The sequence below is a fragment of the Vigna umbellata genome, chromosome 7 (assembly GCF_029865625.1).
Source record: "Vigna umbellata cultivar VRB3 chromosome 7, Vumbellata_1.0, whole genome shotgun sequence".
Taxonomy (NCBI): Eukaryota; Viridiplantae; Streptophyta; class Magnoliopsida; order Fabales; family Fabaceae; genus Vigna; species Vigna umbellata.
Genome location: NC_142171.1, coordinates 25,280,779 through 25,569,136, shown reverse-complemented (window position 1 = coordinate 25,569,136; position 288,358 = coordinate 25,280,779). Strand labels below are relative to the sequence as shown.

Here is a 288,358-nt window from a genome sequence, read left to right as displayed (position 1 = left end):
ATACTCATCTTTCAAGATCCTTAGAACTTTGTCGTCGTCCACTGTGATAACGAAATTTGGTATTTTGTGGGATTTTTGGTTGAACCCAGTAGCATGGACTTGATAAGGTAATCTGAGACACTCTTCATGTGTGGTGGAGCCAAATAGGCTGCATTATCTTCAAATAAATTATAATTTTTTTCCACTCTAATTCGTTAAACAAATTTCTGTGATAATGACATTTTAAAAACATGTTTTCCATGGAATTTTCATCATCATCTTTAACATGCAGAGAGAAAAACATTGCTTGGATAAGGCTCTATGTAGACTTGTGATTAAAATAAATTCTCGTGACTCTGCATTATCCATAAAGAACTAGAACCATGCAACATCACAAAAAAAACCCTCATCCACGCTCAAATTATTTTTTTAATTTCTTTTACCTATTTCTGTATTTATTTCATTTTATTTTATTTACAAGTCACTCTAAGCCTGAAGGATTTGTACAAAGCATCATACATATAGAGATCCTTTACTAATAATCATAAACTAAGTATGCATAAATAAAAATTCTAAAATATAAATATTCTTTCCTAGAGGTAATAAAATAAATTATTATCATGTATTTTTTTTTAAATTAACAATAGTTAAAAATAATTAATCAATAACAATCTTAGAATTGTCAGTGATTTAGTTGTTTTCATTAATATACGACTACGGTAATGAGAACAACAATTTTCACAAGTTCAGCTCCACAACCATCTAGGATTAAAAAAAAGTCGAACCTTTTATTAGCAAAAACATTTATATTAAATAGAAATATTTGAATTGTTTAAATTCATATATATATATATATATATATATATATATATATATAAATGTGTACATATAAGAAAATGAGATATTGTTATGTTAGCAATCAATCACAATGCAATTACCAATTTATCAGTCATCCCATAATGTAAAATCATATTTTAATAGTATATAACTATTATAAAAACACCACACATTTAATATTTAAGAATAAATCACTCATTTATATATATATATATATATATATATATATATATATATTAATATATTATTACAATTATAACTATAATAACAAAAATATATATATACAAAGATCCTGTATAGTTAGAGATATGATTACATAAATTAAAAAAATGATAAAGTTTTCTAAAAGGAAATATAAACATTACCAAATATCTTAACTCTACATTTCAGTACCATTTTCTCGTCTCGCACTGTATTCACTAGTACTTTCTTATTTCTTTTATAATATTTAGGTCATCATTTTAAATAAAGAGAATAGATAAACCAACAAATACAAAAGAAGTGATAAGCTACTGTGAAAAAGAGTAATTATACAATAGATATAAAGATATTAACACTTAAGTCATTCATATCAACCAATCAATCATAGCAGATACAAATACTTATATGAGACTCAACCATTCGGACACATGTATTGACATCAGATTTTGATGCACTTGTGATGGTGGAACATTAATGAAATGCTACCATAAAATCTTCCCACGAGATCCGTTGAATTATGCAAACACATGTACCATACCCACCACCCCAATTTCATACATGAATAAACACCATTCACACTTAAACATACATCAAGTACATTGTAAATTCATTTCAAACAGTCATGGAATAACAAAAACTCAAACATATATACTGGCGCTCAAAAGTGACGTCCAACATTAGGCATCATGCCAAAAGGTGATGCTCAACAGCAGTCTAGCTGCTCAACACCAAACATTTCACAAAAAATTAACGAAACTCTTTTGCCGCTTAGCATCTTGGAAATAAAATGCTCAAGACCTACAATTAAACATGGCGCTTATCGGTGTTCTACTATTTCTCAACTCCAAAGCATTCTCATTTACGCCTACTCAACGTAAAAGATTGGCTCTCAACGTTGTATCAGATATCAACACATTTAAAACTATGATTTGTGGAAAAAGGAACATAATCAAATCGAGAAATAGGTATTTCCTACTTAGTACTTTGGTCAAAAACAACTTTTAATGTCAAGGCACATATCAACTTGCTCAATTAATCAAATCCTAAGTTTCTCAATTCTACACAAATTCAATCAATGCAAACAACATACAAACATTCACCACATATCAAATTTCAACAAATCAAACACCATTATACCACCCAATCATGCAAAACATAAAATTCAAGACATTTACAACTTAAAAGTAAAGCAATTAGCTTCCCTTAGCTGAAAGATAACCAAACAGCTTGAGAAACCTATAAACACATCCTGGCTCACAAAAAACAATGTTTGCCCCTAAGAATAAAGCAAACATGATCATGAGACACTTAGAACATATTATCAACAGCGAATCTTATAGAAGATTCAAACACCACATGCGAACTTAAAAAGTTCACATGCATAGAAGAATGTCCAAACTAAGAAAAAGGGTAGAAAGTTAACTTATCCTATTGAAGAAATTGATCGTATAGAAGTGGAGAGCTCGCGTTGAGAATCACCATAATTGTCTCCGATCATCAAACATATGAACTGACAATTAGAAACTCTAGAAAAAAGTGAGAGAGGTCGAGAGAAAAGGAGTTTAGAGATGATGTGATTTAAGATAATGATACTCGTCTATAGAAATTATATTTATACTTTAGAATTTTAACATGAAAATAATAAAATCTCATTAAAACACACTATCAATTATGCACTATTTTATAAGCTCTTACACTTCAATTTAAACATATATCTTATTTCAGTCTTAATAGCATTGTACAAATATGACCCTACAATTTTCTCCCTAAACTATTGAGGTAACATATATTCAAAAAAGGAATTATATTAAAAAGTAGACTTTGAATTTAACCCAATCTTAGAAACTTGACTTATAATGTAAGGTTTTCAATTACTTATATATGGTAAGTTTGTCTTATTTATAGTCGTCGTGAGATCTCCAACACACACCTCTCACATAGAGACATATACATCTTAAATGGATGGTCTAAAAGCAAATGACACGATAAACCCAACAAACAACAAATCTTCCGATAATGAGTAGTATAATAAGTTTAGCAAAAAATAAATTTTACTAAATAAATATCGAATAGTTCTTATATTATGTTAAGAAGTGAACTTTTAAACCTGACTTAATATTATAAAATCGACTTATAAAATAAGATTCGTAACCACTTATATAGTATGAACCATATTATCTTTATTCAATGTGAGATTTTTAACCAATTTACTCATCTTTTCTTCCATCCCTCCTTTGAGTCTTCATTAAACAAATCAACCAAATGTTTATGCCTTTGAATCATGAGTATTTATTGATAAATTTGCAATAAAAAAAAAAAACACATCCATCACAAAAAATAAAAAAGGTTTAATACATCATTTGGTCCCTACTTTTAGGGGTTTGGTTCAAACTGATCCTACCTTTTGAAAAAGTTCAATAAGGCCCCATATTTCGTTTAAAAATGTTCAATACGGTCCTTTTCGCTAACGCCGTTAAACACGTAACGGTGCAGATGTCACCGTGGCCAAACCTGAGTGATCTGTTTTGTTTGATGATTTCATGACAATATGAAGTGAAACGGGACAATGTATAGTTGCTCAAACACTGACCTGCATAAGATATTTTTGCTTCCTAACGAAACATTCATTTTCTTTTGCTGCTTCTGTTATTAGAGGGAGGGCTAAAATGTGCAATTGTAATGCTTATCAATTGTAACGATCAACATTCATTATCCTTAATAAACAAATTAATTACCTTTTCCTCGAAGAATTGTAACTATTAATGATGGGAGTTTCGTTTTGCCTTTGTCAAAACTAGACCGATACAAAAGGAACCATCTTGCACATTGTTTCTTATATTCCCTGTTCTTCTAATTATAGTCATCCACATCACTTGCCAAAACTTATTTCTTTTTTTGTTTAGACATATAAAATTGATTAAAATTTTATAAATTTGGTTATGTTTGTTATTACTCCAAACATTTAAAGCAAAAATTCTAAACAAAGTTAAATACCATACATTCAAAGAAAAGATAACTACATCCCTCTCTTACCTAAATTATTTTTTATCTTTGATGGCTCTACAATTCACACTCACTCGTCAAACAAAATATAAGGTACTAGGAATTGCTTTTAATTTCCAAACTATTATGAAAAAAAAATTATCCATTACAATTATTTTATATGATATTATAAGCTGGCTCCACAATAAAATTTTTTATCACTTCTCCCTTCCATTCCCATGTCTCTTGTCTTGAATTGATGGTCTATACGGTGATATTTCTTTCATAAGTCCATTAAGTTGATTTACATCTTGTTATTCCAATTGCCCGAGACCAAAACCCGCTTATCAATTGAATTGTTATACATTTTAGAATATTTTTGTGCCAACGAAAATTCTCCATTCCACTTATTGTGTCAAAATTTAATTTTTGTCACCTATCTTAATTTTCATGTTATATTATTGTCAAACCAATATAGAAATGCTGCAACTTAAAATGTGTAATACGATAACCAATTTGAAAAGATGTAATAGAATTAAAATGCTGCAACTTAAAATGTTAATTCAAATATAATTAAAATGTATCAGGCTTTCTTATAGTGACATTTCAAGAGACTTTCCTAAGGGATCCATACACTAAATGTGAAAAGAAGGTTGGATGTTGTTACATATATTTTGGCTTTTAATCAAAAGCCATGTTTTCATATTTATGAAGTTTGTCACACAACTGAAATAAATAAATAAATAAACGTTTAAAACACAACTGAAATAAATAAATAAATAAATAAACCCTTATACTTACATAATTGTATACCAAGTCCCATTACAAGATAAGAATAAATAATTAGTATCTTTCTTGAAGGAGAAGGAAAACACCAAAAATATGTCCTTCATTTGAAACAAAATCTCTCATATACCTAAACTAATTCAACTTTATAACCCATACAGAAAAAAATATTAAATATATGAATAATATCATAAAACAGATAAGAAAAATAGGTTTGAGATTATCTAATTGTAATAACTTAGGTGTCTCAAATTAAAAATGGATTATACAAGGTGCCGAATAAAAATTACCTTTCTTGTATAAGCCAAAATAATTATAGATGAATTAATTATAATTAAACATAACTGAAAATTTAAGAAATATAAGTTTCATTGAACTATCACAATTTGATTTTTTTTTTATTAGAAGATAAGTTTAGCAAGACGTCACACAAAAAAATAAACCATATTTTTATAAAGAACAATAAATATTAAGTAAATTAGATCTACCACACCAACATTGAATACAGACATTATTATTATCACTGTAAAACAAGATTAATCTAAATATATAAACTAAACTATGAAAAAAAAAACAACCATATCTGACACAAACTTGTCTTGCTTTTTCTTTTAGAACATCTAATATCTTTCCTATTATCTCTATTTCTTTTCCTATTCTTAATTTTCATATCAGAAACAATTGAAGCAATACTTAAACTGATATCCAAAAGAAACACACCTCTAATATTTAAAGATAAAACAAGAGGAAAATCGCGAAGCAATGCTAATAATAGATGAAGAAAGTTATTACATGATCTAAGAAAAAAAAAACAATAGAGGAGAAAGCAGCAAATACCAAGACCTCTTGATGAGCTTCTCACACCAATATCCTTTGGAATATGCATCCAATTAGCATCATCTTATCATCAAGTTCTTCCAAAATGAAGGAGGTTACTGCTAATATTATAACCTTTCCTGAATATGTATATATATATATATGTATGTATGTATATATATATGTATGTATATATATATATATGTATGTATATATATATATATATGTATGTATATGTATATATGTGTATATATATGTATGTATATATATGTATATATATATATGTATGTATATATGTATGTATATATATATATGTATGTATATATATATATGTATGTATATATGTATGTATGTATATATGTATGTATGTATATATGTATGTATATATGTATGTATGTATATATGTATGTATGTATATATGTATGTATGTATATATATATATATATGTATGTATATATATAATATGTATGTATATATATATATATATATATATATATATGTATGTATATATATGTATATATGTATGTATATGTATGTATATATATATATATATATATATGTATGTATATATATATATATATGTATGTATATATATATATATGTATGTATATATATATATATGTATGTATACATATATGTATGTATGTATATATATGTATGTATATATATATGTATGTATATGTATAAATGTTGTTGTTGAACTAGCAAGGATATCTTTAGAGAGAATAAATAAACCCAGAATATTTTTTAGAGATGAAGACAAGAGAAAGAATGAGATTAATAGAAGAGAGAATGAGAGAGGAATGATTCTGATGATTCTTTTAGAGTGAAGGAGGTGCTCTATTTATAGGGTTCATGGATCAGGCCCATGATCCAAAAATCCAAAATATCTTTTAGAAAAATAATATTTTATTAATAAATTAAAACGTTGGGAGCGTACCTTTAGGGATAATATCTTCAATACAAACGTTGGAGGCAAGAGGCTTGCGGTCCAAGCTCAAAAATTCTTCCGCATTTGATGGAAGCACGAGACTTGAACGACTCTTGCAGAAAAACCCAACACTAGATATTTTGCAATATCAGTGTAACGGCATAATTTTTATAACAATCCCTCACATATTGCAAAATGTATATACAAACGAAAGAGAAAAGAAATTATTCTGGGTTTCACAAGATGTAATGCATAAGAACTGGTATAGCAAGCTATATGAACCAGTCTTAGATCAAGAAACTTAACACACAATGTAGTTGGTATAGCAAGCTATATGAACCAAAGACACTTGAGTGTGTTAGAGGTTTATCAATCACAGTACACCCTCACAATCCTTGTTGTTATCGCTGTGATGCGCTTACTAGGCCATGCGCGTGCCCGGTATTCATGAGTGCTCTAGAGATCATGCCAAGATCTCATGCAAGCGGCCCCACTTGACACTCATATAGGTGATTTCATCAAGTGCATGCTGCAAATCATACACCACCCGTAAGGGATATGAAGATCATTAAAACTTTGATTAATTACAAAGTTTAACCTCTCAATAATGCAGTCTCTAGCACTTTCACACACACCATAGGAATGGACATATTTGATTTAAAATCAAATTAGTGCTATCAGAACTAACAAGTGACTTGTTTTTACCCATATGAACCTTATTCATGGGATCTCCAATCACAAAGGTTGGGTTACCATCACTTGTTTGTTTGTCAGTGGCTTAAGTCTCATTCCCTCGATGTTTCTAATATCATATTTCTTTCCAAGGATTTTGTCAGAGGATCTGCTAGATTTCGTTCTGACTTCACATAGTCAATGGAAATAGTTCCACTCTTTAGCAGCTGCTTCACCAAATTGTGTCTCAATTGGATATGTCTATTATTTCCATTGTAATTCTTGTTTTTAGCTATAGCTATTACAGATTGGCAATCACAATGTATTGACACCGATGGGTTTGGTTTCATTCTTAGTGAAATTTTTGCTAAGAAGTTGTTTAACCACTCAGCCTCACTACCAGCCATCTCAAGAGCGACAAACTCAGATTCCATTGTTGATCTTACAATAATAGTTTATTAATAAATTAAAACGTTGAGAGCGTGCCTTTAGGAATAATATCTTCAATGCAAACGTCGGAAGCAAGAGGCTTGAGGTCCAATTAAGCTCAAAAATTCTTCCTCATTTGATGGAAACACGAGACTTGAACGAGTCTTGAAAAAAACCCAACAAGATATTTTGCAATATCAGTGTAATGGGATAGTTTTTAATTATAATAAATGTATGGGGTTTATTCTATATAAACTTTTTTTAAAAATATGCAAAAACTAATCAAATGCATAAGGAATAAACTTCATAGGAATGAAATAACGGCTAATGAACTCCAAAGATACGACTGCAACAGGAAGATGAATATAACAACATATATTGAGCACTTTCACATATTGTTTATATTCTGAATTAAATATTGTGGAAATGATATAAGAATAATTGATTGTATTTTTTGGAATACTTTAGATGTTCTAACTAAATGTTGAGGGTAGATTTTTCTGCAGGAATAAACTAAGAAATATCATTAATATTCTACTTTCTGTAAGATTATTATTTATGATATAGATTATATACAGGTTGAAACATCCAAGTATATATATATATATCCTCCAGGAACCACTAATAATAAATAACTCTGAGTATTTGAATAAACATACTTCCACAGTATAAAATTAAGTACAAATTCGTGTTCACACGACTCCCAAATGAAATCTATAGTAATATTGATTATGATCTTATATCTTCATTTATTACTTTTATGATTTCAATGATACATTTTCCAAATTTCTAGAAGGTAAATGTTATGACTTTTTATCAGAAAATAAATATTATATGTAATATGATTACTTTTCAAGATGTTGTTTAAGACTTTAGGTCTAAATTATGTATTATATCACCAGCATGTTTGAATAGGAGATCTTATAAATATAGCCTCAAAACATATGATCCCATGATTTCTCTCATAAGATTCTCTTATAAAGTCTTTTTATTATAAGACATTCCCATGGTTGAGCATCCTTATGTGTTTTTATTAAATTAAATAATATTTTTTAAGAATATATATAAAGTTATAATAATTATTTAATAAAAAATATTATATTGATTACTTTTACAAACGAAGAAAGTACGCTGTTTGTTTGGTAGAGAGGTTATCCACTTCTTCTTTTATTTTAAAATAGAATACTATATTTTGTATGTGACCCCAAAAAAATTATAATATTGTATCACCATAAATATTAATATAATATATAATTTAAAATTGTGTTCGTGGTTGATGCCACCAATACTGTGATATAAATATATAATATTTCCTTCATCGAGTAAAACAAATCAAAGTCTTTTATTTTAAATAATACTATAAGACATAAAAAGAAAAACAAAATTATTTAACTCAAAACATTTGTTTTAACTATATACAATTAAAAAATTATTAAAATGTAATCTTCGAAAATTTATTATATTATGAGTTATTAGAAATAATGGTCCCAATTCAATTCATGATTAATACAGAAATAGGAAGAGTTATACCAAATCATATATATAACTTAAAAAAGTCTCTTTGTTATTATATATTGTAGAGAAAACAGGGATGATCATAAATTACAAAATCAATATCATCTCTAAGAAAATTCCTAGCCCCTCATAAGTAAGATAAGGTTGTAAAATTCTAAAAGATTTAATTTATAGATATTTTTTCACATAAATGTAGACGGGTATGAACACCTTAAATACTTTGTTAAATTTTTATATATATTCTTTTATAGAAAAGAAAATCTACAAGTGTGGATGTGGTTCTTCTGCCATCTTATGCAGTTAATGAGTTTGTGTCGCTTCATACAGGTGTGAGCTGGTTGCTTCAATTCTCATTAAATTCTTTTGGCTCTTTTAAAACATATATAATTTCTTTTGTGTAAGAGATATTTATAAAATAATTTAATTAGAATTAGAAAAGTTAATAATTATGTGACTTATTATACAATTATATTTAAAAGTAATTTTTGAAAGAAAAAAACTATATGTAAATATTTTCTATTATATATTATTATAGATATGACATCAGCACAAAAATAAAAAGTAATGACAACATTAGAGCTGTCAAAATGGGTCACAACCCGCGAGCCAATCCGGACCACCACGGGTTTGAGCCAGGTTGGGATAGAAAAAATTGTATTTTTTTTATGCTGGTCAGATTTCAACCCGGCTCGTTTAAATCCGGTTCATGCGGATTGAACCCATGGTGTGTCTGGTTGGTCCACTAACCCACTTACCTAATTTTATTTTATTAAAATTTAATTTTAATTTTATAAAAAAATATTTATTATTTTGTTTTTGCTTGAAAAAATTATTTAAGTTCCTTATTTTCAAAATTAATTAAACACCCATGTTGGGAGTGAAATTTGTTTAGATTTGTATTATATAGAAAGTTTTTAATTTTTTTTATTTAAAAAAAATTGTAATTAAGTGAGCCAGTGAGCCAACCCGTTTACCCACCAACCCGAGGTGGGTTGAGCCGGGTTCAAATTTTTCTGGCTCGGTAATAAATGAGCCGGGTTGGGTTGGCTCACTAAGTGACCAACCCGTGGTGGGCCGGGTCAGGTCGGGCCGGGTGGCTGGTTTTGACAGCTCTAGACAACATGTTATGAGAACATAATTTATATAAAATTTAGTTAATTTTTAATTTTTTTTTATAAATGTAAATATTTTTAATTAATTTTTTTATTAAAATTTTCAAGTATTTAAAAGGTTTTATATTTTTCAATTGAATTTTTACCATTTAATTTTTAATAGCTACAATTTATTATGGTAAGTTTCTAAAATATAAATTTTAAAATATAGCTTTTAATATTTTTAATTAAGTTTTTATTAAATATTTTGAATTTATTTAATATATAATTTTTTCTATTTTTTACTTGAAATGTTTTGGTTTAGTTTATTGTGAGGTATAACGATTATTATAAAACATATTACAATTTATGTAAAATAACAATTAACTTTTTTATTGTTTTCCATAGAATTGTTGGATTATGAAGACCATGATGACATTTAGGTTAAATCAGTAATACTTATAATATTATCTCTCAACAACAAAGTCAAATGTTACGTTTATACATATCGATCAATTTAGATATTTTCGTAAACATAAGAAGAGTTTATTTGCTATTTCTAATGAAAATGTGGTTATAGGATGAAATATTTAATATTAAGAAGAAAAATGAGTTTGGATTTGATTGGTTATTTTGTTTTAAGTTTTTGAGTTCGTGAATAAAATTCATCAATGTTTTAATAAATAATTTAATTGGACAAAGTAAAAAATTATTTAATTGGATGAAGTAAATAAATGTGCGTACCTCTGCATTTTTTTTTCCAAATTAAATAATATTGTTTATCTTAAAATTAATACTAATTTCAGGTATAGAATAGAGACTTCAGAGTTGGAAAGAGAAAAATATTTGATGACTAAAACTAGAATTTAACAAAAGAAACATAATTTAAAATTTTAGAAGAATAAACAAATATGTACTTTTTATCCTAATATATTAAAGTAAAATTTCCACAGGCTTAATTTATTTGTTCTTTTCTTTCAATTTTTTTATCATTTTTTACTTCACTTTGACTATGGAGTTAGATTTTTAATACAAAAGTCTGACTCAATATTCTATAAGAGTTTTTTTTTTTTAATCCAATCTATGCTGCACTGTCCTAATATATCAATATATATTATTCATTTTTTTAGATGTTTTTTTCTGTTAGTGAAGGAATTGTGATGATTTTATTGATACATAATAACAGAGGAGACAATGATTCTACAAGATGGAGAATAAAGTATGGTCAATTTATTCAATCAAGAAATTAACAATAACTGCAATTGTTTGATTGGAAATTTTTTGCAGAAATTAACAATAACTGCAAGGATGAGGATATTAGAGATCTTTTTGTAAGACCCATAAAAAAAAAAATATATATATATATATATATATATATATTTATAGTAGTAAATTTTAGTATTTTATTAGTAATAATAATTTTAATGGATAGAAAATTGTAAATTTTGGATATAAAATTATAGTAATTTTAGAAGGAGAGATTCAAATTTTTGGTAACTTATTTAGTAAAATTTTTTAAATGGAATAGTAAAAAGTAAATAGTAAATAGTAAAAAGTAAATAGTAAAAATAAATTTTCAGCATTAAGATTCCTTAGCATGGAAGAAAGTAGTAGGTAGAAATTAGGATCAGATTTGGTGAGAAAATGATTGAAATATTATTTTTAAATAATATTAAAATAATAAATAATATTAAAATATTAATGAATAGTAAATTTTTTTTACTATAAATAGCCATGGGAGGGAAGGGTATTTTGCACCAAGAAAAGAGGAATCAAGTGAGAGCTTGAGAAATAGAGAAGAAAGAGTTAGGGAGAAATTTTTAGTTGCAAGAAGAGTAGAGGTTCTGAAGGGTTTCAGGGAAACAAATTCGGAGCAGGAGATTAAGTCTGGAATAGAGGTAGGGGAGCTAATCCTTCTTGTTTATGATTTTTTTATCCATGTTATGATAATGAATATGAGTTATGAGTATGTTAAAATTTTGGTAATGGTAGTTATCTATTCACTTATATAAATTTAGTTTTCATTATTATAATTTCTTATTTTCGAGTTACTGTTGTGAAAATTTTCTATTAATTGTTTTCACCGTTGGATTTAGCTAAAATTTTAGTATGTGAATCCTAAGACCTATTACTAAACTTTGACCGTTCGGATTTGAAAATAGAAGTCTGTACTTGGAGAAATAAATACTGCAAGTTTGAGTAAATTAGTCACCCTATAGTTCTGTTACTAAGTTGTCTCGGTAAAAATATAGATTTTGACCTATTTAACCGTTAGATCAACCTCAAAATTTGATATATGATTCTTAGGACATATTAATACAATTTGACCGATCGGATTTGTAATTGAAGGTCTATGTTTAGAGAAAGAAATTTCGAAAGTGTGAAACAATCGGATGAACACTGTATTGTTGTTCTTAAGCTATCATGGTACAAATTTCATATATATTTCATCTACCGTTAGATTGAGCCCAAAATTTAGTATGTAATTCATAAGACATATTAAGTCATTTTGACCGTTCAGATTTGTAATTAAATGTCTGTGATTAGGGAAATTAGTTTCGCATTTTGAGTATAACCGAAAACCACTTAAAATTCTGCACTTGAGTTACCTCGGTAAAACCTCAATATCTATCTAGTTAACCGTTGGATCAACCTGAAATTTTAATATGTAGTTTATAACAAATAGTGAATTATTGTGACCAATCAGATTTGAAATCGGAGTTACAGATTTAGAGATATTAATTTCGTATCTTCTCAGGGATCTTAATATTGCTTAATTTCTATTTTTTGATATCTATATTAAATTTCGGTGTTAATATTATATGCTGTTGTTTTAAATCTGTAAATAAGAAATTTGTTAAAAACTAGTTGAGGAACGCTTTGGCTAAGGAAAGATTTGGTACTTAAGTTGTCCATTGTGACGCACCTCTCTTTCCTGGAAGTCTACTCGACAAGTTTTTAACTTAAATCCTATTGAACAGATTTTGTACTGTTAAATTATTATGCAATATATGTTGTTGGAATGAAAATGTTTGATTAATTCATGTTATTGTGGTAGATATGAAATTATGAATTATAATTGTGATTTATGCGATAGTTGTATTTTATTATACTGCATTTGAATTTATGCATCTGAACATGTTATGAGTAGTATGGGGAGATTTTGTAGGGGTATAATGTGAGTTGAGGAATATTAGTATGGTATGAGTCTTGTGGAGAGATTAAGTAAATGTTATGGTATTTGTGTATATGTTGATGTTGAGGGTCCCGTAGTTGGAGGTTATCCTGATACTCTAATAATCATCTATTCTCAAGTAGAGAGGGATGAATTATGTGGTGAGAGGAGCAGGAGGTCCTGGTCTATGTGCCGGTTTTGGACATAGTGAGGGGATTAACCTTGTGAATGGTATGAAGTATTTTGAAAGTGTATTTGTATATAAAAAAAAAAGAGAGAAAGAAAAAAAAAGAAGAAGTAGAAGTCATTACAAGTGCATAACCTCCCGTGACCGCTCATCAACTTATCATCCGGATGAGTGTCTATTGGGTATTGTGGTGTCTATTGGGTATTGTGAGACGAGTGTCTAATAGGAATTGTGGTATGAGAGTGTCGAACATAATTATTATATGATGTTTATATCAAGGTAATTATATATGTTTTATAAATGATTTGTTGCATGTTAGCTCACCCTACTTGTTTGTGTTTGGGTATGGGCGATGATCGTATAATTCGTTATACGGGAGCAGATGAAGGAATGTCGTCTGAAACAATACCAAGGAAGAAAGAGATCGAAGAATAAGTTAGAAGAATTCAAGTTATATTTAGGAGTTTATAGTTGAAATCTGAGTTTAAAATATATCAACGGTGAATTTTTAAGTGTGAGATTACGGGATGTTACCGTAAATGTAATGTTACAATATATAAATTATGAATTATCCAATGTGAGAAATTTGGGATGTTACATTAATGGTATCAGAGCAGTTCGTCCTTAGGATGACCTCTGTGTTGTGGGTCTTCCGTGTCTTCTCTGTGAAGAATTGAGTCTAAATGGTATAATTTACCATTTCCTCCAAATCTAGATAGTAGAGTATTATGTCTAACTACTCATGACTTTTACCATAGATGATTTTCTTTCTTAATTCTGAGGGTTTAAGGAAAGATATTAGAATTAGTTAAAGCCTTGATAGGAGATATAATATTAGAGTTTAAGTTTCAAAGGATGAGTGAAGATGTTGGTGTTTAGAAGTAAATTTTTTAGAAGTTTCTAGAACAAATTAATAGATGAGATATCTTAAGTTTCACAAAAAGGAGTTGAGTTCAAAGGCTAGATTAAGAGAAGCTTTGGATAAGCATGAATGTAGCAAGGTTTGAGAAATCAGTTTGGTTTAGTATATCAGTAACGTTAGAAGTCAGAAGAGAAGGAAGTATTGATGAGAAACAGAGTGGCATTGTGTGAGATTGGTAACATGGATTGATGTATCAGCGATGATTGGAATCTGAAGAAAGAAAATGGTGGAAGATTTGAAGATAAAGTTTAAAATAAAAAGGGATAGGAATACTGAAGTAGATTAAGAATAAATCAAATATTAGACGAAGAAGAGTAAATAAGAAGTTGTATAAGGCATAAAGAGGATTGAGAGAAAGTTTAATAGGAGGAGAAATTTATAAGTTAAGAGAACACGAGGTCTTTAGAGAAGAATGAAGTATTGGAAGGATTCTAAGCTAAATGGATGATTAAAAGGAGATGGTTAGATTTTTTTCCAGTAAATGCATTAGAGATAAGATTTGAGAATATGTGAATTTGGTATGAGGAGTAGTGGAGAAAATCCAGGTACGAAAATTTTGGCTTTCAGCTTATGCAAATATTTGGTATTTTTATGATAGGATTAAAATGTCATGATTTATGGTTGTAAATTTTATTGATTTTGGAATATTAAAGTTAGTTGAGGTAGTGTAGGTTGAATTGATATTATTATGAACATGACAAGATAAGGAAGAAGAAGAGTTTGGAAATAGATAAAAAGGAGGGTTGCAATGTGATTAGGGAATTTGGAATAATTAAGAAGTTGTAGGTTGTGATTGGAGAAATTTCATCAGGTATAGTTATGTGGTAGTATTCAAACCTCAATGGTGATGTAAAGGATGAGGATGAGTATTTTAGGGATGTCTGACCAATGCAAGTGAAGGATAGATATTGCAGTCTAGGGTATGATCGAAAGGATAGTTTGGTCATGTTACAATATGTTTTTAGAAGTTTATGGTCTTCAAGAATTGTGAGTTGATTGTTGAACATTAAGTGTAGTTAAGGGTGAATGCAATATTATCGAGAATCAGATAAGTTCATCAAGGACGAGTGAAGGAAATGATGCATAATCTTAAGTGTGGAATAGTTTCTATGGATGTTATAAAGCATACTCAATATAAGTATTATTTTTGGACAAGTCCTTGTTAAATGGGTATAGAAAAGAAAACATAAGGATGAATTGTTTAGTAATAGTGTTTTGGACTCCGTGTAATCATCAGAGTAATTAGAAATTTTACGGAAAATAGAAGTATAGGGTAAGGTGGAGCAATCTAGTATAAAATTTTGGTAAACATAAGTGGCTTTTGGAGGCGTACGATTTCTAGGAGTAGAAACTGTATTAAATAATGGAAAGTTGTTACGGAAAAAAAAAAAAAAATGATTCTTAGAGTTTAATGGGGTCATGGAAGTCTTAAATAGGGATCTATAAGGAGAATTACTTTCTTGTTATAATAGGAATGAAAAGTTTTATGAAATCTTGTGATTAATAGTTTATGAGTGATGAGTTCTTTTAAAACATTAATGAATTATTTTGAGACTAGTGAGGTATGTTTAATGGTGGCTTTCATGGGGCTAAAAGTGTCAAGTAAAAGTGTTTTGAAGGTTTATGATTTTAATTTTTTCGTGAATACATTTCAAATTTGACATGCTAGAAATTTGATGCACAAAATAAGTAGAGTAAATGAATTTACAAGGAAACTAGGAGATAAGGTGAAATAATCATAACTTTATTTCGAATTTTTGAATTTTCGAGGACGAAAATTTTTTTGTGTTGGGGAGAATGTAAGACCCATAAAAAAAAATATATATATATATATATATATATATATATTTATAGTAGTAAATTTTAGTATTTTATTAGTAATAATAATTTTAATGGATAGAAAATTGTAAATTTTGGATATAAAATTATAGTAATTTTAGAAGGAGAGATTCAAATTTTTGGTAACTTATTTAGTAAAATTTTTTAAATGGAATAGTAAAAAGTAAATAGTAAATAGTAAAAAGTAAATAGTAAAAATAAATTTTCAGCATTAAGATTCCTTAGCATGGAAGAAAGTAGTAGGTAGAAATTAGGATCAGATTTGGTGAGAAAATGATTGAAATATTATTTTTAAATAATATTAAAATAATAAATAATATTAAAATATTAATGAATAGTAAATTTTTTTTACTATAAATAGCCATGGGAGGGAAGGGTATTTTGCACCAAGAAAAGAGGAATCAAGTGAGAGCTTGAGAAATAGAGAAGAAAGAGTTAGGGAGAAATTTTTAGTTGCAAGAAGAGTAGAGGTTCTGAAGGGTTTCAGGGAAACAAATTCGGAGCAGGAGATTAAGTCTGGAATAGAGGTAGGGGAGCTAATCCTTCTTGTTTATGATTTTTTTATCCATGTTATGATAATGAATATGAGTTATGAGTATGTTAAAATTTTGGTAATGGTAGTTATCTATTCACTTATATAAATTTAGTTTTCATTATTATAATTTCTTATTTTCGAGTTACTGTTGTGAAAATTTTCTATTAATTGTTTTCACCGTTGGATTTAGCTAAAATTTTAGTATGTGAATCCTAAGACCTATTACTAAACTTTGACCGTTCGGATTTGAAAATAGAAGTCTGTACTTGGAGAAATAAATACTGCAAGTTTGAGTAAATTAGTCACCCTATAGTTCTGTTACTAAGTTGTCTCGGTAAAAATATAGATTTTGACCTATTTAACCGTTAGATCAACCTCAAAATTTGATATATGATTCTTAGGACATATTAATACAATTTGACCGATCGGATTTGTAATTGAAGGTCTATGTTTAGAGAAAGAAATTTCGAAAGTGTGAAACAATCGGATGAACACTGTATTGTTGTTCTTAAGCTATCATGGTACAAATTTCATATATATTTCATCTACCGTTAGATTGAGCCCAAAATTTAGTATGTAATTCATAAGACATATTAAGTCATTTTGACCGTTCAGATTTGTAATTAAATGTCTGTGATTAGGGAAATTAGTTTCGCATTTTGAGTATAACCGAAAACCACTTAAAATTCTGCACTTGAGTTACCTCGGTAAAACCTCAATATCTATCTAGTTAACCGTTGGATCAACCTGAAATTTTAATATGTAGTTTATAACAAATAGTGAATTATTGTGACCAATCAGATTTGAAATCGGAGTTACAGATTTAGAGATATTAATTTCGTATCTTCTCAGGGATCTTAATATTGCTTAATTTCTATTTTTTGATATCTATATTAAATTTCGGTGTTAATATTATATGCTGTTGTTTTAAATCTGTAAATAAGAAATTTGTTAAAAACTAGTTGAGGAACGCTTTGGCTAAGGAAAGATTTGGTACTTAAGTTGTCCATTGTGACGCACCTCTCTTTCCTGGAAGTCTACTCGACAAGTTTTTAACTTAAATCCTATTGAACAGATTTTGTACTGTTAAATTATTATGCAATATATGTTGTTGGAATGAAAATGTTTGATTAATTCATGTTATTGTGGTAGATATGAAATTATGAATTATAATTGTGATTTATGCGATAGTTGTATTTTATTATACTGCATTTGAATTTATGCATCTGAACATGTTATGAGTAGTATGGGGAGATTTTGTAGGGGTATAATGTGAGTTGAGGAATATTAGTATGGTATGAGTCTTGTGGAGAGATTAAGTAAATGTTATGGTATTTGTGTATATGTTGATGTTGAGGGTCCCGTAGTTGGAGGTTATCCTGATACTCTAATAATCATCTATTCTCAAGTAGAGAGGGATGAATTATGTGGTGAGAGGAGCAGGAGGTCCTGGTCTATGTGCCGGTTTTGGACATAGTGAGGGGATTAACCTTGTGAATGGTATGAAGTATTTTGAAAGTGTATTTGTATATAAAAAAAAAAGAGAGAAAGAAAAAAAAAAGAAGAAGTAGAAGTCATTACAAGTGCATAACCTCCCGTGACCGCTCATCAACTTATCATCCGGATGAGTGTCTATTGGGTATTGTGGTGTCTATTGGGTATTGTGAGACGAGTGTCTAATAGGAATTGTGGTATGAGAGTGTCGAACATAATTATTATATGATGTTTATATCAAGGTAATTATATATGTTTTATAAATGATTTGTTGCATGTTAGCTCACCCTACTTGTTTGTGTTTGGGTATGGGCGATGATCGTATAATTCGTTATACGGGAGCAGATGAAGGAATGTCGTCTGAAACAATACCAAGGAAGAAAGAGATCGAAGAATAAGTTAGAAGAATTCAAGTTATATTTAGGAGTTTATAGTTGAAATCTGAGTTTAAAATATATCAACGGTGAATTTTTAAGTGTGAGATTACGGGATGTTACCGTAAATGTAATGTTACAATATATAAATTATGAATTATCCAATGTGAGAAATTTGGGATGTTACACTTTTTACTTAGTTCCTGTTTTCTGTCTTTTTTTTCTTTGCTTTTGTATAGTTTATAGGATAGGATTGGAAATCTATGAATTTAAATCTCACATTAAATAAAGATTAAAAAAATTAAATAAAGAATAGGAAAATTCATTCTTTTAAAGTTTTGGATTAAAATTATCATCTTATTTTTTATACGTAGTTATTCAGTACTTATTGATGTCATGGACTGAAATATCTTACAAAATCATGTACTAATATATTTTATTTGTTAACAAAAAAAATGAAAAAGAAAACAATGAATATGTTACTATTAACTAATATTTGAATAGTCAAAGTTAAATAGAAAGAGAGAGTGTTTGTGTTTTTTAATTAATTATGTGGTAACTCATTTGGACTGTTTTGAGTCATCATAATTTATATATAACTCTTATTTCTTCAAATAATAAAGAACTTCACATTTAAATGGTTAATATAAATATAAATTTGTAAAGTTCTACATCATGGAATGATTGTCCAAAATTTATGATTTTCATTCTTAAATGTAAATAAAAGTAAAAAAAAAAAAAAGAATTTGAGACAATTTATTTATTTTTTAAAAATTTTTCTACTTGCATGGTGGCCAAAGAAGAAGTCTATAAATAGCCTCCACAATAGAGAGGAATCCTCAAGTTCATCATTCTCCATTTCACACCCTTCTTCTATTCTCTCTTAGAATGTCTCCTTTTCTCTTGTTTGCTTTGATGCTTTTCAGCCAATTCATGGCTGGATTCAACACACCATTACCACCTCCAAGCTATGGTGATCATGTGTCCATTCTCAGCATAGATGGTGGTGGCATCAAAGGAATTATTCCTGCCACTGTTCTTGTTTACTTGGACAAAGCTCTTAAGGTCTAATTTCTATTATATTATCACTGTGTGTGGCTTCCAACTTTTTAAGCTTTAAAAAATTTTATGTGTATTCTTCCCACATGAAATATTTGTTTAACTATACTAGTCTTATCCTTTTAAAGGAATGTATGAGGCTGATGAATTTAGTTCATTTTCCACAAAGAAACAACATATGAAGAGGAAATGGAATTATGTATATATATAATTTTCATAAACAGTTAACATGCTCTATATAATTTGCTTAATAAATGGGGGAGAAGAAAAAAGTTAAGTATGATAATTGTATCACTTACTTGTATGAATTTAATAACTTGTCTATAATTTTAATTGATGTTATTCACTATTGAATTGATGTTCTCATTTTAGTTTCGTTGAATATAGCTTTTTTTTTAATCAATAAAATAATGATATATTTATAAATAGAGTTTTTTTTTATCCACAAAAAAATTATACCTAAATAATACTTGAGGTATACATTATATTATCAATAACAATTGTGATAGTTCATCTCTTTAATTACAATTTTTTTTAACCAATCTTTGTTGGGAAAGTTATATCATGAACCTTCACAATTGTTCTGAAGCTTTTTTGTATAATGATTTATACACTCCTAGTCATTTCCATGTAAATCTACATCAAGCATAGTATATTTCAAACAACCTCGTCACAGAAGATTAATTAATTCACTTTTGAGCTATTTAAGCAAAAAGAATATACCTAACCAACAGATAAAAATTAAGATATATTAGAAAATGTAAAAAAATCTGTATACTGTGTTGCATTATATTTTCACAGGACTGCTCAAGATTTCACGAGACAACCTTATAAAAATATTGAATACATTAATTGTAACATTTGAGGTTGTGTTTGAGTTGCAGGCTAAGGATCCAACAACATCGTTGGCGGATTATTTCGATGTGATATCAGGAACAAGCACCGGTGGACTCATGACTCTTATGTTAACAGCTCCAAGCTCACCTGGTTCCAATCAACCTCTTTTTACTCCATCAGAAGTCGTACAGTTCTACAAGGAAAATGGTCCTCATATATTTAAACTCAGGTAAGAATGAAGCTCGTAAAACCTGTGTTAACATACTCATAACAAATATTTGAGACATGTTATATATATCATCATAGTTAAATTATAAACTTAGCAGAAGTATATGTAATTGGGTAAACTTTAATAAAAATGGTTTAGTTATTACGTTTGCCTTAATCAGTTTGCTGAAAGGTTTTGGTTCTTGTGATGCAAAACCATGCAGACCTCTCTGGGATCCTATCAGATGTCCGAAGTATGATGGAGTGTTCTTACGAAACAAAGCTAGACAGTTATTGAAAGAGACACGACTGAATCAGACGTTGACGAACGTGGTAATAACATCTTTCGATGAGCAGAAAATCTACCCAGTTATATTCTCAAGCTTCAAGGTTAGAATGGTAGAAATTGTGTATATTATATAGTGTGATATGAATAACCCTTTTGTGATGGCTAAGTGTTTGTGGTGGTTTTGATGATGATGCAGCTGAAGACACAAACTTACTTGAATGCGTTGCTCTCAGATATAGGTCTTGCCACTTCGGCTGCACCAACTTTTTTTCCATCCCACGAATTTCAGAACGATGGTGTTAAATTTGATTTGATCGATGGTGCTATGGCTTCTAACAATCCAGTAAATATATATTCATCACTATCTCAGATTTAAATCTATATTTTGTGAATAAAAAGCAATTTAATATCTTCTTTATCTTTTTACATATATTGAGAAATGGTAGTAGTAAGATTTTAACCTAGTTAAGACCTAGAGATTGTTTTGCAAGAAATATGTAGAAATAACTGAAGAGTTTGATTGAATACTTTAGGCCCTGGTTGCTGCGAGTGAAGTGATACAACACAGTGGGGATAAGGAAATTTTGATGCTGTCATTAGGAACTGGAATACCCAAACCTAAGGAGAAGTTAGGTGGCATCTTTGATATTGGGTGCCAAGCTGCATGGCTACCTTTTCACATTGATGTTATCAGTGAAGTTGCATTCAGCACAGACATGACTCATTACTATCTTGCAACAATCTTCCCTGGCCTCTTACCTGACGAAAACTATCTTCGAATTGAGGNGTTAGCCACGTCAAGAAAAAAATAACGTCGTTGATCATAGAGGACTAAAAATTACAGTTGATCATGGAGAACTAAAAATTAACGTCGTGACATTTTCTTAATATATTAAAACTTTATATACTGGTTATACTAGAATCGACATAGACAATTGGAGTGGTGACAATTTTGTAATGAATTAGAAGACTTTCTGTATCAATTCTACCTAGAACTAACTTATAAAAAGTTGTAGTGATGGTAATGATGAAGCCTACAAAAGCTTTTATGTCGTTTATGTTAATAACCTGCATAGCAAGTGAAAACTTTTTATAGCGTTTTCATGTATGTCGGTTTCAGAATCGGCATAAAAAACATTTTCTAATCGATATAAAAAGTCTTTATTGCACTAGTGATCCGTCATCAACCCTCACAATTATTGCAAATCAGACTCGTTATTAGCAACTTTCACATAATTTTCATTAACAACTCAAGAATACTCAAGGTGAAAGTCATCACTAAAACGAGTTCGGCCAAGTCATATCCTACCACACATGTATCAACGATGTCATTGTACAAAAATAATGATCAAGACTAACCTCTCTCTAATTATGCAATACGCAATGTTGATTCTAATCAGCATGCATATTTTAGGAAAAAAGCTACATACCTTTACAAAAGCATTTCTTGACAAAACTATAAATCCTTTATAAAAAATTTCTAAAAAAATTGCAAACTTTCTAATGATACATAATTATCAAGTCTTCAGTATACTGAAAATATTTATTGATTTATTTGTAGACAAATTGAAAATCGTTCTCATGAAAAGTTTTGTACACAAAACTTGAAATCTTTCTAAGACAATTTTTTTGAACAAAACTATTGCTTTCACAAAAGTGTTAGGCTAGGAGAGTAACCATGTAATTTCTAGTTAGGGGCTGCAATATTGGGTGATTTGATTGAGTTTAATATTGATAATTTTTGTGTTTGTTATTCTTTTTTAAGATTAGAGTTTTAAATGGATAAATCTACACTATTTTGTTCTATTAAAACATCTTCTTTTACAGTGTCTCTTTGCTGGGCGAGCAGAGTCTCGTTGCTGGGCGAGCCAATCGCTAGGTGAGCTGGTCAACTCGCTGTGCGAGAAAGTCAACATGTGAATAGTGCCGGTCAACTATGAACCGTGCCAATCAACACGTGAATAGTGTCAGATGAATAGTGAATAGTGAATAGTAGAAATTTCAGAAATTTTTTATCTTCTCAAATCCTTATTCATATGCAAAATAAACACATAAAAACATTCATATCGATATAAAATCAATTATATATACAATTTATACAACTTTTCACGAGATTTAACTTCATAAACACATCAAAGGAGATTAAAATAAGTGCTCAATATATGTAATTTTTGACACTTATCAGAATTCCAACCTATTTTGACATCCCTACTTTCGAAAATATAATATTTTTATGTATTTGTTTAAACTTTTTAAAATAATAAGTGGAATTGTTTAAACAAATTTATGTTTTAAGTTGTCTAGAGTATTGAAGCTTATTAGAGCATTTATAAATGTGTTTCATGAAAACTTGATTTGAATAGGGATATATAAATAAATATATATATATATATATATATTATATATATATATATATATTTACAAGAATGACATAATTCAGTTTGTCATCTAATACAAAGAAAATAAAAATAAAAATGCATGAATGATACATACTATTACTATCATTGTCTTTCCTTATTTATGAGTATAGACACTATCTACTCTGCTTTACTACTCCATTAGGGTTTATAAGTACACAACCTAGTTTATAATACCTCACATGTGTTATTGATGTTATTATCTCATAATCATGAAATGTGTGCCATCTTTTGTATAAAAGAATTAGGTTATTTACAATTAAACTAATTGCATGTATTTATTTAACTCATGGTCGGCTTGTAATCCAATAGATTAAAAGAGATATTATTAGAATATGTTGTGTTGATAGGTTTTGCACTTAACCGTAATGGAGTAGCTAAGTATTGGTAGGTAGAGTGGTATTCTAGAAAGAGTGTCTGGTAGTGTCGTAAGTTGTCAATTTTTAGACTCACAAAGGAAGGATAATGATAGAATATTATGTGTCATTCATGCACAAAATACTTTTCTTTTTATACTTTTTTCTTATACATCACAAATGTAGGTTTTTACATGGTTTTTCTCTCTTGTTATTATTTTCACGAGACCTAAATTTAGTTTTTACCTTTCCGTCCAAATTTAAGTTTCAATGCTTATAAATATGTATGCTAAAAAAATGAATAATATTTAAGCTTAAGCAAAAACCACACTCTCATTAAAACCAACTTTGACATTATCTCTAACGCTCCTCTTTTAAGTCAAAACTGTGTTTACACATACAACCCCAATTAACTCTACTAAATTACTAAACCTTTCCACCCTAAATGATTTTCTAAGTATACGAGCAACTTGTACTTCAATCTACATTGTTCTAATATATGTTTAACTTTTAATTTGATAAACGGACTCAGATAACAATATATGAGTATTCTGGAAAATGAGTTTAAATCATGTTAAAGTTCTAAAAGAAGATTATATTTATATAAATGATATGACGTGGAGTGTTAAATGATGAAACTCACATGTTTTAAATTAGTACTATAAAATTTATTTAAATCTTTATAAAATTGTGATAGAATTTTTCTTTTATCTTTTACATCTTTGTGGTGTTTTGATATATATATATATGACTTTGTATATAGAAGATATTGTAAATGATGGTGAGATACAACAAAGAGACTATCAAATATTGGAAATGGTAGATTAAGATTATGTATAAATATTTCTGTATATCGGTATGTTTCAGATATAATGTAATGTTTATCGGTAATTCCTGCATCAACGAGCTCTGATTTTTCTCCCAAATACTTTCTCCTCGTCAGTTTTTGCATTCATAAATAATATTGGACAAGGAAATCATATAAAACACAAAAGAAAAGCACCAAACAAGGGATCACTTTTAATAATACATAGTCCTAGCAATGAAGTTACAGACAACTCAAAAGCATTCAACCTTATTACATGATCCATGGTTCCTGCAAATGGGAGTTACATACAACCCCAAAGCATTCAACCTTATCCCACACATCACACATATATTACAACAAACGTACACAACATAATATAATATCACACACATAACATTTATTCATAATACTCAAGTTGCTCTTCTTCAATCAGAAAGAACTTGAACAGTTTCAACCAAAGGTCTTCCTCCTTCTTCCATATACTTCCTTTTCAGACGCAACTGCCTTTCTGCAAATACTTTCTCAGCCAACCTTGAACACAAACATCCTCTCAAAATTAGCATTCAATATATAATCAACTAATTATATATATACACACACATATTAGTTACTGTGGAAAAAAAAACTACAGAAAGTGAGTGTAGGCACCTGTCAAGAGCTTGAGCATTTGTGTGGTCTAGTTCAAATGGCTCAAATGTATTCACATTCATCCTCTTGACTTTTTGGGTCAACAGACCCTTTCCCACCTTTTCAAGGTTATCCATGTTCTTTTTAGAAGCATCATCCATTTCATTCATGGATGGAGGGAGGTTATACTCCTGCAATTACATATATATAATCAATAATTTTAACTTTTACATGTTAAATTAATTATTTTGTTTTGTTTTCTTCTATAATAAGTATAGGAAAACATTATGCAGAAAAAGCTAAGCATATACCTGAATTCGAAGATAGTTTTCGTCAGGTAAGAGGCCAGGGAAGATTGTTGCAAGATAGTAATGAGTCATGTCTGTGCTGAATGCAACTTCACTGATAACATCAATGTGAAAAGGTAGCCATGAAGCTTGGCAGCCAAGATCAAAGATGCCACCTAACTTCTCCTTAGGTTTGGGTATTCCAGTTCCTAATGACAGCATCAAAATTTCCTTATCTCCACTGTGTTGTATCACTTCACTCGCAGCAACCAGGGCCTAAAGTATTCAATCAAACTCTTCAGTTATTTCTACATATTTCTTGCAAAACAATCTCTAGGTCTTAACTAGGTTAAAATCTTACTACTACCATTTGTCAATATATGTAAAAAAATAAAGATATTAAATTGCTTTTTATTCACAAAATATAGATTTAAATCTGAGATAGTGATGAATATATATTTATTGGATTGTTAGCAGCCATAGCACCATCGATCAAATCAAATTTAACACCATCGTTCTGAAATTCGTGGGATGGAAAAAAAGTTGGTGCAGCCGAAGTGGCAAGACCTATGTCTGAGAGCAACGCATTCAAGTAAGTTTGTGTCTTCAGCTGCATCATCATCAAAACCACCACAAACACTTAGCCATCACAAAAGGGTTATTCATATCACACTATATAATATACACAATTTCTACCATTCGAACCTTGAAGCTTGAGAATATAACTGGGTAGATTTTCCGCTCATCGAAAGATGTTATTACCACGTTCGTCAACGTCTGATTCAGTCGTGTCTCTTTCAATAACTCTCTAGCTTTGTTTCGTAAGAACATTCCATCATACTTGGGACATCTGATAGGATCCCAGAGAGGCCTGCATGGTTTTGCATCACAAGAACCAAAACCTTTCAGCAAACTGATTAAGGTAAGAAAAATGATTTTTTTGAGACACCTAAATTTTTTATAGTCATTTGACACACCTAAATTTTTTATATTCATTTGACATAATTTTTACTTATTTTTTCCTCCTTTTTTGAAAAAGGGTAATGATATCATGATACACTTTTACATTCCTTTGACACACACTACAAGGATAAAATGGTTAAAAAAGTGTAAACTTCTGTATTGTTTTAAGAAAGAAGAGAATAAAAAGTAAATAAAGGTAGTGTTAAATGAATGTAAAATATTTAGATGTGTCAAAGAATTTTTACTCTTTGAAAAAATATAAAATTTTACACTTTTATAACTATTTTACCCTTATATCCTGTGTCAAATGAATGTAAGAGTGTGTTATAGTATCATTTCTTTTTAATGCAAAGGTAATAATTAAACCATTTTTATTAAAGTTTACCCAACTACATATACTTCTGCTAAGTTTATAATTTAACTATGATGATATAACATGTCTCAAATATTTGTTATGAGTATGTTAACACAAGTTTTACGAGCTTCATTCTTACCTGAGTTTAAATATATGAGGACCATTTTCCTTGTAGAACTGTACGACTTCTGATGGAGTAAAAAGAGGTTGATTGGAACCAGGTGAGCTTGGAGCTGTTAACATAAGAGTCATGAGTCCACCGGTGCTTGTTCCTGATATCACATCGAAATAATCCGCCAACGATGTTGTTGGATCCTTAGCCTGCAACTCAAACACAACCTCAAATGTTACAATTAATGTATTCAATATTTTTATAAGGTTGTCTCGTGAAATCTTGAGCAGTCCTGTGAAAATATAATGCAACACAGTATACAGATTTTTTTACATTTTCTAATATATCTTAATTTTTATCTGTTGGTTAGGTATATTCTTTTTGCTTAAATAGCTCAAAAGTGAATTAATTAATCTTCTGTGACGAGGTTGTTTGAAATATACTATGCTTGATGTAGATTTACATGGAAATGACTAGGAGTGTATAAATCATTATACAAAAAAGCTTCAGAACAATTGTGAAGGTTCATGATATAACTTTCCCAACAAAGATTGGTTAAAAAGAATTGTAATTAAAGAGATGAACTATCACAATTCTTATTGATAATATAATGTATACCTCAAGTATTATTTAGGTATAATTTTTTTGTGGATAAAAAAAAAACTCTATTTATAAATATATCATTATTTTATTGATTAAAAAAAAAGCTATATTCAACCAAACTAAAATGAGAACATCAATTCAATAGTGAATAACATCAATTAAAATTATAGACAAGTTATTAAATTCATACAAGTAAGTGATACAATTATCATACTTAACTTTTTTCTTCTCCCCCATTTATTAAGCAAATTATATAGAGCATGTTAACTGTTTATGAAAATTATATATATACCTAATTCCATTTCCTCTTCATATGTTGTTTCTTTGTGGAAAATGAACTAAATTCATCAGCCTCATACATTCCTTTAAAAAATTAAATAAATTGTCTCAAATTCTTTTTTTTTTTACTTTTATTTACATTTAAGAATGAAAATCATAAATTTTGGACAATCATTCCATGATATAGAACTTTACAAATTTATATTTATATTAACCATTTAAATGTGAAGTTCTTTATTATTTGAAGAAATAAGAATTATATATAAATTATGATGACTCAAAACAGTCCAAATGAGTTACCACATAATTAATTAAAAAACACAAACACTCTCTCTTTCTATTTAACTTTGACTATTCAAATATTAGTTAATAGTAACATATTCATTGTTTTCTTTTTCATTTTTTTTGTTAACAAATAAAATATATTAGTACATGATTTTTGTAAGATATTTCAGTCCATACATAGTTGACATCAATAAGTACTGAATAACTACGTATAAAAAATAAGATGATAATTTTAATCCAAAACTTTAAAAGAATGAATTTTCCTATTCTTTATTTAATTTTTTTAATCTTTATTTAATGTGAGATTTAAATTCATAGATTTCCAATCCTATCCTATAAACTATACAAAAACAAAGAAAAAAAACAGAAAAACAGGAACTAAGTAAAAAGATCTCTAATATCCTCATCCTTGCAGTTATTGTTAATTTCTGCAAAAAATTTCCAATCAAACAATTGCAGTTATTGTTAATTTCTTGATTGAATAAATTGACCATACTTTATTCTCCATCTTGTAGAATCATTGTCTCCTCTGTTATTATGTATCAATAAAATCGTCACAATTCCTTCACTAACAGAAAAAAACATCTAAAAAAATGAATAATATATATTGATATATTAGGACAGTGCAGCATAGATTGGATTAAAAAAAAAAACTCTTATAGAATATTGAGTCAGACTTTTGTATTAAAAATCTAACTCCATAGTCAAAGTGAAGGAAAAAATGATAAAAAAATTTAAAGAAAAGAACAAATAAATTAAGCCTGTGGAAATTTTACTTTAATATATTAGGATAAAAAGTACATATTTGTTTATTCTTCTAAAATTTTAAATTATGTTTCTATTGTTAAATTCCAGTTTTAGTCATCAAATATTTTTCTCTTTCCAACTCTGAAGTCTCTATTCTATACCTGAAATTAGTATTAATTTTAAGATAAACCATATTATTTAATTTGGAAATAAAAAAATGCAGAGGTACGCACATTTATTACTTCATCCAATTAAATTATTCGTAACAAAGATTTTAAAACATTGATGAATTTTATTCACGAACTCAAAAACTTAAAACAAAATAACCAATCAAATCCAAACTCATTTTTCTTCTTAATATTAAATATTTCATCCTATATATATATATATATATATATATATATAATATATATATATATATATATATTCTATCTTACCTTTCTAATTACTAATATAATTGATTTTTTCTCAAAGTCTTATTTATAATTTCTAAATCACATTTAATAAGATGTAACGAATTATCCACTACTTATTTTCGCCATCATTAATTTTTTTTTTACTTTCATTTTATTAATATAAACTGTATTTTTTTAAGGATATTTTTTGTAATTACTTTTCCATAAACCTAATTTTCTTAATGTAATCATTGTTTTATATAATATACAAAGACAATTTTTTATACACAATTTTCTTAAAACTCTATCAATATATATAGTAATCCATAACTGTGTTCAAATTGTAGTAATTGCTTTTAATATTACTGCAAAAGTTGTGTAGTGACATATGCAGACTGCCTATGTTGCCCTAAATAAATAATCTCAATCTCACACAAAAGAAAAGCAATAATAATCAACTATGAAATATCATTGATTGATAGGAGTTACAAAGAACTCCAAAACATCCATATTCTTTTATCCATTGTCCATGCAATCAGGAGTTGCTTAGAACCCTAAAAGCATGAAACATTATTACAGCAAACATGACAGTAACACACAGCATAATAGAAGGTCATCATAGTGACATTTATTCATACAAGTCACTAATTAACAGAGCTTAAGCTGCTGAGATTCGATTGGAATTTGCTTCAACAGTTCCAATAAATGGTCTTCTTCCCTTTTCCATAGATTTCCTTTTCAGACGCAACAGCCTCTCAGCATACAGTTTATCAGCCAACCTTAGTCAAATTGAAAAACAAAAACAGAAATTGTCTCTCACAGTCAGCATTCAATGATGGGTAATCAATTGGGTCATTTTGTAACACCGACAACCTTACAAACATAGAATTTCTACTTCTTTCTAGCTATGGCAAGAGAAAAGACTTAAACTTTTGCACAACACACTGTGTACGAACCTGTCAAGAGCTTGAGCATTTGTTTGGTCCAGTGGAACTGGTACAAAAGTATTAATATTCATCCTGCGAACACTCTGGGACAACAGGTTCTTTCCAACCTTTTCAAGCTTATCCATGTTTTTGGGTGAAGCATCGTCCATTTCTTCCATAGATGGATCAAGGTTATACTCCTGTAATTACATCGTCATCATGTAGATTCAATCTCTACTTGTTCTAAGAAAACTCTCACTACAAAAAATTATTCATATTGTGTAGTTTAAAATCAGTTTTTGTAACTGATATTTACCTCAATTCGAAGGTAGTTATCCTGAGGTACGAGGCCAGAGAACATTGTGGCAAGGTAGTAATGGGTCATGTCTGTACTATACAAAGCCTCACTAAAAACATCAAAGCTGTTCATTAGCCATCCAAGTTGACACACGCCATCAAAAATGCCACCTAACTTGTTATTTGCTGTTATTCCAGTTCCTAATGACAGCAACATGATTTCTTTGTTCCCAGTGTGTTGTATCACTTCACTCACAGCCACCAAAGCCTGTTATCAAATTTCATTTCATCTTCCCAAACTTCTCATTCATCATATATGTTCATATGCATTCCAATTAATTCTGAATGCAACCTTTCAGTTAAGAGTTACTTTTATTATGTAAAAGAAACATGTTAGCATACTATAACAGGTTGTGGGTGTTACATTCACATTTTAGTTTATATCTATGGTTTTTAACCTTTGCTTTTAGGTATGTAAAAGGCTACAGCACTCAAATACCCCTTTAATTTATGTTTTTTTTTATTATGTATATATATACTATTAATATTGATTCTAAATACTTTTAATTAATTAATTTTTTTTACTTGAAAATGTCTCTTTCTTATTATGGTAGAGAAAACAGGGATAATCATAAACTACATAATCAATATCCTCTTTAAACATTTGCTAAATAGGTGAGAAGAAATTAACTGAAATAAATTATTAGAATTAATATTTTGAAGAGTGTGAATCAGTTGACATTATACACTAAACAAAGATAAAGGCAGGATTATAAATGAATACTTTTGAAGAACTTCAATAAACATGTTTTTAGTCCTCAAAATTAATGCTTTGGTTCAGCTTATATACTGTAGTAAAAGCTTACAAACATCCATCCGATATTTTTTCTTTTGATTCTTGATATTTTATTTTTGTTTCTGTAAAATATTTATTTCTTTGTTTATTTTGATCTACATAATACTTTTATTTCAGATTACTCCCTTTGAAAAAAATTCACAGTGACTAAAAACAAATAATCTATATATTACAAGGGTTGAAAAATTAGAAAAAAAGAGTGAACAAAAATATGTAAAAATAAACTCAAGTTATTCATATATCCATCCACGTGTAATAATATATATATATATATATATATATATATATATATATATATAAAATTTAAGTTATTGATGAATATTTACTGGATTGTTAGCAGCCATAGCACCATCGATCAAATCAAATTTAACACCATCGTTCTGAAATTCGTGGGATGGAAGATAAGTTGGTGCAGCCGAAGTGCCAAGACCTATATCTGACAGTTTCGCATTCAAGTAACTTTCTGTCTTCAGCTGCATCATCCAAGAACACCAAAAATATTCAATTTTTTAACACATTTTCATGAAAACATGTACACAATTTTATTATAAAATGCTAACCTTGTAGTTTGAGAATATAACTGGTTGGATTTTCTTCTCGTCAAAGGTTGGTATTACCACGTTCGTCAATGTCTCGTTCAGTCGTGTTTCTCTCAATAACTCAACAGTTTTTTGTTTTAAGAACTCTCCATCGTATTTGGGACAAGTTAACGAATGTTGTCTGCATATTGTTGCATCGCAAGAGTCAAAACGTTTAACAAAAAAGTAAAAGAGATTCATCTTTTAAATGAATTTTTCTCCTACAATACTTTAATTTGAAGAGTGTATTAACTCTAATTAACACCGTATAACATAAGAATCCCATAAGATATCAACGAAAAATATACATTTTTCTTTGACAGATTCCTCATCAAACACATTCCTCAAAACTTAGGGATCAGCGTATGAACATAGTTATACATTATTGTTATACCAAACCCACAAAGTGACATAAGATAATTAATTTGGTCTTAGAAAGTTGTTTCAACTTTGTAAGATAAACATAGTTATATCAACTGGTGTTCCATTATTGTTCAAGGTTTATACTCATACCTACGAAATATTTCGGGACCATTTTTCTTGTAGAACTGTACGACTTCCGATGGAGTAAAGAGAGGTTGATGGGAGTGAGATGAGTTTGGAGCTGCCAGCATAAGAGTCATGAGTCCACCAGTGCTTGTTCCTGATATTACATCGAAATAATCTGCCAACGATGTTCTTGGATCCTTAGCCTGCATCAAAAACACAATCTCATATGTTGCAATTAATGGTTAAAAAGTGAGTTTAAATCTAATTCAATCCCACAAAACCGGTTTATAAGGTGAAATTTGCACCTCACTTATATATTATAATTTAGTCTTATTTCTAGTCTAGTCGATGTGAAACTTCCAATAAACTCTAAAATATATTCAACAAAATCAAATTGTAGATTCACTAGAGAATAACATCGTTCGAATTATACACAAGTTATTATTAAATTCATACAAGTAGGGGTCTTCTGAGTGATAGTATTATCATATCTCACTTTTTTTTCTACCCTATTTTATCTTTTTTATTTTCTTAAGCAAACTATATAAAGCATGCATGTTAACACTCCAAAGAGAGCACTAACCATTCCAAAAAGTTATTACAAGAGTTTGCAATGAGACATCTGTTTAAGGAAATTATATATATATATATATATTATATATATATATATATATATATATATATATATATAATGTGTGTAAACACTTCCATTTCCTCTTCATATGTTTCTTCTCGGGGAGAGTGAACTAAGTATTAGTTCTATGTAGCTTTTAAAGAAAAGTTTTTCATAGGCGAAAACTATAAGGATTATTAATAACTTTGCCTAAAAAGCTAACATTCTTTCATGAAAGGATATAGTATCAACCAAATCTTTATGGGAAGAATACATACACAAATTTTAAAGCTTAAAAGGTAGGAATCCACACACAGTGATAATATATATAATAGAAAAGGGACCTTAAGAGCCTTGTCCAAGTAATCAAGAACAGTTGCTGGAATAATTCCTCTTATGCCACCACCATCTATGCTTAGAATGGATACATGATCTCCATAGCTTGGAGGTGGCAATGGTGTATTGAATCCACCATTGAAGTGGCTCAGAAACACCAAACCAAACAAAAGCAGTAGAGACATTGTCTAAGTGTTATAAGAGATAGAATGGAAGAAGGGTGTGGAGAATGAAAAACTTGAGAATTCATCTCTAATGTGGAGGCTATTTATAGACTTGTTTTGCCACCATGCAATTAAAAAATTAGAAAAATAGTCTCAAATTTTATTATTATAATGCTGGTTAAGGCTTGCACAATGTGAAGGTCATGCCTAATTAATTGGGACCACTTAAGTATAATTATATTATTTAAAAGTTAATACAAAAATTGTGAACCAGTAAGAAATGAAGAGAGTTTTGGATTAATATTAACATAAATATTGTTCATAAAAATCTTCTTAGATACTTAGAGTTTTTTCTTATCAAGAGAAAAAATAATTCACATTAGACGAGTTTATTCACATATTGATTAGATGAGCATACTAAAAAACATTACACATGTCTAACAATATTTATTAGACAAGTTTTTTATATACTAATTAAATGAATATAGCAAAAAATATTATGAGTAATTTCATACATTGATTAGATGAGTCTAAGAATACACATTAGACAAGTATGTCCATACATTGGTCAAACGAAACACACATTAAATGATTTTGTCTATACATTGATTAGAGTCTAACAATATATATTGGATGAGTCTCTCTATACATATATTAAATGAATATATTAATACACATTTGACGACTTTGTCCAATTTATGATTAGACAAGTCTTTCAATATACATTACTTAAGTTTTTCTATACACTAATTACATGAGTTTAACAATATACATTAAACGAATGTGTCCTTATACTAATTAAATGAATCTAACAACACATATTAAATGACTTTGATCATGTATTGATTAACCTAACAATTTACATTATATCAGTTTGTTCAAACACTAACTTATATTTTTAAGAAGTCAGTTCTACATATTTATGCATATTATTCTTTATTATACTTTTAGAGTTTACTCTATTTTTGCATATTTTTTATCTTTTATATTTATTCAAAGTCGTATCTATATATTTATAGACATATTGACTTTCTAAACCGATAAATTATTTTTAAGGTTAATTTTATTCAAAACTCAATTATAAACTTTAAAATATTAATTATTATTTTTTTAAAACTTTAATTCTCTTTTAATAATATACAAATTGTAAGAATCTAGATATATGTGTTTTAAAAAATGAGACAAATTATTTTATTTTAAAATAAGTAGATAATATAATTAGAATTTCATATACTCGTCTCATTACTTAAAATATAGTTCATCTCTCTAGAACTCATTCTATAAACTCTCTCTACCTTCTCTCTAAGTTTTCTTACTCCTTGATCATTTTATTTGATGATCAAGAAGTTTCTAGGATCACTATTGAGTTGTCTTCAATATCTATCGATCAATGTCTACAATCACTAGTAAAAAAAAGGTTTTTTAACGCGCTATATACGCCTCGGTTTTACTGAAACCGAAGCGTATAAAAGCGTGGTGGCATTATCGTAGTTTTAACGAAAGTATATGCCTCGGTTGTTCGGGCACCGATGCCTAAAGGGGGATACTTCCTCGGTTCTTAAAACAACCGAGTCAAAAAACTCTGATTCCACTTGCAAAAAGGACTTTTCACCTGACAACTTTTCTGATATAAAGGTTCTACCTCGGTTATCTGAGCAACCGAGGCAGTAGAGGAGGTGAGAGAGGGTAAATCTAATATTACCTTTTCACCTCCACATTTTCTCTCGACCCAACCACCTCCCTCCTCTCCGACTCACTCTCATCAACCACTGGCCAACCCCTCGTCCCTCCTCCACTCCTCCTCCATCGCCCCCCTCCTTTTCTTCACCATTGCCTCTGTCTCCTCCTCCATCGCCCCCTCATTTTCTTCACCGCGCCCCTCCTCCTCCCTTCCCAACCCCAACGCCGCCGCCGTCACCACCACCAACAACCCCAACACCACCAGGCGACGCCCAATGGTGCTCCCTCTACGGCCTCTTCTACGGCCTCTTCTACCCCGTCTTCAAAAATGTCGTCGACAAGCTCAAGCCACACATCACCCTCTCCAATCTCTCCCTACCCTTCGACTGCATCATCACCATGGTCCTCTCCCGCCTCGCCCACGACCTCTCCGCCAAAACCCTCATTGTCTGCTACTCCCTCAATCCGTACCTCGTCTCCAAAATCACCAACATGGTCACCGGCCTCCTCGCTACTCCCTCGATCCGCTACCTATTGGTCACCGCCGCCTCCTCGAGAGCACCCAGGCCTTCGAAGAACTCACATCCCTCCCCAACATGTGCGGCGCCATCAACACCACCCCCGTCCACCTCCAACAACAACCCTAACCTCAACCCCTACCGCTGCCGCTACGACTACTCTCTCTTTTCCTCCAGGCCGTCTCCGATCACAAGATCTTCTAGGACATCTGCGTTAAGGCCCCCGGCGGCACCAACAACGCCACCTACTTTTGTGACAGCCGTTGTCGTTTCCCTTGACTACACTAGTGAACAGAGCAAGTTTCTATCTTTTTTCTCTTTCTTTTCTCGGTCTTTGATCATACATGTAAATTTGTTTTGCATGTACAAAAAAAATTTGTTCCTCCTTTGATTCCTTGTAAATTTGAGGTTCTAAGGTTCGTTTCCAATCATCAACTGGTGATTTGTAGGCTTTTCTAAAACTCTTTGTCGTGGAAACTTTGGGCGACTGTATTAGAGATGTCATAGTTTTCCCTAAGTTAAGGGAAGCTAATTCGTTTTCATACATATATTTATTAGGAAGATTTGAAATTTTTTATTTAGTGTGCATGTAATTACGTGATAGCTTTTATGTGTTAAATTAATAAAAATAGCATATTGTGTGTGCTTAATTGGTGTGTTCTTGAGATTGACTAATATTTAATTATATTAGTGTATGTATGGTGAAATGAGAATGATTTAATGGTAAAATTGTGTTGATATTATTGTTGGTAAAAATGGGAGGTTGATATCCCACTTGTTGGTTAAATTGAGGATTGGTATACAATTCTTGGGAATATTGAATTTAATGTAGAACATACAATTTGGTAAGTGTTAGGGGGTGGTTTATGATTGGTTGACATCCTAAAATTCTTATATTATGAAGTTAGATTGAGAGAGAGCAACTGAGTTCATTTTCTACTTGTTTTAGAGTGAAATTAGGGGGTTTTGGTAAGTGAGTTTTGAAGAAATGGTGGTTGAAGAAAAATAGAAGTATGGGGATTGTTTTGAAGTCATTTAGGACTTGTTAGAGACCTTAAACTAGTAAAAATATGGTGTATTATGGAGTAGAGGAATTATTAGGGTGTATTTGCATGGTTTTTGGTCCAAAAAAGGGGTTTAGGGTAGTGAATTTCTAAGTGAGTAGGCCTGGGTTGAATTGGAGAGTTTATGGTCTATTGTTGAGTCCTTTAAGACTTGTTTATGCAGTTTGTGAAATGAAATAAATGTTAAAAGAGGTAGAGATGAAGTGACAAATTTGAGTAGAGGGCTTAATTTGGTTTGAAGTGACAAATTTAAGTTATAATGGTGTTTCCAGGGATTTCTTAGTGTTTCTAGGGTCCTAGAGAGTATTAGAAGTTAGGGGTGAAGTGTTTAGGGTCAACGAAATAGAGGTATTGAATCTATCATTGCACTGAGGGCTAGTCTGGGCCCCAACTGTCGGGTAGTAAGGCGTTGAGCGCTAGTCTGGGCGCTAAATCTCGGGTTGCTGAGCGTTGAGCGCCAACCAGCAGGGTTTTTCTCAAGGTTTTTTGGTGTTTTGTAATACTTGTCTCGGCTGTTTTTTATTCTTTTGTTGATGTTTCATGGTTGCATATGTTTGGATGCAATGTGTAATGAGGTTATTAAAGTATTAATGAAATATTGTGAATGGGAATTCCAAGGAGGAATCTCTTATTGGTGGTTATATGTGGGACTAGTATAAGTTATAAGTGTTGGGTCTATCGAGGAGGAGGTTACCCTGTGAGTTACACAAACACCAATAACATCTGAGCCAACTATATAAGGGATCGACACCACTCTTTACCCAAAACCTTAAGGCAATGGGTTAATGGGTCTTTCATTTTTTATATACTGCTCTACTTTATCATTTCTATCCAATGTCGGACTTAGACTCACACTTGGATTCCCAGCATCTCCCCCTTAAGGGTGAGTCCCTTCCACATAGGTACACTCCTCCTCTAGCGGAAGCATTTCCAACTGTTGTATCTTAACGAAACTCGCTTACTTGGATACCCTTTGTCAGGAAGACTTTCGGTATAGAGATCATTATACTCGTTTGAGCCGGTCACCAAGACAAACCATCGACTTTGATACAACTTTTGGGTCTATCGAGGAGGAGGTTACCTTGTGGGTTACACAAACACCAATAACATCTGAGCCAACTATATAAGGGATCGACACTACTCTTTACCCAAAACCTTAAGGCAATGGGTTAATGGGTCTTTCATTTTTTATATACTACTCTACTTTATCATTTCTATATACTGCTCTACTTTATCATTTCTATCCAACGTGGGACTTAGACTCACACTTGGATTCCCAACAATAAGAAGTCGATATAGAGTTTATCCTGATACTCTAATGGTCATCCATGCTTAATTCGAGAGTGAAGAGTCATGTCGTGAGAGGAGCAAGAGGTCCTAGCTTGGGGTCCTTTCTTCTTCATTGTGGAAAAGGTCGTTTTTAAGGACTAACCTTGTGTGACAGCTTTGAATGGGTCAGTTGTTCCACCACATATGTGCAAAACCTTCCATGGCTTAACATTTATACTATATTGTAAGGGGTTTGGCCTATTCTAAGTCAGTAAGTGTGAATGAAAATGATGTTCTACTAATGGTGTGCTTGAAATTGTATGTTGAATTTATCTTAATATGTATAATTGTTTTACAATTAGCTTATCCTTTTTTGTATATTTCTTGGTTGTTTGTTCTATATGTGCTATCCTTTTAGGCGATGATATCTGGTGGGTGTGAGCAGAGTTTGATGATGTGATGGTTAAGTAGGTTTAGGTGGCCCTAATGTTTAGTAGATTTAGTATTTTAATTTTCTTAGTGTTTATCCTTTTTTTTGGTGATTTTTGAGACACCATTCTTATACTTGGTTTTGATACTTGTAGTTGTTATATATAAAGTTAGTTTTATAGTTACATCGAATTATTATAGAAATGATTTTATATTTATTTTCCAATCAGTTAACTAATCTATCTTATTAACTATGCTATATTTCCTTCATGGTTTCAATAATGTATTTGGGATATTACATAACTCAACATCTAGTCTTGTGCGTAATCAATTATATTAGTTATATAATTTAAAAGTTAATACAAATTGTTAACTAATAAGAAATCAGGAGTGTTATTAGATTAATATTGTCATTAATATTCTTCTTAATTGATGAAAATCTTTCTTATAGGATATTGGATGAGAGTTTTGTATTATAAAAAAAAATCATAAATCTAAATATATATATAATCAAAGTGAAAATAGCATCATTCCCTAATTTTATCAAAGAAAAAAAATCGTTAAAATTTGAAAAAGAAAAGGAATAAAGAAATCCCTACAAGAATAATTGATATTACGAACGGTCCTAATTCATCGGTAATGTATCAAATTCGTCGGTAATTGTTATTTACCGACGGCTTACTGACGGTCAAATATCGTCGGTAAAAACGTTGTCAGTAACCTTTACCGACGGATATTTCAGCCGTCGGTAATTACCGAAGGCTTTTGACCTTCGGTAAAGTCGTCGATAATTACCAAAGGCTTATGGCCTTCGGTAAATCCGTCGGTAATTACCGCGATCTGGTTCATCTTCTTCTTCTTCCTTCCTCCCTCTGTGTCATTTTTTTTTCCGTTTTCATGAACTCCGCCACCAAAAAAGCATTACGCCAGTAACAAACTAATTTCCAAAGAATCAAACAACCAATTTATTTTCAATAGTTAAAATCATAGGGAATCATGGAGAGTTTCTCTGCAATTCTCAGATTTGTAAGAGAAATGTTCCTAATCACAAAAATCAACTTTGCAATGGATCGCCGGAAAAGTTGAGCTCGCAGGAAAAGTTGAAGTTGTCGGAAAGGCTGAAAAGTGGACAATGGTGGATTGCAACAAAGCAGCAGTGGTGGAGAGCAGTGGTGGTGGAGAGCAACGGTGGTGGAGAGCAGCGGTGGTGGAGAGCAGCGATGGTGGAGAGCAGCGGTGGTGGAGAGCAGCGGTGGTGGAGAGCAGCGGTGGTGGAAAGCAGCGGTGGTGGAGAGCAGCGGTGGTGGAGAGCAGCGATGGTGGAGAGCAGTGGTGGTGGAGAGCAGCGGTGGTGGAGAGCAGCGGCGGTGGAGAGCAGCGATAGGAAGAAGTATTACATTGAGATGGAGAGAAATGAGAAGGAGAAATGAGTGTTTGCCACATATATTGGCACTGGATGCGAAACTGGGCTGAAAATTTTCCGTTTTTTTACCGACGGTCAGAAGCCTTCAGTAAATCTGTCGATAATGTCGTCAAGCGAAATAATGGGTGGGAAAATTCCCGCTCTTTTTATCGACGGCCAAAAGCCTTCGGTAAATCCGTCGGTAATGTGCATGTCACTTACCGACGGCCTTACCGAAGACTTTTGATCGTCGATAAAAAAGCTGTTGGTACCGTCGAAAATTAAAATATATCGACGGATATTTATCTATCGGTAAAAATCCGTCAGTAATATTAATATTTTTTGTAGTGAATTAAACATGTGAAAAGTTTGTTTAAATATATTTTAAGTATCTTTCGATTCAACTTTTGATTTTGATTTTTATATATTTTTTATTCTTCTAAAATTTTAATTATTTTTTTAAATTTTAGTTTTAGCCATTGAATATTTTGTTTTTCAAACTCTAAAGGCACTATTCTATACATAAAATTAATGTTAAATTTAAGATAAATAAATAATACTTGAATTCGAAAAGAAAAAAATGTAAAGGTACTAGCATGCTATATAGAAAAATATTCAGTCCGGGTAACATCGGTTTCACTCCGCGTATAATTAAAAGTGCAATAGGATAATGGGAAATTCAAAAATAAAAGAAATAAAAATAATGATTTATACTTTTAGAAAAGATTATAAAAAGTTTTAAAAATAAAAATATAATTATATGATTTTTTTATAGTGGTTAAAATTTTTTTTATTTATATTCTGATATAATTTAGATTCCTATTTAAAATTTACGTTGATTTTATTTAAAAATGTAATGCATTTTTTTAAACTCTGTTTAAAATTTTCAAATAAATAAACTTTTGAGGGATGATTATCATTTTCATGTAAACAACTTTTATATTATTTAAAGTTGAAGTAACATAGTCTCAAAGCTCACCAAAATCGAAGAACGTTCCAAGATTCATACACACATATATATAAAATTAATCTGTACTAAGATTTTAAAACATTGATGAATTATATTCACGAAGTAAAACAAAAAACCATTTAAATCCGAACTCATTTTTTCTTCTCAATATTAGCCCTATTAACACATTTTTATTACAAATAATAAATAAACTAGTATTCATAGCTATTTTTTGAGTTAATCCTTACAACGAGGAAAGTGTGCAGATTGATTATAATGTATAAATAAATAACGTTTGACTTTTTAAAATAAATATATAATTTTGGATGATTATAGTACAATTTTTTTTCCTTTCTATATTCATATTGTATTTATTTGATATTTTATTCAAACTTTATGGGATTATTTTTTTTTATTAATTTCTACTATTATAATGGAAAAATATCTTATTTCATCGTCGTATTTCTTTTACATGTGATTAAATAAATAATTAATAAATATTTAGAAAATAAACACATTTTTTATATAATTTTGATAGAAAGATGAAAGATAATTTTATATATAAAACATATGACATAAAAGTAAATATAAAATTTTACTTTCAATACATAGGTACGAGTATTAAAATTGGCATAGGAGGTTTGGTAGATGAAGTTAATATTTTCAACTCATCTACTCTAATTAGGATGACAAATCAGATTTATTTAATAAGTAAAAAGTTATGATAAATAAGATTAACGTGTAATATTAAAATAGATTAAATTTTTGACTTATTTTTTTAATGTGTGTTTCGATTGGTCAATTTTTTTTCAATTTTTTAAAAATATATATTTATATATAAAAAATTAAAAATATATTTTATTATAATTACGTTAAAATATTGTTATATATTTACATTTTTAAATTAATTTAATATGAAAATATTAAACTTTTAAAATATTAATTTTTTTAATTTTTAATTTAAAAAAAAAACGAGCCAATAAGCTTACTAGTTAAAAAATTAGGCAGAGTAAACAAAATAAACTCGACCTATCAAATTTTAATGGACTTAGGGGCCCACCTGGTGAATGGTGGCCTGGATTCCCATCTCCGCCAATAGGTAAGATTTTTTTATTAAGTTAAAATATTCAAATCTATACGCATATATACATATGGAAAATGACACTTGAACAACCATTTTTGACAATTAGACACGCGCACACGTGTCAAAATCTGAGTGGTTCAGTTGGAAAAATTAAATGAAAATGGACCACTCAGATTTTGACACGTGTGCGCGTGTCTAAATGTTGTCAAAAATGGTTGTTCAAGTATCATTTTCTTATACATATATAGAGATTTTCTCTTTCTTGTGTTTACATTTTTTTTAAAATTTTATTCATTAAATAAATATTTTTTGTCGAATTAAAATAATTATTTTATCAATTTACTTTTTAAGTGATTATTTCTTTAAACTTAAAAATTTCTTTTAATTATAAAACTACGTACCAGATAAATAAAAAATATTTACAATTAAATTATAAAAATTATTTTATTAAAATTATTATTATAAAAAATGTGAACATACGCTAATGTATTTTCATTAGTGAGAGATAATTTAAGTAACCAATTTTTATTATATTATTTAAAAAATAAATATATATTATTAAAACCTAAATTAAATATTAGCTATTAATTATAATAAGGTAATTCAATATTGAAAAATAATAATGCTTTTAGTTTACATAATTAAAGCCATTATAATTAATTAATTAATTAAAGGCTTACAAATATTTATACAATTAAATATATTTAATATATATATATACACACACAACATTATAAATAAGAAAAAAACCATAATTATACAAGAAAAGTAGAGAGTTGTCAGTTTATTCTTTTTGAATAAAGTGATCAAAATTTTCAAGAAAAAAATCAAAATTAAGGGACAAGTTCTTACCAAGTGTTTCTCATTTTTCTTCAATTTTTTCGATAACAATAAGCATATATTTAATGATGTTTTCTGTCTTTCATTCTTATTATAAACACAAATGATCATCATTCTTCTCTCGAATTTTCATTTTAAAAATATCCCTCACAATATATTGCAATTAAATTCATCGTAATGTATCCAACCAATCTTGACCTAATTTATCCTGAAAAAAACTACTTTGGTAATAAGATAAATTTTGAGCGTTTCTTCATTTATAAACCAGATTCATAAATGGTCACCACCAAACTTACCCTATTATATAAATTACCTTATCTTATGCATAATTATATATAATAAAAATACTTCAGTTTAATAAATATAATATTTTCTAAAATTATTTTTAAATATAGCTATATACATATAATTATTAACTTTCCTATAATAATTCTAATTAGTACTTTTTTTTTCAAAATCCCTTGCAACAAAAAAAATAATTATACAATTTCTAAAACTGTCAAAAGAAGTTAATGAGAAAAGAAGCAACCAGCTCATTAACTGCATAGGATGTGGCTGAAGAACCATGTATATAGTAAATAACCATGTCTGCTTTATTACATTAATCAGATATTATCTTGAAAATTGATGTAATTACGAGTATAACCATTTTTACATTGTTTCATCATCAATTAGAGATTTAAATTCTGACAAGTGACTGAAATAGATTAGACACATAAAACTTTATAATTATGTTAAGGTTATATTTATGAAATAGGTTATATTAAGTTAACTCAATTTAATTATAAAAAAATATAAAGATTATAAATAAACCTAAAAGTTATTTTTTTTTATATCCTGTAGTCTTATTTAAGATAAAACGCTTAAAAAAAATATTATCAATAAAGATAGTATTATATAGTTATATGGAGATATTAAAAATGCTATAACCTCTATAAAATATTTTAACTTTTATGTATCTTAATATTTATACCATTATATTATAAGGATACCTAGTTTTATACTTATTTTTAATGTTAGTATTTAATTAAACAATTATACCCTTCAAACAAATAAAACATAATCTTTTTATTTAATAAAATATCTAATTGTATAACCATTTTACTCAATAAATTACGTAAATTCTTCACTTAAAATAATACTACATGTAATTTTTAAAATAATTATGCTAAAATGATATGTTTTCTTGAAAAAAACATTTGTTAATGTGATAAAAATACATAAGGTTTAGTGTTATATAAGAAGATTTTATAAAATAATTTCTATGGTATAAATTCAAAACCTAGAATTTTAAATAATAATATTCTGAATTATCAGAATAGAGAAATAAATGTTTTTTTAAATATAACTTTTGGAATGGAAATTTTAGCATGGAACAAAAATAAAATTATAATAAAATTTGAAAGTATTGGGAGAAAACAAAACTTATGAAAAATGAGTTTTGCAATGCAAATACCTAAGACCCTAATCAATATTATTAAATTTTATTTCAGAACCGTGTGAGACACGCATTTGTTAATTTTACGCATAATAGAAGCTAATAACTTTATTAAATTAGTCACACATTTATCAATACTCATTCCTCTTTGAAAGGTCTTTGGTATTGTATAATAAAAATACTCACACATTTGATAAAAAACATATATGATTTATGACTTTAATATTAATTTACACGAATTTTGGTCAATAATTTTGACAAAACCAAAATAATATATTTAAAATTTATATATTTAACTATTGTTACTAACATAATAAAATGAATACTTAATTTAGTATAATTATAACCATACAGAAGTTATACATGTTTAAAGATTTCTCCTTCTTTTGTTTAAATTTTTAATTCTTCAATAATTTAATTAAAATTAATTTTTTAATAAAATGTTTTAATTTAAATAATCATACTATCTATACAAAAAATTATCTTTCATTTTATTTTTCAATCTTGTTTCGACAATCTTAATTTTAGAAAATATTTTTTTATAATTATAGAAACATAAAAATTAAAATCAGACAAATTAAACAATGAATTAGAAAATATATAAGAAATTTGAACAAAAATAATGTGTGATTTTTGGGTTTAATTTTTTTTTCTCTTTGTAAAAAAACATGGGAGAGAGTGAATGATGAACAAAAACAGTAAAAACACTCAATAATTAAGAGGGAAGAAATTAAAAAAAATATCTAAATAAATTATTTTAAGTTTTAGTTTTACATTTCACTATTTATTAACTTTAAATTATTTGTTTTATAAAATAAGTTAAAAATTAAATAAATTTAATTTTCATAAATTATGTGTTTTATTCATACACCAAAAATTTAAAAGTTTGAAAGACCATGACACTCTTCAACTATATATGATTCACACGATACGTGTATTGAATACAACACATATATAATACAATACGTCAATACATTTATACCCTCAACTAAGGTTTTTGAAGGAAGACTAGATGCAAGCTTGTGAAGAGTTGAACGAGTCTAAATCTTTATGCGTTTTGATATTTCTTTCATCTTTCTTTACTTGGTCACTACAAGAAAAACTAGAGCTACCTACCGATAGCAAAAGTGCCTTATAGCGAAAAAGTTTCCTAAGGACTAAATCTGTATGTAATGGGCCCAATCCGTATGTAATTGAAAATGAATCTTTCCTATTGAAATTACATACGGATCTGAAAAAGATTTTATTAAAAAGAAAAATAATGAGGTATTTGTCTTGCGAAACCCTCTTTCCCCCACTTTACTGATTTCGTTTCCTCTTCTTTCTCAGCTCTCTCAATGAAGAACCTTTTTGACGGAAGACGTTCTAAGGAGAAGACCGAGTGGATCGAATCAAATGTAGTTGGACGCCTTGAACCTTCCTCCACGAGTAAACGCAGTGGAATGTAAGAACAATAGTTTAACAGCAAGACAACGACCGAATTTGATGAAGGACCTTAGCAAGAGAACTCGAAAGAGGAGGAACGTACTTGGAAAACCTGAGGTTTGCGATAATACTCTAAGATTGGAAAGGATTATAAGTGGAGTAAAAAATAGGAAGATTTTTTGGTGAGAAATGTTATTTAGGTCACGTGTTCTGTGGAAAGGGAAGATTCAACAGCGAATTGGTGAAACGGTGCCAAAGATGTAATCGGTGGATTCGGTGCCAAAATGAGCACTTTGTTTCATTGAAGCTCGTTTGCAAATGTAGGCGTTGCTCCACAGTGTTGGGAAAAACGTGACCTACACAAATAATAATACTCTTCAATTCACTCATGTTACTTTTCATTGAACCTTGACAACCTTTAAATAGGTGCAAATAGGGTCTTGGACTAAGTACAAATAATAAAAACTAACAATAGAATATCAACTAACTTAAAATAGAATCTACTTAATCTATCTTTATCTTATATCAATAAAATAAAATAATATTCTCATAAATAAGAGCAAAATCAAAACTACCTATATCTATTTTATCTCTATCAAAATCAAACTAAATATTACTGGACCCAAAAACTAACAAAATAAGATTTAAACAAAATTATTAATAAAACCCTAAAATTTAAGTTTATCCCAACAAACTCCCTCATAAACTTAAATTCTTCCTTCCTTCGTTCGACTTTCCATGTGCATCATCCCACTCCGGGTTTGCATCTTCTCTCCAAGATTTTCAGCTCCAGTTCATACAACCAGTTCTTTTTTGCTTTTACTTGGGTTGTTAGACGACCATGCTTATCCTTTAAATACAATACTTGATTTTTCATAAAAACTGAATTACCTTTTTCAATTATCTGACCCATGCTTAAAATATTGCTCTTCAGCTCCGGAACATAGTAAACATCCCTAATCTCTCTAACTCGTCCATTCTTCTGTGTATGTCGGATTGTTCCACGCCCTTTCACGACACCTTGGAGTCATCTCCGAAAGACATAAATCTGGACTCACCTTGGTGAGTTTATAAAAAAAGTTCTCGTTTCCACACATATGATTGCTTGTCCCAATATCTAGATACCATACCGAGTTGGAAGAAATCTCATCAGCCTTCATCTCTTCTTCATCTTCTTCTTCCTTATTTTTATCTGGTTCATGAATGTTATATGCTTTCTCTTCCTTTTCAAGAACTGCTTTCTTCAGTTCCTCAAGATCAACCCTCTGTGCATCTTGAAGTCTCCACATCTGTTGAATCTCTTCATCTTTTTGTTTGAGTTCTTTCTCCAGATTTTCCTTCTCCACAATTGTTGCATCCTTTATCGAGATCACTTCATCCATTGTTGGGATCGGGCTCTCCATGTCCATTACATCCGAGCTCTTTGCCATGAACAGGATTCCACACTCTTCTTCAACATCTTCAGTAAGGAGATCAGTCTCCCCTTTTGTCTCGGTCTTCCAATACTTTGCAATATGGCCTACCTTACCACAATTGTAGCACTTGCTTGATCTACACTCATTTGCATAGTGGCCATACTTGCCACACTTAAAACATTCAACTCCTGACCGATCTCCTCGGCCTTTCCCTTGTCCTCGGTCATGCCAATTATGCTGACTGGTTTGCTCTTTATCATCATTCTCAAAATTACCTCGACCATGTCCACCTCGTCCTCAGCCTCCTCGCCCTGTGTCGCTAGGACGTCGGCTCTAAATAATCTGAGATTCGAGTCAAACTGTACCTGTAGTGCTTGATCGTAGGGTTCCTTCTTTTTCTTTTTCTTCCTCAATTCGTGGGCTTTTAATGACCCAACTAACTCCTCCATAGTTAGAGTTGACAAATCCTTTGTCTCTTCAATAGTGACCACGATACTTTCAAAATCATCTATTTCCCATGCTTCTTTTGCTGACTTTGCATTAGCTATTTTCTCGAATCCAAATTCATCCACTGCATTATACAGAAAGTGCAAAGTCGGGATCCAAGAAGAACATTTATGATACCACTGTTGAGAAAATCAAGGAGGAGGTTACCCTGTGGGTTACACAAACACCAATAACATCTGAGTCAACTATATAAGGGATCGACGCCACTCTTTACCCAAAACCTTAATGCAATTGGTTAATGAGTCTTTCACCTTTATATACTGCTCTACTTTCTCATTTCTATCCAATGTGGGACTTGGACTCACACTTGATTCCCAACAATCTCTCCCCCTCAAGGGTGAGTCCCTTCCACATAGGTACATTGGCCCTCCAGCGGAAGCATTCCCAACCAACGACAACCACGAATAGCCATTTCCAACCGCCATTCATCTTAACGGAACTCGTTTACCTGAATACCCTTTGTCAGGAAGACTTTCGGTATAGGGATGATTATACTCGTCTGAGTCAGTCACCAAGAAAAACCTGGCTCTGATACCACTGTTGAGAAAAACGTGACCCACACAAATAATAATACTCTTCAATTCATTGGGGTTACTTTTCATTGAACTTTGGCAACCTTTAAATAGGTGCAAATAGGACCTTGGGCCAAGTACAAATAATAAAAATCGACAATAAAATATCAACTAACTTAAAAAAAAATCTACTTAATCTATCTCTATCTTATATCAATAAAATAAAATAATACTCTCCTAAATAAAAGGAAAATCAAAACTACCTATATCTATTTCATCTCTGTCAAAATCAAACTAAATATTACTAGACCCAAAAACTAACAAAATAAAATTTAAACAAAATTATTAATAAAACCCTAAAATATAAGTTTATCCCAACACAAGACTTCCGGATGGTTCATTTCATTTCCATTTTCATTTCCATCTCACATTACACGCACTGTTTCATTTTTCGAAATTTATGTTTATTCGCTTCATAATCGCTTGATCTGGGTTTGAGTCTGAGATCTGAGATGAATATGCCCCATGCTATATTCGTTTTACATTGTTTCTTATTTTTCTTTTTATTTAGGCTGTGATTTTCGGTTTTTGTCTGCATTTTCTAAGTGATAGTTTGGCGACATTGAGGTGTTAGTGCATCAAGGCCTTTTGTATGTGGAAGTGTTGTTGGTCATATTGTGTGTATTAATTTAACTTCGATCTGGTGTCGGTGAAAAGGTTTAGTTGCTTCGGTGCATAATCCATAGAGTATCATATTTTCTTTGATTTGTCTTAATAATTCCTTTTTGGTTATGTTGAAAATGATGTTTGACTAGCCAAGTATCAGAATATGAAATTTTATTTTGTCTCTCCTAACGTTAAAATGAAGGTAACTGCTGAAAATTCTGGTTATGCCATGCCAAGTACACGACACAAGTAGTTCTAAAATGTTTTAAATTGAGTTTCTTCCATTCAATTTCTTTTGTTAATGGGATGATGTGATTCTTATATTTCTAATATGAAATTGACAGGATCCGTATACGAGACTTCTATTCATGTTTGGTATCCGATTAATTTATACGTCTTCCATCATTACATCAAATATTGATTTTAATTTAATAGATAAAACACTATTCTAATTCACAATCAATTTTAATTTTATATTTATAATAAAAATTATTTCAGATATTAATAAATTTTAATTCATAAATTAATAAATAGTTTTCATTATTGTGGTGAAAGTTTGCATGGTTTAAGTAACAGAAAAAACAATAAGGTTAGCCAATAGAATTATGAAGACAATATAAACCAATCCAATGACACTCACGAATTGGAATAATGCAAGAGAAGCCCAGACAAAAACAGAAACATATATTAAGAAAAACAATTTTGATTTTCTCATGTCCAAGTTCTCTTTCTTCATGTTTCCATGTGTAGACAGTGATTTGGAATCATATTCTTATAAACATATTCTTATAAACAGTAATACCTCTATATATATATATATTTTTTTTTTTTTTGAAAGTTTTACATACGAATTTTTTCTGTATGTAATCCGTAAGTAATACTACATTACATACATATTTTTGATCTTAATACGGGTTTTGGTCGTAGATAACAACAATTTTTCTTGTAGATTCAAAAACTTTTAATTATTAATTTCAAGATTCAAGATTGTTCAAAAATTTAAAAAGCTTTTAAAATCCAAATCACCCTTCCTCTTTGCTTGAGATATAAGGGTTACTTTTCTAACAAATATAAAGTATTAAAATGATATAACTAGCCTTATATCTCTTGAAGAAATAACAATAATAAACATTACACTTTTGGAAACCTTCCTTGTGCATGATGTTTTCAAACTTCTTGTACCACTATCTTGGAGGTTAACCATACAAGTTTTTCTTTAATCTGGACACCATGTTCTTTTTTTCTTTCTTCTAAGAAGCCTTCAGGTTATGCATGTAAATCTCCTCATCTAAGTCTCTATGAAGAAATGTAGTCTTCACATCTAGTTGTTCAAGGTACAATCTTTCACTAACAACAATACTTAAATAGATCTAATAGTATTAAGCTTCATTGGAGCAAAGATTTCAGTGTTGTCAATTCCTTCTTTTTGTTGAAATCCTTTGACAACTAGTCGGACTTTGTATCTCTTGGACCCATCATGATCCTCCTTCACCCGATACATCCATTTATTGTGAAGTGCCCTTTTCCTAGTAGGTAACTCTACTAGTTTCCATGTCAGATTGGACATTAAAGAGTTTATCTCATCTTTCATGGCAAGCTCTAACTAGCATCTGTCATTTGACATGCTTCCTCAATTTTCAGGCTCCCCTCCATCAGTTAATAATATATAATTAAGATGTTGCTATTAGGTACATGAGGTCAAGAAGGCCTTCCTAAAACATGAGCTAGAATAGAAAGTTGTGGTGTATCAAGTTCTTCATCATCATTATTTTCAGTTGATTCCTCTGACTGAGGAGTATCAATTACAAGAATTTTTGGGACATAATCCACTTCCACATACATTGCCCTACTTTAATATGAATTGTTATTGCATGTGTTGTCCTTATCCTTATACATCAATTTTTCTTAAATATAACATCCTTACTACGAATCATCTTTTGATTTTCATTATCTCATAACTTGTAGCCAAACTCATATACACCATAACCGATGAAAGTTCACTTCTTTGATTTAGGATCAAGCTTATTTCTACCTTGATCACTAATGTGCACATATGCTACAAAACTGACAACTCTAAGATGTGAAAGTTTTATATTTTTACCACTCCATACCTCTTATGATATTTTGTGCTCCAATGGAACTAATGGACCTCAGTTGATGAACTAAGTTGTTGTGTTGACTGCTTCTTCCCAGAACTACTTTGGTAAGCATTGATTGTAAATGCAAGCTTCTGGCTCTTTTTATCAATGTTTGATTCAAAGCTCTATACCACACCATTGTGTTGAGGCGCAATTGGCACGATCCTTTTCATTCTGATTTTGTGCTCATAGCAAAACTTCTTAAATCTAGTGTCTTCATATTCACCACCATTATCTGATCAAAGTTTTTTTTATCTTCAATCTTGTCTGATTTTCTATCTTGGCTCTCCAATTGAAAGCCTCAAATACTTAATACTTATTTTAAAGAAAGTATGTCCATACCTTCCTAAAGTGGTCGTCAATAAAAGTCACAAAGTATGTTCCACCTTTGCACAATTCCAACACTCAACTGTCTTTGAGTTTTGGAAACTACGATGATTCTTAGATTTGGACCTCCTCTCATTGGATTTTCCACGTCCATATCCTCTAATCAAATTTCTTCCTATTGACTCTATATGTAAAGCTTAAGAGGTTGAAAATTGTTCTGTCTCTTTCTATTGAATCTCTTCATTGAGAATCAGATCACGAACATCCATCAAACATTAATTTATTACTACCTAATGAGCTACTCACAATCTTGACTATAACATTCCAACTTTTCGATATAAAGAAGACAAAAGTATCAAGGTTCATACTTCGTCATCAAATTCGATTACAATGAACTCAATTGGAAATATGTTTGTTTTGGTGTGTTTATAAGCCTTACATAGGATTACAGAGGATAAAAACATTATTGGAAAAAAATCTCCACTAAATAATAGTTTTTTTAGTGTATAATAAGAAATATGTTTATTTTGGTGTTTGTAAGCCTTACATAAAATTCCTTATATAGTAAAATGAAGAGCACTGTAACATCCCAAATTCTCACACTTGATAATTCATAATTTATGTATTGTAGCATTACATTTAAGGTAACATCTCATAATATCTCACTTGATAATTCATAGTTGATATATATCTATATGTTTTAAACTCAGATTTCAACTACAAATTCATAAACATAACTCGAATTATTCTATTTTATTCTTCTATCTCTTCCTTCATTGGCACTGAATCAGACGACATTCCTTCATCTGCTCCCGTATAATGAATTATACGATCATCGCACATACCCAAACACAAACAAGTAGGGTGAGCTAACATGCAACCAATAATTTATAAAACATGCATGATTACTTTGATGCACTCAACAAACCTCATATAATAATTATGTCAGACACCCTCATACCATCATACAACAATCGCATCATAGATACTCATCCATTACTTTGATACACTCAACAAACCTCATATAATAATTATGTCAGACACCCTCATACCATCATATAAAAATCGCATCATAGATACTCATCCATTACTTTGATACACTCAACAAATCTTATATAATAATTATGTCAGACACCCTCATACCATCATACAACAATCACATCATAGATACTCATACCATCATACAACAATCGCATCATAGATACTTATACCATCATACAACAATCACATCATAGATACTAATCCCACAATACCACAATTTCTAATAGACACTCATCCCACAATACTTAATAGACACTCGTTCCACAATACTCAATAGACACTCATTCCACAATACCCAATAGACACTTATTCCACAATACCCAATAGACACTTATTATGATGATATGTTGATGAGTGGTCACGGGAGGTTATGCACTTGTGATGACTTATACTTCTTCTTACAAATACACTTCCAAAATACTACATACCATCCACAAGGTTAATCCTCAACACTATGTCCAAAATCGGCACATTGACCAGGACATCCTGCTCCTCTCACCACATAATTCATCCTTCTCTACTTGAGACTGGATGATTATTAGAGTATCAGGATAACCTTCAACTACAGGACCCTCAACATCAACAACATATACACAAAACCATATCATTACTGCATCTCTCCACGAGACTCATACCATGCTCATATTCCTCAACTCACATTATACCATTACAAAATCTCCCCATAATACTCATATCATGTTCGGATGCATAAATTTAAATCCAATACAATAAAATACAATCATCACAAAAATCATACAAAATGAATATATAAATAAATTAACAATACTAAAATATCACTATAAATGGTCACCGGAGAAGAATCAAATGTTTGACGAATCAAACTCACCATAAACGCCAGTACATATGACTAGTCACAACTTACTGGATTTGACCAGGACTGCTCTATGATCAGGGATGTACCAACTCCGGTTTTTAAGATTCCTCTATCCTACCATCACAATTATAATTCATAATTCTATATCTACCACAATAACATGAATTCATCAGACATTTTCATTCCAACGAGATATATTGCACAATAGTTTAACAGTACATAATCTGTTCAACAAGATTTAAGTTAAAAACTTGTCGAGTAGACTTCCAGGAAAGAGAGGCGCGTCACAATGGACAACTTAAGTACCAAGTCTTTCCTTAGCCAAAGTGTTCCTCAACTAGTTTTAACAAATTTCTTATTTATAGATTCAAAACAACAGCATATAATATTAACACAGAAATTCAATATAGATAGATATACAGTAAGTATTAACAGTACTCACACAGAATTTCAAGACATGAATAGTAATAAAACAATACTAAATCATAATATAAAAGCTTAGAAAGGTTAGCTCCCCTACCTCTATTCCAGACTTAATCTCTTGCTCCAAATTTGTTTCCCCGAAAACCCTCCAGAACCTCTACTCTTCTTGTAACTAAAAATTTCTTCCTAACTCTTTCTTCTGTATTTCTCAAGCTCTCACTTGATTCTTTCTCTCTTTGTGTAGAATATCCTCCCCTCTCATGACTATTTATAGTCCAAAAATTTTAATATTTAACAATTTTTTAATATTATTTATTATTTTAATATTATCTTATTATATTAATATTTTAATCACCATTTGGCCTATTTGATCTCTCAATAATGCCTTCAAATCTGAATGCTTTATCCATTATCAATATTTTAAATTTTATTTTATTTTAATTTTATTTTATTTTTTTTTAAAAAAAGGTAGAAAAAAGCTTGAACCCATGTTCTTGAAATCACCACAATTTTCTACCATTTAAGCTACCAAAATTTCTATATTTAATTTAGGTTTAATAGGTTCGGAGGTCCTTATATTTGTGGGTTCGTTTCAATTGGGTCCTCCAATTTTGAAAGTGATCAATTTGGTCCCTAATTTAACAAAATTGAGTCAATAATACCCTTTCCGTTAAATGTAATGGACGGCGTTAACTTTTTAAACATGTAGCATGTTGAGGCATCCTTTTATTTGCAGGTTGCACAGTTTTATTTGAAGGATGCTTCAACATACCACATGTTTAAAACGTTAATGCCGTCCACTGCATTTAACGGAAAGGGTATTATTGACTCAATTTTGTTAAATTAGGGACCAAATTGATCACTTTCAAAATTGGAGGACCAAATTGAAACGAACCCACAAATATAGGGACCTCCGAACCTATTAAACCTTTAATTTATTAATTATATTTTCCTTTTACAAAGAAATCTACTAATAATAAAATTGTTACAATTAAGATAAATATTTTTCAGGGTCTTACAAGCACCATCTCATCATCTAAGCCACATGAGACTAAATCAAACAAAAAATTTAAAATAATTGAACAAGATTATTTATAAACCTTGTTGATAACAAGATTATTTATATTAAATGCTTTCAATATTAAAATAATTGAGTGCCATTATTTTTATATATTATTCTCACTTTTAAAATATTATTTTATATATCTTTACCAGAAATGGATGTTTATAAATTTTGTTGTTGATTATTTTCCCTGTATGTAACGTGCAAGGATGAGCTATATGTTGAGTCGTTATTAATGTGCGTTATTGTGTTTTTGTGAAAAGAGTGATTGTGAAAGTGCGTAGAGGGTTCTTGTGCCTAAGCGAATGGTTTTATCTGGAGAAAGAGACAACATTAGAATCTTAAATGTACAGCCAAAGTTACGAAGGCAATTTACTATTTTTTATTAGGGATGAATAGGTTCATCCGACATGCACGAAAACCTAACTTTCTATTTTTTTTCATAAAATAAAGGAACACGACAATGCCCTCGATCTATGCATGGCAAAAGAAAATTGGACCACAAATTGATTACTCAAAATACCATTCCAAGATACACCAGAGAGACCAGTTTCAAAAAATATAAATTTAACTTATTGTACAGAGTTTTGTGTGGAAAAGGCAACACGTTTTTTAAATTTACTTAATTTATTATTTTAAGCAAATTACAAATTAATTATATTCTAATTTAAATGTTATATAAATATATATAATATATATATATATATATATATAGAAAAAATAATTAGTTAATTATTACAATAATTAGTTTATACTTACAATATTATAAAAATATGATAGAAATCCTAATTCGTAATATATACATGCATACAAACATATATATATATATATATATATATATATATATATATATATATATATATATATATATATATATATATATATATTCTTACTATAAATGGAATTCTAGTCAATTTAACCTTGATTTTAAAATTAAAATAATCATCTTACCCATTTTATATCATTTTTATGATTTTATTTAATTTAATTATTATTTTTATTTTAATCCCCTTTTTTTAAAAATTTAACCCCTTTTATAAAGTAAAATAATTAAAAATTACCTACAATATAATTATAAAAAATATTCATATTTATGTTTATAAATAATTTTTGTTAAATTTCCTTTTTTGAGTATTTAATTCAAACTTTTTATTAATATAAAAATAATAATTTTATTATTTTATAACAAATACATATATTTTTACCAGTGTATATATATATATATATATATATATATATATATATATATATATATATATATATATATATATATATATATATATAGTGGAGTTTAATAGGGTTTGGATTCGTATGCTTTAAAGCTACAAACAAAAAGATGTATATGAAGACATGAGCAAAAGAAATAGATGTACAACAGTGGAAATGCTTTTCTTTATGTCAGGAAATTCAACTTATGGATCCTTGTTTATTGTTCATAACTCACTAATAACAGAAAACCAACTTTTAATTATCATACTAATATAAGAAAAAATTAATAAAGTTCTTTTTTTATTGCAAATATAAAAGAAAAAAAAGCATGTATAAAAGTAAGTTAAAAATGATACTAAGAGGTTTGTAAGAATGATTCTCTCTCTCTCTCTCTCTCTCTCTATATATATATATATATATATATGTATGTATTATTATAAAAGTTGAAAATTTATATTTTTTATTCTTTTTGCCGTTAAAACATAGCTAAATACCTTATGATATGTAAATGTGGAAAATAGAAGAAAAATGAGTGTGTGAATGATAGAGTTAAAAAATACGTTTGAATGAATATATAGTAAGGATTTGAATAAGTTGAATAAAATGTTATATGTAGTAATTATTTTTTACAGCAATAATTTGTAACTTTTTATCTCTTTGTATATGTAATAGTAAAGATTGCGTACAAAATTTATCGTTCATTTGGATAAACTGTCTTCTGACTTTATGCTATGTTGATTGTTGATTTTAAGAAATAAGGATAGTGATGAGTTGGTTTTATTTTAACTCGGAATCATGAAAACAAAAACGATTGATAAAAAAAAAATATTCATTTTGACTTATTTTAATCGAAATTCTAAAACTAAATTAGAACTTTTGAAATAAAAAAAAAATATGTTTTTTTTTTACTACTTGGGTCAACATAATAAACTTAAATAAATGAGTTCCATTTTGATTATAGTAAAACAAATAATATTTCTCCCATTAAAATATAAATTTACTACTTAATTTCATAATGTCTATAACACATTATTTAATGTAAGATTCATTAATAACACTGTTGTTTTCACTACTCTACTAAGTTATGTATTTTTTTTTTCAACGATAAGAATAATATTAATCGTAGAAAAAAGAAAAAAATACAAGAAAAATTATATCTAGATTCTAAAATAAAAATGATTTACCTTTATTAATTTTTATCACATTATATATATGTGTGTGTGTGTCTAAAAACAGATATTTTAGAAAAATAAAAAATGAAAGAAAATTCATTTAAAGAAGTCAATAAAAAATCACTTTTTTATTTGGACAAAAAATAATTTTAAAATTTATAAAATGAAAAATTTATTCTTTTACAAAATTTAACACAGAAACTCGCTCTTTTAAAAAAAATATATTTATATCAAAATAATAATTATAATTACGGACTTTTTACTGGTTTGATTTATTATTGTTTTTGTTTTTATTTTATTTTTTTAAGAAATAATTTTTCGTTTCTCTTACTTGTCTTGTCGACAGAAAATTATGTGTTCACACACGATATTTATATATTAATATATTATTGCAATGTATAATTCTTATTTCACGTAAAAATAGAAAGTCTAACTTAATAAATCACCAATAAGTAGTTTGCATTATAAGAGAGAGCTTTTGGTTCATAAGAAACAAAAATCAATAAATATGTACTATCAGTTTATATTCAAACTTTTGACAAAGAAGATAAATATACATTAGTTTATCATTTTTTTTTTAGTTATGTGATCCTTGAATTGTATAATATTTTGAAGGGTTTTCTTTATAAGAATTGAGACATTTTTAGTGTCTTTATATATATATATATATATATATATATATATATATATATATATATATAAATCTTTGCTGATAAAAAAAATTCTATGATGATATGATAATGATTTGGAATTTCAATTTTTCACAATAATATAGAAGATTTTTTATACTTGATACAACTTTCTTTTCATATATAAGGATATGGTGTGCGAAATCTATCAACTTTAGAAATTGAGTACAATAAATATATCTCTTTAATAACTTTTAAATGGTCAATATTAGAATATAAACTAAATATAAATTTTTTAAAGTGGTTAGTGAAATAATTTTTAGTCTTGATGATCCATTAAAAGAAATCATTTTCCAAAACAACCAAGTGTTCTCTCTTTATACACATCCCACTAATTTATTATAAAAATAAGAACACTAAATATACAAGATTAAAGTAAATTTTTTTATTTAAGATTACACGTTATGTGGATTGAATTTAGTCGAAGGTCACGAAAAATATAGTGAAATAGCATTCAAAATCTCATCGGAAGAACTCCGTGTACTATTGTTCGATCAAATCTCAATCATATCTAAAAAGATGATGACCTATGGGAAACAAAAACAAAAATTAATCACGTAATAATTAAATAACTTTTAGTTTTGACACTTGATGTAGGATCCAAATCGATTCTTATCTTTCATAAAAACTAAGATTTATGATCAATATTGATAGCTGTTGTAATAATTGATGGTATAAAAATCTCTATATAATAATATGAACTCTTAAGTTATATACATATGAACATTGTTTTCTAAAATGGTCTTAATTTACCGATCAATTTGATTTTGTCGATAATTTTACGAATTTTTGTCGATTAGGAATTTTTTGTACTATTTTTAATCTGTTCATGACATAAAAATTTCTATATATTATATTAACTGTTAAGTTATATACCTATAAACATTATTTGCGAGAGTGGTCCTAATTCTACTTCACATTGTTAATAAAAAATTGTGACTACTTTCTAATCTTTTTTACTTGCATTGTGAAAAAAAAAAATCTATAAATACCCTCTACATTTGTGAAGAATCCTCAAGCTGCTCATTCTCTCTTCAACTATTCTCTTATCATGAGACACACTATGTCTCCATTTCTCTTGTTCTGTTTGGTGTTTGTTAGCCAATTGATGGCTGGTTTCAGTTCATCAACACCACCTCCATCCTATGGAGATCATGTATCAATTCTCAGCATAGATGGTGGTGGCATCAGAGGAATTATTCCAGCCACTGTTCTTACTTACTTGGACAAGGCTCTTAAGGTTCTAGATCTATTTCTTTGTGTTTGTTACTGTTGCAAAAACTTTTATTATACCTTAAATTATATATATATACTTTGAACTTATATTTTTACATTTATAAACAGTTCATTCCAAATTCAACTGTACAAAGTACTGGATAACATCAATATGTTGTGTTATGTATATTTTTTTGCGTTCATGGATTTTTCCCAGCAGGATAAAAACATTTTTATATAATTTCTCGGAGATGAAAGAAAAGTGAGAAAATTGATATGACGGAGAAATCTAAGAAAGTTAAAAGAAAAAATATTAAATAAGTTGTTATATAATGTTATTGTATGAATTTGAATGTTTCCGACAGTGATTTCTTTTGTATGAACAATATGTTGATAGATTTAGTGAAAAACCTCAGCCGAAACTATACTGTAACATTTGAGTTTTGTGTTTTTTGTTGCAGGCAAAGGATCCGACAACATCATTGGCACATTACTTTGATGTGATATCAGGAACAAGCACTGGTGGACTCATGACTGCAATGTTAGCAGCACCAAATTCATCTAATTCCAATCATCCTCTCTTCACTCCATCAGAAGTAGTGCAGTTCTACAAGAAATATGGCCCTGATATATTTAGAGCTAGGTATGAGCATGAAACTCATAAAAACTATTCCAAACATGTTATAACATCATAGTTAAATCCTAAACTATGTAGTTGAGTAAAGTTTAATAAAATTGGTTTAGGTATTAGGTTTGCCTTAATTAGTTTGCTGTTCTTGTGATGCAAAACCATGCAGAGATTGGTGGGATCTTGAAAAATGTCCCAAGTACGATGGAGAGTTCTTACGGGACATAACACGTAAGATTTTGAAAGATACACGACTGAATCAAACGTTGACGAACGTGGTAATACCATCTTTCGATGAGAGGAAAATCTACCCAGTTATATTCTCAAACTTCAAGGTTAGAATGCTAGAAATTGTGTATATTATGTATTGTGATATGAATAACCCTTTTCTTATGGCTAAGTGCTGAATATTGTTTTTGATGATGCAGCTGAAGACAGAAACTTACTTGAATGCGAAACTCTCAGATATATGCCTATCCACTTCAGCTGCACCTACTTATCTGCCACCCCACCAATTTGAGAATGCTGGTGTTCAATTTGATATGGTTGATGGAGCTATGGCTGCTAATAATCCAGTAATTAATTTTTACTGACTTAAACTTACTGAAATAGTTACTTTTTTTTTTTGTTATCAGCAATAACTAATATATAAATACAACAATGAAACATTAGAAATGGCTCACCTATTTATAACATCAATAAAAACAATGGAGATAAAAAATTAAAACCTATGAATATTATATTTCCTTTTCAATATACAAAACTCAAACAATATTCAAACCACTCAAGATACAAAACACTAATGAAAATATCTTATGATCTCTACAAACTCAAAATATTACAAAAGAAATATATTTATATAATTGTATTGTTGGATCATTTTCCACTAAAATAGATCTAACATTCTGTATCTAATTAATATACAATATATTTACAAACAAATGAGATCCAATAAACTTTCATAAATTATCTTTTCTATTAGAGTTAACAAGTTAACAAGAGATAATTTCTTTTTCAGAATATCTTGTTTATGATAATTCTAAGTTACTCCTTTACAATAATTATCTTTTAAATCGTTCTCTAAACAAAACCATGATTTTACTACAGTATATAAGCTGAACCAAAGCATTAATTTTGAGGACTAAAAACATGTTTATTGAAGTTCATTCAAAAGTATTCATTTATAATCCTGCCTTTATCTTTGTTTAGTGTATAATGTCAACTGATTCACACTCTTCAAAATATTAATTCTAATAATTTTTTTCAGTTAATTTCTTCTCACCTATTTAGCAAATGTTTAAAGAGGATATTGATTATGTAGTTTATGATTATCCCTGTTTTCTCTACCATAATAAGAAAGAGACATTTTTAAGTAAAAAAAATTAATTAATTAAAAGTATTTAGAAATCAATATTAATAGTATATATATACATATATGTGTGTGTTTATAAATCTTAGTTTTTTTTTATCAGCAATAAAAAAAACATAAATTAAAGGGGTATTTGAGTGCTCTAGCCTTTTACATACCTAAAAGCAAAGGTTAAAAACCATAGATATAAACTAAAATGTGAATGTAACACCCACAACCTGTTATAGTATGCTAACAGGTTTCTTTTACATAATAAAAGTAACTCTTAACTGAAAGGTTGCATTCAGAATTAATTGGCATGCATATGAACATATATGATCAATGAGAAGTTTGGGAAGATGAAATGAAATCTGATAACAGGCTTTGGTGGCTGTGAGTGAAGTGATACAACACACTGGGAACAAAGAAATCATGTTGCTGTCATTAGGAACTGGAATAACAGCAAATAACAAGTTAGGTGGCATTTTTGATGGCGTGTGTCAACTTGGATGGCTAATGAACAGCTTTGATGTTTTTAGTGAGGCTTTGTATAGTACAGACATGACCCATTACTACCTTGCCACAGTGTTCTCTGGCCTCGTACCTCAGGATAACTACCTTCGAATTGAGGTAAATATCAGTTACAAAAACTGATTTTAAACTACACAATATAAATACTTTTTTGTAGTGAGAGTTTTCTTAGAACGAGTAGAGATTGAATCTACATGATGACGATGTAATTACAGGAGTATAACCTTGATCCATCTATGGAAGAAATGGACGATGCTTCACCCAAAAACATGGATAAGCTTGAAAAGGTTGGAAAGAACCTGTTGTCCCAGAGTGTTCGCAGGATGAATATTAATACTTTTGTACCAGTTCCACTGGACCAAACAAATGCTCAAGCTCTTGACAGGTTCGTACACAGTGTGTTGTGCAAAAGTTTAAGTCTTTTCTCTTGCCATAGCTAGAAAGAAGTAGAAATTCTATGTTTGTAAGGTTGTGGGTGTTACAAAATGACCCAATTGATTACCCATCATTGAATGCTGACTGTGAGAGACAATTTCTGTTTTTGTTTTTCAATTTGACGAAGGTTGGCTGATAAACTGTATGCTGAGAGGCTGTTGCGTCTGAAAAGGAAATCTATGGAAAAGGGAAGAAGACCATTTATTGGAACTGTTGAAGCAAATTCCAATCGAATCTCAGCAGCTTAAGCTCTGTTAATTAGTGACTTGTATGAATAAATGTCACTGTGATGACCTTCTATTATGCTGTGTGTTACTGTCATGTTTGCTGTAATAATTTTCAATGCTTTTAGGGTTCTAAGCAACTCCTGATTGCATGGACAATGGATAAAAGAATATGGATGTTTTGGAGTTCTTTGTAACTCCTATCAATCAATGATATTTCATAGTTGATTATTATTGCTTTTCTTGAGATTGAGATTATTTATTTAGGGCAACATAGGCAGTCTGCATATGTCACTACACAATTTTTGCAGTAATATTAAAAGTAATTACTACAATTTGAACACAGTTATGGATTACTACAAATATTGATAGAGTTTTAAGAAAATTGTGTATAAAAAATTGTCTTTATATATTATATAAAACAATGATTACATTAAGAAAACTAGGTTTATGGAAAAGTAATTACAAAAAATATCCTTAAAAAAATACAGTTTATATTAATAAAATGAAAGTAAAAAAAAAAAATTAATGATGGCGAAAATAAGTAGTGGATAATTCGTTACATCTTATTAAATGTGATTTAGAAATTATAAATAAGACTTTGAGAAAAAAATAAATTATATTATTAATTAGAAAGGTAAGATAGAATATATATATATATATATATATATATATATATATATATATTATTTTTCCTTTGTTTATAAATAAGAAAAACAGTTATCATAGAATAAAATAAACAGATTTCAAAACCTTGACAAGAGTCTTTTTTATCAGTAAAAATTAATCTAATTGAATGAAATAATTTGGTTATCCCAATCTATATAAAAAAATTGTGAAAAACAAAATAAAAACTCTATCAATACAGAATATGTGAAATCAAGCAATACAGAAAATTTAGAATTGGTCAAAACCACATTTTCCAGAAAAAAAATTAATATAGTACATCAAAAGATATTAAAATTGATGTGTCTTTATATATATATATATATATATATATATATATATATATATATATATATATATATATATATATATATATATATATATATATATATAGGGTCACGAGTTGCCAAACATAAAATTATTTGTACTATGGATATTCCTCAATGCAACTATTCATAGAACGTGAAGTATATAAAGGACTAAGCATCTACTTCTGGAAAAACATTGAAGACTTTCCTGAAAATTATCCACCAGTCACTTATTGTTTCTCTTTTCTAATAAGTGATCCAAATTTCACCTAGATTTATATATCCGCTACTTAAAATTCAGATCGAAAAACAAAAAAGAAAAAAAAAATATTTCTAAATAAAATCTTTTTAGTTCGGAAGTAAACATTCTATTTTAATAATATATAATTATTAAAAATGACATCATATATAAACGATTGAAAAAATAGATAACTATTACAAGTATCTATTTAATAACTATAATATTAAATATACACGATATTAGGATCTTATACTTAAAAGAGTTTTATTACAATGAAAGTGCAGTACTAATTTCCAAGTTTGATAAAACAAAAAGTGAAAGTTGTCTATTTCTAAGCTTCAACACTGCTTCCTTATTAAGGTGATCATCATAAACAAAAAGAAATATACAGATAAATAGGAAAGAAAATGGTAAGCTAATGTATCAAACATAATCCTATAACATTTTATAAAAGCATACACGTAACACACAGATAAATCAATCAATCTTAAGACATATAATCATTTATTTTAGATCTCACCATCTAGATACATGTATTGATGTCAAACTCGTGGGGAATCTACACTTGCGTGATGGAACAACTTGCCCACCCAAGCTACCACATCAAGGTTAGTCCGTCAACCACCTCGAGCCAAGAAATAACTCATAGATTAGGATCTCTTGTTATTCCTTACGACATAACTCACTCTTTTCTACTTGAAGTTGGATGGTTATTGGAATTTCATGATCATTCCCCATTTCGGGGCCCCTACATCAATATATGACACTACTGAACATCACCATAGAATCTCTCTACTAGCTTCATAGAATTACGTCAACCACATATGACAAGCCCATCACCAACAACATACCCATCCTAACCACCATATCATGTATTAAATATATGCCAAACCTACTCATGTTCAAAATTCAATTCATGAAGCATCACCATTATAATAGTACACATGCATAGGATCCAAAATAACTTAATTCAAGCATAACCAAAATCACATCAACACATAAAACATGAAAAAACAATTGAACCAGGTCACCCTTAATGTCCTTTCCTATCGTTCAGTGCCAGTGTTCATATAAGCAACCTCGCTTAGCAAGAATAATCCTCTCGCCCAGTGAATTGTAGATTAAACTTGCATAGAAGAAATGACGCTTAGCGCCCAAAAACGCCACTTAACGCCTAGAAAATACAAGCTCACTAACTTCGTAGTGCTTAGCACTCTAGAGCCCAATGGCTCTTTGACTCTGTAGTGTTCAACACCACACAAGGTCGCTTAGAACTACACCAGAAACTAACAACTTAGATTCTTGATGTGATTACACTAAATATCTATCCAAATGACCAAATTAGTATTCTTTGTATTATGATTGATAAGAAAACATGTTTAAATCTCATATTGAATACCATTTTTCCCAATAGCAATTCAGTCCATCATATCAAACTAAAAACAACCAAAAACCCAAACAACAACTCAAAATACCAAATGACCAAATATCAACAATTTAAAATGTTAATCAAGTCCTAAATGACACAAACACCGACTCATAACATCAAGCTTCTTTAATAAACACTCCCCATTGAATTTCACCTGTCAAACCACTAATTGTAGAAGAATTCCACCCACTACTCTAACCTATTATAAAACCACAATTCAACAACAATTTCAACTAATGCTAACATAAGTTTCATGATTCCAAATAGTCAAAATAAGTATCATTTAACAAATAATCACATTATGACCTACTCATACTAGACAACAAGATTTCAAACCAAAATCAAGCAATCATACAACTACACAATAAAATTTTAGCAAGCTTATTTACCTAAATTTAATAACTCGGTCATCTAATCCAACTTAAAAATCCAAATTTAGATTATCAAAGTACTAAAATTGTAGAAACAAGGTATTTAGCTTCCCTTACCAGTCAAACGACCAAACAAATCTATAAAATTTCAAACAGCTTCCATAGATCAAAGAACTCCATTTGCAACTACAAATCACAAAATTATGATCAAGGTACGCCGTTAGAACTACTAATCAACATATAATCTAATGGAAGACTCATATGACATATGCAATGGAAAATTGTTCACATGCATTAAAAAACAAGAAAAGTAAAGAAAAGAATAGAAATTTACTCTTTTAAAAGAACTTATCAAACATACTTGAAAATCTCGTCACGAGAATCACTCAGGCGATCTTCAAACAAATAAACAAAGTTTTAGAAAACTTAGAGAGATAAAGAGGTTTCAGAGAACATGTTTTAGAAAGATAATATATTTTTAAATAATGAAGCTTGTTAAGTAAAATTTTATTTATACTTTAAACTTTTAATATTAAAATAAATGAGTTTTATTATTTAAAATACACTATTATTTTATAATACATTATTTTTTAAGTCTTTACACGTGCATTGAAAATTTATTGCATGATTCAGTATTATTACAAGTTCAGTTAACATTTATATGATAATTAAATTTAGTCAAATTTTTTCTTAAATTAAAACTCTTGTTTACACCAGTGGCAGATTATTGTTTAAAACTTTTTAATAATTTGTTCTCGACATTAAAAATTAAACCTACTATTATACACATCTACCAAATCTTCAATAACAAACACTCACAAATTTTAATTTTAGCATGTAGGACCTGCACTGTAGTAGAGTAGGTTTTTGGCATGCTTATCATTGTGTTTTCTGTATGTAGGACAATTGTATGAATTGCTGTCATGGTCTACACAATTTGTCTTATCTAATCCCTCAGAATTTCTAAATTTTGGCTTTTATTGCATTATAAAATGCCTATGTGTGTTTCTTTTCCTTCATCCACCCATACCTTATAAAAATATTTCATCTCACAAAAAAAAGTTTATTTTTAGTAGCTTATAAACTTAAAAAATAATATATATATATATATATATATATATATATATATATATATATATATATATATATATATAATATTGTTGAAGGTAGAGACAAGTAATAACTTATTCCTTTATTTACATATTAGTTACTATCTACACATGTAATGAAAGAATCTCGCAACTTGCAGCTACTAATTTTAAACATACACAGTAAAGAAAATCTTGAGACGGTGACTGTACACCCTTGTTAAGAGCTTGAACATTTGTCTGCTCTAGTTCAAATGGTTTAAATGTATTTACATTGAGAACTACCATGTTAGTGTTGTATAAAAACTGAAAATTACCAACAATATTTTTTAAAGTGTGTAGTTTTACTGTTTTTAAAGACCTATCCGCGATGCATTGTGCAAGTCTCCTAAAATATTATAGGAACTTCTAAAAATATTTAAAGATCTCAGTACTTTAAGAAACTCCAAAAGAGTTTTATACTCAGGATATAAGAGTTAAAATAACAAAAGAAAGGAAGAGAACCAAGAAGAATTTAAGTTTAAGATGAAAAAGGAGACTTAATTTTTTGTGTGTATTTTGGAATGAAGTAGGAGCTCTATTATAGAGCTAGGGAAGAAAAAAAAAGTTGCAAACAAAACTGCCCGTTTGCATCATAACGTCTGCCAAAATCAACGTTGTAAAGCTAATGTTGAAAAAGATGAACGTTGCACAACGTTCCTTAACAATAATTATTTAACATTCTTTTGCAATAACTCTTATAGTGTACAACAATCCCCACGTGTTACAAAAGAAAGTTAAAAGAATTTTTTTTCCCTAATAGTTAAATAAGTATTAAATGAGAGATAAGGAATTTTTATTTTGGATCTTATAAAATGTAATGCATGAGAACTGGTATAACAAGCTATGTGAACCAGTCTTAAATTGAGAATAACTCTCCAGTTCTTGAACCGATTGATTCTCTAATCCGCCTGAATCGTAAAATTATTCTCGTACCTGTTCTGGTTGACCGATTGAAAGACATACGATGTAAATGATGATTTCTTTGTGGCATCAATGTCATCATTATAGCTTTTTGGTATGCTTTTCCTCGCCATCATAATCAAATGGATTAGTCCAAGACTCAACAAAACTAGGTTTAGCATCCTTGAAATGAGTTTCTTTGCACCAGACATTATCTCTCTTCTTGCAAAATTGATTCAAAGGCAGATTTAGAAGTAAATTTCTCAAAATCTGGTTCGACCAATAAAGATAACCTAATTTTTCTCTACAAAGACAAGCAAGTTATATTCAATCCCGAAACATGTAAATAGAAGTTTGAGATAAGAAGATAGGTTATGCGCATTTACTGTTGCATTAATAATTGTTAATTCCACACGTTGAGCTGACTTTAGTATCATAATGTCTTGTACATGTACCTTTTGACTTTATGGACAACATTTGGACTCATGACGATATCACATCACTTAGACAATTGACTTTTACCCCATACTCGAAACACATAACAAAATATTACCGAAGAATACGTTGAAAATTTCATATCAACTAGAGATATATAAGGTCAATTTAGAATATATATGTTGGTGCAAACTTCATCTTACAAATCAATTTTATGAAATTGAGTTACACTTGAAGTTTACTTCTTAACATGATATTAGAATTATGAGTTAGAGTCTATCCTAACGAGATTTGTATTGGTTAGACATATCATTTAACTCGTTATCGGACTGCTATCGAACACCCATTACTGTCTAGAATCATGCACGAAATGTATATACCTTAGTATGAAGGGTGTTTTAAAAGTCTTTCATCGATTAGAGATAAAAACAAATTTAAAGTATATATTTTAATGCAAATAAGCTGATACTATAAGATTGAGTTAAATTTAAAGTCTATTTTTTAACAAAAACATATTTAAATAATACAAATGGAAAACTGATTTTTTTTTATTCAAACTCCAAATTTTAAGGTAAATCTATGAAAGAACCATTTATATAAAAAAATTTCCGTCGTATACTCATCTTTCAAGATCCTTAGAACTTTGTCGTCGTCCACTGTGATAACGAAATTTGGTATTTTGTGGGATTTTTGGTTGAACCCAGTAGCATGGACTTGATAAGGTAATCTGAGACACTCTTCATGTGTGGTGGAGCCAAATAGGCTGCATTATCTTCAAATAAATTATAATTTTTTTCCACTCTAATTCGTTAAACAAATTTCTGTGATAATGACATTTTAAAAACATGTTTTCCATGGAATTTTCATCATCATCTTTAACATGCAGAGAGAAAAACATTGCTTGGATAAGGCTCTATGTAGACTTGTGATTAAAATAAATTCTCGTGACTCTGCATTATCCATAAAGAACTAGAACCATGCAACATCACAAAAAAAACCCTCATCCACGCTCAAATTATTTTTTTAATTTCTTTTACCTATTTCTGTATTTATTTCATTTTATTTTATTTACAAGTCACTCTAAGCCTGAAGGATTTGTACAAAGCATCATACATATAGAGATCCTTTACTAATAATCATAAACTAAGTATGCATAAATAAAAATTCTAAAATATAAATATTCTTTCCTAGAGGTAATAAAATAAATTATTATCATGTATTTTTTTTTAAATTAACAATAGTTAAAAATAATTAATCAATAACAATCTTAGAATTGTCAGTGATTTAGTTGTTTTCATTAATATACGACTACGGTAATGAGAACAACAATTTTCACAAGTTCAGCTCCACAACCATCTAGGATTAAAAAAAAGTCGAACCTTTTATTAGCAAAAACATTTATATTAAATAGAAATATTTGAATTGTTTAAATTCATATATATATATATATATATATATATATATATATATATATATAAATGTGTACATATAAGAAAATGAGATATTGTTATGTTAGCAATCAATCACAATGCAATTACCAATTTATCAGTCATCCCATAATGTAAAATCATATTTTAATAGTATATAACTATTATAAAAACACCACACATTTAATATTTAAGAATAAATCACTCATTTATATATATATATATATATATATATATATATATATATATATATAATATGTTATTACAATTATAACTATAATAACAAAAATATATATATATACAAAGATCCTGTATAGTTAGAGATATGATTACATAAATTAAAAAAATGATAAAGTTTTCTAAAAGGAAATATAAACATTACCAAATATCTTAACTCTACATTTCAGTACCATTTTCTCGTCTCGCACTGTATTCACTAGTACTTTCTTATTTCTTTTATAATATTTAGGTCATCATTTTAAATAAAGAGAATAGATAAACCAACAAATACAAAAGAAGTGATAAGCTACTGTGAAAAAGAGTAATTATACAATAGATATAAAGATATTAACACTTAAGTCATTCATATCAACCAATCAATCATAGCAGATACAAATACTTATATGAGACTCAACCATTCGGACACATGTATTGACATCAGATTTTGATGCACTTGTGATGGTGGAACATTAATGAAATGCTACCATAAAATCTTCCCACGAGATCCGTTGAATTATGCAAACACATGTACCATACCCACCACCCCAATTTCATACATGAATAAACACCATTCACACTTAAACATACATCAAGTACATTGTAAATTCATTTCAAACAGTCATGGAATAACAAAAACTCAAACATATATACTGGCGCTCAAAAGTGACGTCCAACATTAGGCATCATGCCAAAAGGTGATGCTCAACAGCAGTCTAGCTGCTCAACACCAAACATTTCACAAAAAATTAACGAAACTCTTTTGCCGCTTAGCATCTTGGAAATAAAATGCTCAAGACCTACAATTAAACATGGCGCTTATCGGTGTTCTACTATTTCTCAACTCCAAAGCATTCTCATTTACGCCTACTCAACGTAAAAGATTGGCTCTCAACGTTGTATCAGATATCAACACATTTAAAACTATGATTTGTGGAAAAAGGAACATAATCAAATCGAGAAATAGGTATTTCCTACTTAGTACTTTGGTCAAAAACAACTTTTAATGTCAAGGCACATATCAACTTGCTCAATTAATCAAATCCTAAGTTTCTCAATTCTACACAAATTCAATCAATGCAAACAACATACAAACATTCACCACATATCAAATTTCAACAAATCAAACACCATTATACCACCCAATCATGCAAAACATAAAATTCAAGACATTTACAACTTAAAAGTAAAGCAATTAGCTTCCCTTAGCTGAAAGATAACCAAACAGCTTGAGAAACCTATAAACACATCCTGGCTCACAAAAAACAATGTTTGCCCCTAAGAATAAAGCAAACATGATCATGAGACACTTAGAACATATTATCAACAGCGAATCTTATAGAAGATTCAAACACCACATGCGAACTTAAAAAGTTCACATGCATAGAAGAATGTCCAAACTAAGAAAAAGGGTAGAAAGTTAACTTATCCTATTGAAGAAATTGATCGTATAGAAGTGGAGAGCTCGCGTTGAGAATCACCATAATTGTCTCCGATCATCAAACATATGAACTGACAATTAGAAACTCTAGAAAAAAGTGAGAGAGGTCGAGAGAAAAGGAGTTTAGAGATGATGTGATTTAAGATAATGATACTCGTCTATAGAAATTATATTTATACTTTAGAATTTTAACATGAAAATAATAAAATCTCATTAAAACACACTATCAATTATGCACTATTTTATAAGCTCTTACACTTCAATTTAAACATATATCTTATTTCAGTCTTAATAGCATTGTACAAATATGACCCTACAATTTTCTCCCTAAACTATTGAGGTAACATATATTCAAAAAAGGAATTATATTAAAAAGTAGACTTTGAATTTAACCCAATCTTAGAAACTTGACTTATAATGTAAGGTTTTCAATTACTTATATATGGTAAGTTTGTCTTATTTATAGTCGTCGTGAGATCTCCAACACACACCTCTCACATAGAGACATATACATCTTAAATGGATGGTCTAAAAGCAAATGACACGATAAACCCAACAAACAACAAATCTTCCGATAATGAGTAGTATAATAAGTTTAGCAAAAAATAAATTTTACTAAATAAATATCGAATAGTTCTTATATTATGTTAAGAAGTGAACTTTTAAACCTGACTTAATATTATAAAATCGACTTATAAAATAAGATTCGTAACCACTTATATAGTATGAACCATATTATCTTTATTCAATGTGAGATTTTTAACCAATTTACTCATCTTTTCTTCCATCCCTCCTTTGAGTCTTCATTAAACAAATCAACCAAATGTTTATGCCTTTGAATCATGAGTATTTATTGATAAATTTGCAATAAAAAACAAAAACACATCCATCACAAAAAATAAAAAAGGTTTAATACATCATTTGGTCCCTACTTTTAGGGGTTTGGTTCAAACTGATCCTACCTTTTGAAAAAGTTCAATAAGGCCCCATATTTCGTTTAAAAATGTTCAATACGGTCCTTTTCGCTAACGCCGTTAAACACGTAACGGTGCAGATGTCACCGTGGCCAAACCTGAGTGATCTGTTTTGTTTGATGATTTCATGACAATATGAAGTGAAACGGGACAATGTATAGTTGCTCAAACACTGACCTGCATAAGATATTTTTGCTTCCTAACGAAACATTCATTTTCTTTTGCTGCTTCTGTTATTAGAGGGAGGGCTAAAATGTGCAATTGTAATGCTTATCAATTGTAACGATCAACATTCATTATCCTTAATAAACAAATTAATTACCTTTTCCTCGAAGAATTGTAACTATTAATGATGGGAGTTTCGTTTTGCCTTTGTCAAAACTAGACCGATACAAAAGGAACCATCTTGCACATTGTTTCTTATATTCCCTGTTCTTCTAATTATAGTCATCCACATCACTTGCCAAAACTTATTTCTTTTTTTGTTTAGACATATAAAATTGATTAAAATTTTATAAATTTGGTTATGTTTGTTATTACTCCAAACATTTAAAGCAAAAATTCTAAACAAAGTTAAATACCATACATTCAAAGAAAAGATAACTACATCCCTCTCTTACCTAAATTATTTTTTATCTTTGATGGCTCTACAATTCACACTCACTCGTCAAACAAAATATAAGGTACTAGGAATTGCTTTTAATTTCCAAACTATTATGAAAAAAAAATTATCCATTACAATTATTTTATATGATATTATAAGCTGGCTCCACAATAAAATTTTTTATCACTTCTCCCTTCCATTCCCATGTCTCTTGTCTTGAATTGATGGTCTATACGGGTGATATTTCTTTCATAAGTCCATTAAGTTGATTTACATCTTGTTATTCCAATTGCCCGAGACCAAAACCCGCTTATCAATTGAATTGTTATACATTTTAGAATATTTTTGTGCCAACGAAAATTCTCCATTCCACTTATTGTGTCAAAATTTAATTTTTGTCACCTATCTTAATTTTCATGTTATATTATTGTCAAACCAATATAGAAATGCTGCAACTTAAAATGTGTAATACGATAACCAATTTGAAAAGATGTAATAGAATTAAAATGCTGCAACTTAAAATGTTAATTCAAATATAATTAAAATGTATCAGGCTTTCTTATAGTGACATTTCAAGAGACTTTCCTAAGGGATCCATACACTAAATGTGAAAAGAAGGTTGGATGTTGTTACATATATTTTGGCTTTTAATCAAAAGCCATGTTTTCATATTTATGAAGTTTGTCACACAACTGAAATAAATAAATAAATAAACGTTTAAAACACAACTGAAATAAATAAATAAATAAATAAACCCTTATACTTACATAATTGTATACCAAGTCCCATTACAAGATAAGAATAAATAATTAGTATCTTTCTTGAAGGAGAAGGAAAACACCAAAAATATGTCCTTCATTTGAAACAAAATCTCTCATATACCTAAACTAATTCAACTTTATAACCCATACAGAAAAAAATATTAAATATATGAATAATATCATAAAACAGATAAGAAAAATAGGTTTGAGATTATCTAATTGTAATAACTTAGGTGTCTCAAATTAAAAATGGATTATACAAGGTGCCGAATAAAAATTACCTTTCTTGTATAAGCCAAAATAATTATAGATGAATTAATTATAATTAAACATAACTGAAAATTTAAGAAATATAAGTTTCATTGAACTATCACAATTTGATTTTTTTTTTATTAGAAGATAAGTTTAGCAAGACGTCACACAAAAAAATAAACCATATTTTTATAAAGAACAATAAATATTAAGTAAATTAGATCTACCACACCAACATTGAATACAGACATTATTATTATCACTGTAAAACAAGATTAATCTAAATATATAAACTAAACTATGAAAAAAAAAACAACCATATCTGACACAAACTTGTCTTGCTTTTTCTTTTAGAACATCTAATATCTTTCCTATTATCTCTATTTCTTTTCCTATTCTTAATTTTCATATCAGAAACAATTGAAGCAATACTTAAACTGATATCCAAAAGAAACACACCTCTAATATTTAAAGATAAAACAAGAGGAAAATCGCGAAGCAATGCTAATAATAGATGAAGAAAGTTATTACATGATCTAAGAAAAAAAAAACAATAGAGGAGAAAGCAGCAAATACCAAGACCTCTTGATGAGCTTCTCACACCAATATCCTTTGGAATATGCATCCAATTAGCATCATCTTATCATCAAGTTCTTCCAAAATGAAGGAGGTTACTGCTAATATTATAACCTTTCCTGAATATGTATATATATATATATATGTATGTATATATATATATGTATGTATATATATATATATATGTATGTATATATATATATATATGTATGTATATGTATATATGTGTATATATATGTATGTATATATATGTATATATATATATGTATGTATATATGTATGTATATATATATATGTATGTATATATATATATGTATGTATATATGTATGTATGTATATATGTATGTATGTATATATGTATGTATATATGTATGTATGTATATATGTATGTATGTATATATGTATGTATGTATATATATATATATGTATGTATATATATATATATGTATGTATATATATATATATATATATATATATATATGTATGTATATATATGTATATATGTATGTATATGTATGTATATATATATATATATATATGTATGTATATATATATATATATATGTATGTATATATATATATATATGTATGTATATATATATATATGTATGTATACATATATGTATGTATGTATATATATGTATGTATATATATATGTATGTATATGTATAAATGTTGTTGTTGAACTAGCAAGGATATCTTTAGAGAGAATAAATAAACCCAGAATATTTTTTAGAGATGAAGACAAGAGAAAGAATGAGATTAATAGAAGAGAGAATGAGAGAGGAATGATTCTGATGATTCTTTTAGAGTGAAGGAGGTGCTCTATTTATAGGGTTCATGGATCAGGCCCATGATCCAAAAATCCAAAATATCTTTTAGAAAAATAATATTTTATTAATAAATTAAAACGTTGGGAGCGTACCTTTAGGGATAATATCTTCAATACAAACGTTGGAGGCAAGAGGCTTGCGGTCCAAGCTCAAAAATTCTTCCGCATTTGATGGAAGCACGAGACTTGAACGACTCTTGCAGAAAAACCCAACACTAGATATTTTGCAATATCAGTGTAACGGCATAATTTTTATAACAATCCCTCACATATTGCAAAATGTATATACAAACGAAAGAGAAAAGAAATTATTCTGGGTTTCACAAGATGTAATGCATAAGAACTGGTATAGCAAGCTATATGAACCAGTCTTAGATCAAGAAACTTAACACACAATGTAGTTGGTATAGCAAGCTATATGAACCAAAGACACTTGAGTGTGTTAGAGGTTTATCAATCACAGTACACCCTCACAATCCTTGTTGTTATCGCTGTGATGCGCTTACTAGGCCATGCGCGTGCCCGGTATTCATGAGTGCTCTAGAGATCATGCCAAGATCTCATGCAAGCGGCCCCACTTGACACTCATATAGGTGATTTCATCAAGTGCATGCTGCAAATCATACACCACCCGTAAGGGATATGAAGATCATTAAAACTTTGATTAATTACAAAGTTTAACCTCTCAATAATGCAGTCTCTAGCACTTTCACACACACCATAGGAATGGACATATTTGATTTAAAATCAAATTAGTGCTATCAGAACTAACAAGTGACTTGTTTTTACCCATATGAACCTTATTCATGGGATCTCCAATCACAAAGGTTGGGTTACCATCACTTGTTTGTTTGTCAGTGGCTTAAGTCTCATTCCCTCGATGTTTCTAATATCATATTTCTTTCCAAGGATTTTGTCAGAGGATCTGCTAGATTTCGTTCTGACTTCACATAGTCAATGGAAATAGTTCCACTCTTTAGCAGCTGCTTCACCAAATTGTGTCTCAATTGGATATGTCTATTATTTCCATTGTAATTCTTGTTTTTAGCTATAGCTATTACAGATTGGCAATCACAATGTATTGACACCGATGGGTTTGGTTTCATTCTTAGTGAAATTTTTGCTAAGAAGTTGTTTAACCACTCAGCCTCACTACCAGCCATCTCAAGAGCGACAAACTCAGATTCCATTGTTGATCTTACAATAATAGTTTATTAATAAATTAAAACGTTGAGAGCGTGCCTTTAGGAATAATATCTTCAATGCAAACGTCGGAAGCAAGAGGCTTGAGGTCCAATTAAGCTCAAAAATTCTTCCTCATTTGATGGAAACACGAGACTTGAACGAGTCTTGAAAAAAACCCAACAAGATATTTTGCAATATCAGTGTAATGGGATAGTTTTTAATTATAATAAATGTATGGGGTTTATTCTATATAAACTTTTTTTAAAAATATGCAAAAACTAATCAAATGCATAAGGAATAAACTTCATAGGAATGAAATAACGGCTAATGAACTCCAAAGATACGACTGCAACAGGAAGATGAATATAACAACATATATTGAGCACTTTCACATATTGTTTATATTCTGAATTAAATATTGTGGAAATGATATAAGAATAATTGATTGTATTTTTTGGAATACTTTAGATGTTCTAACTAAATGTTGAGGGTAGATTTTTCTGCAGGAATAAACTAAGAAATATCATTAATATTCTACTTTCTGTAAGATTATTATTTATGATATAGATTATATACAGGTTGAAACATCCAAGTATATATATATATATCCTCCAGGAACCACTAATAATAAATAACTCTGAGTATTTGAATAAACATACTTCCACAGTATAAAATTAAGTACAAATTCGTGTTCACACGACTCCCAAATGAAATCTATAGTAATATTGATTATGATCTTATATCTTCATTTATTACTTTTATGATTTCAATGATACATTTTCCAAATTTCTAGAAGGTAAATGTTATGACTTTTTATCAGAAAATAAATATTATATGTAATATGATTACTTTTCAAGATGTTGTTTAAGACTTTAGGTCTAAATTATGTATTATATCACCAGCATGTTTGAATAGGAGATCTTATAAATATAGCCTCAAAACATATGATCCCATGATTTCTCTCATAAGATTCTCTTATAAAGTCTTTTTATTATAAGACATTCCCATGGTTGAGCATCCTTATGTGTTTTTATTAAATTAAATAATATTTTTTAAGAATATATATAAAGTTATAATAATTATTTAATAAAAAATATTATATTGATTACTTTTACAAACGAAGAAAGTACGCTGTTTGTTTGGTAGAGAGGTTATCCACTTCTTCTTTTATTTTAAAATAGAATACTATATTTTGTATGTGACCCCAAAAAAATTATAATATTGTATCACCATAAATATTAATATAATATATAATTTAAAATTGTGTTCGTGGTTGATGCCACCAATACTGTGATATAAATATATAATATTTCCTTCATCGAGTAAAACAAATCAAAGTCTTTTATTTTAAATAATACTATAAGACATAAAAAGAAAAACAAAATTATTTAACTCAAAACATTTGTTTTAACTATATACAATTAAAAAATTATTAAAATGTAATCTTCGAAAATTTATTATATTATGAGTTATTAGAAATAATGGTCCCAATTCAATTCATGATTAATACAGAAATAGGAAGAGTTATACCAAATCATATATATAACTTAAAAAAGTCTCTTTGTTATTATATATTGTAGAGAAAACAGGGATGATCATAAATTACAAAATCAATATCATCTCTAAGAAAATTCCTAGCCCCTCATAAGTAAGATAAGGTTGTAAAATTCTAAAAGATTTAATTTATAGATATTTTTTCACATAAATGTAGACGGGTATGAACACCTTAAATACTTTGTTAAATTTTTATATATATTCTTTTATAGAAAAGAAAATCTACAAGTGTGGATGTGGTTCTTCTGCCATCTTATGCAGTTAATGAGTTTGTGTCGCTTCATACAGGTGTGAGCTGGTTGCTTCAATTCTCATTAAATTCTTTTGGCTCTTTTAAAACATATATAATTTCTTTTGTGTAAGAGATATTTATAAAATAATTTAATTAGAATTAGAAAAGTTAATAATTATGTGACTTATTATACAATTATATTTAAAAGTAATTTTTGAAAGAAAAAAACTATATGTAAATATTTTCTATTATATATTATTATAGATATGACATCAGCACAAAAATAAAAAGTAATGACAACATTAGAGCTGTCAAAATGGGTCACAACCCGCGAGCCAATCCGGACCACCACGGGTTTGAGCCAGGTTGGGATAGAAAAAATTGTATTTTTTTTATGCTGGTCAGATTTCAACCCGGCTCGTTTAAATCCGGTTCATGCGGATTGAACCCATGGTGTGTCTGGTTGGTCCACTAACCCACTTACCTAATTTTATTTTATTAAAATTTAATTTTAATTTTATAAAAAAATATTTATTATTTTGTTTTTGCTTGAAAAAATTATTTAAGTTCCTTATTTTCAAAATTAATTAAACACCCATGTTGGGAGTGAAATTTGTTTAGATTTGTATTATATAGAAAGTTTTTAATTTTTTTTATTTAAAAAAAATTGTAATTAAGTGAGCCAGTGAGCCAACCCGTTTACCCACCAACCCGAGGTGGGTTGAGCCGGGTTCAAATTTTTCTGGCTCGGTAATAAATGAGCCGGGTTGGGTTGGCTCACTAAGTGACCAACCCGTGGTGGGCCGGGTCAGGTCGGGCCGGGTGGCTGGTTTTGACAGCTCTAGACAACATGTTATGAGAACATAATTTATATAAAATTTAGTTAATTTTTAATTTTTTTTTATAAATGTAAATATTTTTAATTAATTTTTTTATTAAAATTTTCAAGTATTTAAAAGGTTTTATATTTTTCAATTGAATTTTTACCATTTAATTTTTAATAGCTACAATTTATTATGGTAAGTTTCTAAAATATAAATTTTAAAATATAGCTTTTAATATTTTTAATTAAGTTTTTATTAAATATTTTGAATTTATTTAATATATAATTTTTTCTATTTTTTACTTGAAATGTTTTGGTTTAGTTTATTGTGAGGTATAACGATTATTATAAAACATATTACAATTTATGTAAAATAACAATTAACTTTTTTATTGTTTTCCATAGAATTGTTGGATTATGAAGACCATGATGACATTTAGGTTAAATCAGTAATACTTATAATATTATCTCTCAACAACAAAGTCAAATGTTACGTTTATACATATCGATCAATTTAGATATTTTCGTAAACATAAGAAGAGTTTATTTGCTATTTCTAATGAAAATGTGGTTATAGGATGAAATATTTAATATTAAGAAGAAAAATGAGTTTGGATTTGATTGGTTATTTTGTTTTAAGTTTTTGAGTTCGTGAATAAAATTCATCAATGTTTTAATAAATAATTTAATTGGACAAAGTAAAAAATTATTTAATTGGATGAAGTAAATAAATGTGCGTACCTCTGCATTTTTTATTTCCAAATTAAATAATATTGTTTATCTTAAAATTAATACTAATTTCAGGTATAGAATAGAGACTTCAGAGTTGGAAAGAGAAAAATATTTGATGACTAAAACTAGAATTTAACAAAAGAAACATAATTTAAAATTTTAGAAGAATAAACAAATATGTACTTTTTATCCTAATATATTAAAGTAAAATTTCCACAGGCTTAATTTATTTGTTCTTTTCTTTCAATTTTTTTATCATTTTTTACTTCACTTTGACTATGGAGTTAGATTTTTAATACAAAAGTCTGACTCAATATTCTATAAGAGTTTTTTTTTTTTAATCCAATCTATGCTGCACTGTCCTAATATATCAATATATATTATTCATTTTTTTAGATGTTTTTTTCTGTTAGTGAAGGAATTGTGATGATTTTATTGATACATAATAACAGAGGAGACAATGATTCTACAAGATGGAGAATAAAGTATGGTCAATTTATTCAATCAAGAAATTAACAATAACTGCAATTGTTTGATTGGAAATTTTTTGCAGAAATTAACAATAACTGCAAGGATGAGGATATTAGAGATCTTTTTGTAAGACCCATAAAAAAAAAAAAATATATATATATATATATATATATATATATATTTATAGTAGTAAATTTTAGTATTTTATTAGTAATAATAATTTTAATGGATAGAAAATTGTAAATTTTGGATATAAAATTATAGTAATTTTAGAAGGAGAGATTCAAATTTTTGGTAACTTATTTAGTAAAATTTTTTAAATGGAATAGTAAAAAGTAAATAGTAAATAGTAAAAAGTAAATAGTAAAAATAAATTTTCAGCATTAAGATTCCTTAGCATGGAAGAAAGTAGTAGGTAGAAATTAGGATCAGATTTGGTGAGAAAATGATTGAAATATTATTTTTAAATAATATTAAAATAATAAATAATATTAAAATATTAATGAATAGTAAATTTTTTTTACTATAAATAGCCATGGGAGGGAAGGGTATTTTGCACCAAGAAAAGAGGAATCAAGTGAGAGCTTGAGAAATAGAGAAGAAAGAGTTAGGGAGAAATTTTTAGTTGCAAGAAGAGTAGAGGTTCTGAAGGGTTTCAGGGAAACAAATTCGGAGCAGGAGATTAAGTCTGGAATAGAGGTAGGGGAGCTAATCCTTCTTGTTTATGATTTTTTTATCCATGTTATGATAATGAATATGAGTTATGAGTATGTTAAAATTTTGGTAATGGTAGTTATCTATTCACTTATATAAATTTAGTTTTCATTATTATAATTTCTTATTTTCGAGTTACTGTTGTGAAAATTTTCTATTAATTGTTTTCACCGTTGGATTTAGCTAAAATTTTAGTATGTGAATCCTAAGACCTATTACTAAACTTTGACCGTTCGGATTTGAAAATAGAAGTCTGTACTTGGAGAAATAAATACTGCAAGTTTGAGTAAATTAGTCACCCTATAGTTCTGTTACTAAGTTGTCTCGGTAAAAATATAGATTTTGACCTATTTAACCGTTAGATCAACCTCAAAATTTGATATATGATTCTTAGGACATATTAATACAATTTGACCGATCGGATTTGTAATTGAAGGTCTATGTTTAGAGAAAGAAATTTCGAAAGTGTGAAACAATCGGATGAACACTGTATTGTTGTTCTTAAGCTATCATGGTACAAATTTCATATATATTTCATCTACCGTTAGATTGAGCCCAAAATTTAGTATGTAATTCATAAGACATATTAAGTCATTTTGACCGTTCAGATTTGTAATTAAATGTCTGTGATTAGGGAAATTAGTTTCGCATTTTGAGTATAACCGAAAACCACTTAAAATTCTGCACTTGAGTTACCTCGGTAAAACCTCAATATCTATCTAGTTAACCGTTGGATCAACCTGAAATTTTAATATGTAGTTTATAACAAATAGTGAATTATTGTGACCAATCAGATTTGAAATCGGAGTTACAGATTTAGAGATATTAATTTCGTATCTTCTCAGGGATCTTAATATTGCTTAATTTCTATTTTTTGATATCTATATTAAATTTCGGTGTTAATATTATATGCTGTTGTTTTAAATCTGTAAATAAGAAATTTGTTAAAAACTAGTTGAGGAACGCTTTGGCTAAGGAAAGATTTGGTACTTAAGTTGTCCATTGTGACGCACCTCTCTTTCCTGGAAGTCTACTCGACAAGTTTTTAACTTAAATCCTATTGAACAGATTTTGTACTGTTAAATTATTATGCAATATATGTTGTTGGAATGAAAATGTTTGATTAATTCATGTTATTGTGGTAGATATGAAATTATGAATTATAATTGTGATTTATGCGATAGTTGTATTTTATTATACTGCATTTGAATTTATGCATCTGAACATGTTATGAGTAGTATGGGGAGATTTTGTAGGGGTATAATGTGAGTTGAGGAATATTAGTATGGTATGAGTCTTGTGGAGAGATTAAGTAAATGTTATGGTATTTGTGTATATGTTGATGTTGAGGGTCCCGTAGTTGGAGGTTATCCTGATACTCTAATAATCATCTATTCTCAAGTAGAGAGGGATGAATTATGTGGTGAGAGGAGCAGGAGGTCCTGGTCTATGTGCCGGTTTTGGACATAGTGAGGGGATTAACCTTGTGAATGGTATGAAGTATTTTGAAAGTGTATTTGTATATAAAAAAAAAAAGAGAGAAAGAAAAAAAAAAGAAGAAGTAGAAGTCATTACAAGTGCATAACCTCCCGTGACCGCTCATCAACTTATCATCCGGATGAGTGTCTATTGGGTATTGTGGTGTCTATTGGGTATTGTGAGACGAGTGTCTAATAGGAATTGTGGTATGAGAGTGTCGAACATAATTATTATATGATGTTTATATCAAGGTAATTATATATGTTTTATAAATGATTTGTTGCATGTTAGCTCACCCTACTTGTTTGTGTTTGGGTATGGGCGATGATCGTATAATTCGTTATACGGGAGCAGATGAAGGAATGTCGTCTGAAACAATACCAAGGAAGAAAGAGATCGAAGAATAAGTTAGAAGAATTCAAGTTATATTTAGGAGTTTATAGTTGAAATCTGAGTTTAAAATATATCAACGGTGAATTTTTAAGTGTGAGATTACGGGATGTTACCGTAAATGTAATGTTACAATATATAAATTATGAATTATCCAATGTGAGAAATTTGGGATGTTACATTAATGGTATCAGAGCAGTTCGTCCTTAGGATGACCTCTGTGTTGTGGGTCTTCCGTGTCTTCTCTGTGAAGAATTGAGTCTAAATGGTATAATTTACCATTTCCTCCAAATCTAGATAGTAGAGTATTATGTCTAACTACTCATGACTTTTACCATAGATGATTTTTCTTTCTTAATTCTGAGGGTTTAAGGAAAGATATTAGAATTAGTTAAAGCCTTGATAGGAGATATAATATTAGAGTTTAAGTTTCAAAGGATGAGTGAAGATGTTGGTGTTTAGAAGTAAATTTTTTAGAAGTTTCTAGAACAAATTAATAGATGAGATATCTTAAGTTTCACAAAAAGGAGTTGAGTTCAAAGGCTAGATTAAGAGAAGCTTTGGATAAGCATGAATGTAGCAAGGTTTGAGAAATCAGTTTGGTTTAGTATATCAGTAACGTTAGAAGTCAGAAGAGAAGGAAGTATTGATGAGAAACAGAGTGGCATTGTGTGAGATTGGTAACATGGATTGATGTATCAGCGATGATTGGAATCTGAAGAAAGAAAATGGTGGAAGATTTGAAGATAAAGTTTAAAATAAAAAGGGATAGGAATACTGAAGTAGATTAAGAATAAATCAAATATTAGACGAAGAAGAGTAAATAAGAAGTTGTATAAGGCATAAAGAGGATTGAGAGAAAGTTTAATAGGAGGAGAAATTTATAAGTTAAGAGAACACGAGGTCTTTAGAGAAGAATGAAGTATTGGAAGGATTCTAAGCTAAATGGATGATTAAAAGGAGATGGTTAGATTTTTTTCCAGTAAATGCATTAGAGATAAGATTTGAGAATATGTGAATTTGGTATGAGGAGTAGTGGAGAAAATCCAGGTACGAAAATTTTGGCTTTCAGCTTATGCAAATATTTGGTATTTTTATGATAGGATTAAAATGTCATGATTTATGGTTGTAAATTTTATTGATTTTGGAATATTAAAGTTAGTTGAGGTAGTGTAGGTTGAATTGATATTATTATGAACATGACAAGATAAGGAAGAAGAAGAGTTTGGAAATAGATAAAAAGGAGGGTTGCAATGTGATTAGGGAATTTGGAATAATTAAGAAGTTGTAGGTTGTGATTGGAGAAATTTCATCAGGTATAGTTATGTGGTAGTATTCAAACCTCAATGGTGATGTAAAGGATGAGGATGAGTATTTTAGGGATGTCTGACCAATGCAAGTGAAGGATAGATATTGCAGTCTAGGGTATGATCGAAAGGATAGTTTGGTCATGTTACAATATGTTTTTAGAAGTTTATGGTCTTCAAGAATTGTGAGTTGATTGTTGAACATTAAGTGTAGTTAAGGGTGAATGCAATATTATCGAGAATCAGATAAGTTCATCAAGGACGAGTGAAGGAAATGATGCATAATCTTAAGTGTGGAATAGTTTCTATGGATGTTATAAAGCATACTCAATATAAGTATTATTTTTGGACAAGTCCTTGTTAAATGGGTATAGAAAAGAAAACATAAGGATGAATTGTTTAGTAATAGTGTTTTGGACTCCGTGTAATCATCAGAGTAATTAGAAATTTCACGGAAAATAGAAGTATAGGGTAAGGTGGAGCAATCTAGTATAAAATTTTGGTAAACATAAGTGGCTTTTGGAGGCGTACGATTTCTAGGAGTAGAAACTGTATTAAATAATGGAAAGTTGTTACGGAAAAAAAAAAAAAAAAATGATTCTTAGAGTTTAATGGGGTCATGGAAGTCTTAAATAGGGATCTATAAGGAGAATTACTTTCTTGTTATAATAGGAATGAAAAGTTTTATGAAATCTTGTGATTAATAGTTTATGAGTGATGAGTTCTTTTAAAACATTAATGAATTATTTTGAGACTAGTGAGGTATGTTTAATGGTGGCTTTCATGGGGCTAAAAGTGTCAAGTAAAAGTGTTTTGAAGGTTTATGATTTTAATTTTTTCGTGAATACATTTCAAATTTGACATGCTAGAAATTTGATGCACAAAATAAGTAGAGTAAATGAATTTACAAGGAAACTAGGAGATAAGGTGAAATAATCATAACTTTATTTCGAATTTTTGAATTTTCGAGGACGAAAATTTTTTTGTGTTGGGGAGAATGTAAGACCCATAAAAAAAAATATATATATATATATATATATATATATATATTTATAGTAGTAAATTTTAGTATTTTATTAGTAATAATAATTTTAATGGATAGAAAATTGTAAATTTTGGATATAAAATTATAGTAATTTTAGAAGGAGAGATTCAAATTTTTGGTAACTTATTTAGTAAAATTTTTTAAATGGAATAGTAAAAAGTAAATAGTAAATAGTAAAAAGTAAATAGTAAAAATAAATTTTCAGCATTAAGATTCCTTAGCATGGAAGAAAGTAGTAGGTAGAAATTAGGATCAGATTTGGTGAGAAAATGATTGAAATATTATTTTTAAATAATATTAAAATAATAAATAATATTAAAATATTAATGAATAGTAAATTTTTTTTACTATAAATAGCCATGGGAGGGAAGGGTATTTTGCACCAAGAAAAGAGGAATCAAGTGAGAGCTTGAGAAATAGAGAAGAAAGAGTTAGGGAGAAATTTTTAGTTGCAAGAAGAGTAGAGGTTCTGAAGGGTTTCAGGGAAACAAATTCGGAGCAGGAGATTAAGTCTGGAATAGAGGTAGGGGAGCTAATCCTTCTTGTTTATGATTTTTTTATCCATGTTATGATAATGAATATGAGTTATGAGTATGTTAAAATTTTGGTAATGGTAGTTATCTATTCACTTATATAAATTTAGTTTTCATTATTATAATTTCTTATTTTCGAGTTACTGTTGTGAAAATTTTCTATTAATTGTTTTCACCGTTGGATTTAGCTAAAATTTTAGTATGTGAATCCTAAGACCTATTACTAAACTTTGACCGTTCGGATTTGAAAATAGAAGTCTGTACTTGGAGAAATAAATACTGCAAGTTTGAGTAAATTAGTCACCCTATAGTTCTGTTACTAAGTTGTCTCGGTAAAAATATAGATTTTGACCTATTTAACCGTTAGATCAACCTCAAAATTTGATATATGATTCTTAGGACATATTAATACAATTTGACCGATCGGATTTGTAATTGAAGGTCTATGTTTAGAGAAAGAAATTTCGAAAGTGTGAAACAATCGGATGAACACTGTATTGTTGTTCTTAAGCTATCATGGTACAAATTTCATATATATTTCATCTACCGTTAGATTGAGCCCAAAATTTAGTATGTAATTCATAAGACATATTAAGTCATTTTGACCGTTCAGATTTGTAATTAAATGTCTGTGATTAGGGAAATTAGTTTCGCATTTTGAGTATAACCGAAAACCACTTAAAATTCTGCACTTGAGTTACCTCGGTAAAACCTCAATATCTATCTAGTTAACCGTTGGATCAACCTGAAATTTTAATATGTAGTTTATAACAAATAGTGAATTATTGTGACCAATCAGATTTGAAATCGGAGTTACAGATTTAGAGATATTAATTTCGTATCTTCTCAGGGATCTTAATATTGCTTAATTTCTATTTTTTGATATCTATATTAAATTTCGGTGTTAATATTATATGCTGTTGTTTTAAATCTGTAAATAAGAAATTTGTTAAAAACTAGTTGAGGAACGCTTTGGCTAAGGAAAGATTTGGTACTTAAGTTGTCCATTGTGACGCACCTCTCTTTCCTGGAAGTCTACTCGACAAGTTTTTAACTTAAATCCTATTGAACAGATTTTGTACTGTTAAATTATTATGCAATATATGTTGTTGGAATGAAAATGTTTGATTAATTCATGTTATTGTGGTAGATATGAAATTATGAATTATAATTGTGATTTATGCGATAGTTGTATTTTATTATACTGCATTTGAATTTATGCATCTGAACATGTTATGAGTAGTATGGGGAGATTTTGTAGGGGTATAATGTGAGTTGAGGAATATTAGTATGGTATGAGTCTTGTGGAGAGATTAAGTAAATGTTATGGTATTTGTGTATATGTTGATGTTGAGGGTCCCGTAGTTGGAGGTTATCCTGATACTCTAATAATCATCTATTCTCAAGTAGAGAGGGATGAATTATGTGGTGAGAGGAGCAGGAGGTCCTGGTCTATGTGCCGGTTTTGGACATAGTGAGGGGATTAACCTTGTGAATGGTATGAAGTATTTTGAAAGTGTATTTGTATATAAAAAAAAAAGAGAGAAAGAAAAAAAAAAGAAGAAGTAGAAGTCATTACAAGTGCATAACCTCCCGTGACCGCTCATCAACTTATCATCCGGATGAGTGTCTATTGGGTATTGTGGTGTCTATTGGGTATTGTGAGACGAGTGTCTAATAGGAATTGTGGTATGAGAGTGTCGAACATAATTATTATATGATGTTTATATCAAGGTAATTATATATGTTTTATAAATGATTTGTTGCATGTTAGCTCACCCTACTTGTTTGTGTTTGGGTATGGGCGATGATCGTATAATTCGTTATACGGGAGCAGATGAAGGAATGTCGTCTGAAACAATACCAAGGAAGAAAGAGATCGAAGAATAAGTTAGAAGAATTCAAGTTATATTTAGGAGTTTATAGTTGAAATCTGAGTTTAAAATATATCAACGGTGAATTTTTAAGTGTGAGATTACGGGATGTTACCGTAAATGTAATGTTACAATATATAAATTATGAATTATCCAATGTGAGAAATTTGGGATGTTACACTTTTTACTTAGTTCCTGTTTTCTGTCTTTTTTTTCTTTGCTTTTGTATAGTTTATAGGATAGGATTGGAAATCTATGAATTTAAATCTCACATTAAATAAAGATTAAAAAAATTAAATAAAGAATAGGAAAATTCATTCTTTTAAAGTTTTGGATTAAAATTATCATCTTATTTTTTATACGTAGTTATTCAGTACTTATTGATGTCATGGACTGAAATATCTTACAAAATCATGTACTAATATATTTTATTTGTTAACAAAAAAAATGAAAAAGAAAACAATGAATATGTTACTATTAACTAATATTTGAATAGTCAAAGTTAAATAGAAAGAGAGAGTGTTTGTGTTTTTTAATTAATTATGTGGTAACTCATTTGGACTGTTTTGAGTCATCATAATTTATATATAACTCTTATTTCTTCAAATAATAAAGAACTTCACATTTAAATGGTTAATATAAATATAAATTTGTAAAGTTCTACATCATGGAATGATTGTCCAAAATTTATGATTTTCATTCTTAAATGTAAATAAAAGTAAAAAAAAAAAAAAGAATTTGAGACAATTTATTTATTTTTTAAAAATTTTTCTACTTGCATGGTGGCCAAAGAAGAAGTCTATAAATAGCCTCCACAATAGAGAGGAATCCTCAAGTTCATCATTCTCCATTTCACACCCTTCTTCTATTCTCTCTTAGAATGTCTCCTTTTCTCTTGTTTGCTTTGATGCTTTTCAGCCAATTCATGGCTGGATTCAACACACCATTACCACCTCCAAGCTATGGTGATCATGTGTCCATTCTCAGCATAGATGGTGGTGGCATCAAAGGAATTATTCCTGCCACTGTTCTTGTTTACTTGGACAAAGCTCTTAAGGTCTAATTTCTATTATATTATCACTGTGTGTGGCTTCCAACTTTTTAAGCTTTAAAAAATTTTATGTGTATTCTTCCCACATGAAATATTTGTTTAACTATACTAGTCTTATCCTTTTAAAGGAATGTATGAGGCTGATGAATTTAGTTCATTTTCCACAAAGAAACAACATATGAAGAGGAAATGGAATTATGTATATATATAATTTTCATAAACAGTTAACATGCTCTATATAATTTGCTTAATAAATGGGGGAGAAGAAAAAAGTTAAGTATGATAATTGTATCACTTACTTGTATGAATTTAATAACTTGTCTATAATTTTAATTGATGTTATTCACTATTGAATTGATGTTCTCATTTTAGTTTCGTTGAATATAGCTTTTTTTTTAATCAATAAAATAATGATATATTTATAAATAGAGTTTTTTTTTATCCACAAAAAAATTATACCTAAATAATACTTGAGGTATACATTATATTATCAATAACAATTGTGATAGTTCATCTCTTTAATTACAATTTTTTTTAACCAATCTTTGTTGGGAAAGTTATATCATGAACCTTCACAATTGTTCTGAAGCTTTTTTGTATAATGATTTATACACTCCTAGTCATTTCCATGTAAATCTACATCAAGCATAGTATATTTCAAACAACCTCGTCACAGAAGATTAATTAATTCACTTTTGAGCTATTTAAGCAAAAAGAATATACCTAACCAACAGATAAAAATTAAGATATATTAGAAAATGTAAAAAAATCTGTATACTGTGTTGCATTATATTTTCACAGGACTGCTCAAGATTTCACGAGACAACCTTATAAAAATATTGAATACATTAATTGTAACATTTGAGGTTGTGTTTGAGTTGCAGGCTAAGGATCCAACAACATCGTTGGCGGATTATTTCGATGTGATATCAGGAACAAGCACCGGTGGACTCATGACTCTTATGTTAACAGCTCCAAGCTCACCTGGTTCCAATCAACCTCTTTTTACTCCATCAGAAGTCGTACAGTTCTACAAGGAAAATGGTCCTCATATATTTAAACTCAGGTAAGAATGAAGCTCGTAAAACCTGTGTTAACATACTCATAACAAATATTTGAGACATGTTATATATATCATCATAGTTAAATTATAAACTTAGCAGAAGTATATGTAATTGGGTAAACTTTAATAAAAATGGTTTAGTTATTACGTTTGCCTTAATCAGTTTGCTGAAAGGTTTTGGTTCTTGTGATGCAAAACCATGCAGACCTCTCTGGGATCCTATCAGATGTCCGAAGTATGATGGAGTGTTCTTACGAAACAAAGCTAGACAGTTATTGAAAGAGACACGACTGAATCAGACGTTGACGAACGTGGTAATAACATCTTTCGATGAGCAGAAAATCTACCCAGTTATATTCTCAAGCTTCAAGGTTAGAATGGTAGAAATTGTGTATATTATATAGTGTGATATGAATAACCCTTTTGTGATGGCTAAGTGTTTGTGGTGGTTTTGATGATGATGCAGCTGAAGACACAAACTTACTTGAATGCGTTGCTCTCAGATATAGGTCTTGCCACTTCGGCTGCACCAACTTTTTTTCCATCCCACGAATTTCAGAACGATGGTGTTAAATTTGATTTGATCGATGGTGCTATGGCTTCTAACAATCCAGTAAATATATATTCATCACTATCTCAGATTTAAATCTATATTTTGTGAATAAAAAGCAATTTAATATCTTCTTTATCTTTTTACATATATTGAGAAATGGTAGTAGTAAGATTTTAACCTAGTTAAGACCTAGAGATTGTTTTGCAAGAAATATGTAGAAATAACTGAAGAGTTTGATTGAATACTTTAGGCCCTGGTTGCTGCGAGTGAAGTGATACAACACAGTGGGGATAAGGAAATTTTGATGCTGTCATTAGGAACTGGAATACCCAAACCTAAGGAGAAGTTAGGTGGCATCTTTGATATTGGGTGCCAAGCTGCATGGCTACCTTTTCACATTGATGTTATCAGTGAAGTTGCATTCAGCACAGACATGACTCATTACTATCTTGCAACAATCTTCCCTGGCCTCTTACCTGACGAAAACTATCTTCGAATTGAGGTATATGGTTAGGTTTTTCTGCATAATGTTTTCGTATACTTATTATAGAAGAAAACAAAACAAAAAAATTAATTTAACAAGTAATGAATAAGTTAAAATTATTGATGATATATATAATTGCAGGAGTATAACCTGCCTCCATACATGAATGAAATGGATAATGCTAAGCCAAGGAACATGAAAAACCTTGAAAAGGTGGGAAAGGGTCTGTTGACCCAAAAAGTCAAGAGGATGAATGTGAATACATTTCAACCATTTGAACTGGACCAGACAAATGCTCAAGCTCTTGACAGGTGACTACACTTTCTCAATATTGTTTTTTCCATCCATGTTTAAAATCAGTAGCAGAAAGGTTTAGAGGATTTTCTTTTTATTACATTTCTATATATTTTTTTAATCACAGTAAATAATATGTATAAGTTGGAAGTCTTACGTCGACTAAAGATAAGATCAATTTAGAGTATATAAGTGGATGCAAACTTTATTTTACAAGTCGATTTTGTGAGGTTGAGTTAGACTTAAAATCCACTTCTTAATCGTATACAAAGGAATTAGACTGTCTCTACCATCAACAAACGGTATCAATATATAGATAGATAGATTTTTGTTAGTTAATCATATATTGAATGCTAACTTTGAGAGGATGTTTGTTTTGAAGGTTGGCTGAGAAATTATTTGCAGAGAGGCAGTTGCGTCTGAAAAGGAAATCTATGGAGGAAGGAGGAAGACCTTTCATTGAAACTGTTTAAGTTCCTTCGGATGGGAACTTGAGCAGTATGAATAAATGTCATGTGTATAACATTATAGTATGATGTGTCTATCCATGTTTGTTGTAATATATATGTGTGTTATGTTGGAATAAGGTTGATGCTTTGGGGTTGTATGTAACTCCCAATTGCTAGAACCATATATCATATAATAAGGTTAAAATGCTTTGGGGTTGTATGTAACTCCCATTTGCAGGAACCATGGATCATGTAATAAGGTTGAATGCTTTTGAGTTGTATGTAACTTAATTGCTAGGACCATGTATTATAAACAGTGATCCTTTGTTTGGTGTTTATCTTTTGTATTCTAAGATCTCACTGCTCCAAATCCTTTAATGTTTATATTATTAAGCAGTAACAAATGCTGGGAAGTAAAATTTATTTTAACACAAATTATTTATTGTTGATCAAAATAATGAATAATATTGTGGTAAGTAAAATAACTATGCAAAAGTGAAAGATTAAAGAATTCGAAATAAAGGAAGGAATACATAAATAACTAATATTATTTAAAAAGTATTTTCTCAAATAAGTGATTTGTTCCAAAACAAATATGTTTGCCACATTTATTCTCAAAAATGTAATATATATATATATATATATATATATATATATATATATATATATATATATATATATATGAATAAATAATGACGAAAAGGAAAAGTACTTTTTGAAAAACAAAACTGAAAAGTCCATTATTTGATATTTGGTATCTATAATCACCACAAACATGCATGCAATTGGGAAGGATATAGCAAAATAGATTCAAAGAAGCCCACCCTAAGAGCGTAACCACACAAAACAATAAAGACACCAATGAAGTTTCATAGTAGTGGGGACTCTAATGAATTTTTTGGGGCTTATCCGTGCAACTCCAAATTCACATTTTTGTCATTCAGTAAAAATTTATACCAAATAAATTTTTTTTTTCGAAATCTGATTAACTATATTTATAATATTTAATAAATTTTACTTTAATTTTTTATTAAAATGGATTTAAAATTTTATTATTAAAATTTCAAAATCTTGTTAACATATTTGTTTAAATTTTGATTTAAATTAAAATTTATTAATATTTTAATTAATATATTTTTCTTTTATATATTAGTTTGGATTAACATAAAAATAAAATTTATTTTATTTCGATCTGTCAGAATCATTAAAAACGCACCCAAAGACCCTCTGAACGGACGCCAGGTGTCAAGCGGAGGGGATCCAGAAATCAGATAGTGGAATGCAGGTGTCGGCAGATAAGCGGACGTTCGTTTTAAGTAAAAACTGAGTTTTTGAAAGTTTACGTCACACACTCTCTACATGCATCTTCTTCTCCAAACTTTGATATTCTCAAATTCTCCTCCTTCTCTCTAAAAGCCCTCCCTTCTCTCTACCAATTCTCACCATTTCTCTTCTCCGGTCTCCGTTCAGGCACCGTGGAAACATTTCCGGCGTCAAGAGCTTCAGTTTGAACCGATCGATTTCGGATTCTAAACTGGTAAGTTCTTTTTCTCATTAGTCGTTCGTTATCTGGTACATGCAAACCAATTTCTGGTTTCATGATTTCATCTTGTCTGAGTCTTTGTTGGTCTTCTGTTGTTTGGTTTAGTTTGAAGATTTGTTGAGCGTGAGGGTAGAAGAAATTTTAGTCAGGCAAACCATATTCGGTCTCTAGGACGTTCGCTCACGCTCAAAGGTAAGGGAAGCTTATTAATTTAATTTGTATGATTATGTGTGTTGCATGAACGTTCGTTGAAATTGACTGTATTAACCCAATGGGTGTAATGGAAAGTTTGTTTGGAAAGTTTTACTTCTATGGTTAGCCACCTACAAAATGGTCCAGTGTTAAGGGCTCCTCCTTGACGCCACTCTCTTTTGACCCTTCGGAAGATGAGATATGGGGTGTTCTACAAAAGTTTGTGATTTTTGTATTCTAATTTTGTTGTAAGTTACCAATTTTAGCATGTTTTTGTCTCTTCATTGTCTATTAATTACACTGAATAGATATGAGAAAGTTAAACATTATATAAAAATGAAAATTTATTAACCAATTGTCTTAAAATTTTAGATAAAGGATTTTGTGAATTTTTTATATTGTTGGACTCATATTTTATTGGTGTTGTGTTATTTCAATAAATTCCTCCATTGATAGATCTAACATCTTTCTTGTACTTATATATTATCATGTGAAATTGCTTTCTTTATGGGCATATTTTTTTATTTTGAAATGGATTTAGTATTTGAAGTATCATATTCAATAAAACTGCTAGGGTTATATGAAATTGTGTTTCCTTCAAAGGATAAGGCCCAAACTTGATTAAGAACGATGATGTATACAAAGAAAACAATCACCTTATGTGATGGGGAATAGCATGCTTAGAGATAAATGTTGTAAAGACAATTAAGAAATGGAAATTGAAAAGATTTAAAATGGAAGAGAGAAGGAAGAGAGAACTTATGAACTTGAGGACACACCACATGAAATGATCCAAGATAAGTGCCAAGGTTGAATCGCCACTTGCTTCTCACAAGATAAGACCCAAAAGATGACTTAGAGACAGAATTCTGATAACTTTTTGGCAAGTATACCAAATCGTTCCAAGTAATACAATGATAAGTAAAAATGTATCGTTCTCCCAAGGGAATTTGAGTTACGTTAATCAATTAAAATTATTTATCAAGATCAATTACTGATGATATTTGTGATTTCAATTTGGATTTTAACATTAAATTAACAACGTAAACAAAAATAAGATTTGAAAAATGCGATAAAAAAAAATCACTGGAATTGGTCTTTGACTAACATTACAGTAAGATCCTGGACAACATATATTTTCTGTTAAGCATTCACATGAGAGTATCTTGTTTCAATTCCTTGAAAACAAGTTCTAAAATTATCTATTGAATTATTAATTCCTTAATTAATTCATCAGATAATTTTGCATTAAGTTCAGATGTTAGAATGACCAAAAGCACAGAAGCTATTCCTAGCGTAATTTACTTTTAGTTTCTTTTCTTACGTTTCTGGTTCTAAAAATACTTTCCAGTACAAAAGAACTTTTAAAGAGATTAATACTTCCGTATAATCAAAAGCAAGTCAAGAAAAGAACATGAACAAAAATATATATTGCACAGGAATTTTACATCAATGTTTCGTCATACAACCAATTCCAATGAACAGAAAATTTAGCCTATCCTAGACATCTCAAACGTACTGTTTACAGCAATTCCTTGCATAAAGTGAAGTCTTGATGTCTTGACAGGTCTCCTGATCGTCTCCTGAATTCTCCAGTCTTTCTCTGGCTATTTTCGTGTGTCAGAAGATCGTTTTTTTGCCTTTCTGTCACGTCTTTTAAAACCAATAACTTCATTAATTCGCACAGCGCACAGATGTGAGTGCGCTATGCGAATTTCGTGTAACCGCTGCCTCTCAACTGATGTTATTCGCACAGCGCACAAGTAATGGCCCTCTTCCAGGTCCATCACAAGGGAAACGAAAACCTAGATTTGCTTTATCCGGTATCAATCGTGAACTACGAGCAAATAGAACACCCTTTAAGAGTATCAATACTGTTACATGAATTGTAAATGCATGAATATGATGGACCAAAAAATCCACAGTATCCATTGAGCAAAGATCGGCTGTATGCGAGAATTAGCTGACAGACTCCCAATTATACATCCTTTCCTGTACAATAATTTACAAACAATCTACTTCCTATTACAACATTTCACTGAGTAATAACGTGAATAATTAGAAGATTGAGATCATTTATAAGTGTAAAAACAACTCTTTTTCACACTTATCAAATTCTATCTCAAAGAAGATAAGCAAATGAATGCAAATCACTCTTATATTCATTCAATCAAAGGTATCTACAAAAGGAGACCCCTAGGCTTCTTATATAACCTTTAGGATGAAGTAATTGGAGATTTTTAAGGGATGTGGGACTTGGAATGCTTCCAAGTCTGGACATCCACGTTTTCAAGTGCTCTTAGTCCCACATCTCTTAATTCTTTCATTCCTAAAGGGTTTATAAGCTTCCTAGCAACTCTAGAAACTAAAAACTACAAACTATGCATGTTTACTTGCACTACAAACAACAAAAGGAGAAAGCCTATTTATTCTTCTTTTTTTTTAAGTCCAAGCTATGTGAAGTCTCATGTTGCTTGTACTATAAAGAAAAGAAGAGTTTACAAGTTTCTCTACAACTAGAAATAACGAAAGAACAAAAGAGGCTAATACAAGCCAATTTATACTCTTTTTGTGCTTTTTGTCACTCTGAAACTCTTCATTCTTGAGCTATGTATGATCATATCATTCGGACGAGTGCGGAAGTAATGTAAGAAGATTGGGGGAGTTGGAGTGATGTCAAGGGTCGAGGAGAGCACCCTAAACGCTTGTATCCAATCCTATCTATTTGGGTGTAGTTGAGTGGCCGTCACGTTCAGCTCTCACAGTATGTCCATCTGAAATTCATCAAAGGGAAGACAAACGAGCAAATCTCGAAAGAGACAAAGCTTAAATCTAGAAGATTTCGATAGGACATCTTGGTGATTCGATCAGCCTCGATAAGGTAGGTCCCCCTGGCCTAATCCACTAACTCTTGCCTTCAACGAAAACGGGTGAGGTATTCATTTACATTCCGAGACACCACTTATATCAAAGGACGATCAACAGGTTTATCGCGTCCCCCTCGTTGGTTGTGTTGATGTCCAACTCAATACTAACCTTAATGCCATTGGAGTTTGTGGCTTTATTTGTATCTATAATGGCCACACTATTGATCGAATCCCTACCCAGTTTGGTTGATCTTAAAATATAAGAAGAATATGAAAATGACACCAACGACGAGGAGGCATCAATTGCTTACCCTTGGCCACTCCTTCTCAAAGACTCCTATAAGATGAAAAAAATTGAATGGTCAACATTATTACTTGTATGTGCTAAACGATCATTACAAAGTAGAGAGCATAAGAGTACATATGAAAATGACGGGGAAGGCTCTCCCCTATTTATAGTCGTGTAAGCCTCCCCTGTCAGTCATCCTCAACCGTAATATAAAAAAACTAAATCCAATGGCTCAGAGCATCTAACTCTATGTATTTTGATAGGTGTGAGATTTGAAGCATTACGTGCTTCCCTCAACGGTAACACTTTCCAACACTTTGAAGGGTAATTGGCCAACACACCGAATGATCTGGACACCCTTCATGTTATCTAATCGGTTGGTTGGAAGATCTTAACCACACGGTCGTGACAGAGGCAATTATCTCCCCAATAAGTAAAACCCCCCATGGTCAAGTTACACCTAAACTACACGGACAATAAGAGTTAAGTGACCAACTTCAAACCCCTTCACCAGTCAGTTTAGGCTTGGACTTTGGGGACATGTGTACCATATGATCGCTTGGTTAGCCATAGCTCAAATAATCAACCTTAACTTGTACCACCCAACGAGTCCCCTATGAGACAAATCGACCATGAAGCAAATTGGTCGGTTATGAATCAACACAATTAGTTTTAATGTTGATCAACTTAGAGGTAAAGCGTTATTATACTTACAATTGGGTTGTTATTAGACCAATGTTAATAAAAAACTCACACTAAAACTTATAAATAGGTTTGTGGTAAGGATATAGGTGATCTGCATTTATTGCATCATTAATTTCTAAACTACTAAGTTAAGATGACTTTGATATCAGAGTGCCTTCGGAGCGATATGAATGAAGGATCTACCTAGACTTAGATTTCAAAATAACTTTCAGACATAAGACAACTCATCATACGTTAAACGATTGACTTGAACCTTACATTCCAAAACAGTTTTTAATAGTGATATCTTAATAACAATAATATTATTTATTATTTTCTACAATAAATAATTTGTATTGTTAAAATAAATCTTACTTCCCACCATTTGTGACTGCTTAATAATATAAACAAAGAAGTTGGAGCAGGAATATCTTAAAACACAAAAAAAAAAACATTAAACAAGGTATCACTCACTATATTAAATCGCCCAAGCGCAAAATCATTGAATCTTGTATGTTACATGTTTCATGGTTCCTCTAAATGGGAGTTACATAGAATCCCAAAATATTCCACCTTATTATATGATATATTTTTCTTTCAAGTGGGAGTTACACAGAACCCCAAAACATCAACCATTTATTCATAATGTGAAGTTGTTGATTTCTCGAGAAGGAACTTATACAGTTTCAATGAAAGGTCTTCCTCCTTTTTCCATAGATTTCCTTTTCAGACGCAATTGCCTCTCTGCATATAATTGCTCAGCCAACCTTAAGAAAAAAATCCTCTCAAAATTAGCATTCTATATATAATCAACAAAAGAATATATATATATATATATATATATATATATATATTACAAAAATTTGGGCACTTCTATTGAACATAATTTGTTCTTTTATTTGTTATATTTTAACTTCTTTTTAACGTAAAAATTACAGAATCACGTAGATTTAAAATTCTCAAAGTCCATAATGAAAGGATAAAAAGATTAATCTTTATATAACATAATGGACAATATGTTTTTATAATTTAAAGCAATCATCTTTAATACAGGATGGTAGAAGGAAACGTGCTCAAAGGATGTTAATGTAAAGTTATGTTTTAAATATAAAAGAGAAAGTTATGTATAGCTTTTAAAATAACCATTACAAAAATCCTTTAATATTCTGAATAAATTCATAAAAAAATCTTCTAAAAACTTTATGCTATTAAGTTTTCTTATCAGCAAAGTTATGCTACTAATTTCAAACATACGTAGTAGTAAAACAAATGTTGAGAAAATGATTGTACTTACTTGTCAAGAGCTTGAGCATTTGTTTGGTCGAGTTCAAATGGAAGAAATGTATTCACATTCATCCTCTTAACTTTTTGGAGCAACAGGTTCTTTCCCACCGTTTCAAGCTTATCCATGTTCTTTTTAGAAGCATCATCCATTTCTTCCATGGACGGATCCAGGTTATACTCCTGCAATTACACATATATCACCAATCATTTTAACTCATACATCACTTGTTAAATTCATTTTCTCTTTTCTTTTCTTCTATTATAACTATATTATAAAACCTTTACGCACAAAAACAAACTGTGTATACCTCAATTCGGAGATAGTTATCTGCAGGTAAGATGCCTGGGAAGATTGTGGCAAGGTAGTAATGAGTCACGTCTGTTCTGAACATAGCTTCATTGAAAGTATCTTGGTGTAAACTTAGCCACAAAGCTTGGCAGCCAAGATCAAAGATGCCACCTAACTTGTTCTGAGCTGTGGGTATTCCAGTTCCTAATGACAGCAACAAAATTTCCTTTTCTCCATTGTTTTGTATCACTTCACTCACAGCAACCAGAGCCTAAAGTATTCAATCAAACTCTTCAGATATTTCTACATATTTCTTGCAAAAGAATCTCTAGGTCTTAACTAGGTTAAAATCTTACTACTACCATCTGTCAAAAAAAGTATTTATACATATAGTTTGAGTTAGTGATGAATATTTACAGGATTATTAGCAGCGAGAGCACCATCAGCCAAATCAAATGCAACACCATCATTCTGAAATTCGTGGGATGGAAAATAAGTTGGTGCAGCCGAAGTTCCAAGAGCTATATCTGAAAGTTTCGCATTCAGGTAACTTTCTGTCTTCAGCTGCATCATCCAAAAAATGTTCAGTTTTATAACACATTTTCATGCATATATACACGTACACGATTTTATTATAGCATGCTGACCTTGTAGTTTGAGAATATAACTGGATGGATTTTGTCCTCGTCAAAAGTTGGTATTACCAAGTTGGTCAACGTTTGATCGAGTCGTGTTTCTTTCAATATCTGACGAGCTGTATCTCGTAAAAACTTTCCATCATACTTGGGACATTGGACGGGATCGATGATAGATCTGCATGGTTTTCCATCCCAAGAACCATAACCTTTTAGCAAAGTAATTAACGCAAAAGGTAATAACAAAACCATCTTTATATACCCAATTACATTTACTTCTAAGTTTAGAAATTAATTATGGGGACATAACATGTCTCAAATAGTTGTTCTTATGAGAAACATGTCTGAAATAGTTGTATTGAGAATGTGAAGTCAATTTTGATGAGCTTGATATACTTACCTAGGTTTAAATATGTTAGGGCCATTTTTCTTGTAGAACTGTACGACTTGTGATGGAGTAAAAAGAGGACGATTGGAATCAGATGCGTTTGGAGCTGCTAACATAACACTCATGATTCCACCGGTGCTTGTTCCTGACATCACATCGAAATAATCTGCCAACGATGTCGTTGGATCCTTAGCCTGCAACAAAAACACAATCTCTTATGTTACAATTAATGTATTCAGGTAACTTGTTAAAATGTTTGAACTCAGACACAGTGATAATATAATAGAAATTGAACCTTAAGAGCATTGTCCAAGTAAATAAGAACAGTGGCTGGAATAATTCCTCTGATGCCACCACCATCTATGCTGAGAATGGAAACATGATCTCCAAAGTTTGGAGGTGGCAATGGCGTATTCAATCCGCCATTGAAGTGGCTCAGAAACACCAAACCAAACAAAAGCAGTGGAGACATTATCTGTAAGAGAGAATGAAAGAAGGGTGTGAAATGGAGAGTCAACAACCTGAGGAATCATCTCTAATGTCGAAGCCATTAAATAGAATTTTTTTTGGCCACCATGCAAGTTGAAAAATTTTAAAAATAGTCTCAAAATTCGTCATTATAATGTTGTTTATTGCTTCCACAATGTGAAGTTCATGGCTAATTAATTAGGGCCACAGAAACGTATATATAAAGGTATGACTTTTAAAAAAATTCACGTATAATAGTTTATTGTAACTGTATCAAATCATGGCTTAGTTTATAATTATATAAGGTGACTTAACATTGTTAATTTCGACTATACTTCAACAATCAAGATTAAAATTCTTTTTTTATATAGTCACATGTGATCATTTTAAAACAAGTATTAGGTTTTCATTATTTGAATATTATTTATTTACATATTTTATGTTCCTACTTTTATTTTTATTTTTATTTTTATTTTTTTATGATCGGCATTAAAGAATATATATAATAGTTACACTTGAGGTCTTAAAGAATTATTTTCATTTTATTTTATTTTATTTATCATCGACATTTCTTCATTAACCATGTAAGTTTTAGAATGTGCAGACTGGTGAAAGACATAATTAAATGTCAGAAAAAAAAAAAACAGTAGAACATCTCTCACAAATGGATTGACTGTAACATAAGAATTTGAAGACATGATCAAAGCTTGAATAGTTCAGTAGTTAAAAAGTCATAGATCACAAACAAATGAATGAACATATACACCAATTAAAATAAGAAAATAATGCATTTTAGTACTAAAAATCCAGGTCAAAGCCTTGTTTTGTGCTATAGTAGAGAGTTCTTACTCATGTACTTCTTACTTTACAGACGAGATAATGATTTCAGTTTAGTTCTTTAAATGTTGGGTATAGTCTTTATATTTAATAAAATGTATAATATTAGTTTTTAACAAAATGTTAAAACCCATAATTTTTAGAGACTAATTATAGGTGTTACAGTATTTGTTCTCTTTAGAGACTCGGGAAGAATTATGAATAATTAATACAGCTATCTAGGAAATGGTCTGTAATTAATATATATATATATATATATATATATATATATATATATATATATATATATATATATATATATATATATATATATATATATATATATATATAAGAATTAAAAAATCATTACAATTTTAAATTAAACATCTAGTTTAAATTAAAATATTAATATCATGCGACAATAGTAAAAAAATAGTTATTTGAACATGTCTTAGGTTTGACTAATTGATTATGCAATCCACCTTCGTTTTTTTTTTTTTGTTGATATTTAATATTGTATGTGAGGTATTAAACTAGGTTCTGTAATTATAAACCCTAATGGAGTAGATAAGAAGAGGTAGGTAGATGCTAAAAATTTTCATGTACATGACATCTTTATATGTATATCTATAACTAAAGAACTAATAAAATTTCTGAAAAAGATATCTATATGCAAACAAAAGTTACATTCAGACGGATACATACTTTACCTGCTTTGGCTTATATGGGATCATCATATTTCATATAATCTTTGAGATTATTTTGTGCTAATATAGTATGATTCTAATATGATTAAGTTTTTTTGTATTTAACCAAATAATTAAGACAATAGAAACAAGTTACATAATTGAAAATTGTGCTGAATTCTTTATTTATAGAAATTGTTTGGAGATGTACCATAATTAAACAAATGGTCAACGGTTATGTTATCCATACATAAGCGGTGAGTTTTTCTAAGGTTCGAAAAAGGAAAGGATAATACAATATATTCATTCCATCATATTATATGTACATTAATGAATAATGTGTAAAACATGTCGTCTCCGTTATAAAATACAAACTGCTTTAAGTATTTATGTTCTGTTTCAAATTTTAGAAATTTCGAAGGTGGGAACTTAAAAAATGTTTGGTAGAAGAAAAATGTTTTAACTCGTGTTAGGTAGAAGTTTACTCTATTTTTTTATTAAAAAAAATAGAACAAAACATTGGAATCACCCCAAATCCATAATAAAACAAAAATTAAGACTTATTATAAAAAAAAATCAAATAAAAATATGGAAATCACTTATACAGTTTTTTTTAATAAAAGCTAAAATGATTAACTTTTTTTTATGAAAACTAAGATGACTAATTTATTTAGGTAAATCTTTACAAAAATACGATAAACTTTCAATTTCATATATCATTTATTAGCAGCACTATATAAACACGAATAACTTATAATTTAACGGTATTAACCATAACAGCAAATGAAATAAAATTATCAAGTAATATTATAAACTTTCACTTAGAAACCACAATTTATTAAAGTTATGAGTGCTTAGAAATAAGTTTTAGTTCAAGAAAGAATTGAAACATAAAGTAAAGAAGAAAGAATTGAAACATAAAGTAAAGAAGAAAGAATTGAAACATAAAGTAAAGAATAAGTTTAGATTATGAAATGAAGCCTAAAATCTTACTTTTTTTTTTTATCTTGTTTGAATATGCTTCGATTAAAAAATCAAAATAGAATTTCTAAAATAATGTGTCAAAGTCGTTACTTACACTAATATAATATTAACTTTCTTTGGTGGTATACTTTTTCAAAGTTTTCTAGTAGTTTGATATGACTCATCATTTGTTTCAGTATTAAAATTTTTCTCCTCATGAACCACATCATTCCATTTAAAAACTAATTTGAATTTCTTCGAAAGAAAAGTTTCCTTAGATGTCAAAGAATTAAGAATTGTCTCAAAATTATTACAAAGTGGATCAAGTTGTTGTAAGTCTTGCAAACTATTTACAATGAGAGTAACATCCTCTAGAGAAGGCATATCAACTAAAGAATCAAACTCCACTGACTCACTAGCATTAGAAACATCTAAATATTTAATAAAAGAAGATTCATTCACAACAAGCATATTATCAGGTTGAACCTTAACTACAAGTTGATTAAGCAATAAGCGACACCACAATAGACGTAATCACCACAGGTTGTACCAACTGCTAGATCACATATTGTTGCACCATAGGTTGCACCGTAAGTTAAACCTCAAACTATATCAATGACTACAACACAAGCTTTACATAGACTTAACCATCGGTAGTTGCACCAAAGGCTCCACCATAGGCTTTACCACAAACTCCACCACAAGATGCACCACCTCATACAAGAACTGAATCTTAAGAAGTAATACTGTCACCCTTAGGACGATAATTTGTTGTATTTTTGCACCAATTCTTTTCTTGCTACCAAAGTTAACTTTGAGATCTTGTAATTTTCTATAATTAGATAAATTATGACAAATCATTTTACAATTTGAAAAGAAAGAATACAATTATCATACTCTATATCAACAATAAATGTAAATCCTAAACTAGCTACCAAAAGTTTGTTAGGTAATTCAAATAATAAATCAATATCAATTAAAATACGAACAAAAGAATCATGAGATTTATTCTTGGTGTAATCATCCAGAGATAAAGGTGTTCCAATTCCATGTGCAATGGAAAAAAAAATCACCTTTGATTGCCAATATTTCAAAGGAAGACCATGTATATGAATTCAGAGTTTTCCTGAGTTTTATATATGCACAGAAAAAGTCCTCTATACAAGTGAAGAGAGAGCAAATTGATAGAATTGTTTTCTAAGAAGAAGTCTTCCATTGACCCTAAATTCTTCCAAGCCACATTAGGCTTCTTACAAAAACCTAAGTCTGTGAGGAATTTATAACCTTTTTTCAACAAAATACACCTATGCAAATAATTTTTTCATTCCTCCATATCAACAAAATAAACTTCCTCAACAATTATGAACCTGAGCAAATATATATGTTTTTGTGTCCCTATAGTTGAAGATGATTTAAAGGAATATGGTTGTTCCTAATCCTATAAAAGAACTCCAAAGAGTATGAAATTTTAAAAAGAAAACTATTTCAAAGTTAAAGAATTAAAAGTTGTTAAAATCATTACAACATTAAGCACCAATGAACTTCATCTTCTTTAAGAGTCACTAAACAATATTAACATTGAATAAAAAGTATTTAGATCCATAGAGGTACAAGACTATTGAAGAAACCCTACACTACAATTGGTTTAATCCCTACACAAAAATTTAATTAATACATGAAAACATATATTTAGCTTTTAAATATTAGCGTCAACAAATTATTAAGGCTAATACTCTATTACAATGCAAAATATCAATTAAAAAAACTAAAAAATGAAAAATTACTTTTAAATATTTTTATTAAATAAATATTTCTGTTATACCGTTAGCTTAATAAATACTACCTAAAATAAATATAAAAAATAAATGAAATTAATGCCGACTTATAAAGACACTAATCATAAACAAACTAAACTAAATATTAAAAGTAAATAAGATCAGTATCACTTAACAAATATTAATCTTATTTAATTTTAATATTTTATTTATTTAAGTTTGTTTCAATAAAATAAACACTAAATATGTACACTAAAATATATACAAGAAGTAGCATTAGTTTTTTGGGTTTATCTTCAATACTTTTTTAAGATATCTCCAATCAAGACAACTCCAACTTGGCTTTTCTTTGCATTTTCATTCATGATTTACAATCCCAACATGTGAGTTGTCCTACTTAACGTGCTAAATATTAAATCAGTAGCCTAACACTTCACACCCACATAATTCATTTGTTTTAGTATCCCATTTTGTGAATCCAAACAAGTAATTACTAACAAAGATTGCTTCTAAATAATACTTTTGTTATTTAATTAATGTTGTTATTTAATTAAAAATTATATCCTTTAAACAAATAAAACATGGTATTTTTATTTCATAAAATATCTAATTGTATAACCTTTTTACTCAAGATAAATTATGTAACTTCTTCACTTAAAATAACTATATATACTTTAAATAATTATGGTAAATTTATATATTTTCTTGAAAAAAATACTTCTTAATGTAATAAAAATTCACAATCGTGAGTTTTATATATAATGCGAAGATTTTGTAAAATAATTTCTACGACATAAAATTCAAAATCTAGAATTTTAAATGAGATTATAAATTATATCACAATAAATAAATATCTTTTTTTTTGTTTTAAATATATTGTTTCTCTCAAAACTTAAGAGAAATATATTATTAGAATGAAATTTATATCATGGAACAAAAATAAAATAATAAATACAATGTTAAAGTGATGTGAGAAAACAAAACTTACAAAAAATGAGTTTTGCAATACAAATGCCTAAGATCCTAATCAATATTATTATAATGAATTTCAGACCCGCGTGGGGCACGCATTTGTTAATTTTACAAATAATTAAGCTACTATTCTTATTCAATTACTCACACGTTTACTAACACGTCATTTTCCCATGAAAAAGTCTTACTATATATTGTGCAAAATCACTATTTATAACTTTACTAAAATACACATGAAAGTTAATTACTTTGTATAATAATTATAAAATATAATCTAATATAGAGAATACACATAATATAATTAATCATATGTTATAAGTATTGGTATACTTCATCTTTCAATGAATTAACTATATAACAATTAATTAAATATAAAAAGACTTCAGTTTTTTCAATATTAGTATAATAAAATTAAATATATAATGAATTTGTCTTACATGTAAACTCAAACATCATAAATACTAATTTACTAACCTCGACTTTTGAAAATTAATTTTATGTATCATTGACTCAGCCGATCTTATGTCAATGTGTAGAGTGATTTAAGATTAATCTTTTATGAAATGTTGACTATGTTGGTTAACCTTTGAGACTCCCATGCGTTGGTTTCCAACATAACCACGTGGGGGCAGTTCAATATTTAATGTATTTTTATGTGGACTTGGTATTCGATTCATTTAGGTAAAGGTTATCTAAGTTACCTTATCCTTATACGATCTTCATACGTTAAGTTTTAAAAATTTGTTTCCATTTTTATTATATATACTAGCATAAACATGTGTCTATATGTATTTTTTAAATAATGTAGTATTAAATAATGGATAAATAATTATAACTTCATTAATGCATATATTTTGATTTCAACAAAATTTCTTATTATAGTTAATATGATGCAATATTGAAGTATAGAACTGTGGGAATGGATACACGTAACTCGATCCAAAAAGAAATTCATCTTCCCGTATTTTATTTATATGGATATCCGTTTAAAAGATACTCGTGAATATTTTAAAATCCGTGGACACCTGCCAATACCTACAGATATTTTAAAAAAAATATTTTTATAAATTATTAGAATAAAATTTAAATAAAATTACAAAAAATATATAATATAAATTTTAATTAAATTTAACCTTATAACATATAAATTAATTTTAATTTTAATTAACTTTAACTTAATAAAATATAAATTTTTTATTTTCATTTTTTCGGGTAGTGTAAGACCTATGAAAAATATTTATAATTTTATTACTAGTAGTAATAAATTTGTCTTTATGAATATAATTAATAAGTTTATGTAAAAATAAAATGTGGAAAGCTAAATAAGAAATTTTGGTAGCTTAAATGATAGAAAGTTGTGGTGATTTCAAGAACATGGGTTCAAACTCTTTTCTACCTTTTTGTTTAAAAGAAAAAAGAAAAAGAAAACAAATGGACAAAGAAGGTGATTGAAATGATAAAATATATATATATATATATATATATATATATAATAAAAAAAAACACCAAATAGTACCAGAATCTTGGCCTATAAACACCAAATATTAGGGATTGTGGTATGATGGGATGAGTGTCTATGGTGCGATTGTTGTATGATGTTATTATATGATGTTTGTTGAGTGTATCAAAGTAATTATGCATGTTTTATAAATGATTTGTTGCATGTTAGCTCACCCTATTTGTTTGTGTTTGTGTTTGAGAGAAAAATAATTAACGCCGTTTGTATGGATTTAACGGAAGGGATTTCATTGATGCAAATTTTATTAAGTGAGGACGTAATTGACGCATTTTTTAACGGATGGACTAATTTCACATTTTCGAGCGAAACTGGGAACAAAATAGGGTATTAAGCCTTTATTTTATTTAGTTTTGGGTCTAGTAAAACTTAGTTTGATTTGATAGAGATAAAATAGAGATAGGTAATTATGATTTTCTGTTTATCTAGGTACCATATTATTTTATAATAGATTAAGCAGATTTTATTTTTAAGATAGTTGATGTTTTATTTTTAGTGTTTATTTTTATTTTCGTAATATTGTAAGTATCACGGCTATTTAAAAGCCCTTCAATTATCAATGAATATCAGACTCAATTTTAGGAAAATATCAGAGTGTGTATATCGTGAGATTTTCTTAACCGTGGTATCAGAGCTTTATGCTCTGAGTACCAAGAGATAGAAAAAGAGAGAGAGAGAGAAGAGAGTCAAACACCGTGAGAGAAAAAGTGAGTTTTTGATTTTTTTTTTTTGTGAGAGAGATGACAAAGGTAGTCAACGAAATGAGTGTGTCACAATTGTCGAAAAAGACTAATTACGACAATTGGTCTTTGCAGATGAAGGTTCTTCTTGGATCCCAAGATGTATGGGACATAGTGGAGGATGGGTACAATGAACCCGTGAATGATGAGCATCAGACAGTGAATCAGATTGCTGCATTGAAAAAGACACGAGTGAAAGACGGATCGACTTTGTACTTTCTGTATAATGCAGTGGATGAATCTGGATTCGAGAAAATAGCTAATGCAGAGTCAGCAAAAGAAGCATGGGAAATTCTGAAGATGGCATACAAAGAAGATACCCACATGAAGCAGGTTCGAGTACAAGCTTTCATAAGAGAGTTTGAACATATGGCGATGGATGAAAATGAGGGAGTTGTCGAGTTTATAGCTCGAGTGCAGAAGATGGCCAACCAACTCGGAATGAACAGAGAAGAGGTTCCTCCTAACCGGGTTGCGGAAAAGATCTTGAGAAAGCTGACGAATGATTTTGGAAGTATCATGGTCACTATTAAAGAGACAAAAGATTTGTCAACTCTCACTGTGGAGGAGTTAGTTGGGTCATTAAAAGCCCACGAATTGAGGAAGAAAAAGAAAAGGAGGGAACCCGACGATCAAGCAGTACAAGTACAATTTAACTTGAATAAAACTCAGATTACTAAGAGTCGAGGTCCTGACAGTAGATGGCGAGGGAGCCGAGGATGAGATGGACGTGGTCGAGGTAATTTTGAGAATGATAATGAAGAGCAAATCGGTCAGCAGAATTGACGTAATCGAGGACAAGGAAAAGACCGAAGAGATCGATCAGGAGTTGAGTGTTTTAATTGTGGCAAGTATGGCCACTATGCAAACTAGTGTAGATCAAACAAGTGCTACAATTGTGGTAAGGCAGGCCATATTGCAAAGTATTGCAAGGCAAAGACAAAGGGGGAGACGAATCTCCTTACTGAAGATGCAAAAGAACTGTTGCTGGTAAAGAGCTCGGATACATTGGACATGGAAAATTCGGTCTCAATAATGGATGAAGTGATCTCGGTAAAGGGTGCGACAAACGTGGAAAAGGAACTCAAACAAAAAGATGAAGATATTCAGCGGATAAGAAGACTTCTGGATGAAGCTAATGAAATTATGAATAAACAAAGGGTTGAGCTTGAGGAGCTGAAGAAGACGACTCTTGAAAAGGAAGAGAAAGCATCTAGCGTTCTTGAACCAGATAAAAATATGGAAGAAGAAGATGAAGAAGAGATAAAGGCTGATGAGATTTCTACCAACTCGGTATGGTATCTAGATACTGGGGCAAACAATCATATGTGTGGAAATGAGAACTTTTTTTATAAACTCACCAAGGTGGAGGTCAAATTTATGTCTTTCGGAGATTACTCCAAGGTGATCGTGAAAGGGCGTGGAACAATCTGACATATGCAGAAGAATGGACAAGTTAGAGAGATTAGGGATGCTTACTAACATTTTAACATAATCCTACGAAACGAATCTTAGCTAGATCCTTTGATTTCACAAGCATGAACCCAATTGAATTTTACTACACTTAAACCAAATGGAGGGAAGCATTTGAATTTAAATCTATTTAAAAAGAAAAATACACCACCACACTTTTGTAAATAAAAAAAAATATTATTTACTTGATAATTTCATAACATATTTAAAAAATATTATTTAACCTTGAGGGGGAGATTGTTGGGAATCCAAATATGAGTCTAACTCCCACATTAGATAGAAATAAGAAACTTGATCAGTGTATAAAGATGAAAGACTCCTTAACACATTGCCTCCAGGTTTTGGGTAAAGAGTGATATCAATCTTTTATGTGGTTGGACTGATATTTCATTGGTGTTTGTGTCTCTCCCGTGAACCTCCTCCATAGACCCAACATTAAAAATTTAAATAGTCATTTTTTAAACATATTATTAAATAACAGACTTAAATAATAATTTTTAAATTGGTTCGAAAACAAACAAACTTAAATAAATACTTTTTAATATTTATTATTTGTTCAACTGACTTAAATTAATGTTTTAAATTTTCCATTAGCAAACCATATTTCCCAATCGATTCAAAAGGAATGCCTGCGGGTATTGTTGAAGATTGTAACAAGAAATGTTCCACAAAGTATTGGAGTTGCTTCCAAATCTATGGATCAAGTCTGATTTTCTAGACTAAAGAAGTGTTCCTGTCTGGTTGGAAGTCTCAGTATAAGATTTCATATTGAGACTACATTTCCAGTATTCTTTTTCGCGCAAATGATAGGAAACTAATAAATTTTTTTGTTTATTTCAAGTCACGTGTAGCGAGGGTGGATGAAACACGTATTAAAAAACCAAAAATTATTATAAATATAATTACTTAGCATAATTTTTTATATAATAAAATACGCATCAATTACATGCGGAAATTTTTCTAAAAAACATAATTTATAGATATTTTTTGTGATAAATATTATTTTTCACACAAACAATTGTAAGTATTTTTTGTAAATAATTATTTTCAGGAAAAATTATAAGTAATATTTTTGCAAATAATTTTATATAAAATATTTTGCAAGCATTTCATGCAAAAAAAAATCACTACAAAATGCCTAAATATTTCCTACCAAATATATTTTGTATTATAATCCAAATGAATATGCTAGAAAATTTTCAAAGAGAAATATGCAAGAATTTTTTCTAAAAATGTTTTATAAATAAATTTGAAGGTAATGAGCATCTTTCTAATATTAACATGGTTGGTAAAATACTAATCAAAAAATCTAATTGAATATTTTTTTTTTCAAAAAAAAAACTCAATTGAAAAAGAAAGGAGATTTACTTGAAATATTTTAACAAAAAATTGGGAAAAAATTACTAATTAAGTCTATCTATTTTAAAAAATTTATATAAACACATTTTTGTTTTAAATTGTTTTTCAATAGTATGATTAATTGGTTTTTAAATTTTGTTATGATTTTACAATAATATAAAGAGGGTTGTTGATGGTGGTGGTGTTGAGGTGACTTATTTGAAGGTTCGACTTGTCTCATTTTTGGATAAGGCATCCATCATTGATGGTTATTCTCATAATTACTTTGACAAACTTGATTTCTTATATAATTGACTTCTTCGTAATAGATGGTTGAGTTATCAGCTTGTTTTAAGCTAACAACACATCATAACTTTGAAGCTCCAATACACCTTTTTTTTTAACTTGAGCTCTTTCATTTTGCGCTTCAAAATCATTAAAGGTTATATTCCATCTCAACTCCTTAGTGTCGTTAGGTGTCTTTGATCGACCATACCTCCAATTAAGGCATCTAACATCAACTTGGTTTACACTACCAATCCTCCCAAAAAGATATTATTTGTGTTGATTCATCAAATCCATGAATAGCAGTTTTCTTAAGTAATCCTTTAAGCATATCCCATGTTTGACTCAATGATTTATCATACTCTTGGAAAAATGAAGAAATCTCCTATTTTCCTTTATTAACCTTTGATTAAGGGAAGAATTTGTGTAGAATTTTTTTAACAACTTCATCTAGTGTAGAAATTTTGTAACAACCCAAGCCATATCTACCTCTTCTTCATCATCTGATAATTGTATATGAGATAAATCTGATACACATTCTACTTCTTGTGTTGAGCTTCTTGTGCTTCTTTAAAAAGTCTCCTTTATATATTGTTATTCTCCTAATTGTTCATTCAATTTCAAGATCATAAATTAATTGATGAATCGAAATCCTAGCTCTTAAATAAAGCAAGGAAACACTAAAAGGGACAAGTTAATAGTTAAAGGTTAATTTATAAGGATAATTTAAACTATATAAAAATATAGAAATAAAATAGTCATATAAAAAAATTATGAACAATTTAAACCAAAATTGGTAAATAAAACACAATTGGCTAAAGAAAACGCTATCCTCAATAATGGACAAGTGTACCAAATTGTACAAGTAATAAAGTGGAAAATTCAGATATCATTTTCCTAAGAAACTCGTATTTAGTAAAACTGTGATTATTTATTGATTAAAACTAAGAACTTTGATATAATGAAAAGAATTGATTTATAATATAGATAATTCTAAGAAAGAAATTAAATTTATGAAGTAAAATATGCGGTAAATACTTCACTAGAGTTTGAATTTTATGTAGTAATTCAATGTGAAAACACTAAACAATATCTTTCCAATTTTTACTCTAACAAAGGTAACAAGTCCTAATTATTTATAGACAAGTCTAAACTTTACTAATAAAGACCTAATTCCTTAGATATTGTTACCAAAAGTTTGTATTAAATTCATATGTTTATAATGACTAATTGATTAAACTAGATATCTAGAGGCAAAATCTATTAGTTGTTCTATCCCATCAAGGTTTTAAATTATTTTTCAATAATTAGATATAAATAAATAACCAATCAATAATCATGTAATTAAGAACAATAATAAAAACACAAGAGTAATGGAAAAGAAATATATTAAATAGTAGAAATCACAAAGAATAAAGATACATTATGTCCAACCATAATATATAAAGGAGTTAATTACTCTTAAACATTCTGAACACTGGAATAGAGATAAATAATGAAAAAAATGATGATTATGAGTAACTATAGTATCCTGAATGTGCCTATGTTGTCTTTCTTTTAAGGGTAGTTTCCTAATCTCCAAAAAGATTGTTTTATAAATTTGTGACACACTTACAGTGAGATTAATAATAACATTTGTTCTTTTTCTCTATTTATTCCTCTTATGCAAAAATGAAGTTTATTAATTAATATGATATCAGATTCATGAGTTAAATTTTATCCTAGTGAGATTTGTTATTTGTAGGACCTATTGTATCATCCCGCATTATCGAAATATTTGTTATTTGTTGAGTATATTGTTCCACCTAATACCAATAAGTGGTTTTGCCGCGAAATTTCTGGATGAAGGGGAGCATTCAAAGAGCATGTCAAATCGATAAGTGGTTGTTTGTGGAGGTTGAACCAAGTTGGCAACGGTGACGGCGGGAGGAAGGGAAAGAGGGGTTACTAGGGGTGAGGGTGTGGTCAGTGTGGGTTTTAGGGTTTGGTTGTGAAGGTGGAAGAGGGGAAAATATTTGTGAAGGTTTTAGTAATTTAAAAATATTTCTTTAATATTATTTGACATCTTTCTACACCGGTTATAAGTTTAATGGGTATAGAAAAATAACTTTTATACCTGATTTGAATGTAATCGGTATAAAAATCTTTGTTATTTATTACAATTTTGCCATTATGTTATTTTTTACACCTGGTTTAAGTGCAATAGGTATAAAAAAACTTATTTTATTTACAATATTGCCTTCGCCTGACTTTTTTATACCTGGTGGATTTCAACATGCGTAAAAAATCGCTATAAAAAGTAAATTTTGCAAGTGATATTGTTCCACCTAATACCAATAAGGTGTCCTAATTCAATTGATGTTTGATAAAGTATCCTTAGTTTTTTTTTTTCAATGGCATAGGATTCTTTATTATAAAAACACGAGCATTCTCCACGAGGAAAGTTAAAAGACAAAAATTTTAAAGTCTTAGAGTCTAATTTCTTCTTCAATGTGAACCTACTATGTTGATTTTGTATTCCACCATGTGGAAACTCCATTAGCGATAAGATTCTTAAGATTTCATTTATAGATATTTTTCTGTTCTAAATGTAAACGGGTATGAACACCTTAAATGGTAAATTAAATTTTTATAAATGATGGTGTGGTTATAGTTATGCAGTTAATGAGATGTGTCTCTTAGGTGTATAACTATAATACCTACACAACAACAACAAGAGCTGGTTGCTTCAATTCTCATTAAATTCTTGTCTGTTTTGAAATTACAATTTCTTTTCGTATAAGAGATATTTAAAATATAAAATTTAATTAGAAACATCATTGGAGAGTTAATAATTATGTGGCTTATACAGTTATATTTTAAATTAATTTTAGAAAAAAATATTTTCTATTGTATATTATTGTAGATTTACTAATATTTTACAATCACGATTTATTATGGTAAGGTAATTTATAAAAAGTTTAATTTTTATAAATTTCAGTATGTGTAATTAATTTTTAGATTTACTAAGTATTTAAAAAATTTATATTTTTTATTTAAGTTTGTAGTTTTTAGTTTTTTTTTTAACTAGAAAAGTGGTGAAGTTTTTTGTTAATTGAGAAGAACTTTTATCTTACTAATTCTTTTATATACAAAACTCAATACATAAATAAAAATATTACTTTTAATGATAACATATTCGATGTTCTTAAGTTTTAAGTTTGTATGCACTTATAAATAAAAGTTTAACACTCCAAAATACTTTTTAAAATTCTCATTAAATATAATTTTTATCTTATTTTGTTATCTTACTTATTTGTATTTACATATAAAAAAAAATATGAGTTCATATAAAAGGAGAAATAATTTTTATTATTTTCAAGTTAGATAACAAAGAATCATAATCGATAGTTACAACAATAGTCCATTGATCTCAATAGATAATGATGTAATCATTATTCAAATATGTTTTTATTTTGAAGCAATGGAAACAACTTATCCTATTAGATTAATAGTCATATATATTACTTTTTATTAAATACAAAATATTATATTTTTTAATAGATAAAAATAAGTAAATAAAATAACTAGATAAAACAGTAATCATTTAATCTTATTAACAATAGTAAAATTAATATGTAAAAATTTGGTCCGTTTTAACGGATACATTACGTCGAAATTTTCATTGCCATATATTTTTCTCAGGATAGTAAAAATATGAAAGACAGAAAAAGTATATGTTATGGATAACATATCAGATTTATGATATTGGAAATTTTCGAAACACATGTTGTCGTTCATAAGGAAAATTAAAGAATAAGTCGATTCAGATGAATTGAAAATTTTAATCTACTTTTTTAAAGGTTCTATTACAATTCATATCAAATTTTAAACCCCAGTTATTTATTAAATAGCGTCTTTACAACAAGTAAAATGAATATGATAAATACAAAATTTAATATGAAAAATATATATTTCTTTCTTTTTAATGACAAAATTAATAAAAAAATTAATAACTATATAATCCTTTGAGTAAAATATTAAATAAATAAAAATATATATTACTAATTTAAAGTGAACATGAACACAAAGAAAACAAATTTAGATCTATACATTTAATTTAAAACGTTAAATGTAATTTATATATACCGATCAGTTTATATGTTTTCGTAAACACAGCATGAATTAAAATAGTAGTATGAACATGAGTTTCTTTTTTATTTCTAGTAAAAATGTGGTTATAGGATGAAATATTAAAAAGAAAAATGAGTTTAGATTTAATTTTATTTTTTTCATGAATAGAATTCCTCAATGTTTTAAAATCTTCGTTAATAATAATTTAATTCGATGAGGTAAATAAATATCTCTCTCGATCTTGGAATTCTATTTTGATTTCAAACCCAATTACCTCAACTTTTCATAATAGAAAAATTATTTGGTAACGAAAATGAAAATGAGCCATCAAAGGTTTATTCCAGTTTTAAAAAATTTTAAATCGATTTTTTAAAACTTAGTTTACATTTTTAAATAGTCAAAGTAAAGTTTAAATAGGTTTTCGGATTATATTAGAATTATAAATAAGAATACTTTTAACCTCTACAAAAAGTAATCAAAATAATATTTTCACTCTTTTAATTATTTAGTTTTATCTCTAAAAATATAAAATCATTATTTTTATTTCTTATTATTTTTATTTCTTATTATTTTTATTTCTTACGATGTATTTCTTTTTTTTATTTCCCATCATCCGATTGCAGTCCTTAAATAGCGGAGTGAAAAACAAAGTGTAAAAGTTACCTGATTGCGCTTATTAGTATTTTTTTTTTTTTACCATGCTACGTTATAATACCTCTACATTTGCTTTTTCGAAATCAAATATTATTTTTTTACCTTAAAATTAATATTATTTCCTTTCCAATTTTTATCATTTTTTTCTTTACTTTGATTACATGATATAGATTTGAAAAAAAAAAATTCCTGATAATTCATAAGTTTATAATCCATAAGTCTTACCTAATATCCTATATAAGAAAATCTTTTCTACTCAATATGTTGCACTATATCAGTTGCGGATCTTCAAAATATATTTTACGGGTGCCAAAAAAAATTTTAGACAAATATCTAAAAATATTTAAAATTAAAAAAAAATACTTTTATTTATATGATAATTTTTGTTTGTGTAAATACTAATATTTGAAATCAAAGTTAATACAGAAAGAAAGGGAGAGAGAGAGAGAGAGAAAAAAAAAGTTCTTTAAATAATAATGTGGCAACTCATTTGGACATCCATAATTCATCATATATTATAAGTCTTATTTCTCCAAATAAAATAAAAAGTTGACATTTAAATGTATGAATATAAATTTTTAAAGTTTTACATGATAGTTGATGATTGTCCAAAATTTATGTTTTTAATGCATGAATATACATTTTTAAAGTTTTACATAGTTGATGATTGTCCAAAATTTATGTTTTTCATTCCTAAAGTAACCAAAAGTTAAAATTATATATATATATATATATATATATATATATATATATATATATATATATATATATATATTAACAAGTGAATTTTATTTAACTTAACCTCACAAAACTGACATATAAAGTAAGGTTTATATCTATTTATATGTTATAAACTCGTCTTATTTCTAGTTTATGTGAAATCTCCAATACACTCTCCTAATACATATATACATCTCAGACATGAAACTATAAATTAATGGATGGTGTAATAATATCTCAATAGTGAGTGGAACAATATGCTAAACAAAAAAATTTGTTGCGATAGACTCTAACTCATTGCTTCGATATCATGTTAAGAAGTAGGTTTTATCTAACTTAACCTTACAAAATCAGCTTATAATATAAGGTTTGCACTGATGTATTGTGAATTGGTCAACTTTCAACATAATGTCCAACCTAAAATCTTGAAAAAATGAGTTTATGAATCTCTTTTTTATATGGGTTTAATTTTCTAATCTCTATTCAATTTGAGACTTTAAATCACACTTGGATTTCCAATAAATGTGAGTTTCTTCACATTGGTACATCTCTCAAACTAACCATAAATAACCCTTTACTTGTATAGTCATTAATTATAATAAACATATTTGTTTGAACCTCTCTTAGAAAAACTTTCTATACAATAATCATATTATACTCATCTAATTCAATCACCACGAAGTAGTTATTATATAAAATTAGGAACAATAAATATATTATTAAATAATGAAAACCTAATGTCTTTCAAAATGATTATAAGTTACTATGAAAATGCTCAGAGGAACCTATGCAGAATGTTATTAACCAATCATATAATTGTACATTCTAAGTGGTCCTAGTAAATTACTCACGAACTTAAAATTATGCAAGCAATAAACACCTTTATAATAATAAAAAAAAATTGAGACTATTTTTCTAATTTTTCTACTTGCGTGATAGCAAAAAACAAAGTATAATAGCCTTAATTAGAGAGGAATCCTGAAGCTGTTTATTCTCCATTTCACACCCTTCTATTCTGTCCTTGAACACTTAGATAGTGTCTATAAATAGCATCCACATTCGAGAGGTATTCTCAAGTTCTTCATTCTCTATTTCACACCTTTCTTCTTTTCTCTCTTTGGAAAACTTTGATAATGTCTCCATTCCTCTTGTTTGCTTTGGTGTTTTGCAGCCAACTCATGGCTGCATTCAATACACCATTGCCACCTCCAACCTATGGAGATCATGTTTCCATTCTAAGCATAGATGGTGGTGGCATCAAAGGAATTATTCCTGCCACTGTTCTTATTTACTTGGACAATGCTCTTAAGGTCCATTTTCTACTATATTATATATGTGTGGCTTCCAACTTTTTAAGCTTTAAAACTTAGCATATGTATTCTTCTCATCAAGGATTTGGTTAACTATATATTTTTTATCCTTTCAAAGAAGTGTATGAGACTGTTAATCTTTTTAGGCAAAGTTATCAATAATCCTTATGGCTTTTTCTTATAATTAGTAAGTTTTCTTTAAAATCTATTTAGAACTATGTATACTTAGTTCACTTTCCCCAAAAAGCAACATATGAAGAGGAAAAGTGTTTACACACGTTATATATATATATATATATATATATATATATATATATATATATATATATATATATATATATATATATATATATATATATATATATATATATATAAAATTTCCTTGAACAGTTATTGCAAACTCTTGTAATAATTTTTTTGGAATGGTTAGTGCTCTCTTTGGAGTGTTAACTATATATAATTTGCTTAAGAAAATAGAAAAGAGAGAATATATAGGGGAGAAGAAAAAAGTGAGTTACGATAATAGTATCACTACTTTGTTGAAAATTCGAGAGTCTAAGTCATATATAAAAATTTATTAAAGTTTTGGTAAAAAGATGTCAATCTCTTATGTAATTAGGGTTAGATGTTATTAGTATTTATGTTTGTCGATGAACCTTCGAATTGATGTTATTCACTATTGAATTTACAATTTGATTTTGTTGAATATATTCTAGAATTAAAGACCATATTATTTGTAACATATGAGATTGTGTTTTTGTCGCAGGCTAAGGATCCAAGAACATCGTTGGCAGATTATTTCGATGTGATATCAGGAACAAGCACTGGTGGACTTATGACTCTTATGCTGGCAGCTCCAAACTCATCTCACTCCCATCAACCTCTCTTTACTCCATCGGAGGTTGTACAATTCTACAAGAAAAATGGTCCTGAAATATTTCCTAGGTATAAGTATAAACCTTGAACAATAATGGAACACTAGCTGATATAACTATGTTTATCCACTGATTTCTATAAGTTTGAGGAGGTGTTTGATGAGAAATCTTACAGAAAAATTCATTTAAAAGATGAATATATTTTACCTTTTTGGTTAAACGTTTTGACTCTTGCAATGCAAAATGCAGTCACTTTTTTCCAAGTTGTCCGAAGTACGATGGAGAGTTCTTAAAACGAAAAACTGTTGAGTTATTGAGAGAAACACGACTGAACGAGACATTGACGAACGTGGTAATACCAACCTTTGACGAGAAGAAAATCCAACCAGTTATATTCTCAAACTACAAGGTTAGCATTTTATAATAAAATTGTGTACATGTTTTCATGAAAATGTGTTAAAAAATTGAATATTTTTGGTGTTCTTGGATGATGCAGCTGAAGACAGAAAGTTACTTGAATGCGAAACTGTCAGATATAGGTCTTGGCACTTCGGCTGCACCAACTTATCTTCCATCCCACGAATTTCAGAACGATGGTGTTAAATTTGATTTGATCGATGGTGCTATGGCTGCTAACAATCCAGTAAATATTCATCAATAACTTAAATTTTATATATATATATATATATATATATATATATATATATATATATATATATACATATATATATATATTATTACATGTGGATGGATATATGAATAACTTGAGTTTATTTTTACATATTTTTGTTCACTCTTTTTTTCTAATTTTTCAACCCTTGTAATATATAGATTATTTGTTTTTAGTCACTGTGAATTTTTTTCAAAGGGAGTAATCTGAAATAAAAGTATTATGTAGATCAAAATAAACAAAGAAATAAATATTTTACAGAAACAAAAATAAAATATCAAGAATCAAAAGAAAAAATATCGGATGGATGTAAAGGGAAAATTATTATATGTGAAGAAGTAAATACATATTTGCATCTATATTTTATGTGAAATTATTTTTACTTAATTAAAATAGTATGTGTATGGGTTAATATTAAAATCTATATTTTGTATACCAGCAGCAATAAAATTTGTTTAAGTATACTCATACGTGGAGGAAAAAATATACACACCCACATACATAGTTATTTATTGTCAGGATTGTAACTTCATTATCAGTTTCTATTCTTTTACTTTAATGATTAAACATGAAATATTTATTAAAACCATTGAATAAAATATAATTTAATGTGTTCTTTACATATAAATATATTTTTTTTACATAGTATTGACAGATGTAGTAGTGAGATTTTAACCTAGTTAAGACTATAGTGAATTTGGTGCAACAAATATGGAGATATATATATGTGAAGAGTTTGAGAAGATGAAATTTGAATGAATACTTTAGGCCATGGCTGCTGTGAGTGAAGTGATACAAGAACACAACGGGGAAAACGAAATTTTGTTGCTGTCATTAGGAACTGGAATACCAAAACCTAAGGACAAGTTAGGAAACATCTTTGATGATCTGTGCCAAGCTGCATGGCCACCTTTTCACATTGATGTTGTCAATGAAGTTGCATTCAGCACAGACATGACTCATTACTACCTTGCAACAATCTTCCCTGGCCTCTTACCTGACGAAAACTATCTTCGAATTCAGGTATATGGTTAGGTTTTTCTGCATAATGTTTTCGTATACTTATTATAGAAGAAAACAAAACAAAATAATTAATTTAACATGTAAAAGTTAAAATTATTGATTATATATATGCAATTGCAGGAGTATAACCTCCCTCCATCCATGAATGAAATGGATGATGCTTCTAAAAAGAACATGGATAACCTTGAAAAGGTGGGAAAGGGTCTGTTGACCCAAAAAGTCAAGAGGATGAATGTGAATACATTTCAACCCTTTGAACTAGACCACACAAATGCTCAAGCTCTTGACAGGTGAGTTTTCTCAATGTTGTTTTTGTCACAGAAAAAGTCTTTTTAACAACTTTTTTTATAACGTGATAATTCGTGATTGATCCGTTTTAAATGTACATACCAATAAAATAGTGACTCAGTCTGTTATTAAAAAAATTGTTAACATATCATGTAAATCTTTCTGCTACTGATTTTGAACATAGATGGCAAAAGAATCATGATATGTTAACAACTTTTTTTAACAATTTTTTGACAATAAATTATGTATCACTATTTTATTGGTTCGTATATTTGAAACGAAACAATCACAAACTATCACGTAAGTTGTAAAAAGTTGTAAAAAAATTGTTAAAAAAATATTTTCTTATTTTTTTAATCACAATAACTAATTTGTATATAAAAGAATGAGCTATTAGGCTCTCTCTACCATCAACAAACAGTATCAATATAGAGAGAGAGAGAGAGATTTTTGTTAGTTGATTATATATTGAATGCTAATTTTGAGAGGATGTTTGTTTTTAAGGTTGGCTGAGAAATTATATGCAGAGAGGCAGTTGCGTCTGAAAAGGAAATCTATGGAGAAAGGAGGAAAACCTTTCATTAAAACTCTTTAAGTTCCTTCTGGTGGAATAAGAGCAACTTATAAGCATTATATTTTAAATAAATGTCATGTGGACGAGACATTATATGTACTATGCTGTGTTTATCGATATTTTTGTAATGTACGTGTGTTTGATGTTGGAATAAGGTTGAATGCTCTGGGGTTCCATATGTGACTCCCAATTGCAGAACCATGTATGATGCAAGGATCAATGCTTTTGAGTTACATGTAACTTAGTTACTATGCAATATATTATAGAAAGTGATCCCTTGTTTTTATGTTTTAAGATCTTCCTTCCAACTTTTTGTTATTAATGTTTATATCATATATTAAGCAGTCACAAATGAAGGTTGTTGTTGTTCTTCAATATGCTATATTTTTCTTAGGAATATCATTTTGAATATTGTGCATCAAATCCCAAGCATCAGAATTATACTAGTTTACAAAATTAGTAAATTTTATATCAAATTGATCTTTTTCATAGAAACTTGAAAGCAAAAACACTGTAGTAGGGTAATGAAGGGTGTAGAAATATTCTTCTCTTATTATGGAGGTACAGTTAATAATTTATGGGGTGTAGAAAGCAATATACAAAGTTTAATACCCATAGCAATGTCCATTTCCACTACAAAATACCAATAAGAACAAGAAGGGTGTTGCTACCTCCACCATCACACCATGATTCCTCCACCTCTTTAAATTATTTTAATTTCAATTTTATCTTCAGATTAAAACCATTTTATTTCTACTATTTAAATTTTTTTAATTAATTTAAAAATTCTATTTTTACTCATTTATTTTTACTGGGTAGCTATACCGGTCCCATCCATCTCTCACGGATTCTACTCTCTTTTCCCATTTTCGTTTCATTTAAAAATGTTCATTTGGTTTTCTTTTTAACATATTAAAATGATAAAAGTTATTTGCTGTTATATATAATATTATTTTATTAATCATAATTTTTTTATTATTTAATACATGAAGATAAGAAAATAAGATGATGAAACAAGAAATCAATTAACAAAAAAAAATAGACATAAGAACTCAATTGAAAAAAGTATAAAATTTGAATACTACGTAAAAAAAAGTTAAATAAAAATTTAATTAAAAATATAACATAAAAATATAATTAAAAAATATAACATAAAGAGTTTTTTATGGATAAAAAAAATATGTAAATTAAAATTTAATTCGTATTATGAGTCTTATAGGTTAATTAAGTTACACTTTTGTCGGTGAAGTCGTCAACTTCTTTATAACTATATATGAACTTCAATATCTTTGACAAATCTTAACATTAAAACTCCATAATTGAAAATCTTGCATATAAATTAAAATGTAATTCATAGTGTAAGTCTTAGGGTTAGGTTAATTAAGTATAATTTGCTGGCAAAGTCTTTTACCAATGTCTTTGTAAGTATCCACAAAACTTGAATATTTTTGTCTGAGTGTTGACATTAGAAGTTCATAATTGAAAATTTAATCTATAATTATAGGTTAATTAAGTTATGGTGGTGGAGGAGTTGAAGTTGTGATTATATAAAGAATAGGAAGTGGACCCACATGAAGCATTTTCTTTTGAGGTATTGTGTGATTGAAGTTTATAATTAATTTGACCATACCTAACTAATCCATCTAGTATCCTTTAAGCCATTTTAAATTTGGGAAAATGTGCCTTTATATATACACATAATCCCAAGAATAAAGCTACCAACAATATTTAATTTGCACCATTACTAGTACTCATCCATAACAATATATTAATCTCTTTCCAATTTGGAGTTTCATTTATATGACATGTGATATTAGTTACTAATACAAATTTTTAATATAAAGCTTCATGTATAATTAAAGAAGGATGCCATTAAATCTACAAGTTTTTTTTATATTTTATTTCCTACTCTATTCTAGTCTAAATAAATAGTTTGGGATTGTCATTCTACTAAGTTTTCAAAATATACTAATATTGATATATTAAAAAAGTTTTTAATATATTTTAAAATATCAAAATCAATATTCATGAATATATTTGAAAGTACAGTAAATAGATAATAAAAAAGTTCAACAAAGAATTAAAATTATTGTATCCTATTAATGAAATGGTTTCTTTTAATTATATGTAAGGAATATTTATTGATATTGAAAAAAAGCATTAAATAACAACTAAATTTAGTAACAAAACGTTAGTTATTATATTGACTTAGACATCATTTATAAATTAAAATTATTAATATTTAAAATAATTTATTATTAATAAAAAGTTATAATTTGTAAGACCCATAAAAAAAAAAAAATTATATATATATATATATATATATATATATATATATATATATATATATTTATAGTAGTAAATTTTAGTATTTTATTAGTAATAATAATTTTAATGGATAGAAAATTGTAAATTTTGGATATAAAATTATAGTAATTTTAGAAGGAGAGGTTCAAATTTTTGGTAACTTATTTAGTAAAATTTTTTAAATGGAATAGTAAAAAGTAAATAGTAAATAGTAAAAAGTAAATAGTAAAAATAAATTTTCAGCATTTAAGATTCCTTAGCATGGAAGAAAGTAGTAGGTAGAAATTAGGATCAGATTTGGTGAGAAAATGATTGAAATATTATTTTTAAATAATATTAAAATAATAAATAATATTAAAATATTAATGAATAGTAAATTTTTTTTTACTATAAATAGCCATGGGAGGGAAGGGTATTTTGCACCAAGAAAAGAGGAATCAAGTGAGAGCTTGAGAAATAGAGAAGAAAGAGTTAGGGAGAAATTTTTAGTTGCAAGAAGAGTAGAGGTTCTGAAAGGTTTCGGAGAAATAAATTCAGAGCAAGAGACGTCTGGAATAGAGGTAGGGGAGCTAACTTTTCTATGCTTTTATATTATGATTTAGTATTTCTATGCTTTTATATTATGACTTAGTATTGTTTTATTACTATTCATATCTTGAAATTATGTATGAATACTGTTAATGCTTACTGTATGTTTATCTATATTGAAATTCGGTGTTAATATTATATGCTGTTGTTTTGAATCTGTAAATAAGAAATTTGTTAAAAACTAGTTGAGGAACACTTTGGCTAAGGAAAGATTTGGTACTTAAGTTGTCCATTGTGACGCACCTCTCTTTCCTGGAAGTCTACTCGACAAGTTTTTAACTTAAATCTTATTGAACAGATTTTGTACTATTAAAATATTGTGCAATATATGTGTTGGAATGAAAATGTTTGATTAATTCATGTTATTGTGGTAGATATGAAATTATGAATTATAATTGTGATTTATGCGATAATTGTATTTTATTATACTGCATTTGAATTTATGCATCTGAACATGTTATGAGTAGTATGGGGAGATTTTGTAGGGGTATAATGTGAGTTGAGGAATATTAGTATGGTATGAGTCTTGTGGAGAGATTAAGTAAATGTTATGGTATTTGTGTATATGTTGATGTTGAGGGTCCCGTAGTTGGAGGTTATCCTGATACTCTAATAATCATCTATTCTCAAGTAGAGAGGGATGAATTATGTGGTGAAAGGAGCAGGAGGTCCTGGTCTATGTGCCGGTTTTGGACATAGTGAGGGGATTAACCTTGTGAATGGTATGAAGTATTTTGAAAGTGTATTTGTATATAAAAAAAAAAAGAGAGAAAGAAAAAAAAAAGAAGAAGTAGAAGTCATTACAAGTGCATAACCTCCCGTGACCGCTCATCAACTTATCATCCGGATGAGTGTCTATTGGGTATTGTGGTGTCTATTGGGTATTGTGAGACGAGTGTCTAATAGGAATTGTGGTATGAGAGTGTCGAACATAATTATTATATGATGTTTATATCAAGGTAATTATATATGTTTTATAAATGATTTGTTGCATGTTAGCTCACCCTACTTGTTTGTGTTTGTTTTGTTTGGGTATGTGCGATGATCGTATAATTCGTTATACGGGAGCAGATGAAGGAATGTCGTCTGAAACAATACCAAGGAAGAAAGAGATCGAAGAATAAGTTAGAAGAATTCAAGTTATATTTAGGAGTTTATAGTTGAAATCTGAGTTTAAAATATATCAACGGTGAATTTATAAGTGTGAGATTACGGGATATTACCGTAAATGTAATGTTACAATATATAAATTATGAATTATCCAGTGTGAGATATTGGGATGTTACATAATTAATTTGTGAATTAGAGTCTAAATTAATATTTAAAATTAATTGTTAAAATTTCAACTTGTTATTATTTATTTTAAAGTTTTTTAAATTTAAAAAAATAATGTAAAATAAATAATGATAAATAGTTAAAATTTGCATAGTTTGAAATTTAATGATTTTCTTGTGATGTTGTTTTATTTATAATTAATTTTCATCAAAATATCTGACTAACTGAGATTTGTTTTATCAGACATATTTTTTAATTGACAGGAAATAAATTTAAAATTTTATTTACAAAACTTCAAGTCTACCAACTTCATAGTTGTCAACAGAATATATTATTGTAGTGATCTTTTGGCAAATAAATAAATATTGTGAAAGAATAATTATCTACAATAAAAGTTGAACACGAAGGCCACTATTGAAAGTGATAAGCATGTGGTAGTGGTAGTGGTTGCCTCAATCTATAACTACTAATTATAAAATACTTGTTAATGGTGTTCGTGCCAGTTGTATTCACTAATTAAAATATTTTGTATTTTTATCACGTTCAATAATCTTAAATATTTAAAAATTAAGGAAAAAAATTAAGATAAAATGTACTTTAAATATTCTTTTTCTATTTTTAATCTTTAAAATGATTTTTAAAAACAATAATGAAATATAAACTTTAAAATGGATAATATTGATTGATTCGGATTTGAATCCGAAACAAAATAAAAATATATATATTTTATTTTAAAACTTATTTCTTTTTCTTAATAAATATCTCTATTATCTTTTTTGCATTGTGAAAACGACCACCACTTAAGTGGAATAGAATTGTTTCATGGTTAATAATTGCTAACTGAAATATCACAAAACAAAATGAAGAAAACGACAACATCATATCGTAGGTAAATAGAAAGTGAAAATAAAAAGAAAAATTTATATAAAAGTTTTAAGTTACATAATAAATTTAAAATAATAATATTGGAAACTTACGTGGAATGAAGACCAATAGTATAAATTCATTCTTTCTCAATTTCAATTTAAAATATCAAATATTACTCATGAATTTGATAAATATATAATTTCTCGTCAAAATTAAAATTAATTTAAATAATATCTTTGGAGACAGAATCATTTGTCATCTATAAAATATTAAAAATTTTATTAAATAATCGGAATTATTGTTGGTATATTTTTTTAATATAATTTATTATGCACAAGTATTTATATAATTGGATGGCAGAAAAAATGATTTTATTACATAACCCTATAATTAAATGAAATAGAAAGGAAAAGTTGAAAAGAAATGTGTTTTCAAAAGTCAAAGGATAATAAACACGAAGATGAAGATGATGAGGGAAACATGTGAATCAAATGAAGCTCGCAGCAACTCAAAAAGAAAAAGAAAAAGAAGAACATATTGATGAAGAAAGATGAAAAGCACTGTCTCTTCCCTAGCCCATGAAACCAAGAACAACTGCCGAAGCAGCCGCCAGAAGCCCAATGCTGCCGGAAACTCCAACTGCTCCGTTTGACGGTGGTGAAGTACTGTTGGTGGTTGAAGGTGTCCCTGACTCAGACGGCGGAGAAGACGGTGTTGAAGGGGTGGTTGGGGTGGTGGAATTGGCAGCCACCACATTGATCTGCAGCTTCATGCCTCCGGCACAGTGCCCTACTCTGGGGCATATGAAGTACCTGTTCCCAGTTGCAGACAATGCAATTTTGCTGTTTCCATCATTGTGGTTCTTGATGAGGTTGCTTGAACTGCAACTGCTGTAGCCACTCTGATTAACCTCATCAACTTCATGGCTGGAGTCATACTTGAACACTGTTTTTTTGTTTTTTAACGTAAGACACGACAAATCAGTTAGCTTTAGCATGATGAAAATCTTCGCATATTTAAACTTCTGAGTTTTACGACAGAAGTCATGAAAAAACAATGGAACCATGGATGTTCTGCATACTAAAAACTTGAAGAAGACTTACCCAAGTTGTCACCAACATGGAAAGTTTTCCCAGAGACCCAGGCGGTGTAATCAACCTGTGAGGTCCATCCATTACTGTCACCAACATCATAGTCAACACCAAAGACAGTGGGAAAAGCGAGCATGAGAACCAAGAAAGAAGCTGCAATTGCTTTTGCCATGTCTATGGCCTCTGTCTATTTTTTTCTCAAAAAATAATGTAGAGAAGAACAAGGTTTAAGGTTGTGATTAGAGGAAAGTGTGCTGTGGCAGTGACAATAAAATGCTGTGCAAGGAGGGTTATATATATAACACCAACTCCATTTACTGTGTCACCAACTTTCTATAACTAAATGTGGATAAAATAGTGAGTGGTTATTGACTCTGTCTGTCACCCTCTTCTTCAGCTTTCTTCTACCTAATGCATTCAGATTCTTTTCCCATAATTTCTTCTTCGAAGCTAACGTACAAATCACAAATTGGAAAGTGGCATAGTTAGTCAATATGTGACAGATAAAAGCTGTATGTATAATATAATAGTTTAGTATAGAATAATGGTACTTTTGGACACATTTTTACATTTCTTTTATTTTCTAAATTAATTTTATTTTCTAAATTAATTTTATAAGATTAAGTTACGACCTATTTTTATTATAAAATTTGAATTAAACATAAAGTATTTCGTTAAATAAAAAAATAATCTCGAGATAAAGAAACACATGGTGCTGGAAATGTATGATAGTTGAATATTCAAACCAAAAGTTCATTATTCTATAAAAGACGAATCACTAGAGGCAGGCATTAACGTAGAAAATTCTTAATATGCATCATCATCATGCCATAGTAATGCCAATTGTATATGTACACATCAACTTTTTAGCTGTGGTTGTCAACTTTTAGATTGCAGTCACCATCTTTACCTACTTTAAAATTCTAAACCATTTTTTCTTTAATAGACTCAACCGTTTTATTTAATTTATCAAAAGAATAACTGTGAACTTTATAATAAAAATCAAGGGTAAAAGATGTTTTTAAAGATAAAATTTTATGAAATTAACGTATATTTTTAGTTGAAAAACAGTTTTAAAATTAGTAGGATTTACTATATATTTTTTCCCTTATTCTTTTCACATTTTTTTTATTTTCTAGTTTCTTTCTAAAATAAGATACCTTTAGTTTTATTTTATTCTAAACTCGTCCAATTTTTTCCATCAACTTGCTTCTCCTTTACACCAAAATAATTTTTTAATGAATTATTCTTTTGAAGAGAAAGATAGTCAACATATATATATATATATATATATATATATATATATATATATATATATATATATATACTCTTTTAATGCAAGTTTTATTATTAATTAAAATTTATGTAATTTTCTAAATCTCGCGCTATATTTTTAAAATCTTAACATTTTATAAATGTAAATAAAATAAGAGTGTATCAAAAGAAATGCAACACTACTACATCATTAAAGATGTGATGATAATAAGCTCTTAAATAAGACTTCTTTAGGGTTTCAAAAAATGAATTTTTATTATTGTGAATGATTGTTTCTAGCGAAGGGAATAACTAGGACAGAAGCAAAGAATTGTCAACATATTCTCTATTTTTATATTTTTCCCAATTTTTTTCCATTTTTTTTTCTTATCTTTCAATCCTCACATTGCTAGCTTTTAGAACATATTTGTGTGTATTATGATGACCTAAACTGAGTCAAAAAACTAACACAAAGGGATCTTATGAGTGCTGCAAATTATTATAATCTTGCCATGTGGAAGCTTATGCATTATCTTAAATTTTTCGTAAAAGGTCAACTATACTCAGCCTATTTAAATCATTTTAACTCTCCAGATTGGGAATGAACATTTTTATTCATTGATTTAAAGATAAATTAGATTAAAATAATAGCATTCCACTATTCACCATATTTATAACATTGTCTACCAATGGAAGGAACTTAATTTTGGTGAAAATAATGTGTTTATCCAAAGTGGAACGATCTCCACTCTATTAATTTCCATTTTAGTGGTCCTCAAAGATTCATTGGATATCCCTTGTTTTGATTATTCTTTTAAGTTTTGTCTTATTGATTATCTACACCACTCAGAATCTATTTGCCAAAAGCATTTCAACGTTCAAGTTAGATAGAGTTTGAGTAAAAGAATATTAAATGTTGTGATGCATACATGTGTATACAACCATATTTTATTGGTTAAGTGTTAATATAACCTTTATTCTACAACCGGTTGATCTTGTTAGTCGGTCTGGGGATTGACTCTAAAGTGTACTAGTCAGTCTTGTCAGTTGATCTAGGTGATCCAAGAGTGTATTGGTTGGCTCATCAGTCAATTAGGGTAATCAATTCGCTAGTCAATCAAGATAATCGACCCAAGAATGTATTGATCCGTTCACTAATCAATCAAAGTGATCAGTTCAAGATGTGTTAATCAATTCGTCAATCAATCAGTGTAATCGGTTTACTAGTTGATCAGTATATCCAGATTAACCTATCAATCAATTTAATCAGTTTGAGTAATTGATCCAAGAGTCTATTAGTTGATTCGTCAATTAATCTGACTTATTGACAAAAGGATGGGTAACATAAAATTTTACTTTTTCAATTGAAAATGGCTTTTCAATAAATTTCATACTTTTTGGAAAGTCAAGTGATGAGAATACGTTTTCAATAAAAATATATATAATTCATTTATCTCATTATTTATTCCAAAAGTTACCAAACATGTGCGCCAACATAGACAAAGCAAGGACTAGGAACGTGAACTAATTATATATACCTAAACTAAACATTAATATTTTCTTAATTAATTATTGGTAGTGATTTCCACCTAATACTGAGATACTCTACATCATGTTATAGAGATTAGTTTGGAATGACGACAAAAAATAATTCTCCTTTAGACCATGGTATACATACAAAACAAGAAATAACTATATTGCTTTGTTTATTAAATTTATTAAAAACTAATGAAGTATTTGATTCTAGTTGTGTATGAAAAAGAAAAAAATAATTGTTTAAGTAAATAAAATAAATTAATTTTTGTTGTGATAATGAATTAACTATTTCAATTTTATTGTGTCATATTCTTCTGGTTGGCTTGTACCCATGTTCACGTTCCTGGTAAAACATTTAATTTCAAACATTCTGAATAGAAAAATATTATGTTTGATTATTATGTTTCATAAATAATAGTGTGTGATTGTTAGTATATTGTAAATATTCTTAAAAAGAATTTCAAAAAATGATTTGTCTATCTTGTTTTAACTATATATGTGTTTCTTATCATTAGATAATTTAATATTATAGTAAAAATTCCAATTGCATGGATTAACTTAATGTAATTAAAAGAATCAAATTAGAATAAAAGTCTATGTGTTCTTGAATTTTATCTTTACCTATTATTTTCAATCTTTATTGTTCTTAGTTCATTAACTATTGAAATTCTTCTACTATGCAAAGATTTTTTTTAAAAAAATTTAAAGACCCTTTTAAGAATCCATTAATTGATCGGACCATTATAATTTCTAAAAAGAAAAAGAGTACACTAGAGAACTAGAGAACAGAGATCATGGTGTAATAAAAGAAAATATTATAATTTTTTTCTTCGACACAATAATAATAATAACAATGAAAGTACATAAAAGAAAAAGCCAAAAGTTTATTTAACAATTAAAAAAAATGAGAAACTTATATATATAAAAGTAATTTTGAAATGAAAAGTAGAAAGCAAGTAGTAGTAGGTTGAGAAATTGACAGCTCCGAAAGAATGATGAAGCCACCATTGTAGGGCCACACTATACTTCCATTAATAAATATTGATGCATGAATCCAAAAAAGTAAGTGTTGGAAAATATTTAAACTTAGTTGTTATTCTGATGTAAAAGAAAGCTCCTTCAGTTCATTTTTTTTTTAGTTTGACCTAATTATTGTCATAATTGACCCTCGTACTTTAATTTATGCTTGGTATTATAATTTTATTTTTTAAAAATATAAACGGATTTTTTATTTTTACTTTAAGGTGCTCTTACTTAAAGCAAATAATTTTTTGTTAGTGACACTTTTAAAACAGAAAATTCATGACGATGTAAATCAGCTTTGCACTATAAATTTATTCATTGATTTTGACTTCGACATAGTCTTTATCTTTATTTCACCCAATACCATACATACTTAATAATTACTTAAAATAGGAACATTTATTGTAACAATTCGAATTTAGAAAATCGAATTCTAAACTTGATCAACTGTAATTTTACTACAAAAATTAGTTCAAAATTTAATGGAGTTCTATTAATTTATTTATTTAAAAATAGAGGAAAGAGAATTTATAATTTAATATTTTTAAAAAGTAATTACTTAGAAACATATTTGGAAAACAATTTTTTTTAAAGGTTATTTTAAAAATAATTATAGAATATAATAATTTAGAAAATAGTTTATTTACAAAAACATAGTTAAAGTGATAATTATTTAGAAAATACGTAAACAAGAAAAACTGGTTAACAGAATTAGCATTTAAAAATTTTGAAATAATTTTTTTTCGTAATTTTGATATGGAAAATTTCACAAAGGAAAGAAAAAATTTGAAAAAAAAAATAGCGGTGAGTGTCCTGTATAATTTAAATTATTGATTTGTGAACAATAAATATAATAATTAAATATGTATAAATATAATAAAGGTTAAATATGTTTTTAGTCCCTAAACTATTGGTCGTTTCTGGTTTTCGTCTCTGTTTCAAAGTAAGGTACAATTTGGTCCTCATTCTTTTCCAAACGTTCGTTTTAGTCCTCGAAAACTAAACACTATTTAAAAATTTGGTCCTCATTTAGCAACAAATGAGGACTAAAACCAAAATTCCGGGGACTAAAACGAACGTTTCGAAAAGAATGAGGACCAAATTGTACCTTACTTTGAAACAGAGACGAAAACCAGAAACGACCAATAGTTTAGGGACTAAAAACATATTTAACCCATATAATAACTATTTTTGTAAATAATAAATCAAAGATAAGTAATAATTTATAAAAAAAATTCTAAAGAATAATAGTCCCTACTCTTCTTTTTACCTATATTGTTATTACTATAATTATTTTGATAATTATGTGTATGACTAGAAATAAATTTCAGAATACAAATCTACACTTTGTATCATCTTTCCATCTCATTTTCATCTTCTCCTTTCACTTTGAAAAAGAGTTTGTCCTGTGAAGGTTGGAATTTGGCAGCATTTTCTCAATAGAAATCATGGCACTGAATCACCCATACACTATATCACCTACAAATCTACACTCACAAAACAGAATACAAGAATAATGAAATAAAAGTCAAACTAAAGCCTACAATATTTAGAATATATAAAATAAAATAATTTCCAAGGAAGGGAGGAACAGCATGCAAAAAATAATTATACAAAACAATTGATTATAAATAGGGCAAAAGAAAATATCCTTACATGCTACCATTACCAGGATAAAGGATCCCAACGAGATGGAAAGGGAAGAGACATATAAATTAGTACAAATAACGCTTTAGACCTTCAATTCCCCGTATCAGCAATTTCCTCTATAAAATGACACAAACAAGACTTTAAATCCTCAATTCACCACATCACTATCCTCTGTAGCAGTTCCTGTATACCAAATATAAGCAAATAAGGTCAGAATCCTTTCGCTCAGACACATCATTAGCTCTTTTTACAAACATTATTTGTAGCATAAAGTAGATCCTAGGTTGATTAATGAATGTGCAGTGAAACGTTTACAAACATCCTCAAGACTGAACAACTATCAAACTGAGATTTAAGCAACTGTACTGAAATGCATTGACTTCTAATCTTTCAAATGGCCCGACACGATAATTTTGTAAAAACAAAATGTAACTTAAATCCTAGTAATGGTGAGCAATGACTTCAAATAGGAAAATAGGTGAGACTTTTCCAGGAGAATATTCGAAAAAACAATATCAGAGTCTTCTTAGCAATAAAAAATGCAGAAACATGAACACCACACAAGGATTATTAATAGTGGCAAAATTCATATTGCCTGCATTATAAGTCTTAGTTTCCAATTGGCACAAAATTGTTGGCATGCGAGGCATCAAACTGGTTTATCAAATGCTTCACAATATACAAGCACAAGTAATCGAATTTCCCACACATATCATGTCAACCCAACTAGAAGGGGGTAAAACACCACGGGAAACCAACTACAGATATGTAAGGAAAAGAAAAACAGAGAAAGGGAAAGAATATTGAATAACTGAGAAAAGGGTCTTACAAAGCAAATGTTAACTAATCTATTTACACTAGAGAGAAAACACAAATATATAGAGAATGAAGAGTAACTGATAATAACACAATCGGTTACTCTGCTGTGTTATCAAGATATGACATGACCATAATACAAACATAAAATTAATACAAAACACAAATCTGAAGAGTTAATGATTTAAAACAAGCATGACTCCTTGTAGACAAAAGACTTATTTGGATAAACTTCTCCATAAACACTTCCAAAACAAAAAAAGGAATAAGAAAAGGTATATACTTCATTAGCTAAAATCAGTTTACACATAAGTTATAATAATCTTTTAGGAAAGCTAAGATGGGATAGTTTCTATGATTAACTTGTACGTAAGTTAATTTTACCTTGAAAAGAAGTTCATTTTCTTACTTTATTTTCCTAAACGTACTTGTGGAGAACTTTAGACACAATATGAAATACTACTACAGCTTATCTAATAATGGTGATGCTCTCATCTCTATTGACAGAGTCCATGAAACATCCAACATGAGTTCATGTCCAACACAAATGCAGTTTGAAGTCTCCTTACTTCCTTGGAAACCAGCAGCCGAAATGCAGCTACACCGCCAAGGTTTTAAAATAACAGTCACAATTGCAGCTGCGACATCAAGATTTATGGGGTCGTCACCACTGCAATCGCAGCCACATCAGCTGCATTTGTTCATAAACTAGAACACTGACCATAATTTAAAGCCTTGGCCACAACCATGGTTGCAATGCACCATAAACCTCAAAAACAGCAATTTTAAACTAGCATAGGAAACCAAGACCAACTATGTAATCACAATCTAGCCAAAGAGCACCAGCAACATCATCATTCATTACTATAATAAAGTACAATGTGTTTCCAGTCGCTCAAATTTCATTAGTTCGGGTCCATGTATTTTAAGAGCAAAGATTTTTGTTTCACATACTTTTTTTCTAATTGGTGAATTTTGTCTTTTTTATTGAGCTTTGAATACTAGAGGGATTAGTGAAATTAACTTATTAAAATGCGAGGACTGATTATTATTATTTTTTAAAATTTAAGAACTCACTAATTTTAACCGAAAACACATCTTACCCTATAATTTATAACAGTTATAAAATCAACCATTTACTTTCTTCACAATCCACTAACAGAAGAAATGCAATACAACCAAGACCTATGGAGTCTCCACAACCACTATTTCAACCACTTCAGTCCCACTTGTCCAAAATTTTCTATGATATCAAGAACCACAACAAAATCGCAACCTTGACCACAATCTAGAACCTTATTTGCAACTGTGGTCGCAATCCAGTTGCATAAGCCTAAAAAATTGCAATAGCAGTTCTGGTTGCAAACTGCAATTCTAAACCATCATAGGAAACTGAAACCAACTATGCAATTGCAATCAAGTCAAGCAATAACAACTACTTCATCATCACTCACTATTATTGAGGTTTCAAAAAACAGTCCACAGCGTAGTGTCAAGAATTTTGGGCATTCCACAACCTTAATACAACCACATTGGCTACATTTGTCTATAATTTTTTCAAAATTTAAAAGAAGCTCTTAGAGAAGAAATTGAAATAACTTCTATACAAGCTAAAAGTAACTTATACACAAGTTTGAAGCCTATTTGAACAAACTTCTCTGTAAAAACTTCTATGATCGATAAACACTGTTGTGTAAACTGTTATTTTAGTGTGGAGTGATGACAATAATAATTCATTAAATTTATAACACCAATAGTTTACCTTCTTCACCATCCACCACACCTTCTTCATCACCCTCATAATCATCTTCTTCTTCTTCATCTTCATCATCACTTCCCAAGTAATCAGCCCCATACCTCTGGTTCAAATAATCCACCGCATCCTGCGTGAGCACGAGCTTATCCGCGTCCAGAATGTCGAACAAATTCAGCGTCCTCGGCGTGTGCATCTTCAGCGTCCCAATGTTCCTGCTCGACAGCCTCACGTTCTCCGGCACCTCCGTCATCAGGAACATCGCCTTCTCCTTCGGGTCCAGCCCCCACCGCTTCATCGCCGCTATGAACTCTCTCGTCCTCGGCTTTTCCGCGAACTCCGCCGCGAAGTCCTCCACAACGACGGCGCTCGAGGCGGCACTGGCCACCGCGGTGGAGATCGCAAGCCGCTTCTCCTTGCGGTTGATCTTCACGCTCCAGTCGCGAGGCTTGGGCCCGAATATGACGCCTCCACCAGGCCGGAGCGGTGTCCGGTTGGAGCCTCGGCGCGCGCGACCAGTCTTCTTCTGCGGGTAGGGTTTCCGACCGCCGCCGCTGACCTCGGCGCGCGTGAGCGTGGAGGCCGTGCCACGGCGCTTGTTCTGGAGGTCAGTTACGACGGCACGGTGGACTACGGCGCGTGCAGTTGAAGGCGGCGCGGAGCGGAGGTCGAGGAAGGACTCGCCGACCTTCTCGCCGGAGAAATTAAGAACGGGAATGGGAGAAGCCTTGCAGGAGATTGAGAGGGAGGTGGTGGCGGAGGTGAGGGGTAGAATTGGAAAGTTGAATTTGTGAATGTGGAATTGGTGAGAAGAGAGGAAAATGGAGGATGAGGCGAAGGAAAGAGAAGTTGGGGTTGTGGCGGTTGTGAGGAACGCTGAAGCCATTTTCCGGCGAAGACAGAATTTAGAGTGACAGTTTTGCTATTCCTATCCTATCCGTTGTAGATAACATTTGGTGGTGCTCAATGTGGGTGACAAGTAAAAGTTTAGTTCAAAAGCACTTTTTTTTGCCTTTTTTTCTGAATTTAAAAGAAAACTTAATTTGTGAAAATATTAATTTATTTTTATATCATACAATAAAGATATCATTTTCTTAAAATTATTACTCAAATTTATATGTAAATAGAATTACGAGGAGTTTCATGCTAGAAAAATATCCTACATTTAAATATTTTTAGAGTTTTAATGAATTATTGATGTAATTAAAATTTAAAAGTCTTTAATACTACATGGATAAAAATTTCAATAAACACGTATTAGAGAAGAAAATGAAAAGTAAATAAAGGAAAAGAGTTTTTCATAAATTAATTATATAAATATCTACAAAATAGTGCGTTAGAAACTATACTGGTTTAAAAATAGTGATGCTTATTATTCTAACATTAAATTGTTTAATTATAAATAGTTTAGTTATAAACGAGTTTTATTAATTTAAAACACATTATATCTCTATAAATCATTTTTTTAAAGTTTTTTGAGGAGTTATTCTCTACTCATCTGATTAAAAAAGTAAGAATGATCCTGGCAGCGAGCTCTTCAATTTAGACTAATCAGTTTCTTTATTTGAATAAGTTAAGTTTCGATCTTTTTTTTCTTCCTTTATTTCTTCTGTTGCATGTGGGCCTCACTCATTTTGCATATAATGTTTGAGTCTTCTATAAGACTCTTTATTGATCAGTGGTCCTAACGGTATACCTTGATCGTGTTTCTATTGTCTGTACAAATAGAGCTGCTTGAGTTGTGAGAACATAATAGGATTCTTTAGAACGGTGTAGTCTTCAAAAAGGTAAGGGAAGCTAATACTTATGTTTAAATCGAATTAAAGTATGATTGGTGGTTGCTATGATGATGTGATGATTTAATTGTAATTGAGATTATTGTTTTGGTGATGATTATGTTTTGATGAGTGAAATCAGTTGTGTGTTGCTTGATTCTTTGTATGAATCTGTGTTGGATTGAAGTAATTTGGTGAATGATGTTGTTAAGGAATTTATGGTATTATTTTTAGTTGAAATGTTGATGGGAAGTAGGTTAGTAGAATTATAGGTCATTTTGGGGTAAAAAAGAGAGGTTTTGATAGGCGAGTCTTATAAGAAATGGTTTAAAGGGAGAAATGGTGATTTAGGATCTGTTATATGATCATTTGAGACTTGTTTGGGTGGTGAGTTAGTATAAAGATGGTCTAGAAGTGGATGGTAGACAATAGGTTGTGTTTTGAATGACTTTTGGGTGCATATTAGAGGTTATGGAGAGTGAGATCTTGATTCGGAAGGTTTGAGACAAAGGGGAGTGGTTAGGGATTGTCTTTGGGTCATTTATGACTTGATCAAACTCCTAAGTTGATTAATTATGAGTTAAAATGGGTAAAATCAATTTATGGTCTATAAAGTGGTGTTTTAGATGCTTTAATTGGAATTTCATGGTAAAATGAGTTTAAACTTGGTTTAAGTTGGATCATATACACTTGGATAGGTCACGGGAGGTTTTGAATACCAAATGAAAGTGGTAGAAGTTGGTAGAGGTGCATAAGATAAGATAGAGAGGCTAAAGGGGTGCAAATTCTGCAAATTTTGCAAAGTGGCTGAGCGAGAAAACACCTCATTGGGCGAGTATTTGAGAGCTTTGGTAGTGGCTTTTAGGGGTTGGGCGAGCTCCCTCGTTGGGCTGGGGAAGCTCCTTGTTTTTGCTCTCGTTGGGCAAGGGGATCTGTTCACTAGGCAAGCCTGCGCTCGTTGGACGCCATGGTTTTGGCGTTGAACGCCATGATTCTAGCGCTGGGCAAGTGAGTTTGGGTTTTCCTGGTTGTTTCATTGTCTATTCTATGTTGTGTTTGAATTTAAATGGTGTAATATTTTATCTAATACTTAGTAATATGGTTGGAAATACATGATGGTATGTAATTGAGGTTTGCAAGAGTTCTAAGGAGAATTCTTAATGGTTGAATCAAGTGTTGTTATTATAAATGTAAGAAGCTCATATAGGGTTATCCTAACACTCTAATAATCATTCATGCTCAAATAGAGAGAGGTGAGTCATGTCGTGACAGTAGCAAGAAGTCCTAGCCTGTGAGTATTTCTCTTTTTCACAAAGGACGTTTTCACATACTAACCTTGTGTGAGTCAACTGTTCCACCACACAAGTGCAGAACCCATCATAACTCGACATTTATACTACATCTAGATGGTCAAGTCTAGGTTCATGTATGATTATGATGTTTGATTAACTCTCGATGAAATGTGATATCTTAATATACCATGTTGGATTCTATTTATCACTAGCTTACTCTTTTCGTTCTTGTCTATTTATGTGTTTATCTTCTCTTTTGCAATGATCACTTTAATGATGTGAGCTTAAGGGAATGTCAGTGATAAACCGGTGTTAGAAAACATTGGAACTAAGACATAGAATAAGAGGTTTGATAACAAATTTTCTCTCATTCATGTAAATTTTTTTTGTTTAAGTATAAAATTTTGTGGAATGTTACAAATTCTTGAATTAAAAATATTATTTTGAAATAAATTAATATAAGAGAATTTTTTTTCTTTTCTTTTTTAAAAGTGTTTTGGAGAAAGTTATCAGTAAAATATGATTTTGAATGTTAGAAAGATGGTAAAATCAAATATGTAATGTTATAATTAACAGGTTAAGTTTAAGATTTCAAGAATTTTAAAATTAGATCATATGACTCAATGTTTACATTAATGAATTTGTTAAATTTAAAAAAAAAAGTAACGGGAGTATTTTTATATAACCTATCTATAATACGAAGGTTGGACTAGAATTTTAAATATGTTTTAAAGTTTAGTCATTTATACATTTATAAGTTTTATAAAGTTTTTGAAAGGTGTTAAAAAATAGTATGAAAGTCTTACGAAAGAGATGGGGAAGAGAAAAGAGCATGCATAAGTGATAGAAAAAGCATTCAACGTTTATTTATATGAGTTTACTCTAATATGAATTAACCTTAATTCTTCTTTACAATATAAAACTTCAACTAATTATAACTTATTACAAATATTGATTCCTATACTTTTGTCTTACTTAAGTACATAACGACTTTTTTAGTTATCAAATTTTCTCTCTCAAGATTAAGCATAAAGTTTTAGACTTAATATACAAAGTTTCTTTAAACAATATAACAATAAAACTTTCTTAAAATAATATTACAAAAAATATACTATTTATTTCATTATTCTTAACTTCAAGATAGTAAAGGATTTATATTGAATTAAAAAATATACATATTTATTTTTAAAGTTTAAAAAAGTTAAAATATATTAAAATTTGAAACGAAATATAATTTTAAGTTTAAATATAAAAATATACAAACATTTAAAATATATATATATACACTGTGGTTGAATATTATATTAATCTCTTAATTTAAATAATTAATTTAATTTGATGGAAGCGCGTCAACGGTTGCCATCTGTGAATGGTCAAACGCATCCCTCAAATAAAAACCAAACTTAAAAAACAACAAATGCCAATACGACACCGTATTGGCTTCCTTCTTCTGTGGTCCACACGATTTCCATTCAAAAGCACCCAAATCAAACCAAAAACTAAAATTTTCCCTTTTTCATTTCATTCTTCTCAACCCAAACCAACGTTTTTCTTCACCGAATTGGTGCCTTCCGTGGAGCACCGGATCTCCCTCTTCTCCGCCCATAACATTCCATTTTCTGGCGACTTCGCCGCTTTCCCGATATGAATCCCGAATAGTATGTTTCGTTTCCCCCTTCCGATTGCGCTAACAATTTGATCCCTTTTGTTATTGTTTTTCAAGAGGGTGTTTGTGGATGTGCCCAATTTTGTTTGAATGGGTTGGTTTCTGGGTTTCCAAATTTTTGTTTGTTAACCCTAGATTGGATCGATTTTTTCTGTTTGTGGTTGATTTATATTTTTGACAAATATTAGAAATATATGTATCTGCATGTGATTTGAATGAATTGAAAAATAATTGGCCTCGTATGAGATCATGTGATCAAGCGGCTACGATCTCATATATGTCTATGCGTGTAGAAGAATGTCTTGAAAGATGTCAATCTCTTAGACTTAGGAATTAGTCCCTGGCTCTTGATCAGGATACCTGAGCAATAAGAGTGAATTGAAAAAAATTAAATAAAAAATAGATAGGGTGTTTGTATTTTGTAGTGATTTTTTATCAATGAAATGGATTCATGGTTTGAATAACTTGGACTATAATTTTGATATGGAGAGATCATCATGCTATGATTAATCTGGGAGGGGTACTAAAACTATTACAGATTAACTGTTGCCGGATTTGTTCGTAACCTAATGTGCCAGATTTGAAATTAGAATGTAACGATTTTTGTTTGTATTTATATATTTCTTTAACTTTAATTGAAGGAGCAAGTGGTCGATCCTTTGTTGTCTGTGTATGATTTTGTCGTTATGAAATGGTCTTAGTTGATCTTTGAGGTGAGATTTTACGGCTGATTATCGGTCTAATTTAAATGAGAAACTTCATGTGATGCTGTTATTTATGCAGTGACTATCTGTTCAAGCTCCTCCTAATTGGAGACTCTGGTGTTGGTAAATCGTGCCTTCTTCTAAGATTTGCTGTAAGTTATCTACCGTTTGTTTTATCTTATATCGTAGTTTTTTTGTTGTTTCCTTCTACTTGTTTATCACGTTTTTCACCTCCTTATACAGTTTATATTCTCTCTCCTACCCAACAGATTTACATCCTTTGAGTAAACTTATTTGAAATGGACATTAACATCTTAGTTAAAAGTAATTACCCGCATATTCTATGTTCTTGGGTTTGGTTTATTTTGGGTGGGCATTACCTTCAGCCTTTTGGGTTCTTCTCTCTTGCTATTCTCATTGGTCTTTCTAAGTGAAAATGGTGTGCAGTTAAATGGTCTTGTGTGGTTATCTAAAGTACGTGTCATGTGACATTATGTGCGTAAGACTATAACCTTAATGCTTTGTTTTTCATGTTGTTTTGTCTTGGAGACGGTACACGAATGCTCAATACTGTTTTTTAAAATTACTACCTTTAATGTTAATTTCAATGCTGTGCTACAGGATGATTCATACATTGAGAGCTACATAAGCACCATCGGAGTTGATTTTGTGAGTAATATAACACCTTTTTAACTTGAACTCATTTGAGACTGTTGCTCAACTGATCATTACATTTTACTTTGTGCAGAAAATTCGCACTGTTGAGCAGGATGGGAAGACAATTAAACTACAGATTGTATGTATCTGATTGGCTTGATATTACTTTTTTAGTTGCTAATGTTATATTTTGCAGTAAGCTTGGGATATACGTTTAGTCTTTTGATGTGTCTGTTGTTCATTTCTATATTAATTTTGGAGATCCATATTTTTCTAAGATATTGTGTCACTACTCAATATGAGATTCTAAGTCACTGAAAGTCTTGATTATATTGACAGATCTTACTTGGTTTACTATTGTAGTGGGATACTGCAGGACAAGAACGATTCAGGACAATAACTAGTAGCTACTATCGTGGAGCACATGGAATCATTGTGGGTGGTGGTTTTCTTAGCTTAAGATTTTAAACGTAGAATGTTCCCTATCTTTGTGGGGATTTTGTTGCACTCTTCTCTAACTGGTTCCTTTCACAGATTGTTTATGACGTGACAGATGAAGATAGCTTCAATAATGTGAAGCAGTGGCTCAGTGAAATTGACCGCTATGCCAGTGATAATGTTAACAAACTTTTAGTTGGAAACAAGAGTGATCTGACAGCAAATAGAGTTGTATCGTATGACACAGCTAAAGTAAAACCTTGACTTATATCACTTTCTGCTTATAATTGTTGGAATGAAAATGTTCGTGTTCCTGAACATGCACATCTCAACCCACCTTTTGTTTTTCTCCTATTGCAGGAGTTCGCTGATCAAATTGGAATACCTTTCATGGAAACGAGTGCAAAAGATGCTACAAATGTGGAAGATGCTTTCATGGCCATGTCTGCTTCCATCAAGAATAGGTACTGTTCCTGTTCCTATTTATTATATTAAACAATATCACTTAAGCTAGGGTGCACTTCTTTAAGCTTGTTTAATGTTTGTTTATGATATATCTTTTACCGAAACTGCATTTCGTTAGCTATCGAGAGAAGCACTAAAGCAATTGTCTCTTTTTATTCAAAGCACGGATATATAGGACATCTATTTTTTAAAAGTTATAAAGCAGCACATGAAATAATTAAACTTTAGCATCTCAATTTAATCCTGTTTATCTTATTTTCCATGTGCATTTTTTCCATTGACTGTTGATTTGTGAAATTGGAAGTGAAAGACAACATAAAATTCTTCATAATAAATAAAGAACCAACAAAAATTTTCATATTTAGCATCTCAGTTACTTTTTTATCACTTGTGATGGCAATTCACACAGAATTGCTAATCTGCAGTTGGTAAATACAGATGCATACAAAAATAAATAAATAAATGTGCATGAATGATAGTTATTATGTGATTTGTAGCTCTCCAAAGTTCCATTTAAATCCTGAAATGTATGCCATATACTTCTTCCACGTCTAATGTAGTAGGTTAAGTATGACTAAAACACAATTTAACATTTTATTTTCTTGTTCTTGCAACTATTTTTCTGATGGTAACTTTACCCTTGTGCAGAATGGCAAGCCAACCTTCTGCGAACAATGCAAGGCCTCCGACAGTGCAGATCAGAGGGCAACCTGTTGGGCAAAAAGGTGGCTGTTGCTCTTCCTAACCTGATGGTGTTGAGATCCATTTTCTTTGGTCTGCACTTACCTTTTGCATGTAAGGGGTATGTTATTTCACTAAATAGTGGACCAGTGTCACATAATTCGTCCAGTGGTTTGGGAATTGTGGCGTAGGTGATCCCATTCTTTACATATACTCGAATGCTATGCTTGTGCTTAGTACTTGTTAATGATAAAACTTTATTCCTACTTTAGTCTATTTTTATTACCATGGCAATACTAGTATTGTGTCGACTTTGTGATTATATAACATGCATTAGTTTCATAGAACATCAGAAGAAAAGGTTGTGATGTGATCAATTACTGGTTGGCAAACAATAATCATGTGGAACATCAGTTTCACTAGGCTGATTCGGTTTGCTTATTGTTCCTTTTTGGCTTAGCAAATATATAAATAAAATAAATTTAAGTAGTCATAGTAAATATAAAATGCCTTGTTAGATATCAGCATAATGTTTCTTCTGTGGTTTTGTTCAGAGAAGAATGTGAAAGAAAGAAGGGAAAGTAAAATAGAAGAAAGTAGAATGATTTGTTTTAATTAAAATGGAACAAATTATATGTTTTTGGATTGTTTGTTACAAAATGAGATTAAGTTAAATTTTCTTGGAACAAATTATATGCTCTTGGATTGTTTGGTAGAAAAGGAGATTAAGTAAAGTTAAATTTTCTTTCCTTGTTTGATATAATGGACAATGAAAGCAAGGAAAAATGATCATTTATTTACATGGACACATTTACCCTTTGATGAAGTAATAGAATGGGAAAATCAATTTAAGGTAAATACATACTTAGAACATTTTTTTTTACGTAGAAATGATATTTTCTTTTACCATTATAAAATAAAGTGTATATAATAATAACACAAGAATTTGGGTAATCATTATTATGCAACTTGTTATTTTTATTAGTTATTTTATTTTAAAGTTTGAGCATTTTGAGGAGTGAAATTCTTCTCTCGTCACTTTATCGATTAATAAATTTGTATGTGTATTTTAATTTTAAAATTAATGATTTAACTATGTTTTAAGTTTTTCAAAAATTTATAAAATTTCAATTGAATTTCTAGTAAATTTTTATATCTACCTAATATTCAAATTTTTATATTTTTCAAATAAAGTAGTTTAATTTTTTTACATTTTTCAATTAAGGTATATTTAAACAAGAAGATAATTATGTTATGCAATTCATTTTGGATACTCAATATATATTAAAAATACATGAATTTATGAAGTATTTTAAAGTAAATTTTAATGTAATTTAAATTATAGTGATTTCCTTTACACCTTAAAACGGGTCTTCCTTTCTCTTAAATATAGATTGTTTGGGCTAAGTTTTTGTGTGGAATTCCCTCAAGTTAATTTTTATGCTTTTTTTTTCTACGCCTTTTATGAGATAAATTTTTGTTTTATTTTTCGTCCCTCAATGTTTCATTGTTTTTTTTTCACCATTGCTCGTAAGATCAAATTAAGAACCAAACGAGTTTAGTTTGTCAACTTTGCTCAAGATTGGAGATGTTCAAAAAGGTAAAAATGGATTAAAAGGAAGTTTTCTTTAATTTTTTAAAAATTTTGAATTTAATAGTTTGATTCAAATTTCTAACTAAAATCAAAACAAACTCGATTGATGAATTTAAATATGATATTACACGTTTAAAAATAAGATTTAATAGTCTTTTTTGTCTCTAATTTTGCTGAATAATGGTAATTTAGTTTCTTGTTTTAAAAATGTATGAAATTTTCACTTAATAAATTTTGTGTCAACGATCATAAATTTTTTTTCTCACTGCTTTTTTACCGTGTTGTCAGTGCTATCTTTTCTTCTTTTTTTTTTTAATACCAAAAACAAAAGTGTGAGAAAGAAAATAAGTATGAAAGGGTAACCCTCCTTATTAAATAAAAAAATTATCTTTATTTTGTCAAACAAATATCAATTTCGCGAATAAAATTCCTCACAACGACAGTAGCTTATCTTCTACAATTTTCTTCTATGAAATTAATTGTCATAACTCTGTTCAATCAGGTAAGTCTATATCTCCAATACTAATCATAATTCTGTTTTTCATTCACGCATGTGGGATCCTTTGTATTCGAGGTTGCATTTGCTATAATATTAAAAACACAATTTTCTATGATCACTTTTCTGATCTGTGACGGAGTTCGAAGTATCAACATGTATTTGAATTCATTTTTTTTTATAATTCATTGATGGGTTTCTCTCTATCTAAACGTTTCAGAAAGTTATATATTCTAGGCTGTAATACTGAGATTTAGAGGTAATGGATTTTCTTCTTAAATTCAAGCATTGGATTATAATTCAGTGTTAGCTATCTCCCCTTTTCTTTTTCCTTGGTCTGTAATATTAGAAGATTTTTTCTGATTTTTTCTCATCAATTTTAATTTTCGCGTTATCATAACTTGCAGAGAGATTGAGAGTGGGAGAAGTGAGAACAAGGAAAATGAGAATATATATATATATATATATATATATATATATATATATACATATATATAGATTTATATATATAATAGGTTGGTGATGGAAGTTATATAATATGTGGGAGGTTGGGAAAGTAGAAAAGGGTATGAGTTATATATATATAGGAATAGTTTAGTAGGTGAAAAAGTAAACTACCATGGAAAGAAGAAAAGGGAAAAAAAGACCAAAAACTGATAAGAAAGAAAAAGTCTGTTGCAGAGAATCACATGAGAGAGAGAGAGAAAAAGTTAACGATGTTGGTAAGTATTTAACGGAAGAAACAAAGTTGACTCAAAATTTACTAAAGGAAGATTAATTTGACACACTTTTAAAAGGAGGGACCTAATTGAGAAAAATAAGCAAATTTAGGAATAAAAGAGACTATTAAACCTAAAAATAAATAGTAACTAACAAAGTGTATATAGGTATCTTAAATGTTGTTTTATGTATGATTGTTTTATGTATAATGTCAAAACCCTTAATTTCTGTAGAGTAGTGGAAGCCGGGTGGAGGGTGAGGATTTAGAAATTCAGAAAGTGGAAGACAGGTGTGAGCAGCAGATTGGACCGATCTGTTTTTTACGGTAGTATTTAAGTGAAAATTTCAAATCTGGTGCCACTTTCTGCATGCACTCTCTTCCTCAACTTTCTGAACTCTCATTTTCTCCGCCTTCTCTCTAACTTCTCTCTAAATTATCCTTCTTTCTCTACAAATTCTCACGTTATCCTTCATCTGATCATTCATCAGATTGTGTCTGAGATTGGCTGGTAGCAAGAGTCCTCTTTTCAAATCGATCAAGTGGTGGTTTGAGCTGGTAGTCTTTCTATTTTTAAGAAAATCTAAGTTTCTGGCACATGCAAACCAAGTTCTGTTTGCATGTGTTTATCTTCTTCTTTTAAAATTTTGATCACATTTCTGGTCTTGTGCTTGGTCTGTTTTGCCTCAACCAGTGAATCTTAGGTTCTAAGACTTTTGGGTACTTAGCAAATTCTTCATTGGGAGCGTTGCGTTTTGTTACGAGGTAAGGGAAGCTATTTCATTTAATTGTTTGAGTGATGATTCTGTGGTTGTGTGAAAATTGAATGATTTGATGATTTGGTTATGTTGTATGAAATGTTTTGTTTATGAGTTTGGTGATCCTGTATAATTTTGTAGAAGTTTTGCAAAATTATGCAGAAAAGATGAGTGTTCGGTCTTGACCGCTCGGTCATGGTCAGTCAATAATTCATTACTAGAGTTAGATTTTTTTAGAGCCTTACCCGTGTATGGCCGCTCGGTTTTAGGTGAGTGATTGGCATCCTAGTGATTTTTGATTTTGTAATAATGACCAGTCTTATAGGGTTGGGTAGTCTTTTGTTAGTGATCGTTCTTATACTAGTGTTAGATCTCATACTTGTATTAGGCTTAAATGCATTAGGTTATAAGTGGAAAGTAGTTCCTGTACCTAGTTAGGTCATATTGTTTTAACGTTCGGTTTCCTTAAAAGTATTAGGTTTGAGGAATAGTATTTAGGAGTAATATTAAGTGTTCAGACTAAACTGTAAGGGTTTGTTTTAGTTAATATCGTGCATTCTTGTTTTGTGGATATTAAAATACCATTTGGTCCTGATCTGTGACTAGTCATATACCGTTCGGTCTTACACCAAGGGTTCAGTAAATTATAAGGGTTCGGTCTAAGCTCTAGGGTTCGGTTTTGTAATAGTTAGTGAGTTTTCGTTCAGTCATATTCAGGGGTTGTGTTGTTACGTTCGATATTCTTCTCTGAAAGCTTGTTTAGTCTTTAATTATTAATTGCACTATTTGACTCTGATTGCTTGAGATGGTTGTATTGATCTATTGGGTATGAGAAATTATGTTGTTATTTAAATAAGGTATATGTTTATGGTATTGTGAAAGAGAATTCCAAGGAGGAATGTCTCAATGAAATGTGTATTGAAGTGGTAAAATATGAATATGGATAGTGAAACACACGGAGTTCATCATGATATTATGATGATTACCAATTCTCAAGTAGAGATGGGTAATGCATTGTGTGAGAATGGCAAGAGGTCATAGCCCATAGGTTCTTGGGTGAGTTATAACAGACTAACCTCGGGTGGCAGCTGATGGTTTTCCAGTTACTACACCATCCAAGTGCATGAACGGCCTCAAGCTACATATTCATACCCGTATGGTCAAGTTAGGAGTTCGATTTATGCATGTAATATAGTGTCCAATCTGTATATGTATATTTGTATTGGTTTTGGTATGTTATAGTGTTCGAATTTGTATTGTTTGTATTGGAACTAACTATAGATATGTATGCCCAATTAAATTTATCGTAGCTTACCCTTATTTCCTGTTTCGTCCATGTTTCCGTTCGGTTTTCTCTTGCTTTGATCATTCTTTTTGGATATGAGCAGAGGGGGAAGATTGTACGTTGGAACAGGAGTTGGATGACGAAAATCCTACTGAATAGACCATGACCGATCGGTCATGTGAGTAGTATTAGTTTTGGGTGAACCGTTCGGTTATCACTTTAATCATGTAAATAGCCGATCGGTTATGTGTTTAGTTTTGCAGTAGTATAAGAAGTGTTTGTAAAGTTTAAAATTTTATGGTTATTTTGTGATAACGGTAAGTTTAACTTTATTAATGCAGTAACTATTCTATTACATTATTAAATAATGACACCTGTATATAGTTTTGTGCTATATTTTTAGGATGTTACATATAATATTCTTTTACTTATGAAATTATTTTAACAAATTTTTTAATTTAGTTATATAATTATTTAATTTATTCATTAATATGGAAGTTATAATTACGAATTTATAAGAAAACAAATCACATTTCTATTTGATAATTTTCCTGATAAATGTTTAAAGAATATTTGTAATTCTTTCAAAAATATTTAATAATTTTATGATAATAAAATCTATGAAAACTATTAACAGTTTAATCTAACTCTTGTAATAAACTAAAATCAAACTAAACTGCATTAAACCAAGTACACCTCCACTTAAAACTACAATCATAACATACAATGAAAAAGGAAAAATATCCTTTTAACAACTTTTTTTTATAAGGTTTTTACAACGTATGTGATAACTTGTAATTGATTGATTTTAAATATATAAACCAAAAAAACAGTGACCCATTCTATTTTCAAAAAAAAGTTAACTTATTATAGTCCCAAAAAAATACAACCTATAGAAAATAAATCATTTTTTATGAAAAATAATAATTCAATTGGCACAATCAAAAGATCAAATAGGTAATAATCAATATTTTCAATTAGGGAAAAAATAGATCTAATTATATAAATCTAAACCAGACAACTATAAGAGTACAATTTTTTCATCAATTCGGAAAATTTTGCTAACTAATGTCATGTATCCAATATTTAAAGTGATGAATTGTTAGAAAATTCCGAAAATTTCATTACAAATAGAAAAATTATGTTAATAATTCAAAAACTACTTCATCTTTGTAAGAATCAAATTACGTAGAGCACCTTTGAATTTTATTTTTTCCCTTCCATTGTTAAGTCTTGATGATAAATTATTATTCATCTAACCCTAATTTTTGGTTTAAAAAGTAAACCATAAAGCATTTTTGTTTAAATAAAAAATCACGAAGTTAAGCAAATAGACAAAAGTAACAGTTTCAAATTATTTTAAAAGAAACATAAAAACTATATTTTAATCACAAAATACTTCATTTATCTGCCATTATACGAAATGGACAAATATAACATTTCAAGATGGGACACCAATTGAAATAATCCCATTTATTGTTGTTAAAAAGAATACAATAACGTAAATATTCCTAACAAAACATTATGAAATCACAAAATCAACCTAATTGTTCCCTGTACTTACGGATATCTGATTCTGTTTATTTGCAAAACTCTTTAAAAACATACTCAATTTCCTCAAAATACGGTCAACTTTATATGAAGAACGAAAAACATTACTAATAATAAAACCCATTTAAAAACTAACCATCTTTTTCAGGAAGTGTCATTAAAACAAAAAAAAAACTTTAACTCAAATTTAAATCTCTCAACCATTTCATTTTCAATTAAAATTCTATTAACTTTTCATCTAATAAATTCTCAAAATTTAATATTTTCGAATTAAATCTCTATGATTTAAACTTTTTATCTATTAAATTGTTTCAGAGTTGTGAAAAACAACAAATGCAGTTAGTTTTGAAAGAAAAAACATGTGTTGTGCATATAGCAAAGGTTGTGATAGTGAAACCAAAACTGAGAATTCAATCTATAAATAAAAGGAAACTCAACAACATTTATGTCTTATCCGTCACCATATAACCCCCCCCCATAGTCTCCACCGTTGTAAAAACAGTAAAACATAAGAAAAAGGCTACAAGGACAGTGACCGTATGAAGAACAACCTAAATTTACATCTTAAGGCATAGAAGTCAAATAACCTTTCTAATTCAGGAAATCCAATTACCAAGTTTTCTTTTCCTGCTCAACACCAAATCAGAGAACCCAAAATTGACAAAAACGGACAGAGAAATCTCAGAAGGGTTCTGGAAAACCTCACTTGCCACCCAAAGTTGGGAATTGGCCAGGATCCTCAATTGATGGAGCTGCAACATTGCTCCCTGCATTTCCACTGTATCCTCCTCGAGCACCACGACCACGTCCTCTTCCACGACCACTTGTGTTGTAGTACCTTTCCCCTTCAGCTGGCTTCAGAAACTCATTGATGTTCACAGACTAAGATCATCAAAGTCCAACAAACAAAAGTTAGATATTAGCATATGAAATCAAGAGATTGCCTAATACACCAAGACATGAACAAATGGTAAGTCTAACAAAAGAAACAAAAATTAGATGAAAGTAAAAAATATTAGCATATGAAATCAATAGATCGCTTAATAGCCTAATGGACCAAGACATAAGAAAATCTTACAAAGCTAACACAAGTTGAATGAGAGAATGAATAAAACAAAGTACGAGTAAAAATATTGTTCAGATGGATAATAATAATAATAATAATCATAAGGGAACAACTTTATAAACATGCATTGCAACAAAATCTCTAGTGAAACAATGGTGTAAATAACAGAGCTTAGCTATAAAACCAAACATGGCGTGAACAAGGTCATTATAAACATTGAATTTCAACACTATTAAAATGAAGTTGGATGATGGCTATGAAGCTCTTCACTGTAATAACTTGCCAAACTGAGATTACAATTGCAAGAAAAGAAATTAGGAGACAAAAAAATCAGGCTAAATGCTAGACAGCATGCCCAGGTAAAATATATTTTAAATATGTATATATACTACAGGTTTCCAACATAGAAAAACTGTTACAGAAACTTTAACGTTCCTTGGCAACTGCGATCATTTTTCATCACTTTCTGTCATAATCATTACTAAAACAGATGGCATCGTCCAAACAAATCAGTAAACTAAGTACTAGAAGACCTTATCCCTCAAATTTGGTCTTTGAAATGTGAAAGTTGTTAAATTAAAGTCAGTGTTCAATATGCTGCTACTGAAATGGTAAAAAGATATACTACAAGAAACAAATATAATTTGACGAGCTTAATGTAAAGTAATCAGAGACAAACAAAAAGTGTTACAAAGTCACCTTCTTGGATCTCTCCTCCTTCTCCAAAGCATCTTTACGCTTATCCTTTTCAGATCCCTTAAAAAAATTGAAGTACCAAAGTATATCATTAGGCATCATTAATTAATATAAAATGATTCCAAATGTAGGGCAAAATGGGACTAAAAAATCTCACCAATTTAATAAATATCTCATCATTGTCTTTCTTGTTTGACAGTGGCTGCATGGTTGCAAACTCCTTGATATCCACCTTTCTTGTTTCAGTCTTGAGCGCCTGCAGGGCCTTCCTTCTCTCTTCCAGCACTTTCTCATACTCTTCCAGGGTCATCTCCTACACAGTTTAAACTCCATTTAACAATGGATGAACAATAACCTAAAAATATAAATTTCAAATATAACCCACTTAAAGCATAATGCATACAAGCAAGGAAAAAAATGCAATCAAAGCTTAATTTGATTGCAGTGACAGTGAGATGCACAATACAGAACCATAGCTTAATTTGCATGACCTATCACTCATTCATAAGACATTATGTTTGTCTCCTGATCATGAACTGCAGAAAACCTAGAATTTGCAGCAAGAGACTCAAAATAAATCGGGGAAGCTTTAATGGAACTGATTATTTACCTTATCCTCTGGTTCCTTCTCTTCATTTTCAGTAGCAGGACTGTCCTTGTTTCCACCTGCAGCATCTTCCTCACCTACAGGCTTCTCATCACCTAAATTCTTTTCAGTTTCATCCGCCACTTCCTCAGTGACCCTATCGCGTTTAATATCAAAAGAAAGAAATCACCATAAGCGTTCAATTGGATATATATAGAATCGTTTTGAAGAATTTCTTATCAGATCTTCATTCCTATTAACACTGCTTACTGAGCAATTTCATCAGATTGGGTACCCCAGTTTCCACGTCCAGCGCCATCCCGTTTGAATTCATTTCTGCAATTAGATCAATTGATAACATTATATATGTAGAGATAGAGACAGAGAGAAACAGAACTAAAGTAATCAAATATTAGTTATTTATGCATTATAGTGTTACCCTCGTCCAGTCCCACTATGGCGTTCAAAGGCTCTTCTAGGGCGTCCATCATCACCAACTTCACCATTGCTAAAACCTCCACGACGACCACGACCACTGCCACGATAAGGCCCACGTGGTGCACCATAACCACGCCTTTCTGAGGGATTCCCAGCCTCCCCTTCAAAAGATCCTTGGTTAGCAGGGGCAGATGAGTTCTCTTCATTGGAAAAATCACGACCAAAGCCACTGCCACCACCCCGCCCACGTCCATATCCTCGTCCACCTCCTCGGCCACCATAAGAGGTTTCATTTTTTGCCTCCCTCACTATCGGTAAGACAGGAAAAAACCATGGGAAAAGCAACACAGGAATATCATCAATCCAGTGGTTCTTCAGGAATCAAGTTAGCAACAAAAACAAGTTGAAATAAACTTAACACTGAATGAAAGGTCAAATATACTAATACTTGATAATCTAACTACAAAAGATAAATAAACAGGGAATCAACAAGTAAATAAATAATTAAAGAGATTCAGTACATACCAATAAACAAATCTAACTTTTAAAAAGCTTAAAGATTAAGGCTATCAGGGACATATCACATGATCTAAACAAATAGTCAACAACCAAAGCATGTTCAACCACATACGTTAACACACGACAAGTATCATAAAAATCCCCAATAAACTCTCACACGCTACCATACATAACTCCTAAAAAACAAGTAATGATGAAAAATTAATACATTAAATACATTTTATCACAAAATACTAAAAGAACAAAGGTCCATACAAACCACGGGACAGTAACAACAAAATCCAATCTAAAATAAAAGCCACGTCTTTCCTAAAAGAGAACAAATTCATAAAACCCATTTTTCCCTTCAACCTCATTAATTTACCCAATCCAAATAATAAGACAAAAAACAACTTTCAATTACATAACAAAATGTAATGAATAAATGAAGCAAACTAAAATAAATAAATAAAAAGCCGCTTCTTTTCGAAAACTATGAACAGGAAAATCTCCTTATTCCCTTAAACCCCATCGACAAAAGCCACGATTTCATGACCCAAATAAACACAATGAAGAAAAAGCAAAATTCAATTACGATTGAGGAAACAAAGAATGAAAACAGAAACTAAGGCACGAAACTAACCAGCCTGAGTGGGAGGAACTGGCTTGGAAGGCAACTGAGCCGGCTTGCTCTGCTGAGCCACCGCACCAGCGCGGGGTCCAGCCTTGCCCTGCTCTTTCTTCGGCGCCGCGGCGGCCTTCAACTGCTCGGCCGCGATCAACTGCGACGGGTCCTCCGCATCGTCGCCCAATAAATCAAAGGGATTGGCAGTGGCCATTTGGAAAATCAACCCTTCTCAGGAAAACCCCACAAAGCTTACTTCTTTCGACAGCACAGAAAAGGTTTAACTGAAGGAGGGTTCCATGGTTGATTTGAGACAGAAGATGAAGATGAAATGAGAGAATGAAGAGTGAAGAAAGAGAGTGAAAACAAAACCCTAGCCGCAGGGGAAGAGAGAGGGTGAGATGAGAGAGTGACGCTAACCTAATCTCTATCTTCTCAATTTATTTATGCTTCCGAATTTCCTTTCCAGTTTTTTTTTTCTTTTACAACACTTATTCTGCAATTTCCAAATTTTTCGTTTTCTTACTTTGAATAAATTTGTTAATAAATATACGAAGTTACCAATTTGTTATACTAATATATAATGTTATTTATAAAATATGGTTTTATGATAGTAAACAAATGTTATAATATTTATTGATTTTTATATAATATTTTCACTTCATTTGTTAACTTATAAAAATAAAAATACTCTTTTTTTAAATATTAAAATTTTATCATATGTATAATTTTCATAAATTAAAAATCACTTAAAGTAATATATATAAAAGGATTTCTTGTTTTCTAATTTTACTCTTTAAATATTTTTAAAATTAAAATAAAGCTTAAATACTATTTTGGTCTTTATTTTTGTTGATTTTGGTCAATGAGATTCATTTTTTTTAATGTTTAGTGTCATTCTAATTTTGATAATTTATGTTCAATTTTGTCTTTTTTTCATGATATTGTATAAATTGTTATCGGCAAATTGTACACATTAGCCATGTTTGAATAAGTTATTCGATTTTTTTTCTTACATGACCCATTACAATATATATGTTGTCACATTATCATCTTCAACCTCCCAACACATCAGAAACCATAGCCACCATCATCTGTCACCATGCACTTCCATTACACAACATTAGTGACGTGCCATCTTCGTCCAAAACGCATTTTGTATTCATAGAAACTCGTGATTTGTGCACGTTGTATTCATAGAAACCCGTGATTTATTTTACTTGGCTAATTGTGTCCATTAATAGAGGACAATCATATCATCACTCTTATTCTCGTATGTTTACCATAATGGAACAATTGACTCTAAAATGGGGGTTTAATAAAATCTAGAGACTCTTTTTTGCATAATACTAGACCAGAATGTCTAGTTCACAAAGACAATCACACAAACATTTTTATACTAATTCACCCAAATTCATGAGCAACATCTAGTTCTCCTTTCAGCACACAACTTAAGAGGTTCCCTTAATCAAACAAAAAGATTACAACGAGTTCACCAAACTCTCTAGGTTATCTAACACCCCAATTTTTGGAATGTCACGGGTTATTACAAAACCGGTAAAATTCAAAATTTATCATAGCGCAAAAAAGTATTTTTTCAAAAACCTTAACGTTTCAACGTTCATAATTTATTCAAAACATAATAATTCTAAAAACCTTATCCAATTATATTATTTCAAATCATAAAATAACGAAGGAAATAACTCAAATTATATTGTCTTAACTTGTAAAACAAAATAGTTTTAATTGAAATCCCAAATTTGTTTCTCGTCCTCTCTCGAGTCTATCACGTCTCTAAAACATCTATAGCATCATCTGCTCACGTATAACGCATCATACGATCATCGTCGATAATTTCATTCACAAACACAAAGAAAAACACGTATGGGGTAAGTTATCAACAAAACAATCATAACAACAATATGCATATGCAATCGAGTAATCTCACAATTCAACTAAGGATCATGCTTTCCTGCCACACAAGGATAACGTAACCACTATTACCCCCACAAAAGGAAGATTTAATATCTAAACAAACAATACCTATTCGCAGATAAAAATCAGGATTTACTAGGTACAACAAGTAGATTTATCTCTTACTCTCATGCTCATCAACCACACACTCAAGTACACCCTAACACTCACCCATGCTCCAATCTCAACTATAAGTCAAAACTGACCCTAAACATTGTTGGAAAAGCTGACAATAAAGAAATAAAGATCACGAACAAAGGATTTTACAAGGCGTGTAGATCATTGTCCTTAAGGACTTATCCGCGATGTATTGTGCAAGCCCCCCATGATACAATAGGAACTTCTCAGAATTTTCTGAGGATATCAAAACTAGCAAAAATCTCTAAAAAGAATATAAAATAAACCCAAAATATTTTAGGAAGAAGAAAAAAGAAAGAATGAAACTAAGAGAAGAGAGAATGAGAGAAGAGTGGTTTTTGATGATGTATTTTGGAGTAAATGAAGTGCTCTATTTATAGAGCATGATGCAACTGCCTAGCTTCGAAACTTGCGGATCAATCCCACAAGGGATGCTAGTCAAAAACCGTTTCAAGAGAATAAAATAAAAGAACATGAAAATGATGCCTTCACTTGCGGGAAAAGATTTTGTAATCTCTAGCTTTACAGTTTGACCATGCAGTCTTCAAAGTTGTTTTCTCTGATAAAGTTTTGTAATATATAGACTTTTTAATAACAAACACAACCATTAATCTAACTCTCTGATTATCATCACATTTCACAACTCTTCAAGCTTGGTCCACGTTCATTCTTCATCAAAACGGATTGTTTCTAGCTAAAATACTCTGTGATAATCGATTATCACTTACGATAATTGATTATCTTAGTGGTTCCATACAACAAATCACCAAAATTCAACACGTATGAAGGGATAATTGATTATGATCCTAGATAATCGATTATTCCCACGAATAACCACATTCCTATACCAAAACTTAAGGTCCAATCCCTCATGTATTAATCCTAAATCATGTGAAAACATGCTCAAGACATCATACATGCATTCCATCATAGACCATTATAAACACACTCAAACACATACTTTACATCCTTTGATTCATCCAATCCCATCTCTACACATATTATATCTCCAACAAACCCAAAAACACTACACATATTTATCATGCTATCTTTACATCATGAGTTGACATGGTAAAACTCCAATACCATAACTTTGTTCCCCCTTAGCATTAACCATATTATGGAATAACCTAACAAAACCATACATACATTCATAGGGAAACTTCATCATAATATGACATAAATCTTATTCTCATGCATACACAAATCATTTCCCAACAACAACCATAGATAATATCCATATTATTCACACATGCATCAAAACTAGAATTAACCAATCAAGATAATAAAAATACATGACATACAACAACAAACAAACATAGGTAAGCTTCCCCCATACATTGGTCAATCCTAAGGCTTTATCTATAACTCTAAAACACCACCAATCTTCCTTTGCACTAAGGGTTTTTGTTGTTCTTTCTCTTTTCTCCCAAACGTCTCTCTCTCATTTGCTTCTCTCTTTAATGTATAGTTTTCTAGGGTTTCTAAAACACAAATGTCACCCCTTTTTTTCTAGGGTTTCTCTTCAATGTTAGTTCAAAAAATGTTTAAAATATTAAAAAAATGGTTTAAACCCTCATTTGGTCCTCGTATTTGTGTGTCAATCTTAAGTGGGTCATCGTTTTTTTTCGGTCTCAATCGGGTCCATAAACTTGTTAAAATGAGCCAATTAAGCCCTCTCCGTTAACTTATCATTAACGTTGTTTGCCTATGCTGAGTTGTAGTTTGTTTTAGTTAACGAGGCATTGTGTATTATTTTAGATTGGTGTTCTGTTGTGTAATTAGATTGCCACATGTGATGTTGTTAGCCCTAAAACTTAATATTTAAACCAACCCTGATTTCCAAAGTGTTTAACATGTTCAACTCACGAAATGTCTGCTTCATCTTCTTCTTGCAAATGCATGGGTTGAGGTTTTCAACATAGTTCTGCCAGTGGGAGCAAGTTGGGTGTAAAACCTACTTACTTTTGTGGTCGACCTGTAGTCTTCCACGTTGCCAGAACCCCTAAAAACAAGGGCAAAAGATTTTGAGGTTGCCCTAACTTCAAGGTAAGTTTAATGGAAGCATAATTGTGAGTTTTTGTCTGGCAAGGTAGGAGTTTTGATTTCATTAACGAGGGAGTGTGTTTTCTTCTTCCATAGGTTGGGAGTGAAGATTTCGTTGGATGCAACTTCTTTGAGTGGGCAATGAAGAAGTAATTCATTCTCAAAATGTAGTGAATGTAGAAGACAGTAGTGCAAGTGCAAGAAATGAAGAAGTGGGTGGAAGTTTGATGAAGATGGAACAAAGTGTGATGAAGATGGAAGAAAGAGATGTTGAAAAGCTGAAAATAGGTTGTTTGGAGAAAAGTGTAGTTATTTTGGAGAAAAGGATGAAGGTTTTAAGGGGGATGGTGTTTGTTACATTTGTTTGTAATGTAATTGTGATATCAATGTTGATGAAACTAGGTTGATATCAATGTAATTTGATATTTGAAATGTTATTGTCTATTTTATTTATAAAGGTTACTTCTAATGATTTTTAATATTGTCTTATTTGATTTATTTAATTTCATATGAGCAACATAAGTTAAAGAAAGTGCAAACGTAACATCATAAAGCAATGATCAATAAAACCTGATAGCAACTTTGTCTTACTTAGTGCATAACATAATAAAAGAAACCTCATATTACTTCATCAGTACAAATTACAGCAAAAGAAAACCTGATAGCAACTTTGTCTTACTCAGTGCATAACATAACAAAAGAAACCTCATATTACTTCATCAGTACAAATTACAGCAAAAGAAAACCTCATATGTCTTCATCAGTACACATTACACACAAAAAAAAGTGATATTACATTCTTCCTTCATTAGTACAGATTACAAGACATTTAAATATGACTTCATTCATCAGAAGGAGACTCAGCAGACTCTTGAGTAATAGGCACTTCTGTTGGTGGAGGTATTGTGAGTTGTGTTTGTTGAGTAGGTTGGTCAGCAGGCACATCTGTTGTTGGTGGAGGCACATATGGTGTTGTAGGTCGTTGTGGACATGATTTTTTGTTGTGTCCAAGTTCTTTGTAGAGAGCACAGGTTTTTTTGTTCCCACCCTTTCTTAATTCAGTGTCATTCTTCTTCAACTCCCAAGCCTTTAGTCTTCATTTTTTCTTGGGTCTTCCTGGCATTGTCCTCTTCTTTGGGGGTAATACATCTGGATATGAAGTTATGTTCCAGACAAGTTGACCATTAATAGGATAAATGATGGTGTTGTAGGTCTCTTCATAAGTAGACTTCCTAAACCAATGACCAATGTAGTCTTCTGCATTTAAATTCAAGAATTTCATTGCGATTATGGCGTGAGTGCAAGGAATGCCAATAATTAACCACTTTCTACAACTGCACTCCTTGTTTTCAAGATTCACACACTAGTAAAAAGTATGCTTTTTAACTCGCCTAATAGACTTTGGTCTAAGAAAAACCGAAGCCTATCAGAAAGCGGTGGCAATTTTGTAGTTTTGATGAATTTATATGCCTCAGTTCAGTGAGAACCGAAGCATATAGCACATATTACAGTCTATTAACTTAGTTAAAGGTGGAACCGAGGTCTGTGTTTTGGCGTATTGACTCGGTTAGAGGAGAACCAAGACCTATTACCTCTATTACCTCTCGCACATTACCTACTCTCACAACAGAAGCAGAAACGCTTTTACCTACTCTCACAGCAGAAGCAGAAACACTTTTCTTTCCTCTCGCAGCAGAAGCAGAAACAAAAGGGGAATCTCTCTTCTCCCACTTGGCAGCCACGACGTGAGGAGGTTCTTTCCTTCATTGCAGCAGCTTGCGCTCTGGAGGGGAGGCGCGATGGTGGCCGGTGTCGAAAGCGGAGGGGAGGCGCGATGGTGGAGACGAGTACTGCGGCGACGATGATGGGAGGCTCGCTGATCTAAGGCGTTTGGTGGGAGGTTCGTCGATCTAAGAGTTGAACGAATCGCGGTGGTTTCTGTGGAGGCGAGGTGACGACTAGGTCACACCGAGACCGCAGCAAGGCCGTGGTGAGGCCACAGCGAGGTGGCGGCGAGGTCATGGCGAGGTCGCGGCAAGGGCGTCCTGCAGCGGTGGCATTTCTGCGAGAAGGGGAGGCATCAACCTTCATCTTTTCTTCTCTCTGTTCTGGTTTGGCCTTGCAGGAGCCTCTCTTCCCCAAATCGTTCTCAGAGTTGGTGATGACAACCTCCGCAATGCTCATTGCATCAAATCCCATACTTTTTTTTCTGTGTTATTTCGGGAGCGATTTCTGTGTAGTTGTTGTTGGAGTGCTTGCTTATGAGATTTGGTTCTGTATCTTTTGAGATTTGGTTCTGTGAAAGGGAAGGAAAATTCAATAACTTGCTTGGACTGTGGACTGTTTTGCTTGAACTGTGGATTGTTTATTGTTTTGCTTGAACTTGAACTATGGACTGTGCAACGAAGAGGGATAAGTGGACTGTGCAACGAAGAGGGAGAAGTGGACTGTGCATACCCAAAAAAAAACACATTATTGCCTCGGTTATCTAAGAACCGAGGCATAATCTGATCTCGTTTTAACCCAGTTCAGAACCGAGGCATAAAGCCACCCCCTTTTTACCTCGTTCGTATATGCCTCGGTTGCAGAACCGGTGCCTATAAGCAAAATTAACCGGTGCTATTTCCCATTACTGTACTAGTGACAACAAATTGCTCCCCAAATTGTGAAATGTGTAGGACTTCAAATAATTGATGTGATGACCATTTGTCATGAATACAAAATGACAACACAAATTAATGATGAACAAGCTCTTCTTAATGATGAACACAAATTAATTGTAGGTTGAAAGTTACCTTGGTAACCAATATCTGGTTAACCATGACTGGTTTTGAAATCTGTTCAGAACCTTAGGGCACACAGAACCTTGATATAATGTCATCTTTGTCCTGTTTGTAGCCCATCTCTTCATGATGTAAACCCTAATGTCTTCTAACATAGTGATAATTGGCTTACACCTAGTACGACCTAGCACACTGTTGAAACCCTCACACATGTTGTTGACAAGAGTGTCAGATTGTGATCTAGGGGTGAATTTAGATCTTGACCAAAACTTGGGAGATTTAAATGTCAGTAAATATAACTGTCAAAGTAAATATAACAATAAAATAACAATAACGTTTGGAGATAAGTGAATACATACCTAGGTGGAATTGCAATCAAGTATTTAAATGCCTCTACATTGATCTCTTTAATTTTCCTCATTTCAGCCTTCCATAGTTGTGGATATATGGTTGTTGCTGCCCTCCACATCAGACGTTTAAGGTCTTTTCTAGGATATTTCTTTCTGAAGTTAGAATACAAATGTCTAACACAAAATCTTTGCTCTACCCTAGGTAGAAGATCTTGAATAGTTGGCAGAAGACCCTACATTTTAAAATACTGAAGTCAGCTGAGTTATTTCTGAAGTAGATTGTAATTAACATTTCTTTTCAATTACTGACCTTTTGTTGGTCTGAAATAAATGTACATGCTCCACAAACAGCTTCCCCACCAAGGTTTGCAATGAGAAGCTCCAAGAACCAAGTCCACGAGTCTTTGTTTTCTACCTCAACAATAGCATATGCAATGGACATAATTTGTTCATTTTCATCTCTTCCAACTGTTGTTAGTAACTCCCCTCCATACTTGCCTTTCAAAAAGCATCCATCCAACCCAATGATGGGTCTACAACTAATGAAGTTATTTTTGCATGCTTTCAAGCATACATAAATTTTATTGAATATACACTCATCATTACTATTTTCAACCTATATTTTGACTGTTGAACCTGGATTTGCTCTAAGAAGCTCATGACCATAATCATAGATTCTTCTATATTGTTCATTGAATGACTCATCAATATTATCTTTTGCCATGGCTCTTGTCCTAAAAGCCATATTTCTAGAGATTCCTACATTCCATTTCCTACTTACTTTGTCCCTAATGTCCATGACCTTCATATTAGGGTTCTCTCTGACAGATTTTTCCATCTTTTGACTCAACCACTTAGAAGTCATCAACTTCACATTAAAATTTGTACTACAGCTGTGATCATCAATCACTTTTCTTAGCTACCGTGACTTCACACCAGACTTATAGGCACAATAAGCATACCATTTGCATTTCCCCATGCCCTCACAAACATTTTATAGCAACCCTCTTCTTGTCATTCTTCATGAATTTCAAATTACTACCATTACTCAGTGCATAAGTCCTAATGGCCTCTGTGAATTCCTTTTTCTCAGTGAAATAGGTTCCTACTTCCCATTTATAATCCGTCAAACTTTTAGGCATGCTAAATGTGGGAAACAAAGTTCTATGAATGGAATCATCATCCTCGTCACTATCTGGACCACTATCCAACTCATCTGACACCCACTCAATGTCAGACAAGCCACGAACATCATGCATGGATTCATTATCAGTTGTCCTTAAAGACTCACCTACTGGACTGAAAGGTTGTTCTTCCCTCACATTTCCTTTCGAAGTACCTATGTCACACTCAATGGTGACATCAACTAGACTTTCTTCACTCACAAACTCATCTACATCTTCATCCTGACCATCATCTCCAGCCTCAGCCTCATCCTTAGCCTCATCCTCAACCTCATCCTCAACCTCATCCTCAGCCTCATCCTCAACCTCATCTACATGATCATCCTCATTCTCATCCTCTTCTACATCTTCTAGCTCAAAATCATTTGCATCATGTACCTCAACCTCCTCTACATCATTTACTTCACCATCCTCAACATGTTCAATCTGTTTAACAACTTCACTCTCACCCTGCTCCATTTCTATTCCAACTTCAACCTCACCCTCACAGTGACCCTCCTCCATTTCTGTTCCAACTTCAACCTGACTCGCATCCTCACCCTCAACCTTACCCTCAACCTGACCCTCATCCTCACCGTGAACCTCACCCTCAACCTCACCCTCAGCCTCACCCTCCACTTGTCTTGCAACATCACCTTCATCATTAACATCACCATCAACCCAATCAATCATTTCTATTATTTGTGGTTCCATGGTATTATGAACCACGTACAAATGAACTTCATCATTTAACCTTGCAATATTCAGCATATGCATAGCACCCTTATCATCAGTCAACAATTCTAACCTATCTGGCACCACTGATTGACCTCCTAAACTGTACCAAAGTTCTTTTATGTTTATATAACCTAAGTCTTTCATTGAAGCTAATATTCCAAAATAGCACCACAGGTCTGGATCACAAGACCATTCTGCTATCTTGCCATCAAATTTTAAATTTCCATTGTCATCACTAACAAAATGCCCGAAATGATGGACACAACTTTAATACGTTCAGCCATGCAATATTTATTATGTTTGAAGCACAAGCTTTTAAGACCTGTACATTTGGGGGATATTATGATTTCACTCTTTACTAACTAAGCAAACAGTTAAACATCAAGGGGACAGGGGAACAAACTAACATCCCCACTAAGGAAACACTCCGACAGAAAAGGTGACCACTACTTCTAAACAATTGATAAATGCAATTTTGAGACCACAACACTGTACACATTTCAACATACAGTAACATACCAAAATCGGGACTCGTCACAGAATAACAGTACCAAACCAATTATAACCTAAACGCTAAAAGATAGCAAAATCGGGACCACAACGCAACACATTCGGGACCACAACAACGCATAAACATAGCAAAATAACTACATATTCGTAAAGGCGAAAAGATATGAAACTAACCTTAACTAGCCTCCACTTTCAATTCGATTCGTCCACCCCCACGCGATTCCTTTTCGTCTTTGCAAATTCTCCCGAGCCCTAATTCTCACACTCACTCACCACATCAAAATCCATAACTCATGAAATCCCTAATTCCCTTTTAAGCTTTTCTGTTTCAGTTAAAAAAACCCAATAAAAATAACTAATTCCCTCATTCCCTACCACGTATATACATTTTTTCAAACAACTAATATCTGCGTATTTAAATCATTATAACTGAACTCATTTTCTGTACATCACGTAATCACAGGCAAACGACGTTACTGCTAAATTAACAGAGAGGACTTAATTGAAACAAGTTTATGGACCCGATTGAGACTGAAAAAAGAAACGATGACCCACTTGAGATTGACACACAAATATGAGGACCAAACGAGAGTTTAAACCTAAATAAATTTAACAAAATTTAGTTAAAATAGTTATAATAATTACATTTATGCCAATGTCGCGGTTGCTTGCCTCTTGATTTTAATGCAATCCTAAATATTTTTAAATACGTACTACTATCCATATCATCATATAAAAAATTTATACACTTTAAAAAAAATTCAATATATATTTTAATTAGATAATTTCACCTCTAAAAATTATAAAAAAACTTCTTTATTTAATAAAATAAGTAATTAAACTTCTCCATACACCACAATAAGTAAATAACTTCACTTTAAAATAACCATTACATACATTTTTTAGTACCATTCTCACAAATTAAATATATTTTAAATTGTATTGTTTAGATGTTTTCTAATACTACTTTTACAAAATTATATATATTTTGAAAACTTTATTGATAAAAATGTGAAGACTTGCTCTACGTATTTTTGCAAGTACCAATAAAAAGTAATAAACACAAAATTGATGTACAATTAAAAAGATATATTCGAGTATTAAAAAAAGTACATTGTCTTTTATTACATCTATGAAGAAGAATATTACACATCCGTCATACGATAGACTGCTACAGAAATTTACAGACTCATGGATTGAAAGAAACTGTTAAACCAGTGTGTCAAAATTCGACCAGAAAAAGCAAGAGGGCGAAAAAAATAGATAAAGCCTAATTGCTGAAGCACTTTTCGAGCCTAAAAAATAATATGGTCTTCCTGAGAAAGAAATAATCTTCTTACCAATCCTTAAAATCCAGGTAGAACAGTGAGGTCTGCTATTCCTTTAGGAAGATCAGCAATTCCTTTTAGCAAAGTTAACCTGTTTACTCTGATCTTGTCATCGTCCTATGATTCACCAGAAAGAAAATTATACTATTTATATTATGGTTATGGAACTCAAACTGCAGAACATACATGATAGAGTTTACAGTTCAAAGCACAAAGAAACTACAAGATAAATCCTAATTTTATACCATGAATAACTTTTGACAGAAAAGCTCTGCAATATCATGCCCTAATATTTCTGAACAAATTTTATTCCTGGACTTATTTCCTCTTTATCAGCTTTGTAATCAGTCTTGATCGTTCAATTCACATCGAAAATTATTAAAGTGCTTTTATTAAGGGTCGCCACAAATATATTAACGCCTGATATGGAATTATACAAGTACAGCAAGATTAACGTACCACCATTACAAAGACATTATTGAAGAAATCCTCAAGTGGCTGTATCAACTGACATGAAGTTTCTACAAAATCATCTATGTCAAGACCTGTATAAAGAAAAATAAGTATCATAATCATAATAAAGAAAATGAAAAAGAAATTCAGAAATGTGTAAAAGTGTTGGAAGTTCCACATCGACTAGAGATAAGGCCAAATTATAATATATAAGTGAGGTGCAAACCTCACCCTATAAGCCGGTTTTGTGGGGTTGAGTTAGGCTTAAACTCACCTTCTAATATGGTATCAGAGCCATGGTTAGTGCCTATCCTAGCGAGTTCTAAGTGAACATTCTATTCTTCTATTCCACCCGCTATTGGGCCGTTATCGGACCACCCAATTTCTACTATCACGCACGAGATGTCTATACCTCGGCGTGAAGGGGGTGTGTTGGAAGTCCCACATCGACTAGAGATAAGGCCAAATTATAATATATAAATGAGGTGCAAACCTCACCCTACAAGCCGGTTTTGTGGGGTTGAGTTAGGCTTAAAAACCCACTTTCTAATATGGTATCAGAGCCATGGTTAGTGCCTATCCTAGCGAGTTCTAAGTGGGCATTCTATTCTTCTATTCCACCCGCTATCGGGCCATTATTGGACCACCCAATTTTTACTATCACGCACGAGATGTCTATACCTCGGCGTGAAGGGGGTGTGTTGGAAGTTAAAAAGCGCACAATATATCAGTAATTCAGAATTTCAGAAATTAATTATATTAGATCTAGTGCCAAATTAAAAGAAAATTATATTAAGTAGATAAAATAAAAGCTAACACTATATCAGTAGATAATATCAACTATAAACGCAAAAATTGCGGGGCATAATGAAAAAAAATACCAGGATGGATACTCTTTTTAACAGACAAAAACGTGTTCCATAAAACTCTCTCTTCATTTGTCACAAAAGCAGCCTCATCCACCTAATCATGTAAGTTTAAGAATCAAGAGAAGATAAATGTCAAAATAATGGACATAGTTGAAGAGAAACGCAGAAACTACTCATAAATAAATGGTTTATGGGAGAAATATGTTTATAACCCCTATTTCTGTACTTATTTTCTCTTTTATACTATTTCTAAGAAGGTTGTATATAGTTAGGTTTGTATCGTGTAGCGATGCCATAGCATTCTTTCGTTTGATTACAAAAAAAGATAACACAATAATAAAAGAATGATGTGAAATTTAATATACATGATCGTTAAGATAATATCATGAACTCAACTGTTAGATTAATGACATTTACCTTCAATAAAATGTTATTTAAGTAATTTTTACAGCTAGTGTAACGGATAATGGGCCACACACGAACATGCGCCCTCCCCTCTTCCCGTCCCCCACAAATGGTACTTTTCAGATCTTACCAACGAAATTTAACCACAATTCTTTCTCTTTCAGTTCTTAAATTTATTTTTTTAATCTGGTGGCTTTTATGTTATGCTTAACTCAAATTCGACAGTAATTTGGTTACCCCCTGTATGTTTACAATAAAATAAGAAAGATGCATACCTCCGCATGAAGTTCAACTTCCTTCCCACGGACAATTCTAGTTGGCCGGGAGTATGCTTCAACAACTTTAGGAAAAAGGTTCCCACTTGACAATTTTTCCATCTAAAACAACATTGTAAACAATCAGGAGTACATAATTACTATTCAAAAGTACTAAAGACTTGTGGTTATCACATCATTTAGCAAACCTAATATTTCCCATATTTGAGAAACACGTGACTACTCATATTACAGTCAAATTTGGTCCTCAATTCCACATATGAACAGTTAATTTTCTATATAAATTGTAATTTGCATCCCTGCCAACTGGAACATTGAAATGCTAAACCAAGAATCTAAGACATGTCTAAAGGTCTGTTCGGAGGAAAGAATTTGAATTGTGGTTTAGATAATTCTAATTTCAATTCCAATTCTGTATAATTAAGAGTATTAATTCTTTATACTTGGAACAAAGAATTGAGATATGGAATTCCATATTTGAGCTGAATTAAAATTCTATTATTTGAATAGTTTAACTAGAATATCTAAAATTTAAAGTAATACGTGTGTGTGTGTATAAAATAAAATAATAGAACATTTTGGTTCTAATAATTATGAACAAGGAAGACATTCAGAAGTGTGAACTACAGAGGGATAAAACTTATAATTCAGACTACGAAATTACGGGCAGAGTTGATCGAGTACAAATTAAGATACTAGGACAAAGCTGATTAAGCATAGATTAAGATACCAGGACTATGGAAAATCAATTTTGTTTTATACCAAAAGTCTACAACAGAAGTTATTTATCTTGAACAGGGACTGGTGAAATTATACCAAACCAAAGAAAGAGATCTACACGTTTTCTATTGGCTTAGAAACAACTTACAGTTGAGTGTCAAGTAAAGTGTCATGGAAGACTTTGAAAAAATAAAAGTGTTCGTGTGACTTATATCTAGACTATACAATAGTCTAGATATATCAAGCATGTATTGTAATACATGCTTGACAGAAATAACTACTAGAGAAAAAAAATGTCGGAAGTGAGACTAAGGACTTTCCTACAACATAGGACTCATTAATCTAGTCCTGGATGTGCTTACAAAGAGCATACAAAAGATGATCCCTAATTGCTTGCATTTTTGCATTCGAAATCATTTAGATTGAGGAATCAAGGAAAGAGATTAACTCTAAACTTGAAACTTTCAAGACAGACTTTGAAATCAATTGAGCACACATCAATGCAATATCAAATATGGAGTAAAATGAAAGAGGGATACTTACTTTATATGCTGATTTTGCTGCAAGACAGGGAAAATTTGCTCTTTCAACAAGGATTGACCGCACAAACTCTGCATTCACCCCCTTGTCAACCTATTACCAAAATATTCTTAGAATGTGGATTTAGGTCTAACTCTATTTCAAAAACCCACTAATAAGGTGAGATTTACACCCGCTTATATACTGTAATTTAATCATATTTATAGTCGATGAGGGACCTCTCTAACACATCAATTCATGAAACATTCTGAGCATGGGACTAGATATTTGTGAGAGGCCTCGAGTGATATAAGTTCTAACAAACCTTGTTAGAATAGGATCTGTTACTATCTTAGAAAGCGGATTTAGAACTTAACCTCATAAAGTTAACTTATAAGGTAAGGTTTGTATTCACACATGAGACCAAACATTGAATATGTAAAAGAGAAGGGGAATTATTTTAGTGGTGACAACCACACCAATCACATTCTCATCACCTCTATTTGTAACAATCAAACTCCTTAAGTAAGAAGATTCTAAAGATAACTTCTTTTAACCACTCTTGAGATGTTGAGGATATTTTTATCCTAATACCCGGCTATTTACAACTTACTTATATATATGATATAATTTGACTATATTTCTAGTCATTGTTAATCTCTAATTTGTAGCAACATGTTAAAACTCATGAGACCATTACAAAGCATTATGCACAAATACAACAAGACTACGACATGTTCTACATTCAAATATATCATTGAATAATATCTGCTGAGCAAAACATCAGTTTTCGACTATAGTAATGATACAGTTAGGATCCAGTAACATGGTATAGAACTTGAGTCCCACATTAGAATTTTTGGATACTAGTGTTTGGCAAGATGTTATGATCCAATAGAAAGAAATGGGACTTAGTCCAACATTGGAAGCGTGGATTTTTGTGTGGCGTTTATAAGGTGTTGGGCTTGCCAACTACAGTGACTAGCTTTTGTAGTGTGGTTATCCCAAGAAAGAAAGAATATACCAAGCGGTCATTAATTAAATTTTTTATCTGCAAGACTGCAATAAAGATTCATTTCAAAACCTCCTATAACCGGTGCTAATGATTCTCTCTCCCTAATCCGTACAATCATCGACATGCATAAGCTCCAACACATTGATACTTAATATAAATATCTAGTAACTGGTTTATGTGTAAAGTCCTTGCTGTTTTAAATGAGAAGCAATTAATGAGTAAATATGAATTAGATTTTATACAAGACATTTTCTTCTCCCAAAAAAAAAAATCAAAATCAAACCATTTGCACCCTCCTCTTCCCAGGCATACTTTATTTTGCTAAGAGAAATGTGAAAAACAACTGAAGTTAATTTGGCCATAAAGAAGCAAATAAAAATACTTACGGTAAAAGATAACGGTATGAAAAGTTTAATTGTAGTAAAGAAAAGGACCAAATATTATGATCATAATACCTACCAGAAATTGCTCCAATCTTCGTGTAACAAAGTGAAGTACCTAAAGAAAGAGAAAACTGTCTCATGAGATTTCAATCACAAGAAGCAACAGAAATTGAATTTATGAAATACTCTCATCTTACGTCATCGATTACACGAGGATCTACTTTAATGGGCTGGACTTCTGCAGCAAGTTCCAGGGCCTTTTTAAAATCTAGATTTTTATTCTTTTCCACCAATAGTTGCACCTGGAGTATAAAGTGCATCTCTGAGTCCAAGGAATTGTGTTTATAGATTTTCTGCTTAAGCTTTTAGCAGGAGGGATGGAGGGGGCAGAAGGGGAGTGTCGATATAAAAGGAAATACTTTAAGTCTTTAACAAATATTAGACAGATCAAATGTATGTTATACTTACAAGACCATATGAAATTCTTCGCAGACCAAATGGATCATTTGTGGAACTAGGTTGACAACCAGCAGAAAATAAACCTACCAGGCTATCTAATCTGCAGAAAACTATCATATCTCATAAGATTCAGATCTATGTTGTCAATATCATTTGGACATATTCCACTATAACATGCACCATAAACTGATTTCACATTGCAATGAAGAACATTCAATAGTAAAAATAAGAACACCAAGGAATTAGCAGAAACAGGACTCCCTAAAGTATAGGACAGTTTTGTTGATTCTTTTGTCAATGTTATAGTCAAGATAAAGGAAAATTCTATTGTTGAAGTTATTAGGATATTTTAGAATAAATCAATTCTAGAAACTTTAGAATAGACAAGCTTTTTACTGATCTTATTCTTATCCTTACTTTTCTTTGTAATCTTTCCCATAGTATTTTTGTTTTGTTTTGAATAGTAATCTGATTGGTCAGCACATATCTAAAAATTCTTCCAATTAAAATCACTGTAAATTTGAATTATCACTAAAATGAACAGGCAAGAGATTTAAATTCTGGCGTCAGCTCCACCTATCAGCAATTGCCAAAACTATGCCGGCATCACTTTCAGGAAGCGTGTCCCCAGAAAATCTAGGAAGCGTGATCTCAAACAAGGCCTCTGCAATCTGCAAGATGATAAGTGACAAGGAAAAGAAAAATTATGAGAGTACCAATCAAACATGATGCAATGAAGTTTTAAATATTGCAGTGGTAAATCATGACATTTCAGATAACCAAATACGGCAGAACAAAGTTAAACAACCTGCTCTGAGTATCCATCTCTAAGGGCATAGTGGCGGCCCATAATTCCCGCAAGTGAGGTAAATTCAGTGACAACTGCAGTAGAAAGATCAGACATTGCAAGAGAGGCAGCATCACGGATAATATCTTGCACATCTTCACTCATATCTAGGATGCAACTTAGTTCAGCAACCATGTTTTCAACCCGAGTCATCTTATCAAGCATGGTCCCAAGCTTCTCCTGTTTCACCGTGTTATTCAAACAAGCAAGATGAGAGAGGTTAAGAGATATATTTTCAACAACTTTCACATAAAACTATTATTGTCTTATTTCCTGACTTTCCCTTAATTCCTTCTCATTATTAACAGTGAATCAATATTTGACCTGATTTAGAAAAAAACATGAGTAACGGAAAATGATAAATGCCTATTTATTTAATTTTCAAATAAGAAGAATTATTTTATATATATTTTGGTTAGTATGAGATTTACTTACAAGCACTTCAATAAAAGTTTAATTTGTAACTTACATGAAATAGAATGTTTTTCAGTTGTTTTCGGAACTCTGTAAACCTCTTACGAGTGTCCATCTCATAAAAGAACTTTGCATCTTCATAGCGAGCCCTACAAATATAATCAAAACAGATTTTGATGTGCCTTCTCCATTAAAGATAAAACATGAAATGTGCACATTACATTGTTCAAATACGTTAATTTTATTCTTAGTAATTGAAGAAATAGTATCAAGGCAAGTCTTGAATGGGCATGACAGTAGAGGCTATATCTCATTATATTCTACAGACTATTCCAGAATCAGAAACTTTTAAGTTGAAACACATGAAAAGTTTCATGTATCATCTCTATTGTGCCCTGTCACAGCACCACATTAGCCTTTTGGGCTTGGAGAGTAGAATGTAGATTACAGACAAGCCAGCCTACCTTCTGCTAAGTCATTAAATTTGGTAGGAAGAATGGGGAGTGGTAAGGACTGAACTATCCTAAGAGCCAATATCACATTGTTTGAGAGGTCCCAATATCGTGTCAAAAAGCCAACTATCATAAGAGCTTAAGCTGTTGAGAGAAATGCAAATGAATGGCTTTACAATACAACAACAAAACAATTCAAATAAACAGAAAAAAACAATATTGTGTAACTTTTGATAAAGGCTTACTCCAATACCATTTTGTTCGCATGTATCACAGCCTCATTTCAAATAGTATGGTTGCTTGTTCTCACAATAAATGTTTGAAGTTCACTAAAGATATAAAATTATTCAAAGGTCAATTAATAGCTTAAACTTTATGGATTGGTTGGTCCTTAACTGTTGAGAAGTCCCACATCGCCTACCTCAATTCTTGGAGTGAAACTTATGTGTGTGTGTGTGTGTGTGTGTGTATATATATATATATATATATATATATATATATATATATATATATATATATGTTGGACAAGTCTACTTAATGTCAGTCAGTTTTAAGTAGAAATATAGCATGGTATCAAAGCCTCTTAACTCATCTTGATAGTTGTCTATTTTGATAGGCCAGCTTTGTTTGGTAGGCATCTGTGGATGAGTGGTGCTGGAAAGTCCCACATCATTTGTGTTGTAATTTGAGATAATATCTTTAGAATCTTCCTAATTAGAGGAAATAGATATATAATCTTTTATTTTATTTTACTTTCCTACTTTCCCTTTTTAGGAGAATTAGATTATTACAAATAGAGAGTATCAAAATGTACTTTTTATGATTGAGAATAATAAATCAGTCTTATTTTCCACTTGGTATTAGAGCTTGTCTGATCTACTTCCGCTGTCTTTGTTGTCCGCCGGTGGCCCCCTAAAAATCTCTTTTTTAACCAGTACCTTTGTACCTTCAATGGACAGTCCTACTCCAGTTTCCGTAGCCAAGTTTATGCTTATGATCCTTAGATCAATTGAGTGTCTTTCACAAGAGCCACCTAGAATCTTCATGACTAACAACAAATTGGTTTCCTCTTATAACAGCTAAAGAAGTTGTTCTTCCATACTTTGGCCCAGTAAAATTAGAATGGGTCCTTCTCTAATGCCCAAACGTTGGCATTCTCATTGGCTTCCATTCATATGCACCCAGAATCAAAGAGACCTAAAGTCTTCTGGGAACCCTAGAAAGGCAACTGCCTCCACTGAACCAGCCGTCGCCAGCCGCAACCCAATTGATCTCCACTGTCAATCACTGCCTGCCACCGCCGGCACCGTCCGCCGCCGGCCACCGTCGCAGTTTCGACAGGTGACCAGCGGATCTGGATCGTCTCTTCGAGCGCGACCTAACCCTGGTGGTCGACGTCTCAGACTCCTCTGCACGCGCCTCTTCTCTCCGTCAGATCTCGTGTGCGTGTTTGTCACGCGCCGCTGTCCCGGTGTCGAAATCACACCGCGACGCTTCCGGTCGACTCGCCGGACCTCCTCCTCTCTGTTATGACCCTCCATAGCTGCCATTGCTACCATCATTGTTGCAAGTGTGATGTCCACGTTGGCCTGTGGCATGAAGGGGAGTCTATTTCTGTAGCTGTAATGTTTCAGTCAAGAATTCATCAGCCTTGTTAGCGGGTAGCTATAATGAAGGGGAGTTTATTTCTCTTTGTTCCGCGAAACCCTAGGTCGTATTTTAGATCTATTTTCGTCTCTCCTTTCTGATCCTCTTAATTCGTCTTCGATTAGCGATTAAGGATGGTATCGAAAGAAGGCCGTTGCCTCTGCCGTCGACGCTGTCGTTGCTCGCTACACGCTTCTGCATCGCCAGGCCTCCCTCTCGTTTCTGTGTTCTGGTTTGGTGCATGCGTTCTGGTTTATGCCTCCACCAAATGACCAGGACCTTTCCTCCCCCTATCACCAATGGGTTCTCACTTCGTTTATGTTTCTCAAGCAACAGTGCTTCGTTCCGCTGCAAAAAACATAGTCGGCGTAGCGGCAGTTAGCCGTTGGCGCAATCAGTCGCCATCACCGCAGTCAGTTGTTGTAAACTCTGCAGTTTGTCACTGTTGCCTCCATAAGTTGCCGTATTTTCTTTGGTCAAGATTGAGAGTGTCTTGTGAAGTGTACTAGTCGTCGTTCTCGTTGTTTGCCGTGAGGGGAAATATTTTTCAGCCCCTGCAGAAAACTTTCTTTTTGGGCTAGAGTTTAGCCCGTACTTCTTCTGATACAGTGTTAAGTATCACCTTTTTGGAGTAGTCCAGCACAGAACTTTGGACCTCCAACCTGTCTTTAGCCTTTTGATGCCATCATAAGTCCCAATCTTTGGTGTTTTTTTGGTTTCTGCCAATGCTTTGTTATAACAGCTCACTGAGAGTTGTTCTATGAGACCGCCCGCTGATTTGGCTCGTTCGATGTTAGGGGTTTCAGATTTGTCTCCAAGTACGGATCAGTTCTCACCAGTTCTTCCACCTTCACGTTCTGTCATTGACGTGCATATGTCGTTCCATCGTGAGGGGAAGAAAAGTTTCAGCCGTCGCAGGGTAGTTAGTCCCTGAAGGTTTGTTGCTGTTTCAGCCGCTGTAGGGTGGTTAAGTCCTTATAGGTCTGTTGCTGGTAGCCACTGCAGACAGTTCAGTTCCTACAGGTTTGTTGCTGTTCAGGGCAGTTAAGTCCCTAAAGGTTCATTGTTGTTAGGGCAGTTAAGTCCCTTAAGGTTTGTTCAGGGTGGTTAAAGTCCCTACAGGTTTGTGGCTGTTAGCCTTTTAGTGTCGCTGCAGGGTAGTGTAATCCCTGCAGGTCTGTTGCTGTTTAGGGCAGTGAAGTCTCTGAAGGTTTGTTGCTGTTTAGGGTAGTTAAGTCCCTACAGTTTGTTGTTGTTCGCTACTGGAGGCCCTTCATCTGTTCTTGTTGTTTGTTGTTGTTTGCTGCTGCAAGTCATCATCCATTTTTTATGGAAATCTCCCTCGTCCATTGCTGTCCAAGTTGAAATTTCATGGTGCTAGTTCGCCCTCGTCCATTGCTGTCCAAGTTGAAGTTTCATGGTGCTAGTTCATCCTCGTCCATTACTGTCAAATTTGGTTTATTGACGTTCTCTACAATTGAGTTTGACTATTTCAAGCTTGGTTCATACAATCTTGTGTGATCCAGCTTGAGGGGAAATGTTGTAATTTGAGATAATATCTTTAGAATCTTTCTAATTAGAGGAAATAGATATATAATCTTTTATTTTATTTTACTTTCCTAGTTTCCCTATTTCCCTTTTTAGGAGAATTAGATTATTACAAATAAAGAGTATCAGAATGTATTTTTTATGATTGAGAATAATAAATCAGTCTTATTTTCCACTATTTGCCTCAATTCTCGGAGTTTGGATTATATCTGTTGGATAACCTCCTCTAATGCTAATTGGTTTTAAGATGAAATTTACCATTTAAGGGTATTAGATCTTTGAGTCAAGTAGTCAAGAGTTGCTTCCATTCTTCTAAATGAAGTTAATTTCAGCACAAACTAGAGTGGAATTCTGTATTTTCTCAGCTTCACGCCTAAGGAGCACTGTGCTAGAAAGATAAAACCATTAATGTATCTTTACTGTTAGCTTAAACAGTAAGGAGAGTTTGCCCTTGACAAAAGCCATCTAATACAACCAAAAACTAATAAATGTTTGATAACTCGTCAAGGACACCAAACCCAGGAGGGGCCTGAGCACCTCTTTTTCAATAAAATATATATGACACGATAAGTTGAGATAAGAACACCTGAGCACAGCTTCATTTCCTTTCCTCACAGTAGTCTCATCAATTGCTCCATTTGCAACCTGAGAAAATACCATTTCATTTAATAAATAAAAATTTCAAAACATGAAGCTACTTATTGTAGAGGACTAATTAATGGAAAGAACTTACAGCAACGAAATAAGGCAATAATTGTCCATTCGCATCACATACAGCAAAATACTTTTGATGCTTTTGCATAACCTGCGGGCATAATGCACAATAGTTAGCTTCTGTTTTCAATATTCTTCAAAACTTGACACACACACAAATATATATATATATATATATATATATATATATATATATATATATATATATATATATATAACAGAAAGGGCAGTGAGTGCTGAAAACCACTAAATTGGTGCAACCGCAAACTGCTGAATTTGACATGGTGTTACTGATGAAAGCTTCAAGTTATATAACAAATTCAATACTTCCCCATGACCTTAAGGATGCCCCACAGAATCTTGAATCTAGCCTTCATCACTGCTCTGCCAACATTCCTTGGTAATTTCATGCAAACTCTTCATTACATCCGAAATTGGATTAAAGTTTATGTACATTTTTAAATAAAATTTGCTTTATTTACAATTATTATCAATTTCAACTATCCTTTTATCTTAATTTAAAGTTTTACCTAACTTGGTTTCATATGATTTCATATATTTTGTTACAAAACATATCATAGAATATTGAAAAATACATACCTAATTCTCACTATTTTGAATCGTTAGACCAATAAATCAAGAATCAGTGTCTTTACCAGTTCAAAAATTGGTCTGATTTTAAAAACAATAACATTTTTAGTTCCATATTAGAGATAGTTTGCTTACAATTTAAACACATTTGCAAACTCAGCCACCTAATGTCAATTTTTTGTCCGAACTTCTATGAATAGGATTCACAATAGTGACCTGCTACAAAAGTGCAGGCCTCTCATTGTTTTTCTCCCAACATGTCTGTAATGTGCTGTCCTAGTTCTGTTGTAATTTTTTAGTGCAGCAAATTTCTCTAAAATAAGTAATGATTAACTTACATCTAGAAAATGTCCAACTGCATTCATTTGAATTCATGGTGAACTATATGTCTAAAATATTAATTTCTACTTCAATAGTAGTTAAAAGTAGATGTATGTAATTGTTTAGAATAATTGGTGCTGTTAATATTGGTTAATTTTACTTCACAAGCGCAGGCCTTCTTTAACTCTGTACTTTTATTTGCTTTCTTAATGAATTTCCTTTTCTTAGTATTTGATCTAAGGATCTAATACAATCCCTATTGAATAAAAAACTGATATTAAAAGTGAAAATGTACATACAGAAAAAGAGTTGATATTATGTTACTGACACCTATATATAGACTAGAGAATTACAATTGTCATGAAGGAAAAACAGAAAATGGAAGAGTGACGTATCTAACTCTCAGTACTTAGGGTAGAATAACTTAATTTCATTCATTTATGCCAAGCATACATCAGTCATGTGAAGCATGGAAGTAATGAGAAGGAGTGGAAAGTGCATTGTAGAAAGAAATTTAAAAATATAAATAATTAAGTTAGTTGGGGTGAGACTTTCTGAGAAAATCCATATATAGTCTTATCTTGTGGGGTGTGGGGAAGGAGAGTTTTCAGTTGTTGTGAAAGGGAATGCCCTATGTAAAAGGAAGAGATTTCCTTTGTAAGCTGATTCTATGCTCAGAGTTGATAACTACTATAATAATACAGAAAGAAGAATCTTAGTATATGTTTTTCTCTATCTTCTTTCTATTCTTTGAGGAGGCACGTAACACATGTACACAAGGCTGGCAAGCTAATTTAGGAATATAAATAAGATGGTTTTCCAATAATTCTCTTCAAAATAAAAAAGGGCACAATTTAGATATTACAAAGAACAAGCAGAGAGTAATTTTGCATATTGCAACATCACTTCTAAAAGTAAATAAAAATAAGAATGCGGACATCATCCGTTTTAAAAATAAGCATGCCCATGCACACTATTTGAGATGGAATTATGATTTGAACTGGCTTAATGATCAAACGGATTCCAAACAAAAATTAAAAAACCACAAAAAAGTGAAATGCTCACCATTGTTAAAAGATCTTTTGGAAGATCTAAGAAGGTTTCTTTAAACTTTCCAAGCACGGGAAAAGGAGCCTCAACAAGATTTACAACCTAATATTAAATATAAAAGGGAATTCTTAGAAGTGAACTTACGTGGGCAACATTAATCAGAAGGAACAAAATTTTTTACCTCGTCAAGCAAACCTTTTGGAATAAGAATTTGGCCATTTACACCTTTGGCTAATGCATTAGATTGCTCAAAAATAATTTTCTTACGGTCCTGAAAAAATACCAATCTAATTATTTAATATATTTGCAAATATATGCATGTGTATGAATTTTTATATTAACAACTTATCAATTGTACCTCAACTGAAACTTTGATTCCTGCATTGTTAATTGCAACTGAATAAGATTCTGCATTTTCCACCTACAATTAATATAGCACGGTTCCTTTTGTAAAAACAATATGCAAAAATGTAATTTGCAATCATCCCAACTCAAGGTACAAAAACAATATGGACACCAATAAAGCTGACTAGAATTGCCAAAAACTAATTTCCAAAGATTGCTAGAAACTAAAGCAAACACTAAACAAAGAAAAACAATAAAGAACATACTCGCTAACTCAACCAAGTTACATGAATCAAATTATACCATTTTGTTCTATCAAAAGACAATTCCTTAAAAAGGTTAACCAAAATCCTTTTATAAGGTTTCAATTTAAGTTTGAGTTTACTTCTACTCTAGATACTGAACTATCCTATTTGATCAACCCTTCTAGCTAGGGATTTTATTGGTCTTCTTCTCACATGTTCAAATCATCTTAAGAATGATTTTATCATCTTTACGTAAAGAGGTGCCACCTCAACCTCTTATCTAATACATTCATTCCTAATCTTATCCTTTTGTTGCGTATCACACATCCACCAAATGTCATCATCCCTATAGAACTTATGTTCTGGTTAGCACTTTATCACCCAACATCATTCTGTGACTTAATCACTGCACTGTTGGTCCTATGACCACGAGGTCAAAGTGTCTTTACAGCTTCAAGTTCAGGGGCATCATTCTATCACAAATAATACCTCAGGCATTCTTCCCATTCATACCCAAGCTTAAATCTTATGTTTAATATCTCCCTATAATTCTCTAGTAAGAAATAAATGTTCTAAGTTTACCTCAGTCAACATGTTTCTTGCATGTGATGGGCATAATTATACATCAGCATGAGAAAAACTCCACAGATCAACTTTTAAACATTTTTCTAGAAAGATTAATTATATTATTCTATGTCTTGGGTTTATTAAAGATTTTCCATCATAATCCATAGACATATTTTTAACTCTTTTTCTGAGTACAATGACATAATTTTAATCTCAATTTGGTTATGTGAATTTCTCCTGTCAATTAAATCAGATTTTACTATTCTCTGCCCTTATTCATGTCAGATTTAATACTTTCTCTACATGAAGCAGCGATCTTAAGCCATTGGTATAAATTTAGACACAAATGTAAGAGTTTTACTAGACATACAAAATCAGACATGCATATGGACAATATTTCTCAAAGAACTCTGTTGTTTCAACCATGCATCAGATTAAAAGTCATAGAATAAAAGTGAGAATGATGAAGAAAATAAGCTTAATTTGCAGTTGTAAAAGGTTGTGCTTCAGGCATGCACCTGGACAACAGCTGAAGAAGTATTACGAAGACCGCAAGACATGTTTCCACTGTATAATATAAACAAACATGAAAATCGTTATTCACACATATCAGATAATAAACTAATAAACCAAAAAGAACTTAACATAATTGGTGTCAGCTAAGCCTTGGAATAATTGGCCAAGATATTATTTCCCTAGATTTATTCTTTGATCTTTTTACTTTTCGCAATGTAGAAATCTCACACTCCATCATGATATTCTTTTATCTGGTAAGCCATCTTCAGTAAAATAAAAATACTGAGGGAGGTTAAGTGAAAAGAAATGAATAAAGTAATTGTTGAGTAGGTATGCCAACAACATAAATAAGAATTGTTTGTTGCCATCATTGTTCACTCTGTTCATAGCTGACGTTATTATTAACTGTTGACATATTATAATGAATTTGTTAATTCCAGCAAGCTTTTTTTAGTCAGAATTATGTTTAACTGCTGACATGTTTCCAGCAAGTATTCTTTACTGTTGACATTTTTCGGACAGATTTTTTTCTGACAATTATGACCAATCCAATGCACTCTTAAATGTTTTTTATTTCCAGCAACATCCATTTACTCTGAGCATTTCTTGTTTACCAGCAGCCGCAAGTTATCTGAATAATTTTGCTTTCAAGCAGCTTTTGTTTTAAGGAATTGAATGATAGAAAACTGTGGAAACAATCTGCACTATTTAAATTTTCACTCGTGAATCCTTAGGCAATCGTTTCAAAAGATATTGTTAAAAATAGCTGACATATTTCAATGAGTTTCTTAATTTCGGCAAGCTTTTTGCAGTCACATTTATGATTATTTGCCGATGTTTTTCCAGCAAGTATGAAATGTTGGACAGATTTTATTTAATTTTTGACAATTATCGTGCCCTTTGAGCCCTTTGACAATTAACTGCACTGAGTGTTTTTTCCTTCCAGAAACTTCCATGTACTCTGAGCATTTCCTGTTTATCTGCAGCCACATGTAATCTAAACATTTTTGCTTTGTGTTCTCTCAGAAATTCAAGGACAAAAAACTTAGTTAACAAATTGAACTGCTTACTATTTTCACTCATGAAATAAAAAGAAAAAACCAGAATAGAGTATCTCGTTCTAATGTCAAAACTGAATTGTAGAACCCTTACTCAAGGTGTGTGAAGAACTCTAGACAAAAATCATTCTGGAGGACCTTAGAACAAAAGTTTACATAACTATGGGTGAATGTACTATGATAACAAGTCAGTCATCAAACAAAGTAAACTTGACAAACACTTCATCAAAAGGTCTTGTGGTTGCAACCCATGTCCCTACATGACTTCAGGTAGCTAACAAATTCACTAAGGGGCTTCCTTAGGGTAGATTCCAGAATCTTGTAGCTAAATTGAGAATAATCAATATGCATTTATCAATTTGATGCGAAATGTTGTAAAGAACGGATAATTAGGATAAATACATCCTCAAGATCTCCATAGTGGTTAGGAAAAAATATCTTTAGAATATTCTTATTGATTTCAAAATACTTATATTTCCTTATTTTAAAGACTTATTTCAGAATATAATTGGGGTGATTGTTATCAGTAAAATAGTTTGTTATTTCTTTACATAGTTCAAATATTACACTTAATTTCAAATATCTTTAGAATCTTCTTACTTATTTCAGCATACTTTTATTTCCTTATTTTCAGAAATTTGATTATTAAATATAGAGGTGATAAGAATGTAACTTGTGTGATAGCTATCAATAAAATATTGCACTAACAGTCTCTGATAAGCAACAAAGATATATGGAACCTAATGGGGAATAATAGAAAAGAATAATTATATCCAAGAGACCTGGACTCTACCTCCCAATGTCCACTCCAAAACCGAAGAGTGATCTCTATTACCTTTCTTCATGTTGAAAAACCACCTTTAGTTGCAGCCTCTTTTGGAAGGTTGCTCAATTACTTCCTTAAAGGTGATGGTTAAGTACCACATCGACCAAAGACAATATTCACCTTACATGCTGGCAGAGTGGATTTGAATTGACCCAACTCTAGATCAAAGACTCCCATCCCCCCAAAACCTGCTTCAATAGCAAACTTTTTTTTGCCTCTACAGCTGAAGCATTTCTAATCTACAGCTTTGTTGCCCTCGTTAAAAGTCATGAGTAAAAAAATCCATGGTTCACCCATCAGGCTACATCCATTTACATATTCTCAGTCTCTGCGCTAATGTCACTTCTGAGTTGACGGCACGGAAAAGTCAAAACTGAGTGACTTGGAAAGGGGCATGTGTTTACATGGTTGGGTGTGGTGAACAGAATCTAGAAACTAGGGATTTTGACTGTGTATGAGTTAGGCTCATTCGTATGGGGTTTGGGGGATCAAATTTGGGCTGAAAGGGTTGATGTGTGAGCCTGTGGTATCAGACGTGTCTTGTGGAGTGGAGATTGGGAAAATATCAATTATATATTATTATGGATTAATGAGATTATTATATAATAAGACATGAAATTTTTAAAACTGTGTCAAGGTGTGCAGAACTCTCAACTCCCCCTGTCTGCATTGTAGATTGTACGATACCCATAAATGCAAAAAAATAGTGTAATGTAATGCAATGCAACAGAAACCGCAATGTAAAAACCCAGTTTATAAAAATTTTCAATCCTCAATCTTCCTCTCTAATTGGCTAACGGTTACAACCAGACAACTTAGACTAACCAGTAAGCACCTCTTTAATAGGGGGTCAGCTAACAGTGTTTAGTTTATAAAATCTATTCAAATGACATGGAAACAGTTATGAGTAAGCATACAGCTCACATGGAGTTCTGTTGAAATGGCGTCTATGACAAAAAAAGGCACAAAGTCCAGTATGAAACATGGTTTAGGAGAGGGCAAAGTAGAGATAAGACCTAAAAAGAATAAAGGTTTAATGTCTTCGGAGGTCCCTATTACTGCGGATTTGTATCATTTGGGTCCTCGTATTCTGAAAGTGCTCAATTGAGTCCCTGTTTTGGTAAAATTGAACCAATAATACCCCTAATTTTAGTGGACGGCGTTAACTTTAGTGTATCGTGGCATGCTGACCCAGCAATTAATTATGACGTGGCACATGTGATGGAATTTATTTTATTTTAAGTTTTAAATAAAATCCTTTAAAACAAATTAAGGTCCACCTCCCCGTCGCCGCCATGTCCCTCATCTGCCACCTCCACCTCGGCGACAACTTTTTCTCCGGCCAGATTCCTCCTGAATATGGCACCTGGCAGCACCACCAGTACCTCGCCGTCTCCGGCAACGAGCTCACGGGAAACATCCCTCCAGAGCTTGGAAACCTCACCACGCTTCGCGAGCTCTACATTGGAAACCTGACTCTTCCTCTTCCAGATCCCCTTCTGACTTCAAACCTTCCTCACCTTCTTGTTTTCCATTCTAATCATATTATTTTTATTTTTCTCAAACCACTGTCAGACATTCCAACAAAACAACACCAACTCCTCCATTAATCGTTCTTCAGATCGATTCTCTTTAGTTTTTCATTTTTTGTTTTATTTTTATATATATGTATATAGTTTTTTCATTTTCACGGTCATGTGTTGACGATTTCTCCCCTTTTTTGTCCGTTTGTTTCCAGCTTTGCAGAATCTGAAAAACTTTTCTTTCAATTGGTTTCTGGGTGATATGGTTCTTCTAGGAAGACGGATGTCTCGAACAAGAACCCAGGACGTAGTGAATCCAGGTAAGAAGAAAGGAATCCGAACAAGAGAGTATAGGTTTGAAAGAGTGAGAATTTCTTCTTTCATTCATTAAAACTTCACGTTACAGACCGTTCGGTAGCCTTCTTCCATAGGCCGTTCAGTAGCCTTCTTCCACAGACTGTTCGGTAGCCTTCTTCCACAGACCGTTCGGTAGCCTCAGACTTCTTCCACCGTTCGGTTGACTCTTCAATGATATCCTATAACACTGGGAAGATCCGGTTGGGGGCGTTCGGATTCCTTGAATATGAAGCTCAAAAGTCGACGGCGAGGGACGGAAGGGGGCGTTCGGCACCGCCGCGGTACGGTACCGAGAATGCCAGAAGAACCACGCCGTCAGCTTCGGTAGCCACACTGTCGACGAATGTTGTGAGTTCATGTCGGCAGCCGAGGACAACACTCTTGAGGCCGTGATTTGCACCGCCTACAACTCGCGATTGGAACTTTCACAGCGGCACTTGGTGGCGATTTCTGGTATGCAGGTCTCGTGGCGATTTCGTGGTGGCGGCTTCAATGGAGTTGATGTGTGATTCGTGTGGCTGCCATGGAGAAGATGTTGGAGTAGATTCTCACGCGAGAAGCAGATGCGCAATTATGGGTTTTGTGGTTTAATCTTCTGCAGGTTGCTTGCGATTGATGAAGGAGGAGAGTGACAAAGGACTTGCGACAGCCATGGAGGTTCACGGCGAAGGTTGATCAGACGACTGCCGGTGAGGATGGCGGTGGCGGCGCATAGTAGCTAGGGTTTGGGAATTAAGGTTTATGTGGAGAAGACATAGATGGTGTGGCAGAAGGCGTGAGGTGGTATGTTCTGGTTGGTTAACCTGTGCCACGTCGTAATTAAAGGACACCTCAGCATGCCACATCGCAAGAAAATTAACGCCGTCCACAGCAATTAACGACAAGGGTATTATTGACTCAATTTTACCAAAATAGGGACCCAATTGAGAACTTTCAAAATACGAGGACCCAATTGATATGAATTCGCAGAAATAGGGACCTCCGAAGACATTTTACCAAGAATAAATTACCTTGTCACACCAGCAAACGTAAATGGGACTACTACATCTCCATGCAGAGCTAAAATCCAACGGATAGGCCTGCTAAACATCACCTGCATGTTAAAAGTTTCAAAACATGTTAATTTATGTAACCTGTGATTTCCTTTACTCCACAATGAAACCCCATGATAGCATTATATAATTTTCAATTATTTATAACTTAATGATGCAGAGAATAATTAGTTTTGTCCAATGTTTCCTGAGTCAACATTCACTCCTTTTTCCTGCTGCTCATACGACTATTCTATGACAACAGGCAAATTGAATGTCCTAATAAACTAGTTAAGGAAACAAAAGTATGAAATATTTAATGAAAAAAACATTTATTATATTAAAAACACAAATTATTTAATACTTGTTCTTTTTAGTAACCGAGAGTATTCAATGCTTTTTAACCATATACCCTTATGGCATTTATTTGCAATACCCTATTATTAGTATATACTATTAGCTGTAGTAATTGTAAGTAATGTACTAATCACTATGTTAGAGACTTAATATTAAAACCATCCCCATGTCTAGTGATCTCCAGAAATGTAAAATAAAATCATCCCAATGTCTTCACCTTATAACTTTCAGAGTCTCTATAATCATGTGATCGTTAGTTTGTTGCCCCCATTCTTCCAAGTACTAAAAGTCAAAATTCAGTATCAGCAAACAGGTATGATAGACAATAGGTAGGTGCAATGTCCATGTTTGAAGCACAAAAGGGTTGTGCATAATAGGGGATCTGAGATATAAAGTTACTCATGTATCTTCAATTCACCTAACAACTTAGCTTTTGGGAGAGTTAGTTCACGACAAAAGCTATCTATCTTCAGATGTTTTACGATCTATGCTGATAAAGTGTCGTGTTTCCTAGATATACAACCTTAAAGATTTAGCATACCTGAGAATTCCAATGCATTGTCTTTGGAAATGAAATTTTAGCAATAGTAGCAGGCAAATCTTCAGACAAGACCTGATAAAAGTAGAAGAAATCAGCAGCTATAGCATTTTTCCCATAAAATGTGCAAGAAGCAAGAGAAATAAACCCTAGATGACAGGGTGTAAGATTCATATCTCAACTCTTGCATCATATCATGGAACCGTGGTCAGAAATTGTGCTTAAATCTATCTCAAGTGAATTTGCCTTGAATTTCCTTTTATTATGTATTAGATGAGAAACAATTGGAAAGACTAAGCATATTTATGAATGATATAACAGTAAATAGAAGAAATTAGGTATCTTTGGCAAACTATTAGATATCATAAATGTATACTGTCTTATGATAAATGGAACTTCAATCAAAATCAGTCTCCCAAGCTTAACATAGGTAACTAACTGGACATAATCAAAACTCATTCATCAAAACAGCTGGTATTCTCTATAGTCGATTAGGTTTGTACATCTCCAAAATTTTGTCTTTAAGACTATTAAGTTTACAAAGCACTTTTTAGTGAAACCAAGAGTACAATATTGCACTATTATCTTAAGCTTCATTTCATTTAATGAAGTGCTCAGTGGACTCTACATACAACATTTATAAATCATATTATTAGAATGTCATAGTAATATTGGCCTATTTAATTATTTTAGGATTAAAAGGTTTAAAGAAATACCTTTAAGAAACAGACACTCACATTTGCGATACTTGTTTTAACAGAACACATAAAACGCACAAAAGGGTGAGACAAGGAAATAAAGAACAAAAACCTCCAAAGCATATCTTGAAGACTCCTTTACACGGGCATAAACATATTCTGTTTTTCCTGCAACATTAGGTACCTATTACAGGACTGAGCTTATGGTACAGAGGTATATTAGCAGTAAAATACACTCAGTAAACAAGTCTTCTTCTGAATACTCACCATCGACTTTTCTGAATACTAGGTCCAGTGGTACAGAGTATCTACGAGAAAAACCCTCAATGGCCTGATACAAAAAATATAAATGTAGGCACCATTTCATGAACATCAACTTAGGATAAAAAGAAAAGCCTCAAGCATAGTAAAACCTTTGTTGGATTTCCTTCATGATCAAATGCTTTTGAAACAGGAGGGCCTCGAACTTCAACCTCCTTTTCAGCCTGTTTTGTGTAAAGATTTTCAACAACAACCTGTGAAATTCACAATACGAAAAGTTTATGATTACTGTCATTTCATATCTTAAGAATTATAAAATTTGAATATTTTATGCAAGAACAAAACATAAAGTTCTTCGGTTGTATTTATGATTCTATCCATATATTTTGGTGATACTATCTATTAATCTTGAAAGGAATTATTGCAAATGCTTCACATAAGATTTTATCATTTAATACAAAACATAGATTATAATGCGATTGTTGAAATGCTATGGTTGTCATTCGTGAATGACCCCTTTCCTATTAGACATTAAAAATGTCTTTCTTCATAGTGATCTAGAAGAGGACATATACATGAAACAACCTCCTAGGTTTGTTGCTTAGGGGGAGTCTAAGTTAGTTTGTAAATTACATCGTTCACTCTATGGCTTGAAGCAATCACCTCGAGCTTGGTTTGGTAAATTTAATCGTGTTATGCAGAATTTTGGATTGAAACGATGTGAGGCGGATCATTCAGTGTTTTATGATCATTCTTCTCCTGAAAAATCTATTTATCCTATGGTTTATGTTGATGATATTATTATTACAAGAAGAGATGTCACTAGAATTGTTCAATTAAAGAATCATTTGTTCAGCCACTTTCAGACCAAAGATTTGGGTTGTCTAAAATATTTTATTGGTATTGAAATGGCACAATCAAAAGAAGGGGTCATCATTTCACAAAGAAAATATGCTCTTGATATTTTGGATGAAACAAGCCTCGCAAATTGCAAGCCCATTGATAGTTCTATGGACTCAAATCAAAAGTTAATGACAAACGAGGTGAACTTTTCTCAGACCCAGAGAGATACAGAAGGTTGGTTGGAAAACTTGTCTATCTCACCATAACAAGACCTGATCTTTCTTATCCAGTGGGAGTTGTGAGCCAATTTATGCAAAGTCCCCACATTGATCGTTGGAATGCTGTGATTTGCATTCTCAGATATGTAAAAGGGAACCCAGAACAGAGATTGTTGTATGAGAACAAGGGAAGAACTCAAGTCAAAGGATATTGTGATGCAGATTGGGCTGGTTGTCCAATTGACAAAAGATCTACCATAGGATATTGTGTATTCCTTTGAGAGAACCTTGTATCTTAGAAAAATAAGAAACAAAGTGTTGTTGCTTGATCTAGTGCAGAAGCGAAATATCGACCTATGGCTCTAGCTAGATGTGCACTTGTGTGGTTTAAACAACTCCTTCAAGAGCTGAAATTTTTTGAAAATGAGCAAATGAAGTTGTATTGTGACAACCAAGCAACCCTTCACATTGCCTCCAATCTAGTGTTTCATAAGAGAATAAAACATATAGAAATTAATTGTCATTTTGTTAGAGAGAAGCTATTGTCCAAAGATCTTATTACTGAGTTTATCAGCTCTAATGAACAATTTGCACTAAGTCTCTAAAGAGACCTAGAATTCAATTTATATGTTCCAAGCTTGGTGTATATGATTTATATGCTCCAGCTTGAGGGAAAGGGTTGAAATGTAATGTTTCTTTATTATTATAATGTATGGGAACCCAACTATTAGGTTAGGGTTTAAGGAAGTGCCTTGACCCTTTGTAGTATGCTCCTTTGTACCATACATATACAGTAGTAAAATTGTAACAGTGTAATAAGAAAATACACTGTTTTACTTCATTCAAGTTCTTCAAATGAGATAAAACTTAGAGGGTAGGAACAATAAGGGTGAGGAATTAAGTACAATGCAATGCATGAAGAAACAAGAATTGCATATGAAAGATAAAGTTTATTCCCTCACCACTAATCTACGTGGAGTTCCAAATGCTTGCACTTCACCATGGTTTAACCTTTGCCGCTCAAGCAGTTGCAGCATTAAATATTTCAGCTACATGACAAGCATAGTAAAATCCATATTAAAGAATGAATAATAATAATAATAATTCACAGGAAAAATCATAATACAAAAATAGTAATAGTTGTCTAGAAAATAGCTGAAAGAATTTATAAATTATATCACGTAAAAAGTAAAAAAGAACACACTTGAAATCCATATGTGAAGTTAAACAAATGATAAAGTGAAGGTTACTATATTCATGATTCTTAATTAGATGAAAACAAGTCATACTTGATTACTGGCATCAACAACATCTTGAGGCGGCATCTCTTCAGTCCCAATTTCAAGAACAAATACTCTTGAATGATCATGGACCTAAAAAAGATAGAATTTTAAATTAATATAATATATGCATTTAATATTAGTATACGAATAACTTTGAGGAAAATAATCAATAAAAATACTCTTGCTCATGCTAAACATTAAAAGATTAAGTTTCTCAATATATCACACCATTCTTACTGACAATACTTTACATAAGATAGGAATAGGTCATAAATCCAGTCTAAAGTTTGTATTGAGTTAATAATCAAATAAACTACATCCAGAACATGTACATGTAAAATCAAATACAAGATGGAATGTTCTTTGAAGCAACGATACCTGCAAACAGTAAAAATTCTGCTATAAGATATCTGTATAGGAAATACAATTAACATTTGAGGGAAAGAAGACATTCCAGGAGAAACCAGCAAAGCCTATGAGTTCATATACTTCTAACAAGGAATGGAAAGCCGGTACAAAACCTAGGCATCCTTGTAGGGATCTCAATATAACAAGACCATATATTCTATTTGTTGTTAGAGAGGTGAGTTACTTCTTCAATTCATGGACTTTGACTCTCCACATATTGCGAAATGCAATTTGTTAACATGTTCCTAGTTGTAAACGATTGTGGTAGACTGTTGGATTTCAACCTCAAATATTTCTAATATTCTTCATTAGATAACTTTGGTTCAACAACTTCGAATTAGGATATGTTAGCTGTCTTGTCAGAAAAGTCATGAAAAGGATAGCAATTTTCTTGCGTATGACCTATGCATTGAGGATATCTTCTACCACCATGCACTCCTATAGGGCTATGACCTCCTCTTCCATGAGTAGATACCATGGTAGAAGACTCAGCATATTCTTAAATATCTCAACTCTTATGAGTTGGAACATAAAAGAGTCGTGTTGTCAACCTTTCCACATAAGAAATTTCTTCACCATTTAAAATTTGATCCCTAAAATGATCAAAATTTTGATTCATGGCACAAAGGATTATAACAATAGGTTAACAAAATTTTGTCAACCTATGGGAATATCTTCAATTCTTCAACTGTTGATTGAGCTTTAGCAATAAAAGACATCATGTCATTATCAATTTGCTTTAGAGAGGTCCATCAATCAAAGGAATCATAAAGATGTTGGATATAATTTGCAAAAATATTTTGAGCCTTTTACCAAAACGAGTTACATGTCTTGAATCAAAATATTGGGTTCCACTGACTGTCACGGTAAAGCACAAAGTTGAAAATTAGTTTTCTTCCAGTGTTTAGCTTAATTTGATGGTACTTTAACTTTGTTAGATATATTAGATTATTAGATATCTTAGATAGATATCTTATCTTATCTTTTATCTTCATATTTTGAGCTTAGCCCATATTTCTTTTATTATAAATATAGTACCCTACGTGTATTTTCTACACAAAGGAGATTAATCCCATACCGGTTTTACTATATTCAATATGGTATCAGAGCCTGGTTCCAATCCAGGAACCTATGAGCTATGGCCTCAGCCACTTATGAGCTTGTTTGGCTTAAGGAATTACAATTTAGAGATGTCACTCAAATGACACTTATATGTGACAATTGGGCTAGTTTTCATATTAGTTATTTTCATGAGAGGACCAAACACATTGAGCTTGAATGTCATTTTGATTCGAGAGAAGATTGTATATAGAGACATCAAGACTGAATTCGTTAACTCAAGTGATCAATTAGCAAATATTTTCACTAAATCTTTACGGAGACCGAAAATTGATTATACTTTTAACAAGTTTGGTACATACGATTTGTATGCACTTGGGGAGTGTTAGATATATTAGATATCTTAGATCTTATATTTATCTTTTATCTTTGGTTACCTTGTTATTATTCTTTATTTGTATTTTGAGCTTAGTCCAAACACATTGAGCTTGAATGTCATTTTGATTCGAGAGAAGATTGTATATAGAGACATCAAGACTGAATTTGTTAACTCAAGTGATCAATTAGCAAATATTTTCACTAAATCTTTACGGAGACCGAAAATTGATTATATTTTTAACAAGTTTGGTACATACGATTTGTATGCACTGGGGGAGTGTTAGATATATTAGATATCTTAGATCTTATATTTATCTTTTATCTTTGGTTACCTTGTTATTATTCTTTATTTGTATTTTGAGCTTAGTCCATATTTCCTATGTATATTTTCTACACTAGGGACATTAATCCCATACAGGTTTTACTATATTCAATAACCTCCGCCCTCTTTTAGGTGATCATGGAAACCTTGGCCAAGGAACCAATGTCAAATTAAGACAATTAGTGTTTTCCATTTAGTTTCTCAAAAAGTTATAGGAGTCCCCAAAAAAAGAGGTGGTAGTTCTTAAAGACAAGTTGAAATAGGGTAGAGGAAAGGACAAAGGCAAACAATCCCATGAAGGGAAAAACAGGGTTGCAAGATAGAGAAATCATGAAGAAGCCTTAACCTGTTGTTAGTTGGATATTAAATGCAATACTGAAAGTTGTAGGTAGGATATTAAATATATTACTAGAAATTGTTAGAAGATTCTAGAGATCTCTCGTAATTATTACTTTAGGGTTTGAGTTCTCAATACATAGAAGTTGATGTATTGTTTCAAATTAAATGACTGAATAAGAATCTTCTTTCTTTCATATTAATCCTTTCAAGTCCTCACAACAAACAACACCTAAACATAGAAACAGGAACATAGACATGATCAAAAGGCACTGACAAGTCAAGTGGCGATGGTTCAGATGAATTCCAACCATTGGAAGATGATGCATAAGGCGACACATGAGGCACACTCACTTAGATCTAGCTAAGGGAAACGCGGAATGTGGCTGAACATTTGGCAGAGTTTGGTCATGTGACCATGCTCGTCAAGGCACATTAAATCCTAATTTCAGCAAACAAAACAATGGTTGATGGTGACAGATAGTGACCAAGCAGCATTCTCTTCATCGGACAAAACAAAGACAAGCAGAGCAGAATCTACTTGCTTTGATACCGTGATAAATAAAAGGGAAAAGAAATATATTACAGTTTAATTTCCCTCTTGTAGGTTCTCATACTTATAATAATAGTGGTAGTTCAGATACAATAGATGAGAGGGAAGAGTAAAGAATAAGAAGAGTCATATCTAGAGTTCTAGGTACAGAGATATGTACAGCACAAAACAGTTGCTCAATAAAGCCTATTTAAGACCTATTCTAACCAAATAAATTTAAAAAAAGACAGATAAACCTATAAAGAAAATCAGAAACAAAATTTCCAAAGGAAAAAAATTGTCTCAAGCACTAGTAACATCAAAATTTCACACAGGATAAGTTGATGGGACTGACCCACATGCAAACTAACCTTCCCACACGCAGCTTCCAAAACTCCTTTTGGCAATACAAAATGATCAGGTTCAGAGATAAAACCAAGGGGAAAGCCAAGCATCTCCCTTGTCTTCAACCAAAGTTGAGCACATTGGCGAGCCAAACTGGAGAAAACCAAGATGAAGGAGAAAAACATAAAATGTACAGAATCCTGACAAAGAAGCATAAGAGATAACAAAATAACTATAGACTAAAACCCTAAAAAATCCAAACATCCTCAAATGAACACTAGATCCGAGCTAAAGTGTTATAGAATAACTTAACTAGATGATCATTGTACTCCCTGATAGTGTGTTTTAAACTACAAAATAGTGTATAATTATTACTATGCAAGAGTAGCATGAATCCATCAGGAAGCCAAGTTTAATAATAGGAAGGAGTGCATAGGATCTGCTCCTCTCAGTAACAGAATGGTTCACAGTTGATGTAACTGATAGCAAGAAAGGTGACGGGGAGTTGAGATAATAGGAGGGAATGGTTAATGTTACAGATTTCCTGAGAGTGAGGCAATAAAGTGGAACAATAAGGATGGAAAATTCCTCCTGTGTGAAGTTAGAGTATTAAGAAAATATTTTTAATTTATTACTTATATTATTTCGTAGGATTAGTTTGTTACCTTAGAGTATCTTAAATTGTGCCTAAAGATCGGTTTTATTATCCTAGAATATAATCTCCTAGGATTAATGTTCATACTTTTAGTAATTATAACGATTTGCTTCTTTTTCTTTAAGTAGAATTAGGAGGCTATTACTTAGTATCAAGAGGATTAGCGGCTTAGTCTTTTACACAAGATCGTTGTAGGAAATCATATTAATAATTCAAGGATAATGTGTTTTTCTTTTCTCCTCTCTCCTCTCCCTTGAAAACCTTGTAATTCAACAAATATAAAAGGAGAAAGGGAAAGACAACAAATGGGGAGGTATGGAAGAGGGAGAGAGCAAGGACTCTCACATACACGACATTACCTATTTCATGATTCAATTCAGTTAAGCAAAAATTTGTAGTTTTTATTAAATGAGATGTTTGACAAATGATGCCAAGGATCATAGTGATGCCTAACATAAGTTTTATAAATAAAAAAATGTGTCATTTTCATCTGCTGAAATGAAATACATAAATGAAAGAAAGATGTTTGACAAAAAAACTTGTTTTTCTTCTATTTGTTCAACAATTGAATAGTTGCAGTTATGTTACTAGTCTAAGTTTTATCTTTGTAACAATGGGTATTCTTTCAAGAGCAATATGGGCTGATGAAGAATCCAGAGATCGTAATGGAATTGGGATCAGTTCTTCACTTTCCTAAATTCAAATCAGGCAAATACATGTATCCACAGATGAAATAACACAGTATTTTCATCATAACTATGTGTACTTTCAATCTTGTCTATATCAAAAGTGTACAAGTCTGGCCCATAAAAAAATAACTCTTCCAAAATTTCTTATTTTGGAGACAAGACAAAAAGCCTCAAAGTTCATGAATCCTATATTTCCAAATATGATTGATATGTGATGAATATTTTGCACTAGACAAAAAAAAGGTCAAGAACGGAATTGTCCCAGCATTTGAATAAGAATACCATAGATGATAACACTAAAGACAAGAACTTTGGACAAAATATCACCAATATATCCAACTTTTGATCAGAGAGATTTTCACAGGACAATATCTAGACAATCTCAAGGATTAATTTTCAATTGTGATTATGACTTTACCAAACTACCAAAGTGATACAAATATATATAGATGGTTCACAAGTCAGGCAACAAGCACTACCTACGCATGCGACCAAAATAGCGAGCACGCTCTGTTACTCCAACAAAGCCTCTGGAGTCTAGGATATTAAAAGCATGAGATGTTTTCAGAAGCTGATCATACCTAGCATGTAGTGGTAAAATATACATCAGAAGCAGAGACAGAAGAAACAGAAAGCATATTGAATAGATAATGAGAGGAAAGAAATCCAATAAATAGAATATTTAAGTCATAAACATACGCAGGGATTGCAAAGCCAGAAGAAAGTAAGCTACGAGCTTCCTCCTCAAAGAAATCAAAATGTTTTTGAACGTGATCAACACTAGCATGCTCCAAGTAGTATGCACTCATTTCCTTCCTAGAAAGGAGAAAAAGTATCGTCACCACTAATTAACAACAAAGTCAATATTACTAAAAGACAAATTAGGGACCCATAAGAATAAAAATAAAAATGAAAAAAACTGAGTTTTGTAGATTATAAATGTTGAGATCCACTATTGGCTATAAGTATCATCAAAATAGAGCTTCTGGTTGGGTTATGCCAAGCCAAATTCAAGAAATCATATAAATTGACATCATTAATCTCTCTAACAAAATTCAAATTGAAATATGATATAATTGTGCATTATTTCAAAATTCAACTTTATAAGAATTTATAAAGATCAACTGCAATGAAATGTATGCGTAATGAAAAACATTAAAACAACCCATTTTGCATAACCAAAGTCAAAATCACATACACTGAGGAGGACAATATTCTTGGAAGATTGAGTGTGATAGTTGTTTAAATGTCATAATTTTTTATTTAAAAGAATACAAATATATCAATGAGGAGGAGGAGATTGTAACAAAAAAAGGGGGACACTCACAAAAAGGGAAACAAGAAAACCATGCTTAACTTTTTCCTTTGCTAGACATTGGGTGCCTATCGCCTAATTTTTTTCCCGATAGTTAGGATAACCAGTATTCATAATTTAGGATGAACAACCACTAGAATGGCTCATGTATCAACATGGCATCTAAAATTAATATACTTTAATCATCTTAAATCAGAATTATCTACTAAGCACCTCTCACATCTATTTCATGGCTGATAAACAATTTGTATCCATCCCCAATTTTTTACAAGAGATCTTAACATTTTGTGATACCCCAATATATTACCTAATGCTCAAGTTTAGTGAACCCTTGCCAGAGTCTTCAATATTTTCATCTATCCAATTACTGGGGTTTCTATTCCAATCTTCCTGTATCTTTCTAAGCACTTTGGCAAAGGCTGTTCCAGAACAAGGCATTTGCATTCATCCATTGTACAACCAAAACTCTGTTGTTCTTCAGTGAAAAATGAAATAATTAAGATGAGGAATATGAAAGAGGAAGCATAACACAGTTCAATTGTTTTTCTCTGTTTTCCCAATTATAATAAGTGGGGAACTACAAAATTGAGAAAGATGTCCTAGGTCGTTAATGCAGGATTTGCCTTTTTCACTTGTATTCCTCTCTTCTTCCATTCCCAAACTATAAGTCTTTTGACCTAATGTGTTCAACTTTGTTTTACTTGTCTTCCAGTACTTTGGTTGTCTTACTAGGATGTTTTGTCCTTCTCGGAACTCTCATTTCAAAACATGAACTCTTAGTTGAAAAAAGTACTTTCCTACTTTATAGCATTTCAACTGTCCTTTTAACTTTCCTTGACCTTCTTTAAATTTCCCACTCAATTCAACCCAAGAAAATGGCCATCTAACCAGAAGCATTTTTCCCTCATCAAAATGTTTTTGATGTGTTAAAGATCTCATATCAACTAAAAATATGAAGAAATTATAAATATATAAGTTGATGAACATCTCATCTTACAAGTCAAATTTGTGAGGTTAAGCATAACTTAAAGTTCACTCTCTAAATTGATATTAGAATTTATCCTAACAAAGTTTGTTAAGTTTATCATATCACCCCTCTTAAGTCCCCTCTATTCCCAAGCTCGAGTTATCAAGTCCTCAATGAGAGAGAGTGTGTTAGAGATCTTACATTGACTAAAGATATGACCAAACTATACTAAACATGAAGGATGCAAACCTCACCTTAAGCTAATTTTTTGAAATTAAGTTAAACTTAAAGTCCACTTTCTAAAAAGGTATCAAAACCTACAAGAGTATATCCTAATGAGATTTATCAGACCTATCATTCCACCCACTATCAACCCCCTCTACTCCCATGCTCAAGATGTCTTGTACTCAACGTGAGTGAGTGTGTTGGAGATCCTACATCAACTAGAGATACGATCAAATTATAATACATAAGTGGCGCAAACCTTATCTTAGCAAGCTTAAATTTTACTTTCTAAGAATATGGTATAAGAAAAAATGTAAAATAAAATATAACAAATAAAAAGGAACGATTTACTTTTTTATGATATCTCCAAAATATTTCACTACAATAAATAAAATGAAATGCAATTCAAAAGCCAGTGGATAGAGTGATCAAGTACTCATTCTCCAAGAACAACTCTCCATATGTAATTCCATCAGAATACTTTATCTTCTTGAAGTGATCAACCCCCTATCACAAAATTTATGAAACTTAATTAATTTAATGGGTGATAGAGATTGGTTGAAGAAAAAGAAAATTAGCCAACTTACTTGCAGTAACATAAGGATACGCTCAAGGCCATAAGTAATTTCCACAGATACAGGTGATAACTGGAGACTTCCGGCCTGGAGGGAGAGAGAGTTGATTGAGATCATGAAAGTAAATTGGCATATCTTTTTTGTTCCAATAAAAGAAAAAAGCATTCAAAGGTTGTATAATGGAAAATGACCGAAAATAAAATATCTGTTTTCTTCCCCTCTTTTAATAGAAAAAAGCCCGTGTCTCTTTAGCAGAATATTCTTCTCTCTTACAATTTTTCTTCTCCGTTACAAAATAATAATAAAAATTCTGTCATGGCAAGAAAAACATACCTGCTGAAAGTAGGTGAATTGCGTAATCTCCATACCATCCATCCAAATTTCCCAGCCCAAACCCCAAGCACCAAGAACCTATATACATTTTCAATTCCCATATGGATGGCATCACAAGTTAATTAGATTTAAAACACACAAAAAGGTAAAAAAAAAAAAAAAGTTTAAATTTCCTTTAAGTAAGCAGCATCAAAACAATAATATTACCGGACTCTCCCAGTTATCTTCCACAAATCGTATATCATGTGCAGTAACATCAATACCTATCAAAGATTTATGCACTCCACAAGTTCATATTCAGAGTTTTTAAAGTGGAAAATGGATAAAATAGGGTATAATAAGAACTGCACAAATTTCAAACTGTTATCTCGTTTTTAGTAGCTAATTAATCTAAACTTCTTTCACCTTATTTGCAATGGTTAAGGAATATCAGTAACTTAATTTCAAGAGGCGTATACAGTGAAGCAGTAAGACCATTTTCACCTCCCTTATTGGGATTAGAAAGAACAGAGGTGTTAAACTCAAGAGTAAGCACACTGAATTCTGCATTTTGTTACCCAAAAAATATCTGGTTTTACCCAATTTCAGTACAAGACACATAACACAGGTTTTCCCATTAACAAGGATCATGTTTGGCATCACTTCAACTAGATTCTAGCCTTTTGTACTTTGTTTGACCTTATTAGTAATGTTTGGTAAATAAGCTATTTTTAGTAGCTTGTAGCATTTTTTGAAATGCTACTTGATGACACGTTTTTCAAAAAACTAACTTCAAACTTTTTACATTTATTCCCATTTTGTACTTAAAATATTTATTAAATTTTCTCTTTACTCTTTTTTGTATAAGACATGAATGAATTTATTACACTTTTTTCTTCATTCATTCATAAGACATGACTTCATTATTTTTACCTTTTTTAAGATAAAGTAGGATTTTACTTATTTTTAAGCTTTAAAGCATTCGCAAAGGTAAAATATTTGTTAATTTGAGGTGGTAGATTATAATTTGAGACATTGATATTGATAGATGATATTTTGTTCTATTTTTATTAATTTTAAATATTTTGCATAATACATTGTCTGTTTTTACCATGACTATTATATTATTTTTAGCAATATACTTCAAGATATTTCAACTATTACATTAATTAACATAATGAAAGTGTTATTATGTCTATTTAAAAATATGTTGTTTTACTTTATTTTAAATTTGAATAGAAATATCAAAAGGTATAATGTAAGATTAATAGAATATATGAAAATTCAAAGTAAAACAGATGTAATAAAAATAATTTATCTATAAGATAAAAGCACATGAGATTTCAATGATATTCTTGTAATTGGTTCTGTTAATAGTATATCTGCTAAACTTTCAGTGTTGATAAATAACAGGCCAAATGGGTACTTCACGTGCTCTAGAGATGATAGACAAGGAGATCATTTATCTCCCCTGCCTTTTTTGTCTTGCAGAATAAGTGTTTATAGAAGTATTATGAGTGCATCATGTTAAACAAGAGATAATTAGTAATACATAGCTAATCGGCCACCATTTACAACATTAAGACCTATACTTAAGTAATATTCTAACTAGTGCCAACTATGTAAATGAATCTACACTGAAATTCTTACAGTCAATAAACATCAACAAACTCACCCTAACCCCCATCACGAACTATCCCTTCTAACCTAAAGTCACAAGCTCCAAAAACACAAATCCTAAATCCAAATAGAGTATCACCTTTAGTAATTTTAGAATGTACACTGAAGAGGCCAAAGACGCAAAGACATCTATGATATAAAAACTAATAACGCCTGTGCACTCTCGACAAGCTTAAGAAATTGAAATAACTAGTGAAACATCAGCCCGAAATCATAATAAATAGAAAGGAACATGTTTTTGTTCCCACCAAAGCCTCTTAGTTTTCTTAAAACAAAGTTTTCTTACTTCTTTTGTAAGTTTCTCTTTCATTGTCATGCGAGTTTTCTATGTGTATGCTTAATGCTCATAAGTCAACAGCTGAACAAAAAAATACAATCTATTTCAAGTGAATCAAAGAATATCAGACTCAGTTACAACCTAAAGCAGAGAGGCTGCGGATAAATAGATCCTGAGAATTTCCAGGATCAGGCTTCAATATCACCTGAGATCATAAAACAACCAAGAATTCAATGCTAGAAATGAACACAAGTCATTCAAGATAAACAAGCTTAACTATAAGTGTATGAATTTGACCATGTCATCAAACTTGACCTGAAATTGAGTATGTCTTTGGAGCCTATTTGGGTTTTCTCCATATCGACTATCATCGGGGCGGATGCTAGGTTCCACATACCTAACATCAAAAAAATAAAAAAAAAAACACCATTGATTTCAGATTCAAAACCCTCCTCGCACTCTGCATTCATACTCAAATAAAATTAACGAATATTAATAAATAAGTATTAAGAAATGTTCTAGTCAAAATCTTTTGAGGTCTTAACTAGATCATTCAAGTGTGTCTGATAGGATATAATATGATAGGTTATAATGGGTAATAGGTGTGTAGGAGAGAGAAAACAGTTTAGGAATTAATTGTTCAGTTTAGGAATTAATTGTTGTTGGGTAGTTAGAAGTGGGTTGCCTTTATAAGAAGGCAAGGGGGTCTAGTAGAGAGGGGAGTTTTGGGATATTGATTGTAGACAGGTTCATTAGACCTGTATGCCCCTGGATTGTGATTGTATAGACAATTTCTTACTGTGAATAATACATATTCATTTCATTCTTTCCTATCTACTGTTTTGAGAGAGTGTGAGGGAGTTCTTGGCTAGGTTTCTCGTTCAGAAACATAACAAATTGGTCCGACCTGTCGGATCTGCTTGGGAGAGGCCTGCCGAATATCCTTAGCAAAGGGGTGTTGGATCTTTGGGAGAGAAGCGTGATGGAAGGAAGAGACAATACCTTGGAGGGGAGGACCAGAGAATCGAAAATGAGCATGGCAGAATGGAGAAGAAATATGCAAGAAATGAGATAAATGTTGCAAGAAATCAAGATTCACATAAAGGGCTTAGAAAGAAGTGAGAAATATGTCATGAAAGGACAGAAAGAGGGTTCAGAAGAAGAGTTGGAGGAAGACAAGGGTGAACAGAATTGGAGGCAGCAGGTAGAATTGCCCAGGTTTGAGGGGCTGGACCCGTTGGGATGGATCTCTCAGGTTGAGAAGTTTTTTGACACCCAAAATGTCACAGAGAAGGAGAGGCTCAGGTTGGCTTACAGCTACATGGAGGGAGGCACAATTTATTGGTTTAGGGCCTGGAAAAATAAAACCAAGAACCTTTCTTGGAAAGGGCTGAAAGAGGCATTGATAACGGGGTTCGGAGAAAGAGATAGAGGCTCTGTTTTTGAGAAGTTAGCCCAAACTGCAGGAATTACAGAAGTTGCTGCTGAGAAAGTTGCAGAAGTTTCTACTGCAAGGGTGGATAGCGTGACAAAGGTTGGTAGGGAAAATACATCAGGTGAAGATCATGATGGGAAGGTTGTGACTCTTGTTTCTCCAAGTAAAGTTGCAAAAGTTGTTGTTGGTAGTGGAGATAGAGTGGCAGGTTGTGGTGGGAATGTCAAAACAGTAAAGAAAGGGGAAGAATTGTTGAGGCCTGGGGTTAAAACAATGGTGTCAAAGAGCAACCCAGTGGAGTCTATTTCCAGGGCAAGAGAGGACCTAATGCAAGATATCAAGAAAGGAAAGAAACACTCAGGTGGAGGAGAAAATTCAAGCAATTGGGAGCAAAAAGAAGAGGATGCCATTGACAATAATGGAGCTAGAAAGGGTGAGGAGACACCAGTTTTTTCGTGGGTGAAAAGAGAAGAGTTGACCACTTATGAAGGGATTGACACCAAAGATCAAACACCAGGGGCAGCCAATGCTTCTGCAGTTCAAAACACCAAAGGAGCAACAAAAGCACACCCAAACAGCAAAGAAAATGTAGTCCAGGGGTGCAAAACTTGGCATAAAAAATCCAAGAACCTTTCTTGGAAAAATCTGGCCACAATTCTACTAAAGATAGTTGAAGGGAACAGCAGAAGCATTCTATGTGAGAGTTGGGCAGCAGCAACACAGATGGGGAGTGTGGAAATTTTTCATGAGTTTGCAAGTGGATGGAGCAACTGCCAAAAGTGTTGTTGCTACAAGAGCCGATAAAGTCAGAGTTGATATTTTGAGGACTTCACAAAATTGGGCTAAAAGAATCCAGGAGGAGTGGAAGTCATTGGAGGAGGATTTGCCACCACCCAAGCCTCATGACCTGAATTGGAGGGCAGCATCCAGTGGGTTCCCTTCATATGGTAACACGATGATGAAGATGAGCCATGAGATCAAGCTTTCCGGTTCCAACCAACCTTGATAGGATATAATATGATAGGTTATAATGGGTAATAGGTGTGTAGGAGAGAGAAACAGTTTAGGAATTAATTGTTCAGTTTAGGAATTAATTGTTGTTGGGTAGTTAGAAGTGGGTTGCCTTTATAAGAAGGCAAGAGGGGTCTGGTAGAGAGGGGAGTTTTGGGATATTGATTGTAGACAGGTTCATTAGACCTGTGAAGGGGATTATGCCCCTGGATTGTGCTTGTATAGACAATTTCTTACTGTGAATAATACAGATTCATTTCATTCTTTCCTATCTACTGTTTTGAGAGAGTGTGAGGGAGTTCTTGGCTAGGTTTCTTGTTCAGAAACATAACAGTGTCCCTTTCACATGATAATTCCAGGCTTATTTATAGAAAACTGGTTGCCATCAGTACTCAAGTTGTTGCAGTATATTATCCACATAATCAAGCTGTTAATTTGTTGTCATTTTGGTACCTAGATATTCCGGCTAAACGGGGAGGGATTTTGTAATGTCCAGAAATTAAACATTACATATTTGGTAATAGCCACAGCTGATTTCAATAACCTCAATGTCAGACCAGACTAAGTTAGTTCAGGATACCTCACTCCATGACTGATCATTCATGCTAAATAAAATCAGTAATAATAATCTACTAGAGGGTACACAAACCCTCAGTTTTGAGTTAACTAGTTGCAGAGACCTAAATAAAGACTCCATTCTAAGACTGATCACATAGCTCGACATAGATCAATCACAGCCGAGGGAAGGAACACAGCCCCCCAGTCTCAAGCTTACTAAACACAAATACTTCAATCCTAAGTTCATAAAACCACTATGCCTCCTATGTAAAAATAGACACTCCATCCCAAGCCCAACAACATAGCTCGACATAGATCGGTCACAGCCCAACTGATGGTACAAGAACAAATAGCTTCCACTCAACACAAGTATACTTAAAATCATACGTATTTTCTGAAAAAATAAAACACACTTCTAGTAGAATACAACAACAGAACTCGGTAGTCATTATATTTGCTGCTTCAGGGAAGGGAAGGACATGCCACTACTAACTTCTTTTCATTAAGGAAAAGATAAATTCATTAATTTCAAAAACATTACAAAAATTTCATTGATCAAACAAAATGGATATTTTAGAAACCAACGCATAAAGCAATAACTTACATCTAAAACATACTTACGCGACATTCCATGGTTCAGGGCCAAGAACCCTTAAATACGTAAGAGGATTCATAGTCCCAGCTCCAACCTGCTCAATACAGCAAAATGAAAAAAAAAAAATGGTATCAAAGAAGATTCAAAGCACATTCCAAGTTCAAACTGAACCTCACTACTTGAAGCCAACCCTAAAAGTATTAACAACAACAACAATAATAATATTATATGATAAGAGAAAGTGCATTGAGTCATTGACAGAGTGAAGAGTTTATACACTATCATCCAATTACATATTGCCGTGTATGTACAAATTAGTTGACTTACACTACTTAATAACTTAAAAGTCATACCTAACATGTTTTCCTATTGATTATGAATGTAAAAGTTTTTCGACATACAATTCACAGAAATTGGACTAAGAAATATAGAGTAAATTACACTAACACTCCTGAGGTTTTTTGAGATGCACGTGACCCCTCCTTCTTTAACATTCACAATAACCTCCTTCATCGGGTACAGGATGCAATGTTTGTTAAACAATTAAAAAACGTTAATGTAATGTTATGTGAGGTGTCTGTGTCAGTGTAAGGATAGAAAGAGGAGAGGTGCCATGTCCAATCTCAAGAAAAAAAAACTCAGGCGATGTCATTATAATATACTCAATAAAATAGCATCGGTGGGTTTATAAGATAATTGAAGCAAATGGTGAGTAAAAAATGCAGCAAGCTAGTTTAACTACCTCTGTGTTGCTACATTGCATTATGGAACATCCAACAGAGGCCCAGTATTCCTGCAATTTCCCAAACAAGATAAAATAATTGAACCATTGAACAATCTTCATAATAAATTTAAAAGAAAAAAACTGAAGGATAATGTGATTCTGTTGATGCAAATACCTGAAGGCGCTGAATGGCTTGTTGGAAGGTGAGGCTTGGGGGGTTAACGGAACGATTGTCAGAGTGAGTTGAAGCAGAAGAGTGGCGTGAGAGAGAAGGTGAAGGTGAAGGTGACGGTGAAGAAGGAGAATGAGGAGTGGTGGTGGCGGAGACGGTGGTGGCGAAGTGGCGGCGGCGGAGGAGGGAGTGGGAAAGGCGGAGGCGAGTGGTGGCGTTGGGTTTGAGAAGGGAAATGACTAAGGGCAAAGCGAGGATTCCCATGGCGCGACCACGGGTGGTTGTTCCACAAATGGGGGATAAGATAGGGTTTATCAAGTTTAAGCTTTTCGTTCCATTAGCAGTACCTGTTCTCCAAAATTACTATTTGAAAATAGAACCGAAGAACAAAACCGTTACTACACCTAAGCTTGGGTGGCCATAAAATATCTTTTCAAAATTAAAAGTTAAGTTCACTCCATTAAATATTTTTTTTACAAACTTATACTCTAATTATATTAAATTAATTTTTTTTCTAACTTATCAAATATTTAAAACATTGGTGTTTAAGTTGTTTAGGTTGTTTGAAATATTGATTAATAAGTTTTAAAATAATTAATGTAATTAAGTTATAAAATTATATCCATTTATTTGTAAAATTTAGAGACTAAAATGTATTAAAAAAGTTATAATATAACATTATAATTTTATGTCAAATATGTTTTGGTCAATTTAATCATATGAGTAGTAATCAGGAGTCTCGCATTCAGATGACATTATCTCATAGCAGTAATTTGTCCATTTGGTGATGAATGTGGTATTCTCTTTGTCAGATTGGTACATTAGTATATGGTTATATCTTAAGTACACATACATGAAGCTTAATACCTGGTGGACTGAACACTTCGTTGTTGGGGAGGGGTGCGTGTCTTTAGGACATGTCTTGTTTGGATCGATGAAGTTTGTGCACATTTCTCTTTAGTTGCTCTACTTCTTCACCAACACCATATTAGCAAGTCATGTAGTGTATTTTACCTCCTTGATAAGGTCCGTCTCCCACAACTTTTTCACCTTGGTCTCCGCCATCTTCCTCCTTTCATCTCCAAACTTATGCTTCTTCTAAGCGATCAGCCTAGCCTCCTTGGAGATAGTCAACTGATGCAACATTACCCCTGGGTAACATATCAGTTGATGTTCATGCATACAAGTTTTTGTTCTCTAGGAGCACCTTCACTAATTTTTGCTTATGCTCTCGGCTTAAGACACTATTGAGATTGGTGACTTGGTTGTTTAATTGACCTATCTTGAAGTCCTTTGTTTCCTTAAGATGCTCCATTTGGTCATCTATATTGGTACGGGGTCCAGGTCAGCCATTGCCACCTATGATCATCTGGCCTTCCTTGATAATTGATAAGACACCATATATTAACCTTGTAGTGTAGCATTCTCGGGCAATTTGTTGATCGACGTGTATGGGGCCAATTCCTCTTTTATCTAAAGGAAACTTCATGACCAGATGCGGGGTTGATATTATTACGCTGAACACATTCAGGCATGGTTATCTTATTAGCACGTTGTAAGACGTGTTGGTCTCGACCAACAAGTAACATACTTTAGAGCTATCAAAATGAGTTACAACCTGCGAGCCAACCAGGCCTACCACAGGTTCGGGTCGGATTAGGTTTGGAAAAATGTACTTTTTTTATGTAAGTCGAATTTCAACCGAGTTCATTTAAACCTAGTTTATCCAAGCTGAACCCGTGGTGAGCTAGGTTGGTTCACCAACCCACTTAACTTTATTTTACTAATTTATTATCTTATGAAACCATAAAAAAAATACTCCCATTACTCACCGTGACTGTACACCAAAAAAGAAACCTCATGTTACTCTAGCAAATATGTTTTGCTCTCATGGTGCTCTCACTTTACTGTTGATCATCCCCAACTTCCAACCTAGGTTAGTTGTTGTTAACTACCTTAGGTTGTATTTGGAAAACTATTTGTATTTCTCAATGACCCCGATCAAGCACACAATCTCAACAATTTCAACTACTATAGTTTTATCAGGAATTTTTAGATTAACTTTATAGGGGGAACTGACCTTTCCACAACATCAATGATTTCCATCCTGTCAACACCTGTATTCGCCTGAGCCTCATACAGTACAACAAACTTGTGTGGATTTTGAGTTTCTACGGGGAAGTAATGTTCCACAAGAGGCTTCATTGCTTTTGAAGTTTCATCCTTTGAAGCGTAACATGAGACTTCAATTGGCAAAATTTTCAAAATAAATCTAGACACATGTTTCCTTGTTGATGTTGTTGATGTCACTATCCAATGAACTATATCCTTGGGGCTTCTATCTTCATCTTTCTTCCTCATTTGAACAAATACTACACCATTACGACCAAAATCAAGCTTGACAAATCGTCTCTTTATTTAGATTTAAATTACAAAAAGTTTGTAATTTTAATTTCTTTTATTTAAAAAAATTGTAATTAAGTGAGTTAGTGAGCCAACCCGTTTAACCCATCAACTCATGGTGGGTCGAGCCGGTTCGATTTTTTCTAGCTCACTAATAAATGAGTTGAGTTGGGTTGACTCACTAAGTGACCAACCCGTGGTGGGCTGGGCCATGTCGTTTTGACAACACTAACATACTTCAACCTCTTTACTATCCTTCCTTAATCTGGTCCTGATTCATAAGGTACCCACATGTATCCACTGCTCGCTAAGGAACCGACGATCTGCTCGTTATAAGGTACAATCAGGTCTTAAAATATATCCATCTTCTGGAAAGTTTTATAGTAAAGATATTGATTGAATTTCCCTTATTGACTAGGACCTTCCCGATCCCATAGTCGGCCAACTCGATGGAGATAATCATAAAATCACCCTAATAGGGGTATAATGACTTGAAGTCCTGGTCGTTGAAGGTGATAGGCGACATGCTCATGATCCTTCATTCCACCAAGTGTACCAACTTGAGCGCTCTAACATGTCTTTTGCATGCTGACACCGATGATCCCCTACCTGTGAATCTTCCAGAGATCGTGTTTATATAACCCCTTAACAGGCGGTTCTTGCTACGACTTTTGCATTTACTTCTACATTGAGAAGTTTCTCTCCTACGCTTATGTTTAGCTCGCCTAAGGCTTCGTGTATAACTCTTTCGTCTAGGATGGCTCCTTTTCGCTCGGCAACAAATTGATGTTGAGGGCCTATTATAATTTCTTGGCTTGTGGAACACTAAGAGGGGTATAATTACTAAAGTGAGGGCTTTTCGGTTTATCTTTTCCCCCTGACGGTTTTTTGTTTGTCCCTTTCTTCTATACATTGGACGACATAAGACCTTTGACATCCTTCTCTTGTTGAATGATCTTAGTCTTGGCATCCTTATTTCCTCCTTGTATTTCCTTTGCATTTCGTCCATATGCCACTACATTCTCCTCATTATCTCCATCGAGTCCATCTGGTTGTTAACAATTTCCTCTTATGCTTGATTGCTCATCATATTTCTTGTGGTTAGAATGTGAGCTTAAAAATTTTTGCTCGACTCTATGGTGTACACCAAAATGTTTTAGGTGTATGAGGTTGAGTGTTCACTTCAAGCAGTCTTCCTTACTCTTGAACTCTCTTGTTGTTCAAATACTTCAATCGATGAGGATGTATCTATTAAAAATATTTTGATGTTTAAGTCAATTTAGTGTTCGATCATTTAACAATTAATTATAATAAATGTGTCATCACAAGTTTCAATAACCATATATTTAATTTATATTTATAGATTTCTTCGTGTGTTTCTTATAAAAATCAGTCTAATATAATCTAATTCTATTAAACATGATTATTAACCTGTTTTACTTATCTTAGATAATCGAACATGTTACACACTCGTAACTTTCATCCCAATTTCAACTATTAATTTGGTTTAATTCATTTGGTATGTAACAATCGATATATATACTATATATATATATATATATATATATATATATATATATATATATATATATATATATATATATATATATATATATATATATATATACATTTAACCACTTAAAATTACAAAATAGCACTTTATCATTTAAAATTAAATATTTTATTATTATATTAAACATCAAGTGAGTAGTAAGATATCATTTCCCATTTATGTAACTCATTCTCCACGGTTGGAACTCTGCAAATAAAAGATAAATATATTTTATTCTATAGCATTTTAAATTTCATGATTATTAAATTCAATTATCCAATATTATGAGATAACTTTTAAGTAATATTTTAAAATATATAAATATGTTAATTATTTTCTTTAACCTTTAAATAAATATGTAAAATTTAATCTTTCAAAAATATATTATTTCATCTTTGTGCATCACTTGATAAAAAGAGACACAACGCTGTTAAATATGTAGAAGAAAATAAACTTCAAATTTGTTTTATTTGAAATTTGATGAAACACAATATAAATTGTTTTCAGAACTAAAAGACAAATTTGCTAAAATCATGTTGAAGTTTTTTTAGAAAATGAAAAAGAAAAAATCAAAGAAAACCACAAAGACCAAACCCTTCTCCATAAAGGTGATGATCAAATCAATGTTTTGATCTGTGGCTATCACATCAAAATCAAATTCGAACTTCATCTCATAATCTAATTGGAACCCAAAAGGAAAATCAGAGAATGGGAAACGAAGAAGAAGAGGAATTGGTGGCTGAAGTTGAAGCAGTGGAAGCCGTGTATGGAACCGATTGCACCGTTCTCAGTTCATTTCCTCCCCATTTTCACCTCTTTCTCAAACCCAGAACTGCTGATGTTTCCTCCCAACAGGTCTTCCCCTTCTCTTTTTCATTCTTTTCCCTTCAATTTCACTATAGTCCATTTTCCTGTTATTTTACCAACCCCCTAAAAGTAAATCTTGCACGTAAAATTGCTCTTAAGATGCAGTGTTATTATATTATATAGAGATTCATGCCGTTAAAGTGGAACTAGATTCGGATTACTTAATGAAGATTTTTAAACTTGAGACCCGTTGATGAAAAGAAATCATAAAAGAGGGTGGTTGAAATGAGAGACCTTAAGTCATTGGTTGGAGGGAAACTAGATGTGGCATGCCGGATTTGTCGGCAGAAATCAATCAGTAGTAAAGTTGATTGATACTTTGTACCGATGTTAGTATCATAAAAATTTGTATAGAGTTGTGTTAATTTAATACGCTGGAAGGTTTAACAGTAGTGGAGGAAATTATTAGATTATCCAGAGAATCATCATAGTCCCTTTCCAATCACTTAACACATACTGAATTTAACTTTTTCTTGTCAGTTGAAAATTCCATGTCATGTGAAAACTGGATGGGATCATGGATACATGGTAGCCTTGGACCATTTAATAATGTCTTCAGCTCAAAGAGTGTGGTTATTTGTGTTATCAAATTTGTGTATTCCTCCCTTCTATCTGAAATTATAAGTTCTGAGACTTTACGGAATTCTCACTTTGGTGTTTATTGTTAGGGCAAAAGGACAGTAGAATTAAAATGACAGAAATGAGTGACTTTTGTAAAGTTGGGGACTAAAGTGGATTTTTTGTAAAATTAATGACTATCGTGATGAATGCTTGTAATTTAAGTGATTGGAATGGGGGTTTGGTTTGCTAATTTTGTTTTTGAGATTAATTTTAAGCAATTTCAGTGTAAAGATTTTTATATTGTTAATCAGTTAGAAATCACAAGTATGACTTTTGAAGTAGTTGTTACAATAATCTGTGATCTTACTGCACGTGATTGTCTGTGATTGGACACACATGACAATGTAAAAACAAGTTAGATTTCTGATGTATTAAAAATTAAATACAAGTGTATGATTGTTGGTGTTGATTTAAAGTTATATCCCCCTTATTCTGTTGGTGTTGATTTTAGATGTGGAGCTCTGCCACTGGAGCAAGTGTCTGATTTTTAGTAGTTTCTTATGTTCATTTTCTTTGCAGTTTGTGGAAGCTGTTCTGGAGATAAAAGCTACCTCACAGGTACATTTTGGCTGTAAATATGCATGTGATCCGAGTAAAGTATCACATTCACTTTGTATATGTATGGACTGTGTAGTTTTCTTCGAGGGAGTTTGACTTCTGCACAGTGTAAAACACATGCACCTAGTATTTTAAATGGGTTTCCCTTACAAGTAGTAAAGTGACTTAGAAAATTGACTTTTGTTTCGTTTCTTGTTGTAGTATCCAAAAGAACCACCTTCTATTGAGCTTGTGGATTGCAAGGGTCTGGATGAACAGAGACAGAAACATCTATTAAATTACATACAAAGTAAAGCCTGTGAGATCTCCCCTTGTTTAATGCTTGTAGCTCTTTGTGAGGTAACAATTGCATCATTGATCTAGCTGCAAATTTTAAAACAAGAATAGTGATGGTTTTGCTCCATACATATATGTCCCTTGTTTGTTAAGCATTTAGTTAGTAAACTCTATAGCATCTACTTCGATTGCATTTTTGCTTTGGTTCTGGTTGAGATGAAAAGATTTAATAAAAATAAGGTCCCTTTCCCCCAAACTATTTTTATCTGGTGATATTTATCAGTAGATGAATTTTATATGCACTCAAGTCCTTGATATCGGGGAAGAATCTTGAATTTAAGTGCTTTAAAGTAATGAGGCTAATAGCAAATGTGGAAAGTTCTGAAAAACAGGGTGAAGATCTGTGTTAGTTTAAAATAAAGTGATAGGAGATACCTCAGTCAGTGTTTTTGGGTTCTTGGCCAATAATTTAAACTTATGGGCAGATTTGAGACTTGATGATAAGACCAAATCAGTGGTACAGAATAACTAAGCTCGGGATAAGGGAGTTAGGCTGGTGTATGAGAAGCTTCAGGTAGCCAACCTAGCCATACTGTTACAGTAGAAATTGGGCACAATCTTGCCTTGAATTACATATTCTATTGTCAAACAAGGGTCTCCATATTCCGCAACTGCTTTGGGGGCATGCTTCCTTGTACTCGAGTGACTCATTTAGTTCCAGCTCCAGCTTACCCTCCCTTTTTCATCTACTCCCCCTGAAACTACCTGTGGCCCATTCCTCTCTATCACGTACACATGTTATGCATCAGATTGCAGTAGTCTGCTGCATTGATTTCCTCATTGTGCCTTAGGAAAGATAAGCTGCTTTGTACCTTGCTTCCTTGGGGTTGTATTTAGTCATATGAGGTCTATAAGCCTAAAATTTCATGAGAATACTATTTTAAACTTATAGTTCCATTGAGTTTGTAGGTAAATCATTAATTAAGCAACATATTTGTTTAGATAACGGCAGTTGTTTATATCTTTGTCTTGTAATATTTGGTTACCTAAGTTTTAGAAGATAAAGGGTTTGACAAAATTAGTGGATAAGCTAGCTCAGTGCTGTAAAGTAAGCTAAATTTAAAATGTTATCAAGTTTGAATCTTTATGCTAATATGTTAGTTGATTGAATTACAATGTTTAAGAAAAGTAATTGTTGAATTATTTGATAAATATAACATGGAATAAAATAACATTATTTGATTATTTATCCATAATTTTAAAAAATTGTAAACTATATATATTTTCAAATAATTATATTTTTTAATGGTTTTTTTATTTCAATTCAAATAATTTATTATCTTAAATATTAGGATGCAATTTAGAGTCTATCTTAGTTAAGTTTGTTGAGCTTATCTTGTTAGCTGTTATCAGATTCCCCTTAGTCCCCAGCTCGAGGTGTCTAGTTCTCGACATGAGAAAATGTGTTAGAGATCTTATATCGACTAAACATAAAGGCAAATTATACTATATGAGTGAATGTAAAACTTACCTTACTAAATTGGTTTTGTGAGGTTAAATTACGTTTAAATTCTACTTTCTTAAGAAGATTTTTCTTTATAGTTTTATTCTTTTGTTAAATATTTTATCCAATGAAATGAGATTATAAGGAATGATATTTGATGAGAGTGAGGGAGAGAGTGTGTTAAGGAATTTTGAAGATTAGAAGGATAAGTAATAGTAAGGATAAAAGTTGGAATCCTTAGAAAAAGGGTAAAAGTTGGAAAAAGAATAAGCTGAGGTTAAAGGTTCAAATGCAATACAAAGTAGTGTTTTAAAAAATTCTATAAAGTGGTGATATAAGTTCTTTTATAAAAAGAGCTCTTTTTGGTGTTTTTGAAAGCTAGTAAAATAACCTAGAAGCTATCTTATTGTCTTGCCAAACAAAATGAAAAATGAGTAATACTAATGGTTAAAATATTGCTTAATAATGTAGGACTGCAGACTTATTCATTAAAAATTACTCCTCGCATTTTTTGCTATTGTTTTTGTTGATAACACGTTCATGTATTGCTTTGTAGTTTCTAACAGCTTTGGATAACATGATAGTTGCATAGCATGAAGATACACGTGTCATATCAAATATAGTTTTTCATACAATAATAATTGATAATTGATTGTTGAAATGTATCTGAAGGAAGCTGTTGAGAAACTGTCAGCTATGAATCATCCTGATGGTGATTGTCCATTGTGTTTATTCCCTTTGGTCCCAGAAGATCAGCAAAGCGAAACTTTGCCTTTTATGAAGTTAATGTCTTGTTTTCATTGCTTCCACAGGTGCGTCTAATAATTTTATAATTCTGATTTTTCCCTTCTGTTCGCACATGTATAACATTAGATTTTTAGAAGTTTTATGGGTTTATATTTTTTCATGACTTAGCATTAGATTTCCATATGTAATTAGTAATTGTCTATAATTGGCAGTGAATGTATCATTAGATGGTGGAAATGGCTTCAAAGTTCTAAAGAACCCGACTCTGCCAATACAGACAGTGCAGCTGCACATCGGAACCATGGTATGGATAATTGGAAGGCATTTTGACAAGATTAAACATAGTTTTCAATATGAAAGTTTTCTTGTGTACGACCAAAACATAGAAGCTTGGAGAGCTAATATATTCTGTAGAAAATTGCAATTAGCTTCTGAAGTAGGTCAATAATTTTCAGTTTCTAATTGGGTTTAATGAACATTATTTCAATTAGAGTAAATTCATGTTTAATTTTTGTCGTTCAGAATCTTGTTAAATGGATAAGATCCCATCATAACTCCTTGATATTGTTTTTCAATAATCTTTTGCTTGAAAATAGTCGTTTCATTCACAGTCTGAATGTTTCACATAAGTTTACATGTGGTCTTCTATGTGAAATTATTCTCATCGTTAAGCCTCTGTGTAATCACACCCATTTTTTTATTAAAAAGTTTAGCAACAAGCCATGCTTTATAGTTATTCATAGAATCATCTGAATTTTCCTTCACATGACAAACTGTATATACATCCAATGGTGGTCCTGTGAAGAGGTTAAGGCACAAGAGACCTAGAGTTGTTAGTTACCAAGGCAACAAATTCAGCTCGCATTGCTGCTTTCCAATGAGTAATGCCTAAGCTTTCTTCACGGTATTTGATTCCATAGTAGAAGTAGAAATATATAGCATGTAAGAGTGTTGGAGACTGCCCTGTCTGTTTCAAACCTTTTCTTGCCGAGGAATTTATGTTTTTTAGTGTTGATGATATTTATATTTTTTTAAGACAATCCGTTTAGGTTAGATGATTCAGCTTCTTTAGTCATGGATTCTTTATATAATTATTTTAAATATCCACAATTTGATATTTTAGTTTAGAGATTGTATTTAGGTAGCATATTAACGTCTATTCTATTTTTTATTGCATGAAATGCATACCTCATTTGTCCTGCTTTAATGCAGTCCTAATAAAAAGCCATGAAAATTCGTAGTATTGTATATTCTCATGGAATTTATGTTTTTTATTGTTAGACAATCATAAGAAAATGGAAGAGAGTGTCGGAAACTGCCCTGTCTGTCGCAAACCTTTTCTTGCCAAGGATTTGGACCATGTGCTTGCCCTAGTTGGATCATACTCTTCCCAATCGGTAAGTTATTTGTTTCAACTCTACTGCATGGACTGTAAATGAGAATTTCATTATTGGTTTATATTTGTTTGCCTAAATGGCTTGGAGTTAGATGATAGGCCTAGTTGGGAGATGGATGAATTGCCTTTGGGTCAATACATTCTATCTGATAGAATTGTTCTTGCTGCTTGCAGAAAACAATTTTTTTCCTTTATTGAGGAGAACCCGATGATAATTTAATGGTTAAGAAATGAGTTGGAAGTTTAAATTAACGCATGATGTGCTCAACTTTATTCTATTGATACTCACAATTATAAGATACATGAAAAGAAAACGTAGATTATGTATTAAGCTTTTAACAGTCATTGACAACCTCAATTCCATTTTGTAGCATTAAAAGCAATGTTCAACGGACTTGAACCAGTGAGACTGAAAACCTATTAACACTTTTCAAAGATGGAAGTCTCCGACAAACTTTTTCAATCTGCTTTTTACTTCTTAGGCATCCAACATACTAGTTGTGTTTATGTCAAATCTCTCCACATCCAGTTGGTCTGCGCACCACACTACTTTCCGTTGGAAATTTCCTGCTGTACCCCTAGGGCATTAAGTGGCATACTTGCAGCCAATCTTACCCGTCAGCAAACTTGTTTCTCATATCTGTAAAATGCTCAGTTTCGCTATGTAGATTTTCACTACCATCCTATTCTGAATCTCATAGTTTTCATAAATAGTTATTTCATATGCATTTCAAGAATGGGTTTGTTTTAGATTGTTTGATATGTTGAATTGAATCTGATATTTAGGCTGTGGAATAGAAGAATTGAATTTTTTTCAGAAATATATATTTCAACCAACTCGCTGTTTGTGGTACACTATTAGATGCTTGTTGTGACTCTTGCCCTTTGTTAGTTTTAATCTTGTAAAATAGAAGTGAAGTTTTATCCACCAGTTATTGATTGTAGAACGAGCTCTCAATACCAGGAATCAATTTCAGTGGTAGCCTTTATAGGGTCAACATTTTGATGGACTGTGTCAACACTTCAAACTTGATATTACTGCCAAAAAATTGGTTGAATGACAACAATCTTGTTTTGAATATTAGTTACTTATATGTTGATCTTGAGGTTGGTAATTGTTTTCCATTGGATTTCAGACTTCAGACAATGAAGAACTCAACGGTGAAGATACGCTCCTTCAATCAGAGAATGAGATCATTAGGAGACAAAAATTTGAAGCCATCCTAAATTTACAGAAGGAGAACAGTGGCTTGATTGAACCCAAAAAAGATATATTCATATTACCTGGTATGTATCTTCCACAACCAGCTGCAATGCCGAGCTCGACATCAACCAAGGAATCTGATGAGCAGACAGAAAATGAACCACCTGCAGTTGTGTCAGCAAAACATGCCGGTGGGACATCCAATGGACCTAGTTCTAGCAGGCAGAGGAATTTCGGTCAAAGGAGGCAGAGAGCAAGAAGTGATAACCACTCTAGTTCAACTGTAAGAAATCCAAGAAAACCAGTTCAACAGTGGGTAAGAAAAGATACTCCCAGCAATAAGCAATAGAAGTGATGTCTCTCACTGGTATAGCAGTGTGTTTGGTTTAGAGATGTGGATGTGGAAATTGGAAGTAGATTTTGCTTTATTTGAAGAGAAAACAAACATACTTTAGGTTTTATATCAAATTTATGTTCAAAAATGGTGAAAAACAAAGTATAGATAGTAGAAAAAGACAGACATATGTGCCTCTTTTTTCCCTTTTTCAGCTAAAGGGGTGCTGGAGAAACAGAAGCGAGGAAAGGAAAGACAAGCAAATTGCTGTTTTCTGTTTTTGCTTTTATGATTGATTTTGCAATCAAGTTATGATTTGACATTCTGCCTTTTCTCATAATATTTTCTTAATCGGAGATTCTTTGTTTTGATATGGAGTATTGAATTCTACTTTTAATTCTATTAAAGGAATGGCCATTGAGCCTAACTGAATTTTATGCCTCGTGTTGCAGTTCTTGCAGAATGAATCAGCACATCAACACTCTTCTCTTCTTTGTGTAATTTGTGGTTTTTCTCTTTACTTATAATTTTTATAAGATTTAATACTACTCTCTATTTTTTACCCATAAATAAAAATAAATAAAAATATTATGAGTAAAATTTGAAGCCAAGACCTCACCCTTCAATACAACACTTCTAACTAAAAAAACTATCTCTACTTTTTAATATAATAATAATAATTTAAAAATACATTACTATCCATTAATCAATTTAGAAATTATAACAACGGCTATCCTTAAAATCGTCATTATAACATTATACTTAGTTACAACAGTGTCACTCCTTCTTCTGTCAGAAAAACATGTTATTCATTATTAATTAAGCAATATGTCATAAGTCAACACAATTACTTTTACAGTTGTTAGATATACATCCACTTAAATATATACAACAACTTTACATTATTTATTTAAGCTTTAACAAAAAGTATTAATTTAATTAAAATATTTTAACGGTTTCATTATTTATTTAAGCTTTAACAAAAAGTATTAATTTAGTTAAAATATTTTAATAGTTTAATCGAATTGTTGTGGTATTTGAAAAACTATTTAGAATGTCATGTATTTGTATTATAAATAAAGGACTAATTAATTTAGAATGTGATGTATTTCTAGTATAATAATATAATAATTCTATTTTTCAAGTTATCACAAAGTTATGTGATGATTATGGAGATTTAAAAGACTTTTTAATAGTTATCTAATATTTAAATGTGTTATAATTGTCATATTAATTTAGATATAAAGCTAATCAACAATTATACTAATTTAACCAAAATATTATATTAGTTTAATCAACATGTGAGAGCGTGGAATAAAAGTACCAAGGAGGTGTATGTTTATCATTTTCATCACTATTGTTACATTTAAACTTCATTATATTAATTTTCTATTTTTTTCATATTTTTGCTTTCACCATGATATTATTTTCTCATGTGGAGTTCTTTGGGAATTGCTATTGTTATCCTGTTTTAAATTATTTAATTTTTTATTGGAACAAGATAGATATTCACTTTACTCTATCATCTTTTAATGCTAAATCATAGTGTTTGTATTTAATGTTTTAACACTTTATTCATAATTTATAAATCTTGTACTTCTTTTTAAATATTTTATATATAAATAGTTAACTAAATTATATTTTTCTCTTTATAATTCACAACCATCATTCTCAAGCTATCAAATTCTAAGAACACACAATCTATGGTCATTTTTTCATAATCATACATTTCTCTCTCTCTCTTGATTGGTTATATTCCTAGTAGAAATAACTGGTCTAAAACCTTTGACTTTTGCAAGTTTTAATGATAGCAATGTGTAGGGGATGACTCTTATAACTACATGTGGCAAATTTAAAATGTGGTACTTATGTTTGTATTTTATCAAAATAAATATATTTTAAAAAGCTAGTTATATACATGATTTTATTATATAAAAAAAATAATGTTATCAAAAAATAATTTTATTTGATTATAAGTGAGATCATGTTTAGTTAATGTGATTTTTTTGGTTAATTACAAAATCATGTGACACATACACAACTTCAAACATACTAGGTATGTGCATATTATTATTATTCACATAATCTTTATTGGGTTTGCATGTTTATTAATGGTATAATACAACATATGTTAGTTATGACATATAAGTCTTCTTATAATATTAACTTATTTATAATATTATAATCTAAGCTTACTATAACATTATAAGTTTATTCTTAGCATGAAAAAATATTTTAGAATAAATATGTTATCAAAGTTTTTTTTGACAATATATATATATATATATATATATAATCTACATTAATATTTGTACAATTTTGTGCAAAGTATTTATAAAATATTAATATTTTTTTTATCAGAAAGAAACATTAACTTATTAAACCAATTTCATAATTTTTAGACTATGTGATCTATGTAACTATCATCTTTCTTTTATTTGAACAAACTAGTCATCTTAATTCAATGAATAGGGTTTGATTATAAAGTAAGTTTCAAAAACCTCTTAAGTGGTTCAAGTTTCAAATAAAAATCCCACCTTATCTTACAAAAAGAAAGAAAATTAAAGAACATGGATGGTATAAATTATATAAACATGAGTTTTTTTCACAAAAAAGATAAGAAAATTACATAACTAAGAGAGAAGAGATATTACTAATTACAATTTCTTCTCTTCAATACATGGAGATGATCCAAAAGTTCATGGCTGAATGGAGTGAATCTTTTTATGTTTGCAAGCACAAGAGGAGCTTACAAAGTTTTTGACCAAATGAAGATATGTTTTAAGGTCATGACACATAACAACATCTCTCTTATCTAGACATGGAAACTCTCTACTACTTAGTCTCAACTCTTGTCCAATGTCAACATATTCCAATTGCATGCTTTCTATGTACTTGTACAACCATTTTGACCAAATTCCCACACCAACATTTTCATTATTTACCAATTCATCTAAGTTCACAATAAACCCCGGAACTTTTGTAACAACATCATCAGAGTTTACTATTCTTAGTATCTTAATTCCTTTTTGTTCCAATTGCTTCCTAAAACTCTCATTTCCCACACGAGGTCCACCAAATGAAATAACGGTAACCATCGGTGCATTCTTGAAAGTGGTGGTTATGTCATATGCGCTCAAAATTGCAAGTGCAGCTCCAAGACTATGACCCGTTAGGGTTAAACTAAGGGGTTCGTTAGTGTATCTCTGAATCACTCTTCCAATCTCTTTTCTTATCATCTCTTGTAAACTTGCACGTGTAGAGGTTTTGGACGTGTAAAGACTCAAAAACCCTTTTTGCACCATGGGATCAAGACAATCTTCTCCTGTGACAAGACTTGGCAAGTTTGTTAAGGAGACTCGTAAGTTTTCTAACCACTCCAAACATGTAACTGTTCCTCTAAAAGCAATAACAATGTCTCGTCGACCGAGTCGAACAATTTCTTTCTCATTTACACATACTGCTATGTATCCGACTAAACTAGATTTGATACACAACTTTTTGAAAATTTTATTTATGCATGTTGGCACATGAATTCCACATGTGACATATAAATATTTTGATATCTTATACCCATAATTTTCCATACCACACTTTTTCAAAAGTGACTTTTTTGAATAAAGAGAGGTAGCATAGGTAAGAGAAGTAGGGTCAAAATCAAAAGAGTTATATGTAGCATCTACAAAGTGGCCATATCTTAAAATTTCCCAACGTAGATTATCATCAAGAGGATCCAACAAACCTTTCCAATGGTCAATTCCTTGGTATTGCTTCCATTTGTGTCTAAGTTTGGGAAAGTTGCATTTGGTTGAGGGGGGTTTGAGTTGGTTCCATGATGGCAAAGACTTGCTGAATTGTGAGCTTATGTTGGATTCAAAAAATGGACAAGTAGGGTTGTATTGAGAAATAGAGGATGATGCACGTGGCTGGATTGAAGCTACTCTCATAGCAAGCTTCATTATTGTAACTATGGCTATTGCAATTTATGTATTTGCATGACCTTTATATATGGGGAAAAGAAGAAAGTGGAGAATGATAATGAGGTTGACTATTTTTGAAATATGATTGATCACCTTTTGGTTTTGGTAAAATATTTATGTTTACTTTATGTATTGTAATAACTTCTTGTTTTATTCATTTAATCTTATACACATGTGTGTATTCTCAAATTGTTTATGAAAAAGACAAGACAACACAATTTTCAATCAAATGAAATTTGGTGGTGTTATTTTGGATTTGATAGTTGATTTTTTTTTGTTAGGTTCAGATGTTCATATGTATGATCAATATAGTTTTCAAATATTGAATTTAATGAATGAGACTACTTATTGTAGTATTACCATTAAGTAAGATTGTTGGTAAATATTTTCTATTTAGGAGTATACCTGAGGTTGCATGTTCCTTTATGAAAGCACATAGATATATACAAAAATAAGCAAAGAAAAAAAGATAAACATATCTCTGTCTTAATTTTTTTCTTCTTCTAAATTTTTTATAAGATCTCATAGTTAAATACATATATACATTGCTAGTGCTTTGGGAGAACACATCAAACAAAATATAACATATTTTTAGCAGTCCTATTTTTATGCATTTGTTTGTAATGTTTTTCTTTGTGGGTATTGATGTGAGTAGTGTAGTCAGTGTCATGATATTTAGTAGTGATAATAGTGTAATACACAATGGAATAGGGTATGACCAATGCCACTAAAATCTCCTCTCTTTTTTTTTTTTTTGAAACAAATGAATTATTTCATTTTAATAGCATATTCTACATATTCTCTTTGTTGAGTATGGATTCAGCACTTGGAAGAAGAATATTACAAATGGTGCAATATCAAATCAAATCCTCACACATCTTGTCTCATAATAAAAAAGTAATAATTGATAACATTTTTTAATCATTATTTATTACAGAAATGCTAGCCATATCATTTCATCATGAAACTTGTCTTTTTCTTATAAACTTATATTCTATTCTCTTATATTAGTTAGTAAATGTTAATAAATTTTGATTAATTTGTGAGCTTGTTAGGATCATTCCTTGTATTGTTATTGATATACACACTGTTATAAACATATTCAACTTTTAAAAGTAGATCAATATACCCTTTAAGATGTATTTGATTTGTATTTAAAATAATCTTTTCAATATTTTTCAGAATTAATATTTCTTACAAAAGTATAATTTTTGTGAATAATAATGTATTACTAATATTTTTTTTTGTTTGATAAACAATATTTTTTGTCACATGATAATATTATTTAGATAAGAAATGTATTATTCTAAAACATCAATTGTAAAATCCAGCCTAATTTAAGTATCATATTAATATTATTTTATGATTTAACCATACATACTATATTAACACGTATATTATGTTACAAATTTATTTCAAATCTTAACCACACCCGGATACTTTTATTATTTTAGATAGCAATGGACGCAGACATAGAATGGAGATAATGTGAGTGATTTTTTTTTTATCAATTATCTTAAGTGAATAATTAATTAAAATTTTTTCTTGAAAATTATTTGTGAGTAATTAGTTAAACTATTTGTGAATGCTTTGGTGAAAAATCTAAGGGAAAAATATGTAGAGAGAAAGTTCAATTGGTGAGATGTAGTAGATTGTAACATTGGTATCTTTATACCTTCATTTTCATTTAGCATATATAAAGTTAGATTTTTTTTTGGCCAAATAAATAATGATGATATATAATAATGAAATTCTTGACTTAATAAATTTCTTGTTCATCGTTGTTGTTGGAGAGTGTTTCTTCATCCATTGATAGGTTAATTACCCACTTGGTTTTGTGATCTACAATCTTAGGTCGTATTCGTTTTCAATAAGAGCACTATCATTGATTCTGAATTTCGATTTTTTTTCAAGAAGTTTCATCAATCATAATGTAAGAACAAAAAACATGTTTTTCAGAACAACAACGCATGATTGGTAGCTTACTTAATATGGCTTATTAGGGTTTACTTACTTACTTACTATGTATGGCTTATTCAAAAGTAGGGTTTACTTACTTATTATCTATGGCTTATTCAAAAATAGGTTTAAATCCTCGTATTGTTTTTATATTTGTTAGAAAATCTGAAGTGGATTCTCGTTTTTTTAACTGTCTCAATTGAGTTCATATATTTGTAAAACTATCTCAATTGAGTCCAAATATTTGAAAAATTGAGTCAATTAAATCTTGTCTGTCAAGTTTTCACAGACGACGTTAAAATTTGCTGACGTGGTGCACACTTAATCTACTAATGTAAAACTGTTATATTATGTGGAATTTTTTAACTTACACAAGTAAATAAACTTACTGATTTAAAAATACTCTCAGCAAAAGTTACAACAATAATTAGCTCAATGAAAAAGGGAGTAGGGCTCAACCTGGAAAATTATAACCAAAACACCATCACTGCTTCTTCTATTGTTAAACTCCTTTCGTATCCATGGTTTTAGCACCGTAGAAACTGCTTCGGAAACCACCATTACTCCCCTTTAAATTTATTTCTGCCATTAACCCTTCTTCTCACCTCCAAAACCTTATTCTCACTATTCCCTCACAGTGTCACCCTCAACCCTCTCCCACAAGCCCGGATACGCAACAATTCGATACCCCCATCGTGATCTTTCCCAGTTTTCCTTTTAGGTTTTTCCCAAAACTCGATTTTCAAAGTGGGTTTCGTTCCCTAGATGATGGGGTGGAAGAAGATTCTGGAACCATGTGTTGAAAACACCTTCTCCCGAAATTTTAATTTTTTTCCTACCCTTTTTGTTGTTTCTGTTTCAGTAGGTTTCAATTTTCCTTGGTTTCAATTGTTCACCACCTCAACAACCATCACCGTCGTCGTTGGCGGAGGGGTCCTTTCCGGTCACAATGCTTCAAATCCTATTTCATTAAAGATCTCCTAATCCGAAGAAATCTCTAATCTGAACAATTAAATAATATAACATAACACGTCATATAACACTTATACAAGACTTAATAACAAATTAAATAACAAATTTCACGTAATATAAGACACATGCATCAGCAGATTAAGTGTGTATCACATTAGCAAATTTTAACGCCGTTTATGAAAACTTAATGGACAGAACTTAATTGTCTTAATTTTATAAATATATGAAACCAATTTTGATAATTTAAAAAACAAGGTCTCATTTGAGATTATCAACAAATATGAAGACGATCCAAAGGTTTAAACAAGTAAAAGTTGGCAACCAACTACTTTTTTGTTTTTTCAGTAATGAAAAAGTATATTAGTGAGTAATATAAAACATAGAAAGAAATATAGATTTTTTTATTTCCCTGTTATTTTATTGTCCTGTATCTTTGAGAAGTTGCTTTGCATGTGCCCTATTTACGCAATGAAGTAAAACTTGCCTTATTTTTTAGTAAACCACGTTAACCGACCCATGGAAATGATGTGACACAACCAAGAAAAAATAAGTGACAGTTATGGTTTCTTTTGGTTAATGGATTGTTACATTTGAAACAGCATTTGTTTTATGGTTTCATGATGGAAACAACTGTAGAGAATTTTGTGACATTTTGTCTTGTCTTTTTCAATGTCCCTATTTACTTTCTCCACGTGTTTGCTTTGGCAACACATGGCCAATGGCTATGTAGGAAAATGATGACAGTGTAAGTGCTGAGTGTTATCTTCGTGCTCCTCCACTTTTATGTTGTTCTTCTCTATACATCACTGTTCATGCACAATGAGTACAAACACACCTTCCTTCCACTATCATATATACTCGAAATATAGTCTATGAGCATCAAAATAATTGATTTATTTTTGTTCTGGGTTTTTTTACTTCACGTGTTATTGTGTTTTAATATTCAAAATGTATTAGATAATGAAATCGAAAATGAAAATGATAAAGGTTAATTGTTGTTTTTATATTAATTATTTCAGGTGTGGGGTTGGGGTCAATGGTATATTGTTGTACACGTTATTAGTGATTCAAATGTTCGTTCTTGCGTTACCGTTTGTCTTTGTACTTAAAGATTATCTATACTCTAATGCTAAAATTAGTAAAGATTCAGCAACACAGACTATTAATCTTTATTAAATGTCATCACCTATTTCTTTATCTCAAATCTGTATTTATAAATTTTAGAATAGGCTTTGAATAAGTGATAACCTAATTACGGTCTAATTGATAATAAACATACTTTGTCTTAAATTTATCAGTATTAGAGGTAATTTCTTTATAAGCTAATCGTTCTACCTATTGGTAACAATCACATGATCTTAGGAGTAGTGTGTGGTCATGTTTGTGACATGATTAACAGCTTGGACCGTCCGGTCCAAGGTTGACGGACGATCATACGATATATATAAATATTTATATATTTTAATATGTAGAATGAAATAACATTACAATCACATAATCTAGTTAATGGAAAAAAATAAACAATAAAAATTTAATAAGAACTCAGGTGAAAATACCTAAATATGGTGATGACAAATAAATCTATCTCCATAAATATTATTTGAATTCATTTACCAGAATTTCCCACATTGATTAAATATAAGTATGAATACATGTAATATCTGATTTTTTTAATTATATGGATAGAAATAGGAATGTAAATATTTATCATATTCATCGTCTCCTCGTCTATGTCTTCGTTTAAATTACTAAAATATTTATAATATAAAAGTCTTATATATATATATATATATATATTATATATATATATTATCTCTAGTTTTGTAAGTTTTTTTTTTCTTGGTTACATTTTTTTTTCATTTTTGGCTTGTTTTATATTCACAAAGTTTAATTAGATCTTTAAAATACTTTTCCTCTTGTCACAACGTTAATTACAATTTTTTTTCTGTGTGGTTATGCTCAATTGGATATTCTCAGTCTCATTGAATCAAATAATTTCTAGGTTTTACATTTTTCAGTTTTATTTATCATATTATATTAATTGATATTTGAAAAAATAAAAAAATAAGTATGAGTATAAGTATACAAGTATATATATGTTATCCGATAAAGATGAAATTGAGACAGTAATTATATATTTTTTGAATTTGGAAATGAGAAAAAAAATATGAATTGGGGAATGAAAATGAAATAATAAAACCCATACCCGCCCCACTCCATTTTTATCCCTACACCTAATTATGAATTACATAAATTTTAATGGGTTAAATATGTTTTTAGTCCCTAAACTATTGACCGTTTCTGGTTTTCGTCCTGTTTCAAAGTAAGGTACAATTTGGTCCTCATTCTTTTCGAAACGTTCGTTTTAGTCCTCGGAATTTTGGTTTTAGTCCTCATTTGTTCCTAAATGAGGACTAAATTTTTAAACAGTGTTTAATTTTCGAGGACTAAAACGAACGTTTTCGAAAAGAATGAGGACCAAATTGTACATTACTTTGAAACAGGGACGAAAACCAGAAACGGCCAATAGTTTAGGGACTAAAATCATATTTAACCCAATTTTAATTGAGTCTTGTTGTTTTCAAATTTGAGCTATATTTTATTTTTTGTTTCTTTTAATAAGTTGAAATATTTTTTAAATAATAAGAGTTTCTTTTTCTTTTCTCCTATACTATAGGCATAAGATATGAGAAATATAATAATTTAAGATTATCTTTAACTTTGGATTAGTAATTGGCGACATAAGATTGAGATTACTAAGTTGCCAAGTTTTCTAAAAATTCTATATAATTATTTTAATGAGTCATTTTTAATTTTATTTTCAAACGATTACCGTTTTATCATACAGTATTAATATTAATATGGCATAAAAATTTGATTTTTGTTCAAGTTTTAATGTTGATTTCCTGGAATTGAGGTGGTTTTCCTTTTTTTGTAAGTTGAGATGTTTTTCTTTCCCTGTTGATTGGAATGACAAATAAGGAATGTAATAATATAAGGTGAGATTAACACTCGATTAGTATTTAATAATTTGATGAGTCATTTAAGTGTTTGATGACATAAGCTTATGATGTCATATCTATGTAACTATTCACTTAATGTCATTGTTATCAAATCATTCTCATACCACATTATCTATAAATGTCAAATTTTCAAAGCATGAATAAATTAAAATTAATTATCTTATATGAATTTTTTTTTAAATTATTATCTTTAATTTGCTCATAAGCTATATTTTTAACCTATACAAATATTTTTTTCCCGTAATATATATATATATATATATATATATATATATATATATATATATATATATATTATTATGAAGTTTCTCCACCCATACCATACAATATACAATATAGTATACAATGTTATAAGTTTAATACAAGAAGTTTACAATGGTGACTTGATGAGTTGAAAGAACTATTTAGAACACAAAAAATGCTATTTTCTATTGTGATATAATTGTGAAAATTTCCAATATGCTTTAGATATTGTATAGATATTGTAGATGATGTTTCTATTGAGAACCACAACTTAAGACTTTTATATCTTACCATTGTAAATGGTTTGAATAATTGAGTAATTAATAATGATGGAAGACCTCCATTTTATATGTTTAGATTTTGGGGTGCATGGTGCTCCAAAGGGAGCCTATCCTTCATGGGGTCCTATTTAGTTAAATAGTACACCACTTACTTTAAGTAGTGTTAAGACAAATAACAATTTGGTATAATTCTTTTTTTTTTTTTAATTTCAATTTTGGCATAACTTTTTTTTTTCTTGATGTCAATAATTGAATAGAAACAAATGGACAATTCCATTAATAGCAAAGTTTTTTTTTATAGATGCTATTGACAAATATAGTTTAGTTTGTTTGTACTTGAGTTTGTTATATAAGCTAACTTTTTCTTATTGTATTTCATTTTAAAGAGTATGATAAATTTATATCATGTATTGTGTATTTTGTGTATTGTCTGTTTCTAGTTTTAGTTTTGTCCTTCTATTTTATTTTTCTATTTTTAGTTGTTTTTATTTATTTCATTTTTTAGTAGCAATATTATACAATTAGCTTCTATAGTGTGGATTTATCTAACTTTTTTGAGTTAAACAGTATACATTATCCTATTTAAGAAGATATTTTTTTTATGTAGTTGTTAAATATTTTTTAAAAACTTTTAGCACTAATATTTTACAATTTTCAAGTGATATTAACTAAAATTGGTGACATCAAATCAACCTTAATCATACATCTGTTAACACTATAAGGAATTTATATTTCTTGATTTGTAATGATCATTTAACAACTTGTGCTTTATTTAGGTCTTTAAAAATATAATTGTTTCTTGATAATGTGTTTGATATATATATATATATATATTATTATATATATATATATATATAATATATATTATATATATTGTGATTCTCTGTGCTTGTATTTGATAGTGTAATTATGAGAATTTTTTATATAAATATTTTTTATATTTGATGTTCATTAATACAAGTCTAGTGTATATAATAGTAAAAGTGTTTAGGATCGAACCAATCCAAACAAATAATAAAAAACTCAAAAAAATATGAATAACTAGATAAATTTTTGGATCGAATTTAGATTTTTTTTTCATAATAAACTCAAATTTAATCGAAATAAATTATTTATTATTATTAAATTTTCTATTATTTCACTCGTATATAAGAGAGATTATGCGAGAAAAAAACTTTATATGCCTAATTTATGTCATACTTATAAATTTCTGATAGAAGAATAGTCAATATGCTTAACATGTGAATGAGGTGGAAGAAGATTTGTTTGAATGGTGTAAATATTACATTATTAATCTTAGAAATAGAAGTGTTAAAATAAAATAATATATTACTATAATGAAATAATATAAATAGACTGATTTTGACGTTTATGTTTAGAACTAGGATTTGTTAGATCAATGAGAGATAGATCCTAAGGGCTATCTAGTATTCGTGCCATTAATTATAAATGCATTGTAACTACCTTTGTTCTTGTAATTTTTTTTATTGTAAAAAAAATTGTATTTATTTTATTGTTAAAGTATGGTCAAACTCTTACAAAAAGAATCATCTTTAGAAGGAAAAACAAAGTTTTGCTTCACTTGGACCATCTTGGAAGATGAAGAAGTAGTGTAGGATTTTAGATAATGTATTCAGCCATTTAGTGTAGGGTTCCTTAGGCTTGTATTAAGGCCTAATTAGTGTAGGGTTTTCTTTAAGTTAGTGTACATCTAAACCAAGTGAAAAGTGTGTGTCATGTATCATGCTACCATTGGAGATTATTTGTCTTTTATAGTGGTCAAATGACACTCTAAGATTGGAGAGGTTTTGCTTTATAAGTAGCCACATGTCCTTCCACCATTGGAGAAGATTTGAACACTTGTCTCAACCCTAGAGGGCCTCCAAATTCTCGGCCACACCTTAATCCTTAGGGTTAGCTTTTTTTTAGGGTTGTAAGAGACACCCTTGCCTGTATAAAGAGGTGTTTTCACTCTTGTAATCATATTGGAATTTAAGTAAGGTTATGTTATCCAAATTTGGCCACATTACTTCTCCTTGATCGAGACTAAAGCAATCTTAGAGGTTCCTCTAGTCACCTCACCTTCCTATTGAGTTGGCCTAACCTCTTTTTGAGCCTCCAAACATCACACCACCACCAACCTTTCAACTAAGGTTGTGAGCCTACCTATTGTCCACCACCATTTGCACAACCTTGGACCTTCATTCTCACTATATTTTGCACCATAACACTCGAAGGGACCGTCCTCGTTTGCTTCCTTTTAATTTTAGTCCAACCTAGTTATTAAAGAGGTCGTTATCACTTACTAAGATGTGTGTAAACAAATTATTTAATACTATACACAATGTTAAACAAAATAAATATTATACAAAATGAAGCAAATAATGAAACTATTAATTATGATATAACATTAGGTCGTTATGAGAAAAAAAAAAGATAAGACTAAATACATGCAAAAAAAATACATTAAAATTGCAAAATCGATAAAAAAAAATCAATTCGCAAAAGTTAGTTTGGCTTGTATTTTTTTTTTAATTTTTATGTTCAAAGCGAATCAAATTGCATGTAAGTTTTATATTCGGTTTGAATGAAATCTTTTTAAAGAAAAACAAATAAATTACACCATAGTAAATACCCCTGTATAATTGTAACTTTGTTAAAAAAGAAACACGTTAAAAAGGTTTGTAACTAATTAAAAGGTTAATTTCAAATACATGTTAATAACAAAAAAAAAGGGTTAAATATGTTTTTAGTCCCTAAACTATTGACCGTTTCTGGTTTTCGTCCCTCTTCCAAAGTAAGGTACAATTTAGTCCTCAATCTTTAAAAAACGTTCGTTTTAGTCGAAAAAACGAACGTTTTGAGGACTAAAACGAGGACTAAAAACAAAATTTTGAGGACTAAAACGAACGTTTTTCTAAAGAATGAGGACCAAATTGTACCTTACTTTGGAAGAGGGACGAAAACCAGAAATGGCCAATAGTTTAGGGACTAAAAACATATTTAACCCAAAAAAAAATTCAATGAAAGATAATACGATGAATATAGTCATATATAAGACTATTCAAGTCTTAACAACTTACAAATTTAGACTAAGGACTTGTTGTTTTGAGTGGATTTGAAGAGATTTGAGAGAATTTGAAGATAAATTTTTTTTTCGTTTATTTGAGTGAATTTGAAGGTAAATGAAAGTGAATTTGGAAATAATTTTTTTTTAATTTGTTACGTCGATACAATTCTATACTAATTCTCACAAATTTTATTTCCAAATTCACTCTCATTTACCTCCAAATTCACTCTCATTTACCTCCAAATTCACTCAAATAAACGACAAAAAAATTTATCTTCAAATCCACTCAAAAGAACAGGGCTAAATAGTCTCACGACTCAAATGTTATTTGTATAGAACTTTTGTTATTACTTTAAAAATAAATTTTAACTTCTTTCCTTTGACATATGTTTCAAAAAGAATATTGTTTTTAAAGGATAATATGGACAATCTCTTATGAGGTTAGTTTTTATAATTTTGAAACTAATTAAGTTCAAGCTAGAATATACACACTTTTATTATCAAAACCTAGAACATATTATTGAATAACCTACTCTTTTTTAATTTGTATACAATTTATCTTGTCTTTAAGTTGAGAAGATCACAATATGTCATCATCGTTTTTTTACCATACAATAGTCTTTGTTGAAGATAATATAATATTTATTATTATACAATTGATTTATGCTAAGTAGATTATATTTATAATGTTCTATTAATAAGACATTATCCAGTGGTTATGTATACCTATTGTTTTAATATTGATGATCTTCCCTTTTCACTTTTTGTTTAATCCTTCTTTCTTGTTTCATAAGTCTTCGAACATAGACATTCACCCATCATATGACATAGACACCATTATTTAATTACTAGGACAAAATCATTTTAATAGGAATTATTTTATCTTTATGTATTTAGATAGATTTATCATGTTAGCTTTCATAACTCTAAACACTCAATGTTTTTATACTTAACTATGATGCATGATTAATAATGAAGGTATGATGTTTATTTACTTGCTTATAGTATTTTCTCCTATATAGCTTAATTATGTCTTGTCATAAAGATTCCTTGATGTTTCCATCAAAAGATAATTTTTTTTTACCTCTTAAGTAATTACTTGATGTTTACATAGAGATAAATTTTCTAAGTTCTTATACATTTTTAATGTTGTTTTCACTTTCTTGGAAAACTTGGAAAGATGTTATTGGTGTGATCATAACTATCATAATAATTATTTAATAAATGTAGTTTGTTTAATATTGGTAGGAACTAGGCCAAATAGAAAAAATAGACAATTTCTTGTTTAATTTATATATATATTAAATAAATTAGATAGGCAGTAATTATTGTTTATCAAATATATTTACTGCACGAAGTAATATATGTACTGAGATTTTGCATTCCCAAGTCATTTTTGAACCAAAGATGCTTTCTCTCTTTTTGAGTTTTCTTCTCTTTTTATGGGTTCAACTTCTTCTGCTTTCAAATTTTTTTTTATTTTCATTCATCTCGTTTGAAACTCACTCATTTTTGTTTATATCTGTTCAAGTATACGTATTTTATTAATTTTTGTTAGTTATATTTTTCGTTCATCTTCATTTCAAATTGGTTTTTGTTTTTATTATATTTTGAAATTCAGTTTGTAATATTTACCGAATTTTGAAAGTCATAGAGTGAATAGTTTCAATTTTAATTAAATTTTGGAATCCAATTTAGAGAAGCACAAGATTTTGAAATCCAATTTACAGATCATTAAATTTCAAAATCTGATTGATAAACTCAACGTATATAAAAACTCATCATATTTTAAAGTCTAATTTAAAAACTCATCATATTTTAAGATTTGATTTAGAAATTTATCGTATTTCAAAATTCAATTTTTAAATTTATAGTATTTTGAAATCCAAATTAGAAAATTCATCGAATTTCAAAATTTTATTTAAGAACTCGTTAAATTACAAAATCCTCTTTAAAAACTCATTAAATTTTAAAATTTGATTAAACTTTCTGATTAAACTTTCTTTTAAATTTTAAAAAATTTCAAAATCCCGTTAAACTTCCTCTCAGATAAGTTAATTTAACAAGTTTAATCATGATAATATTTATACTATTAATAGATATTCTTTCATTAAGAATCTAAATAGCAATCTACAAGTGAAATCTAATTTTTTTTTTTTACTAAAATCTAATTTTTTGACTAATATGTTTTTCATGATATCACTCCTATCATGAATAATTTGTAGAGTTTATAACATTCAAATTCAACTCATAGTGTTTCTGATATTTTTAACATTTACATAGACTTTCTTTAAAAAATAAATAAAATTAGCTTTTGATTAAAGTAATATGTTTGATTTGAGAAAATATTCTAACACCAATAAAATAAGTCAGTTCAAATAATAATAAAAAATCTAATATAAATAGACCAGAGAAAGCATATACAAAAAATTAAAAATATTTTTTGAAAGGTAAATTGAATAATTTTTTTAATATGATGAAATTTTTATCTTATGTAATGATTTTCAAGATAAAAATCATGCATTTTTTTCATAAGTTTTTTTTTATGATTATGATATAATTTTATGTCGTGATCTTCGTGTTTTTATTTCCTTTTTAAATGACAATTATGTTTAACGTGAACTTATTTATTATTTAAAAATTAACGAACAAACAGTTTAAGTTCTTATTTCCAGCATTATTTTACTTGTTTATTTACAGTGAAATATTTTATACACTTTTTCCTTTACTAATAATATATACAGGTCAATGTCATTTTACCCTTCAATTAATTTGAAGCCAGATACTAGATTTTAACAACTGAAAAAATATCAAGCAGACCAAAATGGCAATCAAACTGTTAAGAAACGAAAGTTGCAATTTAATCTTAAAATTATAATAATGATACATTGCATTAATCTTATTTTTGGATGCTGGCAAACAACCCATAAGTAACATTATTTTTTTTACTCTGGGTAGAACACAACGTCCTCATTTACAACAAGGAAGAATGAATTTACCAAATTAAATGTCATGTCCATATAACACATGCATATATACAAAAGGATGTTATGGAGAGAGATATATTATAATTCACCAATGACATTTGGTAGCTACTTGTGTTGTTCTAGATCCTTTAGTTGTTTTTTTAAAAGTGAATGTTCATACCGCATCCTTTCAAGCCTACTCTCAACCATGTACATCTCATCTTTAAGGTGATGGATTCTTTTCTCCATCCATGCTATGTCTGAAGGATTTCTAGTCATGTCATTTTTCATAGTATTCATGAAGTCTACAGGAGTGTTCATATGTATGTGTTGAGGTCTTGCCAATAGCAAAAGTATGCTAAACTGCTGCAGAGAATAAAAGGTTATCAGTATTATTGACTTGGAATTATGCTGAAAGATAAATCTTTATAGACACCATACCATTAAATCTCAGATATTAGAAAATCAAAATTAAAAAAAAAAAAAAAAAGAACTGGTAACCAAAGCATTAAAGCCCAACAAAGATGCTTCCAGAGAAAACATGAGAATTGAGGGCTTGGATGATTCTATTATATCAATGTTACTCAACAGCTAAAATACGAATTTTAGATTCTTGAAATTTAGTTGTCATGTGAAAAATATAGTCACAAACTGAAGTGACAGAATGTGCAATTTTGATGCTAGCAAGTGCAATTTTTTTAACACTTTAAGTTTGAAGAAAACACACAAGTACTGCTAGTCTAAGAATCCTGACAGAAATTTATTTATATAATAAAGAGAAAAAACATAAATGTGTCAAAGTTCATGTTTAAAGTACACACCTGAATGAAGAAAATCAGGGCGATAATAGTAACAAGAAGCAGAGAAAGATTGCTTTGACTTTTCAAGGATGATCTGAACTTTGTCATAAGCTGTATGAACAATGGAACAGATGATGGTTCAGCTAAATGCCCTTGCAAGTGAGAGCCAACATTGTGGGTAGTAGTAGTAGCATCCAAGGCATTGCATGTAGGTAGTATCTTTGTAGGGTTACTTTGTTCCTGTGATCCTTCTGAAGATTCTCCCGTCTTCACTTCTCTATCTAAATTTATTTCACCGTTTTGATCTACAACAGCAGAACCACTTTCAGAATCACGAAAGTAAACCATAACTCATAAAAAATTAGACATTTTACTGGACACAGTGTTGTATGGAACCCAGAAGGAACTTCAAATTTTTTGGAGATATAGAAATTTTAAAAACCAAACCTTGTTTTTCAAGGTTCTTCTCCTTCAACCTTTCATGTGCCTGAAATATCAAACAGTTTCAAATAAACATCCAAAAGAAAGCTTGCACAGGCAGCAAAACAAAATTTGTATGATAAAAGAAACAGCACAAACACAAGATTACCATGTTCATCCATGTCGCATAAGCATCTCGACATTCTTCAATTGTTGATTGTACAATTTTGCCTGTGATTGTATTGACATGGAATTAAAGAAATTTCAAGCTCATGATGACAAGACAAAATAGAAAACCAATAATATTAAAGAAATTAAAATTGTTTAGGGGGAGACAGATGATTTTTATTGAAAAAATTCCTATGATTCAGTTATGTTAATGTCTATAACTAGGAATAAACTAGAAGATCAAAATAAAATAAAAAAGAAGAAGAAAAATATAAGGAATTATATTATCAATATTGAATATCTTTTATTACAGACATCAGAATTCCACCCACACCTTTCCAAATAGTTTTTTTAGAAAATGCCACATTCACATATACGCGCATGATGCAGCATTCTTTGGATTCATCCTTGTCTCTATCTACACTCCACAGCCCCTAATAATTCACAAAGAAACCATTCATAAGTAAAAACTCTTAATTCAAGGGAAACATAATTAACAATGAAATTACTAAACAGAGAACTAAAAGAAGACTGCTTCATAAATAAAATAAAGTTCAATAATAACAACCTCATGGAGTCCCAAAATTGGGTAATGAAATAGTAATCTTTTAACTACGTAGATTGATTTACTCAAAATTGATACAAGCAATTCATTTATAACTTGTGTAACTAATTAAGTGAAAACAATGCATGCTGAGGTACCCTGATGTCAAGAGTATATAATCCAACATTAAATACAAATACCAGAGATTATACTGCAACAGTAACAGCAAACATTAATCAAACTCATTAATCAGTTAGACATCCAGAAATGGAAAACAGTCCAAATGTTTGAAGCCTAATTCCTTAAGGGACCACTATATTTAAAAATGACACAATAACAGCCCCCTGAGTACCACTATCAGTAAAATGTGCAAATGATTTTCCAAAAGCAGCCCCAAAAAAGTAGTTGTATCTAGCAATATAAAGTAGGTGGGGCCCATGCAATATAAACCGTTAATTTGTCTTCCCTAAATTAACCTTGAGAGATAATTGGTTTATGATTGAAACATTTTGTGTTGATGATATTATTCACTTCCTTTTTTTCTTTTTGTTCCTCTGCTGAAGAGATATTTCGTCCTTAATCTCAATAAATTTGCCCCTCTAACAAACTTTACTTTTCTTCAAACAATATAACCCAAGAAATATTTAATTAAAAATGTATAAGTCAAAAATTAAATTACTTAAAAGCCAATGTGCATTAGAGAATTATTGTTTCAAGAAAATCCGTACCTCAACACGGAAATAATCTGCATAAGGTACATCACTGACTTCTTGAGATGTCTCTATAACCAAATGACTGGATGAAATAACAAAAACATGTCAAGATAAGAACATATTATAAACACCTTAAAAACACTACATTTCAATTTCATGTACTCAATGCAGTAACTTTTAGACAAATAAATCACAAAGAACACAAGAAAATAGATAAAGGGAATAATAAAATTCACAAAGCAAAAGCAATTATTTACTCTTCCACATAACATAACAAAAGTATCAAAACTCCCAAGTCCTACACAGTTTATATCATCCGAGACTAGAAAAGTAAAAACAAAGTAAACAAGCCACCAACAAGCTTCTACTTGTATGCTGCGTTCCAAACTTAGTTCACGGTTTGAAACAGTGAAGGAATAATAAAAATGCACAAGAGAAGAAAAACCAACCATTTTTACTCTTAAACATAACATAATAAGTATCAACAATGCCAAGTCCCACCCAGTTTTTATCATCCAACATTAAAAAAATAAAAACAAAGTAAACAAGCCACCAAAAAGCTTCTACTTGTATGCTACTTACACCATTCCAAACTTATAATACTTGATTTGAAACAATTAAATTGGTTAATTAAATAAAAATACCCCTTCTCTCCAATATACACCCACCTCCCAATCACAAGTTCTTAAAAAGCAAGCAACTAGCAGGACCCAAAAATTCCATTTCTATCAACTGTGTAAACTCTGGCACCACACAGCTTTATCCAGGCTACAATGCAAATAAAACAGGAAGATATGCTATTGCTACACTTCATTACGTTATCCAACCCACCCCACAACCCACAACATCCATCCCCGTAATTATCCTCTAGCTAGCTTATTTTTTGTTAGAAGCTCCCTGAAAACTTTACCTTAAAAGATTGCAGTGAGAGCGGAAGATGAATACATGTAAAACATAAATAGACTGAGATAAAAGTCATTGAAAAAACCTGTTCTTATAAATACGAAATTTCTGGACCTCATTGCAGCCACCAAATTTTGCTCCTGAAAAAGAAACCTCGTCATGTCCACTGGCACATAGGTAGGATGCCAACATTTTTAGCTAGCATTAAACATTTAGTTCCAATGTTCTTCAATTAGTCACACAGAACACTCATCTGAGTCCCATTAACTATCATTAGGTCTACTTTTCCACCATTTTATAAAAATGTGACCTTGTGGACATATTAGCTTTTCCTTCTCATAGCTTTACTTAAACATATTCAGTCAATAATAACTATGTTAATAGCTGGTTGCAAAATTTAGATTCCATCCTTAAACTTATTCCTATAAAATTGAAGAGCTCCATAACTCATGAACATGTATGTCAATGTAAATTAGTTTATATGACTTTTGGGTAATCAACAACCTATAAATACGATGGGCTACACGTATGTGAAAAGTAAGTTGGAAAAATTATACAATGTACGTCAAAATTAAAACAGCAGAAGCATACCAAGATAAATTTTTATTGGATGTTGAAATGACAGTTCACGAGCATACCCAAATTTCTCCTGAGGATGCCACGAACCACACTTAAAGTCTGAAAGCAAAACAAGTAAAAAGTAAAAAAATAAAAAGATAAAGAAACTCATCAAACAATGATGTATGGAGAAATACATCAGTTAATTCTACTCCTTGCCTAAAATAATATTAAATGACAATGAGAATGGTAAGGAATACTAGAAAATGAAAATTGTCAATTGAAATGCATAGGTTTAGAAGTTTCATGCAGGTTACCTTTATCACCACATTTTTTGTGAAAAGACTCAAGAAAATTTACAGCATCATCTGAGAAAAAGTACCTAAAGAAGTCTTCAACCTTTATCTGCAATGTGTAAAACCAAAACTTTGAGAAAATCTCTAAATTTTAAAATTAAGATTTATCAATATAACAACGGAAACCTTAAAAATGTAAAAAACAGATCTAATGATTTACAAGTAAGATTATACCGGAAACACTGCTTCTGCAACGCATGTAAATGCTTCATCAACTGCATATTAGAAAATAAGTTCAAAATCCCATCAGATTAGTTGCACGTATAAGGTGAACCAATAGCAGAGTATGCCACAAGATAAATGTGGTGGACATCTACACATGTGATGTTTCTCCTTTTCACATGCATACAATGGTTATCAAACCCTAATAGTAGCACATAGAGGCCTAAAGAATGTATAGCAAGATGACCACTATTCTGAATAAAATAAATCAAGCTAAATAATTCATATTACATATTTATAAATTCTCAAATAAAAGGATACACAAGAAAAATGTATATCTATAATTACTAAAAGAAGATAAATTCTTAAACATAGAAATCAATAACACCAAAGACACATTCTTAATAGTCCAGCGGCTTCAAGGACTGTGAAGTTTTTCAAAATAGAACATAACACAAGAAATACAGGGTAAGTGGTAAAGCAGAATACAGATTTGGGATTAGGCCCCAAAAAAAGTATAAACAAAAGCAGAAGGATGAGCAACAAAACAAAGGCAAAGGAAGGGCAAAGATTTTTCATTAGATTTTTCTTTACATTCTTTAAATTTGTTGTGCAATGATCACTTTTGCTCTCTGACACTCATCACACTCTGAGCATTTTCGCTCTCCAGCACCTGCCATGTCCTATTACCATTTTTTTTCTTTCAGCAGCCACCAGATCCTCCGGCAGCTGTGGTGTCATCTACCCAATTTTTCTATACGGGAGACACTATGTCCTCTAACCATGTTTGACAAACTTGAACCGTATGATACATATGTTCCACCTTGAGGGGAGTCTTAACGATGTGATTTGAAAGGAAAAGGCATATTAAAGATTAATTGTCACTTTGACAAAGAGAAAGTCGTGTTTAGGATATATCTACTAGATGTCATGATTTACTCTGTCAGCTTCACAACCAACTGGCTGACATATTCACTAAGTCTCTGTTAGGCATGGAAGTAATGAGAGGGTTAGATCTTTGCTTCTTTTAGTCCTGTTCTGTCATTTCCTTTCTCTTGGTTCCTAACAATCTCTCAATGGACCTTGTGTTGATGGCATTTGTAACAAGCACATCTCATATGATAAATATGCTCTAGCTTAAATGGGGAGTGTTAGACATATGATTTGACTATATTAGAAATGTTACTAGATTACACTAAATGGGGAGATAAAACACAGAATTCATTATATTTCTTCTCGGTTCCTCTCTTCTAAACATGGTACCATAAGTTTTTCAACACTCTTTAACAACATCCTAGAAGCACAAGTCAAGTGGCATGTTTGAGGGTTTAAGCACGCCACTAAACAAATCTAGAGTATGTAATTTACTTCCGTCCAACTCGTAATTCACATATTGATCTTGCATACCAAATGTCAATAAAATTTTATCTAAGAATAGTTATGTAATCAAACCGTTCACACTTTCCTATATTTTGGTACTTTTGTCTACAAATATTTTAAGGTCCGAGTTTAGGTTCAAACATGCTCTAAATTTTATAAAACATGGGACAAAAGAAACTTCACTTCAATGGGTTATATTGTGAGAAATTTGTCCTAAAGAAAATTATATGTTGACATAAGATTGATTCATGTTATGGGTGCATGTGTACACATGTATGTGTATATAGGAGCATAAACTGAAAACGGACTAATAAGGAAACAGAACCATTGTGCACAAATTATGTAAAACGTTGAAAAAACTGGGGTTAGAAAAAGAAACGGGAAGAGAAAAGAGATGTTTATTACAGATACAATCCAGAATAGTGAGGTTCACCATGCCTAGATTTGAAATTATACTGAAGAAGTTACAACGCCAAAGAAGTAAAGTTTGCAATATCTACCTCTTTTGTTCTTTAAAAGTTGCATAGCTTCTTTAAATAGCTAATGATATGATATTGTTCGTTCAATTCAAGCCAAGTGTCCACAGGACAATAGCAGAGTGGCAGTCTAAATTCTGAATCCGTTCCACAGCAAAGTAAAGGTGTTCCTTTTATCTATAACCCAGTAAAAGTGTTCCTTTTATCTATAACCCAAACACCTTTCCCACAATAACTATCACTATATCAGGTATCCCTTGAACAATTTGAAACAAAATTAGAGTTATTTCCCATTAGAGCAATTTCTAAATAACTTCAAACATTTGATTATTTAACATGAAATCATTATACACGCACATGCACACATAGATATACATATATATATATATATATATATATATATATATAACATATATTACAAACTCACTTGATGGGGCATCAATATCCTCCTCGTTCCAATTCCAACTCTCACTTGGAGCATCATTATTCAATTCAAGTTCACCAACCTGTTGTTCCATCTCTGAATCCCCCCCCAATACAGGGATGTCTCCTACAATGGATGGAGACCCTGCATCTTTGCTCCTGGTTCACGTATACAAGTAAATGCTAAGTGAGTTGCACACCAAAAATAATCTAATTATATAAGCAACATACAAAATGGTCATTAACTTACAGGTCAGTGGGGAGTGATGCATTGTCAGGTATATCAGAACTTTTGACATTTTCAACAGCTACAATTCCATTATCTTGGCTGTTGAACTCAGACATTGCCTCCTGCAATAAAATAAATAAATGAGGGTAACAGTACAAGCAATGCAATTTTGACCAACGGATTTGCATTATAAGATCTTATTATGCTCAAAAGATGCAATTTTCCAAAGAAACTGAATGCTGAAAATGATAAGTGAAACAATATTTTTCAACACATAACAGCTAGGCAATGCATTCTGTGAAAGACAGACTCATGTTCCCAGTAGGAAAACAACAATGAAAACAATAGAAAAATTTAATTATCCGTGTTACTACTCTAGTTTGGCAAATATAGGATGCAGAACAATTTTGTTCAATACAAAGTAACAAAAAGACCATAAGCTAAAGACTGATCCAGATAATGTAGAAAACCTAAGAGAGATACCTAAAATAAAATTAAAAAAACAGATATTCAACATATAAAATCCTACAAGAAACTTTCCATACAATATCCTGCTGTTGATTAATGACTGAGCATCTCCTTGGCTTCCAAACTAACTCTCAAACTAGTACCTTCTCTCTGACCCATTACCCATCACCAGATTTTACTACAGTAGAGGGGCACCATTCTTTCCTAAAATCAACCTCATTGCCAACATACAAATTTATAATGTTTATATACTAACAAGAGAACGAAAATCAATAAACAACTAGTATCAAGATAGAGTTCTGTAGCAAATACCTTCTGCTCCATGATTATGGCTCCATTGCTGTGTCGTGACCATCCATCATTAATAATCTTAAAAGCTTCATCACGTGATAGGAAGGATGCGAAGAAGTGCTGCGAAATAAATACATGGGTTAAGACATTGCAGCACAGTACAACAGAAAATACAAATAGCAAAGTCATATTAGGGACATAAATTAATTGAAATACAACTTGCATAAATGTACTCCATGTCCAACACACCTTCCTGTTTCCAGCATGAATTTCAATGGCATTGGGAAATATCCCAGCTGTCTTTGCCCTCCTTACACTAGTGACTTCAGGTAATGGGATTACTTTCTGAAAAGCATTGATATTTCCAATAAGCAGAAGAAAATGAAAAACTTGTGATAATAAAAAAAGTCATGAGATGAGATAGTTTTCCATTAAAATTCATATTTGATTGAATCTACTAAAAATCCAACCCTTCATCCACTAGTTAGTTATTACTTAAATGTAACATAAATGGGTAGTAGAAAGTGAACAACTACCAAAATAACTTAAAGAAGAAAACTAAATTCTGCCACACAATTTAAAAGCAGAAGCCACTTAGGTGAGCATAATTAAGTGTATAACAATTTGAGGTAGTCTCAAGTGTTTTAGATATCCTTCCTATGACTAAAGAGAAAATTACAAAGATCAACACCACAAACACAAATTACGTTAGGGAAAGAAAATACATATATATCAGACTAGCAGAAAGTCGACTTAGTAGAATACGCATATACATTGAACAAGCTTGAGACATATCTTATACTTATAAACATATTATAGGTAAATTGAAATTTAATTCCTCCCGTGAAGAGTTAAAAAGAATATTTAAATGCAAAGATTTGCATTAAGCACTTTACCTTTGTCTCATATCCAAATATGTTTGAGTAGAAACAAATGAAGTTGACAAAGAGATACATATGACCCTACAACAAGCAATTAACAAATCATTAGGAAAACAAATGAAAATGCTATTTGTTCAAACCGTGGATGCATTTGAACTTATTTTCAACCAAGCAAAAATAACGTAGAATTCTTCAAATTTAAAGGATAATGCATACTATTTGTGAGTTAATACCAAAAAGTTGTGAGAAAAATATTACCTGAATAAGTAAGTTTTCCTGGATGGCACAGTTAAAATCTTCAATAAGGACCTAAGGAAAATAAGAATGCAAAAGAAGTGTCTTTAATTAAGAAAATTAATTACAATAAAACAAATGGGGAATCAAATCGCAGTACGTTCTCAAGTTTGAACTCCAAAAAACTAAAAAATGACCAAATTCCTAACAACTCTCATTTCATCAATGTGGTTCATCTAAAATTGTTGTAAGAATTAGATATGCATAAATAGTGCAAGGAAAAATTATTTCTTGGTGTGATATTGGCAAAGTAAAATGATTGATATATAGACTTCAGTTTTAGGTAGTATGGAAATGGAGTATTTAAGAGTTTGATTGATAAAACATGGTAATGTGAAAGACATAGAGATTGCCAACTACTTCATTATAGGTGATGACCACTAAACCAACTACAAAGCATAAAATTATACATTAGATATCTATATGAAAGATGGAGCATCACTCACTTCCTCAGGGGGGAGATGGAACAATTGACGATACTCTTCGCTCTTCAATGCGTCCGGAGTCGCCAACTAAAAAATAGATTGATCAATAACATATCGAACTTCAAACAAGAAATATATTTCAGTTAAATGTGATAAATAATAGAAGATTCCAGAGAGCAAAGCCATCTTGTGACATCAAAAGCCAGAATTCATAGTTTCACAGAACCCCCGACACCAAATTTAACAATGCCATACTCAGGTTAAACGACAAATCAATTTTAAACAAGTGAAGTGTGTCGAAATTAGGAGATTCCAGATAGAAAATGCATCCTTTAAAATCAAAAGCCAGAATTCATAGGTCTCACCGAAGCCTCAACAATAAATTGAACTATCATTTCAAAAGCTTCACACTCCAGCTAATCGAAACTTCATTTAAGTTTCAATTAAGTGCAATATAATTTCAGGTTAATATGTCAAAAAAATAGAAGATTCCAGAGAACAAAGGCATCCTATAGCACCAAAATCCATAATTCATAGATTTTACTATCTGTTTCGATTAACTCCGCGTTCAAGCCAAACGACATTTCAATTAAGTCTCGATCAAGTCAAAAACGACACTTCATAGCATCAATTCGAAGAATAGCAAAATGCACCAAGCACGAAATCGAAAGCCACGGTGATTAGCGAAGTACCTGAACTTCGTTATCGGAGAAGTTGTTCGCCGAGGAATTGAACGAATCGCTCCGATCACCGACGTCGGGGGAGGACAACGGCGAAGGATCCACCGACCGCGACGGCGGTTCGCTCCTCGCGGCGGCGGCAACAACCGGGGAAGCCATCGAAGAGCTAGAGCGAAAGAGAACGGGAGAAAAGAAAAAGGGTAGATCTGAAAACTTAGAAGAAGGAGGCGGTGGTTGGGGGTTTTACACGGTTTTAAGTAACGGGGACGGTACCGCGAAAGCGTCGTTAAATTAAATTACCGTTTTGTTTTTATGATTTGATTTGAGAGTGTTGTGTTGGTTATGGTTTTGGAGAAGGGTTGAACATTAGTCAACGTCGGTGAACGGATAAATAAAGGGTCAATCCTCTGTGCAATGGCGATGTTGACCTGCGACACGTGACTTTTCTTCTCTTCGAAATTGCCATCTGTCATGAGAAATAAGCTGGTTAAAAATGAAACAGTGTTTAGGAAAAAATTAGGAATATTGAATAAGCAAAATAAAAATAAGTCAGATAAAAATATAGAATAATACAGCATAGAATGTCAATAATTAATTGATAAGTAAAGTAAAAATTAGTCATAAAAGTCTACTCGCTTACTGAAATTTATTTAAAAATAAAAATTAACTTTTTTTTCAATAAAAAATTAACTTTTTTTTCAATAAAAAATTGAAATTTCGAAAAAAGAAATAGACTCTAAGATTAAATTAAAATAAAATTACAATTTATTTATTTTTTAAAATTATATTCTCTTATAATTTTTATATTTTTTAAAATTTTCTTTTACGAAACATTATAAAATTTAACTATTTAATTTTGTATAATTTATTATAAAATCTTATATCCACTTTATATAAATAAGATTAATTTATAATATATAAACAAGTATAAACTTTATTTTATAGGTTGAATTTTATAAAGTTAAGTTATGTCTAAAATCTACCTCTTCACATGATATTAGAGTGATCGTTATAGAATTACTTTATTATCCAATTATCCATTATAATCTAAAGGCAATTATCTATTATAAAAGTATTAAAAAAATAATAAATGCATCTGATACGCTGTCGTTGACACTATCAAATTAATATTACTTTTCAAGGCAACTTCAGTATTGCCAAGTAGTATCTAAGAAAGTAGATAGGGCTAAAGTAACCTGAGTCGTCTTCCTACAAAGACGGAATTGCTTTCGAATATTTGACTCTTATGAATTTTATGCAATGCTTATGAATAAAAGTAATTTCCAAGATAGATTCATCATCGGTTATTCACGGATAATTGTTCAATTGATTATTGTTTAAGTTTCAAATTAATTAAAGTAGATTCTTAATTAATTTGAGGGCGATCATCCATTTAACCAAAGTAAATTCTCAATCAATCAAATGCAAAATCTTTTTAGATTATTCACAATAAATTCAATCAAAGTACATTCTCAATCAAATTCTATTGTGTTTAATCATGTCTATTCTTAAATCTCCTAACCAACTTAAAAGTTAATCAACCAAAGTAAATTCTCAATTGATTATAGTTGAAATTATTACTACCAACCAAAGTACATTCTCAATTAAATCTAGAAACCCTAAAACTCATATAATCAATATGCATGTAGATTCAAACACATTATGATGCAAAAATCTTTACTTTTAACAAGATAGAGAGATGAAAGACATAGAGAGAACAACTTAAACCAATAATCAAAGTAAACAATTGCATTAACCAAACGTAACCTCAGAATCCATCATGGAATTACAGTAGAATAGTCCTAGATGCTTAGCTCTCCATGAATGGAGTTGAATACAAGATGAAAGAAAAGTGAGAGGAGTATGAGAGAATGAACGAAGTGAAGTCCCCTCTTTTTTTGCCTCCCTTGGGTCTCTTTATATAGGTTTGATTGGGCTTGGACTCTGAATAGTTTGTTGATAAGATATTTTCTGTTGATATATTATATCTTTCAAATATTCATTAGATTAAATCAGTTTTAAAGAATATTTGATAGATATTAACTCAATTATCTTATATCCTATATCTTCCAAATAACTAAAAGATTTAGATAATGATAAAATTATTTGGAATTATTTGGAAGATATTTTCTGTTGATATTCTCAAATTAAATTCAACAACTGAATTTTATCTTTTAGATTTTCTAACTTTTCAAAATTGCATAAATGCCCTGAAATTTCTTCTATCTGCACTTTAGCCCGTTCTGAATTTTCCAAATAAAATCTGATTTTGGGCCTTGAATTGCCATTTGGACCAATAAAACTTATATTCTCAGCTGCACAAATAAACATTAGAACATCCAAGAATAATTTATGCGCTAAAACTCACTTTTTACGTCTTTTTATTTCCCAACAATACCAATCATCACAAATTCACTTAAAATCAACCATTTAAGCACAATTATCCCATCAAAAATTTGAATTTTAAAGGATAAATGTGGACATAAATATGCACTCATCAGCATCATAAATCCATGTTAAAGTTATGAAAAACACGTTAACCTTTTAGAAATTATTAATATTTATAGTTTTCATTCGTCAGATTAATTTTTTTCCATAAGTGAATCTCTTATATATATAACTTTTTAAATTACATGAATAAAATTTTTTTGAATATGTGGGGGGTTTTGGGTCTAAACCAAAAGTATTACTAAAATCCATTAAATAAGTTGTTAAATTTTAATGTAATGTTAATTGTATTTGATGATTGAAAATGAATTTCCCACAGCGTGAATGACATAAAAAGAAAATGCAAGGAAGAAGTTTTAATTTTTACCCAAAACTGGAAATCCAAAAGAAAACAAAACATAATCAAAGCCACCCGAGAAACGAAACCCCACTTGAGTAAAACTTTTAATTTCAATTAATACTCTCTAACTCAACAAAAGTTAATATGCTTTAATTGAATGCATAAAAACATGCATGCAAATTGATCATTGTCATTAATTTAAAAAAATAAATAAATAGCATTAAAGTAAAATAATTTGATTTAAGAAAGTAATTATAAAACGTAAATGATAAATAATAAAATAATTTATATGATAAAGAAACAACTCATTGTAAAATGTGTATATAAAAAAATATTATTCTATGTCAGTCCTTGTACGTGGAAGGAAGGGACAAATGTCTAAAATAAAGAGATTGAGCATTTTATAGAAATTTCCAAACCGTTGGTCATCTCATTTTTCTTAGAATCTGTATCTCTCTAAAACTCAAGCCTCTACTTTTTCTCCTCCTTCTCTCTAGAAATTCTTCATCTCTTTTCATTTTTCCTCAAACAACCATCGTTTAAGCAATCTAGGAGTCAAGATCATTTTCTTCCACCGATCAAAAATTAAGCTTAGAGTCGGTAAGTTCATCCTCTTCTTAAAAATTTTGTTTCCTCGCACATGCAAGCCAAGTTTCTAGTTTCATGTGTTCATCGGCTTCTTCTTCTTAGATTCTGATCACTTTTTCTGGTATTTTGGGTTGGTCCATTACCGCAAATCGGCGAACTATAGGTTCTTGAGATTTTCTGGTGTTAAGAGCAAATTTCTGAAGTGGTAGAGCTGTTCGGTCCAGTTAAGAGGTAAGGGAAGTTAGCTAATTTAATTACTTGGTTTTGATGTATGAATATGTTGTTTGATGATTATGCATGTGTATGAAATTGAATGATTTGGTATTTGGTGTTGTTGGTATGAAATATTGATGATGCGTTTATGATGATTGTGTTTATGCTTGATTCTAATTCAGTGACCGAGTGAAATTTGAAGGAAGTGTGTTAGTAAAAATAGAGGGATTTGTGTTTGGTCTGAGTTTGATCTATATGGGAAACCTGGGTCAGTTATTTAAAGACTTGTTAGAATCCTTAAGACACTCAGAATTGTACCAAAAACTAGGAAATCTGATTCTCGATCATTGAGTTCATGATTCTGCAGAATTGACTCTCAAATCTGTGATGAAACTCTCTTAATGATGTTAGAAAGACTTAGATATTCTTAATTAATGTGTAGGGATGTATATGACATACGTTTGGAGGATTAGAAGTTGGGAGAATGTAGTGAAATTGGTAAGGTTTGGTGTTGATCATACTTCTGCAGTTATTCTGCAGAATTATGTAATTTGCTGAGGGTCTTTAGTTGACCGTTCGGCTTTTTCTGGTGCTCGGTCTTAACTAAGTTCTGCTATTGTGGATTATCAGTTAATGACCGATCGATCTTGTGTTAATATTCAATTGAACATAGCATTTGGTCGAGTCATGGTTTTTGATTTTAACTGCGTTCGGTCTGTTATAGGCCTTAACTGTTAATGACCGCTCGGTCATGTACTGTCTTGGTAGTGCTCGGTCAGATACCAACACTCGGTCTCATAAGTGCTCGGTCTTGTGCTAGCACTCGGTCTCTTCGTAGTACTCAGTCTTGTACTTGTATTCGATTTTAATAGTGTTCGGCTTAAGCTAATAGTGTTCGACCTAAGTCAATAGTGTTCGGCCTAAGTCATTAGTGTTCGGTTTAAGATAATAGTATTCGGCATAAGCCAATAGAGTGCGGCCTAAGCTAATAATGTTCAGTCTATTTCAATAGTGTCCCGCCTAAGCCAATAGTGTTCGGCCTAAGCCAATAGTGTTCGGCCTAAGCCAATAGTGTTCGGCCTAAGCCAATAGTGTTCGGCCTAAGCCAATAGTGTTCGGCCTAAGCCAATAGTGTTCGGCCTAAGCCAATGGCGTTCGGTCTAAGCCAATAGTGTTCGTTCTAAATCATAAGTGCTCGGTATAAGTTCAAGTGTTCGACTCCTGTTTGAGTCTTACTCTTTAAATGACCATTCGGTCATGTTCATATGTAGGGAGAGTTTCTCCTGTTTGGCCTTGTCTATAGGTGGTGTTGATCTTTTCTGTTCGGTTGTGCTCAAGGGTGGGGGTTGTTTTACTGTTTTTGTGTGATTTTTATTTAAGGATGTTATGGAAAAGGAAGTATGATAATTGTAATGTAATGTGAAGGTATGATGATATATTTATAATATGGATATGAAAGAGAATTCCAAGGAGGAATGTCTTTCAATGTGATAAAAGTATGAATATGGATAGACTAAGCTGGCGTTCATCCTGACATTCTAATGGTCACCGAGTCTCAAGTAGAGAATGGTGACGCATGTGGTGAGAATAGCAGGAGACCTGGTCGGGTATAGCTTGGGGTTCCAGCTAACGGACTAAACTCATGTTGTAGCTTGCAGTTTCCAACTACAGTGAGGGATGAAGGGCTAACCTCGTGTAGCTGCTTGGGTTTCCAGCTATGGTATTCGTGAGGTTTCCAGTTTACCTTTCCATGAGTGCAAGAACGGTCGTAGCTACATAATCATACAGTCCGAACAGTCAGAGTAAAAGTGGTCGGTTATAACATGCTTGTATGATTTTTGTATATGTATGATTGTGTTATATGTTTGTTTGAATTGTATGTTAACATATTTACTTAAATTACACTAACTTACCCTTATTTCCTGTCTTGTCATGTTGTTCGTTCGGTCGTCTTTGTCATTGCAATGATCACCCTGTGGGTGTGAGCAGTAAGTGATTAGGGTTCTCTGGGGCAGACGTTGGCAGGAGAGGATGGTTTCCGTTAGAGTAAGACCGTTAGTCTTATGCTTATTTTTGTATTAGTGTAGGGCCGTTTGGTGTAATACCCTGCTTGTATGACCGTTCGGTTGGTTCTTATGGTTTGTTTCAGTATAGGTTTCTGTAAAGTTTTTAATTTATGATTATTTTAGGATAACTGTAAGTTAACTTTATTTTCCATGTAACTGTTCTAGTTTATTGTGAATGTAAGGACTCTTAAGTATAGTTTAAAACTATATTTTTGAGATGTTACATTCTACAAATAAAATTTTTTACATTATTTAATATTATTTTAAAAAATATATAAAAGTTAATTTTTTCATAACTATTTTATTGTTATATTAGATGTAAAATAAATATAAAAGTGTGTCATTCTTTTATTTCTTTATTAATAAAACTGTTACAGAAAATAAGAGATACACTTTCTTAAAAAAGTCTAGTTGATAAATGATTAAATAATTTATATGTTTGAATGCAATTGCATATTATTTCTTGATCAATTTAGATTTTGACTACTTCATGTTTAATCATCATTGAATCTTCTACCTCTTTTCCTACATTTTTTCTCTGTCTTTTTTTACTATATCCCTATTCTATATCAAGCAAGAAATTAATTTTGATAGAGTATTTCTTATATATAAAATATAATAACAAATATTATTTCTAACAAAATTACACCAAAAAGGAATATATGACTTTGCCTTTTCAACATGTTTTTCACACTATGCAAACCTAACAAAAAGGAAAAATAATAATATTTATTTTTGTTTTTTGGAATTTAATCTGTTGAAGTTCTGAGTTCAACACTTTCTGAATTTATTTTTAATTTTGGGAAGGGTCACAAAAACAAGAAGGGATGTGTACTTAACAAAAAGAATATAACAGGGTAACGAGCCCAGTTTCAAAAATGGGGCATTTTAGACTTTTTGGTCAGTGAACTACCTTTTGTACCATCATAATTTCTCTCTGCATCCCCTACTATAGTGGAATCAAATAATTGATATTTTAAAATCCCACCAATTTCTAAACCATGTTATTTATAATGTATTAAAAAAATTGGATTATTTCGTAAAAATCATTCCTAAAATTGACCCATATATTTTAAATTATTTTATAAAGTGACTTTGCAATGAAAAACAAAAAAAAGTTTGAAATTAATTTAAAATTTAAAATTGTTTTAGAAAAAGTGATAAAGTTCACGAAGAGACATTCTAAAATGAATAAAGAAACATCGATTCTAAAGTATTTATTCCAGAAATATGGGACAATATATTCCAGAATTCCTGTTCCGAAATATACTTTTTTCCTAAATTTCCTTTTCTGAATATTTTTAAATTGTACGAAATTTTAAAGATTAATTTCATCCTTTCAATATAATCAAGGTGCAAGAAGAGTTTCTGGAGGTGCATAAAGCAATAGTCCTTTTCTTTGTTTTCTCAGTTGTTTGGAACGAATGCTTTTTGTGTGTGTGGTAATGTTCTGGGGCTTCGACGCAATTCTGCTTTACCAATAAACTGTAACATTTTCTCCCTGCACCTCCATAATTTCCACCTGCACCACCTCCCGTGACTTTCGGACTACTTATGTCGAAAATCATTGGGAACAAGTTCTTTAAAATTTCAAAATTTTCAGAATAGATTTCCTAAAGCACATTAAATTTATTATGAAACAAGTTTTATGAAATAAAATTTCAAAAGCACTAATGAAAAATAGAAAATATATAATAATGTAGTAAAATTTGAAAGTCGTATTTGTTAGCCGATAGCCTCACCCAACCTTCTTCAACCAACCTTCGAGAAACTTTATTAAAGAATTTGATCTAATTATCAACTCTCGTTCTTTTTGTCTCTTTGACCAAGAAGAGGCCAAAAAACAACAACAAAAGGCAAAACAAAAAAAGAAAAAAGAGATTAACCTATGTTGGAAGTTTAATGTGGGATTAATTAAGTGATTAAATGAGGTTGTGGCAACACACAAGAGGTGAGAAAAGGTTCCCTTGTGGACCAAATGCCATCTAAGAAAGGAATCATGAAAGAGGGCACCTTTGAATGTCTTCCCACTTTCCCTCATTTCAATGCCTCAACCACTCACTTTTCAACCCTCCAATTTCCCAACTTTTGCAAAAGCAAGAAGGAACAACAAAGTGCAAACCCCACATAAAATGAATCACATGGCCCTATTCCTTTTTGGAAAATGTGGACATTCAAGTCATTAAATATTATGCTAATCATTTTCATCACTATGTGTGTGTGTGTTTGTGAGTGCCTTCATGGGATTTGAGTCCCTTGGTTTGAACAAAAACTTTCTTAATTATCTAATTCCTTCCAATGATGCTTAGCATCATTTTCAATTTTGGAATTAATGTTGCAAATATCTCTCACCAATATATCTTCATCTTGACTAAGTATGCCATAATTATAGGTCATTGGATTCGCATGGTCCAAATCTGTCTTTCTTAGGTGCCAACTAAGGAAAGTTAGGAAAATTTGGATTTGAATTAGCCAAACTTAGCAATATTCTAGTATACATTAACTATGTTATATAAAAAAACTCTAGGTTGGAGATTGATTGTTGAACACCATAAGGGGAATATTCTAATAGAATAAATGGGTTCTTAAATAAGGGTTTTAATAGTGTGATTTGATCCATTTGTATGACTTTTTATTTATATTTCACATTAGTGAAAGTATGTGTGTTTTTTTTGACAGTAAGTAATTGATTTATTTTAAAAAATAATTTTCATTAAAAAATGATAATATAATTATTTTAATTTAAAATCAAATTTAATATAAATAAACACCCACTTAAGAAACCGATAAGATACTATTTTAATTTAAAAAACAGTAACTTAAAAGATAAAATTTAAAGAAAGGATTAAATTTAAATTAACAACCACTTAAAAGAATAAAAATAATAAAATAATTAATTTAATTTTGAAAAAATATTAATTATAAGATGAAATTGAAAACACAAAAAGAAAGAATTTCTTTATATAATGGTACAAATGTACAAGGTTTGCCTTCTTAAATAATTTTTTCCAAAATTGTTATCTCTAATAGAGTTTTTCTACTATGACTTGATATGTTTGAGATTCGTTTATGGTGGAAGGTTCTCTTGTCATATATTTGAACCCTAATTATTGTTAGGTTTAGATTTTTTATCTTAAACCCACACATTAATTAATTTGTAAAATTGGATCCAGATAATAGTTATATATACATTTTTTTCTCTCACTAAAATATTCTCTCTATTAATTTTTTTTCGGTATTTTTTTTCCAATGTTATTATTACTATATATTATATATTATCTCGAGTTAATTAATTTTTCAAATGATAAATTTGTTATTCTCACATCAATTAGTATTATGAGTGGAGATAAACTCTAACTTCACCTTATTCTGAGTTTAATTCTAATTTAATTTCACAAGGTTAGTTTGTACATGTTGGTTCAAGACTTCATATTCAATTGACATGAGATTTAAAGTTTTTTAATAAGATAATATAGTTTCGATGTAAAATCGAAGAAAATGTTACGTACATACATGTTTCTAAGTTTAAATATAAAATATCAATATGACAAAATGATAAAAACAAAGAGAGTCATAACAATATCATCACATATGAATGAAACTGAGTGGATGAATGGAAAAGGTTACGTATTTATGGTTACAAAATACTAAAGTTGAATTTTATCCTATTACCATGGTTCCATATGCATTTATATAAATTTTTTTATTTGAAATATTTATTATTATCTTTAAAATAAAAATAATTAAAGACACGTAATTGGTTATACATTCAGTTGTGGCAAGTGAAAAAATATTTTTATGGAGTTCCACCAATTTTATCTACTTAGAAAATGATATTGTAAAATTATAGTGATTTAAAAATAGTAAAATTAAATTATTTTAATATTAAAAAACTTTATATAAAAGAAAGTTTTATAAACGAAATTTATGATTCTAAAACATACTATTTCTCTTTAGAAATCATTTTTTAGAGTTTACACTCTTTGTTTGTCAGTTCACACTCTTCGTTCGTTTGATTGAAGATATCTAAGATCGTATTGAAAATAAAGCTCAATTTATTTTCTTTTGCATGTATCATTTTAGTTTTCTATACAAGTCTTTGTTGATTAATAATCATAATAATAGATCATGATCGTTCTTATAATGTTTCTGTGTAACATAATGTGATTTTAGTTATATTTATATTTTTTTCTCTCCCACTAAAATACTCTCCCTATAATAATGTGTTTTTCTAGTATTTAAGAAAAATTATTGTTACTTATATAAATATATATGTATGTAATTACATACGAAAATCTGTATGTAACTAAGACACATATATGATTATCAGTTTTGAAGAAATTTCTTTATAATATATAATTAAAAGTAACAAATAATTAAGATATAATGTTATTTATCTAAATTTAGCGCTCATATTTAGACATTATGTAATCAAACTATATTAGATAAAAAAAAATCCAACCTTATACAAAATTTTTTAAAACATAACGTCTAACCCTTTTAGTAATATCTAAACAAAAAAAGTTTCTAACATAATAACAATAATGTAAAAGTTTCTATAAGTACAAAATCATTAATATTGTTCTTCATCTCATTTCTACACTACATTACATTTCAGAATAGTTTATCATCCTTCTTCATTATGATAAAAACTGCATAAACATTTAAAATATTTATCAAAGATTAGAATCAATCATGTGTTATACAAAGAGGGTATAATAAAAAAAAATATTGAATTTAAGAACCAACTACATCTAAAGTTGGAAGCCCAATTTCCACGTCACATGCAACATTGATTGGAAACTAAGAAAAGGAATACAAAACTTCTGTCAAACATGAAAATCAAGACATCACACATAACACTGGGAAAACCAAAACGATAGAAGTGGCTAACAGTATTTAAAATGTTGATCAAAACTAAGAATAGTTATTAAAAGAAAATTTTCAGATGATGAAACCAACCAAGAATATTGGTATTTGGCCTTGCAAATAGTTAGATGTTGTTCTTTAATAGTTCAACCAACCATTCTTTCATTGTCTAACCCAAGTTGGTTTCAATTTTTACGCACCTTTTATGTTTCATCGAGATTTGTAACCCTCGAATTATTATGACAGGGACTTCAGTTCTTTACTATTTTTTTAATGAATTTCTCGTTAGCATGTCACTGAATTTTCTTTACCAGGACAACTTTATCGTTAGCGTTTTTAACGTAATAAAAAAAAAGAAAAATAATTAACGTGAATTATTTTTACAAAATACAGGACGTTTATGAATTTTTAAAAGAAAGGTAAGACAACTTTATGTTGGAAATCTAAGTGTGTGTCTAAGTTACACATTGGATAAAAATGACAAAGTAAATACACAAGAATTCAAAGACTACATCTATCCCCAACAAGATCGGTTTGACTCTCCATTCCATGGAGATCCTTTAAGCTTACAAAATGACCATGGAAGAAGATGAAGAACCCAAGAGGAAGAAGGGAGTGTTCCCACGAGTCCTAGTAGCCCTCCAAGATCTCCTCTGAGATGCACCTCCAAAGAACCAAAGACCCTCACCCCTTCGCGTTTTAGGGTTAAATAAACTCAATCTGCCACATCATCAAAAGTCGCGCTCGGCGTCCTAGTATATAAAGTTGAAAGACCCATTAACTCATTGTCTTAAAGTTTTAGATAGAGAGTGGAGTCGACCCTTTATATAGTTGGGTTCATATCTTATTGGTGTTTACATCTCTCCGGTGAACTTCCTCCTTAATAAAGCCAACACACCCTACAAATCCAGATACCAAAATAAATATTAAACCTTATAATTACTAAATATAACTCTTTCTAAAAGAAATTATGATTTATGATAAGTAAGAATAGAAAACTTAAGTTTAATTAGATCTTAGTATCTTTTGAAAAAGAATCTTTTATTGATATATTTAGCCAAAAAGATGTTATGCCACAAACTGAACTGCGTTGAGTTTGAACTTATTTAATGTGCTTCATTTTATTTCTTTTATTTGAGTAAAAACTTGTTTGCTTTGATATAATTGCAATTTAATTGTTTGTGATATTGGGATGATGTAAGAATATGGATAAACCCTAACTAACATTCTTTCTTTCTTTCCAAAGATTCCAAGTGTCTGAAAAATGTACCCTACGGTATCAGAAAAATCAAAGTCACAGCACATTTCTCCAAGGTTAGGAATCTGCATCAACTGTCATACAAATTAGGTTTGGCAGACATGGATTCAAGAACAGTCAATGCAAATATTAGCTAGAATGTTATCTGCTCAAAGGAACACGTGATTATGAAATGATTCATTAAAAAGATACATCACTAATAAAATATAATCTACAAAAAAGTTAATATTATTTAAAAAAAAACAAATTTAATTTATGAGTCTTTATATTATATTTAATGTGAAGCATACACTTACATTCATATTTTTACTTTTCATATAACATTATACACTAGAAATTTATATATATACACTAGAAATTTATAAGTACTGAAGAAAAAAGAAAAATATTTTAGATAAATATGTTTTTACAAAGTAGCTTATAAAGAAAATTAAATTTAACAAACAATTAATCATCATTTTTATTATTTTCCTCTCTCAAATGTATTTATGACATAAATTATCCAAATTTAAACATAACATCAATGTTCAGCCATGTTTTGATCAGGATTGTGTCCAAGAGAAAATACTCATAGAAAAGAATAGGAAAAAGAACAATGGTAGCAGTTAGATTTAGATTCTTGTTTTTGTGGATATATTTTGTTTTATGCGTCAATGCATGCATGACGATGATGCATGTGGATGCAACATGAATTTCTACCTATTTGTAAATTGATGGTGCATAGAACGAAACAAAAGAAAAATGTTATATTTTTAACACGTTGGATTCTTTTTATTGTTGGAAAAATTCATTATCGAATTTTTTTTATTTTTGTAGATTATATCTAATGAATGTCATTCATAATTTTTATTTTAGTAAAATTTAATAATAAGAGTGAGTTAGATGAAAATACTCCTAATAATTTTCTCTTAAATGAAAAAAAATATTTTACTATCCACACTGGCGCTTAAGACCCTCTTACTTTAAACTAACGATAAAAGTATCTTACCTTATCTAAATTTTAGTTTTATAAATACAAATATAATTTTATAAAATTAAATTATGTAAGAATTGTTTTAGAAGTTTGGGTTACAATTTTAAAAGTGAGAAATGTTAATAATTTTCTCTCAAATTAGACAACATAATATTTTCTAATCATGATATATATAATGGCAAGGGATTATCATCCAATAATACATAAGGTTAATCCCCTTCGGGTTTAAGATCAAACAAAATTCATAGACTAGAACCTTATACTATTTTTCACGACATAATACATTATTCTATTTGAGTATGAATGATGATTAGAGTGTCAAAATACTCTCGTATTGAATTCCTTATATTAATGCATAAACTAAATTATCCCAACCAAAAATTTCTCCTTGAAATCCTTTTAACATTATCACCATACATGTCCATAACAATATCTCCACCTCAATCAAACACAATGATAGTCATAAACATCCTAAGAACACCCGTTTGAAACTTCGTCAAGGGCAAACAGAGGACCGTATCTTGAAATATCGTGGAGTAGGCATAGAAAAAATCTAACAGGTAACCTTCCTTCCCATGAAAGGCCTACTCGTTCCTCTTGCATACGACGAGCTTGAAATGTTCGGCGTCCACGACTCTACGAACCAAGTTAACTACACTAACGAATTCCTCCAAGGACGGACTAATACTAAAATTGGAAACATAATTCCCTACCTCGTGAGGAGCCCAATCATTCCTTGGAATGGATGGTACCGGCATACAAAACCCCGTCCACTCCCCAGTAGCATCCACCTCTACAGTGACTCCACACCCACTTCGGCACAAACAATAACATTATTTATGTTCACTTCTGCCGCTCCATCTCCTGATGCTACTCCCTGCTTGGTTGATCCCAGGATTGAAGACCCGACTGACGATGATGATGACACCGACTCGCTGTCAGCATACCCCTAACCTCACCCTCCTCGAATTCCTTAAATGAAGAGAGTATAACGATTAACATTATTACCTTAGATAGAAAGAGGAATATGACGCTCGGTCGTGAAAAGAAGGTAAATAGCAATGGTAAAAAACATTGACCCCACCCCCAAATTTATAGCCAAAATAAGTGCTTAGATTGACGAATCTCAATCGTTGAAACAAACAAGATCCAACGATTCACAGTTTGTGACTTTTCGTTTCAATAGACACTTGAATCCTGAAAAATTATGTGTCTCACTCTCATCGGTTATAATTTCCCTCAACTGACACAGTTAGGAAATAATTGTTCATGTAGTTAACCGTTTTACACCGATCGGTTGCATAGAAATCCTGACACCCTATCTAAAACGTGCGATTATTACAAGTTGGACCGTAAATAGACCGATGTTAATTTGAAGCTTATTCCAAAATATATAAATACAAGTTCGAAATATTATGATAAATTGATTACATTTATTATGCATTTATTGCTAATATTGTTAAATTCTTACTTACTTTAACATCAGAGTATTATATACTAGATTACTTTATGCAAATAACTTCCTAATTTAACCCAATGATAACAAGCAAGAAGAACTAAGAAAGGATTTGACCTCAACTCACCCAAAGAATTTTCTTTCTTTTATGTGTTTTGAGTTCAATTGAACTTCTGTGCAGAGATGGCTTCGGAAACCTGTGTTGCAGGTTTTTAAGAAACCCTGTCTAATCTCTCTCGTGATCGACGAACGCAACAAGAATATAGAAGTGAAATAGAGAGAGAAAGAGGGTTGTAACGATGGAATGGATTGTTCCAAAGGTTCATCGCATCCATCTCTCGCTTCCCAGACTTTGACTATTCTGCCAGTGCAGGTACTTTCGAATTCCGAAAATGTTCAACACTTTAGCATTAGTTCTGAAATTGAGAAAATTAGAATATTAGAGTCTTGTTCAGCAAAACCTGACATATATTTATAATTGAAATTGACAATGGTGGCAGGGAGAATGACCTTCAATTCAAGGACATTGTATGTCTGTCAGGTTTTATTAGTGTTCTGTTTTACTTTGTTATTCCAATAAATTAGGGATTTAGTGAGGTTTTCTTTTGGTCGTAAAACAATTTTATAAACTGTTCATTTACTGCTGATTGAATCAAATGTTTGTGCATTCAGTTGCCTTTCACGCATCAGTTTTCTCCTATCAAACAGTATCTTTTTCTTTTTTATATTTTACAATAAAATAATTACAACTATTATTACATTTAAATAAATAAATTTTAGATATATATTCAATTATTATAGTTTTACATAATGAATAGATGTAATATTAAAATGAAAATTTAATATTTTAATGAAAAAATTAAATAATTATATTATTATTATTATAATATATTAAAATATTTTTCTATTTTGAATATCAAAATGTATGATAATAGTGTACATGATTGGTGTCAGAACCATTAAAAACATACTAAAACTTCATTTGAGTGGAAGACAAATGTCGAGCAATGGGAGCTGGAAATCATAAAGTGGAAGACAAGTGTGAGCAGTCGAGTGGTCGTTCGGTTTTGGAAGGTAGAAGTAAAACTTAGTTTTTCAAAATTCACGCCACTTTCTGCATGCAACCATCTTCTTCAATATTATGAAACTCCATTTTTCTCCTCCTTCTCTCTAAAAAGTTCTTACTTCTCTCTACAAAATCTCACTCTTTTCTTCTTCCGATCATCAAACAGACCACACCTGAGCATTTCCGGCGTCGAAAACGTTCGTTTGGACCGATTAGTTCCGGGTTCTAAGTTGGTAAGTTCTCTCTTCATTCAGCCGGTTGGTTTCCTAGTACATGCAAACCTAGTTTATGGGTTGCGTGAGTCAATCATCTTGTTCTGAGAGTTTCTAGATTTCTGTTTGGTTTAGTTTCTTAAGGCGTGACTGTAGAACGCTAAGGTCTCTGGTAAAGGTGAACCCGTATTCTGAACTGTGAACGTTCGATCACACTTAGAGGTAATGGAAGCTTATATAATTTGATTAAGATTCTTGTTGTGAATGGATGTACGTTCGTTGATTTCTGAATGAATATGAAGTATGATTGTTGATATGTTTTGACTGTATGAAGTGTGAATATTTACTATGATATGGATGTATGAATGTATGAAAAAGGAATTGAAAAAAAATTTTTTTGGTTTTTTTTGTGAAAGAAATGTATTGATAAGATTATGAATTCTTAGTCTAGGGTTTTATGTGAAATTGATGTTCGTCACTGAAGATCTTTGACCGTTGGGTTTCCGTGGACTCGGTTGGAACTGGATTCTTTCATTTGGAAAGATTCCAGTTGAGGACCAAGCGTCTTCGTTCTGTAATATCTGTATATAAGCTTTCACCAAGGATATTCGTTCCTTGGTGTTTGATGGTAACTTAAGTATATCTATATGTATTTGTATATTTGTTCATTCGTGAACATTATTTAAATGGTATCTTATTATATTTATCAAGCCTTTCTTCTATAGTTTAGTAGTGTTCAGTCTTACACCAAGCGCTCGTACTAAGTAAGTGCTCAGTCTTACACCAGGCGCTCATTCTCGTTTTTGTATCTATCTTTATAATAAGAGCGTTCGTCCAAACTCCATAGAGTTTGCTCTCTACAGTGCTCAGTCTTCAACTGACATTCGGTTTCCTTGAGGTTTAGCTCATTAAGAAGCTAAGTATTTATTGGCGATCGGTTTCTTCATATGATTCCGTCAAGTACTATTATTTGGTGTCCTACAGTACCTGTCTCAATTGGTTTCGGCCTAGAGTTCTAGTCTCGGCCTAGGCTTTATGGCGTTCGGTTTGAACTCTCAAGAGTCAGTTCATTAATTGGCTCACTTGGTAAACAACATTCGATTATATTAGTCTTTGAAGAAGATTATTATATTCGTCCTTTTCACAACTATTGAGTAACTCTCTCAATTTGATTATGTTTGAGTTGGAGACATCTCGGTCTCACTCCAAGTGTTCAGTCTTGTTCTGGATTAAAAACTAACGTGCGATATTTGGTATCCTAAGGGATCATTATTCAAATTGGTTCAGTTGAGGTTTTAAATGAAAGATGATAGAATATGATATAGATGAAATGAGTTTTGGTTATGGAAGAGTGTTCCGGGAAGGAATATCTCATGATTTGATATTGGAATGGTAAAGTATGAATGTGGGCACACTAAGTTGGCGGTTCATCCTGATATTCCGTGATTACTCGTTTCTCACGTAGAGAAGGGTAAGTCATGTGTGGGAATGGCAGGAGGTCCTCGTCCTTATGGTTAATTTGGACGGAACAGACCAACCTCGGGTGGCAGCTGTTGGGGGTATCCCAGTTGCTACATCACCCGGGTGCACGAACGTCGTAGCTACACAAAATTCATACAGTCCGGACAGTCAGAGTCTAGTATTAGGCTTTGCATGAAAGTTAATAAGTTATCTTGTTTAAATTGATTGAGTGAGATATATGTTGATAATTGAATTAAATTACATAAGCTTATCCTATTTCCTGTCTTGTCCGTTTTGTACGTTCGGTGGTTGTCCTTCTATTGCAATGATCATCCGTGTGGATGTGAGCAGAAGGAGAAGCTTTGCTAGAAGAGGCGCTGGAAGAAGAAAGTTGTGGTCGAGGTAGAAGTTAAGACCGAACAGTAGAGCCGTTCGGTCAGTAGTTAGTTTCTTTGTGTGATAACCATTCGGTCATCTGTTGTTTTCTTCTTTTGTATGACCGTTAGGTACGTCTTCTGTAAACCGTTCGGTCTAGATTGCATATTTGTACAGTTTTAATTTCCCGTTATCTTGTAAGGTCGTTCGGCCATAAGCGTACGTCTCATCTTTTGTAAGACTGATCTGAAATATTATTAATATGTGATTATTCCCTTATATAATTTTTATACTGTATTTTTGGGATGTTACAATGGGGATGATTCAGTCATTTTTTACAGGGAAAGTCACATAGCTTCTCTTATTTCTTTTAATTTCATGTTTGGAAGGATCAACTTTAATTTCTAAACAAAAATATAAAAGAAATGTTTAGAAATGAATAATTGAAATCAATATTTATTGTGATTAAAAATTAAACGCTTTTGAAATATATAGGTTGAGTATAATAATCGGTATAATTATTATAATGAAAAATGTAATTACTATAACAAATATAAACTATAAAACAGTGTAACAAATCTGAAGTTTACATTTATTATGTAGATTCATGAACTTAAACGTGATGATATTAAGATGTTTCAATTTTTCAATTACATTATATCATATTTAGAAACTATATATTCTAGAAAGTATGCATTATTATATATTTGATAAATTTGTAGTTGTGAATATTGTATAGGAAAATACTCATTATATATAATTATAGAGATTAACAAATTAATAAAAGAAATTATTTATTTTTTAATATAAGTGTACCAAATTTAGTTTAACTTACATTTAAATTTTTTACAACTTAATCCCACTCAAGAAGGTAGAGGCAAATTGTTTTTTCATTTAACATTTAATATTTTTAAATATATAATTCTAAAGTATTTGTGATAATAAGATTATAATATAATAATATAATAATCAATAAAAAAGAAAATTAGTGTATGATATGGATTAACATGAAAATAGTTTAAATTAAATGGTTATTAATTATTATTATTATTATTATTATTATTATTATATATTATTGATATTTAATTAATTGTTATTAATGTTTTCTTTGATTTGAGGATGATAGAAAAATATTTTAATAGATAAAATTGTAAGGAGAGCAAATCATCCCTAGAATGAAAATTTAATTATTACTATTATTCTAATATTATTTAATTAATTTTTATGTATTATTAATATGGATTTATTTATATAATTATTATCATATTCGATTATTATTAACTTATATTACTAATATTATTAATATTATTAAGTTTTCATTATTATCATGTAAATATATTTATATTAGTATTTTATTTTATTATTATTATCACTTTTTAACATTAAAATTGTTAATATATTTTTATTAAGATATAAATTCATTTAAGTCAATATGATCTTTGTTATTATTTTATAAATTTATGCTAGAGATAGTTGACTTCATGTAGAGTTGGTAGCCTTTTACGTAAGAAGTCAGACTCAAGTATGTTTTACATAAATACAATGTTTTTATTAGAGCTTTGTCAAAAGTGGCTTGTATGAAGTGTCAAAGTAGAAAACTTTAGGAGAAAACATTTTCAAAATGTTCTTTCTATCTCTTAATGTCTTTATTGATCTCGTGCAAGGATTTTTGAGTAAATTTATGTACTTTTATTACCTGCATAGATATTAAGAGCAAAACATACAAAAAATAAAGCACATTTTTGTACATGTATTAAATTACATTAAATGTTTTAAACTTTGATAAGAGTTAAGTCATATTGCATGTTCAAAACATTTTGTCACATGTTAACTCATTAATAAATGCATTGTTAGGACAATGTTCAATATATGATTATTAGACGCTACAGACATTGGATGTTTATTTTGAAAAGTTGTTTGTGAGTTATATCATTTAACGAGCTTTTCTTAAACGATTCATGACATAAATCGCTTCCATGTTTACACCTATTGGATATAAAACTTTAAGTTTCAATGTCTTGCTAAGCCTTTATATAGAAGCTTTCTTTGTTAGATGTTGTTTGTAAAACATTATTTGTTAGACGATATAACTTAGAAAATGTTATTTTGTCAAATATATTTAGCACTTTATATTGAATCGTTATTATTTATCTTGCTATACTTTAACAAAGATATTTTAATACACAATCCTCTTAAATGTTTTACTTACTAAATGATATTTTGTTAAGTGTTTGTATTTAAACTTCAAAACTTGAGAGCAGAAGAAATTTAAACTTTAGGATATTCCTTTGCATTGGGCACAATGAACCTGTCAAGTTGCATTATAAAGATATGACACTACCTAATTCATGCTAAGAATGAAAAATAGGAAAGTTCACTAAAACTTTAAATCCTATTTTTTCATAAAAAAAAATATTTTCTTTTATTAAAACTTAAAGTATTTTTACTTTCTCAAATGAAGAGCTGCCACTAAACTAACCTTATACTCAACAAACTCTTCCAAAGACGTTTATTCCAGAAAAATCCAAGGTCAACCTAAATACAAATAGAAAATTGTAACCTAATATCTGAAGCACCCTATGTGAACAAAATTCGTTGTCTCGTGTTCCTACTTCAAAAGTAAGTGAACTTGTCCTTTGTTTGTCTTGGAGTCTTCCCAACCTTCTTGAATCCTTCGAGCGTGCTCCTTGTGATGAATCCCTAATAGACCCAAGTCATTCGTCACTATGTTAAGAGCTTGATAATTAAGTTAAAATGTACCTAAAACTACACTGTCCAATCCAAACAACACAAAGTCCTTATAACACCTTTAAACACATAGGAAAACCATATATGCTCTTAGGAATAACATAAAATGTCTTAGAACTACTTATCACAATAATCTTATAGATAACTATAAAAAAACACACAAGCTAGATTTTGCCCACATGCAAAGGAAGAACCAACATGAATCCATAAATAGACAGAAAACTACTTACCCAAACTGAGAAGTTAATCCGTCAAGAATGGAGAACTCGCCACAAGGATCACTCGAGTGATCTTCAATCTTCAAATAAATAGGCGAGATGTTAGATAATCTAGAGAGAATAGAGGGAGCTTAAATAAAAATTTATAGAAAGAAAATATGTTTTTAATAATGAACTCGTTTATAAAATTAATTTATACTTAAAATTTTTGTATTAAAATAATGGTTTAATTGCTTTTTTTCCCTACTTTTGGTGTAGTGTGTCAAGTTGGTCAAACCTTTTAAAATTTGCCTCCCTTCCATTAAATATGCATAAACTTTCATGATGTGACAAAAAAGTATGGTACGGGGCATTGTCTTGAGATATTGGTTGTGATAGGGTTCTTTTATTAAATGTCCTTTTCCAAACCCTAATTAATGTCTAAATAAGTTGTTCCTTAATTAATTTTCCTAAATATATTTCAAACTTAAGAACCCTATCAGAGAAATATTCCCATTCTCTGGCTTTCCCTTCCTCGTGGACCAACCAACATTAGATGTCCTTCATCTCGCGTGTGGCGTTAATTGAGGAGCTTGCGACCTTGGTTGTTGGAGAAGGCGATGACGCACAAGACACCCATTTCTTTCTCTCCTCTGTTCGCTTCGCAGGGGACCTCGTTCTCCTTGTCCCTGTTTGCTTTTCTTAGGGAGAAGACTCATTTTCGTCTTTCGTTTCTGATCCGTTTCGCAATAGGAAGATGCAATTTCTTCTTTCCTCTTTATTCTCGGTTTTGGCTTAGTTTTCACAGGATGGGAGAGGCTTCACGTTTGATTTAGGGTTTCGATTTGGAGTTTTTTTTGTGCATTTTGATTCAGCCTTGGGGAGAACCATTTCTTCCTTTTCTTTCTGGATTCAAATTAGGTTCCTGTTTTTGGGTTTTATGCATTTTGTGTGCGCTTTAGATGTGGGTTTTCTGAAGTTGGGAATTTGGCTTGATTTATGGTTTTAGTTAGGATTTTAATTGTTCTCTAATTTTGGGCGATTCTGTTATATTATTTGAGTTTTTGTGAATTGGAATGCAAGACACAAACAGACTTCGTGAAGTAACCCGAACCATAGATCTGACATCTTAAAACCTTAAAAAAATTGGTTTTGTCACGTTATCATATTTTTTTGCCACATCATGAATTTGTTTGCCCATCATGAAACAATTAACTCTGTTCGTTTATATTTAATGGAAATAATTTAATGAGAAAATTTTTACTAGTGTGAATCCAATTGAAACTTTTTTAAAAATTAAACCACTTGACAAACTATCGAAAATAGAAAAAAAACAAATTAAATTAAAATAATCGAGTATTATCATTTTAACATACTATCATTCTTAAAACATTTTTTAGAGCTTTACACAATTTCATTTTCATATCAAAAACTAAAATATATACAAAGAAAAAGATAAAAAAAAAATTAATGAATAATATCGTTCTAATCTGAAGAGGAAAGCGTAGCCACAGGGAATGGGACCAAGGAACACTAGAGTCTCTCGATTGGTCACTATTGAGTTCAGTTTGGTTTTGTTTTTGTGAATTATTATTCACTGCAAAATCTGTTGCATTGCCAGTTCACGGAGGCCACCGTGCACGCGCATGCGTTTCATCCTGTTCAATTTCTCCGGCCACCATCGTACGGTCACTGTTTGTCCATTTTCCAAGGGCTTTTCCTGACATTTCATGCTGTGAAAGGAACAAGAGAGCCGTTAGAACGATGATGCACCAGCAACTTATTGTATTCCATGCTTTAAAAATATTTATGGTTACTGTTAGTTTTCATGCCTTAAGTACATTTTTAGTTTTGGCTTCTTTCTTCGTAAGGCTATTTTTTATTGTAAAGTTTTTAATAATTTTTTTTTTTTTATAAAATTTAAAGAGAGAAAAAATTTGTTGTAAGTTCATGTAATTTTTTATTCGTATTACCATTAAAATATTTTACTTGATTTATTTTCACATTCATTATTTGGAGACATCAAATACTAATATTACATCATATAAAATAGTCGATATAATTTTAAAATACTCAATTAATTTTGACATTCAACACATATACACTTAATGACGGCTTAGGGATAAAAAAATATTTTCAATATTTGAAGGACAGAAAATATAACAAAACTTATAAGAACCAAAATCAACTTAATTTCAGAGATTAAAAAAATAGTCAAACTAAATTTTTATAAAACTTTACAGAAAGTGGAACAAAATAACGTTTTTATGCATTGATTAAAAATTATCTTATAGAAACTTTTTTACTTTTTGTAAGTAGAAATTGAACACATACCATGATATGTGAACTTCCATATACCATTATTATCAACTCAGTTAAATGAAATAATTAAAATTTTAATTACTATTTTTAAATTGATAAATGACAGATATTCTATAAATGGATTATATAATTCTTTTTTCTTCATTAAAATTATATTCTTTTAGAATTTTATTTTCTTTGACCTCTTTCAAAAACTAAAGTATAATCATGGTATTGTTATGCTAGCAAAATACAATTTTGAGGAGTTAGTAAGGTGAAAATTAAACTAATTTAATCAAATTCTTGAAGTAGTTTTTTTTATTAGTATTTAATTTTTATTTGACTTATCGATCAAGGAGAGATGTTATAAATGTTGAGTTTAATATATTAAATAACATACAAAGAATATGTAATTGGTATGCACACTATCACTAGGTAATAAGAATTAATTATGATATCTAATCCGATTGAGCAGTGATTTACGAAAACAAAGCGAAATTATGATATCTCTAATTTATCAGAGACTTTCAACTATTTCTATCGGTAAAACTTTTTTATAGTAATTTTATACTATAAAGGAATTACAGTATTTTGCAAGGATTAAAAGTAAAATTTATTCATTTAACATATCAAAATCAATAATTATAATTTTTAGTAATAGAATCTAAAAGAAAATTATAAATACAAAAATCCCATCACACTAAGTATAAACTAAAAGCATATTAATTAAATATTAATTTTAATAATAAATAAATAGTTAGGTTGTAATGTAAAATTAGATACTCAACTTAATTCATCACATATTTAAGTTAGACTGAATAAAAAAAAAATTCTTTTAATATTTAATTAAATGATTTCGAGTAGAGTTAATTAACAACCTACTAAAACAATACTTTATTATTTTATTCTTATAATTTTCATAATTTTTTATTATGACGTCAAATTATATAAATTAACAATTTAATATCTTTAAAGATTAAAATGCAGTTTAATAATGTTTGAATAATATAAATATTTAATTAATTTATTTATTCAATAATATAAATTAACATTTTAATTTGTAATTATTTTTTTAATATTTAATGCTATAAATAAATGAGCGATTAAGTCTACTTTTATTTATTATAATAAATATATAAAATATGTTTGGAGGACAAAATAAATTAACCCATCTAAATAAATAAGATTGATCTGACTAAGAATTTGATACCGCTGTCTAAATTTAAAAGAATTTCATTACTTTCTTAATAATTATCATTAAATGAAAAATAGAGCTGCTGTGAAGTGGGCCCACCTAAATTGGTATTTGAAAAAATGGGCCCCACTCACTAATCATAATCCACTTCCAGTGAAGGATATTCCACTTCATCACAACAAACAAAAGAAAAGAAACACACGCGCGTTCAAAAGAAGTTGGAATCACGCGCCATTTGAGAATTCCAAAAGCCAATCAAGGAAAACGGCTTGACGTTGATGAAAGAGAGAAAAGAAGTGTACCTTAAAGAACCAACACTGTGGGTCCCACTCTCATTTTTCTCTATCTTGACTGATATTATTTTTTAGGATTGATGAAGATCATGAATGGTTTTAATATATGTATTTTATATGTAATATTTTACTTCTATAATTATCATTATTAGTTTCCTTTCATAATTATTATTTATATGAATTGATATATATATATATATATATATATATATATAATATTTAAAGAATACAAATTGTCATTAATATATGGGTTAAATATGTTTTTAGTCCCTAAAGTATTGGTCATTTCTGGTTTTCGTCCCTCATTCTTTTTGAAACGTTTGTTTTAGTCCTCGGAATTTTGGTTTTAGTCCTTATTTGTTGCTAAATGAGGACCAAATTTTTAAACAATGTTTAGTTTTCGAGAACTAAAACGAACGTTTCGAAAAGAATGAAGACCAAATTGTACCTTACTCTAAAACAGGGACGAAAACCAAAAACGACCAATACTTTAGTGACTAAAAACATATTTAACCCTTAATATATACAGACAAACATTTTCAAATATTACAATCTACTATTATTTTTAAACAGACATGGTATTATTAATGAATTTATTTTCCTTTTATTTAAAATTAAATTATACTATTAAAATTAAATTATTTTTATTATAAAATGACACAATTATTTATATGGCTAATGTTCCTTGTAATATTTATTATTACCGTTACATTCGTATTAATACATATTATTTATTATAAGATGCAATGAATGATACTGAAACAATAATTTTCTCAATATTCATTAGTCTACATTTATTTCATTTAGATATTACCAATTTATATATTTAAAATTTTAATTTGTTAATGTCAATTTTTCAAATATAACTTTTTTAAATATATCTGCCATAAACTATACTTATACTTTTAAAGTAGTAACACTGAAAGTAACTTTTTTACTGATTTATAGTGGAGTAACACTGTAAATTTCTTTTATACTAAAAGTAAATTTTTACTGATTGATAATTGAGTAACACTGTAATATTTTTTACACTGGTAATATAGTTTCATTATATTTTATTTTTTCTATAACTATGTAAATACTCAACAAATAAAATAAGTGAAATAATAATAAAAGTTTATAAGTATTTGGTGTAAGAACTTTTTTATACTTTCAATCAACAAGAGTTCATTGTTATTATCCTTTTATAAATAATTATTATAAAAGAATTAAAAAAACAAAAATAATAATATTAAAAAAAGCAAAAGCTTGTACCCACAGTTCATAACTATCACCACCAACAGCTACAGCAACACTTTATAGAGTGTGAGAGAGAATTCTTTCTTCTTCACTCACCATTTTCCAGTTTTAGAGAGAGAGAGAGAGAGTTGGTGTTAGGTTTGTGGTGGAAGGAAATAGGAAGAGGGTGTGTTTGATGTGGTTGTTGTTATTGGCTTTGAAGTAGTGGGAACAAAGAGAAACAGCTCCATTATAATATTACACAGTTTTCTTTCATTTCAATGCTGGGTTTGTATTTTGTCCCTTTTGCTTGGTTTGTTTGTTTCTTCTTCTTTTCCCTTTTGTTTTATGGAACACAGATCCCTCTTTTGTCTCAAAAAGAATTCCTTGCAACTGTTGGGCTTATGTGGGTACTGTCATTTGTCAAAGAAATAGAAGAAAATGTGTGCTGTTTTTTGTTCTTATTTTTATTCTTAGTATTGTTTTCAATGTGTAAAGAATTTTGATTTTGTGGATTCATGTTTCTGTGAACGGATTTTTTTTTTAATTGCTTATGGAGTTAGTGTTTTGATGCTTCAAGTAACTCTGTAGTTTTCTGATCTGCTAGCCTCTCATTAGTGATTTCAAGTTGGGGTGGTTTTTTCCAGTACCATTTTATGATTTCTACTATGAGTAGCTTTTCCTTCTTGTTTCTAGCGCTTCACGCAATTATCATTGTTTATTGGCTTTCTATATGTTGCATTTCTTTGCTGGGTGTGCCTTTTAGCTATGATATGTAAACTAGGATTGCTTGATTCGTTCATTGTTTGGTTCTGCGTTGTTTTGGTGGCTGGCTAAAACTTGTCTTGGTTATGTTCACCGTTTTGTTTGTTGGAATTCAAGTTGAAGTAATGAAGCTACTGTTGAATGAACTTATGGTTTTCTTTGCAGGGGCTTGGTAACTGGAAGTGTTGGTGTGATGTTATGTGATATTGTGACATGGAGAGGGTTGCTGAGCCGAAGTTACTTCCACGGAACTTGCCTATCCTTGTTGAGGTATCGAAAGCACACACATCTGCTGCAAGAGAGCCGGGTCAGAGACATAATCGGCAGGAGGTTTCTGGTGCTGCTGGGATTTCACTCAGAGAAGTGAATCAATTGTCCAAAACAAGGGATGTGCATGTCCCTCTTTCACATCTGGCCTCAATTAGAGAAGTGGCCCAGTTAACCAATGCACGAATATATTTGGTACAAGAAGATATGGGATTTGATGGTCGATCCTCTGAGGAGTCCCTCACCTTTGAGCCCACCATGACATGGAAGGGAAAGGGCTCCTCGCCAGAAGCTGAGGAGTTTGTGCCTGATGGTGATACATTGAAGGAAAGCAGCTATTCATTTGAGGATGGTGGTCCAAGTTTATTTGCTGGTGCTAGTCATCCCCCTGAGCCTGTTGATACAGATCTTATGAGAACCGTTTATGTACCGATAGGTCAAAACAAATCGGAGGCTGGTTGCTTGATCAAGAGCCTGCCCACAAAGGGCCCTTTTTGGAAGATCTCTCAATTCGTGTTCCTGCAAAGAAACCAAATCCAGCTGTTCTTACCCCTGAGCAAAGTCTGGTTGAAGAAATAAATGGCATAGGGAACTTGGCATTTCTGGGTCCTCGGGCATCACAGAATACTGAGAACTCTCTCCTACCTCCTGATGCTGAGGAAAAAGAATGTGTTTGGGACGCTTCTTTGCCTCCAAGTGGCAATGTCAGTCCACTCAGCAGTATTGATAGTACTGGTGTTGTCACTGCGATGAGCATTGTTAATAGTTGTGCTAGTACATATCGGAGTGATGCAATGACTAGTGATGGCATGCTTAGTTTAGATAGAAACTGTGATAGTACTAAAGGGAGTGTAAGGGGGGATTCACTGGAGAGTGCAAAAACTAGTGCTAGCCGGGCAAGTGATAGCAGTGGCCTCAGCGATGACAGCAACTGGAGCAACATAACTGGTAGTGCCAATAAGCCTCACAAAGGAAATGATCCTAGGTGGAAGGCTATTCTTGCCATCCGATTGCGGGATGGAATTCTGGGCATGAGTCATTTTAGATTACTCAAACGTCTAGGATGTGGTGACATTGGAAGTGTATATCTTTCAGAACTGAGTGGAACTCGGTGTTATTTTGCAATGAAAGTTATGGATAAGGCATCCCTTGCAAGCAGAAAGAAGCTGACTAGAGCACAGACAGAGAGGGAGATATTGCAGTTGCTGGACCATCCATTTCTACCAACTTTGTATACTCATTTTGAGACTGACAGATTCTCGTGTTTGGTGATGGAATATTGTCCAGGCGGTGATCTGCACACTTTAAGGCAGCGGCAACCTGGGAAACATTTCTCAGAATATGCAGCACGGTATGCTTTATGTTTTACTTAGTTGCTTTTCTTTACCTGAGTTCTTTGCTGTTAATTACTTTCCGTCATGATAATTTTCTACGATAATGTTTTCCTGTTCCTTAATCCTTTTGCATTTGGAGAGTTTGAGAAAAAAACTATTTTACTTCTTTTTGATTTATTGTTTCTTAATTCATGTTATGCTAAAAAGACACTTTGAAACTAATGTTTGCAATCTTTTTTCTCGATCTTTATGAATTAGAGAAACATTTTTTTTTAATTTCTTGTTTCTTTCTTGTCTTGACTTTGTTGAGATATAAGAATAATTTGGATTATGCAACTGCATTGGTAATGTGTTTCATGTGATTTCTTCACTAAACGAAGTACTTGGATCTCTACTGCTAGAATCCCTCCCTTGAACAGTAGCCTCTCTGCAATATTTCAAGAAAAGATAGCTGCTTTTGTTGTATGTCTTCTATGTATGGTTGTTTTGTTTAAATCTTTGTGAAGTTTTGAATCAGTTGCTTCATTTCATTCGACCATGTTAAGTGATTCATGCATCATATTCATAATCAATGATACAATAAAGATGTAATTAAGTTGAGTGCATCTAGTTTGCATGAGTTATCTTGAAATGCATTTTCTTAATGAAATATGCTCATATGTGTCTATCTAGCATTGTTAGCTGGATCTGCTTACCACTCAGGAAACTATGTATAACAAGTATCTTGCTGAAGTGCTACTCTTACAAGAGTATTTTTTTTTGTGTAGCATTTTTATACAAAAAATGGGTTTTCTTGCTTTAAAACTATAGACATAATATTGGGGAAATTAGCCTTACAATTTGTTGCTTTTTGTGCACACAAATGGTGTTTCATCATCTTGTTCTTCATAGCATGCCTTTACTGTTGAATAAATTCATTCCGGGCACACAATCACTATAAGTATTTACGGTGTCATTTTCTCTACATATAGCTTTTATGCTGCGGAGGTCTTGCTTGCTCTTGAATATCTTCACATGCTTGGAGTGGTTTACAGAGACCTTAAACCCGAAAATGTGTTGGTTCGAGATGATGGTCACATTATGCTATCAGATTTTGATCTTTCCCTCAGATGTGCCGTGTCACCTACTCTTATTAGATCATCCTATGACGGCGATCCTTCTAAACGGGCTGGTGGTGCATTTTGTGTGCAACCTGCATGCATTGAGCCATCATCAGTGTGCATCCAACCTGCATGTTTTATTCCTCGGTTGTTTCCTCAGAAAAACAAGAAGCTAAGGAAGCCAAGAGCTGATCCTGGATTGCCATCCAGCACCCTTCCAGAGCTTGTTGCGGAGCCTACTGCAGCTCGATCCATGTCCTTTGTTGGCACTCATGAGTACCTTGCCCCAGAAATTATCAAAGGAGAAGGTCATGGAAGTGCAGTTGATTGGTGGACTTTTGGAATTTTCTTGCATGAGCTGTTATATGGTAAAACCCCTTTCAAAGGGTCAGGAAACCGTGCTACACTTTTCAATGTAGTAGGCCAGCAGCTCAGGTTTCCCGAATCACCTGCAACCAGTTATGCCAGCAGGGATCTGATCCGTGGCTTGCTAGTGAAGGAGCCACAGCATCGTCTAGGGGTTAAAAGGGGTGCAACAGAGATCAAGCAGCACCCATTCTTTGAAGGCGTGAACTGGGCATTGATTAGGTGTAGCACTCCGCCAGAAGTGCCGAGACCGGTGGAAAATGAACTACCAGGGAAGGTTGGACCAGCTGATAATGCTGTTGGGCTTGGCAGCACTAGTAAGAGGATAGTTGGTACTACTACTGACAACATGAAGTCTGGGGGTAAATATCTGGACTTTGAGTTCTTTTAGTTCGGATTCCTCAATCTGCTTTTTATTGTATTCTCAATTCTTAGTCATTTCCATGGGTGCTGCCCAGCATTACCATGTTATTTCAGCTTACCTTTGGTTCCTTGTAGTAAAAGTCCATTTCAGTTGGAAATATGATACCCCAAGTTTAGATTAGGTTCTTCACTAGTTCGCCTTGTCTGATCCCTCAATTCTTATGCATAATCCATAATGTAGTGTTTCTATACAGAATTTAAATACTTATGAAAATTTATAATCCTTTTCACATTTTTGGGCAAGATTTGTGATATGTTATCAGGATTCAGGTTCAACTGATGGCATTGTTGTGTGCTGTTCCTTCATTTTGTCATTTAACATACAACAAAATCATACTTTTCTTGTCAAAATATGAAAATGTTAACTACTTTACTTCATTTGATGATACTTTTCCTACAATACCTTGACATGAATGAAGTCTAACTCTTGGTTACATCATCATAACATGTACTTTTTGTTTACAAAAAAAAAAGAACATTGAAAGATTGGTAAAATTTTGTATTGTGAAAAACAACCTTCAATCTAAATGCATTGTTTTCCCCAGAGTTCCCATGTGTAGAACACAACAGATGCAAGATAAAAGTATGAAATCATTGAATGGATGTTAGAATGAAGATTGTTCTAGAATTCAGAAAAGCAAAATGAGGACCACATTTGACAAACAGGCTCTCCATTTAATGATGCAATCACTACTTTTCATGGTCTGTTTTTGGTCCCCTCTACTACATTTGTGCTGCATGTGTGATAGATTCTTTGCTTGGGGATGAAAGGGGACTTGTCAATATAATGTAGTCTTTTTATAGCCTTGTCACAATTTGCTCATGCCCCATTTTTCTCTCTATGGTCCTTTCATGAAAACATGGATGTTTCTGAAAGCTGCTACAGGGTTTATCGATGACAATGACATTACCATAACAAACCTAGACTGGAGTCAAAGTATGTTTGAATGGAAAAGAAGAAAAAAAGAGATAAAAATGGATAAATTTTCATTTTTAAATTGAAAATATTATAATTTTGTATGAAGATGAAAGTATATAATATTTTTTTAAAGTTTATTGACCTGTCTTTTATCCTTCAGACCCTTCCTACCAGATGTTTTTTTTTTGTTTGCTTTTCTGAAATTTATAATCGATTTTGTTTTGATCTTCAAATAAAGAAAATTCAGCCTCTTACTTTTTTTTAAAAAAAAAAACTTGTCCCTAAATATTAAACTTGAGGATTTAAAAATAAAATTTTAAAAATAAAATTTTAGTCCTTTAAATTTAGTGCGTATTAAAATCATATATTTTTAAATGTGTGAAACTACAAGTTAATTCTTTTAAAATGAGGTACCAAAAGTAAATTTATTATAAATTTTAGGGATTAAAAACAATATTCTTATTTTTTTAAGGATGCTAGTTTAATAGAGAATATACACTGATTTATAATATGAGATCACAAGGCAAGAAAAATTTGAACCTATACCCACACAAATAAGTAAATAAATAAAACGTATTTTCAATTATTTTTCTTAGACTAATTGTGTTAATTCCATTAGTTCATGATGATACATCAGTATTTATAATTAAAACCGTACGAGTAAACAATTAAATTGTGTACCTATTTAAAAAATTATTATTATTATTGTTATTAAACGAGAGTTTATTTTTATTGAGACAAAAATAATTATTATTATTTTAATAGTAACTTGTATTAGATAATTTGAAATAATTTTCTTAAACTATCTTCGAATTAAGTTATGTGAAATTGTATTTTAGATACTAGATTTATACAATCTAAAACATATAATCTATAATATATTTTAGATTAAGTAATTTGAAGTCGTACTTAAAATTTTGAAATTGAAATCTATGATACAATTTTGAATATAAAGTTCTATAATAGAAACTCATTCGTTATCTTTCATCCTACGAGATGGCAGAATAAAAAGTATGTGATTGCAAAAAGAAAATATCCTTTGAATAAATGCCACAATTAATCCATCAACTCACAATTAATTCATGGTACGTGAATGGCTACATACAGACTCAAGAGCCTCAGTGAACAATGAAGAAAAACTTGCCATTGCCTGGAACACTCCAGGTAAACCAGTCTGAAGATTGTTGAGTGTCATAGCTCTGGTCACCTCAACAGCTTTCGAATGCCTCACCATTTCATCTTCAACACGTCTTTGGTAAGATGCTAGTTTCAGTTTCTTCTCAGCAAGAGGGTCTCTTGCATCCAAGCCTTGTCCATCAGCAGGACCAGACTCAGGAGGTGTTATGCCTACCATAGAATACGAGTTGTAAAACTTCCTTTCTATGCTTCTCAGAGATGAAGATTTCTTCTCAAGTTCCCTGGAGGCACTCTCAGTTCTCTTCTGAATCTTCAGCTCCTCAGATTGCTTCACTGATATCACATGCACAACGTTGATGAAGCTCTTGATTGCTTCTGAAGCAACTGTGTCCGGAACACGGTCGAGGGCAAGTTTCCATTCATCACAGAAAGAAAACACATGAGATGATTCACTGTTATTGTTGCTGCTGCTGCTGCTGCTGTCATTTTTTACTGGAATAAGGTTCAACTTGAGCCAGCCATGCAGAGAAAGGATGAACTCACGTTGAAACTTTATCAGGCGGCAGAAACTGGAATGCCAAGCTGACACAGCTGATTCAAGATCCCTTGTTGCCTGCTTGTGTGATTTAGATGTTGAGTGACCTTTGGATGATTGGTTCACAAGCCCACGGACTTGCTGCACAATGTTGCTTTGGATTTCATGGTACTCATGCATTGATTTCCACATATACATGATTCTGCATTTAGTATATAATTAATATCACAAACAACGTAGCTCTGATACCAGGAAATGGACTTTTAAGTCTAACTTAATTTCACAAAACTAACTTAATAAAATGAGATTTGCATCCACTTGTATACTATAAATTGACTTTATTTCTGGTTAACATACACTTTCAACACAATTATTTTTAACTCAAAACTTTGGAACCATAAAATATTGTTATTACTTTTAACTCAAAACTTCGAAGCCATGGATTTAGACTCACTTATTATTCCTGACAGTTTTATGCTTATGCAGCCTCTATGTAACATGATTTACAGCATTTTAGCTGAGTTCTCAGCTTGACATTTTTTATGGATTACTCAGTGACTTTTAGTTTCTCAATTTACATCACTTTAGTTTCTGCATTGAAGGAAATCAAAGAAAGTCCTGACAATGTAAAACTAGTCTGCTATTAAAAAAATGTGACTAAAGTGATGATATTAACATATACGGAAGTAGTTATTTAACATTTTCTTAGTTTTAAAGAGTAATATAAAAGCCTGTAAAACTAGAGTGAAGGTTTACCTCTTTTTAAGGAAAGAAGACAACATTTTTAAATAAATATATTAAGATGTTTTCTTTGCATTAAACATGTGTAGTGATAACAAACACAAGTCACAGGAACCTATAAAAATGCCTAAACAACTTGGTTATCAAACTTTTACTGAAGTTTGGATTGTAACTACATGATATGATCACAACCACTGTTCTTTACCAAGAATCATGCTTCCATATGCTTCCTTGAATCCTCCAATTTCATGCATATTTTGCATAATTGGCCCCTACTAATGATCTGGAAATAGTACCAGAAGGTAAGTGATTTTTGTTTGATTCTCTTATAATCATTCTGTGGTCCATGGGATTGAAAATCGAAGTGTGAAACCAAGTTTCACGTTGAATAGAAAAATGAAAGATCCATTAATCCATTATCTTAAGGTTTTGGATAAAGAATGATGTCAATCTCTTGTGTGATTAGATTCAAATCTAATTAGTATCGTGTAAATCCATTAAAATATAGTAAATTTAAGGTAAGATAATGATTTGATTATGTGTGACATGAAGATTGATTGGAACCATGTATAAGTGGTGATCAAGAATTACCTAATAAATTCTCCCTTGAAACATGTCAAACAGTTAATTAACAGTTAACAATACTAAGGGCTTTATCTTAATACAATAATTGTTTTAACATTTCTGACCCCTCAGTAAATAATTTTTACCAATGTATGAAGCCTTAACGTCTTAAAAAGGCACAAGATTTTGGCAGGTAAAGTAGTGGGCCAAGACTGTGTTACAGATGCTGGGCAGTAGTTGGAAAATTGGTACAAACAAGAGGCACATGCACTACTTATGCAGGCCTGAGGAAGGAAGTGATGTACTATAGCAGTAAGCTATATTGCTTCAACCACCACACTATATGTTTTATATTATTTTATGAATAAATAAAAAATTGCATTATTAAATTTATTAGACCTTCAAAATCCTTAAGTAACCGTAATATAATTATTATAGGATTTGAAAAGGGAAACAGTGTTTAATTATCCTTTAATTCATGAGCACAAATAAACAGTGAAGAAATTGTATAATGAGCAGACATACCCACGGCAGAGATCAACAAGCTGAGGAACGAGATCAGCATCCCTAAGGCCATTAATGGCAGCTGAGGTGGTGGATACAGCTTGAGATGTAACAACAATTAATGACTGCAACCTTGTTATGGAAGCCTTGGTCTTATCTAGCTTTGCTTCATCACCATCTTTGCATTCTAGACTCTGCAGAGCTGACAGTTTCTTTTCATGTTCAATCTTCACACATTCTCTTGCCTAAACATGCAGAGCAAGGAAAATACAGCAGCATGCATCAGCACACATCTTCCAAAACTCCACCATTTTGGCTAAAAGTAAATGCAACTTCACCAACCACCTCACTTCACTTTGGTTAAAGGACACCCTAAGCTAAGACACTACACATGAATCAAAATTTTCAAACATCCAACATCTTCTACAATCTATACATTACTTTTCTATCCATTTTTAGACAGACATATTACATGTATAATTTTATAAGACAACATTTTTGCCCCTCTTTTGGACAACCAACAATTCATCACAATGTGAACTGTGAATCACATGTGGCGAAAATTTAGGCATCTACTCCTTTTGAATTTAACAATTTTTCTTGTGTTTTTCTTTCTCTAATATTATTGAAATTCTCGTATCGAAATATGTTCGATTTATAATATAAAAATAAGGCAAATTTATAATATATAAGTGAATGTATATTTCATTCTGTAAATCTATTTTATAAGATTAAATTAGATTTAGAGTCAACTTCTTAACATATTAATAAAGTTATATTTATAATATACAAGTGGACGTAAATATCATCTTATAAACTGTTTTTTGGAATTGAGTTAGGTTTAAATATAATTTATTTTTAGTGTAATATATTATATTTTTTAAAATTTTTAGTTATTTAATCTTTGTAAGTTGATTTTATGTTATAAAAAAGTATTTCATAGAATTAGTAAAAGAAACCACTCTACACGTGATGCACAACTCGTATCTTATTTTGCTTTAAATTGAATTTATTTTGGCTAAAATATATATTATAAGTTTAACATTTTTAGACACAGGGGTACTTTAGACATTTAATACGGACACAGTAAACAATGCACAATTTAGTCAAATACACTGAAGTGGCTCGTTGGAACCCATCAAGTATAATAATTATCCAAGTACCATGGGTCCCACTGTCAATCCACCAAAGTTTTATTAAATTTTATATTAGTTTTAAATAATTTAAAAATATTTTAATCAAAAGCTATTACATTATGTTTTCTATACGAAATCAAATACTAAGATATTTAAAAATGAAAAGATTTATCTAAGTTCTTTATGGTTTGCGCAACTTCTTAGCAATAAAAAAATTGCACTTGTAAGAAGACAAAAATACCCCGGAGCAAATCAGAAACTTACCTTCACTTCCTGATACAGCTTCTTCTCCCAAGCCAAAAGGCGTTCCAAAGTGGAACCCAGGCTCTTTGAACCGCCCGGTCCGTCCAACGAACCGGCGTCGAGCCGGTACTTAACCACCAACGGCGGTTTAGAGGTCCAACTCGAGCTTAACTTGCTGAGTACACTATTTGAATGGTAAAGTGTTTCTGCATTCGATGTTTTATAGAATTATGAGGAAACTAATTATATAAAAATTAAATTTTATATTTCTTTGTAGCATTAGAGAAGAAGTATCATTGACAAATTCATAATTAGAAAAAATTACTTTTAATATCTATGTTTAAGAATTATAAATAACGTGCGTAAGAATTAACATGAGATATTTATGAAATAAAGAAAAGTTTTTATAATTAATAATAAAACTAATAATTAAATTAAATATATTTTATGAGTTTATTAAAAAATTTGACTAAAACGAATTAATTTAAAATTTTGGCGCACTTTCACAGAAGCCAAATTGAAGAACACGAAAGCCTTACTCCTCAATTGCTTAAAACTCCGATCAAGGTGCGCTCTGCTAACCTCGAGCATCTCCGATAACTGATCTCCGGCCACTGCAGCTTTCTCAAAATTCTCCTTAACCGCTTCCACTATCTCTTTCAAATCCCTATGTCTCACCGCTACCTTCGCCTCCGCCACGTCATCGCTGACCTTGTTGTTCTTCGCGCCCGGAGCATAGCCTCCGGCGACATACTGTGCCTTGGACGGTGAGGTGACTCCGACGCCTCCTTCCTCATGCTCAGACGAACTCGAGGAACTGTAACGGTCCTCCCACTCGCTGCACCGAACCTCCTCGCGCTCCGTCTGAACCTGTTCATGTAAGTATTTCTCTTCAGATTCCGTTTCTGTTTCGGAAATCTCTGGTTCTGCCTTTTGTTCTTGTTCTTGTGAATCGATGTTTGTACTGTTATCATTTTTGCGATTGCGTTGAGAGTTTGAACGGAACGGATTGTACATCGATTCAGATTCCGATTCCGACGTTTCGAAATTCGGCGTTGTTTGCAGTTTGTGGTTTTGGCGTTGGCGAAAGTAATCGGAGCCTGGAGGAGAAGGAGGAGGATAGAAATTCTCCCAATTCCAAACGGAAGAGGCTTGTGAAGTAGGCGTGGATTGAGCTTGGTGCGCGGTGGCGAAGAAATTCGAGTATTCGCTTCGCGGCGAGGAGAAGAGGCTCGATTCGGAGAGTATGTGAGGGAGCTTCGGCGGCGGTTTGCGGCGGCGAGTGACGGCGGGAAGAGGAGGTTGTGGCGGATGTGAAGTAGGTATGGGTTCAGGTTGTTGTTGAGCGGCTGAGAAGTTCGAAAACTGGCTTCGAGGCGACGAACAGGGGCTCGATTCGGAGAGAACGTGAGGGAGTCTCGACGGCTGTTGACGGCGGCGCGTGACGCCGGAGGTTACTATGCGAGGGAGTTTAGGGCTAGCTGAAGCGGCGGCGGAGGGAGGAGGACGTGATGACGATTGGGAAATATTGGTGGTTTTGTGAAGGAGGACGGCAGGGGTGTCTTCGGCGACTGTGAGGGGTTCGGCGGCGGCGAAAGTGTAGAGTGCAGAACCGGTGAGGCGGAGGCAGTGGCAGTAGTCGGAATGCGCTGCCGCTAGGTGGTGGCGCGCATAGACAGCATCTTTCATTAAACGATGCCGCTCCTTGCAGCGCATCACGGTTTCCTCGTTGTCCAGCTTCGATGCTGTGCAACCCATTTTTGGCGCGTATACCGTATACTATACTCGTAATGCTACGAGTACCTACAGAAATTAGTTAAATAAAAATATATAATGTGTTGTTTTCCGAATTGGAAAACAACGGCGGTGGTGCTGGGTTTAAGGGTGGCGAAATGTGAAGGGGTTTTGGAGTGGAAGAAGAAGTAGTGGCTGGTGTAAGAGTTTTGGTGTGGTGGTCATGTCAATTTCTCTTTTTCTTGTTTTTCTACTGTGTCATACAATTTTTTTATCTGAGTGTGTGATAGCTGTGGTTGTTTTGTTTGTTTGTATGTAAAAGCCCTTTGGTTAAAGTCTAAGAACACTGTTTTTCTGTTGTTTGTGTGGGGTTTTGGTCCTAATAAAGTAAAGAGGGAATGGCTCGTTTAATCATGTTTTCGTTCGTGCGATCATTGACCATTTATCTTTTTAGTGAGATATCCAATATAAATAATTTCTGTAATGATATACCTAACATGTCATTGTTCTGGATTTAATGCTCCAGTTCTTTGATAATGTTTCAAATTTTTTAAATGAAAAATTATTTGAAAACTATATTTATTTAAGATTACCAATTAAATTCTTCAGCAGTATTAAGCAATTCATGATATTGATTGTAGTCGTGTAATATATAAACATTCATTTGTATAATTCTTGTTACAAATATTTGTAGAATGTATATTATTGATATTTTTATTTTTATTCTCATTTTGTCATTTTATTTATTTTACTTACATAATCTTTATTCATTTTAGGTATGAATTGATTTTTTTTTTTGTGAACAGAGATTTTTTAACAATTATATTCACTTTTGTTTAATATATCTAACTCTTGTACATTTATAATATTTTCAATTTTTTTTATCACGTTAGATTATCTATTATATTTCTTTCCTTTTCTTTTTCTTATCTCTATTGACATATACATTTAATGATATATAATTAAAAAAGTTATGCTGAATAAGGGTACTATTTTGTTTTTGCTGTGGGGTTGGCTTCGTATAAGGATTATTGGAGAGACTGTGCGACTTGGGAATTAAGATAGAAAAGAATGTGTAAAGTGTTAACTACTTTTTTCTTTTTTAAGAAAAAATAAACTTTTTTCTCCACTTCAATAGATTGAAGCTCTAGCTTTATTGGATCTTTTTCGGACATCCTGAAAGATGAAGCGAGCGATAAAATTGTTGTATTTTTTTCTTTTTACCATCAAATTATACATATTATGGGGAAAACAATAATAAAAAAATAATCAAACAAGGTTTGGAAAGTAAAACAATATTAAGATAAAAAAACATATAAGTTCCATTAAAAGAAATTATTTTCAAAATATAAATAACTTACTAAATAAATAAAAAACTATTAAAAAATCTATATTGCCAAAACATAGATTATTGTTTTATTAAAATTTTATTTATTAATTTTATCTACAATATGATGAAATGCTTTATTAAACCATTTTCTATCTAAATTAATTGACTTTCTAATGGAAAGATGAGTTGAACTATATATGATGAAAAATAAAGAAACAGCTAAATTACAAGACAAAATATTAGTGATTGGTTGCTAACTTGGGTCCACTTTACACCTCAGGTGGACAAAGTGACATATTACCTTTTAAAGAAAAAAAAGAAAGAAAATTCATTAAATGCAATACATTCAATACAATGTTAATAATCACCAATTGACTAAGAATAGAAAAAGATAGAAACTGCTGAAAGTTATCTGGATTGTAGGGAGAGAGCATCGGACACTTTGGATCCCTTTCGGATCCAATATCACAAATATAGTACCATCCGAATTTAATATTTAAAACCTACGTCTGTCCTTTAACTAATTGGATAGTTTAGATTCGGATAAGTCGGTTTCGAGGAAAATATAAACCAAATAATCTAATTTATTAAAGGTTAAACTCCTTTAGTTATCTTTGTTTATGTAAGTTTTTGTCCAATTCGAACTTTGTTTTTTTTAAATCTCCAATTGAGTTCTAAATAGTATTAATTTAAATCGATTGGGATCTTGTTGTTAAATTAGGTTAACGGGGTTAAATTGTTGACCTGAGATGTTTATGTGACTAGCTTTTTTTAACTTGGCATTCACACAGTTCTGTACATGGAATTTAAGAATATTTAATAATTTAAAATTAGAGATTTTTAATGTAAAATGTAATTAAGGTTTGTTGGTGGATTTTAAATTAACCCTAAATCCTAATTACATGGGGGCAAAGCTATGCGTCAGTGGTGCCGTCACCGTAGTCTTGCCGCCAACCATCTCACCGTTACGGCCAACCACAATGCTCATCTCGCCAGACCACCCAAAGCCATCACCTAACCCTAATTCGCGCCACACTATCAAGCCAACACCATTGTTGTTCATCTTCACGGCCACGCAAAGACCACTCAACGGTCGACGAAATCGTCGCGAGAGACCTCCATCGCTAATCCATCTTCTTTCAGCCTTCTTCAAGAACAACAAACCCTAAATCCCTAAATCGGAACAACAAAAAGTAGGGAAAGAAACTTGGAAAAGAAAGAAAAAAGCGAAGGAGAAAGAGATAGAAAAAGAGAATTCTTGTTGAAAACGACAGCAAGGAATCGTACTTGAGAGGATCCTCCAAGAAAAACTTCAACTATGCAGCGCGCTGAGCAGAGGGCCACTCCAACGGGAATCTGCACGAACCCTATCGGCATCTCGCAGCACTGCCCAATATCGAATCATAGTCAAACCCCTGCACAGTTAAACCCTCTAGTGACCGACCCGGCAGCCTTTGCACCGTCGCATGACATATCGCATTTGCCCGACCACAATCCCCAAGGCACGACTCCAAGGCGTATGACGGGACAGACCCCGAAACCACCTCTTTGTTGACGGATATGGAGCGTGGGAGAGGGATTTGATTGTGCTTTATCTCGGAGGCAGGGGAGTCGAGGAGTAGGGTAGGGGCCAGGGGTGCGAGAGTCTTCGCGGAGGAACGTCTCCTCATCAGAGAGCTCGTCGAGGGAGGCACAGGAGCCAAACCCAAAGAAGCAGGTGAGGTAGACACTAGAGGAGGGAGATAGAAGCTGGATTTTTATGAAATATACAATATAAAAAATATTGACACGTCAACTTTCTACCTCAGCAAAAACTTAACCTTGTTAACCTAATTTAAAGACTCAATTGATTCAAATTAACACTATTTAGGACTGGAGATTTTAAAATGACATAGATCGAACTGAAAAAACCTACATAAATAGAAATAACTAAAGGGTTTAACCTTTATTAAAAAGCATGGATGGAAATATGGTTAGGATAGAGGAGAAAATCATTGGTCTTGGCGGCTATGTCGGGAGAGATGACTGCGTCTTCTCCAATGATCCTTCGTGCCACTGATGGAGATGGAAACGATAGAGAATGAAGTGCGACGACAAATAATTAAGGTTTTTTTTTCTAAAAGATGGAATCAAGATTATAAATGATCAATTTGAGGAAATCTTAATTCTTTTATGGATTAAATATGTTTTTTTTTTCTAAACTATCAAACGAATTTGTTTTTAATCCCTCTTTTAAAATAAGATACATTTTATTCATTCTATTTAAAAAAAACTGTTAATTTTTTATCCTTCCACTGTTAGTTTTGGAAGACTAAAAATTAAGGTTTTTTTGAAGGATTAACTGATAACTTTTACTTATTTAAATGTGTTGATCTAACTCTGTAAAGTATTAAGCAATGTACATACATTATTGTTCATATCCCTGGCTTCTATTCATAATTAGATGACAGATTAACCAAGGGAATTTCTTTCAATTAGAAAATACGGGATATGTAATTATTCTGAAAAAATTCACTAGAGAATCAAAATCAAACAGACATGCTGAAGAGAAACAAAAAAATAATAATTAATCATAGTTGGCTGGTTAGTATCGGAGTGATTTAGCAACCTCAAAAAAATGTGCAACATTCTCCTCAGGCGTACCTACTTTAATTCCATGACCAAGATTCAAGATATGTTTCCCTCTACCTGCTTTTTTCACAGTATCATTTATCCTATCAGTGATGAACACCACGGTCCACATTTCCTTGGACAGCTATATTTGGTCCCAGTCGCCTCCTACCATCAGCCATATCAACTGTCCAATCCAAGCTAATTACATCCACTCCTGTCAAGGCTAGTCTTTCAAGCAAGCCCCCAGATCCACTAGCATACAGGATCAAAGGGAGATTTGGATGGCTTTTCTTCACAGCATCGATAATCTGATTCAAGTAAGGCAAACTGAATTCTTCAAAATCCACTGGACTAAGTTCTGTTGCCCACTGGACTAGCTTGGTATTGAATGTATCTTACCATTGACGTTGTAAACTTTTGCAGTAAAGAGTGCAGGATCTGTGGAGAAATCACTGTTTTATAGTGATACGAGATAACGAAATAGTGCAAATTTGCTAGTATTAAGAATTGGTTTTTAATCGTAATGAACAAAATTTATTTTGGAAATGTACACAAAATAGAGTTGAAGAAAAACCTAAACAATTATGGTAACATGAACCGTACTAATTTCTTCCATTTCAACCAGAACTAATTTTCTAACTAATGACCAACTTAAGGATTTGTTAATCATCTGGATTGATCAGTATATTTCAGGATACAAAAATGCTGAAAAAAACGGATTTAAAACATAAGAATGTAAGCGAGTTTCCATGGGCAACAACTTTAGTGAGCTTGAATGATAAGGGAAGATGGCTGAAGATTACCTTGGACTCAGAAAGCCAATCTTTTTATTTCTGAGAAGTTTTTAGATGAACCACCTTCAACCACATATGATGCCAGAGTGAACGGTGCCCCAACAAAACCAAGAACTGCAGCTGTATCATTCACATGCAATCAACAGTTCTGCATTCAATGATATACACAAAATAATGATAAAGAAACAATAACAAGATATTTGGGTCTCCATGAAGCTCCATTATTTACTAATACATAAAACAACTTTATAATGCAAACGGAAAATGAAGATTAACCCAATATATTAATACCACCAGCATGGTAGACAGTTCAATAAAATATATAATTCTGAGTTTCAATATTATATGTTCCCCCTAGTACCACATGACGTATGCCTAATCACCTTTCTCCATCATTCCATGTTATTACAGCCCCCAACCAATTAACATCCTTAAAATACTGAGAATTCCCTTTTAATCACAAAATATACAGAATTTCATGTTTTATGGTATTGGACAAAACATGCATATTTCAGGTATAAAAAGGAAGTGGGGTGTAAAACGAACAAAAACAGAAATGCAACGGAACATAGCACCAGTCAGACCTCTTTTCTCAATATTGTCAGTGCTTCACCAATGTATAGAACTGATTCTTCAGGAACAAACTATCTCATTTGATTGACCTGGGCATCTGTGTGAATAGGATCAAATATAACAGGACCCTTACCCTTCACAATATCAAAGGGTATATTCATTCCAAATATAATGAACAATATAAAGTTAAAAACTATCACTTGTATATATTTTTTTACTTCAAAAACAGGTAGAAAAGACGACTTTAAGCTAACTTCATGTAAAGAGTGTACGAGTTGTAGTAATCTTTTTGAGATGTATGTAATTTCCATGAATAAAAAAAGAAGCTAATTTCATATTTAATAATGGTTCAATTTTTTCCATGAATTTTTAACTTATTTTTTATGCACCATGAATATCCTTATAGGATATTATCACAGTACCAATCTTTGTTTCAAGTATTTAATGCAAATGGACAAGTATAACTCAATTTCTCGACCACTAATTAGAATACTCCTATATTATATGATCCATGTGCCTTTTTTCTTATATATTTTCTTATACTCCTATTTTTTAAATAATTCATCCTTTAGCGTTTATTGTGAGCAATATCTGGGTCCACACGACTAACAACGATGATTCCAGAATAAGATATCACCCCTCAAAAATTACAGCAGAGGCACTATACGTTTCAACCTTTTAAAACTAAAATACCACTCAGCCTACATCTTTGAAGAAAATCAATGGAATTTGGATTCAAATCATTGTTTATCCTGTCTCTGCATCTTTACCCTATGTAATATCCCTCAACTTCAAAATACAGAAAAAACTCAACTTTACATAGAAGGAATATAACTCTAGTTTCATGTCCATGTTTTGCCATACATAGTAGATTTCACAAGTTTCTGGTATTTACATATTAGTAGAGATGGAGATGGAAACTTGCCTGAGTGTAATTATACATGTAGTGAATGTTAAAAAACCATAGAATATATAGTAATAGAATAGTAATAGTTTCAAGGCAGAATCATTTCATCAAAATTGAATGATATGGATAATTTGTACCTTGACAGCAGCAGAAAGAAATCTATGAGCTATTGACTCCATTCCATCCTCCTCTGTCACAATTCCCTGCAAATAAAATGGGGCAATCAGCAAGGGAAAAAGTTTTAATCATGTCTGAGTTATTCATAATATTACATACTATATCTACTACATAAAATAGGTCAAAATATAGCCATAAATGGCCAAGTTATCAAATTGGGGTTCCCCACAAAAATGAAGGGGAAAGTCATTTTGTATCCCTAATTCCCTTTGAGAGAAAAGTTAGCAAAACACTATGATAGGGGGTAACAGTCACGTAAGTTCCACTACGTACAAGTGAAGGAACAATTCGGATTGCAACCAACATGGATTATACCCAATAATAGTGTCTCAATAGCATTTGTCCTCCCTGTAATAGATCTAGAGCACGAATTGCAGCAAAAACAAACTGCTTGTTTTCTTAACCAAAGAATGTGAACAGTTTTTTTCTAAATCTATTTTCACAACCTTTCTGTTATCTTCTTAGGTTTGACAATGTCTTAATTCAGCTCAATTCTCCTAAACCTTTTTTTTATCTTATTCTTTGTCTGGTCGATCGATCGAGGGAAACTTAGAAGGTTCATTTGGTTATGCTTTTTTTTTGTTGGTTGAAGATGATTATGTGGTTGAGTCCACAGCTTGTGAATGATGATGTTTTGATTTTTGTGATGTCTTATATTGTTTCAGGGAATTGCATTCTATTTTGTATATATTTGCGTTGGAACTTTTGTATATGCGTTTTTTTAACGGTTTTTTTGTTTCTCATTCTCAAGGAGAGCATTTGAATTGAGCATCTTCTCTGAAGCCATTTTTTGGTTGCGTTTCGCGTGTTTTTGGTGGCTTCTCGTGGAGGTTGAAGGACTCCAGTGAAAGAGTGGTGCAATTATCGTGTTGGTAATACGTGTTAGAATTGGTGCTGGTGGTTTTTTATTTGAAGGTTAGAAAAATCGGAGAGAGAATCGGGGTGCTTATTTTTGTGTCTGAGGGTTTGTGCTTGAGAATGGGGTAAATAGGGAATGTGTTGATGCAGAAGTATGAATTTGGGAAACTATTAGGGCAAGGAAACTTTGCAAAGGTTTACCATGCAAGGGACCTCAAGACTGGGGGAGAGTGTTGTCGTTAAGGTGATTGAAAAGGAGAAAATTTTAAAAATTGGGTTGGTGGATCTAATGTTTTGAGGATGGTGATCATTAAGAAGGATGGAGGGCTACTGAAATTGGAGAAATCAAAGGCAGGTAGAAAAGAACCGCTTTTCATTGATGTTGAAATATTTGAAGTCGCTCCATCTTTCCATTTGGTTGAGATGAAATCTGGCGGTGACACATTAGAATTCCAGAATATAGTGAAGGAAGATTTAAGACCAGCTCTCAAAGATATTGTTTCGCTTTGTATGGTTTTTAATTGATAAATTTTCAGGGATCTTAAGGTTAGAATTATAAGGCTGAAAAGAAAGTATCGTTCTTTCAAAATATTTTTCTAGCTACAAAGTTTTTCAACGTAATTTCATGAAAGTCTCTGTGAACTTATGATACCATTCAAGTTCAAGTTACAGATGTCTGGTTTTTGAGATGATTCCCTTTTTTCACGTTAATAGCAAAGCAATCCCTTGATTGCTCAAGCAATATACTCGTGTTAGCTGATTCCAACGCTAAACTATACACAAGCTTCATCGTTGTGTCTCTGTATTATGTTTAGATCGTATCATTGCGAAGGACATGGATATTTTCATCACCAAATTAAAATAATTTGTAAAAAATGTAATCCAACGTGTTCTTCGTAATTGATACATTTCGTTGGTATATAAAGTGACAAACATTGCATTTTCACTTGAAATTCCATCAGCAAAAGCTGAAAAAGAGAATACTAACATCACAAACATTTTACAATATAGCACACATGGTGTGGTGAATACTAAGATATTAGTTTATACATTCATAAATTCTACATAAACTTGTGTATCTGAATTTATTTGGCTCCAGCTTCACTTAAAGGTGGAACCAATTAAATTCAATATAGAATCATTCATCAGTTTGTAGTAGAATCTGAAGTAAGTTTAAGCTTCATATCACATTATTGGTTATTTGTGGTGGCCTAGAACCCTAATAGCTAGTTTTCACACTTGTAAACTAAGAGAAACGTCCAAAGTTTGGTTCCCCTCCATTTGAACACAAAGACTCTCTTTTACCCTTATTGATTCCCTCTTATAAATGTACCTACTTGAAACCTAAAAAAAACCCACCAAATTGATACTTGACATGACCAACAAAAACCCATAATAGTAGTCCAAGTAAGAATCATTCAAGTTGTTCCTTATCCAGCTCTTTTTGTCACCCCTTCCTGATATTTTATCGGCCATTGTCACCAAAAAGTTGTTCAAGAAGTTCCCAACACCTATCCCACTAGTCTCTGCATGTCTTTAGGGGATTGATCATAGAAGAATTCTAGTAATCCAACAGCATTAAACACATATGCTATCCCTATTAATACATACTGAGGCATCAGCCAAAATATACTCATGGGGACAATATCTTCAGGTCCAACTACGTGGTTCGCACTGATAACATGCATTCTTCTAACTTTTACTGCATAAGCAATTGCAATGGCTATGATCTTGATTGAAATCCAATCCCAAGCCTTTGAAGCAATGTGATTCCTCTAGGATGACCAATTTTCTGGCGCATAAACGGTACAAAAAATGATCGTACATTTGCATTTAGAGAAGCATGGAAAGTGTCACAAAGCTTCCAAGAAAGGCTGAAGGAATTCTAAAATGAGGTCCAAGGTTTCTGTCCAAAGTGGTTCCTTGTTTCACAAAAAGAGTGTTGATTTATGCCCAAATGGTGCTTGGAATCAGTGTCACGAGCCATATAAGGGCCATACCAAAGATAAGTTTAGAGCCTTTCTACTTGGGTTACTGTCAGCGATATCCTTTTGGAACTAGTACTGTCTTCTTTAATAGCAACCTTGTCCAAAAACCTGCACACAAGTTTTCAGTTTCTAACAAAATTAATATAAGTAAAAAATATTGTCTTTATGTGGCAGTGGAATGTTCCAACATGATCCAAACTTTTGCCGATGAATGTGCCCTATGTGTCTCTCTATGTACCAACAATTCAAATAGAGACTATATCGTGTTTTTCATGCAATAAGTGATAGCTATTGTTTTTAGTAACCTCCAAGGTCACAATTTGGTTGAAAGATAGGGACTATGAAAGAAGACAGATAGTGTGAACTGTGCACATAGAAGAAATTTAATGACTCACTAGATTCTGTGTCAAATTGATGAGTTGGACAAAGGATGGAAAATGCCAAATTTTACTAGATGAGCTATTATTAATACACAAGAATCTTTAAAACATAGAAATTTTTGTGACGAGGAAAACAAAACATGACCTCATTTAGTTTCCGTGTGTGTATATATATATATATGGATGTGTATTTATAAAAAAATAAAAGGTATAAAATATAAATAATCATATACGATAAAATTTCATATTTGAATATTTAAACCTTTCCTCGTTTTTAATTATTAATCCAATATTTTTATTTTTAAAACCGGATACTAAATAGAAATTTATCTCTCGAAGGGTTTATATATTTTCACTCTAAGATGTTCATTTTCATTTTTAAATAACTAAACTTTATATCATATCATTATCATTTTTTCATTAGATATTGGTTGGATAAAAAAAAAACTATATTATAAATAATATGTATTTATATATGAGATAAAATATAGTTAAGTAAGCACATTACCCAAAATAAAAAAAAAAGGACCCCACAAAATATAAGAAAACGAAATCCTAGATTGGACAACTTGCCCTAGACATAGAGCACCTAACCCTATTCCAACAGATTCTTAAGAATCTCACCAAATTCAAGGCTACGCGTATAGCTATATCTACATATATATTCACAAGCAATCAGATTAAAACATCAAGATAAGAAAATGTGTAATAGTCTGTGGTAAGTGCCGTTTTAAAAATGCATGTTAAAATTTTTATTATATATAGTCTCGCTCTACCCAAGATTAATATGGTATACTTATTAACTTGTTTAATTTTCTTTGCTAAAAGTAAATTTTCATTTAATTTTTAATATGCTCTAATTTAATTCCTATAAATTTCTTTCTTTTAATTCTTTAATTAACCTCCCAAAATATCTGTAGCAAGACCAAAAATTGTTTAATTGTAGGAGATGCAATGAAGCTCCCAATAACCTCTGAAGAACTATAAACTCTTTTAGGTTTGTGAAAGTTGTATTGTGTGGGGAACAACAATCTATAGAAACTAATGAAATTGCTTACTTCTAAAAAGCCAAACAGGGACCAAGATTATTTTAAGGATTACTAAAATCGATAACCACACTAGTAAAAAAAGCGCTTTTTAACGCGCCATATATACCTCGGTTTTACTAAAACCGAAGCATATAAAAATGCGGTGGTATTTTCGTAAATATTGAGTAGTTATATGCCTCGGTTGTATATTAACCGATGCCTATAAATTTTACTGTCTCGAGTAAAAGGCGAACCGAGGTAATTCCCTGTGACTGAAAGGCTTTAGGCACCGGTTTAAATTTGACCGAGGTAATATTCTGAAATTAGACACCGGTTTAAATTTAACCGAGGCAATACCCTAGGTTAAAACACGAATTTCTCTCTCGCACCTGCACTCTCGCCCTCTGCCTCTGCCCTCTCGCCCTCTCGCCCTCTTCCCTCTCCCCTCTCGCCTCTCGCCTCTCGCCTCTCGCCTCTCGCCTCTCCTCTCGCTCGCCTCTCGCCTCTCGCCTCTCGCCTCTCGCCTCTCGCCTCTCCCTCTCGCCTCTCGCCCTCTCGCCCTCTCCCCTCTCGCCCTCTCGCCCTCTCCCTCTCGGCCTCTCGCCTCCAGTTTCTCTTCTCCACCAAACCCCAACCTCAGGGCACGCCGCAAGCCGCGTTCATCCCTTGCCGCAAGTCGCCGTTCATCGTCACGGTAAGCCTTCTGCCCTCAAACATTCATAGATCTAAACCCTCCGTTAGGGTTTCTTCTCCTTTTCACCATTTCCCTTCGATTCCACCGATAAAACCTTGTTTGCAGAGGCATGCGGGACAGAAGCCGGTGAAGGCTTCGTCGGGGTGGCGAGGCAGGAGTGGAGGGACCGGGCCACGCCGCTGGGGGAAGAATAGAGAAACTTGGCTTTCTGTTTCACCATGTGCGAAGAGGAAAAAATTTGGCTTCTCTGACTTTCTGTTTCATCCATCTCTGAGTTTCTTCTGCTGTAATATTGCTTTTGAGAATGTAATTCTACTGCATTGCATCTGTAGAGAGAATTTTGACATTATGTTGTAATATTGTGTCTTTTTTGATATTATGAAATTCTTCATTGTT

The 288,358-nt window shown here is 31.0% G+C and overlaps 19 protein-coding genes, 1 long non-coding RNA gene and 3 pseudogenes across 22 annotated transcripts; 11 read left to right on the top strand and 12 right to left on the bottom strand.

Annotated features, from left to right (window-relative positions):
- Positions 1-19,641: 19,641 nt before the first annotated feature.
- LOC148195567 (patatin-like protein 2) lies at positions 19,642-21,969 on the top strand. Its single transcript, XM_088095242.1, has 5 exons — positions 19,642-19,830; positions 20,709-20,890; positions 21,093-21,258; positions 21,354-21,500; positions 21,691-21,969. The coding sequence occupies exons 1-5, from the start codon at positions 19,654-19,656 to the stop codon at positions 21,967-21,969; spliced, it is 951 nt and encodes a 316-aa protein (XP_087951368.1). The 5' UTR covers positions 19,642-19,653.
- Positions 21,970-25,163: 3,194 nt separating this feature from the next.
- LOC148195566 (patatin-like protein 1) lies at positions 25,164-28,757 on the bottom strand. Its single transcript, XM_088095241.1, has 7 exons — positions 28,746-28,757; positions 27,110-27,291; positions 26,358-26,523; positions 26,117-26,262; positions 25,677-25,929; positions 25,387-25,556; positions 25,164-25,269 (listed from the first exon to the last, which is right to left on the bottom strand). Exons 1-7 carry the CDS (start codon positions 28,755-28,757, stop codon positions 25,164-25,166), a joined length of 1,035 nt encoding a protein of 344 aa, XP_087951367.1.
- Positions 28,758-29,839: 1,082 nt separating this feature from the next.
- Positions 29,840-33,703, bottom strand: LOC124822626 (patatin-like protein 2). Its single transcript, XM_047294656.2, has 7 exons — positions 33,495-33,703; positions 32,562-32,740; positions 32,031-32,190; positions 31,797-31,943; positions 30,634-30,882; positions 30,348-30,517; positions 29,840-30,170 (listed from the first exon to the last, which is right to left on the bottom strand). Exons 1-7 carry the CDS (start codon positions 33,669-33,671, stop codon positions 30,050-30,052), a joined length of 1,203 nt encoding a protein of 400 aa, XP_047150612.2. The 5' UTR covers positions 33,672-33,703; the 3' UTR covers positions 29,840-30,049.
- A 1,670-nt stretch (positions 33,704-35,373) lies between these two features.
- On the top strand, positions 35,374-36,127 carry LOC148195565 (uncharacterized; annotated as a pseudogene).
- A 22,639-nt stretch (positions 36,128-58,766) lies between these two features.
- Positions 58,767-62,360, top strand: LOC124828846 (patatin-like protein 3). Its single transcript, XM_088093964.1, has 7 exons — positions 58,767-58,985; positions 59,422-59,603; positions 59,758-59,923; positions 60,017-60,163; positions 61,318-61,566; positions 61,683-61,852; positions 62,030-62,360. Exons 1-7 carry the CDS (start codon positions 58,797-58,799, stop codon positions 62,148-62,150), a joined length of 1,224 nt encoding a protein of 407 aa, XP_087950090.1. The 5' UTR covers positions 58,767-58,796; the 3' UTR covers positions 62,151-62,360.
- A 25,535-nt stretch (positions 62,361-87,895) lies between these two features.
- Positions 87,896-91,259, top strand: LOC148195564 (patatin-like protein 1). Its single transcript, XM_088094062.1, has 7 exons — positions 87,896-88,084; positions 88,963-89,144; positions 89,347-89,512; positions 89,608-89,754; positions 89,945-90,196; positions 90,320-90,489; positions 90,855-91,259. The coding sequence occupies exons 1-7, from the start codon at positions 87,908-87,910 to the stop codon at positions 90,943-90,945; spliced, it is 1,185 nt and encodes a 394-aa protein (XP_087950188.1). The 5' UTR covers positions 87,896-87,907; the 3' UTR covers positions 90,946-91,259.
- Positions 91,260-96,972: 5,713 nt separating this feature from the next.
- Positions 96,973-99,599, bottom strand: LOC148195563 (patatin-like protein 3). Its single transcript, XM_088094904.1, has 7 exons — positions 99,388-99,599; positions 99,105-99,286; positions 98,717-98,882; positions 98,487-98,633; positions 98,089-98,340; positions 97,791-97,960; positions 96,973-97,263 (listed from the first exon to the last, which is right to left on the bottom strand). The coding sequence occupies exons 1-7, from the start codon at positions 99,562-99,564 to the stop codon at positions 97,173-97,175; spliced, it is 1,185 nt and encodes a 394-aa protein (XP_087951030.1). The 5' UTR covers positions 99,565-99,599; the 3' UTR covers positions 96,973-97,172.
- Positions 99,600-107,049: 7,450 nt separating this feature from the next.
- LOC148195562 (uncharacterized) lies at positions 107,050-108,462 on the top strand. Its single transcript, XM_088095240.1, has 3 exons — positions 107,050-107,606; positions 107,701-107,879; positions 107,939-108,462. Exons 1-3 carry the CDS (start codon positions 107,050-107,052, stop codon positions 108,460-108,462), a joined length of 1,260 nt encoding a protein of 419 aa, XP_087951366.1.
- Positions 108,463-116,696: 8,234 nt separating this feature from the next.
- On the top strand, positions 116,697-120,645 carry LOC124819546 (patatin-like protein 1). Its single transcript, XM_088094802.1, has 7 exons — positions 116,697-116,921; positions 117,688-117,866; positions 118,046-118,205; positions 118,293-118,439; positions 119,235-119,489; positions 119,610-119,779; positions 120,282-120,645. Exons 1-7 carry the CDS (start codon positions 116,745-116,747, stop codon positions 120,370-120,372), a joined length of 1,179 nt encoding a protein of 392 aa, XP_087950928.1. The 5' UTR covers positions 116,697-116,744; the 3' UTR covers positions 120,373-120,645.
- Positions 120,646-122,801: 2,156 nt separating this feature from the next.
- LOC148195561 (uncharacterized) lies at positions 122,802-124,516 on the top strand. Its single transcript, XR_015781057.1, has 2 exons — positions 122,802-123,218; positions 124,318-124,516. It is a non-coding gene; the product is annotated as an uncharacterized LOC148195561 (long non-coding RNA).
- Positions 124,517-125,801: 1,285 nt separating this feature from the next.
- Positions 125,802-126,760, bottom strand: LOC124819545 (stellacyanin-like). The gene is made up of 2 exons (XM_047291097.2): positions 126,492-126,760; positions 125,802-126,333 (listed from the first exon to the last, which is right to left on the bottom strand). Exons 1-2 carry the CDS (start codon positions 126,649-126,651, stop codon positions 125,960-125,962), a joined length of 534 nt encoding a protein of 177 aa, XP_047147053.2. The 5' UTR covers positions 126,652-126,760; the 3' UTR covers positions 125,802-125,959.
- A 5,140-nt stretch (positions 126,761-131,900) lies between these two features.
- On the bottom strand, positions 131,901-135,486 carry RPL4 (ribosomal protein L4). The gene is made up of 2 exons (XM_047291096.2): positions 134,521-135,486; positions 131,901-132,125 (listed from the first exon to the last, which is right to left on the bottom strand). Exons 1-2 carry the CDS (start codon positions 135,395-135,397, stop codon positions 132,091-132,093), a joined length of 912 nt encoding a protein of 303 aa, XP_047147052.2. The 5' UTR covers positions 135,398-135,486; the 3' UTR covers positions 131,901-132,090.
- Positions 135,487-139,074: 3,588 nt separating this feature from the next.
- On the top strand, positions 139,075-142,460 carry LOC124819543 (ras-related protein RABD2a-like). Its single transcript, XM_088094445.1, has 8 exons — positions 139,075-139,236; positions 140,028-140,100; positions 140,570-140,617; positions 140,697-140,744; positions 140,969-141,040; positions 141,140-141,295; positions 141,404-141,507; positions 142,157-142,460. The coding sequence occupies exons 1-8, from the start codon at positions 139,223-139,225 to the stop codon at positions 142,251-142,253; spliced, it is 612 nt and encodes a 203-aa protein (XP_087950571.1). The 5' UTR covers positions 139,075-139,222; the 3' UTR covers positions 142,254-142,460.
- Positions 142,461-148,982: 6,522 nt separating this feature from the next.
- LOC124824302 (RGG repeats nuclear RNA binding protein A-like) lies at positions 148,983-152,923 on the bottom strand. Its single transcript, XM_047296717.2, has 7 exons — positions 152,519-152,923; positions 151,379-151,685; positions 151,210-151,275; positions 150,964-151,096; positions 150,511-150,666; positions 150,357-150,413; positions 148,983-149,473 (listed from the first exon to the last, which is right to left on the bottom strand). Exons 1-7 carry the CDS (start codon positions 152,712-152,714, stop codon positions 149,294-149,296), a joined length of 1,095 nt encoding a protein of 364 aa, XP_047152673.2. The 5' UTR covers positions 152,715-152,923; the 3' UTR covers positions 148,983-149,293.
- A 6,804-nt stretch (positions 152,924-159,727) lies between these two features.
- On the bottom strand, positions 159,728-160,629 carry LOC148195560 (uncharacterized). The gene is made up of 4 exons (XM_088095239.1): positions 160,428-160,629; positions 160,102-160,289; positions 159,801-160,024; positions 159,728-159,740 (listed from the first exon to the last, which is right to left on the bottom strand). The coding sequence occupies exons 1-4, from the start codon at positions 160,627-160,629 to the stop codon at positions 159,728-159,730; spliced, it is 627 nt and encodes a 208-aa protein (XP_087951365.1).
- A 2,647-nt stretch (positions 160,630-163,276) lies between these two features.
- EDD1 (glycine-tRNA ligase) lies at positions 163,277-201,803 on the bottom strand. Of its 2 annotated transcripts, XM_088094756.1 has the most exons (36): positions 201,452-201,803; positions 201,295-201,345; positions 200,579-200,646; positions 197,269-197,350; positions 197,095-197,158; positions 195,225-195,280; positions 195,018-195,095; positions 194,697-194,771; positions 194,546-194,616; positions 192,302-192,418; positions 192,082-192,183; positions 190,285-190,411; positions 186,885-186,968; positions 186,558-186,644; positions 184,687-184,788; positions 184,541-184,604; positions 184,386-184,441; positions 183,579-183,650; positions 182,660-182,742; positions 177,888-177,936; positions 176,571-176,633; positions 176,394-176,483; positions 176,228-176,314; positions 174,270-174,341; positions 174,123-174,181; positions 169,945-170,038; positions 169,437-169,655; positions 169,205-169,299; positions 168,638-168,728; positions 168,367-168,471; positions 168,246-168,284; positions 166,796-166,885; positions 165,533-165,634; positions 164,865-164,946; positions 163,990-164,075; positions 163,277-163,647 (listed from the first exon to the last, which is right to left on the bottom strand). In XM_088094756.1, exons 1-36 carry the CDS (start codon positions 201,710-201,712, stop codon positions 163,549-163,551), a joined length of 3,222 nt encoding a protein of 1,073 aa, XP_087950882.1. In that variant the 5' UTR covers positions 201,713-201,803; the 3' UTR covers positions 163,277-163,548. The 2 variants fall into 2 exon arrangements, with proteins under 2 accessions (XP_087950882.1, XP_087950881.1); XM_088094755.1 differs by lacking the exon at positions 201,452-201,803 and having other exon boundaries at positions 200,562-200,646; positions 201,295-201,347.
- A 4,135-nt stretch (positions 201,804-205,938) lies between these two features.
- Positions 205,939-213,283, top strand: LOC124833739 (RWD domain-containing protein). The gene is made up of 7 exons (XM_047308281.2): positions 205,939-206,258; positions 207,411-207,449; positions 207,651-207,788; positions 209,902-210,041; positions 210,189-210,280; positions 211,258-211,373; positions 212,509-213,283. Exons 1-7 carry the CDS (start codon positions 206,112-206,114, stop codon positions 212,923-212,925), a joined length of 1,089 nt encoding a protein of 362 aa, XP_047164237.1. The 5' UTR covers positions 205,939-206,111; the 3' UTR covers positions 212,926-213,283.
- A 2,299-nt stretch (positions 213,284-215,582) lies between these two features.
- LOC124833742 (phospholipase A(1) DAD1, chloroplastic pseudogene) lies at positions 215,583-216,869 on the bottom strand (annotated as a pseudogene).
- A 12,408-nt stretch (positions 216,870-229,277) lies between these two features.
- On the bottom strand, positions 229,278-239,926 carry LOC124833738 (protein VASCULAR ASSOCIATED DEATH 1, chloroplastic). Of its 2 annotated transcripts, none has more exons than XM_088094620.1 (18): positions 239,588-239,926; positions 238,917-238,982; positions 238,435-238,485; positions 238,192-238,257; positions 237,545-237,640; positions 237,317-237,415; positions 236,558-236,658; positions 236,312-236,466; positions 234,041-234,081; positions 233,828-233,915; positions 233,544-233,630; positions 233,038-233,092; positions 232,065-232,131; positions 231,127-231,226; positions 230,794-230,855; positions 230,652-230,691; positions 230,226-230,509; positions 229,278-229,767 (listed from the first exon to the last, which is right to left on the bottom strand). In XM_088094620.1, exons 1-18 carry the CDS (start codon positions 239,732-239,734, stop codon positions 229,531-229,533), a joined length of 1,842 nt encoding a protein of 613 aa, XP_087950746.1. In that variant the 5' UTR covers positions 239,735-239,926; the 3' UTR covers positions 229,278-229,530. The 2 variants fall into 2 exon arrangements, with proteins under 2 accessions (XP_087950746.1, XP_087950745.1); XM_088094619.1 differs by having other exon boundaries at positions 229,278-229,770; positions 239,588-239,925.
- Positions 239,927-265,830: 25,904 nt separating this feature from the next.
- LOC148195559 (uncharacterized) lies at positions 265,831-266,463 on the top strand. Its single transcript, XM_088095576.1, has one exon. It carries the CDS (start codon positions 265,831-265,833, stop codon positions 266,461-266,463), a length of 633 nt encoding a protein of 210 aa, XP_087951702.1.
- A 151-nt stretch (positions 266,464-266,614) lies between these two features.
- Positions 266,615-269,350, top strand: LOC148195558 (serine/threonine-protein kinase D6PKL2-like). Its single transcript, XM_088095575.1, has 2 exons — positions 266,615-267,235; positions 268,190-269,350. The coding sequence occupies exons 1-2, from the start codon at positions 266,634-266,636 to the stop codon at positions 269,073-269,075; spliced, it is 1,488 nt and encodes a 495-aa protein (XP_087951701.1). The 5' UTR covers positions 266,615-266,633; the 3' UTR covers positions 269,076-269,350.
- A 1,664-nt stretch (positions 269,351-271,014) lies between these two features.
- Positions 271,015-277,073, bottom strand: LOC148195557 (nitrate regulatory gene2 protein-like). The gene is made up of 4 exons (XM_088095574.1): positions 275,426-277,073; positions 274,908-275,092; positions 273,529-273,752; positions 271,015-271,900 (listed from the first exon to the last, which is right to left on the bottom strand). The coding sequence occupies exons 1-4, from the start codon at positions 276,642-276,644 to the stop codon at positions 271,102-271,104; spliced, it is 2,427 nt and encodes an 808-aa protein (XP_087951700.1). The 5' UTR covers positions 276,645-277,073; the 3' UTR covers positions 271,015-271,101.
- Positions 277,074-280,492: 3,419 nt separating this feature from the next.
- LOC124836025 (uroporphyrinogen decarboxylase, chloroplastic-like) lies at positions 280,493-283,320 on the bottom strand (annotated as a pseudogene).
- Positions 283,321-288,358: the final 5,038 nt, after the last annotated feature.

Excerpts from the sequence above, each read along its gene's own strand:
- LOC124819543 (XM_088094445.1), top strand. Across the intron at positions 140,101-140,569 it reads GCCTTCTTCTAAGATTTGCT|GATGATTCATACATTGAGAG; the intron begins GTAAGTTATCTA and ends GCTGTGCTACAG. Across the intron at positions 141,041-141,139 it reads GTGGAGCACATGGAATCATT|ATTGTTTATGACGTGACAGA; the intron begins GTGGGTGGTGGT and ends TTCCTTTCACAG.
- EDD1 (XM_088094756.1), bottom strand. The coding sequence starts at position 201,712 with ATGGGAATCCTCGCTTTGCCCTTAGTCATTTCCCTTCTCAAACCCAAC. Across the intron at positions 201,346-201,451 it reads AAGCCATTCAGCGCCTTCAG|GAATACTGGGCCTCTGTTGG; the intron begins GTATTTGCATCA and ends GGGAAATTGCAG. Across the intron at positions 164,076-164,864 it reads TAAAAAGAGTATCCATCCTG|GTCTTGACATAGATGATTTT; the intron begins GTATTTTTTTTC and ends TTCTTTATACAG.
- LOC124828846 (XM_088093964.1), top strand. The coding sequence starts at position 58,797 with ATGAGACACACTATGTCTCCATTTCTCTTGTTCTGTTTGGTGTTTGTT. Across the intron at positions 58,986-59,421 it reads ACTTGGACAAGGCTCTTAAG|GCAAAGGATCCGACAACATC; the intron begins GTTCTAGATCTA and ends TTTTTGTTGCAG. Across the intron at positions 59,604-59,757 it reads CCTGATATATTTAGAGCTAG|AGATTGGTGGGATCTTGAAA; the intron begins GTATGAGCATGA and ends AAAACCATGCAG.
- LOC148195563 (XM_088094904.1), bottom strand. The coding sequence starts at position 99,564 with ATGTCTCCACTGCTTTTGTTTGGTTTGGTGTTTCTGAGCCACTTCAAT. Across the intron at positions 98,341-98,486 it reads CTCTCGCTGCTAATAATCCT|GCTCTGGTTGCTGTGAGTGA; the intron begins GTAAATATTCAT and ends TGAATACTTTAG. Across the intron at positions 97,264-97,790 it reads AATGCTCAAGCTCTTGACAA|GTTGGCTGAGCAATTATATG; the intron begins GTAAGTACAATC and ends TTTTTTCTTAAG.
- RPL4 (XM_047291096.2), bottom strand. The coding sequence starts at position 135,397 with ATGGCTTCAGCGTTCCTCACAACCGCCACAACCCCAACTTCTCTTTCC. Across the intron at positions 132,126-134,520 it reads TGTGGTGGATGGTGAAGAAG|GAACTGCTACAGAGGATAGT; the intron begins GTAAACTATTGG and ends TTTGGTATACAG.
- LOC148195558 (XM_088095575.1), top strand. The coding sequence starts at position 266,634 with ATGAGCATTGTTAATAGTTGTGCTAGTACATATCGGAGTGATGCAATG. Across the intron at positions 267,236-268,189 it reads TTCTCAGAATATGCAGCACG|CTTTTATGCTGCGGAGGTCT; the intron begins GTATGCTTTATG and ends CTCTACATATAG.
- LOC148195564 (XM_088094062.1), top strand. The coding sequence starts at position 87,908 with ATGTCTCCTTTTCTCTTGTTTGCTTTGATGCTTTTCAGCCAATTCATG. Across the intron at positions 88,085-88,962 it reads ACTTGGACAAAGCTCTTAAG|GCTAAGGATCCAACAACATC; the intron begins GTCTAATTTCTA and ends TTTGAGTTGCAG. Across the intron at positions 90,197-90,319 it reads AAAACTATCTTCGAATTGAG|GAGTATAACCTGCCTCCATA; the intron begins GTATATGGTTAG and ends ATATAATTGCAG.
- LOC148195559 (XM_088095576.1), top strand. The coding sequence starts at position 265,831 with ATGGAGAGGGTTGCTGAGCCGAAGTTACTTCCACGGAACTTGCCTATC.
- LOC124819546 (XM_088094802.1), top strand. The coding sequence starts at position 116,745 with ATGTCTCCATTCCTCTTGTTTGCTTTGGTGTTTTGCAGCCAACTCATG. Across the intron at positions 117,867-118,045 it reads GGTCCTGAAATATTTCCTAG|TCACTTTTTTCCAAGTTGTC; the intron begins GTATAAGTATAA and ends TGCAAAATGCAG. Across the intron at positions 118,206-118,292 it reads TTATATTCTCAAACTACAAG|CTGAAGACAGAAAGTTACTT; the intron begins GTTAGCATTTTA and ends TGGATGATGCAG.
- LOC148195566 (XM_088095241.1), bottom strand. Across the intron at positions 26,263-26,357 it reads TTATATTCTCAAGCTTCAAG|CTGAAGACACAAACTTACTT; the intron begins GTTCGAATGGTA and ends ATGATGATGCAG. Across the intron at positions 25,930-26,116 it reads GCTATGGCTGCTAACAATCC|GGCCCTGGTTGCTGCGAGTG; the intron begins AATAAATATATA and ends TTGAATACTTTA.
- LOC148195557 (XM_088095574.1), bottom strand. The coding sequence starts at position 276,644 with ATGGGTTGCACAGCATCGAAGCTGGACAACGAGGAAACCGTGATGCGC. Across the intron at positions 275,093-275,425 it reads GAGTTTTAAGCAATTGAGGA|AAACACTTTACCATTCAAAT; the intron begins GTAAGGCTTTCG and ends CATCGAATGCAG. Across the intron at positions 271,901-273,528 it reads CTTGTTGATCTCTGCCGTGG|AATCATGTATATGTGGAAAT; the intron begins GTATGTCTGCTC and ends TACTAAATGCAG.
- LOC148195562 (XM_088095240.1), top strand. The coding sequence starts at position 107,050 with ATGAGTGTGTCACAATTGTCGAAAAAGACTAATTACGACAATTGGTCT. Across the intron at positions 107,607-107,700 it reads ACTGTGGAGGAGTTAGTTGG|ATTACTAAGAGTCGAGGTCC; the intron begins GTCATTAAAAGC and ends AATAAAACTCAG. Across the intron at positions 107,880-107,938 it reads GAGTGTTTTAATTGTGGCAA|GCCATATTGCAAAGTATTGC; the intron begins GTATGGCCACTA and ends GTGGTAAGGCAG.
- LOC124833739 (XM_047308281.2), top strand. The coding sequence starts at position 206,112 with ATGGGAAACGAAGAAGAAGAGGAATTGGTGGCTGAAGTTGAAGCAGTG. Across the intron at positions 210,042-210,188 it reads TGTTTTCATTGCTTCCACAG|TGAATGTATCATTAGATGGT; the intron begins GTGCGTCTAATA and ends TATAATTGGCAG. Across the intron at positions 210,281-211,257 it reads AGCTGCACATCGGAACCATG|ACAATCATAAGAAAATGGAA; the intron begins GTATGGATAATT and ends TTTTATTGTTAG.
- LOC124824302 (XM_047296717.2), bottom strand. The coding sequence starts at position 152,714 with ATGGCCACTGCCAATCCCTTTGATTTATTGGGCGACGATGCGGAGGAC. Across the intron at positions 151,097-151,209 it reads CAATCTGATGAAATTGCTCA|GGTCACTGAGGAAGTGGCGG; the intron begins GTAAGCAGTGTT and ends TAAACGCGATAG. Across the intron at positions 149,474-150,356 it reads AGGAGGAGAGATCCAAGAAG|TCTGTGAACATCAATGAGTT; the intron begins GTGACTTTGTAA and ends TGATGATCTTAG.
- LOC124819545 (XM_047291097.2), bottom strand. The coding sequence starts at position 126,651 with ATGGCAAAAGCAATTGCAGCTTCTTTCTTGGTTCTCATGCTCGCTTTT. Across the intron at positions 126,334-126,491 it reads CCATGTTGGTGACAACTTGG|TGTTCAAGTATGACTCCAGC; the intron begins GTAAGTCTTCTT and ends ACAAAAAAACAG.
- LOC124822626 (XM_047294656.2), bottom strand. The coding sequence starts at position 33,671 with ATGTCTCTACTGCTTTTGTTTGGTTTGGTGTTTCTGAGCCACTTCAAT. Across the intron at positions 32,741-33,494 it reads ACTTGGACAAGGCTCTTAAG|GCTAAGGATCCAAGAACATC; the intron begins GTCCCTTTTCTA and ends TTTTTGATGCAG. Across the intron at positions 30,883-31,796 it reads CTATGGCTGCTAACAATCCA|GCTTTGGTGGCTGTGAGTGA; the intron begins GTAAATATTCAT and ends ATTTGATAACAG.
- LOC148195560 (XM_088095239.1), bottom strand. The coding sequence starts at position 160,629 with ATGGAAAAATCTGTCAGAGAGAACCCTAATATGAAGGTCATGGACATT. Across the intron at positions 160,290-160,427 it reads GCTTCTTAGAGCAAATCCAG|GCAAGTATGGAGGGGAGTTA; the intron begins GTTCAACAGTCA and ends GCTTTTTGAAAG. Across the intron at positions 160,025-160,101 it reads TTATTTCAGACCAACAAAAG|GGTCTTCTGCCAACTATTCA; the intron begins GTCAGTAATTGA and ends TTTAAAATGTAG.
- LOC124833738 (XM_088094619.1), bottom strand. The coding sequence starts at position 239,734 with ATGGCTTCCCCGGTTGTTGCCGCCGCCGCGAGGAGCGAACCGCCGTCG. Across the intron at positions 233,631-233,827 it reads CAAAAAATGTGGTGATAAAG|ACTTTAAGTGTGGTTCGTGG; the intron begins GTAACCTGCATG and ends TTTTGCTTTCAG. Across the intron at positions 233,093-233,543 it reads TCCAATAAAAATTTATCTTG|GAGCAAAATTTGGTGGCTGC; the intron begins GTATGCTTCTGC and ends TTTCTTTTTCAG.